At 39.2% G+C, this 288,358-nt stretch overlaps 7 protein-coding genes across 7 annotated transcripts; 3 read left to right on the top strand and 4 right to left on the bottom strand.

Annotated features, from left to right (window-relative positions):
* Positions 1-9,263: 9,263 nt before the first annotated feature.
* Positions 9,264-11,147, bottom strand: LOC146321192 (C-C chemokine receptor type 4-like). The gene is made up of 3 exons (XM_084725635.1): positions 10,971-11,147; positions 10,624-10,796; positions 9,264-10,067 (listed from the first exon to the last, which is right to left on the bottom strand). The coding sequence occupies exons 1-3, from the start codon at positions 11,110-11,112 to the stop codon at positions 9,333-9,335; spliced, it is 1,050 nt and encodes a 349-aa protein (XP_084581761.1). The 5' UTR covers positions 11,113-11,147; the 3' UTR covers positions 9,264-9,332.
* Positions 11,148-84,666: 73,519 nt separating this feature from the next.
* LOC146321191 (eukaryotic translation initiation factor 3 subunit H) lies at positions 84,667-156,034 on the bottom strand. The gene is made up of 8 exons (XM_084726244.1): positions 155,876-156,034; positions 144,900-145,056; positions 114,617-114,784; positions 106,576-106,675; positions 102,797-102,946; positions 92,231-92,351; positions 85,362-85,494; positions 84,667-84,947 (listed from the first exon to the last, which is right to left on the bottom strand). The coding sequence occupies exons 1-8, from the start codon at positions 155,975-155,977 to the stop codon at positions 84,853-84,855; spliced, it is 1,026 nt and encodes a 341-aa protein (XP_084582370.1). The 5' UTR covers positions 155,978-156,034; the 3' UTR covers positions 84,667-84,852.
* Positions 156,035-156,855: 821 nt separating this feature from the next.
* Positions 156,856-165,924, bottom strand: LOC146321190 (double-strand-break repair protein rad21 homolog A-like). The gene is made up of 14 exons (XM_084726243.1): positions 165,769-165,924; positions 163,948-164,138; positions 163,569-163,698; positions 163,227-163,326; positions 162,931-163,037; positions 162,543-162,740; positions 162,298-162,423; positions 161,906-162,031; positions 161,003-161,226; positions 159,767-159,920; positions 159,430-159,575; positions 158,897-159,088; positions 158,559-158,642; positions 156,856-157,818 (listed from the first exon to the last, which is right to left on the bottom strand). Exons 2-14 carry the CDS (start codon positions 164,089-164,091, stop codon positions 157,627-157,629), a joined length of 1,923 nt encoding a protein of 640 aa, XP_084582369.1. The 5' UTR covers positions 164,092-164,138; positions 165,769-165,924; the 3' UTR covers positions 156,856-157,626.
* Positions 165,925-174,859: 8,935 nt separating this feature from the next.
* LOC146321189 (exostosin-1a-like) lies at positions 174,860-220,471 on the bottom strand. Its single transcript, XM_084726241.1, has 11 exons — positions 218,529-220,471; positions 190,078-190,171; positions 185,725-185,832; positions 184,740-184,859; positions 181,970-182,102; positions 181,250-181,368; positions 179,977-180,072; positions 178,234-178,323; positions 177,911-178,071; positions 177,618-177,789; positions 174,860-175,768 (listed from the first exon to the last, which is right to left on the bottom strand). Exons 1-11 carry the CDS (start codon positions 219,479-219,481, stop codon positions 175,583-175,585), a joined length of 2,232 nt encoding a protein of 743 aa, XP_084582367.1. The 5' UTR covers positions 219,482-220,471; the 3' UTR covers positions 174,860-175,582.
* A 12,280-nt stretch (positions 220,472-232,751) lies between these two features.
* Positions 232,752-249,238, top strand: washc5 (WASH complex subunit 5). The gene is made up of 29 exons (XM_084726240.1): positions 232,752-232,833; positions 233,968-234,248; positions 234,659-234,804; positions 235,006-235,090; positions 235,237-235,337; positions 235,933-236,125; positions 236,791-236,943; positions 237,158-237,271; positions 237,739-237,910; positions 238,781-238,908; positions 239,218-239,347; positions 239,722-239,834; positions 240,450-240,616; positions 241,243-241,318; positions 241,468-241,578; positions 242,849-242,989; positions 243,586-243,666; positions 243,863-243,964; positions 244,483-244,662; positions 244,817-244,941; positions 245,507-245,669; positions 245,843-245,945; positions 246,031-246,110; positions 246,351-246,454; positions 247,564-247,693; positions 247,828-247,924; positions 248,388-248,541; positions 248,685-248,772; positions 248,981-249,238. Exons 1-29 carry the CDS (start codon positions 232,752-232,754, stop codon positions 249,035-249,037), a joined length of 3,657 nt encoding a protein of 1,218 aa, XP_084582366.1. The 3' UTR covers positions 249,038-249,238.
* A 301-nt stretch (positions 249,239-249,539) lies between these two features.
* Positions 249,540-255,189, top strand: nsmce2 (NSE2 SUMO ligase component of SMC5/6 complex). The gene is made up of 6 exons (XM_084725634.1): positions 249,540-249,951; positions 250,640-250,752; positions 251,044-251,197; positions 252,933-253,024; positions 254,369-254,475; positions 254,910-255,189. The coding sequence occupies exons 1-6, from the start codon at positions 249,837-249,839 to the stop codon at positions 255,019-255,021; spliced, it is 693 nt and encodes a 230-aa protein (XP_084581760.1). The 5' UTR covers positions 249,540-249,836; the 3' UTR covers positions 255,022-255,189.
* Positions 255,190-260,165: 4,976 nt separating this feature from the next.
* lratd2b (LRAT domain containing 2b) lies at positions 260,166-263,130 on the top strand. Its single transcript, XM_084726239.1, has 2 exons — positions 260,166-260,360; positions 260,653-263,130. Exon 2 carries the CDS (start codon positions 260,870-260,872, stop codon positions 261,698-261,700), a length of 831 nt encoding a protein of 276 aa, XP_084582365.1. The 5' UTR covers positions 260,166-260,360; positions 260,653-260,869; the 3' UTR covers positions 261,701-263,130.
* The last annotated feature ends 25,228 nt before the right edge of the window (positions 263,131-288,358 follow it).

The following is a 288,358-nucleotide window of genomic DNA, read 5'->3' as shown; positions in this document are numbered from 1 at the left end:
CAGTTTTCCTCCAATGGGGAAAAATACCAGTCTGGAGGGAACAGTTTACTTCTGACAAGATGTCATCTGACAGACAATTAAGAGCAGATTTGAAAAGGATGCTGGATGTGCGTCAGGGGGGCTGGTGGATGACTTGAGCAGATTTATAGCAACAGTGAGATCTCTGGATTTAAAGTGGAGAAATACTTGAGACTATTGGTGTGTAGTGGTGGAGGTACTATGTCATAACTAAAAGTGAAATTTCAAATTGGGATATTACGCCTGATATTAAGAATTTTAGCATTGAAATATGATGCAACTCATTGCATTTGGAGGGTGAAAAGGTAACAACACAAACAGCAGAGAGGGGTTAATGAGTTTGTCAGTAGTTAAGAAAAGATGTTTTGGGTCATTTTTGTGGGTATTGAAAAGAGTTGAGAAGAATTCTTTCCTTGCCTGCTTTAAGCTATTCCTGAGCGTGTTTGAATATATCTCAGTTGATGTTCAGCTTTGTTCTTCTCCACCTTGTCTTAGCTTTATGGTAGTCCCTTTTGTGCTGCTTAATGATCTCAACTTTTCTCCACGGTGCTTTACTTTTGCTGGAGATTTTTTGGGATCTCACTGGTGCAGCAACATTAAATACTTTCCAACAAAAGACAAGTGAAGTCATCCAGCCAGTTCATCACAACTACTCTTGTATAAAAGCAGCATGGATGACTTTGCACCAAGAAAGTGAGTTTGAAATTACTGCAGTGATTTTTCACAGAAATACCGTTTCTTGACATGTCTACTGGTGATGGCTCGATTGGCAGCTAAGAGGACATTAGGGATAGGGATGAGGTTATTAAAATGAACTTTTGAAGTAACTCTGTTCATGTTAATTTTCCTGTCTGAAACCATAACAGGAACGCCAACAGGGATACAGATTCACACCTATGGTGATTTATTTGAAATATGGGTCTATCTGGGCTGGTACAGTGAGTGGCACCATGTATAGGCAGAACTGCCCAACACTAGTAAGTTGGTTTTCCCACAGACACAGGGGTAGTGAAGACTCTAGAGTTGTTAATCAGCATGCATGACCTTCGTGCACTGAGGTACACACTGTCCTTTGCAAAAAGTACGACATGATTCCAGAAGAGATTAAAGTTGTCAATACTAGCCTCCGTTGTATTTGGCACAGGTTGAGGACAGCCATGTGTGAATATTCAGCAGTCTGCTGAAATGCTCAATGCCACAGCATGACACTGGATTGGGCCAAGAGATGAAGACGTGACCAGTTTAGGATGTGCAAAAGTTGGCCTTCAGGAGTTCAGTTTGCCACCGGCACATTGTGGCACCTGGATGACAGTATGTTTTAACCAGCCTGGAACTGACATGCCTGATGATGGAGTTGCCAGTGACCAGGATTTGTGGAGGGTGTTGCAGGGCTTACCTGGCTAGCTGGGGGCAGAGAAGAGCACAGATTCCAGGCTGCAGGTGACCAGTGGAAGAACAGCAAGCCAACCTATCTGTGGTTGAACTGGCCTGCTGCCCTGCTGAAGTGGAGTGCTGGGAGAGATCAGCATTTGATCCGCCATGACCACGGCTAGAGGACCACTAGCCCTGCCTGAGGGTGAACGCTGATGGCCAGGATCTGGAGAGAGCGGCTCGGTTTTTATCACTGCTGGGACCAGCACAACTTTGGCCATGGAGTTCATGCTGCCACTGCTGAGTCCATCAGGAGCCAACACCACTGAAAGGTAAGCAGGATTGGGAGACACTCCAGTAGGGACAGGGTCTGGATCTGGCAGGTTTCAACAGCATCGCCTGGGTAGTTCAGGGCAGCACTGGGAAGTAATTTGACAAGTGAAGTGGTGGGAGTGGAGACAGCTGGTTCCCCCCTCCTGCTTCCACCCTTGACGACTTCCTCCAATGAGGTTTCATGTGGTTTTGGGGTCAAAAAAAGGATGGACACACTACGACACATTGAATCTCACAGTATAGGGCCCAAGATGTTGGAATTCATAGCTGAGATCTTCCTGGCCAGAGCAACTGCCTGCTTTCTCAGCTCTGGAGAGAGTCTACAGATATCTTCTTTCAAGTTAGTAACGTCACTGCTGATGTGTCTGAACATTCACAGGGCCTGATGATAGCTTGGAAGAGCACAGATATTGTCTGAAGCCCCAGTAGCTTAGCTAGCTCAGAATGCTAAAAAATCAAGCTGGTGCTAAGATCAAGCCAACATCCCAATTGTCAGGTGCTGGGTTAGGGTTATAACTTACCATCTGAGGGGCCGATGGCAAAAAACTTGTACAATGTTAAAAACATAGAAAAACAACCTGGATCTATAAGTGCAGCATAAAAAGTGGTGTAAAAATACTTTAAAATGACAATTCATTAGAGAGATTCTTGCAAACAAACAAAGAGGCAAACTCATGAGCAAATCACAGTAACCTGTCTGTAATCTTCCAGGTTGACATCTGTAAGGAAAAATACTTTGTTATTTCAGCTTGGATTTCTAGTCTCACCTCTGGGTAGCTAGGGGCGAGCTAAATTAGTATTTTTGTCACGTTTTGGCTATGTTTTGGCCAACACATTTCAAATTATTCTGATTCTATATAAATATTTCAATTCTTTCAAGTTTTTCTCCAAATCTGAATATTTTACTCTGAGATAGATGTCAGCCTTAGAAGAAATACGGATGAGATGGTGTGTTGGTGTGTAAAGATTGTGCTTGATTTAAACCTTCTCAGTGTTTATCTAACAACATTGTGGATGTCTGTGGTTATCCTGCTAGCCTCCTGCAGATTACCCACCTATTTTTTTTCTCCTCTTTGCCTTTCTCCACACCATCTTTGCCTTTGGTCACACCATACGAGTGCATTTTGCATGGCTAATGTCAGTGTGACTGCACCTGCACTTAGAATGGGAGGGTTACAATTTTAGGCATAATAGTGATTGGTACTTAAGTTACCTCTATCCAACATCAGCCTGAGCTGTCCGATCAAGATGAATATGTGAAAACACCCGTGTGAGTGCGCAGACCATTACAAGTTTTATTTAGAACTACATTGTACCAAAGAAATAATTCCACTAATACTGATTAACGTTGATGGATTGCGGATTATCCAGAGTAACCAGAACATTAGCTGTGTCCCAATTCTATATGACATTTTAATTGTTTTTAATATACACTCAGTGGTGGGTAGTAACTAGTTAATTTACTCAGTTCGGTACAGTACATTTTTGAGTACTTGACCTCACCTTGACCTTAGATGAGTATTTCCATTTTATGCTACTTTATACTTCTACTAACCACTAACCAGTGGTTTCCAAACTTCTGGCTTGTGACCCCTTATGTAAAAGCTGTGTATAGTTGGGTTCTTGTAATTTTCAGGTGTTATTGAGTTGTTAGTTCCACCAAAGACAAAAACGTTGAAAAAAGTCATACACATATTAAGTAGGATTTGAATGCAGGACTTACTATTTTTATTAATGTATCTCTGGTTTTCTCTTACTCGTTAGTAAAAGATCCAAGTACTTCTTCTACTGTTGCATATACCAATCTTTGCCGTTATATATATATATATATATATATAACAAATCGACATACTTATTCATTCACAGTTCAATCAACAGACTTTAAAATGCTGCTGCCAAGGTTACAGCAGCCAAAGTGATATGAAGTAGTGAGGTAAACAGTTGTTACTAGTGATACTAATTAAGATTCAGTTACATTCAGGTCAAACAGAGTCAGACTGCTGCTATTGTCCATTTTGGTGTATTGAAAGGCTCTTCTATGCTAAATCAAATTGGGTCTTACTTGGTATAATTAGTAAAGCCTGTGTTTATCTTATTATTTCATATCAATGGCTGCTGTGAAAAGGGTCTATTTAACTAATGGTTTGTTTTCTGAGGTATTCCTGGAGCTCTTTCACCACCATCCATAAGTAGTTTTTTTTTTTTCCAGCTGAAGCCCCTTTATTTCCTTTTGTTTGTTTCTTTTAGTATGCATATCGACCTTTTGGACTGTATTTCATTTTGTCACTTTTCCAGTGTGAACACAATGTTCTTAGAAGTAGAGTCTTGTGTGGGTTTATTCTAGTTTCTAGAAAATCAAGTTGCTTTTGAGTTTTTAAAACATCATATCATAATGAAATTAAATTGACACTCATTGTATTGTGGTGGAGGCAGGTGGATATCTCAAAACCCTGGAACACAAAACCAAAGCTACTACTACACGAGGAAGTGAGAAAATATGATGAAGCAGTCCTTTAATTATTGCAGAACATCCCTTTAAAGAGCTGTTTTATGAAGATGATATTTATAATGTTATATTGCTCTTGTAACATGATTATTTAAAAATCATTAATATGCAGGAATGAAAATAAACAACAACAACAAAAAACTGTTCAACCCTGTGACAAGTTAATATAAATATCTATCACTGACATGCCTTTATCTCTTGACTGTCACTGGACATTGTTCTATTCAAAAGTAAACCAGAGTTGTTTATTAATTGATTACACACAAACACAAGAAACATTTGGCTTGAATAACAGAACATCATCGGCATATAAGTCTTTTTTCTGTGTGTGACTGTCAAGATCTGTGTGTTAATCTTTCTTTGATCATAATTAGTCATGCAGTGGAATCAGTGAACAGCGTTTAAGGCAGCAGAGTAGGCGGACTGATGCTCTTTATGGAATTATGGCATGGATACACATGCTCCCTACGCGCATACACAAACACACTCGTGCCATTTTGCTCTCTCCTTCTTTTTCTTCTCCCTTCTCCTCCTTCCTTGTCTCCTCCAGAGCTTGACAACAGAAGGCAGCTTATTGAACAGAGCTCTGAGGCGGGAACGCATTCCATCATTTCAAAAATGAAACAGGTCTCATTTTTCTTTTTTTCCTCTCTGTTTTCAGTCTACATCCTCCTACTCCAGTTCGAGCATCTTTTTCTCTGTATTCCTTCCTTTCTTTTATCTCCCCCACATTTATGTCATATTCTCCTCTTTCTTCTCTCTCTTTATCCTTGCCTCCTCCTGTCTCCTCTGTCTGTGGACCAGGTAATTCCCTCTGCATCCTCCTCTAGGCAAACAAGATGACCCACTGCTTCCTAATTACCTCTGCACTCTTCTATTCTCCCACCATTATTCTATTAGTATCTACTACATAATAATCATCAGGGTGGAAATTGGATGTAATAGCTTCGAGCAGAATGTGGTATGAACAAGGAAGCCGGAGACAATAAAATGGCTTTGGTTTCCTAAAGTAATTCAGTTGAGTTGGTGTTAAACAGATGGGCTCAAATGGAAGAATTATTAATGTTAGTCACAACAAGTGTAGGCAAGTTTTTATTCTTTAGTTCTAAATCATTTCCTGCTTTGTGCTGATATACACTGTAAAAGTATATCTCAGTAATGTAATGTTGTGAATGAATGTAATTCAGCTCTCTGCTTCTATGAAGGTAATATACTTTTCTGGATTGTAACAACCTGAAATTACACCCCGTTCCTTTTCCCTGCAATTCTTATTTCCGTAGAAGCGTGTCAGTCAGGTTTCTCTTAGTATTGTGCATCTGCCACTATTTTCTCTTGGTGACTCAGAAAGAAGTTAAGTCTGGTAAAGTTTACAGAATCCTGCAGAAATCATATTCAGCAAACACTTTGCTGCAATCAAGAATACAGTTGTGGAACCAAGATTATAAAATAATAATTTAACATGGAGAGGTTGTTTCTGACAGATTAATTAATCCATGCATTTTGGGACTGTAGCAAAATTGAGATGATCTGGTTTGACACTGGTCGTCAGAGATATTACGTGCAGAATTTTATTTCAAGCCATCAGTTTGTATATTTCAAGATATGTTACAGGATACAGTGAGGTACCCACAAAGTTGGACTACCCTTTTTTCTTGACTTGTTTTAAAGAAACTTATACTTAAACATCGGAAACCCACATACACTCCTAAACTACTACACTGGAAAAACAAAATGTGTTATTTGGAGATGGAAAAGACAACAGCAATGGAAAATAACTAATTAGTTTTGAAATCATAAAGTCATATGGGGAGACATATTACAAACAAGAAAAGAAGCAAAAATAGTGCTCTATGTACTTGTTTCTGTTTTTTAGGTTTAATTTAGTTTCATTAATTAATTTATGTCCTTGGTGATAGTCAAAAGATTGTTTCATTGTAGAGTGTGTTGAGTTTCTGCGTTAATGGAGTAAAAATGTGTTGGTGTTGTGTTTTGCTTTTGGCTTATGTTTTGTTTTGAATATGTGACCAAATAATATATTATATTAGATATATGGTCCACCTGAATTGGGTGAATTGTGTTTTCGGAAACTCACTGAACCAAAAAGGGATCAAATTATATGAAGAATATATAGGGGTCATCATAAAAAAGGCCAATACAGCTGAAATTAACAAAGGAAAATTGATGCTTTTGCAAAACTCAAACAAAGTAAATGTGAATATAAAATGATCCTGCTCTGTGGTGGCTCTGATTCAGGACATGAATCAGTGACTGTTCATACTGATATTATCAACAACATCAGCTTCCTCTATCACAGGATGTCTGTTTGATTTTCTGCTTTTTGCCTTTGAAAGTCAGAAACTGGACATGGAGTGAAATAAAAATCTAAAAATTAACACACTGAAATTGAAGATATAGAAACTGCAGAAGTATAAATTTAAAGACAAAAGAAAGTCATGATTTGGACTTCATTTAATGTTTCTGTCTTCATAGCTTGAAGCTGTTGGAACGAAACACAAAATATTATGGCAAAAGTAAAATTATCCTTAGAAAGTCTATTCCTTTTAGCAGGATAACATACTACTCACCGTAACTTAACACCAAAAAATGTAAACACATTCTCATTTCATGAGATTTGAAGGAGAATCTGGCCCAGTGGTAGGCATCAAGAGCAACTCCAGCAAATCATCTCTGACAGTCTTCTAGATCATACAGAGGCATCAGTTTTAAACTAAGGTGGTTTCATATCCAATTAAAACTCCTTGCAGTAGCTTTAAGGAGCAATGCTTTACTTTTGGGAGAAGCAAATAAATGAGTTGGAAAATTGGAAACTTAATTTGACATTCCTTAAATTTAAGTTGCATTAATGTAATGTAATGTTGATTTGAAAGCAATCAGATTGTTAAGCACATCTGACTTCAAGCAATTTATCATCTTAATCCTCATATAACTTCTTAATTTGATCTGAAATAACAGAATTCATTTTTTTTTAATTCATCCAACAATTCTCTTTTTCCAGTGTAGTGACAGAGAGTGTCCAATAATAAAAGAGACGGATGAAAATGTATCCTTTTCTCCACCACCACTGTACTTTGTTGAATGTGACAGAGGCAAACAATCCCCTTTATCTGTACTACATATGCAGGCTTTAATAGTGTTCACAGAATTACATTCTGATTTCATACTGCAGGTTATTTGAAACATTCATGCCTGAGTCACCAGTTCATTCAAGAAAGCTAACAGACTTCAAAGTAAAACAAACTGAAGTCAGCAAGCAATTATACGTAACAAAAGGCAATATTTACACGAGCGAGTTCAATTGTTATTGACTCCTTACCAGTGAGGTTAAATGTTGAGTTTTGGAGTGACATTTATTTGAACTGTTGGCTGCAAAGAATTTTAAGGAACATTTTGTGTTTTTAAATGAAAAATCTGTAATATGTTTACTGTATTATATCATAAGATAACATTGTTCTCACACTGGGGAAATGCACAAGTTACAGCAGCTCAACAAGAACAGATAGAAAGAAGTTATTACAATAACAGTAACAATAGAAAAGATAAAATAGAATAATACTAAATTTGTCAAAGCTACACATTATATGCATGATACACACTTTTCATTTATACAGATACATGGAAATATTTGGATGTATAGACAGATGGGTAAATATGGATAACTGTGCAGGATAATTGCATACATATTGTGGTACACACATGGTGTGTAACATTATAATACAATACTACAGCTTTTGAAATTTCTGTTGTGGTACTTGTGTTACTATTTGCTTGTTTGACAATAATGCTGGAAGTTTGCCAAATTAATCTGTTTATGAGTCATAAAAAATCATTAGGAGTAGAGGTGTATAACAGTAAAACTGAGCAGTATGTTAATGGAGTCTGGAAGGCAGTAAGGCAGGCAGCTGAGCTCCAGCTCCAGAGTGTGTGTGTTTTCAGAGCAGTGGGCTATAGTTTTCAGGATTCAGGATAACAGGCTTAGTTTTAAATTGACAGGACTTGTTGTGACTTGTTATTGTCAAATTTCAATGTTGTGCACATCCTGCATTCCTGCAGAGGTCCTGTGGCCTGCCTGAGCTTCTACAAAGTCTGGAGAGGAGAGGATGACGGGGAACAATTCACTTCAACATTAGACTGTACATTAAATAGGTTGAAATCCTACTTAATATACAGTCTGGGGCTCAAACTTGTTATTTGGACTGCAGTACTCAATTTTGGATGCACAATTGTTAAAAATTCCTCATTTAATCTGTTTTTACTCATTTCTATGTCTTTTATCATAATTATTACAGCTTTTCAATCTATTTTATTGTATTTGGAGTCATCTTTTCATCCTTTTAATCTAGTTTGTATTTCACTAAATTGTACTACTTTTAATATTATTATAACTTTTGAATCTGTTTTATTATATTTTTTAAATTGTATTTTCTCATGTGTCTCATTCTGTCTTATTATCGGTTTGTCAGCCATCTAAACTCCACTAACCTGTATGAACAGTGCTATACAAATGAGGTTTGATTGATTGACTGATATATTGATGGGCACTGCTAAAAGTTACAGGTCTCACCCTACTGAGTGAGTGCTACACTACATGATCTAAAAATAGAGATGCAAAGCAAAGTCTGTCATGTTACTGCCCCCAGCAGCATACAGGGGCAAATACTTTCAGAGCCTGATCAGTTTTTTGACAAAACAAGCAAGAGATCCACTAACTGAAATATTTCTGGAACTTTGAGCTGCATATCAAGCCATTTACATGAGGGTGTAATTTGCTCAGTTGTCATTCGGTTTGTTCATCTGTTGTTGTGAGGTGTTTTATCTTGATGTTCATAGACAGCTGACATGTTTGGTTCTGGTGTTCATTCAGTCTCTCATCCAAGTAAATGTCCAAAAAATGCAATTGAGTTACAAGACTTTTTTTTGTCACACTACAATTTCCGAGATCAATAATAAACTTTTAGCTCAAATCATTTGTTTGTTTTGTTTTTTAAAATAATTTTATATTTTACCTTTATTGGATAGCAGAGGTAGGTAAGAGAGAGAAGTATGGCATGCAGCAGTGGTCGCTGGCTGCAATCATTTATAAAATTTAATTGATATCATGTATTCTGACGGCCGTATAATCTGATCTTACAGGTGTGTTGGAGGTCTCTGTGGTGTCTCTGTGGCTTGACAGCCATCTGCTCTGGTGCTTCCAGCAGAAGATTCTAGTCAGCATATTACCCAGTGACTTCCTAAACTTCTCCCCCATAAATGCATAGATGACTGGATTTACACAGCAGTGAGACACTGCAAGGATCTCAGCAAAGCTCATGGCAGAGTTAATGTTCTTTGAAGTCTCACAGGTGTTCACCAGGTCAAACAGCTGCAGTGTCTGAAGGAAAACTGTGACATTGTAGGGGACCCAGCACACCACAAACACACACACAATGGTAAATATCAGCTTTATAGCTCTGCCCTTTTTGGAGTTTCTGCACCTGGACAGCACAGACAGGATCTTCACATAGCAGAAGATCATGATGGGGAGGCACACGAAAAGGCCGACTGAATTCTCACTGAAGTTTCGCAGCATCTTCCAAAACTGCTGGCTCTCCTCTGGGTACAGTGGCTGGCACTGGGAGCTGTTGTCATCTTGATCTATCTCCAAGGAGGCAAATACCACCTGAGGGATGGCCATGCTGACAGATACAACCCAGATAGTGATGCTGGCTATGATTCCATAGAGAGGTGTTCGGGCCTTCATGGTTGCAACGGCGTGGACGATGGCCAGGTAGCGGTCCACACTCATTAGGGTCACAAACAAAGTCCCACTGTAGAAACCCAGCTGTTCAGAGGAGCAGACGGGAGCAAAGTCAAAACAGGATGTGACACAAGGTGACGTATGTTAGGTTCTACAGGCCTCAATGAGGTTCTTCATACAGCTGAAATTACACAGCAGCTGTTTCACACATCACCTGATAACACTTGAGCTCATCTTGGTTAGAGTTAGAATATCTTCCACATTATAAAAAATAAACATTACTTGTCTTAACAGTGGAACATAGAAATTGTTGCACTGATCACTGTTGTACTATAGTCACAGTAACATTTATTCAAGTTTGCACTGTGCAAGAGATACCAATTATTGACAGTAAAACCTACGTTTCAGTGTTTTATTTTTGAGTGAACGTACTATCCTGATAAGGACTTTTCACACCCTAATAACAATACCTCAGATGTAAATGTCATGTTGAATGTCATGAAATGTTCTATAATAGCTAGTCGGAAATCTGCAGATCTCTGTGAATTCTGCTCTCTAAATAATGGGTACCATTCAATTTTGACTTTTTCATATCACAATATGAATAGAAATCATTTTAAAAATATAAATAAAGGCCCACCTGGTACACTCCTGTCATCAGTTTGCATAATGTAGGGTTCTGGGAATTGTAGGCCCAGAGGGGCAAAGATACAGCCAGTATGAAGTCAGACAAGGCCAGGTTGAGCAGGCAAACATCCGTCATGGTCATCAGCTTTATGTACTGGAGGAGAACCCAGAGAAGTATGATGTTGCCTGTGAAATCAATTATTTGTCATTATTTATTTATTTGTCATTATATCTTCTTATTGACAAGATAGACAGTATAACTAGACGGCACGTGGCACGTGTTGAATGTTACACGCATCTGTTTCTGCTAAAAGTAATAAAATGTGTAAACAGAGTGAATTTATGCCTTTTAGAACATACCTATCAGGCCCAGACAAAACAGCAGGTAGTAAAGAACTGTCAAGACCGTGGATCCATTGGTCAGCACTGGGCTGGGATCACAGTTAAACTCGTATTCGTACATCCCTGAGTAGATGTATGACTCGTTCTCTGTTATGTTCATATTGCTGTGTGAGGACAAACAGAACAATTAGAGATTATTTTGGTTTCACATAGTTTCGTTGACATTATAAAAAGGTAAATATAATATCTGACATGCAAAATATCTAGAGTGACCTAATAAAATCAAAAACCACTGTGGTCCTGGTTGTAAATAGAGAACAGATGCAGGAGTCTGTGACATCATATATTCAACCAAACAGTTCAGCAATTACCAGATTTTTCTTTAGATCATTTTATTTTTGACTGTGTGTCTTGTGGTCACAGCAGTGGAAACACTAACACTTTTGTCCACAGGGGGCTCCAAGATCAACAACACAATATAAAAGTTACTTGTAGTCACTTTAAGTAAATGCAGCAATACCACAGTGTAGATACTGTGTACTGTGTACAGAATGCTCTTTTGCAAGTCCTGCAATCAAAATTTTACTTTAATAAAAGTACAAAAGCATTAGTATCAAAATACCGAAAGTACAAAAATGAAAGCATTCATTTGCACAGTGGCCCATTTCAGAATAATATCTATGGTATCAGTAAATTATAATTATTGATGCATTAATGTGTCGCCACTTTAATCTTGGAGCTGGTAACAGTGGGGCTTCATTTTTACGTCTGTGCATAGCTCGGTAGCCCGTTAATTTCACCAAGGGATCCATCAATACACCACAATTTATTTGATTATATTCTGTATTTCATCATTGTCAGGTGCAAACCTTACATCTATATGTGTATATATATATATATATATATATATATATATATATATATATATATATATATATATATATATATATATATATATATATATATATATATACACATAAAGTGAAAAGTGACATGTAGCAACATGTAGTTTTGGAATAGTGAAAGGATCACAGAGACACACTGCTGCTTGCAGTATTAATATAATGTTTGTATGACAAATGTCCCCTCCCCAGGTTGTTAAAAATGAACAAATCACTGCCTGTGTTTATGAGGTGAGAAAGACATGTATAAGAGGTATGTCTAGTAATTAGGGGCCAAACATTTTTAAAATGTTTAAAATTTTGTTAACATGCTTACAGCATTGTTCATCAAAAGCATTGTTCCTGAATTTCTTCTGAATTTCTGTCCTGAATTTCTTGTCACAATATGCCTTGTTGTCCTTTCTTCCAGCCACATTCCCATTTCCTCAAACACATTCATTGTCAGTCTTGTCCCGTCCACCAAATGCCCTATGACTTTTTCTTCTGTCCCAATCATCTCACTCCCACATCCAGCCACTCCCTCCTGCCCTGCAATAACCCCTCTCCCTCCAGTCGCAGTCACCTGACCTTCCCTATCCTCCTGCTCATCTGTTTCCCTTCTCCATGGTCACCCCTGCAGTACTTAACCAGCAGAAATATTTTCAGATCTGGACAGTGAGATGCTCATTTGTGCACAGAGGCTGCAAAGGTTAAACTGACAACATGGGTATATAACATACTTCCCCTTTTCGGTTGTGGTTTTCTTGAGGTTGAGGTTACGTGCTGCTACAGAGGCTATGAAATTTACAATACTAAACAACCTTTTGCTGTGCGACCATTTCACCATGCAAAACTGACACAGTTATGAGCATAGTCGTCATGTGCAAATAAAAGTTTATTTTTGTTCATGATTAGCATCTCAGGTAGGCTTGTTGTAGTCCAACTGTTGTGTCTTGTGGCGCCTAACAATTAAATGAGGCTTCTGAGGTTTTTACCACTGATGTTGTTGACAGCTCTTGTGGTTTACATTGTTTTGCACATAGACATTTTATATATAGACAGAGCATTGGTGGCTTCATCCCATTGCTGTGATGTGACGGTGTTGCTACCATATTGGTCCCATCCAGACTGGGCAGTGGACAAATACATGTAAATGGAGGAGCTAAATTTTTTCTGGAAAAAAGCACCAAAGCATTTACATTTATCAACTGAATTTCAATGACTTGTGTTATATTCAAGGGCCTATGAGCTTCATGAAGTAGGAAAAAGGTTTTAGCACTTTTTCTGCAGGCCCCCCATTTACATGTATTTGTTTATACATGTGTGCATTCATACATTTACATGTATTTGTTTACACATGTGCACATTCATACATTTACATGTATTTGTGCAGGCCAGTCTTGACGGGACCGATATGGCAGTGACACTGATGTACAGTCCAAAGCCCAGTGCAGCACCTATGCATATGTGTATGGTTTCTCACTGAGCTTCAGCCAGTGGCACAAGAATAATGAGGAGAAACAAAACTGAATTCAAAACAATTTCTGACTTAAAGTTGAAGGTGCAAATACAACCTGTTTCATACCAATAAAAAAAACTTTAGTTTGCAAAACCATATTTACATTATGCATTCTTATGTAGTCTGTAAACTTATAAAAGTATAAAAATATAGAAATATATGGTAAATAATAATAATAATAATAACAACAACAACAACAACAACAACAATAATAATAAGAATAATAATAATAATAATAATAATAATAATAATGATGATGATGATGATGATGATGATGATGATGATGATAATAATAATAATAATAAGGTACACATAATCTAACACCATTACAACATCATGAGATTATAATATCAGGCTCATGTCCCTCAAATGATGCTAGACAATCACATGTACTTTTCTATTTGTTTAGCATGCATCAGTCCTAAAGTAGCCTATAAGAATTACCCAGAATGACTGCATTCCAGCTTCTCAAGAAACGTCCTCAGTGCGGAGATGACCCATAACCAAAACAACACCACCTACTTTACCCAGCAGTGCTTCTCTCATCCAAGCTGGTGGTCTGAGTGTGGACTGACCCGGTGATTCTGTCTGACAGATCGGCTACTTCTGTGTCTTTTCCTGTGTCAGAGTGATATACACACGGGTGACAAATAAAAGGTTTTTCTTTTATTTGTCACCCGTGTGTATATCACTCTGTCTTTAAAAGTTAGCAATCTATAAAGTGTACTTGAATCTTATGGCACTTTAAACCCCATAACCACAGCTGACTCCTCTTATAATAGTAGGTAGGTAAGAGTAACCATACTGTGTATCTGCATTATGCCTTTGTCGTTGACACAGTAGCATTGTGCATTGTTAAAGCTGCATATTGATCAGAAATAGACGATGGATCTACATATGTGTGTGTGTGTGTGTGTGTGTGTGTGTGTGTGTGTGTGTGTGTGTGTGTGTGTGTGTATACAAACACATATATATATACACATATATGTATACATACATATACACATACATGTATGTATATACATACATATATGTATAGCATAAGTAAAAAAGTAGAAAGAGACAAAAAAAACTTTACCTGCCAGTGCTGTTGACAAGATTGCTGATAGTGATGTTTATCCTGACTCATAAGACACAGAAGTGGATGACTAAATGAAAGAAATGATCAGCTGTGCATCCAATTTGATTAGGCTCTGTGCACAAGAAATGAGAAATTGTTTGCACACCACTAAAGAGAAGCTGTGACAAGTGTGAAGACCTTGTTAAAAATGTTCCCACCCTCTCACCAGACTTCAGGTGGGCTTGTGGGTTGCATATGAGACAAATGTGGTTTGATACTTCCTGAGAATGCTTTCAAAAAATGTTCATATGAGCTCACAGCATCCACATATGCAAACTTTAAAAGATGTTACGTGACTCTGACCAGACCAGCAGGCACACTTATTCATGACTCCTGAGCTTTCTTGCTTTGAGATACACTATAAAGCTTCACTAAGTTTTTTTTTTTTTTTAACTCATTTTCTAATTTGATTTATTGTAGCTCTCTGTCTTGCAAGAAAATACAAAGGCACCTGAGATCAGATTTACCGTTTTGGCCTCCTGATCAGCATGTACATTAGTAAATACACCCTTAATTAGGACTAGTCTAATCAGAATGCTGTTTGTTGGTTTCAGCTCCACATTCAACACAATATTTCCCATGAAGCTGATGAACAGAGTGAATACTCTGAACATGAGTACCACACTCTGCAACTGGATATTGGACATCCTCACAAATACACTCCAGACAGTTCAGTTTGGCAATCTGACCTCCTCCACTCTAGTGCTCCTCAGGGCTGTGTGGTGAGCCCCCCTGCCCTGTTCATGTTGTACACCCATGACTGCAATCCAGAAGATAGTGAAAACTCTATTGTGACACCACTATCACCAGACAGATTTAAAACAATGATGAGACTCCATATCAGGAGGAAATCAACAGTCCTGCAGAGAGGTGCACAGAAAACAAACTACTGCTTAATATCAGCAAATATAAAGTACAGGCAAATATAGGCAAATATACACATTTCTGTCTACATCTGTGGAGCAGGTGAACAGTTTTGGGTTTCTGAGAATCAACATCACAGAGAACCTGTCATGGACATCACACATCTCCACCCTGGTAAAAAAAAATAAGACTCAGAAAATGGCTGTATTTCTTAAGGAAACTTAAGAAGGCGAAAGTCCCCTGGCAAGTTTTTGTTAACTTTTACAGTGGAGCAATAGGAAGCATCCTGACTGGAAACATCACAAACTGGCATGGGATGTGCACGGCCCAAGACAGGAAGTCTCTACAGCGGATCATTAAAATGGGTCAGAACATCATTGGTACTGACCATCTGTGGTATCGGGGAGAGAAGGTGCTTGCACAGAGCCCAAAGGATAAAAAAAGACAAAACCCACCCCAGCCACAGTCTGTTCACCCTGCTGCTGTCTGGAAAGACATACAGAAGTATCTGTTGTACCACCAGATTGAAGAGCAGCTTCTTCCCTCAGACTGTCAGTTTTGTTTAATCCATCCTCAGCACTCCTACATGTAAAATAGTTTGCTTTTTATATTTTTCACCCCTCTCTTTAAGCTAATTGGCTTTGTTGTGTTCATCATGGTCATCTGCAATACTGACCCTGACACCATGGTGACCAAGCTGGGTTTAGTGGAAGTTTTCTGTTTGTTTCCTTTATTCTTCAAACTTCAAAAAAATGTAATCTACGCCTACTCTCTGCACACCTGTTCTCCCCGGAAAAGGACTGCCTCTTTTTTTGACTCTGTTATTTTTCTTCCTGATGAGGGTTTTTTTTTGCTTTCACTGAGGGCTGAGAGTGCAATATAAATATTCACCTGGTGTTTTCATTTATTGTTTTGTAGTGACAGTGTTTGTACTTTTAAGAGGGAAAACTACATACATAAACTTCACTGGACGAAACAATTATAAGAAAGAGTTTGGTTGCACACCTCCCATTTGGATCCCTGTGGATCACAACATTCACTCTTTGAAGGTGGATTTTCTCCAAAGTGCCTTGCAGTATGTCAGGTATATGAATATTTAATAATTGCACTTGAACCCATAACACTTCCTGTGGCTACAGTTACATGCATCAAGCAACACAGTTATGCTCTGGTTAACATCTTATTCAGGTTAAGCTGTGCACCTGCACCGGATAAACTGTCATTTTTGTCATGAATAAACCTGTTTAGAGAATATGAGTGTTCACGTGTGGTGACTGTGTGAGAAATGGTTTGCCAAGTGAAAAACAGCAGAGCTTTTTCATTATTTTACTCACATTAATTCTAGTACAGGTGAAAGAAATTATATCCAGAGAACAGAAAAGCTTTGTTTTTTTTGGTTTTTTTTGTTTATCAAAAAGTAAACAGAACCCTGTCAGAGTCAGAGAGTTTGCACAGATGGCAAAATCCAAAAACACAAGATTTACATTTAGTATCGCTCTGTGCCAGGCATCTTAACTGTGCTTTTCAGAATCAAAGTCTGAGCTTTGATAGTTTAATCTGGTGTTAAACCAACTGCCGTCAGTTCTGTGTGCATGTAAATATAGTCATTGATGTTACCATACTGATTTTAGTTACTCTCCCATTATTCTTCAAACTTTAGCAATGACATTTATCATTTTTGTTGCCATATACTCTTATATTGAATATACACAAAATACAAAGACACAATATCCACTTAGCCAGATATCTGGCGTGGGAAGGTGAATGCTGATGGCTGCAGTGAAGTCCTCATGTGGCCTTGGCCATACTGCCTAGTGCTTGTGCACAATCTGTATTTTCTTCACACACAGTCTCTGGGTGGCCACAAGAGCCCATCATGATTCTCATTACCATTACAAAGGCATACATGCACTGAGGCCTCCTCCTGTCGAGCCCCTCACGTAATTCATCGCAGAGTCTGCATGGCACAGTTATTAAGTGGGTGGTAGCGTGATGTGATGCAATACAACTTCAAAACATAAAAGATAGCACGTAGCGTAGGAATGTAGGGCGATGTTTTAAAATGGAAAACCATGAGAATGTCACTGTGTGGATTTTCAACCTGAGATCTTGTGAAAATTGAAAAAAATCCCAAGGCACCTTTGAACACAACTTTCATTGCCAGGTGGGAAGCCAGTGAGGGATCACATTTGTTGCTACTACACTGTTTTGTTTCGGGGTGAGACCTGTGGGGATGATATTAATCTCCACCCTTGTGACACCCATGGATGATGAATGGAAGACATGGAAGATGAATCCACATGCGGTGGCCCCATTCATTCCAATTAAAGCTGCTCACCCAGCACATACACTGCAAAAGTTTCCCAATTTAGCACTTAAAATACATGTGCATTCACTTTCTCTGTGCTGATGATCTGCCTGCAGGCATGAAAATAATATCTTGATACAGCTTTTTTTGCAGCTTTTAAATATATATTGGATTGCACAATACAACTTTAATTGTATTTAATTTAAATAATTTTAACTAGATACAATTATAGTCAGTTTCCTTAATAGCAACATTTGTAACTTTTTAAAATACAAATGACATTTTATTCTTGTTGGTTCATGTTTCACAATGAAAATTGGATACTGTACTGTAGGAGAGGAGGAGAGTGCAGAATAATGACATTAACTAAGCCGGTGCTGTGCATGTCTGATAACAATGATCACACTAACAGCGGTGAAATTATACTCTGATATATAACATACTTTAAAAAATGATTACACAGTACATTTCAATACCTTTAGGTAAGTATATAAAGGCCTGTTAGAGGCATCAGAAAAATCTTCATAGCACAATAATCTGTTTTTCTTCACCATAGCCATTAGAAATTGATATTGACTCCCCATAATCCTTTGTCACGGCTCTCATCGATGGTAGCCACGCTGCAGGATGCTGGTAAAGTAAGTTTGATGGAGGCCTCCAAGCTGCAATTTGTTTAGTCCGTGCTGTACATGCACACAGCGATACACACTGTATACAGGAGGAATTTGTCCAGCAGCAGCACCTCTCCTGTCTCACTGAATGTGCTACCGGGAGAAAGGCTCTGGACAGATACCATAAACACCAAGTCTGTTTGCAAGCAAATAGACACTCACCATGACTCCCACTCACACACAACCACAAGCAAACACACCCACAGTATGTGTTATTCACACGGAATATTTTATTTTACAGTGTGATCTCTTTGTGTTACTAATTTTTTGTGTTTTCCTTCCTTTCCTATTTTAGTTATTATTACTTTATATTTAATGAAAATGTTATTTGCAGCGTCCTGAATCATGATGTTGAGTCATAAAATGAATTTAGATTCACATTATATGCCTAGAAAATTCTTGGACCGACTGGGATTTATTGGGACCATCAAAAAGATTTTTAAAAAAAAAGTGATATAAAACATAAAAAGATGGAACAATACAGTGTGAGATTAAAAGATTTTACCAAGCCGCAACTTGCTTGTTGTTTTAAACAGTTCCTTTCATTTAAAGCCTTTTGCCTTGAAATGCTGAGTTGAATGAATGTACTGTACAGAGTTCAATCAACTCATACCAGCCTGAGCTTCCCAGCCTGCATTTTATGAGAGTTAGAACTATCCTGAGACCCTTCTTTTTTACAGTTTAAAGAAAACACACATGATGAAAACTTACAGTTCAAGATAAGTCATGCTTGCTTGTTTTCACAGTAATGAAAACAATACTGCAAACCATGATGAAGGTTAGTATTGAATTCAGTCTCTACACCCTTACACTTGAAATTTAATAAATCACTGGGAGCAGTTTCACATATTGTTTTTGTGCCAGTGCTGGAACGAAGTAGCTCCAACAGGAGCAGCTGCAAGTTATTTTTATGAAATGAAGAACTGACTTTTCAAACTGAGAAAATGTAAAAAGAAATCAAATTTGTTTGTAAAGTTAATCAGTGTGACTAAACAATTGTTGGTTCAACTTAAAATCTTAAGCTTAGTGAACATATGTTCTTGAGTACGACTGTATTAATGTCAAAATTATTTGCCTAGACTAAATTTTAAGGCAGCCCGGACACTAAATGTTTTTAAACTTAGATGCACAATCGTGAGCTTTGCCTCTAGGGGTCTCTCTCACATTAAAACAAACGGACAAGATTATTTTAAAGTTTCATTCATGATACATTTAGTCACATGCACCGACTTCCGTCCTCACTTTCTGATGTATCCCACTTATTCAGTGTTTTCCTGAAAGTTATAGCTAGCTAGCAAGAAATGAACTGTTACATACATTACGCACATTATACATGTCTCCCATTTTTTTAAATGCGGAAATGTTACATATTATAGCTTTAAAACAAATAGACAAAACTCAGTTTATTTTTACAGTGTGTATGCAAGAGCACTGTGTTATGAATTGGTTTTACAAGCGGCATATATATGCAGCGCTGACTCCTACACTTCAACAAAGAGAGCTGAGGAGAGTGCGCTGACAAAAAAAAAAGTTGAAAGAGGTGTTAAAAAGAAATGGGAGTGAGAGACAGACGGGTGGAGAGGAGACATGCGTGGGAGAGAAACAGGAAACGAGAGAAAGACAGGCAAAGACAGAACGATAGAAAGTGAGGAAGTGAGAGTAGGCCTGTGGGAGAAGAAGCACCCGCAGAATTTCAAGTTGTGCTTGTGGCCTTGCTCTGACACCCTGACCTCTACTGTTTCTGCCTGGGAATATCTCAAGGCCTGCCAGACACTGCTCGGGGCTGTTGTAATTCACTTTTGAGCTGGGTGATAAAAAGCAATAGACAAATTCAATGGAAAATTCCACTCATTGCTCTTTTATTTCATTTGCAGCCACAGTGGAACACATGAAAACACAGTTGTGTCCACTGTTAATAGATAATGGACAAAAGTTTCCTCCTGTGGTATTTTTACTGCGGCATTGACAAGGATGTAGGAGGGATATGCTCATAAATGGATGTTTTCCTCCCACTTCGACTCATTGAAAGGAGCATTACACACATCTACCAGCATACAGAGGACACTCAGCAGACTATTAATAGATTTTTTTTTTCGTCTTTGTGTTTGAGAGGAGCTTGCACATATTCAGTGAACCGCTGTCTGAAACAGCCCTTCTCTACCTGAGCTGGCAAGAGCAGATGCTTCATTGTACACAGAATCAGTGAAATAAATCTCCTCTGTAAATAGCTCCCAGACTCTGAGAGACAGATTATTGCTCAGATCAAAAGAGGACCGTCTTCAGCGTGAAACAACAGCACCTCAAATATGCTCGTTAGTCTCAGGCAGTTGAGCCACACAAACCTTTTGCTCACCATAGTTTAACGCAACAGATAAAGGCTTTACATAGGCGCGGAGCAAACATAGAACATGAGCTGTACTTGATGTAAATTTAAGCAATATCAACTGTTGTTTGTCTGGTAGAGCTTGCAAGTCTCGCCGCAGTCTCCGATGGGCTGACAAACATGTTACTACAAATGTTTAATGAATAAGAGCCAGTTTCAGCACCAGCCTTAGTTTACTATCATCACTTTGATTTGAGAACAAATGAAGTATTTTCTGAAATAACTGCTGCAGTGATTTTGAGAGAGATCATTATGAGAGGGAACATGCTTCTGGCAATCCTTTATTACAATTTCCCTGCCAGTGCTCACATAGCAAGCTAGCTGGTATAACAAAACACATCATGCCTGCAGTTTTTGTCACCTGGATGGCAGTAGCTGTGGGACTTTGATGTTTAAACTGTTGAGACAACACAGACACACACTAATAAGCTAATAAATTGAACCAATCCACCATTACTGAGTCACATTCTACTAACGATATTCTGATGAGTCCCTCTCTTATTGCACCTATTTTTGTCCTAATACAAATATGCTGAATTTCTGAATTAATGAAGCTCTGCGCTGTCTGCAACCCCAGAGAAAAGGTAAACAATAGTGTTTTCACTGACTTGATTATATAGGCTACAGTTTATATGCAAAAACAAATCATTTGCAATTTTTGAAAATACATTACGGGACTCATCTGACAGTCTAATTAGAATAATGCAGCCAAATGTCTTTTCATTGCTTTAATGGCTCTCATTTACATTGTAGCGAGATTCTGGATTCCAGTACTGTCTGCCTCTGCAGCAGCAGCCCAACTGTAGAAGCCAAACACCGGATGATTTTGGCAGTTAACCACCCTTCTTTCTCAGCTGTATGTGCTGCTCCAGGGTATAGAGGAGTGAGATTTAACAACACAGTTGTAATAGTTGCAGATTTACAGACGCAAACACCATGACGCTGTGGAAGAAAGGAGCTTGGATCATCAGTAGAAGTGTCATTAATGACATCTAATCAGGCTCAGCATATGTACGCGTGGAGAACAAAAGGAAAGACTAAGTTGCAGGGAGACAAACACATGATGTTCCACCATGCTGCTGTGGCTCTTGAAATGACAGAGAATTGGCATAATGATGACCACAGAGTGCGCACTTGTTAAGAATAATTGGAGTGAAGTGGACAGAGACGCGTATTGAAAACCTGGGTTCCATCTAATGAATCATCTCGGCTACATGAGAGGCTGCAGAGGTAGCTGCTCACGCACAGTTCACTGATGTGACTTTCTGCTGGACTCTTACATGTGTGAAGCTGTCAAGTGTGTATTACATGTTGTTAGAGCAAGCTGCTTTCAGGCCATCGGAGCAACAATTCTCATTATTAGCTTGCTGCAATTAAAGGTGTTTCAGTAAATGTCAAAAGGGTAGCTTATGTGATGTATCAATCAGTGCGATGCTAGGATGTAAATATAAAGCTTTTCTAAAGGTGAATCTCACTTTTTCATCTCATTATTAATTGACTAAAATTAAGGTTTTGGAATAATAACCCCTTTAAAAAAATCTCCTGTGCTGTCCAACACTTTGACACCCAGCTGAAGATATCACAGTACCATGACACTGCTGCTTTCCGGTACGTGAAAGTGACAGTTGATTGCAATCATAATTATTGGTGTTTATACTTCTGCCATCCTTTTCCTGAGTCCAGACCTTCCATCCGCCCACTCCACCGAGTTGACTGATTCTCTGGTCTGACACTGTGACATACAACAGCAGTATCTCAATTAAAAAAACAAACGACAAATCAGCACTATGAGGCGGGATTAACACCATTGTCAAGCTATTGTCAAGCTATGCACTGGAACCAAGGAGGAGTAATAAAAACAATGGTGAGCGCTGCAGACAACACAGATGCTGCTATCAAGACTTAAAAAGAGAAGATCAGCTCCGGTTGCAGAATAATAGTTACTGAAAAGTAACAAGTTGACAATTCAGTCTTTTATCAGGTAAAATCACCTTTGTATCTTTGTAAACTATTTAGTTCTAGAAGAATGGCCATGTAGTGAAAGGACTTGTGTCTCAACAAGACATAGAGAGAAGAATTTGTTCATGGCTTTGTTTTTAGTGGACTTGGTTACTGTGGGTCTCTGTAATAAATCATTCAGACAATGGCAGCTTATTCAAAATTCTGCTGCCCAAGTCCTTACTTAAACCAAGAAAGCAGAACACATCACCCCAGTTCTTAGAACTTTGCACTGGCCTCCTATAAATCCAAGAATCACTTTCAAAATATTAACCTACAAAGCACCGAATGGTCTGGGGCCACAATACATGTCTAATATGCTGTTGTGTTAAAAACCACCCAGCCCTAGGATCACCTGGGACAGGTTGGTTCACTGTCCTCCAGGTCAGAACCAGCAGCTTTCGGTTTCTATGCACCACAATCTAGAATAAACTCAAATAAAACTTCTTCTGTTTACCACTGCATTTACCAGTGTCACTTGATGGTGTAACTGTACTTCTGCATCTTAAAATCTTTTAAATCTATTAAATTTCTGTAAGTTGTTTCATGTGGGTTTTTTTGTGTATGTGCTTGTTTGTTTTTCCTTTAAATCTTTCTTTCAAAAATATTCTGTTTTTGTTGTGTTTGTTTATCTTAAGCACTTTGGATTACTTTTATGTCTGAAATATGCTATACAAATAAACTTGCCTTGCCAGTAATTAGCTTGTACTCGTTGCCAGTAAGATGGTAATGTCCCAGAACGTTGACTATTTTAAGACTTCGTTTTTAAAAATTAGTATCAGTTTTCAGTTGCACTTTGGTTAGAAAATAATTTGGGTAGTTTAGGAACAAATACTACTTGGGTGTCTTAGAAAAACATCTTCACAAGGATGTGTCATTGAGGCAATGAATACTAGCCAATCACAGTAAGATGGGATGAGACAGATCGGTCTTGGGCTGTGCCTGAAATCACTCACTACTCACTGTATAGTCATCTATAGTGAGTTCACCATTTTGTGGTGTTGTCTGAAAGTATATGGTGAGAGTTATGGTGGACAGATCCCACAATGCATTGTGAAACATAGTGTATAACTGATGGTCAAGCAATATATATCATCATGCATTGTACTAAAAGAAAAACAACAGCAATTACATGAGTAAAATGACCCATAGTGTATGACCTGAAGTGTTTTTTTCTTCGCTATAAAGCCAGTTCACTATGTAGTTCTCTACAGTGAGTAAGAAATAATGAATGAGTGAGTGATTCTGGGCACAGCCTTGAGGGGAAAGCTAACTTCTAACATGCTAGCTAGCCAGGAATATGCTAGCACTAGTCATTCACAATAGCTCTCCTCATTTTCTCTGCATTGTGCCTTTCACTCTCTTCTGGTATTTTGTTCTCAGGATTGCACTTAATTTTAAATCAATAAAAAGTTTTATTTAAGGGAAATATCTTTCCAAGCTAACAAGCTTGCTAATTACTTGCTAACTGTCAGTTCACTGTCTGTTAGCAAGCTCGTTAGCTCAGTTGCTAATAGGATAGTTTGCACAGTTTCTTAAAAAGATGTATTTATACCACCTGTCTCATCTTTTGTGCAGCAGTTTTTCTCTGACAGAGGAGGGTAAAATATGGATGGTGAAACAACTAATGAGCTACAATTGTTCCCTCCATTTTGGACTCTCTGGCTCTCCGTTTCCTCAAAGGTCAACACTGTCAAAAAAAGAAAATATTTGCCATTTTCAATGCTGACCATGCTTTTACAGCTAGAGAATATCTACAGTGTTTCAACACATTGAAGAGATTTCCTTAACATAGAGATACCATTTTTAAAAAGGTACCTTATAAATAGTTTTTAACATTCTCTCAATAGTTCTAACTTACTAATGGTTTATATGAATTCTAAACCATTAATGAGGAAAAAAATCATTGCCAGGTTGTGAAAATCCTGTCTTTTCTACTTGGCAAACTGTTGCTATAAATGCTCATGTAGGGGAGCCAAGGGACAGTTGCAACACTTTTGCCATTTTTTCCATTTACTCAAAGACTATTTTGACTAGACCAACCATATCTTTCTATATTAAACTTGCATCTGTATGCTTATTACCTATACCATTTAAGTTGTATATGACCAACCCACTGTCCCAATATTTACTGGAAAAGAGGAAGTCAGATGTGACTTCAACCCTGGGGACAGTTTTAAGACAATCAGGGGATGGTTGCAACATTTGAAAAATACTTTAAATTTCACCAATTAACTTTGCTTTTTGTATTATTGTTTTACAGTGATATTATAGTATTAATTTTTACAGTAATGTTTTAGCTCTATTTATTTACAGTTATTGAGTAGAAACGCCTACCTTAAGTCAATGTGCAGATGTTACAGATGCTATACAGTCTGTATAATTCAGGGAGACAAGACAAATACAACAATCTGAAACTTTTATCAAACATGTATTTCTTATCACACTACAATGTGTGTACTATGCTTATACAGCTTTATTTACCTCACAATGACTTGTGTGGGTTGAAAAATACTGTTGTGTAGTCTGTTTTGATACAGCTGCTTGGCCTGGGGATGGTTGCAACTATCAGCCATGAGAGAACATCATGTGCTAGTCAGACATACTGACCAAGACACATGCTAAACATTTCACTTAGAAGTCAACAAAACAAGGATTCAAGCTGAGCGAGTTTTTATTAATTCATACAAAATGTCAGGACAGTTTGACAAACATACAGCTCCTGAAAAAAATACTTTCAATTTTTTTTTTCCCAATACATGAAGAAGCTGAATGTGTTGTCTGTCCTCCTAGTGGGAAGAGAATCTCAAACAGTATGAGTGTCATTATTCTAACATGTTTCTGACTGAAGGAATAAGACTTGCTGCAACTGTGCCCTGTTGCTGCTGTGCCCAGTCTACCCTAGTCTAAACTAATTAAGTAAGAAATGATTAAGTTGCCAATTAATTAATTTTGGTACAGATCCAAACCAACTGTTGTTCTTAGTAATGGCTTATAACTCATCTATAATAACTTACTAAATATTTATTAACCGTTGACAAAGCTTTAAGTTACAATTTACAAACCTTTTATAAAGATTTCTTTCTTAAAGGTGGAACTACAAAATACTTTATTCATACCAATCTTCATCTGTTAAACCTCCACTAAAGACACTGCTCAGTCGATGCACTGCCTGTTTACAATAGTCCTTATAGCCCACATCCGAGCCACCAAGACAAGCCTTACTGGCAGGGTGTCAGGCCCTGACCTGAGCAAACATGTGACTACTGGTGCATATCTCCATCTGTGTGACAGCACCATTCATGACAACCCGACTCCATCTTCCAATAAGGAGCAATCAGCCCCTATCTCAATCCTGCCCGACTGTCTGTGCAGTCTCATCATTGTGTCAATGGACTGTGCTGCTCCCACATGATTACAGGTGTGACCTTAGCCATCTCTGCCCAAGTATGAGGCAGTTATCGACATTCCTCATCCAGACAATAATTGCATGATTCAGCAATGTCCTCAAGTGCAAACGCAGCGGGCTGTGCACCAATGAATATTTTTGTGGTCTCCTCAGTGTGAGCATGATGGGCTCACAGCAGGAGGAGTGTCATTGCTGAACTAAACCATTTGATTAAAGCCAGAATACGTCCAATTTGCTATTGACTCTTCTCACTTAAAGCACTTGAAATATTGACTTGCAAACAACGTTGAGGCATCTGAGCGTTAAATTATTCTGGCTGAGTGGCAGAGATGAAAACATTGTGAAATATAATATTGTGACACAAGAGCATAAGTTGTGAGGATGTGATGAAACCCTCTGAAATGTATCACTTCATCATAGGCCAGAGTTTCCAAGCACATGTATGAAAATGCCATCAGGTCAATATCCTTTAAGTGCTAAGGGCGACATCTCATGACTGATGTTGTTGACATTTGGTCAGATTTTCTCTTGCATTGGGACTCGTTAGTAATTTGATTCAAGAAACTCTCAACTGCTGTGTGCTGCACTCACAACTTTAAATTTTTCAGAACTCACAAATGTCTCCAACACACTAACAAGAGCAGACCTGATATAAACAAAGCCTGAGGAATATTAAGTTACTGCCTGGTCATTGCGTGCCGACCTAACACCTCTCCACTCAAAACAAAACCTATCAAACTTGACATTGCTAAAGGCGGTGCATTCAGAGGAAGATTTTATGCTACAAAACTGACATATTTATGAATATTGAAATGGATTTTTTTTCCTCATATACAGTATGTGAATTATTGACAATCACATATCCTGCCAAGGCCTGTGCCCCCATCATGGATGTCAAGTTTGTGGGTATGCATTTAAACAGGAGCTTGAAGAGTAAAGGAGTACATGCAACGGGATTATGCAATTGGAATACAAAAGAAAGATAACTGTATTCCATAAGAGTTACATAAAAAGATGTAATCAGATTACTGAACAGATTTTAAAGTTTGTCGGAAATGACATGATTAGCTGATGGAGATAGCGGCTACATCTGGTTGGTTAACTGACAAGAAAACACCCGTAAGCTCAGAGTCTTAGGAATAAGCAGGAAAGAGAGTAAGATAGAGAGTTGTGAATGAATGAGGTGTAAAGATAGTTTTCCTGATTAAACTGACGCTGAGCTTCATTTCACTGTGATTAACATACATATGTGCTCTGGTAATACCAACCCTTTTTTAAATTTTTTGGGTGAATGAATCAGCTGCAATCAGACTGGAAATTCACATTGTGCATTGTTATTCTTGTTCCTCTCAGTCGAGATGAAAATCTCTCATATAAAACAGCCTGATTAAATCTAACAACAGACATAAAACACATTGTATTGGGTTAAACAGTTTCATCATATTTGGTAGTCACGTAACCCAAAAGTAATGGAAAGTAATCAAGTTACATTACATTAATATTATGATACTTGTATTAGGTTTCTGACTACAAATTTTCACAGGTAATTAATTAGTGATTGTATCATATATTTGGCTGCAATAAGTTTTATAAAAAGTGACAAAAGGTGTGCCAAATGGCACAAGGTTTTAATTATTCACTAAGCTCCTGCATGCTGTGCTATAACACAACAATACTCTGGTGACAGTAAGCTGCTACAGTATTAAGAGCAACAACGCCAGCTGACAAATCTTTCATCCAGCACTCAATATTTCCACACAGCCACAGAAAAAACAAACTTGTTTAAAGACATTGTTAACCTAGAGCCATGAGATTACAGGCGACAGCTCTTTTACAGCACAATATGCTAATATATTCCTGTGGCATAGGGTGAGTGAAAGGTAGGGAACAAGCCCAGTGCTGCTAGTGTCTTGCGGTGATCAAAGCATTACACAGACAGGGAGCAGCACTCCCCTGTGGGCCAAGTAAATTCACCATTACTGGTCGTGCATATGCAATCAGTCCAAGCCAGTCTCACTTAGAGCCTTTTATCAAGCATTCATGGGACAAATGTCTGTGCACCCAGGCCCCGGCTGATTCTGATGAATGTCCTGTACATTATGGGAAAGCACTTTAATGATAAAGCAATAAGAGCTATTGCTCCACATTAGTGAAAAGCAATTAGCTCGTGCTCCGAAAAACATGTCGCTCATTTCATTTGAGATTGAAGCAAGCTAGTCACAGGCTGTAGTGGGATCAGGCTCAAATAACAGTGTCACTCAGAATGACACTACAGTATTTTTTGGATGGTACCTGAAGTGGCCACTAAGATTTGGGTAATCATTGTTGCTACAGACAGCCAAACAACTGAGGATTAGCTTTGGAGGATAACAGTAGTGGACAGACTGGGCTGAATTTTTATTAACTAAATTTAAAATGACAATTAAATGTCACAGTGTTGTTGATGAACAATTGGGAATTCACAGTCAATAAATGTGAGTGTAAATAAGTGGAATGAAACAAGCTTAAAGCACTGAAATTCATATGAACTATAATTAAGGCAAATTTTCTGGAGAAACTGCTGCAGGCGGTAGAATGTGTGTGACAGTAGCTGAGGCTTTCATTTAGATGAATTTGAACATTTCCTAAGATTATTGTTAGTCACTCTCGTCAAGCTGAAATGGTAGAGAGAAAAGTCTGGTATTTGTTTCTGTGTTGTAAGAGCAGGTTATAGAGCAGGGATTTGCAGAGTAGTTTCCTAAAGAAATTCAAAGGGAGTCTTTGTGTAAATGACTAAAAGCCAATGAGGAGTAGTCTAGCACAAAGAGTGCCTGTTCATAATGAGCAACAGGTGGAGTTATCTGTCATCTGTGAGTGATAACAAAGAGGTAAAGAACATCTTACTTCTCCAAGGCAGTGTGTGTGCATTTTCACACAGGAAATCACCATTATACAGCCATGCCACAAATCTAACTGACCCTCTTCATCGCTATAAGTGCATGACCCTCATCTATCCTCTTGCCAATCCCAAAAAAATCCATAAAATGAACTACCTTTTATACGGTGCAAATGGTGTGGTCTTTGTCAGTGAAACAGCATGTAGAACATGATTCTTCAGGAAGTGAAAGGATTGATTGAGAATGCAGTGTGACTATTTCCAGCTTTGAGCTCTCAGTAGAGACTGCAATCTTCTCAGTTATGGCTGTGTTTGTTCAGAGAAATGATACTTGTGAAGTTACTATGGTAATGTGTTATGACAGTTTTACAGTATGACACAATAAAAATCTGTGCTCACCAGTGGTCGAATCTAATTTATATTAACTCAAGTACTGCACTTAAACGCAAATTTGAGGTACTTGTGCTTTACTTGAGTGGTTTCTTCTCATGCCACTTCCTATGACTACTACTACTATGTTATATTACCACTCTATTTTAGAGGGGAAATTGTTTTTACCTTACTGTGTTATTTCACAGTTTAGGTACTATTTGTAGTGACTGTGGTTTGGGTTGTCTACTGATCACAGGGTTGGCAGTTTAATCTTACTTTCTGTCTGGCCATATGTCGAAATGTCTTTGGGCAAGACACTGAACCCTGGTTTGCTCTCCAACCACTGGGGATGCGCAAGCCAGTGCATTCCCAAACTGCCGGTCCCGAACATGGATAAATCGAAAGAGTTGCATCAGGAAGGACATCCAATGTAAAAAGCCTCTATGCCAAATCAAATCTACTGACCCATTCTGTTGGGCTGATTTGCCAGCAAGTAGATGATGAGCTGTGAATGAAGAAGAAGAAGATTTTTGCACACAAAACATATGAAAAGCTTGTAATATAAATTAAACTGCCCAACAGTATATTCATGAACAGCTGACATGGTTAGTCGATTAATTATGAGTAGTCAGCAACTACTTTGATCATAGATATGTGACAGATTCTATAGGAAGTTAATAATAATCATTAATTGATTCATTGCAATAAGAATTTAACTGATTAAACATGTATTAATTGCTATTAATCAGTAGTCTAGAAATTAGGTCACTTGCACCTCATTTGACATTGTTTTGTCTGGTGGAGCCATTCACTGGATAAAGAAACTTAAAATTAGACTTAAAATAGGGGAACAAAAGTGAAAAAACAAACAAAAAAGAAACAACATGTTTTATATCTTATTAATTATTAATGATTCATCAGTTAATCAATTGTTAACATTTTCAACTACGGAAAATGCACAAAATGTGTAACCCTAATAGGAAGACAAGTCTACTTGCAGTCAGGTGACACATTTTGAAACACTGAACTTTCTATCACAAAACATGATTCTGCTTGATAGTAGCATTATAACATCTGATTTACTGTGATGAGGAGATTAAATAATCATTTTGTATATAAATATTTCATTTACCATAGCTATAAGGTGCTGGACAAGCTTGAAAACGCACCTTGATTTTGAGGACCTCAGAACAGAAAAAGTCTTGGGGACCCCCTGTGATTTCTGGTACCCAAAAGGGGGTCCCGGACCTCGGGTTGGGAACCAATGCTCTAGCGCGCCCTTCAGTGGACAAAATGTGATAAAGTGTCATCTGCAGTGGTCTTACAGTGGATAAAATGCAATGCAGCACCAGATAGGCTGCCCTACATACATAAATGCATCACGACTTTCGTCCTGCTGGTGACACACTGCATACAGCTTTTCTTTTTTTTCTTCTTCTTCTTTTTTTTTTTTTTACCCCTACCCCTTAGACAGCCTGAATCCACCACTGATGACGTACACCAAGACACATGAAGAAATACCTTAAAAAGTAAAACAGGAAATGACGAAACTAACACCCCAAAACCATGGCACTTTAGATATATGCATTTTCCTCATTATACTTATATACTTTAACTTGTATTAGCATATTTATTTAAGTATACATAATGAATAATTTAGTGAATACTTCCTCCACCTTTGGTACTCACCATGAAGGATGCAAAACGAAGCAGATATTTCTAAAAGCAAAAGGACCCTGGAGGTGTCAGGGTTATTGATTTGGAGGAAAAAGGAGACAGCAACACATAATTACAAGTCATGGAGGACACTTCCATACCTTGGCCTTTATGTTGCTGCTTACTCGTCTTGAAATTGTGTTCAGCCCTGAGTTCATGCTCTTATTTGCCGGCCCCAGCTTGTGTTGCAGTGGTGGTGCAGTACTACACAGTGCCAAAGACAATCTGACATGAAAGGAAAGGAGAGTAACCGAACAGAGGCATGCTTCACCTGAGTTACCCTTTTTTTCTGTACAAGTGCAAGCTAAGTGACTTGTTCAGGAGGAGCTGGGTGTTATATTTGAGAAACAACGTCAGCCCAGTTTTGTTGTGATTCATTCATAGCATTCGTTTGTCATTGCCATGGCAGTGATTTAGGACATTTAACAGTGACACTGTATGCCAAGGGAATAATTGAAGACACAAAATGCCAGATAGAGAGCAACACAGAGTACTGACATTCCCTCCACAGTGAGCAGACTGAGTATGCAGGTTGGGAGCACAGTAACCTAGATTTGTTGTTATTGTTTGGAGTGCTGTCTGGAGCACACACACATACACACACACAAACACACACAAATTCGTTCACACATGCACACCCAGACATACATAGCACTTTCATGTAAGTGTCATCACTAGTTAGACCTAAATTCTAACATTTTATATTATGCAGAAATTGTATAAAATATTTAAAAAAGAAAGCAGAGGTTAATGCGCTCCACTCTGAGTGTTTATCCACCAGGGCAGAGAAGCACAACTTCTGCTCTTTTTGCTTGGCCTCCCTTCTGTCAAGGGAGGCTTTCCAATTCGGGCAGATGTTAAGGTGGCAAAGCAGAGAACGTACAAATCTCACAGCACGCCCTCATGAGATCATGACGGATGGGCGGATGCACAAAACCATTCATGAAGAATGGCACACAAAGTACGTCCCATGATGCCACTTGTTGCTTCTGCTGCAAGACTCTGAAAGGCTACATCTTTACAAGCATCATGCAAAGAAAGAAAGATCCAAAAAAGGTGCAGAGATACAGTAAAATAATAATAATAAGAAGCTGTAAAAAAAGATAGAGGAAAGGAGTTCTTCATTAGAAAGTCAGAGGGTAAAGCGCTGCATTGCAAAATCAGACAGAGATGCAAAGAATAACAACAATTCTCCAGAGATGATGGCAAGAGAGAGAGGAAGACGCAAGCTGGAGGAGCACAGAGAGATGCTCTAAATTTAACAGTCAAATAACGTCACAAGTCTGAGTTTAACCCTGCTGTGAGACAGAGAGACAGATAGACAGACAAACAGACAGACAGATAGATGGATAGATAGCTAGATAGATAGACAGACAGACAGACAGACAGACAGAGACAGACAGACAGATAGATCTTTTCAGTTGCACTACATTGTATCCCCACATGAACTGAATGAAATACCTAATGTATTACTTATAAAAGTGTGTAAGACTGCAGCTGTGACATCAAATAAATGCAAAATAATACCACCTCTTCTTAATAACTTGCTCTTTCAAAGGTCAAAGTCAGTGTGCAACAATGATCTTTTGTGGTACAAACGCAGAACAAATTATCTTAGTGCCAAAATTTAAATTGGTTGGTGGCATACTGAAGCTTCAGGGTGCTCGCACAGGCTCTGACTACACAAAGTAAAAGGTGTGGGCAGAAGGGATAATCACTCCTGCCCACAGCTAACATTTGGGGAAAAAAGACATCCAAAACAAAACATAGACAAGGACAGGGCTTAATACAAAAAAAATTAAATAAAATAAAACAAGACACAAAAGAACCACTGCTGTGCTTTAATTTCCCTCTAATGCTCAAACCTGTAATGGCCCACCGCTGTTTAAAGATGTGACCATGATGAAAATGATGGTAATCAATCTGTAATCAGATTACCTGTGATTTGTGTGTTTTGTTTGTAATTGAAGAGAAACCTCAAATTGTGATAATAACCTTCTCACTGATTGATCATTTTCCATACTGTGCTGTCCTCCTTTTCACCCCTGGAAATGGAAATCATTATTCTGACTGGATATTACCTTGGGTGTGTGATTGCCCTTTACAAAAGCTTTTCATGCAGGGTGTGAGTGAGGATTTCTAATTTTTCTATTTGATGTTATTCAGCAGACACATTTGTTTCAGGAGTCAAAAACACGACCACAAGAGCCTCATCTGACTCAAGAACTCTTGTGGTGCCTTTAAGCCGTAATAAATGTAATGATAATCTGTTTTCTTCAGCCAAAAGTCACCTGAAACAAGTGCTTTAAATTTCTTTTTTAAAATTTAAATCTCTCCCAGGGGCATGTTGCCCTCCGAGCCCTTTGGCATTTAGCGGGATACGCTTTTGTCCTGGGTTTTTACTTGTGTCCCTGAGAGTCTCTGCACAAAACTGTTGGTAAGAGTTTGACTTTGCTGAATGAACCTTGTTCTCCATGAAAGATTCATGAAGAGAAAGAACAAAAAGACCACAGAATTTGGGACTGAAAAAGAAGAGGGAAAAAAAACACTTACACACACCCCCTCAAAACCACTCTGAAGTTTCATCATCTGTCTTGGAGGGGGGGTTTTTCCCTTCAAGACTTAAATGAATAGAGTGATGAGTAATACTCAGGACCAAATATCAAAAGACGTAGAAAGTGATAACTGTTGATATACCGAAATCATTAGTGTGACTTGTAATGCAAAGCAGGGCTTTTTCCCCAGCCAAAAACCTCTGCTCTGTCCAATATACCTGGACTGATAGGAACACTGGATCTCTATTATCCTGAGTATCTATTTCCCTGAGGAGCTATTACAGTCGTTAGCCTTATCTTATCTTTAAACAAGGGGAACTAAACGGCGCTCCCTCCAGCCCTTTTCAACCTGAGAGGAGGAAACTTCAGCTCCGTGCTGAGGCGACTTCACTCACCAGAGACAGGGCTGGTGTCAGTAAGCCTCGGGCACCTGGCTCGTCAGGCCCACTGTGGCTGGAGAAAAGTGATGACTCTCAGTTTAGTGGATCGGGGCTGAGTCATAATGGGCAGCGCAGTGGAGGGATTACAGGGGAACACAGGGCTTAGCCAAGTCTTTCTCTAGGCATAATGTAATGTATCCACCTACCAGCCTAATTAGCACAGACTACAGCTGTCACGCTTCCTATAGTCATCCGCTGCATTGTGGATCATGTCCCAATTCTGTCCCAAAACATGTTTATGTCATTTTACAGCAGCAAACTATATGTTCTTTCAGCTTTGATTCTAATTGCTTGTATGTGTCTAATTAAAACAGTGCTCTAGAAATTAGCTTCAGTAAAGCTGGGTGACTTAAAACAGACAGCTCTTTTTAAAGGACAAAATTGATTCAGCAAGGGTTGAGATATTCTGATTTTTAGTCCCTGTATGCCTCCCAGAATGAAACTGAATAGCATCTTTCATTAAACCCTCTGTGAGTGGCTCAAAACAAACAAACTCAAACACAATTTATAAACTAGGATTTCTATTTAAAAAAAAAAAAAAATGTTTTATTCTCCAAGCACATGCTGAAATTACTCGAGTGATGTCTCTTGGAGTAATTTTCTCAGACTTGACAAAACTCCTCTGCCACAGAAAACTCCATAAAACTATTTTCACAGGCTGTTTAGTACTCCCCGTGTCTAGTAAATTGACTTTGATGTGTAAAATCACAGCATTAATCTATCTGTTTGGCCACATGGGGCCAGCAAAACAAGCTGTAAGGAAAACTACAACATAATTAATGTTGTTTTAGTGAATGTGTAAACAGATAGTTGCCTACTGAAATTCACATTAGCTGATGTAGAGCAACATCAGCATTTATTTGGAGTTGTGTTTCTGGACACCTGGCAAATGAAGGTCCAATATTTTCTCTCCTTTTAGCTCTGTTTTGGCCTCCACCATAGACCGTATATTGAATTGTGGATGGAGCTTTCAGGTCTGAAAAGTGAAGCCAATGTAGAAGTGTCCTGAGCCTGCACTCTTTCTAACGAACCCCTCCTGGTCAGACGATAAAGCAGGGTATGCTTTAGGGCGGGGCTACCATGTGATCGACAGGTCATTCTCAGCAAATCTGTCCAGTGCAGCAGACAGGGCTCAGGAAACTCAAATCAATCTGTCAAAAACAGATCAAGATTCTGTTACTATTTTGCTTATTTATGGCCTTAAATATTTTCCAAAGCATACTTTAGTGTAGTGTTTAGTTGTAATGCAAGAAAGACTGCGACCAGGTTGCAAAAAAACAAAATGGCAACCAATATGATGCCAAACTTGAGGCTTCAAAAACAAAAACAAAAAAAAAACAATGAGCGACATCACGATTTGTTCACACCTGGTCTCCACAAACTCACATAGTACCAGTACATAGTACCCAACTCTACTATGTTCACTAGCTAACTGTGTCTGTCTGCCCAAGAAACAGTTTTTTTCAGTATGCTGTCCAATTCAATAAATCACAGCAGTATGAGGCTGATCAGTAGTTTTGATTTAATGTGTTTCTCTACTTTTCTTCTGTATTCGACAAAATCTCACTTAAATCTTATCTGATAAAGCACGCCCATTTTTCCTGCACTTTGGCAGACAGAAATGTTAAGCACAGTGAAAGCAACCTTTCAACTGTTCTAATGACTCTGCCATTAAATGCAAACAGAAAAAAAGAAATCAAAGGGAATGAAAAAAACACACTTACTCCAAACAAGAAGCTCGAGGTCAAGTTGATATCAGGTTTGAAGCAGTTGCAGCCAGTTAAACTCTCTTGTTCGCTCGTTCGTCTCCATCCCTCAGTACCTTGGCAGGGTGAGATAGCATAGTGCCACAGGGTACGAATAAACCCTTAGGCCATCATCTGTAGCCCCCTCAGTGCTGTCAGAGATGGCACTTGTGGCTAGTTAATCCAACGTAATGAGACGTCAGAGGCCTGAAATTTGGAGGAAAATGGAGGTGTTTTGAAGAAGTTATAGAGTGATGTCTGCAGTTACCAGCAGAAAAAGCCAGAGAGTATTTCTCCAAAGATTGTTACACCAATGTGAAAAGCAAAATACAAGCAGTAATCATGGCTTTGGTGGCTTGCCAACAAATTATATTCTCCTTTCAGCATGTGCAGCAAGTGGGAAGTTCATTTGAATAATCTCAAATCAATACTGTTAAAATCTCTCCAAAAAAGTCCTCATTTTCTATTGCCTCTGACTCATCACCTCGACCAGTGAATGCATTTTGTGTTGGTGTAGAAATGGCACGCAGCTATACATTTGGCAACACACTCATCTCGCTAGGCTGTTTGAACGCCACCGTCTTCATGTTTGCTTTGAGCCAAGCATTAGCAACACCTTTAACTACTAAATGAATTCAGTTATCACAGCGGCACGCGTAGCCCAATCGCATCGGTGCAATTAACTCTTGCACTCTGACATGCACTCAATGCTCTCGCCCACATGCCAACACAGTAAAGCAGGAGCGGCTGGTGTGATGGACAAACATCAAAGAAGCAACGAGGAAATGGAAATGGCTGGGCAACAGCAGCTCGAGCTGAGCCACAAGGTGAGGGACAGAATGAGACTAATGAAATGGGACGTGCTAAATGTGAGCTAAAGCACCAGCAGGATGTGGAGCAAGAGGGCTTCAAAGCGGGGGTGGGGGGTGTTGAGCAGAGGAGGCTCTAATCTAGACTGACATTGTGTGAACTATAGTAACTACACCACACATCAATATGGAGCCCATTGACTCACTTCAGAAGATGATCTTATCTCTTAAGACAGGTTGACATACACAGAGACTGATGAGACCTGATATTTTAATATCTTAACCATTTAACCCTGTAAAAACCTGACACAGGAAATATGTGCCAGAAAATTCTCATTTTTTGAAATCAGACCTTTTCAAAAGATATAATTTAGATGATATAATTTACATTTATTCTCTATCATATTTTATATGTCAGGCATTTATAAAAAAATCACTGATCACAATCATTTTTATTTAAGAAACAATAAGTATTGTTCATTGGAAATTTTGGCACATTTCAATTGGTTTGGTTCTATTTTTTTCAAGGTAAACGTAATTGGTCAATATACCACAGACTGCTCATGACTGTTTACATCAAGGACGCCCCATTTGATGGGTTTTTGTCCCAGTCGTTGCCCATCTGATAAGATTTTTGTTTTTAGAGCAGAATAGTCACACAATATTTCATTGCATTACCTATGGATGTAATTGCAATGAAAATAAAAATAATTACTTCCCCTTTTCTCTGTGGACCCTCTGGAAACCCTCAAGGCCCCCTGGGTGTTTGCTGACCCCACTTTGAAAACCACTGCTTTAGGCTACTGTTTAAAATGGAGGAAACTAGTGAGCAGAGCATATTTATGACAGCAAAACCTCTGAGAATTAATGTGTGGAAAGTTGTATATTTTTTGTTGTGTAATGAATGAGACACAATCAGACAACTGTATCTCTGCTAACAACAAGCTGATATGAGGTCTCTCACAGCCAGCCTCATGGTAACAAGCTCCAAAAACACACACAAATAAAACAAACATCCAGCTAACTGCTGGTTAGCCAGCTACACCGCAGAGAATTATTGTGGAGCTACAAGTCACAACAACAGTCAATACAAAGTCACTTAATTCATAGTGTCATCAAATTACAAACACATCATCAAAAACTACTTGGTTTAATGCAAGAAAATGAAAATAACGTTACAAGTAGGCTGTGTCAAAATAAACTGGCATGTAACCACTCAACTCGAGCAATGTGTAACTACATTCAGTGCAGATATGTGGACAGTGACCTGCAAAAAGAGCAGGCTGGAGCTAGCACTGCTAATATTAGCCACAGTGTGTGCCAGCTAATGTTAGCTGCAGATGCTATGATCCTGCTCGGTCTGAAAACATAATGCAGCTGTTGTCGTGTTTGTAGATGTAGATTAATGTGCATAAAATACCCCACATTTCATCTTCACACTTAATATACAATTTGGTTATTGAAGTATGATTCATAGCTTCAAATGGCTCTTTATGCATGCAATATTTTTTTGGACAGTGTTAAAGTGTATCAATTTTTTTGAGCTTTCTTTTTTTTTTTTTTTTTTTTTTTTTTTTTTTACTTTTAGACTAGTCAACTAGTTCAAATTAAAATTTCCATTTAGTCGACAAAGAAATTAGTCACTAAAAACATCCTTAGTCAGAGCAAACTGCATGTATTTTAGGAAGACTATTTTCAGGTGTGGCTAAAATGCACTTTTGGTGTGATTATTTAAACCACCAGAAGGGTTTATGGGTAATTTACTTGAAACTAATTGCAGTGCCCATGTTCATCACAATGAACATGTCACCCAGTGCCACAATGTGGCTCTTTGATGGGATTTCTGTTATTTTGACAAGAATGAAGCTCTATGGCACAGAACAACAAGCTACATCAGGCTTTGGCTTCAGAGGTAATTCCTGATAGTAGGATCTGTTCATTGTTGGTTTTAGTCTTTTCATGGGATTTGTTGGAAAATATATATAACACCCTCAGCCTTATTCTTTAAAAACTAAAATGGTGAGGCTATAGATGTTGAGCACAACGGGCAAGCTTGGCTCTTGCTCAGTCTGGTCTTATTCAGGCCAGTGCTAACCTGACGTGTGGGAACACCCAAGGACCCAACCTGTTCACACACAATCTGCAGTGGCACAATCCCATTACTCAGCCTGTTATTGGCCCCTTTCACACAGTGCAGCACAGCACTGGATCAGTCAGCCACAGCCAGCCTTGCTGCCTCTCTGGGGAATAGACTGGCTGCTTGATTTTCTAAGGTGCGCGTCTCACACTCCCTCCCTCCCTTACCCTCCATTGTACTCACTCCCCCGTGCTCGCCGTCTACCTTCCCTCCGTTTCTCTTCCTCCCTACCTCCCTGTCTCTCTATCTTCCTCTCTAATTTGGGATCCCTTGTCCCGTCTCCCTCTTTCTGTCTCCCTCCCTCCTCTTGCCATGGTCACGGCTTTTTCTCTGGACAACAGAAAACCTTATTTAGCAGTCTGCTCAGCACACCCATGGCAAAGCTGCCAATTCACCTGCTTAGATTGCCGTATTCTCTACCCTGTGTCCAAAACCCATTGCAATTACAATCCCTGCATAAGTAAATGCAGCTGGTACACAGCCTTGTCTGATCAGCACCCTGTATCATATACACACCTTTCGAAAATGCTTTAGTCTACATGGTTTCACGGCCAACAAACACTGCTTTTTAAACATAAAAGCAGCCATTACCTGCCATTAGTTATTGAATCTCTGTGTGAAAGAAGAGTGTGCATTAGAAGGAAATGAACTATTCTAAGTTCCTGGTCAACATTTGAGTGCTGGAGTGTTGTTGGATTCTACACCCCATACAAAGCTGTGCTGTGCTTCGCTTTGAAAGTATTCAGGGCAGATATGGAACCTGTTCTTCATCCTGAATTGTAATGTAAGCAGGGGTCACTTAATGTCATGCATGCTTGCTTTTCTATATTTTGAAAAACAGGCTGAGTGTGCAATGTTTAGAATAAAGTTTTCAGTTTGTTTTGAGTATGAGTCTGAACTAACCAGTGTTAAAAGGAGAAATATGTAACATTACTGGACTAAATCATAAAATGACAATGGTATGTCATCAGAAATTAAGAAAACATGCTAAGGTGAAAGACTGGCTTCGTTCTGCTATCCCATTGTTAATTTGTTTATCCTCTCTGGAAACAAGTAGCCAGCTGTATTGGAGAGTGGTTGCACAAACCATTGCTAGAATCTCCCCGGCTGTGTTTATCAGGGGACGGATCACTCCTACCACCACGTACATCCATCACTCAAAAATTTGGACTTGCACTGTCAGTATTTATTGGTACTTCAAGGATTGATCTTCACCATTGGAAGAGTTAGACAAAGCCTGTTTTTGATGACTATATAAGGTAATAAAGGACGCTGCCGCTTTTGAATTGTTAATAGCAAGAACTCATTATTACCAAGGGGATATTTGTTATTGTACACAAAGAAAGAAACATAGGAATAAAAATGTATTCCTACATTTTTATTTGTAAAAGTGCTTTGTACCATCTTTTTTCTCTCTTATTTATTTATCTATATATTCATTTTTTTAGATTGTTTGGTGCCAAGATCTGTTGTGTTTTATTATTTTTGCTTAGTTTGTTGTTTTCCTGTGACTTAACTGTATTGTGTTGTATAATGCTGCATTACATTGTTTCTAACACTGTTTTTGTTTATTCACTTTGTCTATGGTGGCTTTAAAACCTTTCAGACTTTCAAGAATATGTTTGTTATAACAGAGTATGTATAATTCATGTGTGGACGTATAGTTACTGTGAGAAAATCACAGAGCTGGTTGTGTCTGTGATGAAGATTATGTCCATTACACTGACTTCTACTGTAGCATCTGACATAAGAATCATATTGTATTTCCTTTATTCTTGGCTCGGTGCAGCGTGAGTCTCTAGATTTATTTCTATGCCTTAAGATGTGCTCTTAGCTTCTATTTCGGTAAAACATCATTCAAGGTTTGTGAGGGATTGTATCGCACCCATTAAATACAAGACAATTTAGCTATAAAGACCATTTCAACCAGAAAAATAGGTAAGAATATTTTCAGAGGTGTGATAAATCTCACACAATGTTCAAAACAGTCCTTTTGTCACACTCACTGACTTTCAGGTCCAACCAGATTCAATGAATAATTGAAGGGCTGAGAATAATTCTAATCTCAGTGGTTGGAAAGGTGTTTAACATGAAAGCCAGTTGATTGTAGGATTCATCAGAACCTCTCACAGCAAGCTGCTGCTTGTAATGTGCCTACAGGCCGAACAGAACCTGCCCACAGAATGTATAAGAAGCTTGAACACGGCATGCGACGTGCAGTGACTAGCAGGATAGATTTAGACTTCTGTGGTTATACTTATCTTGCAAAAAAAAAAAAAAGGTGGCGGTTTTGTAAGAAATGCAAAGACAACTGAAAGAGTACACTCAGTAGAGCGCAGATCCCTGTCAGGCAACACATCATGAAGTACTGACTGTAATGCCACTACAACTGCCAGATGCAACCAGATTTACAAAGTTCCACCAACATTAACATGATTCCCACATAAGTTGTCCCTAGCTGAAACATGTTATCCGATTGATGTAGCTGTTGATCACTTGTGGCCCTTTGCAGCAGGTTAAGAAGACTGAGAAGTCAGCTCTCAATGGTTGTATAAACACGCCAACAAGTCAAGTTACAGTTTACATCAGAGTCTGTCCAGACTCATATAATGAAGACTCTGAAGGAACTTAATATGGAACCTACTACTATACTGACTTGGAATTTAGTAAAAAGTATTAAATGTCCCTTCTGGCAAAATGGACATGATCACATTTGTGGTTACAGTGAATAATTTCCAATAAGACAAATGCTGTCATCAGTTAGAGGAGCAGAGAGGACTGATAGAGAACTGAAAATTATGATGTCACCATAACGTTGACCTTTGACCTTTTGGATATAAAACGACAACACTTCATCATTTTGTCCTATTAGATATTTGTGTGTAATTTTGTCAAAATTAGCATATCAGTTCTTGAATTACAGCCAAAAATGTGTTTAGAGAGGACACCATGACCTTGAACTTTGACTTTTGACCATCAAAATCTCTTCAGTCCATCCTTTAGTCCAAGTGGACACTCAAACCAAGACTGAAGAAATTCCCTCCAAGCGTTCCTGAGATATCGCATTCATGTCAAGGGGTTGGACACAAGGTCACAGTGACTTTGACCTTTGACCACCAGTTTATGCTGGGAGGGGATCACTGACAATCTGTATCAGACTTTTGTCTTAAAACAATACTGGTAGAACCCTGTTGCTGAGGCACTGCCAAAACAATTGATTTGTAAATGGTTGGTAGAGAATAACTTAACCTTATAAATTAAAAGTAATTCTAGATCATAAAGAAGTACAATACTATATTGTTGTTCAGGTCCAAAATACATAAATGTTTTGTGCATTTGTAAATCCACTGTGATCTTTATATTGTAATGCACATGTAATGACAGTAGACTGGCTGAATGTGGAAAAACACTGTTGAAATATTTTCTTGGGGTTTTTCTTGGGCATCTAAAACTGTTAATCATCTGTTTTGTAAATGTACAGAATGTACAGTTGTACTTTTACTACACTTAAACATTTGAAGATGTTGCTTACAAGTAAATATACCATAGTCTGGTATTATTTAGCCTATATTTTATACGGGCTATATGAACAAATACTGCCTCTCTTGACTGTGGAAAAACATGTAGTAATTCAGCAAAGTCACTGATGAGTGACAGATTGTATCCTCATAAAAAAAAACAGATTTAAAAAACAGATAAAACAGATTTGCCGTGTAAATTCAATGAAGACCAGGGGACATGGGCTGCATGCAAACGATGAAGATTACACCACGGCTAATTAAACTAGAAAAGTTTCATCATTATGTCTGTGCCAATTTTCCATATGTGACTTTGCCCCCTGTGTTCTTAATTTTGCCTTTATGTTCTTAATCTAAATTAGACTGCCTTAATAGAAAAAAAAAAATACCATGTGAGATTAGTTCTGACCTGAGCGCTTCCAAACCAAATTCTAAGATGCCTGTCTTGATTAAGAGGCCTCTGGCTACATACTGTAGTGGCTGGTTTTGGATCGCCTTGATGTCAATCATAATGGAGAAATGTCAGGAAAATGTCAGGAAGTGTCTTCTAAACTATGAGCAGAATATAGTTAGATTAACAAGCATTAAAAGGTGTCAGCAGCCTTGTTGTGAAGAGCACATTCATTGCACTCTTTCATTTCCAACAACCCCAGATGCATATGTTTAAGCATAAGGATGTTGTGTAGAGTGATCTATCAGACTGTTACATCACTTTGACTGACTCTCCATATTCAGGGAGATAAAAGCCAATTTACAGCATCTCAACAATGCTGCTAGCAGCCAGCAAGACAACAAATATGCTTCACACTGTTAAGAGCTTGTTACCAACATGTCAGAGAAATGAAAAGGACTTTTAAATACATTCTAATAAAGAAAACACATTTCATTTGTCTGACAGAAAAACCCACTGATGTGCTCCCTGTCAGTGTAATGAAAGAGGAGAAGTATGGGAAAGATACTGTATACAATTTTCATGACAGACATCTGTGTCATATATACCTAAATATGTATATAGGGCATGCAACCAGCTTTCTTACATCAGATTTGTGTGTGTGTGTGTGTGTGTGTGTGTGTGTGTGTGTGTGTGTGTGTGTGTGTGTGTGTGTGTGTGTGTGTGTGTGTGTGCGTCAACTGTCAATTGTCCGAGCAATTGAGTCTGTCTTTAACGTCTGCTGTGATGCCATGCTGACCTTCACGGGGCTTGGTGGGAAACTGTGCAAATAGCTCGGGGCAGTAGTCGTTAGGGTGCACACAAATTAGAATGTCTGCAATGCTATTAGACTGTTTGTCTACTGGCCCTAGGAGGACAGGGCTCAACCTGAGGAAAGTTAAACAAAAAGGCTCCAAAAAGTTCATTTTAAAATGTCTTGAAGTGTCAGAACTTTGGGCTAAACTGTCAGAATTAAAGGCCCAATAACTTATTTTCTCAATCAGCTACAAATCCTTTAATAAAGTAAACTACCAAACTAAAATACACAAATGAAAGTAAAGGGTCCTGCATTCGAACAAGTAAAAGTAGGCGCATACTGTAAGTATTAAAAATAAAACTAAAAGAAAAGTGGCCATGTGACTGTTATACTAATATATCATTAGATCATTATAACTCCTGCAGTACAAGTACAGTGTGTAAGATGCTGGTGGAGTTATTGGCAGAATATAAATGGAATATGATAATAAGTACCTTTTCGTGTAAATACACCTGAAAATAAGAGTCATTGTGTTTTTGTTGACTTAGAATGATCCATTTATATACAGCGGGGCATGAAGTCCACCATGTTATGCTCTAATGTTTCTGCAGTAGTGCAAAGGGGACAAACCTACACGGCTCTAAAGAGGGACTTTCCCTCACATACAGGGGAAAGGTAAAGCGTGCGGTAGTCAGTTGGTGGCAGTTAACCTCACCAGAAGATGCCACTACATCCTACACACTTGTCCTTTAATATGTAAGTAGCATTTCACTGTTGTAGGTTGGTGTGGAGCTAATTCTATTTATTTTTATATGGCTGCAACTAACTGAGATCCCCCATAATGACTCTCAGCCCAAAGTGACACCTTCACAATGCTTGTTCAATTATTTTAAAAAATGACGGAAAAAGCAACAAATCCTCCCATTTGAAAAGCTGGAACCAAAAAACATTACTTGTGAGTAATTGTTTTTGTCAGTCACCTAGTCAATTAATCAGGTAATCATTTCCGTTCTAACTGTATTCTGCTGGATTGTTTAATTTATGACAAAGCATCCTAGTAACTAGCAACTTAATGAAGCTCAGCAAGTTCAATCAGGAAGACTATCCTTATGCCTCATTCATTCACAGCTCTCTCCCTCTTAGTCTCGCTCTTCCTGCTGACTGTGGGCATTTACTCTTTCAGTTAACCAACCAGTTTTAGCCATGATCTCCATCAGCTAATCATGTTGTTGCCATCAAACTATGAATCCATTCTGCTCTCTGCTGCTGTCAGCTGTCATTTCAGGGTGGAATCACAGCAAAAGCTCATTCATCATCATCATCATCATCATCAATCATCTCTGACCGAAAGGCTGCCACTGCTACAACTACTGCTGCTACACCAGGGCCAAACTTCGGCAGTGGGCCCAGTTGCAACCCTCCTCCACCCCATTCACCTCCAGTTCTTCATGTTCGGTGCCCATCCATTCATCACCACTAGTGTCTAGACTCCATCGGGGGTTTCGTGTAGGAATCACGGCTTCACTACCCCCATTTATACATGATGATGTCACAGTCGAGTCTAATTGCCGAAGACTTTTTACAGTTCTCATCTTGATTGTGCACATCAATTAAATATATTTTGTTCTCTCAGAATGAAGTTTCTCCTGATATAACTTGTGACTAAGACTGTCAAATAATCAAAAACTGTATATTCATAATATTTTTCCTTCTAAAATGTAGTGGAGTAGAAGTATAAAGTGGTATAAATGCTTGTTAAGTACAAATGTCTCAACTGTGTACTTGAGTAAATGTACTAGTTATATTCATCACTGCTTGTTTTAGATGGTGGGGGCTCTATACTGTATAAACAAGTGATGACAAGTAGTTATTTCGTGAATTTATATTTTTACCTGCATTTGACTCACTGGTTTGAAGTTGGTGGGTCTGAGTAGGAAAATGATGATGTCATATCAATCAGAATTTAGCAACATTGTAATAAAAAAGGTGATGACAGTTGTAGGATGGTTTGCTTATGTTATAATTCAGGCGACTGCCAAATCTGATCAAATCCACAAAGTCCTGATGAAGCAGATCACAACTGTGAAGTGTTAAACCCTTAATAAACTAGAGGAGTGCACTCAGCAGCGTGCAGATCTCTGTCAGGGTGAACAGATGGTGAAGTACATACTGCAATGCCACCACAACTACCAGACGCAACCAGCAGAGATAAGTTTTACAGCGATACATAGAATAGTGTAATGCTATTTTAACCAGTGTTCTGGGTTCAACTAACTCTCCAGACTTAATAACAAATGCAATAAACAGGGCCATAAATCTAGACTTCTCAATTTAAATATTGTTACTCAGTGGTACCCGAGATCTACTGCCTTAGAAGAGTCAAATGAAGAAATGGGGCCATGTATATGACGAATAGCAGAAACCAGAAAATAAAAAATAAACAACAAAATTACTGCTAATATTAAGCCTCTAAAGAAATCCAGAGTAGCACTTGTATTTACACACTTCTTCACTGCACATTAAATTATATAAGCACCTCAAAATAACAAAACACATTTATATTGGTAATCATGAAGAACTAAGTGCTGCTCAATTAGCAAATGGACTTTTACTGATACTAGAGACTATAACAGAGTAACCTCCAATAACCTGCAATAAAGATTTAACAGCCTATGAATGTCTTTACAGCTTAAGAGTCAGGTGTTATTGCCTCTCTCCACTTAAGAATACATAACCAACGAGTCTAGTCTATTTGCTGCAGTGTATTCAAATGCTATGCGACTTTGATGCAACTCCACTGACTGAGTCAGCAGTCATTTACAATCCAGCATTATGTGTAATTTCATGTTGACCAAAAAGTTGCCCAGTGATTCACCACCATAAGTGATCATTTAACTGACAATAGCATTTCAACAGCTTGCTCATATTATTGAATGTTTTAAAATGACTCTAAAAGCACTGATGTAAAATGTGGAAGTGAAAATGGCAACAAAAGAATCTACCAACATTAACAGTGGGAAACAATAAACTACCCTCTAATAAAGTCTAATAAGGGTCTAATGTAGGGTATAATCTCTTGTCCAGTAAAGAACATTATTTTTAACTTTTGTCTAATTTGATACAAAGTGCAGTTTATTACACCTTATTAGTGTACTGTGAAATAAAGTGTGACCAAAATACTTTAAAATATAAGAGGATTCAAATTCTCCAGGTCAAATTAGTTTAAGTGGCCAATTAAATCTATCAGATTTCCACCTTAAATTTGGTAAACTGTGAAACTGAAAACAGCTGGTGTCAGATAACACCTGTCTTTCTTCAGGACAGTGTACTAATTATATGGAGAGAGATTGGGAGGGCGCTCAGGCTTGATAAACTGACAGACTGACAGGGATGAAAAGAGCCACCTGAGGACAGTTTGAATCAGAGATCGCAATGGGAGATGGAAAGAAAGAGGAAAAGGGAGGAGGTGTGGGACACAAAAAAAAAACAGGCGCACTGAAGATTATGGTGAGAAAGAGGGAGAAAGAACAAGAACGGGGTGACATAACACACAGCGAGCTGGCAGTGATGACCGAGCCACAGAAAAGAAAAACCTAGCATCAGTGTGATACTACTAATGAGGTGCTGCTGTGTTGTTCTGGTATTTCAGCCCATAGGTTATGGTCACCTTTGTCTCTGCCGATCACTTCGGGCGAGCAGTCCTGAAGCATATACCCACTGTAGCTCTGCAGTATGGAGAGGGTACAGGTGTGGAAATTAGCCATTCGATCCAAAGGGGGCCCTGTTCGCTGTTACCTTGGAAACCAGGTCTGGTCTGTGGAGTTACTTTGTTCTGTGTTGCCTACCTGAAAGTTCCCTCTGTGACAGGAGAGGAGGATGACGAGGTGAAGGTGGAAAGAATTAAAGTTGTGAAATATTCTATCAATTCTGGATTTTTCTTCCTGATTATTCTCTTCATATGATCAACTACTTTGGATCTAAAAACTATTCTGTAGCAGCGCATGTTCAAATAATGTCAACTAATCCTCATATAATAGTAATAGTCTGTAAAACTTTCATTAATAAATGGTACATTGATAATTAATTAAACTTTACAATGAAATGATAAATAATTACACTTGCTAATTATTAGTAATGCTATTACTTATGTTTTGATTTTATCATTAGTGTCTGTAATATAAAGTAATTTGTTTCTGAATTATATATTGTATCATAGCTGAAAAGAGGTGGTCACAATTACATTCTGATTAAATTAGCAATCTATGTTGTTACATTGTTGCACACATTATAACATTTTATATACTATATTAGATATTTGTTAATGATTACCAAATGATTTGTAGATCTTCAAGATATCATTACATAGAGAGATGAGCCATTTATTTGTATCATTATATTAACAGTTAATACTTACTTTGAAAACCATCTATAAGCAATATTTGGATGGCTAAAATAAAGCTGCAACTAATAATTATAAATCCTTATATTATGTACATTAAGTTACATTAAGTAACATACCTATTTTAACATAGTGCATGGTCTTTTCCTAAACCTACTCAAGTAGTTTTATTTCCTTAACCTACCCAGGTAATTTTTGTAGTTTCTGTATTGCATTTTTATTATTGTTAACTTGATCGCTGAGCCCTGCACATGTTAAATACCTCCCTCTTTATTCAGCTAAGTGGTATGAACTGCATATATCACTTTTGTCTGGTGGAAATGTGCTGTAGTGCTGGGCCATTCAGTGCATGTAATGTACATCTGTGGCAAATAATGTTATTGAGTAAATGACGTGTGCCAATTGTGCTTGTAGATTGAGGTGAATGAGAAAAGAATCTAAGTGATGATGCAACTAAAAGTTTTACTATGAAAAGTTATGGCCCTACCATAAAACACCTGCTTTTAGAATGGAATTTGGTTTAACATTCTGCCCACTTGAAAGGCTGCCATTAGCAGAGAGTATTTTAATGTGAATAATTGACATAAAATGTGCTGACCTACCTTCTAATAATGAACTTTGTAAATGAAGTGAACCCAAAACCAACCTGTTTTCAACTTCTCTCAGCTCAATTCACTTAATAAACAAAAACTGGAATCAAATTAGACACCTGCTCCACTCTGCCCTATCCAGTAATGAGATCATCCCCCTAACTGATTTTTATAATACTTTGGAAATTAAAAAAAACAAAAACAAAATACAAATACTGCATAGCACATCTATAAACATTATTGGGAATGTTATTATGAAGTTGCAACTGAGGTTTCCAAAACTTTACAAAACACTAGCTAAGTAGCTAGCCAATCGATATCAATCATTAGCTAGCTAGTTACATTTTATAGCTAATGGTAGCAAAATGCTAGCTAACTACCAAGCTAATCTACATCAGAAGTTAGCTGGCTAGATAAGTTAGATAGCTAAAGTCACCAAAAAGGTAGCAAACTAGCTCAGTAATCTACATCAATTATTAGCTAGCTAATTAGCTAGCATTATGCTAAAATTAGCTAACTCAAGATATGAAATTAGCTTCAAGTCCCCTTGCAACCTTTTATTATTATAACTATATTCAAAATTTGGTTTTCTTTTCAACCTAGATAAGCCTAACACATAGCATGTCTAAGTACAAGACAAAAGAGTCACAAACTTTTTCATCTGTTTTTGGACCATCATCATTTATCAATGATGTCTACAACAAAGTGTCATCGGGTACTTTCTAGTTCACTTACCATTAGCATTGCATACACAAAGCCTCACATGAACCCACAGTCCACAGTGGACTTGTTAAGAATTTCAGTGTTGTCGAGTTGTTTCTCCACTTCTTTTTCCATTCCCTGCAATTGTTGAGGCTGAGGTTGAGGCAATGTGTTCATTTTCTTTTCTCATTCTTCTCCCTTCACAAAATGGATCAGAAGTGGATGATGCTATTGTGTGCTTTCTTTTCCCCCTGCTGAAGCCCCAGCGGAAGATTACTGGTCTTTCTGTACTCCATAGAGTTCAGGTAGAGTATGCTTTGTGCTTCATCTCACAGGAAGTGTGAAGCCTAAGAGATAACTTTTGACAATTTATACATTTTCTATTCAAGACATTTAGTGGATACACTCATCCGACACAGCATATAACAAGTGGAGTGCAAGTCGGACAAACAAGAGTTCATGCCTGAGTGGATACATTTATTCTTCCTTTTCCCATTAAAGGATTAAATTCATTGTCCCTGTCTAAGGTTCTGACAAACATGATTTTTATGCATGAGGCTTAAGGGATTCCATAAAGGATGGCAGTCATAATAGGTCAAACCAATCCATCTGCCATAAACTACACTCTTTATGAGAAGCTCTGATATAAAGTTTCTAATGATTGAGCTAATCTGGAGCAGCAAAATGCCAAAGTTGATAACTCAAATTTTGGTTCAATGCAGCCAAAATATTTCTGCCCAAACAGATGGAGGACATTCTTAATAGACTCAGCTTAAATAGAACATGCAAATCATTTTGATATACTGTCACTTCAGTTTCATTTCCCCTGTTTGGCTTTGGGCATTTGTGTACTTGCGAAATTGTACCATCATATCTCCACTGGAGACACTTTTGGCATAACCAAAGTGTCTCAAAGTGGCTTTGATCTTGATGCAACTGTGCTCGACAAGCCGCGTCCCCAGGGTTCCTGGTGAGAGCGGAGAATGACTGAGTGGCAGTAAAGCCAGTGTCATCAGTGCAGAGCAGGGATCACTGATTCCTGGTCTCATAATACTCCACACTGCAAGGCATCAGCTGTGCTTGTGTTTCCCTCTCATCTTGTCCATCTGTGTCTGGGACCACGGGGGCACTCCAGTCCTCTACCTTGCTCCCTCTCCAACTCTCTCTCTATCTCTCACTATCTCCACATCCTCCCTCCATCATTAGAGTCGAGCCTAAAATAAAGATGAGCCTGCTCTCTGAGTTGTCTATTAGGGAAGCATCTGAACTCAGTCTTTGCCCAGGAGAGACATGTGCGAGTGTCAAAGCTGAAATACATATTTTTTTGACGGTATGATTGTGTTTATATGTGACGTTGTACATTAGGGATGTGCGTGATTAGTCGACTAAATTATTAAATGTTGCTACCCTCAATAGTTGGGAGCAGAAATACTAGTCGGTATTAACTAATCATTAATATTTTATTATACAGCTGCCTGCCACTAGCCAGAGCTGCAGCCCTGACAGACAGCAACCCTCCTCTTCCTGCACCATTGGTTGGATAGTGTAATCCGGCAAGGTGGAGAGCAAAAAGTGGGACAGATGACATCCGCAAAACCAGCACAATTTAGCAATATTTGATCTAGAAAATGAAAATAATGTTACATGTAGGCTGTGTCTGAATAAACTGGCATGTAACCACTTGACTAGAGTGATGCATGACCACATTCAGCACAGGCATGTGGACATTAACCTGCAGGGAGAGCAAGCTGTTGGTGCCAGCACTGCTAATGTTAGCCATACTGTGTTATGATGTTATATATGACACGATATAAGGAGAGCTAGAGAACACTAGGACATTTGCAGATTTTTTTATTGTGTATAATCATTATAAATAAAGTAAAAGAATGGAAAAAATGAAAAATGTGCTATGTTCATTATGCACAATGCATAGGGCCACACATTTCAGCAGCATTGAAATTATGATTTGGTTATTGAAGAATGTGATTAACTGCTTCATGCGGTTCTCAATGCAGGATTTTTTTCATACAATGCTTAACTTTATTGATTAATAAATTGTGCTCAACTTTGACTGTTTACATGATGCTTTCTTGCTATTAGACTAATTTAAAAAATATATATATTTCTCTTTAATTGACAGGGAAATTATTCACTAGGAATACCCCTAGTGTACATGTGAACTAACTCTATTAGATAAGCAGTTAACAATAACAAGAATGGCCTCAAAGACTCATAGAAATCCCTTTTCTGGGTGTCAATTCAATTTCAAAGTGTCATCAGCGAGCCACTGTGCACAAACCCATCCAGCTCTGCAGCACTTTGGTCGAGGCTAACAGGTTATCATTGGAGATTTTGAGCTTTGGCTGACTTGGCAAGTGAGAAAAAGGTTAGTACAAGAGGATTATGACACAGACACGCTGCAGCTTGATATGTTAGCTGGCTTATCGGAAAAGGAAAAAAGTGAAGACCCAGCTTTGAAATTATCCTCAGGTAAACTCAGATAAATCAGACAGTAAACTTGCTAAAGGCAGGACATTCTATTCACTTCCTCTATTTCCCTTTTAGCTGAATAGAAAGGCATGCTTTATCATGAAACCACTGACAGTTTATACTTTGTGTCATCTTTGTAGTTTGATTCCAGTGACAGTGAATCAACTGTTAAAAGAAATGAAACAATAAATAGAATAAAAATCCTGCCTGCCTTTCCACCCACACAGCACTCTTCTTCTACTTTCTACAGATCAAATATTCATATAAGTAGTTCAAATATTTGATTGGCTTGAACACCACCCTGTCTTGGCTTTCTATTCAAATTTTAAATCTCCTCCTCCGTAACTGGAGCATGATTCAAGAACATACATCTCTTTATTATTGAAATGAACTCCTACATCATTAGTATGTGAAGACATGATTCATGTTTGAAGTGTTCACCTCTGCTCATTAAGCTTACTCATTCATTAATTAGTCACCAGCAGGGCTTGTTCTGAACGTGACCGATGTTAAGAACAGATACAGCAGTGTAATCATTTTCACTGTATCTCTACATGGATACCTATCCACGCTGTGTGATGATTGAGCTCGCATTATGCGACTTGGCTTAATTGCTGCATAACTTTTCGAGTGTCCGTGGTAATTACATTCAATGAACCAAGCACTTTAATGAGAAACTTTGCTTCATGTCTCCCTAATATTTGCCTCCGAGGTGATCAATATGGTACTTGGTGTGTTTGCAAAAAGTAAACTTTGTGTTGTTTCGAAACTGAAGGGCAAACACAGCCAAAAGCAAATTATGGACTTGAACTTGGGTTCCAGCATTTTATTAAAATGAGAAAGTAATATTTTATGAATAATTTTAACATGGTTATTGAAATTCAATGTTTACCTTTGGGATAAAGCTGATTGGGGATTTATTTCTTGGACACTCGGTCCAAGGCAGGTATTCATAAATCAATTACAACTGCAGATATGTGTGTTGTCCTTTCTAATTTCTAAGTAGCTGCTAGCTAATTTCAAACCTACTAGGTTCAATTATGTCATGCAAGCTTGTTGGATAAATTAATGAAAATGGGTTCTATGGATAGAGACTTTGGGCAGAGTCTCTTCTTTACATGTGTGCCCACTTTATGCTTGTCCAATGCAGTTTGGGTTAAAATCAACATGTCATTTTTTGCATGCAGTATAAATGTATTATTTTTGCCTATTCTAAAAATTTTATTTGAATATATCTGCATACTGGCGTCCATAAACAGTGTTGAAATATCATAAATTTGATAAGAATTCAAAGTTGAGACTTTTGTGGATGCAGTGTTCCCAGCTGTATTCATGTGTGATGATGTTAGTCCCATCTCCAAATGTCAAAAGTTTTTGACACCAAATCACAGCATAATTTTTCCAGTGGCATTCCTTGTCTGGTCTTTGTGTTTTAATGTAGTATTTTAATGTAGCAAAATCTGTGGTATTAATGCAAAAATTGCTGCTTATTAGACATAATTCTGCACAGGAATGGCCAACATATACTTAAATATAATTTTCTAAACACTTATACACTGAAAAATTTCCAGCACAGGTTGCACCAGCTATTTGTAAATCCATTGTGTGTAAAGTCATTTTTAATTTCTAGCTGCTAGCTAGTTTAAAACAAATTCTAAATTGAGTTGTACCATTAAAACTTAACTTAAACTATGTCCCCTAAAATGTCTGACGTTGATGATACTGACATGTATCTGTGCAAAGTTTGTCACTAGAGAGGTGTTTTCACCTTCATCCACTGAAGGAGGTGATGTCTGCTTACTTCCTGGAATCTGAGATTCAAAAAAAGCTAGATTTGGCACGTAACAAATTAAAAAGCCAATTACTGTCCAATTTGCTTTAGGCAAGCAAAGAAACCTAACCTCCAGCTCAGCGTGGACTTATCAGTACAGAGAGTGAGAGTTAGCTTTAGCTGTGTCACTGTCAGATACCATCTAACAAACAACTTAAACAAATAAAGGATGATATTTCCATTCTGATATGTTTGTCAATTTTGTTACCCAACATCCTTGGTCTGACTCGGACTCAAACATGTGTGGCTGAATCTCTCTGATGTTTCCTCTAATGCTAATGCTATCAGTCTTGATGCACACTGCTCATTCGTCGGTCGATCTGGCACAAGCTGGATTGGTGGGTGCGGCTCAAGGCCAAATTAAATTACTCAATGAGGGAAAAAAAGTAGATATGCTTCCAGCACCTTTTCAGAGTTGCTTTTTTTTTTTTTTTTTTTTATAGGAAAACCATATTAAACAAAATATTAGCAGAGTATTAAAACGTGTCTGGAGGGGAACATTAAGAAATCGTAGCTACTAAAGATTTTAAAGTAATGTATAAATCAGTATTGATGATATATGCACTTTAGTGCTGTCCAGCCAAAAGAAATCAACGAGACAAACAGTAAGTCCCTGTAATGTCATGAGCTGTAACATAAACTTTTAGAGGGCCAAGCAATAAATTAAACCTAACTAGGCTCCCACTCCTACATAACTGTAGGTTTAACTTTTTTTAATTCACACTATATATGGAGAAATAAAGAAAGTTGTGGCATGTAAAATGTGAAATATTTAAGATTCTGCACTATTTCTAGATTTAAAAACATTAAGCAAATTTGTGCCATTGACTAGTTTCACTTTTATGTACAAAAGGTCAGATTTCCTTGAGTTGTATCCCTTCCACTGAAGTCAAATTGTTATTCAACGCAACGAGGAGCTTTCACAGTGTCAAATTGTGGCCAGACTAAAGGTTTCTAAGGGGGCAGTGCATGAAAGTCTAAAGTGCTTTGCAGAAACTGGATCAGTTGTATCCAAAGCACGGTCAGGCAGACCAAAAGTGACCACACCATCAGATCAATACATCAAGCTTAATTCCCTGAGAGCTATAGGAAAGCAACTTCATCACAGATACAAAATTAGCTAAATAAAGAACACAAGACTCCAGTCAGCAAAAGCACTGTCAGAAGAAGGCCGTCTTGTAGTGGTCTCAGAGGACAAGCAGCAGCTTCTGAACCACTTCTCAGGAGGGGAAACAAGGGCAAACACTTTGGATGAGCTAAAAAATGCCAGCATTAGTGGATGACTTTAAAAAAAATCCTGTTTTCTGATGAATCCAAGTTTGACATTTATGACAGTAAAGAAGGGTGTATGAAAGGAGACAAAGGAGAGGGACTAATACTGCAGTAAATGCATCAAACCAACAATGAAACATGGTGGTGGGAACAGAGCTGCTGCAGCATACACACACATCACACACTGCAGGGCACCAAGTGTCAGAGGGACCACCAAAGCAACCTCTCACAGCTAGACTTAACATACTGTTATTATGCTTAGGGCTGCAACTAATGATTATTTTAATTTTCAATTAATCTGTTGATTATTTTGTTGATTAATCAGTTAGTTGTTTGGTCTATAAAAGGTCAGAAAATTGTGAAAAATGTATGTCAGTGTTTGCCAAAGACCAAAATGATGTCCTCAAATGTTTTCTTTTGCCCACAATCTAGAAATAATAAAATATTCCAAATAGTTCACAATTATTTTAATAATGTATTTGTAATTGATTAATGGTTGCAGTTGGGAATGGAGCTAAAACGCTGCAAAATTAGGCAAAATTCTGCTAAGGTAAAAACTAACTTGGCCAAGGATCCCTTCACCTTGCTGTTTTGGGCAAAAAAAACATGCAATTTTGTTGTCTGTAGCAATGTGTCATTTTTGCCTAAAACTGGACTTTGAATATTCCATTATACTGGGGTCTATAAACAGTGTTCATCATAAATTAGGTCTGACTTGGAAAGCAGAGACTCTTGTGGATTCCATGAGCCCAACTGCGTGACCTTACTGTATAAAATAGCAAATTGTGACTCCGAGGATAATCACAGCCACATGAAATGTCACAACCACAAACTAGAGATATGGGACATTCAAAAGGTTCATTGCTTCCTGAGGTATATTGACTATAATTGCCCGTACAGATATGCTTGCCATCCAATCACTGCAAAAAGCAATTCTTTCAGAAGTCTTCAAATGTGAAAACTTTTTGATTCCAAATCACAACATTAATTTTCCTGTGATGTCTGTGGCTGTCTTTGCATCTCAATATGGTATTTTGGGGAGAGTTTTTCTTTTTTCCATTTTTGTCAAGTCTCAGGTGGTCAAAGTGCTTAATTTTTGCACCAAATCTACATAATGAATGGCATTAACCTAAAAAAAAGACTTACAACAACTTATGAGATGATTCAACAAAAATGTAGTAAGCCCTTATACACACTATCACACACTGATAACATTATTTGTATTGAAAATAATACTATTATATTAGAAACAAATGCAAAATAGAAGTATCTTGACTAGTAGTCTGAGACCTTTGCACTCCACTATATAAATGCATGCTAACATTATTTGTGTCCTTTAGTTCTGTATGTTACGGAAACAGTTACACCTCACAGTTTATTATATTTAGTAAAATATCTCTCTTTAAAAACAAGTTTGTGTGTTGCAACCCATTTAAACCTGCACTCAGTAAACACTTAGGTTATAACTAGGCTGAATCTGAATCTGAAAACATGAAAGGCAACCTGCAGTTGGCTCCAGGCATCAAAAATTCCCAAAATGTCAAAGGATTAATTAACAACAATGACATCTGAGCTCACTGTTCATCTGACAATGTCTGGATGGAGCAGCAATGTATCTGAAGAATATACTTTGCCACTAAACCACAGAAAGAAAATTATTTTTCTTGGTGGGTTGTATGAATGGAGTGTGGGTGGGGGAGGGGGAGGGTCATTATACTCAAAGTAATGAAGGGATATGTGTTAATGTCCTTTTGTCGAAGCGTTACATTTTACCTCTCCCTCCTCTGGGACTCTATTCAAGCCCATCAATGAGCTTGGTAATTTCTTTTTCACGTCCTAATTGTCTTTCTTTTTGTCTGCTTTTTATCAGAGGCATACAGTCTCTGTTGCTCCAGTGAATTTTTGCCAGTGGCATAAGGTCTATTACGTGTTGATCAGGGCATTTTAATGCATCATTTGTGGGAGTTATGGACAGAATAATGCGTTCAAATGAGGTAATTTCAGTCCGTCTGCCACTGAAAGGTAATTCTAGATGTCCCTTAGATAGCTGATGGATGGTCTGAGTAAACTATCCACACAAGGACTAAATAATGGTTGTTTTGGATATGCTTGGTGTCATTTCACTTGCTGAGGGATTTCCCTCATTTATAGCTCTGTAATAGCTGCTGTTTCTGGCATTCACAGCTCCTCTTTAGTGGACAAGGCTAATTTTTATCACCGCTACCATCATAATTCTGAATAATCACCTTGGCACTCCATTTTTACGTTGGCTAGTAAAAGCTCAAATGGGATAATATCTGGTTATTGAGGAGGGCGGCTGTACAGTAGCACTGTAACGTCATGATCAAGCAGTACACACCATGTGTGAACAGTGGCAATGAAATCTCACAATATATGACCCTTACCTATCAGCCTCTTCAAAAAAGAGCACCAAATGACCACTGATATATGAGGCCCAGCTGTTGATTTACCACTGAGTGAAAACTCCTGACTATTCAAACATCATACATTAATACAGAATATTGCACATTTGGCAACTTTTAATTAACAACAATGCTTGAAGCATAAAAATGACATGCAAATTGCATTGCTTCTTTGAGTCTTTAATTGAATCCCTGATGCAGGAGTTAACAATCATAAATGTGTAATGCATTTTATTTTGGTAAATACCAAAAAAAAAACCTGTAGAATTCTTTTTTAACTGAGAAAAAAATAACAACTTGACATTTGTAATACACCTTGCACTTTGTTAAGAACCTATATATGCATGATTTGATGGCTTTAGACCCTCGTCAAAGCCTCTTATGTTTGGTTCCATGGCTGTGTGATCAGACTGATTAAATGCAGGGTGCATGTATGAATCAGATATCTGAGCAGCCATGGGAGACTAAAATAATGAACTGACTGCAGCATCAATTAGCAACAACCATGAGGCAGTTTCAGATAATGCTTAGCAATGCAGTCTGAAAAGTCAGCCAAACTAATGGAACTGAGCCGGGCTGTTTGTGCGTGTATGTGTCTCTGTGTGTGTGTGTATATGACTGAAAATGAAACAATAAAATGGATTCTGAAAAGAGATACATCTGACTGAGCCTTGAATCTCAAAGCAGAACTGAAAGTAATACATTTCTTTTGGTAAATGGGCCTGTAACTTGATGGATTTCCTGGCTGATTTGAGCGATGCCTTAAGAAAACTTCTTTCTTTAGGCAACTGTCATTGTCATGTCAAAAGTAAGAGGCATGTAATGAAATTCATAGCATGTCTGCAAGGTCGTGGCGTGGAGGATGTGAAGACTAACAGATTAAAAGCATCCTACTGCTGACCCTCCAGGAGTCTTCAAGGTGAGCTGCAATGACTTGTGCACCTTCTCTGCAGATGCTGTAATTGCTCATTTTCTAAATGTTGCTACGCTGTGTTGAACTCCCCCTCCATGTAATAATGAGTTAGCTCAGACCAAAGATGTTGCTTTTAGGATTGTTAAGTTTTTGGGGGCCTTTGTATTATTAATTATAAATGCAGGAATCATGTTTAAAAGGGACCCGATCAATAAGTTGTGTGACCTCTCTGTGTTTTTTATCTGTGCTGCACGTTTGCCCTTTTTGTCTCTTGAAGTGAAAATGTTAATTTAATGCAGAGATATTTTTTACTGAACTGCTCAAATTCAAATAAATACCATGCGGTAGCAGACATTTTTCAAATGATGCCTCTGACTCCGCGCATTGCAGCATTTCCCACACAAAAATCTTTACCGGGATCAAGAAACAGTGAAGTTTTCGGCGCAGCAAACCTGTTAATGCTTGGACTTATAGCTACATCTGCCTGTGAATTTCACTTTCAGGTGGGTTTTTCTTTTTTTTTTTTATAAAGATTTGATGTAAAAAGACTCCAAAACACCAGTGAAATCTGATTAGAAAATATATCAGTGCAGTAAATCATCTTGTGAAAAGATGAAAACCCCATCTCTTTTTCCAATCTCAATCCTTTGTAGAAGACCATTCTAGACACAATAAACCTGCTCTTTGATGGGAGAATCACATCCATTTTATCTCCCCATGCTGCTGCAATTGCACCGTTACCAACAAAAGTTATTTTCTCCTTCAGCTCTGAACTACTTCTGTTCAATATAATATCCAATTAACTAACTCTCGCACTCCTCTGTGTAGTCTCCTATCCCTCTGCAGTCAATGAAGAGAATCTGGCTACAGGCAGACTGCATTGTTGGCTTTCTGGCTCTGATGTTGACTAAGATTAATCAGAGATGCATTGCAGCAATGAGCAGCAGCAAAAGGGGATCCGTTTCATAGAGAGCCAGGCTTTAGAGGAAGAGGCGGCGTGGCGGGAAGGTGGGACAGTGACCCGGTGTTGTTCACTGCGAGCAGGCCGGCAGGAAACAGACTGCTAAGTGGCAGCGTAGGTTGGCAGTGGGTGTGTGGCTGAGCCTGACCCCTTTATCAGGGAACAGCACTGAGCTGCCGACCGCAGACTGCCACAGCACTAATCACCCAGCCGTCTGGCAGTAAAAGAATAGGCTAAAGCCCGGGCTGGATTCACTCAGCCAGCCAAATGACAGCCTGGTGGAGAGGAAATAACTACTTTCAGATCTGTATCACTCATATCAGTCAATAAACGCTGTGGGTTTTCACCTGCACCTACACCATCAAATTTTCTCTTGCACAACGAAGCGACTTTTAAGCTGCTTGGCTTGAGATGGGGGGGTTTGTTGACTCTTGGCAAGCAGCTAACCTAAGGAAAAAAAAAATCATAACCTAGCATGATGCCAGATGACAGCTGAAGTTGAATCTCTCAGCCAGGTGTCAGATTCCATGACAATGTCAAAGCAGCAAAAACCAGCAAACAAGCAAGAGAACTAAAAGGGTTTGCAAGAAACTGGGCAAAGTGACCAAACTATATCTGCTACCTATATGAAATGATACTGACAGCAGCAGCTGTCCAAATTTGGACCAAATATGTTGACTAAGAAAGACATTGTTAAAGCAGATATTTACATTTTGTGAAAAATTATTTTCATATTGGTGTAACGAAAAGATAGTTAATTGCTTCTAACGCTTTGGATCAGAAGCCGCCAATCCAAAGCACTGACCTAGAGGTCATCAAATACGGATTAGACTCAGCAGTCAACTATCTTACCGACCTGTAATTGGCAAAAATCACCCATCACAGACTGGATCTTCTAAAGCCTGAAAATAGAGCCAAGAAGAAGAGCAGAAGTCTACTTTTCTCTCAGACCACTTTAATTACATTATCCTTAAGTTATTTTGGACTGGACACCAAAATAAAGTGCCTACCCCAGCTTTAACTTAATTTTTTTTTAGGATGCAGCACTGACAAAGTTTGACCACCACCATTTATTTATTATAAAAGACCATTGACTACAAACTGCATAACCTTTACATGAGTGACAACCATTATCAGCTCATTCAAAAGGCTAACAAAAGTAAATGCACATCCAAGAAGTTCAGTCGGCTGCTCCTGCTGGTTACTACAGGAAACAGGTCCCTAGAAGTTTATTTTTACAACACACTGACAAAAATTTGATCTATAGCTCTGTCAAAATACTCATTTTCTCCTCACATATAGGCTAATTTGCATTAATTTATATTTTTGGCCACTTGGGGGCAGCAGATAAAATTAAAAAAATTACAAATTGTCACCATCTCCTTTTAAGATGATATGGAACTTGTTGGCAAACAGTTGTTTATCTAAGTATGAAGCAGTTACAGAGCAACATTACATTTCGAGTTATGGGCACCTAACAAATGTAAGTCTTATATCAGCTTTCTTTTAGCCCTGTTTTGGCTGCAACCAGCGTCAGAGCTGCTAAATGCTCCTCTTTGGTCACCAGCTAATCTTTAACTGTCTCTGTCTTGTCATTTCATGTTAAGCAGGAAATGTGCGGAGGGTTTTTAGAGCTTTTTCATTTAAAACAATGGCCTGCAACACACAAAAATATATGAGAGAAGTGAGAGTGAACCAGAGAGTAAAATTGCTGCAATGGTTACAAAGCTCTGTAAAACTGAGGCGAGCTGCAGATTCAGGTGATAATAGACCTTTTTCACTGCAGCTATACTGATATTAAACACAGGTGTTACCAATGATACTAATTAATGTCTCATTCCATATAGTGTTACCAGAGATGTGAGGAGTACACACATTTGTTACTCAAGTTGTTTGAAGAAAGACCATTATAAAAGTAAAAAATCTGCCTCTGAGAGACATTTCTACCGACTGATTCTGACTTCACCTTTTCTCTGTGGCCATCTCATCTTGTTATGTTGTTTAAGTGTTGCTATGTCTTTTGTCTTTTATGACATTTTTGTCTTCTTACATCCTTACCTTTTTTGTTTTGTTGCGTCCTTTTTGTCTTGTTATGTCTATTACATCATTTTCATCTTGTTATATGTTTTATGTCATTTTCATCTTGTTGCATCATTTATGTCGTTTTCATCTTCTTATATCTCACACATGGTTTTTGTCGTGTTATGCATCATTATGTTGTTTTTGTCTTGTTACATCTTTTTTGTTGTTTTCGTCTCATCTTATTACTAGTTACTCACTTGTCTTGTTATACCATTTTCGTTAAGTTACATTTCTCTGTTATTTTTGTTGTAAGAACTGTTGTGCTTGATATGCACTGATGGATACACCAGGGAATCACATTTTCTATGTGTGACTGTACATTTTTGGGTGAAATTGGTGTTGATCTTGGGAAGGCAGGGTGCAGTGATAAAAATAAGAAAAAGAATACGCTAAGAATGATCAATAATTCCTCTCAAATGCTGAACTACTGAAGTAACAATCTTGTTTTGATCATATACAGAGTAGAAAGTACAGATATTCTTCTTAAAATGTAGGGAGTAAAAGTTAAATGTTAGAAAATAAATACTCAAATAAAGTACAAATATCTGAAAAATCTATTTAAGTACAGTAACTAAGTATTTATAATCATTTCCTTCCCACCATTCAGTGTTGCCTATTGTTTCCAGTGAGTCAACATGCACAACAGCAGCACTCTGACTCCGTTTGACCTGAATGGAACAGATCCTTAATTAGTATCACTGCTAACACCTGTGTTTACTCTACTATTTCATGTCAAAATGACTGCTGTGGAAAAGGTCTGTTCTCTGTAGGTTTATCAGTACAAGTAACCCCTTTCACACTGTCACATTGTTTCTACAGCCATGTGATACATTGCTACTGTATTATAAGAATATTGATTATAGCTGCTTTAACAATCACACAAGAGGAACAGTGTCCAATCTGTACACAGCTCTGACCGGCCAATTATCAGTCTTTTAGAGCAACATCGACAGGGGAAAAAAGGATATACTTCATTCTCACATCTGTATGGTGTGTATGTCTGCTGGTTAGCTTAGTTAATGCTTAGTTAATGTGTCGTATAAGAGAGAGGGGAATGTGGGGCCAGTGTCAGTGAGTGAGAGGTTTTGGTCCTGATGGATCGCAGCCTCCTGGCAGAAGGGATTGTCACAAACAGTGTCCAGGTTGGGAGGGTCGGCTACAATCTTACCTGCACGTCTCACGTCTGTAAGTCCACAATCATCTCCAAGTCGTTCTCACTGCACCAGGTCAACAGACGGTCGATCTCCCACCTGAAGGCCAACTCATCCCCATCAGCGATGAGTCCAGTGAGGACGGTGTCGAAGAGCAGAGGAGAAAGAAAGCAGCCGTGCCGATGGTCAGGGAGGCAGAGACATGCTTCCCCAGCTTCACATGCTGCCTCCTGTCAGACAGGAAATCCATGATCCATCTGCAGGTAGAGTTGGGCACACGCAGCTAGGAGAGCTTGTCCTGGAGCAATGCTGGAATGATGGTATTGAAAGCAGAGCTGAAATCCACAAACAGGAGCCTGGCATAGGTTCCTGCAGAGTCTGGATGCTGAAAAAATGTAGTAAATACTTCAGTCAGGTGGAAACAGCCTGGCTCTGTCCAGACAGTCAGCCATCCAGTTTTTGTCTAATCTGCACGAGCGAAAAAATTACAATTTCCTCTGTGCATTAAACAAACCAGATATAATGTACTGGTGGGCTAAGTTGACACTAGTAACTCATTGTTTTGAGTGAGTTTCTTGTTATTTGAGATAGTAAGTCATTGTGTTGAAAAAGGTTCTCATTATGTTTGAAACACTAAGTCATTATTTAACTCATTATTATTCCTGCCAGGTGTAGTGTAATCACTTCTTCGTGAGTGCATGTTTGAGTGAGTGAGTGAGTGAGTGAGTAAGTGAGCGAGTGAGCGAGTGAGTGGCAGCAGGAACTACAGCTTGTCTGCAGCTAATCTGGACTGATCAGTCTTTTTTTTTATTATGCACATTCATGACTGTATGCTGATTCACAACTTATGAAAAACCCTCAAACCTTTTTTAGAACTTTCATGCCTTGATGTTATTATGGGCCGAGACATTTTGTTTTTAGGTCATCCCATGCTTGTGAATGCGATATCTCAAGAACACCTTGAGGGAATTTCTCTAAACTTGGCACAAATTTTCGCTTAAACTCAAAGATGACCTGACTAAAATTTGGTGGTCAAATGTCAGAGGTCAAGGTGACTTCCCAAAATTGTGGTGACCCAGAGGTTGAATGCTCTATAGCCTGCGGAGCAGCTCGGAGGGCTCCCCGCTGCCATGGCCGCCGCCTTAGGAGGCTCCGTCAGGCAGCGGCTGTTTTCAGCATTCATTAACAGTGGGTCACTTTGAAATATAGCAGACAGGTTGCATGCCTTTCACACGCTACACACAACTTCTCACAGCCAGGTATTCAACTTTCATTGTACCCTGCTGTTTACAGACTCAGTCCATGTGCAGCATAAAATCAGATCACAGTTGCTCACAGAATGCTGGAAAAACAGGCCAATTATGGCACAGTGAAAGGCGCTGGTCATCTAACTGAGAAGTTGTGCGCAGGGGTGTGTGTGTTGAGGTCTACAGTCAGTCACCTGCAGCTCTTTGTCTACAGCTCACTATGGTTGCTCCTGACTGTTCTGCAATATTTCAAAGTGATTCGCAGTCAACAAATGCTGAAAAGAATCATTGTTTTGTGAATGCACCTTTAAACCATAGTGGTAAACCTTAATGACAAAATCATTACATTATCTGCGACTACTTCAGACTAAAGGAAAGTCTTGTTTCCAGTTAATGTTTTTAATGTGAAGCTGCAGCAGTAGGAAATATTTGGTTTTCAGTAATAGAAGTTACAGTGGTAGGCCTACCTTTTTTTCCCCAGATCAGATGTTTCAGACCAGCGCTGCCAGAAATCATGTGACTTGCAAGTTTGTAAACTCAAATGTACATCTGGAAAGATTTCAAAATAAAGATTAGCCATTTTGACACTCTAGTTGTATTTATATATTGCCTGAGATAAGAGACACACTCAAAGGGACAGTTCACCACAAAACAGAAATACTGCCATTTATCTATCTACATCTTTTTGGTGTGAGTTGCTGAGTTTTGGAGATATCAGCCATAAAGATGTCTGCCGTCTCTCCAATATAATGGGCCTGAATGGCACTCAGCTTGTGGTACTTAAAGCACCAAAAAAAAAAAAAAAACACATTTGAAAAAATTCAAAACCAGTGTCTCTGCAGTAGAATCTACCAGAGCTACTTTCTTTCTGCCAGAAAAAGAAAGTGGTTCCTACATTAAACTGCTCACAACAAGATCTGTGAATTATTTTGAGTAACTGCAATCATAAATTTTGAAAAGAGACACTGGTTTTGAATTCTTTACAGTATTTTTTTTGGTGCCTTGCGCACCACAAGCCGAGTGCCATTAAGTCCCATTACACTGGAGAGAAAGCAGACATCTCTACAGCTAATATCTCCAAAACTCGACAGCTCACAACTCCATAAAAAAAAACTAGATGGATGAATAGCACTACAGATACACACACATGCACTATAGAACTGTCCCTGATCAGTTACCTCTCCCAACTTGTACCTGCTGCAGTTTGTTTTCATCCATTTCATCAAGCTGTCATTTTAACAGTACATAGTATAATACATACTTACTCAGAAAGTACAAGAACTCCCCCAAATTACTTAATTACAGTAATATTTAAAGAGAGTAAAAAATTTTACAAAAATGCTATGATGTTCTGATCACCAGCAAAATATTTAATCATGGTTTATAGCATGTTACTTGATATGTTTTTAGTCTTGAATAAGCCATTTTTCCCCAAACAAATCAAGCTAGAAGAGGTCACTCAGTAGAGTTCAGATCTCTGCCAGGCAACCCCCAGATAATATTCTGATGCAACCCCTTTATAGTCACCGGCATTTTGATTAGCAACTGTAATTTAATTGTCCCCGCCAGACATCAGCACCAATCAGCCTCTCTTTTCTTGTGCGCATTCATGACTGTATGCTGAAGGACCTCTGTGAATCAGAATTGTTGAAAGACCTTGAAAGAACCTTTTTTAAAAAAATGTTTTTATAGCCAAGAACACCATGAGGGAATTTCGCCAAACTTGACATAAATGTTCACTTAGAATTAAAAATTCACTGATTAGATTTTGTTGAGGACATGGTGACCTTACTTAACACATTTTTGACCATTACTCAAGATTTCAGATGCTAATTATGATGAAACTATACACAAATATCTAACAGAATAAATTAATGAGGTGGTGAGATTTTACATCCAGCAGGTCAAAGGTCAACTTCGCTGTGACATCATGATGTTCAGTTCTCTGTCAGTCCTCTGTGCTCCTCTGTAAAAAAAACAGTGAGGACAGCATGTTTCTTGCACATGTATAATGAGAACTTCTGTGTTGCCAAAAAAAAAAAATACTCTTAATATCTTTTATTAATTTCCTTCAAAGTTAGGCCAGAGATATACTTGCCGTACCACACGTTTGCTTCTACATGGCATTAATTTCAGAGGATGCGCACAAACATAATTCCAAATGGACACAGAATATGCGAGGAAGCCTTGATGTGTATGGATGCATAGGGATTGACTGATGGGTGGAGACATACATCTGTGAGGCATTAGTTCTGTTTTTTGGCTGCAATGTTTTGTACGACTACTGACAGCTGACTTCTCACTCTTCAACTGCTTCAGTTTAACATCTTATTTCAGCTAGAGGCAGAACTTTACACATCTCTGCTGCTTGCATCCGGCAGTTGTGTTGGCATTGCAGTAGGTGTTTCACCATCTATTCCTTGGCATGTTCCACTCTACTGAGTGAACTCTTCTAGTTATCGATGAAATACTGGAAATATCAAACTCTGCAGCTATCATTGTGGAGTGTGATTAATCTTACAACACAAATGACTTGTCAGCTGAAAATGGCCCTGATAAAGTCTGAAACAGAAGAGAATAGACTCAGAATCATGAAACACTCAAACCATTGTGCTGATCTCAGATTCGGTGTAGAAAGGGAAGTAATTTGTTATTCCTTACAAATTACACTTATCTATACAAGTGAAAAAGATTCTCCTAAGTTTGACCAGTCAGCTCCTTCTCTGTCTCCAGAGCAAGTGCTTCACCTGTGTTCCTCTAAAATGAATAAAAAGGATTAGGACCAGCAAACAACAAATTTGAGTAGCGATTCAAAGCTAAAAAATATGCTTTTATGGATGCACAGTACATGTTGGTTTGGGATTAATTAGCAATGCTCTCTCTGTCTCGAAACACACAATAGTTTGGGATTTATTATCTAAAATCTTTTCCCGCCCTCTTAGTTACTAACTGTGGAGCTACTGTGTTCTTGTTCCTACACAACAGCTCTCCTCAGCGCTATATGTGTTTTTACACAACTGGTACTTGAAGCTGTAGCGTAGTGATACAGAAACATGGTATTTCTACCGGTTAGCAAGCGAGAGGGCTGGAAAAGAATCTCAAACAAAGATGTTATGCATCCCTCAGAGCATTTTTTCAGCTCTACTTTGCTGCTCAAAATCATGTTGTTACTGGGCCAAATCCACATCATTCATTCTGAAGAGCACTCCCTGTGAAGCACTTGTTCTCACAACAGGGAAGGACATCATAGGTCAAACCTAATGGATTTATTATTATTTACTCTACAACTATCCCTTTAATAACATGAATACAGCAATGAGAAAAAAAAAAAGAAGAAGAAGAATCACGAGAAACAGTTGTCATATTCAAATTTTAGTCACATATTGAAATTTTCATTGGGTCATCGACTTTGATATGTTTTCCATCAGGAGATATCAGACCAGTTAATCACTGGTTACTCAGAATTTTAAACGTATTGGATTTATTAATACTCAATACAAAACTCTGGTTCTGATTAACTTTCAAACAAATTGGATTTATATATATATATATATATATATATATATATATACACACACACACAAACCTGGCTACTATGTATTTAAAACACACTGGGTTATGTATTTAATAATCTGGCAGAGATGCAATGACTTTTCAGGGTAAATTTTTGGATGCATTTTGGATGACCACCAGGACCTCAGCTGCAATTTCCTCTGCTCTTTCTCCTTTCAGTTATACAAAATCAAGCAGTTCTGTTTCCACAGATGTGCTGCCATCATATAGTTTACAATATCTGACTGCTAAAAACGGGGACATTTGAGGGGACAGGCCCAGTCAGGGACACGTCACCAAAAAAGAGGATGTCGTGGCGGTGGCGGACTGAAGGGCAGGGGTGGAAAAAACATAAAAAGGGACCAGCTGTGTGTGGTGGGGCACCAGCATGCCGAAAGTCACTGCATTATATTTTATCACATTTTGTCTACTGGAATTGCACCCTAGAGGACACATTACCATGTTTTGGCTGCACCACCAGCTCTTGCTATATATTTACTGCACAGATGTGAGAGTGATATCAATTGACTTACCTTACTCTGGTCACAAAGCGAATAAGCAACAACTTCCTTTAAGAGGTCTGAGGAGCATTTCAGCTTAGCGCTCCTTACATCCAGGTATTTTTAATTTTGCTGTTTAGTAAAATGTGTGCTTGATAGATCGATCCACGTGGATAGAGTAATGATGCATTTTCTCTTTCTAACATTTAATCCCTTGGTTGGCTCAGCTGGTAGGAAATATAAGTAGACAAGAAATGATAGTTTAATTGCTGGTCAGCAATCTTGCATGTATGAATTATAGAAAATAGACATTAAACATGCACAACCGGTTGTATGGTCCCTAAGTGTTGTGATTACGTACAGCACAGACTATTCAGACCATCAATCTTCTCAGTCAGTATTGTTATAAGACTGAGATGTCATCTTTTCCCATCTGATTCGTATTTAGATTCGAGATCACTGGCCTTCATGTCAGGGCCGGTGTTGGGGCAGATCTAACAGTTGAAGGGCACACGTCAAAATGTGATAAGTGCTGACAACCCACAGAGCAGCTAATTCTCAACACCACACTTAACCCCCACACCCTGCATGGTCTCTTTCAGTAAAAAGCCATGTCCATTTTCCTTTTTGAAATCTGACATAATGGAGACACGAGGGCCACTGCCTTGTTCTGAACAGAAAATTTTCCAATTATCCTATGATTTTTTCAAAGCTGTCGAGCTAAATTGTCATTCAGTGTATAACTTAAATATCTTACATTCCATTTAGCCTGAATTCTGCCACATACAGAACTAAGAACGTCCTTTTCAATACATTCCTCTTCAATACCTACAATATTTCACTCATATTAATGGGGTGTGTGTTTCTCTACACCTGTATCTTCCCTGTTTCTTGTAGAAGTTTCTTTGGCAGTTTGTGTTAGATATAATAACTACAAGCCTTTAACAAATATCCCTCATCAGTCACTATACCAATTATCTTTGTGTGAGTTTCTGCAAGGTCATAATCTGTCATTTAAATGATCCCACGTTAGACAACAGTAAATGGGATGTGAATAATGGGACACGTACACCAAGGCAAATTTGCTAAAATATTATACAGGATGTGGACAGCATGTGCTGAATTTACACTGACCTGGAAGTCAGTAGAGTGTACAGTGGTACCTGTTTATACGCCCAGGCTAGGTGTCCAGTTGCAGTGCGCCTGAACGCATCAGATATGCTCTCTTTTTGTGCACAGACCATGTCAAATCAGCCCTGTGCAGCATAGCCAATTTCTTCTAAATTGGGTGAAAGATTCAGAAATTTCTCTTTACTGAGTATATGGATCAGGTGCCATGGCAAATACAGTGAGACAAGCCTCCAAACGGCACCCTCACACAATTTTTTTAGAGGTCCTGGAGTGAAAAGATGCACAAGGAATGACCAATTTCAGCTCTAAAATTGTGTGAGAATTTATTCCAGCTGGGCCAAAGGTAAGTGATGTGGAAAAAGCTGACACTGAGAAAATTTACAACTGCTTGGCCTTGGCCTGTGCATCTCCGGCAGAGGGTTTGGAGAGCATCAACCCGATTTTCTCTAAATCACTTACCTGCAGGCCATCATGCCCTCACAAAAGCCTGTTATGGCTGCTATAAGCTTACTCTCTATCATGGTCCCGCAATAACAGGTCGGCAGTTGCATCCAAGTGGTGTAGCATCACCCTGCAGGTGGCTCTGGAGAAACTGAATTAAAACATTGCAGAAGGGGGCAAAAGTGTCATCCTGGATGTTCACCGCCGGCTTTGTTTGTGAATGTGATCGCCTCTGTGGCTGGTCAGTGTCTCACCATGAGATTCAGTTAGAAACTGTTGTTGATCTGTCCTGGTGGTTTGATTTACACTGCGCTTGTCATGCACTGTGTTATGTGTGGTTCAGGTCACAGGTGGAGGCAGGAATCATTGTGCCAAAATAATGTGATTGAATGTCAGTGGGCTTGCTGCTTCCCTCAAAGGAAATAAATGGACACCAAATGACAAGGTTCAGGGCCCAGGCATCAACATTTGTTATAATCAAAATGCACGTGGAAAGGAAAAATAAAGCTCAAGGTGAAAACTGCCATAAATTTCTAAAAAATGAGTTTCTATCCCGTGTTTCAATTTGTTGTAATCTGTCTTCTCAGCAGGGAGATAATGCGGTAGTTTATACTGCTGAACGGTCAGTGGACAGCTGTTCGTTGTACCCTGTATTAACAGTGTGGAACACATATTTAGAAACTGTTACGTGAAACTGTTAGGTGAGCAAAATTTTAATTTTTTCAACATCAGTGCACTCGATTATTAATAGCCAACTGTACAGTAATTTTTGCTTCAGATAGAGGAGAGATACTAAAAATGATGTCCAGTGAATGAACACGTTGCTCAGAGGTGACACTCAAGTACGTTATTTAAAAAGTGCTCCACAAAGCAATGAATTTATCTTCATATTCTGCATCAAATAAAGTCAATTCTATTAATTCCCAGCAATTTGAAACTTAATTCACCAGATCCACTTTGTTTGAATCAGTCAGACAGCATCTAGATTAGTAAATAACATTATGTTATTAAGCTCCAGTTGGAAAAAATGATACCAGAGATAATTTCTTTCCACACAAAAACTATGCGGTTGTCAACAAAAAACAAATTGCAGCATGCAACACATGCAGGTAGAAAATTACAGATGGACACACAACAATGTTCAACTTCATTCAACATTAGAATTTGTGCAAAGAATCATAAGATGAGTCTCAGTTACATGTGCACATGAGGACTTGTTTAGGACTGGAAATTCAAAGTTTGTAGCCTGGGATCTAGATGGATCTGCAAGCTTATTTCATTTGCTCTGGAAGATATGTCTGGCCAGTGGCAGACTCAAGCTGTCTCAGCTGTATGCAGTGGGGCACCACCATGCAAAAAAGCAGTTATGATACATGGAAGGGTATCCTAGGACAATTTATCATGTTTTGTCCACTGGAAAGACACACTAGAGGTCACTTAAGCATGCTGCCTCGGACATTGGGCCACTCAAGAGGGCACTTCAACACATTTTGTCCACTGAAAGGGCACCCAAGAGGACATTTTGTCACATTGTCTTGGAATTTAGGCCACTCTAGAGGACATTCATCATATTTTATCCACCCTAGGGGCATCCTAGAGAGCACTTTTGCAGCTTTAGCTTGTCTGACTACCTTCCCATTCAAACAGTTTTCCACTTGTCCAGGATTTCTTTGGGCTAGTCACAACCATTTATTCGTTACGGGGCTTATTTGACAGGATGACTGACAGAGGAGCCTCACAGGTCCAGAAAAGTCATATGTTGCATGTTTCAAGTGAAACGCACCAGGTGCATGAAACTCAGATCAAACTGTCTAACTTGCAGTGCTAACTAAATATGAATCAAAATGTTGTTATTGCATCGCCTGTTTCTCACCTCAGATGTTTTCAGACACAAAGTTAAATTTTTTGTCTAAGTTTGCAACCAGTCCGACAATTTTTTTCCTGCTTAAAACAGGACCATGCACTGCCCCAACTTGCATGTGTGCTACATGACACATTTTGTTGCTCTTTTTGGTTGTAGGTCTATCCCGTTGCATCCAGAAGCATTTTGTTCTGCACTCATTGATAACACCCCTTGGAAACTGAGAATGAACTGAGAGATTCCATACTCATTTACATCTGTAAATTGGTGTGCTGATTGACTTGATTTACGACTTGACTTGACTTAGTCCCGCCTCTGATGTTGCTGCTTGTATAGTAAAGTCTAACTTTTGATGACAGTCAAAAATAGATAATGAGCTGAGGGAGGAAACAAAAAGGAATCAAGAATGAAAGGGGAAGCGTTGATCAAATTTTCACAGTATGTACATAATTGAACAGTGCATTTCAGCGCATGAAAGCATTTCATGTGATCTCAGGATTATCACTCCCCACTGTTAGATAGAGCTGTTTTATTACCACTTTGAATGAAGTATCATCACTGACAGTTTCCTCTTTGAGTGGTTTCCAGTGGAATCAGACCCACAAAGAGCCTGCGTTTTCTCCTTCAAACTCAAAATAACCATCGAAAGGATTGTGTGAATTATGTCATCAGACAGATGGACGGTAGAAGCAAGTACTAAAATCACACACATCAACACCTCTATGGATGGTGAAGCTCTGGAGGGTATGGAGAAGGAGACAGAGACCAGGACAAAAGGCAAGCAACAGTCAGAGGCACGAGTCCCACTGGAGAAGAAAAATAAATGCAATGTAAGTATAAGTGTTGTTCTACTGTCCAAAATATGTTGTAGGGGGTGCAGAGACAGAAATAAAGGAGGACATTGTCCATTTCCCATATTATGTGATGAATAATTCCCAAATAAAAGCATGTTCAGTGCATTAGTCCTACTGGTACACAGCGTGAAAATAAACACACATAAATTAGGTTCCCGTTTTCTCTGAGAATGTCTGTGTAAAACAGACAGAATGCATTGAACCTGGAGTGAGGAGGAGTGACTTGAATAAGCGAACTGAATGTTAATGTTTACCTGCCAGAAAGAAATATTCAAATGCACATCAGTCACTCTAAGGACACAAGCTGAGACCGAGGCGTGGAGTGCATGATTGAACATCAAAGGGGAGGGTGCTATCAGCATTTATCTTTGAGAGTCACAGCTGGGAGATAAGGCACACTTTAATTGTGGGTCTGTCTATTGTAGGTCACAAGCTTGCAATCAATCACTGCACCCGCGGTAACCTGGCATCTCCAGGCTTTAAGGAAGAGAGGGAAGCTGATCATGAATTATAATAAATTGCTCTGCTTGGCATTTTCTCATTTTCTTCATTAAGGGGAAAATATGATATGCCAGCAAAAAAAAAGGAAAAAGGGCAGCGTTCTAAATTCAAGGTTTCAATGTGGATGATAGATAACATTGAATAAGATGCCCATAAAAACAGCATTAGAAGAAACTGGAGGTCACAAACTGTATATGTGTTCCAGGAAATGCAAACTAGCCCACTACAAGTGTGGTCTGTCACAGGAAGATGACCAGTGCATTTTTCTTAAGTCTTACTGATGCACAGCTGCTGTGTGACTCAAGGGTTCATCTTTCTCCTGAGGTCAACACTGCGGAGTCTCTAAAACCTCAGGCTACAGAATCCACAATAAGAGATGAGATGAGATTCATGACTGCTGCACAGATATGTGTTTGATCCAGTATATTTTTTATAAAAATGTTTGAAGAATCTTATACAGCTGGGTTCTATCTGTACTTTTCAACCAGCAGCATCACATCATCGACATACCATCACCTTTGAAGTTGATGTGGTTATCAGCAAAGAGTTGCTTATTTACACGTCCTGCAGATACTGAGCAACATTAGCATTCATTTTGGAGTCCTGTTTCTGGCCACAGTCCAATATTCACTCTGCTTTTAGGTCTGGTTTTGTCTCCACCAACTCCAGAGGGAAATCTCTAGCTGCTATGTGCTCCACAATATTCATCAACTAGTTGCTAACATTTTTGTCCGTTATTTGGTGCTGGGCAGGCAGTTTACCTCGGCTTTTTCAGAGATTTTTTTGCTCAAAAGAGTGAGCTAGATCAGAAAACTTAAAGGAAAAGTATACAATATATTTATTGTACTAAATCATGAAATGACCATGATATGTAATCAGAGATTAAGGAAAGATGTTAAGAAATACCAGCTTCTCTGACAACAATGCTGAAGTCAGCATGTTCTCCTGTGTGATCTCCTGTGTGACTGTGTGATCCCACACACTGCCTGTTCAACATTTATCCTCAATTATGCCACATGTTCACCAACTGAGTAAGTGTCTGTTTCTGAGTCATATTAAATAATTATGAATCTTTTAGAAGTATAAGTTTATAAAGGTTAAACTGAGCAAAATTTTAATGGAGTCTGACAGGCAGTCTCCTGAACTCCAACTCCAGATTACTTATGGGGCAGTGGCCTTTTGTTTTTGAGATAACAGGCTTAGCTTTACATTGACAGACAATGGACAGTTGAAAACAGCTGATCAACATACAGTGTAGGACTTGTCGTCATTATTGTCCAAATAGGTTGCACTCATGTGGTGCTTGTGTAGGTTCAATGTCCCTGTGGCCTGCAGGCAACCTGCCTGAGCTTTGAGTCTGGGGAGGAGAGAGTGGGGGCAATTACAACTCACTTCAGACTATTTAATATACAGTCTATGAGTCCTATACACCAGAGTTTTATATATGTCACCTAAAAGGGCCAGAAAACCAAAACAATGAGCTAAAAAATGTTAAATTACAACCGGGGAGAACAGCAGATTGAGCTGATAATTCCCATCATGTATTCATCAGTGACTCATTTTACATTACAAGTAGTTATTTAAGGCATTGGTTATATAAAAATATTGATAATAGCTGTTTTAAAGGAATTAGTTGACATTTAAAGAAATACTTATTCACTTTCCTGCTGAGATGTAGATATATATTTATTTTGCTACACTGGCCACCACATCTACATACAGACGTACACACTGCACTTTAAATGCCAGCAAACACCTTCATAGTTTGTAATTGTAGTTTTTGCTGTATGTATGATGTCTGTTATTATGTTATATTTTTGTGTATTTTAGTTTTATTACTTTGGTCAGAGAAAAGACATTTAGTTCCTGTATACAAATAATGACAAATAAACTAACTTTCATATCTATATGCTAATAATGGAGCTAGAGCCTTGGTTTATCATAGCATAAAATCAATTCATCAATAATGCCTATTAGAAGTTTAAAAATGACTATGGTCACAGGTGAAAAGACATTCAGAATTAGTTAGTGAAAGTCTCTTCACAGATTATTTGAAGACAATTAAATGGTCATATTCAGACCTTTTTTCACCAGAATTTGCAACAGTGACATTTTCATCCCTTACATTGTGCAGATAATAGCCTATTGCCACTTTGGACCTCACTAAGAACTATATCAAAATTTCTCAGTTGAAAGCTTGAAAAAAAATCTGCCACACAGAAGTCAAACCTCAGTGGCCTCAGTGAAAGTCCTGTGTTCCTCCCGTTCATCCACTATTTCTTTCTGTTCATTTTAACTTCTTTGTCGCTCTGAATATTATGCCCCAGTGCGTTTATCCTGGAATACCCAAAGCTGTATTTTAGCATGAACATTTTCTTTATTTTATATTAAGAATTTCTCCTAGTACCATCAAAGCTACTTGTTGGAAGCACACAACCTATATAGTTCATATTCATGATATGTTATTTGACACATTAAAGTGATAGTTCACCCAAAAATGAAATTTCACTCAATATCTACTCACCCCTGTGCTGATGTGAGGATGGGTGAAGATCTCCAGTTCACAAAACACTCCCGGAGCTTCAGTGGAAAACAGTGTTGCAGCCAAATCCAGTACAATTGAAGTGAACGGTGACCAGTTTTAAAATGTGAAAAGAGAACACAGAAAACACACAAAATGTCTCCATACTGCTTGTGTGATGGTGCAAGTGTCCGTAAGCCGTGACATCAAAATTTGACCCAAAAAGACGCCATTAACACCACGTTTTAAGCCTAAATGTCAACTGTAGCCTCTCAGACCTGATCCACATGCACACACCTGAAGTGGGTAAACAAGCTCTCGCCCAAGAGACGCAGCTGCCACAAACAAATTATTTTCCTCTTCTATTTCGAAGTCCTCTGACATTCTTCTTTGTTGAAAGTTTGCTAAGTCAAATCTGCGTGTAACAAGTCATTATTTCTGAGCAGATCTCTCTCTGTTGTCTGAGTCACTTCCAGTTAGCATGTAAACGCAGGTGTGAAGGTATTGTGAGGTCTCATATACCTCGTGTTGAGCTGGGAATGTTTTGTGAATTGGAGATCTTCACCCATCCTCACATCAATACAGGGGTGAGTGAATTTAATTATATAATATATATAATAGTGAAATTTCATTTTTGGTTGAACTATCATGCTGAAATTACATCTTCAGAGAGAGAGCAGAGCAGCAAAGTCACCTACCAGTGAAACATGACTTTGGAGAAATGCCTTAATACTTATTAATATTGTCTCTCTGTCAACCTTTGTGACAAATTATCAAAATGACTGAATAAATTTGTGTTTTGCAACATAATTTAACTGCATTTTAGATGGTTGAATAAAGAGTGGAAAGAGTTCTTAAATGTTACAAATGAATACCAGTTTCCAATCACACATCAAAGGTGAAGTCGCAGTTGGAGCTCACTGGGTAGAACATCTACAGCTCTTAAAGGACCAGTGTGTAGGATTTAGTGGCATCCAGTGGTGAGTTTGAAGATTGCAAACACTTTGCCTCTTCCTCCTCTTCCAAACATGTAGGAAAAACTATGTTGGCCGCAAAACTTGCAAAAAAAATGTAAAAGACCCATATCTAGAGCCAGTGTTTGGTTACTGTAGATTCTGTATGGTGGTGCAAAATGGAGGCTTCCAAATAAAGAGGACCCTCACCCTCTGTAGATATACAAGGCTCATTCTAATGTAACAAAAGCACAGCAATTCTTATTTTCTGGTGATTATACATTAATGAAAACACACTTATGAATTTTATATTCCATTTAGCCATTCATATTACAAGATTCATACACTAAGGCTTTGGCAATATTGTTTACCTTGACATTTTCAGTATGTAACATTTTACAGTTTACAATAAGGCTCCCTTTTTCCAGTTATAAATGGCAGCAATTCATTAGTAAGATTAATTAGAAGTAAGCAGGAACTAGATCTTGCCAAATAGTGAGCCCATGCACACTGATGTATGAAAACTGTTAGAACATGTTTATAATTTATTAATGATGAAGTGTTTACACTTTAAAAAGACAAGTTGTAGTTTTACCAGTAGCAAAATGTAGTGGAACTAGGCACCAGTGGCCAGATGCAGTGAAGTCTTGTGATCACAGCAGCTGCTGGATTGAACCGTTTGGATATAATATGTTTATTAGTGAGCTCTAGTGGTGCTGGAAGGTGCATTTCTAAACTCTGGAGAGAGCAAAGCTAGCTGTTTCCTCCTGCCTCCAGTCCTTGTTCTAATCTGAGCTAATTGTCTCCTGGCTGTACCTCCATACACCAAAACCCACATGACAAGTTGGGCACGAGCCAGAAAAGTTTGAGGAGAGTTTACCAGAGGCAAATATGCATGAAAAGATCAGGTCTTCAACAAACAAATAATGAATGCAGTAAATAACTAGACCAAAAGGCAGCTCTGTTACAAATCCACCTCGACCTCCAGAATTAAGACATCATTAAAAACATAATTTATTATGTGTAACAGCCAAGGCCAAGCCTGAGTATCAATAGCAGAGAGACAAAGCCCAGCAGATTACATGAAACATGTGATTGATCTTCAGCAGGAGGACATCCAGTACATTTGTCTTAGTGGCTCGAGGATAAGACAAGACATAAGTGATGGAGTGGGACGACAACAATGCACTGTAGCCTTGCCTGAAGCCCACGGATGCATGTGACAGACAGGGTATCATGCTCCGAAACCCTTCTTGAAAGGCTTCTGTTGCTGCTGTTGTGGGGATTAAACCAGCCTCATAATGGCCTGTGGGATTTGTGCCACTGCCGGGTGACAGCCGTCGAATTGGGTGGCAGGCAGAGACGAATTGAAACTAGAACACAGCGCTCAATCTATACAGTTGCCAATCATGGAGCAGATCTATCGACCGGAGATAAGGCAAATACAGAGCTGCTTCAATGACAGGTGGACCGCTGTTATGTGCAGAAATGCATTCTGACGTCAGCTGTGTTAGACTTGTGTGAATAATCCCATAAATGCTAAATTCCTTAACCATACCCACACCGCTTCCTACAACTGCATCTCCCTCTCTTTCTGCTCTTGTTTTGGGGATTTGCAAGATTATTTTTCCACGGGAACTACTTTACATCCTCAACAGCTACTCCATACAGGATCTACAGTTGCCATGGCAATATCTGTGGCAGAAAAAAATTAAAGAGAGAGAGAGGGAGTAAAAAAAAGGAAAAGTATTCAGAGTTGACAGGGAAATAACTGGTTTCATTATATTCAGCCAGCTGATTCTCTCTATCACCAATGACAGGGCGACAGCAGCCCCGCTGAAAGAGCTTGTGTTTGTGTTTGAGCAGTAATAAATTACTGCTGGGGTCAGGGCTGTGCAGGCCGCACTCCCTGATTAAATGAGACCAAACTTATATCCCTCTGACATCTACCAGCCTCCTTCTCAGGAATCTGAAGGTGCAGAGACAAATCCCATAATCCTAATTAAGTATTTCCTCCTGTTGCAGCGTACAAAATGCCTGGCTGTTTACACAGCTAAAGCCCTCGTTCCGTTCCCATGCTTGGTTGAAACACATAGTTTAGGGTGATCTTTGCAAACGCTGACGAGAAACGTGACATCACAGATAGTGATAAAGAAGATAATCGGGGAAAACAAATGAAATCACTTTGGAGGGAGGGGTGGAAAGTTTAATTGTAAGCGTTGCATCAGCAGATTACAGACTCGACGTCTGCTCTGTTCGTGGGTGAAAGCATTTTGTCTCATATTTGAGGATGTCATTCTCGTTTTCAGCATCTCACAGTAGTCTCACGGTCAATTGAGCAGGATAGTGTGGGAGAGAAAATCGCAAATGCAGCTGCTGCTGTGGGTTTCTTTCTTCCAAACAGTTTAACATTTCAAAACGGGTAGCACAATGAAGCAAAGGCACTGTGCTTCTAAAATCCACGTCAGTGCCTCAAGTAGGTACAAAAGGTGAAGTGCCTGGACATATGGAGGGACACGACTGTGTTTCAGCAGAATCTCTTTGTAGCATTTATACGGCACACACTCAGTATGGCACAATGGATGTACTCCAGAGGATCTGTTCAGTGGCGACAAGCAAATAACAATTACTTGCTTAATAAGTGGGTAAGCCTTTACTTTAACCCTATTTAGCATTTCTAAGCAGAATATAAACAATAAGTAAATGTATAACACACTATGATATAGTTGCAAGCAAATATAATGATATTTTAAAGCCCCATTCCACTGAAAAATGTATTTTCCTTTTTGCTTCTTCACGTGGATGCTTGAGCTTCACTGTGCAGAGTGATGACTTTGCAGACTGTTTTCACATTTATCTGCTGAAAGGCAACATTTCTCTGAGCTCAGCTTACATCTGAGTTTAAAATGTGTACATCCACTCAGGATTTTGTGACATCACAGCTAGCTTGAAAACCAATCGTCGTCCAATATGCAACTTTACACAAGAGAGCGACGGCAAAACTCGAAACCTTCAGCACTCAAAAGCTGTTTTCACATATAAACCCCAAACTATGTCCTGAGCATCAGGTCGAAACATTGTCCAAAATTGCCCTTGCACACACGTAACACACAACAGGTGATTATCCATCCCATAAATGTGCTGGCATGTTGGAAATACTGTGGTTGGTTCAGGTGAGGCCCCTGGGTGAAGCATACATGGGGAGAAAAGGGACAATTCCGTAATGATGATGATAAAAATCAAAGATTCGACTCATCAGATGAGAAGACCCTGTGTCAACTCACATTATTTCAGTCCAATCAGTGCTGGATGAGTCATGCTGCTGAGGCCATGGGGCGCATGCTCTCCCAACTGAGCCACCGTCACATTTTAACATCCAGGAAGAGTAAAAGCTGCTATTGCAATAATATATAATGCTGACTAATGTGACTAATCTGTCCAAAATCTTCATAGTTTGGCTTCTCAAATAACTGCACTGTCAAAAACCAATCTATCGTCTTTTATTTAGGCTGTATTATGCTTTGCATTGATTGATTTACTCACAAAGTAATTTATTCCTTTTTAAGTCATTTAATAATGTAATTATTTATTTATTCATTTTATCTGTTAGCAGTCATTGTGCTGTGCCTTTCTATGTACTGATCAGTCGGATTTTACATGGTTGTTAAGAACTTGTTTCTAATTAAAAAGGGATTTACAAACAGAAAATGAATCCCTAACAATAATAATACTACATATAAAAGAAATACCAGCGAGTATTCATCTGGTGATCTGGCGGTCAAAAGATGTCTTTGGAACGAACATGTTGTCAAAATGAGAAATGGGGGAAAAAAAGCTCTGAAAGGTTAAAATCTAGTAAAAGGTTGAGACTTTTGAATTGAGTTTTGAAGGCCTGTATAATGCTTTCATAGGCTGAATTTAAAAAAAAAAAATCTCTGCAAATCTGTTTTATTTTCGAGTCTGCAACATTTTTTTGTGACTTTGTCTTCTTCACAACTGCAGCACTCTTTTTTTTTTCAGTATTTCTCCAACACATTTTCAGAGTTCCAGATTTGTCACTGTTCTCACAGTGTATTATTTTGTTTTCCAGGTTTGAAACTTTGTAAATGGTGTTTTGAAAACTGGTGTGCATATGTTGGGAAAACAATAAGCTTTTGAGACTTTTGAAGGCTTTCATGTTTTGAGAGCTGCAAACAATATTTAGCATTTGAGTTTTCATTTCTGAAGCAGTTTTGTGGATGTGTGTACGGTAGAGAGACCAGGCTGACCTGATGACATCATCTGTGACCTTCAATAACAGGGTTACCCTGTTGTTTTACCTTGGTACCCTACTACTTCATATGAACATGGCTGCTGTGAAACAGGTCTATTTGAAGTTTAATTCTAGAAACCACAATGCCTAATGTGGTTCTTCTATGACACTGTGATTTCCTGGGTCGTACAAGGTAAATAATTTATCATTTTTTATCAACAGTTAGTGTCATGATTTATATGACTGTGGAGTAACGTGGAAACAAAACACCAGTTTGACTCCCGTGCACCTCCACTCTATTGCCCTTGAGCCCTGCTGTGACTACATGATTCAGTCCAAACTGCTCTCCACTCCAAACAAAAACACTGTCACTTTAAATACAGGCTGAGCCTCTGTCACCGTGTTTGCACTCTGCAGGGGCAAACGCTGCCACGGCGCCTTCAACACAACGCTTGCGGTTCTGTTGAGGCCATTTTAAGTTTTGTAATTCCTCACACATCTTGGGATTAGGGACAGGGGGAGGCTGTGGTCCAGTCAGGCCTCAAGGGCAACGTCACCCTACAGTGCTGCTCCAGAATTACAAACAACGCACATCCAGCTTAAGCAGAAGCCACTAATCAAACGCCAATCAATGTCTCCCATCATACAACACATCAATCACAAGCCCAGATGTACCTGTCAAAGCAGCAGATAGTGTAATTAATAAATATCACCTGAGCCCTCTGTGCTGAATTAATATTTCCCACCCTGCCAGCCTGTCTGGGAACCATGTTATGATTTGAGGAAGAAATCATTTCCGGCTCGAGCGTCGCTGCTCCAATAAGCTTTCATCATGTTGGTTGACTTGTAATTATTGTTAATGACATTGTGCTGATGACAAGCAGGAGCACTACAAGTTATTACTCGACTAGGCGATGCTGATGACAAGTTAAATAACATCATCCTCTGAATTAGATGATGCTGTTTAACCACAGGTCGAGGAAGAACAACGGAGCACACGGTGAGATAGAGCTGCGGTGTAATTATTATACGATGAGCCGCACACTGGCAGCTGCTTTATTAAATGGAGCAAGAAGAGCCATCATTCAGCCTCGTGCTGTTGGGTGGAGTGGACACTGGTGACAAGCTCCCCAAATGAGCTGCGCTTTTTATGACTGGAGGAGTAATTCTGAGAGGATCATCACCAAAACAGCTTACAGTTAGTTACTTGTGAGGTATTTAGCTGATGTCCTCATGCAGAAGGATTTAGAGGCCACTGACAGACACGTGTAATGCGGCATCGCCCTACAAGTTATGTTTTGGTTAAGTGTCAGCAGAAGTTTGTTTTAGGATGACACTTTTTCATTCTGGAGGGTCTAGGACTTCCACATTTACTCTCTGGGCTTAACGAGATGGGTCGCACTTTAATCTACCGTAGACTAATAAAATGAAACAAGCTGTATTTTGTGTCAAATTAGACAAAAACTAGAAATACGTTTTTAGTAAATCCTTTTAATAGAGGGTAACTGAAAAAACATCACAATAGAGCTGCAACGATTAAGTGATCAATTACTAATCACTTATTATTTATAGTTTCTATTTTAATTTCACTTCAGTTGTGGCTGATTTACAGTTGCTGCTGTTGCATATTTTGAAGCAGGAACTTCAGTTCAATAGATCTTTTTCCCTGCAACCATATTGGAATGAAACAGTAGGACAGTTACCAATGATACTAAGTAAGGTTCTGTTCCATTTAGTGTAACAAAGCCTCTACATTAAACCAGCATGAAAAACAGCAGCAACCTGACCCTGACTTTGACCTGAATGGAACAGAACCCTAATTAAGAGCTAAGCTGTCGATCAAAGCAGTCCCCAACATTGGTACTGTTATTAGGTAATTTTATGAACTTGTGAAAAAGGTTGTGAAAAAAGTTCATTATGTCAAATGGCACCTACTATAAGTAAGAAAATCTAAAATGAAAAGTTCATGATTTTGGGAATCTTAATAACACCCTTAATAACTTTGAGCTAAATTACTTCTCTTCTAGATCCTCAACTTCCCCGTGGTGTCCTAAGCACAAAAAAGAGAACATTTTGAAAAACTCAACAGCTTCTTTCCAAAAAGCATGACCCATTTCCCCAAGATAATTCACAGAGCTTGTTGAGAGCAGTTTCATGAAGGAACTACTTTCATTGTACAGTACAAAGCAGGTAGTCCCTATACGAAGGTGCTCACAACAAGGTCTATGAATTATCTTGAGGAACTGGGTCATGCTTTCTGGAGAGAGATGTTGCTGTCGAGTTTTTCAAATGTATTTTTTTGGTGCTCTGAGTACCACAGGCCAAGTTTCATTGTATTCAAGAAAAGGCAGAGATCTCAATGGACGATATGTCCAAAACTAATAAACTCACAGCAGAACTGAGTATCTGCAGGTATAGTGGACAGAATCAGCGTGTACTGACAGCAGTAATTGAGATGTTTTAACTGTCTTATTTTTTTTAGCCACGGTAGCTACAGGGCTCTGTAAAGGGCAATGCCAGTCAGTCCATCACTTTGGTGCTGGCTAAAACCCTCAACAACTATCAAATGGATTGCCATGAAATGTTGTACAGACGTGTGTATCCCACACCACGAATCCTGACTTTAGCTCCACCATGAGGCTGACAATTGTGGTTTTGAGTGAAACGCCTCAATGACTAATGAAAGGACCTCTGTGAGATGTTAGAATGCACAGACGTTCTGACACCCCTCAGGATGAATTATTCTAATTGTTGATCCCGTCACTTTCCATGTGGTGCCATCAGATCACCACCAATACTTTGGTTTGTGGCCAAATACTTGCAAACAGATGACATAGTGTTATTTGCACTCACACTCTGAACCAGGCCTAATCAATTGGTGGCCTGCAGACTGCATATGGCTCTTTCAGGACCTCAGTCCTGCCTTTTGATCATTTAATAAATATGAAAAAAGTATATCATTGTGTTGAGTCAGCCTGAATGAAAAAGCTCTTAATGCAAAATTGTGCAAGCTACTTAAGATTACAAAGGTGCATTGTTTTTTCCCATGTACCTTTGCAATTTAATAGACCTGCTCTACACTAAGATGGTGAATATGGTAAACTATTAGCATTGTCACTGTGCATGTGTTAGCATGCTAATGTTAGCATTTAAGTCAAAGCACTACTATGCCAAAGTACAGCCTCAAAGAGTTGCGAGCGTGGTTTTACACCAAAGTTTTGTTATTATACTGCAAGTTCCCAGTGCACACTAGAAAGCAGTATTGATACTGAGTGAATTATCCTGGAGAAAGAAGTAAATTGAATTGAATGAAAGTAATGAAGCCATACAAAAGCATAAAAATGAACTATGCAGACTCAATTAGAAGGGTAACAGATAGGATTAAGAATACCGATTACTTTTACAGGCAGAGCATAGAAACATCCAAAAGGCAGCACTGAGAGTTTCCCTCCCTACATCAGGTGGATTCAATATTCTCATTGATTTCCTTATGATCTGTTAGTCAGAAAAAGAACTCAAATCCCTTCATTTGACTTCAATAATTACTGAATGGATCTTGACAATACTGCTCAGGCTGTTTCTGTCCCTCTCTGATAAGCCAGCAAATAAAATAAAGTGGTCAAAAGACTCAAAGATGAATATAAGAATAAGTGTATTTAAAGAAGGTAATCTCTTTGATGGTGGCCATGCCTGACAATGATCTCTATGCTTACATCTCATTTCAGTAAGAGCTGAAAACTGCAACTGATGTTTGTCTTTAACCATTATCATCAAGAACATAACTTTGATTTATTCTCCAAAATGTTTCTTCCTGTGTATTTTTATGAATAAACTCCAAAAACACTTTGATTCCCATGTTGTTCATTTCTCTTAAATTGTGTTACTAAATTATTTATTGCTTTTTGGCAATTACAGACACAAAAACACTAAATAAGGAATGCCACTTTGTACAGATGACAGTTTCTCTCAGTCTGTCACTTGGCACACCTGCAGTTCCTCCTTCAAGTGTTGTCTTGAAAAATCAACAACAAAAGAAATCTTTGTTTAGAGCCACTATTGGGACTTTTTTTGTTTTTGCATCCTAAAAATAAACAGGTGCTAATTGCTAGCTGTGTGCAGGAGAGACAGATTCTGGTGTGTCTTGTAATTTCACTTCAGGGGGACAAAAAAACGGCACAATCAAAAGTCTATTTAGTGCAGTGAGACAGTGGGGGCCGAGTCATGTAACTGGCATTTCATTTAACGCTCAACTTTCACTATTTCTGTTTACAAGAATATCACTGTTCCCACCATGCAAACCGACACTTCAGCAAATCCACTAATAATTGGTTCCACCTGCTTAATGTTTGAACTGCAAAACGAAAAGCATGTAGCAATAAAATTATAAATAAATACCATTGTACTGTATAATTATTTTGTATTATGCGCAAAGCCCCATTTTAGCATATTAATAGTGTACAAAACTAACCATTTTTGTCGAGCAAAACAAAACAATGCCCAAGTCTACAATTAAATGTGCTGCAATTACCATCAAAAGCAGAATACAGCTCAACTGTGAAAATACAGAGTCAGAGAAGACATAGAGATGCAAGACTTTTATTATAGTCAAAATCAAGTGATCTTCAAAGATAATTTGTATTCAAGATGGAGCATAAAAACAATGAATAACTTCAAAAACAAAGAAGGGTGCAGTGGTCCTCCAGTCGTTGTTAAGGTGGTTTTGCATCTCTGTCACCTTTGTTTGTTCCTCCTCCTGTTTCTCTCTTCTAGTTGTGGCCTTGGAGAGCCTCCGCCATGAACAGCTTCCCGAGGTTCTGAGAGGTGAACTCCTTCACGTTCTGGCAGTAGTTGTTAATTTGCCCTGTTGGAGGGTAACCACATGCAACCACCGCCCCCACACAAAGAACACACAAACACACACCCACAGAAACATACATGCACACAAACAGGCGGAGGCGGGAGGGGTGGGGGGGGGCAACAGCAGCACAGCAAAACATCAAATTAGTCAGGAACAGAGTAAACGGAAGGATCAAAACGTTGTCAGAAGGTGGAGGAGAGCTGAACAGCGTGAAACAGCAGGGAAAAGGGTGGTTCGAGTTGGAGATCGAGTCAATAAACTTTAAATTAATGTAATTTCAAGAAAATGGTGGAGATAATTACAAAACAGAACCTGAGCTCCTATGAGGGGAGCAGAGGCGACTAATGGAGTCTGTAGCGGTGGTGGTGGTGGTGGTGGTGGGGGGGGGGGGCACTGTTTGTGCGTGTGTGTGCGTACCTGCAATAAGCAGTGTGTCCATGCGTGGTGGAGGCTGAGGAGGCTTGAACATTTTGGTGATGTCCTCCTCAGGCAGCGGGGGTTCCCCTCTGCTCTGCCGCTGGGCGTTCTCCTGCTGCCGCCTCTGGAGGTACTGGAGGGGGAGAAAAAGAGGGGGTGGCATTAGAAAAGAGGTGGAGGGGTGGGGGGGATGGGGGGGATGGGCAAGGGTGGGGTGGTGTAGGATGAAAGGAAAGAAAAAAGCAAAAAGAAATTGCATTCAGAGAGACAGGAATATAGAGGGAATAGATGGTTTAAGAGGAAAATGGACAGGAAAAGGAGCAGGGGAGGGGTGGGGTGCATGAGAGACTCAGGATGAGAGGTAAAAGAGGTAAGGTACGGAGTGGGAGCAAAGAAAGTGAGAAAAAAAGGTATGAAGTGTGAAAGGCAGAGCCAGGAGCAGTAAAAGGCAGTGGAGGAGAGAAAAATAGTTAGAGAGATGCAGAGAGCACAAAGTTGCGGTGTGGATAGTGAGACGCAAAAAAAAAAAAAAAAGAGGAGGAAGAAGAAAGACAGGCAATGGAAAGCGTAACAGAAAGGAAGTGAGATGTAAAGAAACCCGGTGATGAAAGGAGAGATACGGGAGACAGATAGAGAGAGAAGAGTTATAAGTGCTGACAGGGATGGAGTGATTTGTGGAGGGCTGACAGTCGGTAAATCAGTGAGGTGCCGGGTCTCTGGAGAACCTAAAAGCCTTGTTAATTTGGAAAAAGATGGAGGAGAGACTGACACAGACCGGTGGAATGGGAGGTTGTGGCAGACGAGGAGGAAAAAGGAGCAAGTCGGGTGCTTTCAAGCAAACATCCCACAGTGCACCTGTACGGGTGACTGAAGCTGAGAAAAATTGCTAAGATAAACAATAAATCAAAACTATAACTATTTGTTCGAATGAGTTGTCACTCCTCCAGTTTTATTTTTCCTCCTGCAAATGCGTCACATCACGACTGTGCATCATCAAAATGCTAATTTATGCAGATTTTTAGAAACAAGCTAACAAAAACTGTTTTGCACTTGTGCTCCACCTTCCATATATAGACATACAAAAAGTATTTACCATCCCTATCAGAAGTGAATATCAAAGTATCAAAAAAAAAAAAACAGACTTATCTAAATTAAGAACAACTTCCTTAGAGTCAGCATCTAGAGGCACTTCTCACTGCTATTTTTCCACAGTTTTCTCTTCACAAACACCTCAGGCTGTGTCAAGTTGCATGGAGACTGCGAGGGAACAGCAGTTTTCAAGTCTGACCACAAAGTCTGAATTGTATTGAGGTCCGGACTCCTGTGGAGCTCTGACTGTATGTTTGAGGTTGTCGTCTTGCTGGAAAATAATCCTGTCCCATGTTGCAGTTCTTTTACAGGCTGCAGCAGGATTTCTGTGTATTTTGCTGTATTTATTCTCCCCTCTACCTTCACAAGCCTTCCAGGGCCTCCTGCAGGAGAAGCAGCCCCGCAGCATGCTGCTGGAACCGCCACGCTTCATGCTGGGGTCGGTGTGTTTCTGGCAATGTGCTATTGTTTGGCTTGAGTATGATAGTTTAAAATTCCAATTTCAGTATCTGGACTGGAGCTCTTCAGAGGAACACTACGAAGACCAGAGGGAGCACCAGAGTCAGACCTGGTCCAAAATACACTCAGTCTAATTGGGCTGGGTAGGGTCTCCTTTCACTGTCATGAGTCTCAGGTCTGAGTGTCCATGTCTGAGCATGCTCAGTGTACAGTGTACATCATAATCAACATGGGAGAAAAAAAATTAGGAAGTGACCAGTATGCTGTAAAAAAAAGTATTTATGGCAATTACTTGTACCTTTTGGACAGATGGTTATAATATTATCCTCTCTCTGTCTGAAGTTGGGTACAGAGTGTTTGATTGCTGGTCCAAGAAAAAAATGGGACTCCTAGCTCCTTCTATAGATTAATCTTTGAAGCATATAAATGAATCATTTTAGGAATGAGTTTCTATGACTTTACATTCATTCTCAGGCTATTAGCATTATAATTGCTGCTCTTTTCAACCACAATTGCTTCCTAATTGATGTATCATGCCGATTGTGTTGGTGTTCTCTCTCTATCAGGGTCTGTTTGGGTCGACTGATCGGGTCTTATTATCCTCGGGCCAGCTCCATTTTTTACTTTTTTTTAATTAATCTATTAGAGCCAGACAGATGTGAGTTGGCTGATAATATCAGCACAATACTGGCCTACACAGCCGTGTCATTCTATAAAGCTATCGGTGTATATGTTGCCCACTATTTGTTTTAAAGATTATTATTTATTCTTTAATTTCATAGGCAGCATTTTGCATTTATTTGATCCTTTGAATTCAGTTTGTTGTCTATTTGTGCATTTTTAATATTTACTTTTCTAATATTGGTATAAGCATCAGCCCAAAAATCTATCTGTCAGGCCATAGAATCTATGTATGCCAGGTTTAGGTAGCTTTTCCATTGGTTGGTTTCAGATTGGGTCCAACCATTGACATATATAAAGATGGAAACGTGACAGCTCCCCAAAAGTGAGGTCAAAACATCTCAATTGCCCCCCTGGTGGCTGGCTGCAGTATGGGTCCCAAATCCCACCCCCTCTATTTTAGCGGATAGGGCACAGGCCACAATAAACTTATAAGGAAGATTACATTATTCTCACATGGTTTCTGTCATTTTAGGTTGTTCTCATGTCGCTGATGTTTGTTCAGGGGCTTATCTTTCTGATTAGTTTGATTTAGTTAGTTATTTTATGCTCTAAAAAGTGTGTTTCACATCATTATTGACTGCTGAGCTCTGCTTGCATTCGAGTTGACCGGCAGTATGGATGTGGCCTTGATACCGCGGCTTCAACCCTGATCAATACTGTGCAAACTCTGACTCAGAATGACATCACCAGCGTGAGATGGCAGCGGTTGTATCATGTTTTTTTGGCACACACAGATGTAAGAGTTTTTTAAAATCAACGAAGTTGGAACTGACTTCTTGGCTGTATATCTATTTAACATTTACTACAAAAAAATATGATTAGGCTTGCCTTTCATGTGTTTACTTTCTGTTTATATGACAAAAATAATGATATGGCTCAGAAGTAATGGCTTGGAAAATACTGCTGAATCATGTAATGGTTGCTGAACTGTATCATTAACTATAAATCATGATTCCTCGGTTCATAAGATTACCACATTGCTACATATCTAATCTCCTGCAAAATGCTGCCTGCGTCTGTGGATGGGCAAAAGAGAAGAAAATAGAAATTGAATAAATCAGGAGGAGTGAGAGAGAAATTTCCTAGTACAAAGACTAACACAACCACAGATTGTGCCTAGGAACCTGCTATTTACCAAATTCTGAGAGCTCTAAATGAAAAATGGAGCCCTCTCAGCACGGCAGCTTTTTGCAACTTTCTATGATGATTCATAAGGTTCCATTTGTCCGGGAAGCAGCAGGGTCAATAGCACAAGATTACATGGAGCAAGCACTGTAGATGTCTGAAAGGAGTAATCGAGGTTCACTTTCTTTGTCTCTGTGTGTGGCATTAGCTCATTGTAGAGAATCTCGTGAAACATGGTAAAATTCGACATTGTTAAAGGGGTGGTCTGCCTGATATTGTGTGCGACATGAGTGCGTGTGTGTGAGGGGTGAGGCTTGAGGGCTGTGATGATGAGAAGGTCAGTAGGAGAGGATGATGGATCGTAATAGCTGCAGTGTGGGTGACTGGCCTGGGGATGTGTGGCTATGTAGGTGTGTGTTTCTTCACAACCCTCGTTGTGAATGCCTTGTGTGAACACGGCAGACTACCTGTGGTCGCAAATGCATGTTTGTTGTAAGTCTGCCTAATGTGCGTGTGAGCCTGGCTGCAGTTTGGTCTGCCGTCGGCCGGGAAGATGATGACTCAGCCCGGATTAACATTAATACTTCAGACATTTCCTCTTTTCACTTGCGGAGGATAATGACAGAATAATGCAGTTGTGTGAACGTAGGTGTAAGTTTGTACGCACGCACTTGCCTCACATCACTGAGTCATCTTGCACCTCTACACTTCCATTTTACTGAGTAGCGTGTGTGTGTACGAGTGTGTGACCCTTTGTGTTGCAGGATATTTATGATGAATCTGGCTGAGGTTGAAGTTGCAGATGGTTCGTGGCTGACTCTTCATCTGTGTACGTTTTGTTCTGTGCTTTTTGGTGCTCCTTGGCTGAGTTTTTGCTTGTAGGTGGTGTGTGTGTACACAGAGTTTCGTGTGTGTGATGGTGAGTTTGCTGCTGCTTTTTTAATTAAGTTTGTTTTTGTGATTTGTTTAACTGGTATAGAGAAATAAAAAACAGGAATTTTCACTTACTCATTAGAATTAAAAAAAAAGGCTCCATGTATTAATAAAAACTCTGACTCTCCCTGGGTGTCAGTGGTCAAGGTTTCAGCCAGGGTACTGCAAGCCCAGCAGCCCACCAGGCCTTAGTATCAGGCAATTTTTAAAAAATGCATTTTAAAGCTGAACTCTGTTTTTCAAGCAGTGAGCTCCTTGAAGGAATATCTCATTGTGCAGTCAAGAGAGAGAGAGAACATGTGTGAAGTTATTGTGAGTGTAGTAGTGCAGTGTGAGTACAACCACATTTACTCCCAGATCAAATGACTCTGCAGTAGTCACGAGTATTTATTGGCTCTGGCTCCAACTGGCAGTAATGGAAATATGACACTCTGATGGACATGTAATTTTCGCCACTCTTCAACTGGCAATAAGGGCTTGTTGCCCCCATGGGTAAATTGTGCAACTCCTTTGCCCCTTTTATATATGCACTGGCTTGGCTCGACTCGGTTTGACTTGGTGGGTCAACCTGGCACCGCAGGGATTTACATCTCCACAGTACCCACTTGAAGCAATATCTTTTAACTGATGCACACTCAAGTCAAGTGTCACTTCCTAGAAATTCTTCACAATAAAGGCCTTCCCTTATTTTCTTGCCTAAAAGCTTTTATTATGAAGCCAACTTGTATACTGACAATCAGAAATGAGTTGATCACCTACTTTCAGTGGGTTTAGCTGTGTTAAAAAAACACTTGGACATGATAATTTTTGTGTAAAAATGGTATCACTCTCCCCCTCCTCCAATCTTCTGAACCTACTCTTCTTCACACATGGATAAATGAATGCCTGTTTCACAGACCTAGTGATAAAAATGACCAATGATCTGAAAAGGCCTGTGGAATACCTACCTCAGCCTGAAATGCATTAAAGAGTAGTAACATGTCTTTTTTCCCTGCACTTCACAGTTCACATGTGGTTCTGATGCACCAGTCAGATCCACTGAGATATTCGTGGGAGTTCAGACCAAAAATTGGCCCTGTGTTAAAACAATGCAAAGGGTTATGTTGATAAAGGTGTTTTGCTTCAGGTACTGGTGAGACAAAGAAAAACGATCCTGGAAATCCAGATTGAGAGTCTGAAGGCTTATCAGACACGAAAACACAGCACAGGATTTTACACCTCTGGATCGATCACAGCTGCCCTTATTATCTTCTCTCGTGACAACCGTGAGGTAAACAGTAGAAATATGACATGCAAAGTAATCTACCTGCTGGGTGCAAAATTAACTTTTTTGTCCATTGACCAAATGGTTAGTGAAGATCCAGATTTTACCAGCCAACCAGCATTTGGCCGTTGGCTGATACTAATTCTGTGCCCTGTCTACCTGGAATGTGTGGTTGCATGTATTTGATTGACTGACGCTGCAGTCAGGCAAAACCTGAGCGAGTTTCATGGCTTGTTTTTTGCCAGAGGGGTCACAGGCCCTCCGCTTTTTGTCCCCTGAAGCCTTTGTGTTGCTAACACCTGCTGCGACAGCCAAGTGACCACATTCAGATGAAATGAAATTCTTACGTTCACACACATGGGCTCAAAAGCTTCTACAGCATAGTATAGGCTGCTATTCACAGTGAATGGGACGTGGTGCTGCTGGCTGAGCTGCAGAGATTCAAAAAGGTGCTCATTGGCACTACAAGGAAATGTTGGGAAAAGCTCACCATAACGCAAACATCCTCTGACGCAATACAAGCGACAAGCAAGTGAAATGGCAAACAAAACTAATCTGTATTCGGGAAACAAACTGTGTGACATGAAATGAGCAATGTCGTACACAGCGCAACAGCTACATCAGAAACAGTCGGAGCAGAGCATGCCAATAATGCTCAGTGCAACATACTCACAGAGCTACAGATACATGAGAGGGTAGAGATTTCCTTCTACTTTGTATCTATATGTGTGAATGCAGTGGTACTTTACTGAGTAGTACAGCTATGCAACATCCACGTGTATCAATGTGGAGATTATATACCATTGATATAGATGTTAATACATGTTTATATACTTTTAACCTTTGCTGTTTACTGTAGTTACTTCAGGAGGTCCTCAGTGGGTGGATGTACATTAAAGTGTGAGTCTAGAGTACCATATTTCTGTGTGAGAGTGTGTGTTTGTGCTACCTGGTGCATCTGCAGTTTGCCTGCTGAGATTATAGCTGCAATTGGTTGTGTCCAAGGCTGAGAAAAAGCTACCTGCTGTTTTCCTGCTGAGTTTGTGGCTGTAGGTGCATCTGTGTGTGAATGCCTATATATATGTATGTGTGTGTGTGTGTGTGTGTGTGTGTGTGTGTGTGTGTGTGTGTGTGTGTGTGTGTGTGTGTGTGTGTGTGTGTGTGTGTGTGTGTGTATGCCTCTTTCCCTTACGTATGCTGCTGGTAAGCTGATGTTTCTGCTGCTTGCTCATTCAGTCTGTAGGTGGTGTGTGCGCGCTTCAGTTCGTGAAGGCTTGTGTGTATGTGAGTGTGTGTGTGTGTGAACGAGAGTTACCTGGTGCTTCTGCTGCTGTTGCTTACTCAGGTTGCGGCTGTAGGTGTTATATTTGACAATCTCTTGGCTCATGTCATCCACTCTGTCCATCAGGAGCTGAAGGCTCTTCTCCAAGTGGTTGCTGGAAGACAAATGTCAGCGTGTCATTCAACTGGTTTTGTACTGCCATCAGCCCTGCGGCAGCAACAGTGACGTACATTATTTCATTCACCCCTAAACGTAACAGCTTACACCAGCGTCATTTTACTATTGTTATTTTGTACTCAATGGACTACACATATATAGCACTTCAATCCAAAGTGCCTTGGAATTTTATAGAGATCAGTCAGATAATATCTGCAGGTAGCCTGGGAACCAGATGAATCTGCAAACTCATGTTTTATTTGCTCTGGCAGATATGTCTGGCCACCCTCCTGCTCAGAAAAGATTTCCATCGGTCCAGAATCTCTTCAGCCTTATCACAACCGTTTATGTAATATGGGTTTTGTTTGATAGAATGACTGACGAAGGAGCATCACCAGTCCAAACTATGATCAGTCAAACTGTCAAACAAGGCAGTGCTGATCAAGTATGAATGGAGATTCTGTTACTGCAATTTCTCGCCTCAAATGTTTCCACAAACACACTTCAGCAAACTGTTTATCTGAGAAAGTTTGTGACCAGGCTGCTACTTTTTCTTTCCTGCTTGAAACTGTCACACGTTTTGTTGTTCTGATTGGTTCCAGTACAATTTTTTCCTTCCCAATTCTGATTCCAACCCCTGAACTCTGCCCATACCAAGCTCAGCTCACATCCAGTACAGATCCGATACCAGAACAAATCTCAGAATTCGATCCACTCCTTCAAGGGTCTACTTTGTGTTCCCCATAACCCCCCAAAAGTTCAGCCCAGTCAAGTTCACAAGCACAAAAGAAAGAAAAGTCTGTTCTGGTTTTACTGTGGATACCCCAAACACAGACTCCAGAGACCCTCTGTTGGTATAGAAATAGTGGACTGGACTAACTGATTATTGAGTACTATTTTGTTAAGCTATTTTGTTTTGGGGTTTTTTTGTTTGAAAGCAACTGAACTGAAATGAGCTAACCTGATTGAAGTTTATTTTTAACAGATATTTTTTCTGTTGCTGAACCGAATCTATTTGAACAAAAGAAAACACAGACTGGAACTCTGAGTTTGTTATTTCCTTGCTTTGTGGAAATTGAGGGTGTTTTGTAAAAAGTTGAAAGTTTGGTTTTGCACTGCTTTTGTGGGGGGTGTTTTGAGAAGACTCATGATACATTTTGATTTTAGACTAAAATTTTGTGTCGATGTTCATCTTGTTTGAATTGTGAATCCATGCCCAGGGTGTAATATTTTGATATATTTGCATCCTTTATGCAGATTAATTTGAACTTGAAAAAAGGAAGAAACTAGAAACTAAACTAAATTCTACTGACTAATTACTAACTAATTTTAAATGCCAGGAGAGAGACCTGACTGACATCCTTAACAAATAAGACTAATGATTTAAATAAACAAAAAAACAAAAGTCAAACTGTCACACCCTGCATACTCGCTCAATGCACACTCAGAGGCATTTTCTAATACTGGAATAGGAAAAACACTATTGGCTGTTGATTCATCCAAATGTGTCCAGAGGCATTCGATTTGCACCTGCTGAAAATTGCACCCTTTTTGAAACTGAGAAATTGAAAATGAACTGATTTAAGACTAATTTACATTTGTGAATCAGTCTAGCGATGACAGACTAATCTAGTGATCTGGTTAGAATTGTGGTATGAATAAATTAGCCATGTGTAAATGTAATCTGTACAGTGTGACCATTAAATAAGTTGAAACATTCCCCTTGTTCCATTTATCACAAGCAAATCCAGAGAAAAGCTCAAACGACCCCTTCAGTGTGAAGAAAAAATTAGTAGAGCCCACAGAGCAGCATCACTTCCCTTGACCTGATACATACCAACAACATGCAGGTGATGATGGGGTCACTTTACAAGAAAGCCACTCTGAAACTTGCTAATATAAAAAAAGGCTCTCCTTTCTTTGACACTAAGCCACAGAATGCTCCTTTCCATCCAGTGGCAACCACTCTGAATGGATAACAGTGGCTAGTGTCAAGTACAATCCCATGCTTTAAGATGTCCCTTCAGAGACCCATGGTTGCAGTGAGAAAATGCTGCATCCACGTTTTTTTTAACAATCTGTGTTTGCCATCCATTCTGACCTAATCTTTGAGTTCACCTTGCTCCCACCAGATATATTGCTTCTATGTATCCTGAAAGACATCTGACATGAGACCTCTCTCCAGGGGTTTGACAGTACTCAGACCTCAGGAACCTTCCCTCTTCTCCCTGCACGACATCTCTCTTTTCTGGTATCACACCCCTCATCTTTTCCCAACACTGCCACGCTGAAACCACTCGACACGCAACTCTACCAGCATTCCTTGTCTCTCTCCTCCCATGAGCCCCATTTTTAACAGGATGTCTCACTGCTGCCTTAAGTTCAACCCTGACAAGGCTGCAGTGCTCCACTTCAAGTGTGCTCCCTCTTGTACTTTCCTCTGTGGAATTACATTGTTTCATTCATGAATGTTTGGGTGCTACATAATGCAGCATGTACTGTGGGAAAACAGATCCTGACTGTTTATTTAAATGACAACTGTACCCGCAAGGACTGCCAGCACTGTGTGTGTTTTGGCTGTGTGTGCACTCGAGCTGATGCAACTGTTTTGTATGTGTGTTTCATTGTTTGTGTGAATATGTGGAGGAAGAGTGTTTTGGGTGATTTTAGTTACTTTCCTTTCTGCTGTGAGATTTTTCAATTAGCAATTTTATAAATCAATATCCCTCTCTCTCTCCTGGCTCTTTACACTCTCCATCTTCTGTTACAAGCTAAAAAATCATCTCATCAAAAAGTAATTTACCAACCCTCAATTTCCTAGACTCTACAAAGTCTTAGACGAAAAAAACAATGCCACTAACCAGCTCCACAGCTGCTACCTCCTCCTCTAGCAACTATTAATTGAGAATACCTTACTTATATTGATATGCAGGATAAGTACGTTTTGGTACCACTGAGAAACAAGCTCCAGTGTGACCAGAACTGACAAGGCAAACACTTTTGCCCTGTCAATTTGAGCCAATTTGTTCTGTATTTAAAATTTCAGTCTCCTGCTGTTTGAGTGAGGTGGAGCAAAACATGTATTGACATAAAAACACAGCAAGTGTTGGAAAGAAACACAAGGGCCTTATGCAAGGTTTGAAAATAGCCATGGCCCAAAGGCCCGTGGCCACAAAGAGCTACTTTGGCCACCAAATATTCCATATAGGTGGCCTCCCACACCCATCAAGTTCTTTCCACATTTGCAAAACTTTGCCAACACCAACATCCCGATTCCTTGGTGCTTTTAAGTTTAACATCCTACATGTGCTGCCATTTTACTCAACTAGCTGAGAAGTCTAGGTTGTTTTTCATCAGAATAACAAGCTTTCGCAAACAGAACATCAATATTCCTGGAAAAAGTGGACAACAGAAGTGGCACAGTTGAGAAGGCTGGGTAAAGGCTGAGTATAGGCTTGTCCTAAATGACCTTTTCTCTCGGACCACCAAATTTAGGGGCTTGGAGGCTCGTGGGGCAAGTGCTCAATAATAGTGGCATCCATGAATTATATAGACTACCGCAACACAGCTAATTACATTGATATGCAAACACACATACAGATGAAGTCCCTGAAGCTGTCTTGCACACAGACAGAAAACTAATAGAATTACATGCACTGCAGATGATGATTTATAATGCTATTCTTACATGCTTGACTATCTGTAACACACCATCCATTATGGCACCTGCATGGGGTGTGTGTTAATGCGAGTGATGGAATAATCAGCCTAAATGCCTTTCTAATGCCCTTGTATCTCAGAAGGCATACATACCTTGTGTGCCTTCTGAGATAAAAGGGCATATTGCCAATGGGTCTTCACTCTGTTTCAGTGCTTGTTTCATGATGTTTGGTTCTCTGTAGCTCCAGTTGTCTTTCCCACGGTTGTGACTGCTGAGCCATTTCCAGTCCCATCATGTTTGCCTGTGAGGACTGTTGTGTGATCAGTTTGTCAACCCTCCACTGTGGTGTCAGAGCTGTAAACATGAAAACTGATGGCCCAGGACCAAATCTCGCCATAACACTTCCCCCACTGTGTCCCTCCAACTGTGTCAAAATTGATTCTCGCTGACGAAAGCCCATTTAAAACTATTTCATCAAGCAATATGGTAGCTAATTTGTGTTGTGTGCATTCATAATATATGCAAAGGAAATCATTTAGTCAGAGCAAGATCCTTGAAAACATCTGTCGTTTATGTATGTGTCAAGTGTTTGAGCTGGACTGAACAGACGTGTGTGTGTGTGTGTGTACGTGTGTGTGTGTGTGTCTGTGAGTCAGTACACTGGATTTAATTTTATCTTGTTATCAGTCTGTATTCCAGAATTTCTTTTGCAGCTGATTATAAATTTGTTACATTTGATGGGCTTGTGTCTTTGACAGATGCTTGTTAATGAAGGGTGATGACTTCATCAATACTGTATTTTCTCATTTGTTTCTGCAAAACTGAAATGACAACACAACTCTGTAAAAGTTAAGTGATGTTATTGACTAAAAATCTTTTCCCTGCACTCTGAGCTCATCAAGTTTGCTCAGCTGTTTAGTGTGTGTTCATGTGTTGTACGCATGTTCAGCTGTTACTCTACCTTTATAAAAAACAAACATGCAAAGAAAGCAAACCACAGCTTGTAAGTATACACAATGATTGGCGGCATTTCCAAAACCTGCATGCTGACTAACAACCTACACAACACAGCATGTGGCCACACAACTCCCGACGCGGTGAATTATTCAGACAGGTCAGCAGGCCTTCGATCAATCCTGAATTAGAAATCAAAGTCTACCGAGGGATTTCCTATCATCACTGATTCCGTTTTAAGGTCAGGTTCAATGGCAGCCCATACAGTATGTATGTGTGTTCAGGCCTGTGTGTTCATATTCACACAGGACAATAGAGGATGACAACCTCGAAAACTGTATTGATGTGCAGACATCAATGCATTCAGGACTGACATTCAGTAAACTGAAAGTTCAGAGTTGTTTGACAAAGCTGCCAAGGAAGTGACTTGCATTCTTGTAATGAGTGTTTTACTCTGATGGAGCCTTTTTAACTGATGGACTGGAGCATAAAATGGATCCCTGGCTTGCTTCTGTAACAGAATAATATTCTTTACAGGCCATGAAATAGCCTTGAACTAACATTGTCCCAAAATAAGATTATACTATTATCTTGGTGAAAATATTACATAAAAAGTATGCATGAAATCAATATTTTCAGACAGATTTATGGTGGGCTTGATGCACATTTTTAATCCTTATATGACTGAGTCAGAGCCAGACAGATATATCAGTTGGCCAATATTATCAGAAGTTTTGTTAAACATAAAAAACAGAATGCAATGACTTGCAAAACTTTTAGACCTGTATTCAACTGAATACAATTCAAAGATTAGATATTTAATGCTTAAACTGATTTCCATGTTGTTTTTTGAAAATACATGCCGATTCTGAATTTGATGGCTGCAACATGCTTCAAAAAAGTTGGGACAGAGACATGTTTACCACTGTGATACATCACCTTTAGTTTTAACAGCATTCAGTAAGAGTTTGGGAAATGAGAACACTAATTGTTGATCATTGGTTTTGAACGTGAAATGTTTTCTCATTCTTGCTTGATGCATGACACATTTCCGATGGGAGACAGGTCTGGACTGCAGGGAGGACATTCTAGGACCTGCACTCTTTTACTATGAAGCCACGCTGTTATAACATGTGCAGAATGCGTTGAGGCACTGTCTTGCTGAAATAAGAAGGGATGATCCTGACACAGACGATAGTAGATAGCAGCATATGTTGCTCCAAAACCTGCATTTACCTTTCAGCATTAATGATGCTTTCACAAATTTAAAAACAATATGTTAACCGTGCCACAGGCGTTAACACAGCCCCATACCATCACAGATGCTGGGATTGACATTAGCCCTGGTAACAATCTGGATTGTCTTTCTCCTTTTTAGCCCAGCCAACATGACATCCATGATTTCCAAAAAATTTAAATATGGACTCATCAGACCACAGCACACTTTTCCACTGTGTATCAGCCAATCTAAAATAAGCCCAGGCCCCTGACAAGTCGGCTGCATTTATGGATGTTGTTTATATATGGCAGATGGTAGATACAGAGTTTTCCAAAGAGTTGCCAAGTCCATGTACTCTCCTTCATAAAATTACATGAGTTTTAATGCAGTGCTGCCTAAGGGGTCAAAGGTTACAGGCGTTCGATGTTGGTTTTCAGCCTTGCCCCTTATGTGCAGAGATTTCTCTGGGTTCTTCGGTCTTTTAATCATACTATGAATTATAGAGGGTGAAATCTTTAAATTCCTTGCAGTTTTGTGTTGAGAAACACCACACACCGTTTTTCATAGAGTGGTGAACCTTGTCCAGTCCTTGTTGGTGCACGACTGAGCCTTCTGAGGATGTCCCTTTAATACCCAGTCATGAAACTGTCTTGTTATCAACTAACCTGTTTACCTGTGGAACGTTCCAAACAGGTGTTTTTTGAGCATGTCCCAACTTTTTTTGGAATTGGGGTTGTATATTTAATCTTTTTTCATTGTTCTATTTATGCATTTTTTCACTTTTAGCTTAGATATTTACAATAATTAAAAATGCCAGTGAAGGTTTACTGTTTCACTTTACTGTTTCATTGTCTGATATATCAATATTGGAATCTTTTTGCTCCCCAATATTGGCACTGGCCCCAAAAACTGAAAAGACTGACTACCCCTGTAACCCATTAACTGAGACTGAACTGAAAAAAAAAAAAAAATTATTGGCTGTTGATGTAACATGTCTCATCTCAAACTGCATCTCATTGGATCAAGTTCACTTGCCAAGGGTCATTTTTCCAGCGTATTTCTTTCACAGCATCATTTCTCTCCACCTCCTTTGTGACCCTGTTTCTACTTATATCTCTTCACCTTCCTCACCCGTCTCACTCCTCCTACAGCTGCAGCTCTCACTGTCTGTTCTGCCTCCACTTGATCCCCTTATTGAATCCATATAATCAAGGTATTCCTGTAGAGCACAAAGCTATGTTTACATATCCTTCCATTGTTCAGCATTTCTATGCACAACGGCAATTACATTAATCAGACAGCAGGTAACGGACTGACGAGTTGCTCATTCACACAGAACAAAAAGTAAATATGAGGTCTGGAGGATCATTTATAAGTAAGCTACTCCACTAAGATGGGTAAATATCACAAGAGATGGCCCAAACAAAAAGCGATGTGGCCTGACATAAATACAGGCTGTTTTGCAACAATTCATTGCAGCATGACAGGCAAGGCTGTTTGAGGGAAAAAGGGTTACATAAATGAATTTACATTCATGCAATCCATCACCACGATCAACATAATCATCTGTGGTAAGAACAACCCTGTGTGCTGGAGTGAAACTGCATTCACTCAGCCTTAGACATAGATGACATTGACAAATGGGGCCGCAGATTGGAAAATGAGACAAAAGGAAAAACATTAAATAAAACCCATTATCATTATCTTTTTTTGAAGGGGTGGAAATGAGGAGGAAAGGGTGGGGCTGTCAGGAAAAGATGTAGAGAGACGGACGCAACAATCCAATACAAGGACAGAGCTGCGCAGCAATCTGACAACTTCAGGAAACAATTTCATCTCGCCAGACATCCCATCGGCAGTTATGCCGGGAAACCTATGGGGAGGGCCCGGGCCGCTTCTGCTCCCATTTCAGGTCATACCAAAAGCTATGTTTCAACTTCAGAGTAGTCATTTGGAAAATGGAACAATATGCAAGAAAAGTGAGGTATTTTCTTTCAGTCTATTTGACAATTTGTAATAAATGACTGTGCTGGTGCCGAGCTCGGTCGGCCAAGCACATGTATTTTGCAGAACTCGGAATATATTTAATTCATGACTTGTGTCACAAGACACAGATGAGAAGATTCACAACAACTCCTCACACTCCTGCTACACTGCCGTGTAGAGGCGAGCAGTGTGTTTTGCGTGCTAACAGTGTGTAAATCGGCACTTTTGAGTCGTTATTGTGCTAATTTCTCACACCTGCCCATGGGAAGCTTCACAGCTGTTGCTCCACTTGCAGCGGTTTATCTCCATAAATGATTGCTGATAAATTCTCCTGAGACTGATGCTGAGAGCCTCTGAGATCCAAATGCGAGACTTAAAGAGCCAGGCTGTGAGAATTGATATGGTGGGGTGATATTTGTTCATATTGTGCTCATTAGTGATGCAAGAAAATGTCTGATGGCAGGTCCTGTTTTTGGAGACATTTCTGAATACATTTGTTTTGACATTTTGATGTGGCATTTACTGTACGTAGCTCTGGACTTGATATGTAAATCAGATAAGCGGTCAAAAATGTCTAAGAAATAAAATATGTATGGGGACTGCAATTTCAGTGTGGGTTACATCTGATCTACACAACAAATTCTTACACCAACTCAATTTTGCAACTGTCAAAGAAAAACATTTCCATGACTGGCAAGCTACACATTTCGAGGTGGACTGACACTGTATTATTCACAGTCTGGCAGTTTAAAACTAGTTTTAAAGGATTAGACTGGTCATACTTTTAATCTTTTCTTTGCCATCAACAAATTATATGAAAAGACCAACAGCAACAAAGAATTTATCCTACTAACAAGAATTGTCTGTGGTGTGGCAGACTCATATAGCTTATGCCAATGTGCCCCAGAAGTCGATTTGCCCTCTTAAAACTAATAAAACCACAAAAACGAGCCATAGCTTTGCACTGGGTGACACCTTCATTACAACAAACACAGCCAGTGTAGCATATGCTTTCATCTCGATGTTGTATTTTTTTCACAGCAATAAAGCTTATATGACACAGCAGGTTCACACAATCTGACCCTTTCTTCATTAGCGCTGTCAGCTGCATATTCAACTTTGGAAATGTACAACGCCTGGGTCAGACTGTGATCGTTTTCACAAAGATGATTTCTGTAGCTAATGATAAATACAAAAGTGAACTAACAGAGCAGGGCAAACACAGAACAGCGTCTGCCAGCATGTACTTTCCAGAGATCAAAAATGTAGCTGATGTTATTAGCCAATAGTGTTGTTTCAGAGTCAACTACGCTGGCTGTGTTCATTGTAATGACAGAATATGTCACCTAATTCAATATTGTGGTTCTTTTGTGTTTTTAATTTGGTTTTTGGAAGACAGTGGAAAAGAAGCAATAGTTACGGCTACAGAACCAGTTTTTGTTATTAGGAGAAATTCATTACTAGATTTGGTCTTTTTGTGCAATTTTTGTGAGAATAATTAAAAGGTAAAATCAAACCAGCCTTCCTAAGAAGTGTTTAAAAACAGCAATAAAACCACATATGCTGGGCAAATGCAAGACAAAATACATCAATAGACCTTTTATCCTCTTCCACCAATCTGGTACACTTTGGAACAGTGTGGAAGACACAGATTAATGCGGAAGAGTTCCCTAATGTCAAATCAATTTTAATTTAGAAGTAGCTTTAACTCATGTCTGTGAAAACAGCCTGCAGGTTTAAAAAGACACCATGACAAGGTTTTAAAGCTTGAGAGACACTTTTAAGCAGACAGTATTCTTCAAGGTATGTATGTATGCACAGTGCTATAATAAACGTGCAAATTGATCAAATTAAGGTGACACTTTGCTGTGTGTTGGATGGTTTAGAGTGATGCAATTTCAATCAATAACCTCTGTTTTCCTGGATTTGATTATAGAGTAATTTTACGCAGAGGCTGATGAGATACACCGAGGTCTGTTGATGAACCTTATTAAGGCGGTATTTTTTCCATGCTGGATCTTGTTAATCTCACGTGCTTGCAAAACATAATGATGCAGGTGGTATCCTAAAAATAGAAGGGGCTGTAATGTAACCATGAATGAAAAATTGGACTTTTAAGACCAAAGATTGAAAAGCTACCTACCACTATGATTTCATACAAGTCTCTCAAAATGCACTGCAAGATCATTAATTTTCATGTTTTGTCAACAGAAGCCTTGAAGCTCCAGAATAAGCAAAAGAAAATTGATTTTAGTTTGTGAATAAAAGACTGGGTCCACACACAAAATCGACTGAAAACCTAAATCATACCTGAGTATCTACAGCAGTTAAACCTGTTAGATCAACTACATGCTCCCTGCAGTGTCACCGTTAGATTAGAAAATTTTATAGCAGGACTCAAGGTCGGGATTTTTATTAAGGACAGATGTTGATAAACTGACACAACGCCCAGCGAGACCATGCAGAAACATCTTGTAAATGTCGGTGCCCTGAGAAAAAACCTGTTTGAAATAGTTAGATTCAGGTAGCAGATGTACCTGCCTTCACTCCTCATATTTTTTACAGCAAAGGTTTCTGGCCCTGGGCCTTCTTGGCAAAAGTGCTGCATGAGTTCACGTCTGACCTGCTTGAGAGGTTGAGCAGTTCGTGCTTGTCGGCGACCGTGGACTTGTCCTCCAGCTCCCACATCAGTGTGTTGATGAGGTGAGAGTTTTTGATAACAATAGGCACCTCCTCGAACATATGCTCGAAGCCAATGTTGGCCTTCTTCAAGCTGGAGAGTGAGACACAGAGAGAGGCAGGAGAGAGAGAGAGCAAGTTACAGTTTGCCTTCACAGTGAGGATACAGACAGGTCATAGAAAACTGCAAATATGACTCTTCATCATTACCTAATCACATTCAAGGCTTTCGCCAACTTTTTGAGACCTTGTACAATTAATTGAACACACATGACAGACCATTCAAAGTGGAAAAAGTCAGGGGTTTCTACTATAAGCATTCTGTTCAATCAGTTAGAATTAGTTAAACTCTCTATCCCCTGATACTGACTTCGATCATACTGCCCAGTCCTACAAGACATCACTGTTCTTTTTATTGTGCTGAGATGTAGCCACAAATTTCTAGAGCTGTCACGATTCCTAAATTTTTACTTTGATGCCAATACCAGGGTTTAGTATCATGACACTTGACACCAAAACTATAACCTGAGACTGAGATGATACTAGTTCAATACATAATAGATAGGAAACAGAATCTTCTCAAGGGTTAGTCCTGGATATACAGAATGCTGTTGCGAAACCCAGAGATCCACAGTGTGCAAAACACATTTAAGATTAAATATTAACTATTTAATTTTAATATCATACATATGAGGACAAATGACAGTTGAAAGCGCGAGTTGAAAACATTCAACTTATAAAAGTGTTGTGTATCACAGGGCTTTGTTGAATGTGTGAGGAGGACTGGATGGACTGTTGGGAGAGAGGCGCTGTTGCTCCCCGAGAGACAGCTGCTGAGCTGGGGACAGAGCTTGAGCTCCGAGTCATATCCGTTTCTACTCTGATCCGATCCGATGCAGTTTAATTCACGAATGTACAGAGGAGAGGGGAAAAAGAGAGACTGGAGGGAAATAACAGAAAAATCTGGAGTCTCTGAGTGTGCAGCTCAGTAAGAGGCTGGAGTGAACACAAACTCAAACCCTGGGTGTCTGCACGAGGTGATAATTTAATTCAATGTGTGAAAACGCCAATGTTGACCTTATATTGAACCATTTTTAACAAAAAAGGATCAAAAAAGTACCTTAATTTTGTAACACCATGCAACACTAATATATTATATACTAAAAGCAGTGAGAACATTACCTTTTATTACCATCTATCTAAGTGGTAAAAGGGGGCTGCTTATCTGTTTGTGTACAAAAACTGCATGCATGACACAACACACAAAAATTAGAATGAGCGTGTAACAAACACAACTCAGACGTCAGCCATCAACTGATCCATAGGCATTTTGAACACATTTTAAGTGAACAGTGATTGGGTGAGGTCAACAGTTGTTCTACCTCTTGTTCTAATGCAGCTCAATACATTTAACTACTGCTTTGTTGAGGGCAGAGATCCCCTCAGGTCAGTGTTTGACATATTCCCACATTTTATTTGTTGTTCCCATATGCTACAGGAGAAGCTGCAAATGGAGCATTGTACTCTTACCACTTGGCCTCTGCTTCTCAGTAAATTGCGCCTCAGCCAAATAAAAAGCAAAATGAGTAATAATGTTATGCATGTTGCATTTTGATATCTGAAAATAGTGTGATACAATGTGTCCATATTGCCCACCCGGAGCAACGGTAGACTCAGAAGCCTAAATGACTTTTTTATGGGCTCTGCTGATAAGTGTGCAAAGCATCGACCGATTTTTAACCACCTCTTCTTGTTCCTCGGGAACTAAAAGCTGCATCTCTCCCTCGCTCTCTCTCTCTCTCTCTCTCTCTCTCTCTCTGACATGGGCCTGTTAACACAAAATGGAACTTCAAACTTTGCTTAATGTCTCACATAAATCCAATAACATTGACTGACTGCCTTGGTACTGCCTGTCACTTGTGCACAGTGCATGAGCTACAAACTAATGTCTGTATACGTCTAATGTTGGCTTGTTAGATGTGTCTTGCTTGTTATGGGATCAATACGTTCGCTACATTAATCCTCCATGTGCGCTGTACCAGAAACAGTGATGTTTATACTATGGTTGTTTGTGTGATAAATAAGCATGTGGAGCATCGCCTAATTCTGATCAGGTAATTAAGAGAATGCCAATTTGTTTTGCAAGTACAGCTGCAGGCAAACTTTAAGAGGCAACAAAAATGAACAATCCTGCCTTAGGCTCTGAGTGAACAAAAAAATCAACAGTCTATAAGGAAAATCTATAATGATATAAACACTGTTTGTTATACATATTGGCACAATTATCCATCTGCCGTCCTTTAAAATATTTTTCCGCATATTATGACCTTTTCAAATGCCTACAGAGAAATCTAAAAAGGCGTCACGAGGAAACAGAAGGACGATACATTCCAGGCAGGACAAATTGCTCAACTCTACTGGACTTTGGCACACTTAATGCCGTGCTCTTTCCGAGTCGGGCCCCGCTGGAAAAAGCCAAAGGTTGACTCCACAGGCCGACTAATTTGATGCTTCATATTGTGTGCTAAAGTGGAGGCTATTGACCAATGCCTCCATAGCCCAGCGGACTTGGAGGACAGTTCAAAGAGATGGGTCTATTCAGCACTCATCTATCCCAGCCTTTCATTTCAAAAAGGTGCACAATATATGCAAGCTTATGTAACATCAAATATACCAACATGAAAGAGACTGCTTTTTCTGCACATTGTAGTAGGGTGTGGTGGGGTGGGGGTGGGAGGGGGGCTTTGAAGTTTTGCATCTTTGGAAAAAAAGAAAAAGAAAAAAAAGAAACATAATTGATATTCAGATTTCCAGTCCATTCTGAAAATAATGGGATAGAGACAAGATTGTTGTTATGTGGTGATATTGTCCTTTCCTGCCCCAAGCTGCCCTCTTTCAATCACAGCCTTTATTGGGAACACTGATAGCTACAGATTGGAGCCGTAATAAATCATAGGAACTAATGAAAAGCTGCAGAAATGAGAAGGATCCTGACTCTGGGCCAAACACACTGGGTCAATAACAGAGTGGCTAGCAATAGAGACACACAGGTGGAGAAATACAAAGGAAACACTGAAAGAGAACTGAAATGATGCCGTAAAACTGTCCCTTCTCCCTGCAAATAAACATGCTTTTAGTGGATTTAAAAATGTATATCTGAAAAGGTTCCGAATGGACAGCAATTTGATACCTCTGGGACTTCTTCATTGCACCATTTATTTGGATTTATCAGCCTGTGTGTGTGTGTGTTTGTCCCTTCATGCGTGTGTTTATGCATGCATGAGTTTGTGCACTTGGACTACCCTGAACTGCCTAGAAAATGGTCCCCTCATTACATTCATTTTTAGCTGCAATTTAAAGGCAATTACGAAAAGCCTTGGGGTCAGAAAAAGCGTAAACATGGTACATTTGTTTGACGGGCAAGGGCAAACTGATAAATCATCAGCATCAGCATCAATCTCCAGCTGCTGCTAAATGCCTCCCCTGTGGCTGCATGAGCCCATATTTGCATCCATTGAATAAGCAGAATCAAAAGGGTGAAAATGCAAAAAAGATTTTAATCGTGTTTTCCTGTAAGCAATGTGAGCCCATGTGTTCATACGCACAAATGAAAACATAACAAGTTCAGAGCTTTTTGAGCATCAATACGCCTGTGTGCATATGATCATGACGTTTTCCATACAGTGTTTTTATTTTTGTGTGTGTCTGACATAAGCCACTCACCCCTCAGGTGTGAAATCTTTCTCTTTGCAGATTTCCATGAGCTTTGGGGTAAGCCTGTAGGCCTTGAGGGACAGGGAACCTTGGGCCGTCTTTATTGGGTCTGGAATGAAAAGAGAAAGACATGAGAGGGGAAAAAATTTTGTTAAACTGTCCTTTATGCCAGGATTTGCTTCAACTTTGTTGTCCATTTTATAAATTTTAAATCAGACTTTTTCTTTAGGCTAAGGTCTCTGAAACGTGGCTGACTTTTGGGTTTTCTCTGATTAATCCCACACAGTCACTCCATTTAAACTGTATAGTCTCAACTTCTATATTCAGTACTTTAACACATATCTGAAGGTTCTGAGTGAGAGATGCTCCTGTAATACAAAATCACACCTTCGAATCATGGACCTCTACTGCTGGCCTCCGAGCATCTGCTCAAGAAGTCAGGGGTCAAGTACCCCGCTCAAGGGCACCTTAAGGATGTCTGGACAAGTTGAGAAAAGTCATCATTCAGATTCTGCCTCCCACATTTTCCCAGTAAGCAAAGTTCTTGTTCTAAGTCTCTGTTTCTCTCCTGTGGGCAACTGCTTCCAACAGACTACTTCAAGTCCAACGCTTCTTTTATGTTAACTTGCTCCTGTGTTATCAAAAGTCCTTTCCTTGAAGTAACAGTGTGTATGTGAAAAGAAAATCCTACAAACAGTCAAAGGTCATTCTGCACATTCTACAACCAGAGATTTACATAAGTGTCAGCTGCTGGCCAAACATTTAAGCCAGACACTTTTTATATAAAGTTTTGGTTCTAATAAAATAGTTTTGATTAACAAGTTCGCTGTGCATGAACATTTTACGACCACTGGCATCTGTTTCATAACAATGCGAGCATGATAACAGAGAAATGTGCCTATCTATCTGTATCAGTCCTGCCTCCACATCCACTAAATGTGTGTGTGTGTGTGTGTGTTAAGAGTGTACTCATCTGAGCGGTGTTGAGAGTTGAGAGCAGAGAGTCAGTGTTTGGCAAATATTATCAAAATAATGTATGACAAAACACATCAGGTAGTGCACTGATTGCACAGACAGGGGACATCCTAGGTGGGGGTTTTTTCAAAAAAACACCAGTGGCAGCAATCTGACAGTAAGCATTAAATGTCCACTGAAAGTGCTGTATTTTCCATTTAGGTCACACAGACTTTTATGGGTTAATTAATGAATTATCTTCATTGACACTGCACTTTTTGCAGGACATCTATCTCTAAGATGCATTCAGTCCAAACAGGTAATGTTGGAAAAGTAACAGGCCTATGTTGTGTGAGAAAAATGTAGACCGGGCCTCAGCTTCACACTATAATTTTACAGTCTAAAATGCCCTGCAACGCTTAGAACCGCCACCTGGCTGACACACATCTGCTATGACAAAACAAAAAACAATCATTATCATCCAATATGGCTCACAGACAACCAGGATCAGCAGCAAAAAAACACGATCCAGGCCTACTTGACATAGTAAAAAAACATATTCAGTACAGGAGTGAACATTTAACTTGATTCCTGAAGCTTCTTAGAATAAAAAATGTCTTTTCAGTGATATTATATTGTGCCCTAAGACCCACATGTCAAAAGATAAAATCATTTGCTCAAGATGTTGTTTAACAAACAGCCTGCTGATGAAGTTACAGATATTTCACGAACTCTCTCTGTAATTCTCTTACCAATAAGCAAAGCTAAACTTAATAACTGGATCTGCAAATGGGATTTGGCATGGCAGGACAACAGCAATAATTAGGCTTGTTTTCCCCTCATGCAATAGAATGGTGTGTCTGCATTGTACACTGTCCCCCATCATGAACCAAAATTACTTTATTATTGACTCTAATTCAGAATCCGCATTGTCCATACAAAAGATGAAAGCAGTGTCCAGCAGTTACGAGTGTTTTTACAGCAACACTAGACTCCAAGCATTTTTTTATTTTTATTTTAACACATCTCAAAAGTGTCGAGTTACTATTTACAAACATAGAAAGAAGTCTAACTGATCTGAAAATCACAAGTGTGCTCAGTGAAAACAAGTAAAAACAAAAATGAAAAGCATCTTGCTGGAGAGGAGCTAACATAACAATCCATCAGGGGAGATACTGAACCTCGCCTCAGATCTCTCACTTGATTGATTTGGTCACTTAACTGGAATCATATTTTCTCCATTTTAGGAATAAAAACAAGGCAAGAAGGGAGTGAAGGAACTATTTGTCTGTCCATTGCAAAATGACACTCGCACAACCAACTTTCTAGTATATAAAATCAATTCAACAAACTGCAGAGTAGAGTTAAAGTAACATTTAAAAAGACAGAAAAGGTAAAAGTATCTATACAGACTGAGGAATGGCTCTGTTGAATTCTACTCCACTTGCTGTTTTCTTGTTTATACTACTTGCTATGGAGACAGAGAGAAAGTGGTGAGATTGGCTCAGACTGGACAGGCTGACAGCCACCAAACTATAGTCTACCAAAAATCTTTGTGTGACTTATTCCTGTCCCAACCGCCAACTGTGACAAGCCATTTGCCTACAGCTCAGCCAACCCCAAAAACAAGTTAGAGCCAATCTAAATTCATGCTGGCCAATCGCCACTGAGGCTGCATGGTGACAGCCACATTTGATTAAGTTCTCTCCTATTCACAGGAAACGTGGTAACTAAACTAAAAACTTGCATGATTTAGCCTGAGCTCCTGAGGGCCTTCTCATGTTTTCTTTGCACACATTAAACATGCTCATGCGTTCTGTTGGTCAATATGAAGTAAGCTGTGATGGAGAAGAGATCAGGGAGGGACACTGTTTCAGTTTTGTCTTCAATATGCAAGTGCAAAACAAGTACCAAACCCAGAACGTGACAAAAATGCAGAAAGGGAAATTTAAGCCAGAGAGGTGTGGATACAGAGCACTTAAAATGGCAAGAATCTGTCGTGGACTCTTACAAAATAAAAAAGATTCACAGATGACACTTTAAGAGTCTGTGGTGTTTTTGATCTCGGGGAAATTCTGGTCACATTTGATGTTTAAATGCAGTTTTAAGAAATGTGATCATTTTACTGACCTTTAACATTTTTTTATCAAAAATTAGCACATAATTGTGGATTTTTAACATGGTCAAACCTGAAAAAATAGTTGTTTTTAGTATCATGTTGACGTCAAAAATGCGCCAGAAAGCCATGACTCAACTAATGTCTATGCAGGAGACCAGAGAGAAACAAGTCTCAGTGCATTCAGCTCTCAGTACTTTTGTAGCTTCTAACTGAATCTCTGTTGTATGAAGTTTAGTTTCTCTCCTGTGTCCTTTCAGGTATCTACTTTATGTTTCTGTGTCATCTTCGCTTTCAGCTGTACAGGAGTCGTTTTAAATTACTGTTGATGAAAATCCAACATTTCTCCTGCTTCATAATAACTGGTTTTAACTAACGAAATAATAGTGGACTGTTAAATATAAACATTCAGGTGGGTAGCCCCATTCTACGTGGGACACAAATGCCTGCCTTGCTGGGCCGACGTACTTAGTCAAACTGAGCCAAGCAAAGCCATGACGTGTATATAGAAAAGGGGCGGAGAGCCCCCTGAGAGGAGATGATGGAGTTTGGGATAAAAGCAGGAAGAAGAGGGGTGTGGTTCCTTAGAGTTCGGGACTTGAAAGTAATTCAAAAAAAGGTTATTATTGAACCAGCAGAGGCCCTCCAGAGCTTCAGAGCTGTGGCACTCCTTGTGACACATGAAGTGAACAAGTTATTCCTGATTTGAAAGCTTCAGACCTGCAAAGAGCTGCTGCAGGTTAGCTCTGTGCCTGTCCAGCTTGACCTCTTCAACTGTTCACCTCATGTGCAAAAACTGTTGTCATGGTGAACATATTTAACCAATTGGTTTAACAACCCACTTTAATTCCAAGCTGTCATTGGATGGAAGCTATTAACTCGCCAGTTGGCCACCTGATTGATTCATCCATCGGCATAAAACGACTGGTGGGCTAATGGCGAAGAGAACAAAAAAGAAATCAATTTTCTTTCCCTTTGACTTTAAACAGAGATAATGTCAATTCCTTTGAGGTGCTTTGATCCATTAAGCGCTGCATTATTGACTGACATTAACAGGAGCCCTCGTTTAGAATGAGAAAGAGCTGACTGAGTGACTGCCTGCCTGCCTCAGTGGCCAGCTGGCTGGCGGGACCAGATCGGACAGGTTCATATGTCAGCTGGTCAACATTAATCTTTGCCTATCATGGATTTGTATTATCTAAGAACATGACAACCCATGAGCGATTCTGGAGAGAAAGAACAGAGCTGAGAGGAGTCCTTTACAGTCACCAGCAGTGAAATGCTGATGAAATTCAAAGCTGTTTTCAGCATTTGTTTAAAATGACAATTCTGGTTGCTGCCTCTCTCTTGACTTGAGATGACTGGATAAACACTGAGCTGCTTTAATCAAAGATTGTAATTCCAGGTCAGCTTTTTTGTCTCACACTGGCTGTACTCATTACACATTTTTCAGTTCATAAACCCGAAGGAAGTACACTCAGCATATTATGAAGTATGCAAGGTGGGCGGAAAATACTGTTGTGACACTATCTGGCATTTTGACAATGTCTGTATTTGATTACATGTCTTCAGCTTGTAAAAGTCGTCGAGGTATGAGTCACATTTTAGCACCATGAAAATACAAAAACCTGCTGTACTCTCACAGAGACCCCATATTATTCTTGTCATTTATTAAACCTATCCATGTAACTCACTTATACAAGTCTGCTGCCTGTGAACTCAATGACCACTTGGACTGGTTAAGCTGTATTGAATTATCACATGAATAATTTAGACAGTGAGGAGTTAAATGCACACTGTTATACTGACAGGTTTTAATATTGCTGTCATTTGAAAGAAAGCTTACAGCATCTGGGATGGCATTTGTGCTGCAGCAATTATGGGCAGCTCTTAAAGCTCTTTACTGTGAAGCAGGTGCAGGAACATGACGTCCGTAAGTGTCACGTTAGTGGCTACCAACAACCTTGTTCGTGTCTATTTTTCACTGTTTTCTGCTTGTTGCTGCCTCCTCCGCTCGTCTGTTGGTCTTTTGAGGGCTGCAGACAGACATGTGCCATCTTCATGAGACACGGTGAGCAGGCATAACCAATACACCAAAATTAGCACGTATGTACAGATACAGACTAAACCTGCTAAAAATATATGACTGACCCTTTTCCATGGCCAGCAGTTGAGTTTGCCTCTCTGTTTTTTTTCCCTGATGTTTGCTGGAAAGGTGAGTCTCAACTTGTATGTAAAGAGAGCAGACAGAGAGTGTAGACTATAGAAAAAGTGTGTGTTCAGCTCTCAGTGCTCTTGTACTTTCTAACTGAATTTAGTTTCTCCTCTGCGTTGCTGTTTGTTCTATCTGCTTTGTTTTACTGTTTCATTTTGGCTTTCAGCTGTCTCAGAGTGGTGTAAGTTTCTGCTGATCAAACCCCAACATTTCCTGATTTTGCTGCTTCATAATAAAAGTTTTTAGATAACAAAATAATGGGGGACTTTTACTGTGAAGGAAAAAAACATGTTGCAGCAACTCAACTAAAGACAAGTAGCTGTGAACCAGTTTCCATCACTGCTAATCAGAGCTGGAGCTGACTGCTTCACTGCAAGTGTACCCTTTTCCTACTGAAGACATGTTAGTGTGTGTTAGTGGGTTTATTTTGCCAGAGTACAAGGGTTTTACCTGGAAGTTGTGTGTTACTACCTCTGCACCAGCTACGCACTCAGCGACCTTGTCATTTGATAGCAGTTTGCATTGTACCAAATGACACTGCATCCTGCAAATCTTCTGAAATATTCCCAAGCATAGATACTTGCAAGATTTATCTTGAAACAAGACTATTGTTTTTTTTTCCACACCTTTGTGCTAACCTCAACTAATCTTTTCCTGCATCTGTCACATTGATATATTGCTCAGACTCTCTGAATGTCAGCCGCAGCAGAATATCACAAGACTTCTCAGTGACAGTCCTATTCTTAGATGCCCACTGATTAAAGAGACTAAACTTGACTTGCGATTGTTTAAACTTAAAAGAATATGAAGCATAAATGACTGTAATCAAGTCCAGCAGCAGTCTAACAATGCCATTTTTAGTGCATAATAAGTAAAAAACTAATTCTGACCTGGTATATTCAACCTGAACACGCTATTGTGATCTTAGAATCCCTATTGTTCTGTGAAGATTCAGAATAATTTTGTGCAGCTATTGTGGAGATCTTAACTGGTGCTGGCCTAGTCTACTGGAACCACTTTCCACCCGCACAAACCTGTCATTAAGGGTTGTGTGGGAATGGCTGAATGGCTGTGTGACAGGTGAACAATATAGCAATAGATCTGCTCTCCACATTCTTCTTCTTTTACAACTTTGTCAATAAAACATTCCCTGGTAGTGAAGGCAATAGAGTGGATAAGAATTAGACCACCCTCTGACCATTACCTGTGCTGACCGACAGCTGAACCCATCTTGGCTATTCAAACACACTGAAGGAACACAGGCTTAAATTTTAAGTGACCACTAACAAAATTAATTTTCACCATTAAAATCATCTGAACTATTTCAAAAACTTAAGAATGTAAACTTGTTGTTGCTTTGTTATTGTAGCATGGCTGGGTGCATTATAACTCTTTTTACCTCTAATTATTTGTAATTATTTGTTCATAACTTCAACCAACTTCTATGTTTTAATACTTTGATATGGCCAAACTTAAGCTGGGCTCAAATTAGAGGAGTTTTAAAATCTAATCTCTCTCTCATCTCAAACAAGCACACAAAATAAGATTTGAAAATAATGGCATATTACACACTACAGGACATTATTAAGATTATCGTGCCAGAGGAAAGACGGAGCTCTCTCATGGAGAATGTGACCTCACATGATGTAAACCAGTGTTGCTCAACCCTGGTCCTCAGGGACACCTGTCCTGTGTGTTTTAGATGTTTCCCTGCTCCAACACACCTGATTCAAATGATCAGCTCATCATTAAGCCTCTGCAGAAGCCTGAAAACAACCTGATCATTTGAATCAGGTGTGTTGGAGCAGGGAAACATCTAAAACATGCAGGACAGGGGTCCCTGAGGACCAGGGTTGGGCAACACTGATGTAAACAATGGAGACGGATGTAGCAGAACAACTTGCTGGTGCAACATGAATTCTTCGCAGTGCGACAAAGCACAAGCAGAAGGCTGAACGAGTCTGGATGAGAAAATGTTTGGGGAGACACTGTCAACACTGCTTGACTATTCTTCAGTGAGAACTGGAGGTGAGATTTTAATTATCAGTTTTAATATCTGTCAACAGTAGCATGATAGCTGAATTATTTACCATTGCTTGGCAGCAACATCTCTCTTTCATATCAGTACTGACATAATCATCCAGATTTTAATTTATCAATATCAAACATGTTTGATGTTGATATGAGTCTAGGAGCAGTTTGTAGGGGTTAAGTTTGGACCTGTAAACTCCTCACATTACCCAATAATAAGTACTGACTGAGGGCCAGCCTAGATTTCACCTCCGATTCTCAGGAGGGCTGAATCTAAGGTAAACTGACCTGAAACTCCTGTAGTCTGAGACTTGCTTTAGTTAATAACAGATGCTATCTTCAGTGTAATAGTGCTAGCTAGGAAAAACACCATGTTTTCTTTAACCAGATGTGACAAGCCCCATCTATTGACACTGTGCAGTAGTTGACCCCTGGAACCCCTGCTGGAACCTTCAGTTTTAGCCGATTTGGCTATCATATCATGGCTTTTAAGTGTCTTTCTGTCCTCTTGTTTTAACTTTATCTTCATTTTGTCTTGTTCTTGTTTGGTCATACTGTTTAGCTTCTGTTTTATATTGCTTTCTGTCTCCATGCCGTATCTTGCCTCTCAAAGCACTTTGGAAAAACTGTGCTTTTAAAAGGTGCTATATAAATAAAGTTATTATTATCATTGCATTATTATTATTATTATATGATGGATATGGTATGAGTGAAACAAGTGTAGTACTACTTACCATAGATGAGTACAACTGACTCTTCGATGGCGTGCTGGTAGCTGAACTGGGAATCGAGCAGCGCTCGGCTGACAAAAGAGCCATAGTAGGTGGACTGGTACCAGCCCACATGCAGATGGTCAATGTTGACGTGACGCAAAGAACGCATCATCTCCATCTGGTACTGGACTAGAGGCAGAGAGAGAGGTAGGGGTGGAGAGAGAGGGGAAGAGAAAGAGGGATGGGACAGAGAAAGGGAGAGAGAGAAAAAACATTTAAATTCAGAATGAACTTCATTCAAATCAGCTTGGGGATTTTTTTTGGATCCATGAATATCTGGCCTCCATCTGGAACTGGACATGGTGTACGAACAGAGGGAGGGAGGGAGAAGATGTGAGAAACATGAGAAAATACAGTGAAAATAAATGAGCAACAAGGATGTGAAGGAGAAACGCACTGAAACAGAGAAAAACAAAGGCTTCATCTTCTGTTATCTGGTGGTCGTGGTGGAGATTTATAAAACAAACATCAAGTGGGATTACAAGTCACCCTTTCATTCCTTATGCCAGTAAATATATCCTGGTAGAGAGAAAAAAAGGCTAGACAGATACACAGACAGGCTTCAGCTACTGGGAGATACATTACGAGGAGAGCCATTTCATTACGCCAGACACATCCTAAGGATGCACAGCCAGAAATACAAACAACCTGCCTCGCCGGCTGTAAGTAACAACCAACGCAAGCGAGCAAAACAGCATCTCCATGCAGGCTAGCTGGGGGAGGCTGATAAATCAGGGCGTTATTGGGCAGCTGTGGCCCCGTAGACCCCAGTCTGTAGAGCACATCCTTCTCCTGTTGGGGCTGTTAACGAGAACAAACTGGAGAGGTGGAAGAGAGGGATGGCGAGAGCAGATGGAAAACAGCAAAAAAAAGATGGTGGGCAGCAGAAAGAGGGGAAGAAGGAATTAAAGGGGGGAGAGAAGGGAATAAGGGGGAACGAGAGGAAAAGAGAAAGAGGGTAGAGAGGAGAACTGAAACAGAAAGGATGGGCGCGCATGAGGAAAAATGTAACACAGCTGCTTATTTTTCATGCACAAATGTCTAGAGTTGCAACAATTAATCGATTAATCGATTAGTTATCAACTACTAAATAAATAACTAAATATTCTGATATGTGATTGATCATTTTTGGTCATTTTTTAAGAAAGAAATTCTATGATTTCAGTTTCTCAGTTGGGAATATTTTCTGGTTTCTGTAGTCCTCTACAACTGTAAATGGAATATCTTTGGATTGTGGACAAAACAAGATGTTAGAGGGCATCACACTGGGCTTTGGGAAGCAGTAATCAACAGTTTTCAAAATTTTATGACATTTTATGGACCAATAATGAATCAAATAAGTGAGAAAATAATCAACAGATTAATCGATAATGAAAATAACTGACAATTGCAGCCCTAAAACTGAAGGTCCCAGCGTCTTAAATATAAGAATTTGATGCTTTTCTTTGTCAGTTATGACAGTAAATAAAGAGTTTTTTGGTTCTGGACTGTCGGTTGGACAAAAGATGTGATCTGAAGTCACTTCCCAATTTTTGGAAATTGGGATGAGCATTTTTTTTTTTTTTTTAATTTTTTGACATTTTGATTAATTTCATTTAGATTAATTGATAATGATTGTTAGTTGTGTGTCTAATGTTATGTCACCCTATGACAAAGGTGACATTTCTCTTTTGGCTTCTATCTAATGGTCTGAACTCAGGCCTGGTGGTAAGTCACAATATATAAACATCTCAGCTGAGTCACTTCTAGATATTTGACCTCTCAGAGTTCATGAAACACTCAGAAAGAGGCTCTGGACTGTGTTTTGGGAGTCTGCAGTCACGTATATTTTGTGGTTAATTTCCATGAACGTAATCAGTCTTTAACCAACCAACCTCCCACAAACACACACGCACTTCTCACTCACAGTCATTGTTCCGCTGCCTCTGCTATACTCCACACAGAAAAAAAATGACACTTCTCTGCCCACTATTACACATTCAACCCCTGCAAAAGTGTGGCACGAGGAGGAGAGGTGCCTTTTCCTACAGCCAATGAGGTCTCACTGAATTTTAACATCTGGATTGGAGCAGTGGCTGGAGACAGACAGGCTGAGAGACCCTATTCATAGCCTGCTCTGCAGGGATGGACTGGATGTAACAATCTAGCCATTTAATCTAGCCTTTTTGTTCAGTGATTGACATGGTCAGAGAGACAAAACAAGCAGAGAAGATGGACGGGAGAATACAGGAGAACGCAGGAGGGAGGAGACAGGAGAGAAAGAGTGGAATTGAAGAAGATGAGGGGGAAAGGAGGGATTGCAGACCATGTAGCAATTCTGTGACAAGCTGCAGGAGGAGGAGGAGGACGTGTCAAGTGGTGTCTGGCGCTGTGTCTGTGTTTCTTAGACGTGATTCTTACACATAGTAGAAACCCCACAGGAGACGTGTGTATAGTATATTTCATCAGGAAAAATTAGCTGGTGGGGGTAGCAGGTGGGAGAACATTCAAGAGTCTTTACTTCTTCATTCTGAGTCTGCGGTGACGAATGAGAAGTTGGTGAGAATTAAAACATGGAGTGGGTGAGGAAGCAAAAGAGAGCACATGAGGATGGGAGAGTGTTTGTGACAGACTGAGAGTCGGTGTGTGGGAGAGTGGCGCTGCCCAGGGGCAGGCTAGCAGCAGACCCCAAGACACACAGAGCTCAATGGAGAGGGAAGGCAGCCTGCCACCTAACTACTGTATCTGTCTCTGCACTTCTGTTCCAATCAGTATGTGTACTTACTTCTCAAGCGCCACTGGTGCGTGTACCTGCCCCAACACCCCATCATTAGCAGGGAAATTGTGCACAAAGTGATCTGTCTCTGAAGCGAAAGCTGAAGGCTGGAGGATTGACAACAGAGGCAGGAAAACCAATCAGCTGCATCTCGTTGTAACCAATCAGAAAACTCACTTCCCTGTCTCTGCATCTCCTCTTCACTTTATGTCAGGCTAGTGCGTAAAATGACTTACGATTTTAAAAAAGAAATTTGTTGAACTATGAAGCCTTCTGTGAAAAAAAAGACATTTTTTGATATGATAATTTAAATGAATGACTAAAAACTGAGATTGTTTAACACATCAGCAACTGAGTATGTTAATGTGATTAATTCAACCACTTAACATTTGACAGTTTCCACTGCCAACTTACTCCTGCATCTTTACAAATTGTGTTTTAGCCTGAACACACCATCATGTCTTGTAAGTGACAATATGCAAAACTCATAATTACTTGCCTTGGCTTTCTATTAACTGCTAATATAAAATGGTTTCAGGAAGACTTCAAAGTCATTGACTCTTGATTCATCTGATTTTTAAGTTTAGACCATGCATGTCAAACTGGTCCACAAGGGGGCCGGTGTGGCTGCAGGTTTTCTTTCCAACCAAGTAACAGCACACCAGACTTGACTCATTTAATCAACTGATCTTGGTCTTCAGACAGCTGATTGGTGAAACTGTGTGCTCTTGGTTGGTTGGCACAAAAACCTGCAGCCACACCGGCCCCCTTATGGACCAGTTTGACATGCCTGGTTTAGACTCATGTCCAGATTTTTCTCAGTGTCCTTGAGGTATCTAAAACCAAGTTTATTCAGACTGTTTGTGTAGAATTTCTGGCTTAGGAAAGGTCATGAAATGACCTCTGAAGTGCTGAGCATTTCAAAAGCGCAAAGCAGGTTGCACAGGAATTTGAAAAACATGGGACTACACAGTGTTTACCCTGAGCTGGTAGGTCAACTGAGCAGCCGACAGCTACCAAATGACCAAAAGCCTGTGCAGCACACAAGCAGAGATAGAGGCTCTTGGCAGAAATTAAAGATCATTCTGCAAGGACGGCAACATGTAGCCGAGCTCTCCAAAAATCATTTTCTAATTTGTTGTGGAAACAGATAGTGGAGCCAACTGGTTAGGCTGATGCAGAGTTTCCTCAGAATTTCAAATCACTGTATTTCAATAACTTAATTTCTAACTACTATTTTGGGGAGGATGAAGGCCCCACCTAAACAAAGGGGACTGAATGTTTTCTGAAGGCAGTAAGGAGACTGACTTGTACATCTTCTATCCATCTGAATGACACTCGGCTTCCACTGGAGACTCAAGCAGACAAGCTGACTTACAAACAAACTACTACACGCTGTACCCAGGTCAGAAAGAAATAGATAGAGGACGCATGCGGACAGCCAACCGACATGGAGCCTGATAGCTAAACTGAGATTCAGATGGCTGAGTGAGACAACAGGCCAGTGGCAGGCCAGCCAGCTCATCCACCACAGATCTAATGCAGTGCACAGAGACTTGAAAATGCCACAGGACCACAGCTTTGTTTGTTCATAAACCAAGAACTACAACTGCGAAAAGAAATAGCAAAACAAACTGTGTGACCATCTGACATAGGTGGGTGTGTGTGAGTGTGTGTGTGTGTACATTCCACAATATAGTAAAGCAGCAAAGCCTCCGGAGATCTGGAGAACTCTCACGATGCGTGGTTTAAAGAAACTACATGAGTACCACATGAAAGTAGAGAACATTCTGACAAATATTCCTCTGACTGAAGATCTTGATGAGACATACTTTTATGCTGTTTTAGTAGGGTTGTATCTGACTCATAACTTTGTCATTTGAATTGTACTGGGCAATTCAACACAAAGATTTGATGATTCGTTCCTTTTTTCACTTCAGGGCCACGCTTCACTCCTTAATCAGACTACATGTGTTTAACCAGTAATGCCTTATTAGATTAGATAGATTTTTATTTTGAACATGTAAAAGGAAAGTAAACAATAAAAATGTAAAAATTATCTTAAGATTAAAACAGAAACAGAGACCCTGTACAAGTTCTATAGAGAAATTCTCAAAAAAGTGAAAACATCAGATTTGCACTTTGTGAGAGAAAAAGTGTACGTCCTCCTGATCATTGTTCATGTGTAAAATCCCAGCGCACCACCGAGTGTCTCTCCTGGGCTGCTGACAGTGCACTCAGTTTCTATCGCCCTTCTCTGCTCACAGTGAGTTTTGTGGTTTGTGTTCATTTTGAGACTTTGTAAATTTTAAAGCCTGTCATGCTGCTGCATTGATCTATCTACAAGGACAAAACAATAGGCTATTCTGAAAGAGTATTTTATGCCGTTTATCTAATCTGATCTTGCCATCGAATTGATAATTTATTTCATATTTCTATGTGGATGTGTATTTGTTTTGTATTGTTTGTCAATGTTTCATTGAGATGGTAATACATTATTGAATCTTGAAACTTGTTTACCAACCACTCATTTTACCATCTCTCACTAATTAACGAACAGCATGCTGTCACATGGATTTTTTTTCAATAAGTGAACCAGCTATTAAGAAAAATTCTGACCCCCCCCCCCCCATATTCATAGGTCCTCAATGAAATGTCATCCCTGTGATTTTTCGAAGCTTCTATCTGTGTTATGCTGTGACTGTAATGCACACAGACTGTTCAGCTTAAGGAATCTTAGCTGACTGATGATCTGAATCTTCAACTTTCAGGGGGCAGCTCTAGTTTTTAGTGCAAAGACAGGTGCCATCCTTCACTGAGCTACAAGCAAAACAGAGTCGGGTGTGATGTACCAGTTCTAGGGCTGCGACTAGTGATTACTTTCATCAATTAATCTGCCCCTTATTTTCATGATTAATTAATTGTTTAGTCTATAAAGTATTTAAACATTTGTGAACTGTCATCACAATTTCCCAGAACCCAAAATGACATCTTCAAATTGCTTTGTTTGTCCAACCAACAGTCTTTATTTACTATCACACCATAAATGACAAGGAAAATCAGCAAAACCTTAGATTTAAGAAACTGGAAGGCCTGAAAAATCAGAGAAATGATGAGAAATGCTTGCTTATCAAAATTGTTGGCAATAATTTTCTTTTGTCTAATGAGTGCATGTCTAACCAGTACATAGTGGATATCTGTGCTTTTCCTTTTCTCCCTTTCTTAAAATATGTGAGCAGCCACCATGGATCACAGATCTGGTGAGGGATGTGGCTCGAATGATGAAATAACAATACCTTCGATATCTAGATTCTGTCTCGGTCCTGTCCAGGGTGAGACTCAACCAGTTTAGAGGCCCTCTATAATTGCTGTTCAAAAAAAAATGTGAAAACAGGAAGTCTTGCTCTCTGTGAACATCAATGGCAGCTTTAACCAGAGAACAGCCAATTTAACAACACCATCAAAGGCACAGAGGTGGGAGCATGCGCCACCATTTGCTATTCCTCACCCATTCCTGCTGCCCTGCCGCCTCTCCTATCAATCAATCTGGGTCCCGGGGCCAGACAGGGAACGAGTCTGCCCATTCCCTTAGCGCTGCTTGATTGTGTGTGTGTGTAAAGGAGAAAGGGAAGGGGATGGTGTGTGTGTGTGTGTGTGTGTAAGACGGAGACAAAATGAATGTGTATTTAAAAGAGTACGTGTGAAAGGAAGAGATCAGTGGGGGGAGGACAAAGGGAGAAGGAAACAGGACTGAGCGAAAGTGCAAAATATGGGTGAGTGGGAGTGTGTTTTTGAGCAGGTGTGTGTGCTTAAATGTGTGGAAGGTGCAATACAAAGACAAAGTGAGAGATATGTGAAGCCTAAGGATGCAATGTACTGCATGCTGTGCATCTAAAGCGAGCGCGTGTGTCCGCATGTGTGTGTGCGTGTGTATGGTGGAGTGGAGGTATTTATCAGCTTGAAGCTAAACTCCGCACCTTGGGCAGTAATGTTAAGAGTCAAAATAACAAGGCAGTTCCAGTGTGTGTGTGTGTGTGTGTGTGTGTGTGTGTGTGTGTGTGTGTGTGTGTGTGTGTGTGTGTGTGTGTGTGTGAGCGCATGTGTGAGTATGTCTCTGCAATGAACCAGACAGATAGTCCATACTCTAATACTCAATGACACAAGAGGTGAACTGCATCAGACCTTGCATGCTGCTGCAGGCCACAACATCTCAGCCCAGGCAGCAAGACGTGTGTGAGTGTGTATGTGTTTCTGAATGTGAGGATGCACGTATCTGTGTGTCACAACACATTCTAATCACCACCTTGACAGGCTGACGGGGCCTTGCCTGGAAAGTCTGCCGCGGTTTTACACACACACACACACACGCGCACACACACACACACACACACACAAACACTAGCTGAACTTTATATCCACTAATGTCAAGTTGAGCAGATGAATAATAGAATAAAATGATGTCAAATGTCTGAAACTTGCGAGCTATATTTCCTTTACCCTCCCTTTCTCACTCAGTTTGGTGAATAGAAAAGGTTTTTTTTAATAGATCAGGATAGATTATCAAACACATTTTGTTAAATTCTTTCCTTTTCTTAGTTGCAATAGAAAGCGATGACTGTGTGATGTACAACTGATCAAGGACAAGGAGACAAATAGTGAAGAAAAAGCTCTTAAAAGCTTGGTCTCCAAACAAAAACATGCAGCTGTGATGCGATTAAGCTCTAAAAAAAATAGCTGTTGTGTTCTGCATGGCTGTCTTACTTAACTTACCACGAACATATAATACTTAATATAATACATAAAATACTTTTTCCAATGTTGTGTTAATACATAAATATCCTAAATTAAGGAAACATGCCAAGCTGAATTTTTTATGATGGTCTCACATTTATTTCAGTTAAAATCAATGCTGAATGTTGGTCAAATAAGTATCTATGAGTTTTAAGGAATCATCAATTATCTTTTAAAAGGATGAAATGTTTATAATGTTGGTTAATGGTTAAAATGAGCAAAATGCAGGCAAAAGGCTGGCAGTGACTGAACTCCAACTCTTGAGTGTATATTTTTCAGAGCAGTGGGCTTTTGTTTTCAGGATAACAGGTTTAACTTTACATTGACAGACGACTGACAGTTATAAACAGCTGATAGGCTTAGAGTGTAAGACTCGCCGTCGCTTCCTCAAGCAAACTTCCTCAAGTCTGGGAAGAAGAAGACGGGGTAAAAAACTCACTTCAACCATAGAGCGTATATTGAATAGGATTTAAACCTATTTATTACACCATCTATGGCTTTAACTAGCTATTTGGACAGCAGTACTCATTTTTGGATGCACAATTGTTGCATATTGCTCCTTTAAAACATCTTACTCTACCAGCGTTTTGTCCAGAGGAGAAGGGTACCACAGCTTCTCCATTTCTTTCATCTTACCCTCAGGACTCCACACATCAACCCTAATTTAATGAGTCCACAGTCTTGACCCACTCGCTCTACACAGCTGGCAACCCGTCTGCACTCTATTCTGACATTCATTTGCTTCTCAGCACAAACTTCAAGCTGTTTTGTGAGGTAAAAACAGTGTGGTTCTTACTATCTCTGCATTAAAACTTGTTTTGTATCCTCAGTTTTCTTTAAAAGACTCCGTGACAACCCTTTTAAGTATTCTATAAATACACATGGCTTGGCTTTACTCCATATACGACAACAACAAAAAAAAAAATCACTACATCTGCTATTGTCTACGATGGAGAACAAAGTGAATCTCGATATCTGAAGGCCTTGAGACGGGCTGCCTGTTCTGCCTTGCTGTTCTGCTTCTGCTTTGCTGTTTACCCATCCTCCTTTAACCTTGCTTGCTACTCTTCTGAATTCCCTAAACCGGGATGGAGCATACCTGATGATATTATTGCACTTTTCTGTTCCTCTGAGTCCGTTCATCATATTACAAATCACTGCTGAACTGTAGAGTCCTCAACCCAGGGTTTCATTGATACCCTGTGCATTTTTGGGTCAATACAATTCATGTTCGAGGAGAATTATAATTCATATTTGAGGGGAAATATAATTCATTTTTGAGGGGGAAAGTTCTGTCCTCATGGACTGAAATATAATCAAACTACAAAGAGAAAAAAAACAAGTCTCCACAATGAATGGAAAGGGGGAAAAAAAAATGATGCAACGTTATTCTCAAGGACACTTCAGACCTGCAAATGCATAGCAATTTCTGTACCATGCACCCTTGAGGTGAAATGTATGAAAAACTGTACAGCTGAGAAAGTTTAACATTTCTTAAAATGCATTATATTGCCCATATCCATTCCCACCCCGCCCATATTTAACGGATTCAACATGATAAAAGCACTGTCAGATGTGTCTGGAAACCTTATTTTCTCCATGAACAACCACTACAGACAAAACTCTCAACACGTTGCCAGGTTCAGTCCAAGTCTCATTTGTTAGACTCTGCGTCTTTTGTCCCACAGGCACAATACAATATGCCAATTAGGCCTTGAGCTAACAGAGACTGTCCTTGAGCAAGCTCATAAGTGCCACCAATATAAGCTTTGAATTGATTTCTTTTATTTTCTTTTATTTCTCTCTTTCTTTATCTCTAAAAAAACACTTCCAGACAGCAGGAGAGACACACACATCATGCACACAAATGAACATATGCACATATACACATGCAGGTGGTTGTAAGATAGAGCTGACTATACAGCTATCTTTAAGCAGGTATAGAGCTCGATGGTGGCTTCCAGGCACCACTTACTGCCACTGATATGAAAGAGAAGCCAAGATGAAAAAGATGAAAACTAGCCATGCACACACCAACACAAACTCTCATACTAGACACCCTCCCCCTACAAAACTAAGAAAATTAAAATGAACACATGACAACTGAATCATTTACTATTGTCCAACTGTATTGTTTTGTACCAGTTATAAATCAGACCGGTGATTAAGCTGTAACACTGGGTCGTGTCTTAAGAGTCTTAAGAAGCTAAAGGAAGGCTGAAATAGCCAGCTAAAAATTCAGAAAACAACAGTTCAAAAAGAAGAAGAAAAGATAAGAAATAATGGATAGATAAGATATAGCAAATAGTAATGTTTTAATAGCCTAGATAGCTAAAAGCAATTGACAAAGAACTGAAAGAGTTAGCTAAAAGTACTGGATAAAACATGAAATAAATCAAAGTAGAGGACAAGCAGGATAAATACCTAAAAAATAATGGATAACCAGTCAAAATAGTTAAAAGTAATAGATAAAGGGCATTTGAAACATGGGTGATGAGGTGGTGTTGATGAAGGGGTACTTGAGTTCATCTGGCAGCACTGAGTGTGTACATCAGACAAAATAAAAGGTTGGGAAGTGGTGGTGTATATACAGCATCTGCATGACAGCACGACCACAAGATTAATGAGGACGACCGCTCAGCATCATTATGACATAGATGAGAGACAGAAATAGAGAGGTGAAGAGAGGAGAAGTGAAGGGAGGAGACACACAAGAGGACAAGAGAGGAGGAGTGGAAGGTGGAAGGAGGGGGAAGAAGGCGACTGCCTGTCTTTCATCTGTAAATACAATTTCCTAAGTGAGCACACTAAGTGGAGCCCATAACAGTGGGTTTGTGTGTGCGTGTGTGTGTGTGAGAGACGGAGATGTCACGAAGGAAAGCTGACCTGATGACTGACCTATGACACGACTATTGATTTCCAACATTTGGCATGTGGTGTGGAGAAAGTGATGAGTCATTACTTCGCTGATAATGGTGGCCCCCTCAACAAAGACCTGGAACATTTTCTCATCAGTGAACAGCAATAACTATCAAATGGTGCTTATGATATAAGCAAAGTAATTTAAAGTGTTTAGCTTGAGGGGAGCTGAAGCTTAGCTAAGGTTTACTGTCAAAAGATGACACCTACGTTGTTTCTAAACTTTACTTTATTTTCAAATCATCATTTCCAGCACACTGACTCCATTTTAAGCAGCCTTTAATGGCGCTGTCAAGGATCAGGACAAGTGCAACCTGACAAGCCAATCAATAAATCTCAACAGCATGGTAATTTGCAGGTTTTCATTTAAGAACTCTCCACTATACAGATGAATATAATTCAAATTAATTCATCAGAAATCACTTCTGTTCATTTCTTTTGCTAATTATTAACATCACCTTACTATCCTGCTCAATAAGCTTTCTGCTGACCTTGTCTCACTGTCGCTAATTCAGTAAAACTCGACTGTGCCTCAGTGTATGTGTTCCCACAGACATGCTGTCAAAGACATTAAGTTTAAGTACTTTCTTTTTCGTCCTCCTCTTAAGACAAAAGAGGACAAACGCTTTCTGCCTATGTGTTGTCAAGGTCAGCTGGTGCTGATGTGAGAGAGCAGATAGCTTGTCCCTCTGTCGTGGCACTTTGTCCGTCCACGTGTTCATCTGTCGGAAGGGGGGAACAGTGATGAATGTGCGAGTTGTCGGGAAGTAAATGGCGGTATCGAGTTGTGGTCTGGTCCAGGGTGTCAGGAGAGGTACGGGGCTAATTTTCAGCAGCGCGGCTATAATGGGATGTGTGTGCCTATTTGTGAGTGCGTCTGTGTGTTTGTGTGAGCGCACCCACAGCGGTCCATGTTCCACCTGGCACAGTGGATTAGGTGCAATTAATCTTAGTTAAGCAAGCCCTGCGGAGAGTATGCCTGCCTCGCACGCGCGCATGCACACATAAACACACACGCTGGGCCACAAACAGGCATACAAACACACTCAGTGATGCACTGATGCACGGGAGAGAGTGAAAGCGGAGTGAAGTTGCTGCTTTGTGTGCATAACACACTGAGGAGTTCACCATATGCACGTCTGACAGCACCGCTTGTCACAGGGCTTTGTTTTTTTAGTAGGAATGGGAAGATGATGTGAAAGGGGAGATGGTGCGTTTGTATATTCACATGTGCACACATCCTAGTTTATCTTCTGAAAGGGAGAAAAAGGGAAAAAGGCTCCATTTGATCTGCTTGTCATGGTTCGTTTAACAGCGTGTATGCTATCAAGAGGTAGGAAGTGTATAGTATGGAGGATACCATACTTCTGCAGCCCTTTTATACTGCATAAGCTATTATTTTATTCTATATAAAGACCCTGTGAGGACTGTGTGTGCCAGTTTTACATTTCATAAATGCTGCCATAACATTCAAATTAGAAACTGGTGCAGATGGAACATGTCTGAAAAACTGAAACATGGCTACAACTAATGATTATTTACATAGTTGATTAACCAGTTGATTATTTTCTTAATTAATTAATAGTTGTTTGCCTATAAAACATCAGAAAATAGTGAAAAATGTTGATCAGTGTTTCGCAGATCCCAAAGTGATGACCTCAACTGTCTAGTTTTGCCTACAACCCAAAAATATTCAGTTTACTGTCATGGAGGAGTAAAGAAACCAGAAAATATTCACATTTAAGAAGCTGGAATCAGAGAATTTTGTCATTCTGTTCTTTGTTCAAAATTACTCAAACTGATTAATCGTTTGTCAAAATAGTTGGCAATTAATCTAATTTATTAATTGCTGCAGCTCTTGGCAATAGAAATAAAAACAAAAAACAGTATCACATTTTTTGAGTCAGATCCCAAACTCTTCCTTTTTTTTGATTATTTTTTGGGCATTTGCCTTATTTTATTTTCTGATATGGACAGCTGAAGATATGACAGGAAAGGGGGTAGAGAGTGAGAGAGAGGGGACGACATGCTGCAAATGGGCTGCAGGCGGGAATCCAACTGGCAGCCATTGCACAGGACCTACAGCCCCAAAACATAGGGCGCAAGCTCCACCGCCACGGGGACGCCCCCCAAAGATCCCAAACTTAAACACATTTTTAAGAATGACCTTGTTGTGTTAAAATCATTCTTATTTAACCTCAGATGACCAATCATTGACTGCCTCGGCTTGTTGCTGCATTATGTCAACGCTGCCACCACACTGAACAGACACAACAAGTTATGTACCCTTAACTGATGCAGTGAGGAGCTTCTCATTTCTTAAACAACCATGTCAGAAGACATATCCTGTGGTCGTGGAAAAGATGTTACTCTGTTTCAGAAGGGTCAAATTACTGGCCTGCATCACGCAAAGAAAACAACTAAGGAGACTGATGAAACTACTAAATTTGAGTTAAGAACTGTCCAACACATTATTAAAACCTGGAAGAATATTTTCTTCAAGGAAGAAATGTGGTTGGAAAAAAACTTGAATGATCGTGATCAGAGATTGCTTAAATGTTTGGTGAAATCAAACTGTAAAAAATCAACAGTAGAACCCACGGCTATGTTTTAATGGTAAGAGCATTTCCCCATGCACAGTGAGAAGGGATTGGGACTAAACAGCTGTGTAGCCTTAAGAAAAACACTTATCAGTGAGACTAATCAGAAAAAAAGGCTTCAATTTGCTAGGGAGCATAAAGATTGGACTGTGGAGCGATGGAAAAAGGTCATGTGGTCTGATTATCCTGTTTCAGAGTGATGGGCGCATCGGGGTAAGAAGAGAGGTGGATGAAGTGATGCACCCATCATGCCTAGTGCCTACCGCTCAAGCCTGTGGGAGCAGTGTTATGATCTGGGGTTGCCTGAGTTTGTCAGCTCAAGGTCCAGCAACATTATGTGCTCAAAAAATGAGGTCGGCCCACTACCTCAATATACTGAATGAGCAGGTTTTTCCATCAATTGATTTTTTTCTTCCCTGATGGCAAGGGCATATTCCAGAAGACAATGCCAGGAAAGATATTTCTTAAGTCTGTAGAACACGATGTGTAGGCCAGGACATCTCTGCAGCTCAACAATATTTAATTTTAAAATTTTTGTCACACATTTTTCCTTATTATATTGTACTACTGCAATTTAAAAATCGCAGTCGCCATTTTGTGATATTATTCAGCCTTACTGTGAGCTTCACTTTGGCTTTTCGGAAACCTGTGTGTGACATCATGGAGGCTACAGTCAAATTTATTATACAGTCTATGGTTAAACACTACATTTCTTCTCCTCAAACACCATCAATCATTTCTTGTCTCCCTACTGGCTATAACAGGTGCAGCAACTGTACTCAATACATGTATTCACAGGTGTGGATCCTTTAGCCTCTCCCATACAAGTATCTATACAGGGACGATTAATCGCAGCACCACCCACATCATTTGTCTCATCCCTGTCCCATGTGGTTTCACCTGTGTGAGAAACCCTACAACCGTCTGACTTGCATGAATAAACACAGGACCATTGGTGATTAACACAGGCCAGTAGAGCAGCGGGGGGAGATATTTCAGGCATTCCAGCTTACAGAAGTAAAACTCCTGCACAGTTTCTGTATAGTGTTAGCTGACTATCAGCTGGAAGACTTTCAAGGCTTGAATGGGCATAAAATGGTTGAATCAGTTGCATAAAATATGAGCAAGTGGGTTAGAAAACTTCTAATTCTTTGATAAAAAATCAAATGCCAAATATTTTCTTGCAATGATGGAGGTTAAAGGAGGAATTAAGCCCTGGCAGCACTGGTCACCTGATGCTGCTTAGTGGTTGTTCACAGTGGCTGAGTTATTATTTATTCATCACTGTGAACTGGATTGGACTGAACTGTCTTTGGAAAAAAAAAATGGACTCTTTACTGAATGGATTGAACTCTGAGTTTTTAAACACACTGGTATCAGATCGGTACTCAGTATCAGTCCATATAAAGATTTCAGGTATTGCGGTAAGAACAAAACGGGCAGGCCTATCAAAAAATCTCTAGTCATCATTGCCATTTTTCTTCTTCACCATCTTGCTCCATTATTTGTCGACTGTTTCTTGGCCCCAGCATCTCTTTCACAGCTGTTACTTTTGCTGGCAATCTTTCTCCGTTTCTCCTCTAGTTGTTTGTGTCATAAGTCTCAATCTTTTCCTTGGGTGCTCTCATTTTCCCCCATAACTTTCTCTCCTTTCCATCCCCCCATCCCTTCACCTCAAACCTCCTTTCCCCTCTCTCTTGCCGTCCTCAACCCTTTTCTTCATTTCTCTCATCCTTGTCACATCGTTCTCTTCTCTCCTTCTTACCTTTCACCCTCCCCCTACTCTCCACAGCCCACCTGGATTAGCAGCTGCCTGCAGTAATGCATTCTGACCCCCCCTCCACACACACACACACACACACACACACACACACACACACACACACACACACACACACACACACACACACACACACACAGGCACACACACACACACACACACAGGCACACACAAAATTTAATGTGGGGCAGAATCGTGATGAGACAAAGGAGCGGATGAATAAAACAGTGGAACTGATGGCGATGGTGACGGCACCCGGGGGACCCACACTCTTGATTTATAACGCTGGGTGAGCATTCAAAAGCAGATACAGCCCCGGCTCGCTGCTAACAGCCAGTCTCAGCTCTACATTACAGTGGGAGGGAGACAGAGCTCGGATAGAGAGATAGAGAGACGGGGAGAGGAAAGGTGAGATACTGGGGACAAAGAGCAAAAGACAATCAGCAAGGTTTTTTTTAAGACCTTTGGAGAAGGCAAAGGTGCCACCCGCAGTCCTGATACATAACAGTGTCATGATTTCTTCAATGTTTATATATTTCCGTTAAAGGTGGGCTGCCAAGTGATTTGTAATTAGCCTCACTGAGGGAGAGCAAGAGAAAACGGAGGAAATCAATTTCCCATTTGGGGCAGGTAGAGTGATCTATTGAGGGGCTAACCCCAAGACAGACCTTATCAGAGTGGTAGAGGGCTAACTTTTTACTAAATACACACACAGGCCTCACTGCATACTGAAAGTGTATTTACAGCGAGGAATGGAGAGATCATGGCAGAGGCATTTTTAATCCCCCTGACTTCAATTAACCCACCGTGAAAATGTCTGCCACAGACGACAATTAAACTTCCAAAAACCCAAGGACTAACCTCACAGACCATACTGGAGGAAAATGCTGATGTAATTGGCCTTAATTAGTTCTGTTTGTGTTTTCACATCCATTGCTTTGCCTTGGTTTAAGAAGATTAAGATTTTTTTTTTAATTTGTTTTTACAAAACAAAAACAAGTTTTATGAATATTTTTAGTAAAATACTCTGAACCAAATGGAAAAGATATATCTACATGCAGGGAAAAGTCTCAATCTGCACTGTTTTTCATGTCTACAGTATTAAGTTCTTAAGATCTGTAGTGCCCTACAGTTGTACATACGGAATACAATTCATTTTGGTTATCGTGATCACTTCACTGTTACCACAGAGAGAAATTCAGGTTAGTCACAAACAATATGTTGATTATCCACGTATATTGTTGACCACCTTTGAATCGTCCTTGTAGAAAAACTCAGCTGGAGCAAGTTAATACTTGTCCGGGTATAGTTTAGTATAGTTTAGGCTGGTGGTATTGAGTCCATTCCCAATTATGTTTCTTTGATATCTCAAAGAGCAAAGTAGGTAATCTATAAATAGTGAAAACACCTGTTTCAGACCAAAGGGGGCATAAGAAAATGAATTTAAGAGAGGATAAAGGAAAGGCAAAGAGACTGAAATCATCTAATATCTCAAGAGGAGGAGAATAGTCAGAGGAGGCATCAAGGAACATTGGATGGATTATGATGGATAAAAAGGAACCAAAACAATCTGAAAGAGATGCCGTAGCTTTTTTGCCAGCCACAGTCTATTAATACACAAAAACTAAGGGATACTGTGATAATATTGATGTTGATGTTAATGTTGAGGCGGATATTTATTTAAGACTATACCTGCTTGACTGAGGTGTGGTATTCTTTCTGCAGACAGCATAACAGCTGGGCTCAGTCGACTAGGTAAACTAATGTTTGCAAGCTAGTTACATTTAAAATATGAATGTTGAATAATGGACTAATATCAAAATAGTGATCTTATATTTTAGTATAACTCACAGGGAAAACATTCAGCAGAACACTTTTAAAATGTCTGGAAAATGATGTGGACTGGCTCAAGGGCACAATTAATTAACTGCAATATGGCCAGCACAATATCCCAGTCACAGAGCCATGCAATTTTTCAATTGTGCAAAAAAATCCTGTTCTCCAGAGGAATACATGTTTATTTGTTTGGTACAGACCCCAACAAATATCACAACGTCATGATTCAAATATTTTTTTTGAAGGGGAAATTAAAATTGTAATGCACAAGCGATCATTCCCTTTAATTGTTTGGCATATCACAATTGCAATTACAGTTAAAATGATCACAATATGACTTTTTTTAAACCGCATCGTGACAATAGCTTAGATGTTAACATAGCTTAGCCAGCAACCAGTATAAACAGACTGCCAGCTATTGCCTGTGTCTGAAAATACTGCATCATAAAGAAAAGAACGAAATGAAGAAATTTTTAATTTCCATTTATTCTACAGTTTTGAAGTGACCTTTCTACCCATAGAAAGGCCATGCCTATTATTGTCTTTGGGATCAGACAGAAGAATGAAAAAGGGGGATATAACAGTGATTCAGACATCTTTTTTACACTTTGTGGTTAATCAGAATTTGATCATTTCACAGAGCTAATACTTATTATTATTATTATTATTATTATTGTTCAATAGAGCTAAAACAAGTACAAGTATGAGAGTCACAATTAGGAATGGATACTCAGCCCTCTTGAGGTGTTAGTTGGTCTGTCACTGGCTTGAGAGGGGCTGCTTCACCTCCCCAACACTGTCACACATTTTAGTTTGATACATCTACACCTTTTCGTGACACAGTCAGAGTTGAAAAATAAGACAGATATTAGAAATTAGAAACTAGTCTTATTCACTATTAAAAAAGAACATTCCAAAAAGACATAACATATAGCATTATACATGTCAATATAGAAAAATACTGTTATTTCATCATGCATGATATGTAAATTGAAACATTATGAGTAAGTGTGCACAATCCTAGTACTATGTTGCTTGCACTGACATTATCTATATATTGTAGTACCATCTGAAGGCATCCTTTTCGTCAGTATGCGACACATCACTTGGATCAAGCAGAAGCTTTTTGGAGCAAAGTGCTGCAGACTGATGAAACAAAAATTGAACTCTCTGGCCACAATCACAAAAAGTAAGACTGCCAAAAAACAGAGAGGCATTTGGGGGGAAAAACACCTCACGAACCGTTAAACATTGCAGTGGATTTATTATGCTTTGGAGTTATGTGGCAGCCAGAGGCATATAAGGTACAGACCTTTCTCACAGCACACATTTTGACTTGTCACAGCATGAAAAGCACAGGTGTAACTAATAATGTTAACGATTGCTCTGTTCCATTTAGGTTCCAGTGCATCACACCAGTAAGCCAGCACGCTCTATTGTCGAGCCTTGGACCAGAAACACCTATACATGGAATGTAACCATGATTGATGTTATCATTTACACCTGATGTGTTTGACAAGTCTGAATGTCTGCTTTGAAAAAGGCTTATAGTTCTGAGGGAGAAAAGTACTAACATATGCTCGAAGCTAACGGCAAACTGACTGAAACAAAGCTGGTTTCTGCGCCAAATCGATGATCTTAAATGTGCTTCAAAATGAACAATAAACCCAACCGGAAATCTGGTACAGCTCAATGTGCATGTAAGACCACTAAAACCTACGAAAATCACTACATGTCTGGTAAATACGGACATGTGATTAACATTATGAGTCCCTAATAAGACCCAATTGTTTTTATGATATGAAATCCTATTTTGAATGTCCATGGCAACAGAACAGTCTGTGGGAATACTGGAAAGACTTCTCTAGTCCTCTAGTCTCACGAGTCAAGATTCAACAGCCAGATTTTCCCTGCACGGGAAGGCATTTTCTCTATCTAACCGCCCAATCATATTTACATCAATCTGAAGTTGTGCGGCTAATTGGTTTCGCTGAGTGATTTAAACAGTGGCAGCAGGAGTGACATAAACAACAAATAGCAAACTGAAAAGAGGGTGCCAATCAGTAAAGTCATCCTCATTAATGACTACTGGTTGTTTATCCATCAAGAGTAACTTTCCTTGCTCTCTTTAATTAAGTGTCTTGTTAGAACTGGAATGGCTACAACCTTGTTATATGTTGTCATGTCAATTGTCCAAACGGAAAGCTCCTCAGCCAAGAGAAGACCACCATGTGGTGTCTACGGGGCCTCCCCTCAATAAAAACACATCTCTAATTGCTGAAATCAGGACACATAGCAAAACAAACACCCTTAAAACTTGTTTGTTTCACCAGTGTGACAACTGTTCCTATCTACTGGGCCAATGTGAAGCATGAAGCGAGCCCAGACAGGGGGCCTGGCAGCCGCTACCACCTGTGTTGGGCAGAGAGCGAGCAGCTTGGCATGACAAGCCAGAAGGAAGTGTTGTTCAGCTGAAAGAAAAAAAAAAACTTCAAAAGCAAATACAACCCACGCACATATGTACACAGACATACTGTACATATAATATTCTATGTGTACATCTTTCAGGCGACGATGTTTTCAATTACTGAAACCACGGGCCACCAAGCTCCTAAATTTGGTGTCCAAAGTACATTTGCCTGAATGGCGTCTTCGTGATTCTTCACGGCTGTTCAAACAGGTGAATATGGTTTCTTTTACAACAAAGCACATCCAATTTCTTAAAAAGAAAGCAACAACACTACACTACACTAACATGTATTAATACTTTTTACCTGCTGCAGTAATCGGATGTTTAATGTTATACTTTCACTTGGAGTCAGATTCTCCTCCTCATGAACTCGCTTTCTAAAGTAATCACTGATCCTACGAGCCATATCTGCAAAGCTGAAAACATCACACTGATGGGATGTGATGCTAATTAAGAAGCTTTATACAATGAAAAATAGGAGGCTGAAATGTTCTGCCTCTGGTTGTGAAATGTGTAGATGAAAACAATGGCTTTAATTAAAAGTTCAACTACCCTGTAAGAGGGCCATGTTTTGCTGGTTGAGAAATGTGTAAATTAAAGAAAAGGCTTTTATATTATATTTATGTTCAACTATTATGCAAGAGAGCCCCAAACTATAAATGAAAACAATAGCTGATTTTTTTTTTAAATACAATATGCTTTATGATGGGTTAATGGTCATTTTCTTCAACCATAATTATTATAACTCATAAAATACATTTCTTATAAAAAATGTTGCTTGACCCAGGTGAAGGCACAGTTTACACACACAAGCACATTAACAGGCTGTACCACCTCAGCCTTATTTTAAACCAGGAAAAACCTTTTCCTGTGAACTGTGATGATTTTCTTCTTGAAAGTACTGTGTCTGATGAAAAACAACTTCTCAGCCAGTTGAGGAAACTGGCGACACATAACCTAGTACATTATGTTGTTAGATGCGTCACATTCTAGCCACTTAAAGTCCCCTCACATATCGGTAGGCTGGTAAATGTAAGCAGCACTGTTCACGGTTTTTATAGAATGCTGAAATAAAAGGCGAGAAGGAATCGGTGTGTGGAACTATAATGTTGTGTTGGCGAAGGCTCACAGTATGGGGATAAAACCAAAGGGTGCCACCTACATAGAATATTTGATGACCACAGGGACAGGGTGCGATAATTTCAAAATTAAATTAAAAAAAAATCAATCAGAATGAACAAAATTGAACTGAAAACCAAATAAAGGGCAGACTCAATAGTTCTTCCAAAATATTTTTTCTCTCCACCCCTGCCAACTTGTGGTGTCTGGCTAATAAATTCTTCTTAAAGAAAAAATTTAAAACATAGATGACAGTTTCCAGTCAGGGCATAAAACCAATGATCTGTTGACCTTTACAAAGCATGATTTGATAGTTTAAAAACTGCATAGGCATCAAATTATTAAAAGAAAACCTAACACACATAGTGATATTTTTTGGCCTGAACCATGGTTAATGTTGAAGCGTGTCTTTTATATGACGTCAGTATTAGTGATGCGTCGATCAGATACTCAGTACCTGTATTGGACTGAGTTATTTTCATTTTAAATGTTTGAAAGGTGCTGACTAATCAAACATGCTTAGTTAAACTAAAAATAAGCATCAGTATAGCTGATTCCTGTTGTGGTCAAAGTATTCATTTCTTTAGAGTAGTAGAATATTTGTTTCACAGTTTGAGCTCGATATTTTTTACGGCTAGGTTAAGCAAAGTGTATCCTTTAACAAGTAACATTTTAATTGTTTAAGAGAGGGAAAAAAAAACACTACCAGACTGATATCAGTATTATAAGATACTCAAGGTTGCAGGATTGGATATGAAAAAGTGATATCAAGCCATCCCTAGTCAATATCTTATTACTAAATATGCATACAAGATTATTTTAAATTAATTTTAGCCTCTAATCAAATATACAAACTTCATAATCGCTGCCTCAAAAGTCTAAGTTTCAAGAGCATACCAGCGATTTATTTATTCAGTGTGGTTACCTTCACTCAAGCGTCCCTCAAAGCAGAGGTACAATTACTCCCCCAAATATTAAAATTTCTTGGCACTGGCATAAATGCAGTGCTTTCTTCCAAAATGAAAACGGAAAATCTCTCCTGGCTATTTAAATACACAATTTTCAGAACATTGACGCTTCATTTCAGGGATGTAATTAACCCAACAGGACATTGGTTGGGGGTTTACATAATTTCTTCCGGCAGTAGTATGTTGCTTTACTAATTCTCCTGTGTTTGTGACAGTGATGGAAGGAGTTTTCTGGGTTAGACGTGGACAATGTGGTGCAGAACGAAGAAAGAGAAAGATTAAAAAAGGGATGAAGAAAAGTACTGAAGGGAAGAGAAGCAGACTCAGTGATTGCCGAGAAGAAAAAAAGAAAACGGTCAGAGAGAAGGGTGGAGGCGGCTCTCTTACCTGCAGTGAGTTAGAGGAAAAAAAAAGGGAGGGAAAAGAGGGAGAGGAGGAAGGTAGGAAAGTAGTGGAGGGTGAAGGGAGAGAAAGAGCAGGCTAATTTTGTTCTACCTTCAGGATACCTCCTCCTGCTGCTGCTGGATACTAGTGACATGGGCTGAATATCAAACACACTTACCAAAAGTGGCACTGAGAAACGGTTAGTTTGCTATAATCCCTCCTTACGAGTCGGAACAGGCAACCCAATCGTGCTTTATAAGCCTGTGAATTGCACTGAGCCACACTTCATCAGCTGTTTAACCAGCTGACTTCAACAATTTGGTTTGTTTTATTTAGTGTTCACCTATTTTTAAGCCAGACCTAAGCAAAATAAATCACATAAATATATAGATCAGTTATTACACCTTGAGATGAGAGGTAGCTTAAACAGTAAAAATGAAGAAACTTGTGTTGTGATTTATGGTCTAGTTGTCATACTTTACCTCTATACTTGCTTTTGTACTGCTTTCTTGAATATGTTTTAGTCCTAGACCATCCAAAATGAAAAAAATATCTGGATCTCTAGATGTCGTGTTTTCTCTTCCAGTTCTATACTTCACTTACGTCATTTCTGTGCTATCTGGCACTGGGTAGCGCATTTTGTGCGGTGTAAGATTTTAAGATGGGAGCAGCTGCCCACACTTTGGTTTTCGTGATAACAGGTTGGTGAGGGCATAAAAAAAGATTTAAAGCATGTCTTTGTAAACTTGCATAACAATAGACAGGTGCAAGGCAGAACATGCAAGGATGAAACAAAAAAAAAGCCCACAAACTGTCAAAATCTGGAAGTGCAGTGACATTTTCAATAAACATGCACTATGTGTTGACAGAGTGCAGAGGTTGGTGAGAGCCAAAGGGAGTCAACCATCTGGGCTGGTGCACTGAAACAATGAGCTGAGAGCTGCAGAGTTAAGGTGATGATTCTCAGTGGGATCAGCACTACTTGCAAAGCCCTCACTAGAAGTTTTAATGTTAATATCAAACTACTGCATGAGGTACTTACTGATAGTCAGTGTATTAGCTATGGCAGATAATGGTCGAGCAATCAGAAAACTACCTTTATAAAAGGCACATATCATTATCTCTGAACCGAGCAAACTCCAACCAAGCAAGCTCCAAAAACACAGGAGTTGTTGGTCTACCACCGCATCAATCTGTTGGTTTGTTTGTGTCATTGTGTGACTACGGGGGTTTAAAAGGATATTTTGAATTCACTGACGTCACATAAATAACACAAACAAACTAACAGATCGATGCAGTTCTAGACCAGCGACTCCCATGTTCTGCAGGGTAAAATGACTGATTTTCCTTATGGAGCTTGGCTGGTTTAAAGGGAGCAATATTTGGCTTGTATAATGGTTCCTTCTTGTCAGCAAAGGCTGTCTGATGGAAAGATAAAGTGGTAAAAACATTTGAAATATAGCCTACACTGAAACTAATAAGTGGCTAAAATACCTTTTGTTCCCAACCCTGTCCACAGTAGTTCATCACTCAGCTTCTGTGCTGGTACTACGTCTGGGCAATGTAGAAGCAAAACCTATCACAACTGTAAAGTTTGATATCGATTGATATTGATAATCATGAGTGCAGACTTTAGTTGCACATTGGGGTAAAAAAATGTCACCCTACACGATGTTAAAGTGTGATATGGTGAGGGGGAATTAACATTTTCCTAAAAATTACACATTTTCTGTCCTGTGGGTTCCAAACCTGATCACTTTCATGTTTTCCGGTGGTATTGAAAATTGTTATTGAAGCAGAATGTCATTTCAACATTAATCAGCATTATAATGGACATAATATAAGCTGTGCATGCTGCGTGCAGCTTGACCTTGCTGCGGCTGCATGCAAGGATGAAATGCCAAATTCAGCCTGTGATCTGTCACCGCCTGTCAGTGACTGAACAGCTTCATGGAAGTTATATATTACAATTCTTCACATTTTAAACTAACAAAACTCATTAAAACAAGTCTTTTGGGGTGTTAAAAGTCATGATATTGAGCTGAAACAGATCCCACTTTCAGAGGCTGCTGCTGGGTGCAGCAGAGGGATCACACCGTGTGCGCTTCAACGTTCAACTTAGTTGAATAGTAGGCTAAATGAAGTTAATTATCACTCAAAGAAAAAATTTAAAACTCTAAAAAAGATCTCACTCAATTGGTGTGAGGCTTTGGATGCATTCTGGAAGATTTTGGCATCTTCCTTCAGGGAGGGGTGCATTTTCCTCACAGCCAGCGTCTGAAGATAAATCAATCACATGCTCCAGTATTTCACCCAGATGTGTTTTAAATAAAGTATAAATAAAGTGTTCTTGAAGCTTTGGGCTTTCACCTGGAATTTTGTCTGAGATTCCAAATGTCACAGCAAACATCAGTCTGGCGCATTTTATCCCTCTGGCATGGCGCACAATTTGCATTTTCTTCGTTAAACATTTTGAAGTATGTCCGACATCGGTATGGCAGACATCGTGCCATGCCGTGTGTCTAATTACTAACTTTTGTGACTGATTGGCTAAAGGCAAATAATGGCCATATCAAGAAATAAGTATATCCACGATATCTAGTCTCACATCACGATACGATACGATTGATGTACTGCCCAGCCCTAGCTGGTGATCCTCTCTGCTTCTCCAAATAGTCGTGTTGACCAGGATCTACTGTAGCTAATAAACTGACTATTGATAAGCATCTAATACAACCCCACTTCAAATATTTTGAACTATCCCTTTAATGTAGCTTTAGGCATCATTAAAAAAGGTTGAAATTTTATGTTACTACAACTTATGTAGTAACATGAAACAACGCAACTGATAAACATAATCTCTTCTGAAAAAAAGTGGAGGGTGTGTTTTTGTCTGTGTGTCAGGGGAGGGTCATATTTACCTGCTTGCAAGGTCTGATGTAAATTGTGGAAAATACAGCCGTCCCTAATAATCTCTCCATACCAGGATACCTCTTATTTGTATTATCACTGATATCACAACAAAAGAAAGGGCCAAGGCACATTATTAACATGCTACTTGCGTGCCTCTAGTGCACAAATGCCAGGAGAATAACTGCCAGCAGTTCTACACATCTCTCTCCATACATTTTGCCAACGATACAAGGACAGAGTAATGCAAGGACATGGGAAATAGGAGAGTTGGGGTTCAGCCAAGGTTTTATCTGAGGCCGATTTTGCTGTGCGCGCTCAATTACTCTCTCCTTCTCTCTCTTTTTCTCACTCATATTGGTCACATTTTGTCCCAGTGACCATCCTGCAAGTGCAGCTCCACACTGGCACCTGTTGATGAAAAAGCAGCATAGCAGACACACACATGCTTGCTCTGAAACACTCAGAAAAAAAACACACACACTCACGTAGCTGCCAATCCTGTCCATCTTTCCTTTAGAGATAGATTGAAGGAGTATTTCTGATCTGAGGTGCCTCTAGCAGGCTATGAGTCAGTGCAAGATGATTCAGGTATACACACACACACGCGCACACACTCACTTTTTCAGGCAAACACACAAGCAGGCAGCACAGAGAGATATATCCACATGTAGACCTTGGAAGCTAACACGTCTAGGGTGCCTGATTGGAAGTGATGTGAGTGTGTGCTGCTCTGCTGAGTCTTTCGAGACCTAAATCTCAGGTTTCATTTTAGGGGTATAATGATTAACAGATATATATGCAGGGTTTTTCCTAGCTCAAAATGAGGCTAAGGCGGTATAATCTGATAATGTACACCTGCATGAATACTGTGCTTTCACCCTGGCCAAACAAACGTTTTTTTATAAACAACGTATTTTAATAATTATGATTCAAGAAAATGATTATCCCATTATTAAGCATATTTTATTTAAAAAAAAATAGAAATGCCCTGTTTAACATTAAATTAAATGCAACATAAAGGCTATCATGTTAATTTACACAATAAACATGAAAGATTTTTATAATGGAACCAAATATGAATTCATAGCTTTTGTTTTCAGATACTGTTTTCATTTACAGTTTGGGGCCCTCTAACAGTTTAATTGAACATAATATAATATAAAAGCCTTTAGTTTTTAGCTTTAGCAGTGCCTTTTCAAGCACTGTGTAGATTACGATATAGCGTCACGCTGCACGCACAACGTCACGTAGAGTGCTACACTGATAGAAACACAGATCTGATCTTAATTCAGTGGGAAATTAATAAAATATGTACACAATCGTCAAAAACCTTTTGGCTAATATCCTCATCTGCCTTGAGAGTGTAAATTAGAGCTGTGTGACTCTGTGTGTGTGTGTGTGTGTGTGTGTGTCCCTTCCTTCTCCTGCCAAGTTTCACAATCATATACCTACTTCAGCCCATGCACTTCCAGAATAAAATGCAGCATGCTACAAAATAATGAAGTGCTGATGAAACATTACTTACTGAAGTAAGAGCACAGTACCTCTAGTAGCAAAAGTATGTGTGTAAAGCAATACAGAGTTCAACATTTTTTTTTCCCCCACTTGCATGGTTGGGAAAGTGGGTCAGAAATCTACTTGCTCCAAGTCAACTTTTACTGTGCAGCTCATATTGATACTGCTAAAAAAAAAAAAACAGTATTGAAAGCATTTCACGTATTCATATCAGTATATCAACATTTTTTAGAGCACTAGTACAAACTGTTTAATTCATTAGCAAATAGCAACAAAGACTTAAGTTAACTGTCATGTTAAATCTGAAAAATGTTAGATGAATGTCTAAGTCTGAGGTGATGTCTTCAAATATCTTGTTTTATCCGTCTAAATCCGTCTAAAATACAAAGATTTTCTGTTTAATATGACAATTTAAGCAGAAAAGAAGGCAGTATCCATACTTAAGAGGCTGAAAACAGCATTTTCTGCCATTCGTGCATGAAAAATTACCGTAATCATTAACTGATTATCAAAATAGTTAAATTCTTTTTTACTACTTTCCCATTCAGGCAAGTGAGTTGCTAGATCCGCTGGTCCAACAAGGTGTTTTACTTGCCTGGGCTAGCAGGCAGCCCTTACTGTTGATCCCTGAGAGGGGATGGAAATTAATGACATTTTAGTGATACCAATGCCATTATAAATTCTGCATATCAATCTAATTATTTATAGATTCCCTCATCTATTCCTGATCAATTTTCTGTAGGAGGCCAACTGACAGTGAGAGAATATCTATACAGTATTCATTTACAGTTTAATAGCCAGAGACAAAATCTGCTAAGACTGCCAGCACTTTGCTTTTGATATTATAATATATTTATCCTCAGTAAGGTCGGGAAGCAGAAGTGCTTGTGTGCAGAGCAGTGAAATAACGGCATTCTTGAAATTTAAGTCCATGCTTTATCATTTTACAGACAGTACAAGCAGCACTGCAGCCATCTTTCTTTTTAAAATGAAGCCACGCTTTGGGTCGTTTATTCCTCTGTGTCATGACTCCTCCTCCTACTCGCAAGTTTTACAGCAAGCCAGTTTGACGTTGTTGTTTTGCAATGTGCTACTGTCAGAAAAACATACCTGCACTGATAGAAGGAAGTGATAAGCTTGGATGCATATAATTCAGATGGATTTGGGATTGATTTTGAGTAAGCAACCACTTCCAAAGCGTTCTGGCCCCTGCTGTAGCTCCTCCTAGATTAAGGCAATAATTGAAAGCAGTTTTATTTGCAAGGACATATACCTGTCTAGTGTTGTTGAAAATACTGTTTGGCACTGACCCTAGTATTGCTATTCTGCAGTATTTTACTGAAAACTGCATCATCTTTGGGGAGCGTCCAAAACATTACCCAGAGTGGCACTGACCATTGTTTCTCATTATTGATGCGGCAATAAACATTATTTTGGAGGCATGTGGTTTTTAACCAAAATAAACCATGAGTCAGTCAACCAATTTATCTAAATATGTCACAATATCACAATGTCTTAAAATAGGATTGTTCCACACTCCAAGAGTATGCACCAAGATTAAGTTCACAGATGCTCCATGGAGACATGATTGATTTAAAGTCCAGTTCACACTGTTGTTCTGTCTTCTGCCCTGACATCAGCTCAGATACAACACTAACAGTTAGCTGCAGTGGGGTAGATGAGAGAGACAGAGAGAGAAAATGGTCTGGCTGGTCATCTGTGTGCGTGGGTAGACAATTCAGGCTTAAGTACGAGAACAAAATGACCAAATGGACAGACATAAAGCCCATTTTTTCTTTCTTTGAGATAATTTTTCTTCTGCATGTAATACTCTTCCCACAGGAGATCAAATCAGGAGCGTAGCATTCTGCAGTCTACTTTATGCTGTACTGTTCTCAACATGGCATCATCTCAACTACAACAGCACATACACCACATGGATGACACCCAACACATTTCTAGTTTGAATGTGGTTCTGTAGCGACAGATAACCTGAGCTCTGTCACATTGTGCAGGTAAATCAAAAGCACTGTTGAGAGGAACTCTGTTGTAGCTCTGTAAATTTTCCAGAGGTTCATGGCAAGACGCTACTGACGCCCTTGTTAACTAAAGGTAGTGACAGAGAGAAAATCCAGCACATCAAAAGTCAACAACACAACAAGCCATGACACACACAGAGTGAGCTCTTCCTGACACTAACGACCTTTAGCCACCATTGGTGGTTGTGTATCTTGCAGAATTTTTGACAGTTGCTCGTTAGCAGCGGAGGCCTGTTAGAGCAGGATTTTCTCCCTTTCCTCTTTTTCCTGCATCTGCTCACCTTCCCATCCCTCAGTAAGGCTTGTAGCAGGATTCTGTTGTGCTAACAAGGAGCAGGTAACAACAAGGCTTGATGGAAGAAAGGGCTGAGGTCAGAGGACATGGCATCCTTTGATAGGAAAGCTGATGGGAGGCAGAAGAGAGAGAGAGAAAAAAAAGCGTGCGCACGTGGATAAAGTCCAAATCAAATCCTGTGCACGTCCGTACCACGCACCTGTAGCCCAAACACTGGAGCCACTCCATCCCTGCACCGCTCTGCCCTCACACATCAACCCTGGCACTGACAGCATAGGACACCCAACACCTAGTTAGCTTAGTTAAAAGTCGGCTTTGTCCTTAACGGTGCCTGGGAGCATCTTACACACACGCCTTCAAGAAAACACACACCGACACTCAGAGAGATGCTGATATGAATTTACCTTGGCTTTTGGCCTCCGTAGTCTGTTATTTCTTTCAGGCTTCTCAGTGTGCTAGGAATGGTGAGCCTCACAAACACATTGTGTGAACTGACACACAAGTTAGCATTATATTGCTTCCTGTCAAACCTTTAGTTTGGGGGTTGGAGGTATTCTTTGTTCTAGGGTTGTCCCCAACTAAGAATCTTTTCAGTTGAACATTCATTCCTTTTTTTTCAATTTAATGTGCCACACTAAATTCCTATATGCTGTAGTTCAGCTCTGTTAAAATCAGTGCACCCCCGAGTTTTTCTCATCAGGCTGCAGCCGTTGTCTAGCTTCACCTGCACATGTTCTGTGCTCCATCACGCTGCGAGTTAAGGATTTATTACACCCTTAACCGGAGCTGGTTATTGCTGGAACAGTGGAGAGACGAGCAAATACATTTTGGCGAGTTTTATTAAGATTCTATGACGTTTGAATGAAGCTGGAGTCTGGTAACTTTGGCGAGAGAAAGAAAACAGGTGTTTCTGGATAAATTAAACTTAGCTTACTCAACAAAAGCAAGCACAAGCAAACAAACGTCACTTGCCCTGCGCAGTCTGCCAGTGCATTCTGGTGAAGTGGCTCAGGGACAGTTAGTTTAGAGGTTTGTGATGATTTAGAGACGTAAAGTTTACAGCCTGCCATGCTGTTGCATTGCTCTCTGTGCAATGACACAGCTGAAAAACAAAAGCTGAAACGTGTTTACCAACCATTCATTTCACCCTTTGTCATCAGTTAACCTCCAGCGCATGTTGTCACAAAAACCTCAGTCGACTGAGAGGTCTCCGACCAGCGATGTGAATCTTTGACTTTCACGGGGCTGCCTTACTTTGTTCTGGGCCCCAGTTTTTCTGCATTTCAAACACGAATTGCTTCTGTTGGTGCTTTTATTTCTTTTTTAGATTAATTAGTTTGACACAATGTTTGAAATGCATTTTTTAGCTAATCTGTCAAGGACATAATCAAATTAAATAATACCAACTAACTACAAAGTTTGACCAACCAAAACAACACACAAGTTTCACAGAAATGTTCCAACTTAATATTTCCAGTGCCACTTGGTGTGTCAACTCAAGTACTTGGTGCTAATTAAAAACTTGTTCGTCCAAATTTGCAATTCATTATGACATTCAGTGGAATTTAAATGACAAAAAAGCAATCTTTGGTGGAGTTTCAGAACTTGAGAACAAGCAAAGATCAAAGCCTCAACGTTACTGAGGCTTTGCAGAACATTATAGTCTCCTGAATTTAACAGACATCGTGACATAGTCCTCATTGCCCAATCCACTAAAAACATGTTTTACTGGCATCTGGAGCTTCACAGGTATGAATTTCAGACTCTGTTGTGATGTTATTGTGTGTGGGCGTGTGTGCATATTTCCTGCTGCAGGAGAGGATCGATAGAATAAAAAAAAGGAGCGCTGCTCTCGCTTACCCTCGTCAAAGTCTGCATCGTCCTCGGTGTGCTGGGGGAAGGGGAAGCAGTTGGTGATCTCCAGCCGGTCGTCGACTACCAGGCCCAGCAGGACGCCCTGAACCACCTCGCTGCCCTGGCCCTCCTCCTGGTAGTGTTTGATAATCTTCAGCACCACCTGTGAAAACAGAAAGAGCAATATCGCTCAAATTTCAAAGCAACCACCGCAACAAAATAGAAGCAGAGAAGGAGAAAAGGCGGCTTTACTGTCTTTTCAACAACAGCTTCAAAAAAATGATTTGATTTTACGAGCCGAGGCTAATTTATTTATTGTTCCCATTGTGTGTCCATTCTGTGGCTGTTTCAGCATTTCTTGTTATTGTATTATATCATCCTTTGATTTAAGTTATTCAATTCAATTGCGCTGTTGCTCGTCATGTTGATATGCGCTCATTAGTTTGTGTTGGGGTTAGTTTGTTTGAAGTGTTCTTGAGTTTATTCATCCTATCCGCTACAGATTTGCAATATTCCTTTCTTTTGTTCCTTACACATTATGTTTTATCGCAGTACAAATACGTTACACTATTTAATTAATACCAATGGGAAAAATGTAGACAAAAAGAATGTGACTTCAAGTTTGCATTAAAAGCTGTATTCTATTGCAAAACAATAATGCTGATTTACAACATGGTTAAAAAACATTCTGCTCTGATATGGCACCATATTTTATAAGCAGACTTTTAAAATGAAATATTAATACATGACACGGTTTAACAATCATGTCATATATGAAGAATCAAAATAATAAAAATGTGAAGAGTTTATTGGGAGTTTAGTAGAAGTGATTGCTTGCTTACTGATTACTTACTCTGAACTTTTTGCGCAGAAGCAGGCTGATGTGAAGGATTTTAAAGATGAACTGAGTGTGCAGCGGTTACATAAATACTGCTGCACTGGATTTGAAATGATTAGATTTTTCCTAGAAATGAGTGCTTGTTTTTTGCCTGTGTGCAGCATTTATAGGTGTTAATGCTTATATGGTTCAGCCCACCCATAGCTGGTTCAACACCTCCACCCTGGAATCCCATTAAAAAGTTAACTCCTACCTTCACATCTTTTGATATAAAGCAAAATGAAACAATGCATTACTGCAGTCATGGTTTTGTAACACTGCCTGCTATGTGCCCAACAGCACTGCAGCCGTCTGTCAGGGACACCGGAAAGTTACATTTGAACTGGCATTAGAGTTCATTTTTGCTAATGTTTGCACTGACTAGTGAAAATTTTGAACTGAACTGGAGAAATTCAAGTTTTATTTCTTTTCTACTCTGAATCAGTGTGAATATTAGCAAGAGAGATGAGATTAAACAGCTTCAACATTCCAGGGCTACTACAGCCCAACTAACAGTGGCTTTTTGAGGCTGATACTCATATTTGGGACTTGAAAAAATCCAGTTACAATAAAGCTGATAGGGATTTTTTTAACATAAACGATCTTAATACAAATACCTAAGTTTCTGACACTGTCGTAAAAACTAGTTTGGCATATCTAGGCTGTAAAATCTTGTTATTTATCGGCTCACATTCACACAGATTAGGGCTGTAAAAAAATACATCAATACACTTGAGTATCATGATATTATGTTTGTGATGCTTTATGATACTTCTCAAAAATACTATTGTGATATCATGGCATGCAAATATTCATGGAAATGGTTCTTTTTTGTGTTCATTTTTTGTTTGAACCTTCAGTCACTAGATAGCTGTGTCACTGATCGTCACTGTTCTGATACCGTAGAAAAGTTAACTTTTCCCTTTTTGGGAGGGTTGAACAAAGTGTGGAGCAGCTTTTTAAAAAGGATGGAGCATTGCCTCATCTCTCACTCCAATTTTGTTCAGGTATCGCTCACATCATGAGTCTGACGTACGCCCAAGTGCCCATGTCCAGATGCTGTCTCTCCCTCTTTATCTCCTCAGTGTTTGTCAGTGTTCAGTTTGCTGTCTGCTGTTGTCTAAAACTTTCTCACTGATGCAAACTGAGTGAAACTGATGTAAATGATCCTGCTGCCTCAATACAAAAACATGAATATCGTGCACCTTTTAGTCATTATATAAACTGGCCTGAATACAAGAGAGGATTTTTGTCCTCAGAGGACCATATTTTATTAAAGAAATAAACTATTATTGACATTAATAATAGTGAAGAAATAAATACATACATATAAAAAGCAACCTTTTCCTAAAATACTGCTGGTTCTGTGGCATTGGAATTTTAAATCTGAAACCTGCAGTGCGCTATACAAGCTTCAATTGACGCACATATATTGAACCTTTTAGTGCATTTTGGCCTACAGGCGTCGGTTTAAACTAAAGAGGAATTACAATGCAGATTTTTCTTTGGAGTGAGCGATCTGAGCAGAGCAGAATGAAATCTGAGTTCTGCCAGGTGTGGCTTTGAGAGGAGAGGTCAAACAGCTCCATGAGCAAGGCATGGAAACTCTCACCGCTCCACTCCGCTCACATACTCTGCAATATATTGAACTGTAACCCCTGTGTCATCATATAAATCATATTATTAGATCCTTGTCGATACGCAGCCCTAGTACAGATACCAACACGTCTCAATTAGGCTAATATCAGCCGATATGTCGGCCAAGCTCATTTATCAGTGTAGCTCTTAAAGGTGCTAAGCTTAGCTCACTAGCTTCTACTTTTGATCCCAGGTCGGTAGCATGTCAGAATTGCCGGCCCTTAAATGTCAGTCACCCGCTGCCAAGGGAACCACCCACTGAGACCTGAAGCTTAGACTTTTTCCACAAATATGTCAAAATGGGGCTTATCCTCTTTTGTAAAAAAGTAAATTCTGCACAACAGCTGCAGCATCATTATAATGTACATGTCCCCACACTAAAGTCTGGAGTATTTAAATTTCAGTCTGACAGGGAGCACACAGCACACTGGTTGTCCAGAAAATCTACCACCTCACTAAAACACCCCTTACATTAATACTAAATTGCACTATAAATCATCAGGCACCATTCTGGACTCTTCTTCAGTCACAAAGCTCTTATATAAAAACCACAAAATTGCCAAAAACCCTTGTTAAGAGGAAACTCTGGGACAAGTTACTCAGGCAATCACCGGCTGTGGATGAGTGGTAGGCTGAGTGGTAAGCACCACCTGCAGGCTTCAGCACTGGTGCATCACTGATCTTGAGTGTGTACAAAAGGCCAGTTAGTATTCAGCACAGCTTAGCAATTTACACTAGAGAGAGAGGAGGTGGCACATATAAAGAATAAAACCTGAATCTGGTGAAATCTTTATAAAAATGTTACCCTCGTACAGAGGGAGGGTATATTTGGACTTGTAGTCTGATATCCCACATCGTTGTCATGCCTCATCTGGACAGGGTGTCCATGCATCATCGTGTGCTTTTAATTTTTAATGCCAGATAAAAATGGGCCAATAGGACAAGCCTCTGCATGATTGAGGAGCTGGTTTAAGCTCCAATGCTGCTTCACCGACACCGAGGACAGCAGGGAAGGGCTATGGCTTACTTCTACTTCTCAAACATAAACATACGTACACCTACCCGTCATAAGACCCACTGACTGGCAAAAACAGAAAAACAGCTGAGAGCGGAGAATATGGCAAAGTGTCTAAATGAACAGGAAGAGAACAAGAAGCTAAAAGCACAGTGTGGATGGGGAGAGCATAAATCACGCTGATAACAGCACGGGCAGGTCACAGCCTGAGGCATTAATAATACACACATACACACACATACTCTCAAGAACAAGGTGGTAGTCCTGGGGCCATGCTCACAACAAAACACCCATCACCACCATGAGGAAGCCCTTACTCGTCTCACTAGCTCATGCGCGCACACACACATATGTGCACCTGTCTTGGGAGATGATTTATTTCAATGGAGTGCTGGACCTGTCATGCAACAAGTAAAAGAGCCAGGGGCGGCAAGAGAGAGGCGATACAGGGTGGAGTGCGGGGAAAAACAAATCTCATTCCCTGCCTGCCTGCCTTGGCTTTTCTGACTGAGAGAGAGGGAAGGTCTGAAGAATAGGTCGCAGAGGGGTGGAGGGGGAGGGGGAAAGAGGAGAGGGAAAGGAGGAAATGCAATAGTGAAAATGTGAGGGAGAGAAATCAGAAGCATAAAGGAAATTATGGAAAAAAGGAGCAGGAAGGTGGCCAGGTGAGTGCAGGGAGAGTAGACAGGTGAAGATGGGCGGGGGAGAAGAGGGCTACAGTCGAAGCCCTCAGAATGGGGTTGCTTTACAAAGCCCCTTGGCCCCCACCCCTTTGAGCTTTGGCTCCTTTTTCTGCCAGCAAATAGCTTTTCTAGCCTCCCTCCATCAGTGAGAGGCAGATAGCACAGATACACAATGCTTCCAGCTATCTAACTCTTGGCAATCTGTTCATCACACACTTAAATAGCGTCCGTCTGGAAAAAAAGAGGTGGTGAGAGATGGACAATTGGCCAAAAACAACTCTGGGAAGGTCAAATAAATAGAGCTGAATTCGAGCAGGCCTTTAAGAAAACTCCTGAATGTACAGAAATGCTTTAAAGGAGGGGACTGAAGAGGTGTTGGAGCTTCAAGAAAAAGGGAGGGAAGGAAGGAAGGATGGAGGCTTCAGTAGATTTGTGTCTATGTGCGCTGGCTTCCTGGTGATGAGTAAATGCCATCAGGTATTGTAAGCAAAGCCTGTTAAGTTTGTGCAAACATGCATGCACACACACACACACACGCATGCACACTCCACTACTGTCTTTTTCCGGCTTCTCTCTCTCATACACACACGCACTCTCATACAATTTTATTGATCAAGCTCACTAGCAGCTAGCCCAGTGAGCTCACCTCATGTGGAGAGGCCCATGATTGATATGTGGACAGCGTATTATAAATCAACAAGCTTAAAATTGAATTGTGCAAAATCAATTGCGGTCCAAATCCCCCGTTGGCTGCCTTTAATTCTTATCATAAATCTTCTCCCTCACTCACACAAAAGGGCTCATATTCCCGCCACAACGGGGCTCGAGTTATGAGAAAGTACAGCAAGAGAGACGATCCCGTAATGAGTTTTCTTTTTTGCGCCACTGAGGTGTGGATGAACTCTACACTCAACGCTGGCTATAATTTGGCTGACGGAGACAAGACTGTTGCGTGGTGGCTGATACGAGACACCTGTTAGGTTAAGCCACAGATGAAGACCACAGCAGATTCCCACTTCATCTGCCAGCTTTCACCTGTTGGCCTGAAGAGAGCTTTAATAAACATTTAAATGCTTTACACTAATTTATTGAATCAAAGTTACAAAATATTACCCAAAACAAAAATCTATATGTATGGTTAGGCCTGTTACAAAAAACTGCCACTCCCATAAATTATTTAAACATGGAAGTGATTACAGAAGAATTTCAAAATATAGGAAGTAAATGGGATTAGGAATGTAAGTCACAAGTTTCACCACAAGATACTATATTGACAATGATACAATATTTGCCATTATCACAAAGTCTGATAGGATACAATTTCAATTTGATTCAATTCTGCAATCAATATCAGACAATATCATACATCCATTTAACACATTCAGTTACATTTATGCCAACTCATAAAAAGCAACTAAATTTTAATTTTATGACTTTTATGATCTTCCATACATTTATGACACAGACATGCCATGGGATTTGTATGGGTTTTTCAACAGTGTATCTTAAGATGATGATATAGATTGATATTTTCACTTTCCATCCATAATATTGGATTGTTGGAAATCAAAATCGATCCAAATTGATATATTCGATCCAAATCGTTGTTACACCCCTACACAGGGTCTGATGAGAATGCATTGTGCATTATTTATTTCATTTGTTTGTGTGTGACAGTTGTATACGTCTGTACTGTCGTAACTTGTAACGATATCTTAAACTGCCCCCTTGGCCAGGTCAGTCCAAGGGGCTTTTACCTGGTTAAATAAGGGGTCATCATTATTATTAATGTGTCACTTTTCAAAAAAACTAAGGCTGCTAACTGTTGTTTTGTATTGCAGTTAGGTTTGGGTTCGCATTTTATCCAAACTGTATCCAGTATTGAATCACATTATTAAACAGGGTTGTGTAGTGGCAAGATTTCGTTGTGATATTTCAATATGCATCATAAAATACAGTAAGAGAAGTGATAAATTGCAAGTTTTGAAATCTAATTTCAGGAAAAGACCACCATATGCACAAATCTTAGTTTAAAAAAAATGAACATTGTAATACAATTAGAACAGTGCATATAGATAAGAATACTGCTATCTAGAGGTCTAGGTTTAAATACATCACAAAATTAATAACTGCCACGAACTTTTCATATATCATGATATCACACTTTTGAGAATCAATAGTCTCACAAGATATAATATCACGATATCAAAGTGTAGTAATATTATATATCCCTATTACTGAATCTGATTCAGTATTCAATCTTAACAGGCTGAGAAGACAGAGTGTTGAGTAGCAGGTTAATGTTCACAACCTCTAGCTCCAACTTTAAAAATGAAATAAGATAACTAGAATTGAGCTCTAATTATTTGTTGTCTAATTGTCAAGTTTTGTGTATATAGACCGTGTGTAATTTTATTGTTGGGTGAAACATTAATCTTGCAACTTTGTTTACTAGAGAGAGGGTGTATGACTTCAGAAATACTCACAGTTATACAGATGTGTTGCATAGTGGAGGTTTTTCCCTCACAAATGATCATTAGGGCTTTTCACACTGCACTTAGCCCGGGGCTAAAAACATTCTTACAACCTTCTTAGCCCCAGGCAAAGGGAGCTTGCAGCCCCAGGTTAGGTGTGCTTTTACACTGACACAATCCAAGCACATTCCAAAGTGGGTTAATCTCAACCTAAGCCGAGGGCTCATTGGCCCTGCGCCAGAGCAGGGTTAGCCCCAAGTTTTCAGGGTTATCCCTTGAAAATCGCCTACACACGGGGCTAAAAGATCCCAGTGTCAAACACAGTTAAGGCTGTTAAAGAGTAGTCATGCTGCATTGTAGAATGTAAACACTCATTCAACGGACATTTAACTCAGGGCTTGTACAAGTGCATTGTGAATCATGAAGCCTTGATCTGGGCTATAGTTAACCCTGGATTAACAATATGTGTGTGAAAAGGGGCTAAGTTATCCCAAGCTAAGGATAGCCCTGGGCTAAGAATATGTAAAGCCCTTTTGATAACACCTCGCTTGAATCAGTCTCTATGTACAGAGTTACTAATTAAGTAAAAATGTTTCATAATTAACTATCAGTGTTATTCCTGTAAGGATGTCATAAGATTTTCATGAAATGAAATGTTTTTTATACTACTTATGGGCTGCATTTTTTTTTTCCTGCAAAAGACATTATCAGAAGGTAGAAGGTAGATTTATTTATCAAAATAAAACACAGGGTTGAATAGCAAGATCAAGATTTTTTGCTACTCATAAAAAAATAGACACAGTAGACTGGCCGAATTATAAATATTTTGTAACTTACTCCCTTAATATTAGTGTCATTATTAGTGGTGGACTCTTGTCATTCCAGGACTGGATTCAAAATTCCTTCAAGTGTTGAAGGGATTTAATACAGCACGTAATCCAGTGTTATTACATCATAAGTTGCTGCTAATGCAAACCCAGCATTTACTACTGCTGTTATTTCACCATAAAGCATTCCGTCAGATATTCTTTTGCTCTTTTTGCTGCTCAATGAGTGTCTGATGTTGTATTAAACTGCACTTACTGATAATTTAAGTGACACCATGTGTCTCCAAATCAACCAGGCATGAAATCTAAGATTTTGACTTTAAACTACCATCATAAACTGTAGATGCTGTAGTCAGTAACTGTACTGGACATATGGTAACATGTGTATCTACACTAGGTAGTAAAGTTATCTTTTGTGTGCTTGTGTGTTTCAATTGCTCTGTGTCACATTAAGGAGTGTGGACCACCTTCTGATGAGCCCAGGCTTAGAGACCCAGGGCACAAGAAAATGCCTCAGGGGGAAAAGGACATGTTCCAGCACTGTTTTTTACTCATTCATGTATTCACTGAAAAAACAAAGAAAATGTCGGCTTTGGCTAAAAGAGATGTTAAAATGAAACTAATTCTGACAGATTTCCTGCCCTTTCCTTCCCCCACAGCTTTCAAATCACAACGCTGCATCTGTAAAATGTGTTCAGACTGTTCCTTAATTCACGGTATGTGAATAAGACCCGTGTCTGACGTGCATCATATGTCAGAATAAATGAATAAAGCCCTTTTCAAACATACAGGCAGTTGTGTGATCTCACTAGGTGTTTAATGGAACCCATCACTGAGCAGCTCTCCACTCCTGTGGCAACATCAACCACAGAAACCTCTTCAAAAGCAAGGAAACAATCCAATTCTATTACACAGCGGTGGTGATGCTGTCTGTGGGCAACCCTCCAGCTAAACCTCTGACAGACGGGTCATGACGCAACACAGCAGCAACTGCTGCATATCAATGCACTCAGGTGAAACGCGTTTCATAACTCCACCTGAAATAGACACCTTTCACCTTTCAGTCTGAATCCAAATGAGGTCACACACAGAACGGCTCTCGACTGTTTTTAATTTAACTGCTGCGATTAAAATGTTTGGTAGATAAGGCAGAGAAATGAATTAAGAAAATCTCATTAGAGGTCTAAATAATACACATTGAGGTGAAATATTTAGATTTGAAATTAGGGCCCGAGACTCCAGGGCAGCTTTAATGAGCAAGATAAAAGGAAGGCAGCAGCTGGCAAGTTAAAGTCCTGCTACTGCGTTCAAGCACACCAGGCAAATGAGCTGCTTTGTGTCCAGTGCAGCTTAGGGCAGGAGGAGGAGGACGTCAGTGCACGGCAGTGAAGCAAGTTTGTCCTCTGCTGTTTATTCAGAGGTACTACAGAATGAAAACACAACAACGTTTAGCTTGTGTAGAGTTAAAATTCACACTACTTAAAGATCACTGGTCACAGAATAGTAACTACACACAGAAGCAATCATCAAAAAAGTAAAACACAAGATCTATCAAACAGTGAATGACAAAAAAGCAACAAATCATTAAAATAGATCCATGCCCAAGAGCCATAAAGCCAGAAACACATTTGTTTGTTTACAACTGCCAAAAACAGGCTTTCAGATACACTCCCTGCCAATAGTGCCACCAAATCTCAACATGTTTCTCCTGTGTAAGCGTGCCCATATGCCCAAAATTCTTAATTATTTGAATACATCTACAATGAGCTAGGGAGGAAATGTCAGTCCAGCCCTTACATATTATTTACACTGTAGTATAAACAGAGTTAAGATCATTGTGTGGTATGTTCAATATCCATTGTAAGTATGCTTCATTTATTCATTTTCTACATTTACTCACATTTAGATTCTTAACTTTGTTTTCTTTTTTAAATGTTAATGCTTATACTCTAATTTGTATTTCAACGCAAAGCACATCGAGGTTATGTGTAATAAAATATGCTTTATAAATAAAATTGCCATAAAAAGAGGGCAACTGACCAACAACCTAACAAGGAACGTTGTCTCTAAGTAACAAATCTAAATGAGGTAGATATCTTCCAAAGCATTCAAGTACATTTCATCTGAAAACCTAACAATATTGGCATTATTTTATTTTTTTCCCCAGAAAGGGACCAATAAAGTAACACCAAAATTATTTAAAGTCAAGAATAAGTCAAAAGACCTAATTGAACTGGAAATAAAGACTAGAGCTGGGTGGTATGAACAAAATCAAATATCACAATATTTTTTGACCATATGCCTTGATATTGATCTTAATTGATATTACAATATTGTAGGAAGGCCTATTGGTGCTTTCACAAAATATTAACACAATCAGATTTTTGATAAATAATCATTAATAATGTGGACACACCAACTTGGATTAGTGAATTAATCATTTAATTTATAAGATGTAAAAATAAAATAAAATAATAATAATAATAATAATAATAATAATAAACTCCCAGTGCACAACATGACATCTTGAAAATGCTTCTTTTATCCAACCAGCTGTCCAAATCCCAGAGACTCGTAATTTAGATTACTCTCATAAATGCCAAAAACCACCAAATCCTTAGATTTACTTAGGTGGAACCAGGGAACGTTTGACATTTTTGCCTGAAAAATCACTGAAGCAATTGATCGATTGTCAATTTAGTTAGAAACGAATATTCTTTTGATCAACTACTATATTGATCGATTAATCGTCGCAGCTCTACAACAGCAAGGACAGTAAATTCAGATTTCAGAAATTACATTTACTGTGATGCAGCCCTAAAAACCAGGAAACACAACAATTATGGCACATCACAACATAACAGTTTCCGTAAACAGCACTAAAGAAGATCTGTAGTCACATATCACAACATCGATTTGTTTTCCAGACTTAATAAAGACTGAACAAGTATTTTTTACATTTTACTACAGTAAAGTGTCTGTAACCTACTGTCTAGAAACTTAATACTTAGGATTATGATCACAAGTCGACTTCCAATTTACATTTACTTGTCGTCTCTTGTAGCAAATAACAAAACGTGTGTGAGGGGTAGCAAGAGGCAGCGGCATCATTGTCCTGTGGTGCTCCTCCAACACAGCCAGTCAGGGATGTCCTGGATTTCAAATTCAACATCTCTTTAGCTTCATAAAAGCTTAACACCTGCTAACTTCAAAGCCAACCACTGTTAGCTATTAGCTTGTTGAGAGTTTGTAAAGAGCAAATATCTCTCTTTATCAGTAGTGTATTGGATTTTAAAAAGGTATCAGTTGATGTATTAAATAGTAATGTCCCACAAACTGTCCGCCATGATGATGCTCGCAATTTAGCTAACGTTAGCATCCCCATCTGTTAACAGTTGAAAACTGGTTTCTCTACCGTTTGCCACCGAAAGTCAAGATGTAGCAACAGAGAACAGTAGCGACACTTACCAGCCCCTCAATCTGGATCTGTTTGACAGGAGAGTCCAAAGTGCCGCCTGTAGAAGCCATCACTGTGCCAGATACTGAACCAGACTCTTTACGAGAGGCCATCTACAAGCCGCCACACGCGGAAAAAGGGAGGAAAGTTTTCGGTGACGGACGTTTCCGGTGAGGACGCGTCTGTTTTTCCTGTCCGTGTAGAAACAAGCGCTAAGTGTCTGGTTCGTTCCTAAGTTGCAAACGTCATGGATTCCGATAAGTCAATTTTTGCTGGACAGGGGTTTTTATTTTTTTGATTGGCACTGTAACACGAGTGACAGATATATTTCGTATGAAAGACCCAGTCTGAGATTCTTTTTGTGTCATAGCTGGGGTGCAAGAGGAGACTAATCTGTCTAAACCACTGGAAGAATAAACTAAAATTCTTAGGTCACTGAGACTTGTTAATGACAAGAAAGCTCTTGTTTTCATCCCTAGATGTTAATTTTAGATAAGCCTTATTTCTTTTAATGTTCATTAGGGTTTTTATTTGTTTTAGTTCTTATCTTTCATCTTCATCATCATCATCCAAGATAGACCATTGATTAATCAGACATGAAAATGTGCCTTGTTTGTATTTCTTAGGTGCTAAATAATGATGAAATAATACTTTCAAGACAAGTGAGTATAAATAATCAAAACGCTCATATTTCTTCACTGCACTTCTACTGACTTAATGGTGAAACTGGACCACTACAACCACCACCATTGGTTGACTATTACAAGAATTTTTACAAATTCCTGTGCCATCATTACCAGAACACTGCAACACTGGCCTTCTTAAAATGATGAAAAGGTGATTACTTAAAATTACAGGCTGTCAATCATGTCATCAAGCAGAGGCCAGTTAAAACTAACTTTGAGTCTTTCAATTTAATCCTATCTTCATACTCAGCTTCATAGAGACAATTATTAGAAAATAGCAATAGAAGTGAAATAATCATATCCAGTTACCAAGTACTTAAAACACTTTATTTCAAATCTTTACAGATGTATCACAACTAGAAGTTACCCGAAGACTAAAAAGGTGGGATACTGAACTTAACTGTAACAAGAACATTACCTAGTTACATGATGCAAAAAGGTGAATAAGCATAAACGTAAAAAGGTACAAAAAATATTACATAAAACTTAATTGATAAACTGCCTGAATTATACATCTGAGACATGATATTTAATGCCAGGTAAGGTTGACCAATTTTTTTTGACAGATTAATTTTGTTTATGACAGAACAAGTGCAACAGGGAGAACATGGGAGAGGTTACATTTCTGAGCAATAAAACAGTACCTTTCCAGAACATGTACAGAGTCAATACGGGATTCCATGTGAAAATACAGGGCTCTTTATCGAAAATCTGCAATATTTCAGGTGTGACGGGGCAATGGTACAAAACATAATGGAATGAGCAGACAATGGAAATTTAACTTACAAAACAAATGAAGCAAAGCTTACAAATTGGTGACTGAAAAAGGTTGCTTTATAAATATAATTGTTAAACATTCTTCCTCACTCCATTTGAACCAAATGAATACTGCATGACTCCATCTGTAGTACAGTAAAATCCTTTTTAAAAAGTTTCCAACCCCTTCCCCCACTATTCCCTCCCCTTCCCCGGAAAAAAATAGGGCTGACAGGAAAACAAAATAAAAAGGCAAAAAAGTTGAGTAATTAAAAAAGTATGTCTGTTGCAAGCAGAGTGTTTGTCTGTTCTTTTAATGTCTAAATCAGGTGGAATCTTGGTCCAGCGGTGGCGATGATGTCGCTGTAGGGCTCAGACTGGGTGACCTCGATGGCTTGCTGCTTCTTGAGGACCAGGAAACTGTAAAACTTGGCAGCAGCCTGCTTCTTGTTGTTGTTCCGGCACAATTCAAGCAGGCTGATTGAGTCTGCGCCTGTCTTAGCCATGACACGCTATAGGGGCAGAAGAACAAAGTGTTAGACTAAGTGCTCCCTTTTGACCCAGGGTTATCAGTAAGATATAACATGTAAGTGATGTTTCATCTCTCCCCTTGTAGCAGCCAATCATGTAGTCACTGCCAATAGCATAATAATTTTTCTGTTCTTAATGTAATAAAATTTGATCATGTAAAACCTAAACAAAATTGTAATACAATTTCTGAACCATTAATGTAATAACTTATTACATTATGGGCAAAAAGTTATTACATTATTGACTCGTTAGACACATTATCTGGGTTAGGGTTAAAATAAATAAATAAATAACTTGAGCCAATAATGTAATAAAACACTTAGATCACTATATTTAACTTTCATTTATTGGCTGTAAAGTGTTACACTTCCATGACACTTACCTTCACTGTTGCTTCTTTCAACACACTAAATGTTATTGGTTGATATATTTTATTACATTATTGGCTAGTTATTACATTTGACTTAGAAAAAAATGAGGAAAAATGAATAGGTTATTGGCGGTTATTACATTTAAAAGGTAGTAATTATTTTTGGCTGCTACACCTTTCATAAAACATGAGGAGAACACACACTTGACTCACACTTTTACATGGTAAATTAATCAAAGTCATGTTTAATCTTTCAACTACAATGAAATCTACCCACAAGGGTTTCTGTCTACTTAAAATCTGGTTTGACAAAACTTTTGAACACAGTAATTTTTCCCCCGTTTTTTGTACCTGGAGACCGTGCAGCATCTGCTGGGTTCTCTTGTTCCATCTCTTCTCTTCCTGATCCTGGTCTCCGGCCTGACCTTCCTCTTCCTGAGGACCATAAAAAACAAAGTCTTTAGCATTAATTGGCTCAGCAACACACAATCAAATAAAAGAAAATGTGCCTGTGATATAGAAAGGCATTTCCTTAAAACTTCTAAATATCTTATCAGGAATTTTATCCTGTAGCTTTTCATTTTTTAGCTTGTTGTGATCAATCCTAACACTTTAGGCAGTTTCCATCAAATAACTGCTACCAACCACAAATTTTGCAGTACACTAGAGAAAACTGTTTTTTTCCTTACCTCCTCTTCATCACTATCATCCTTCTTGTCTTTGCCCTTGTCACCAAGCAGGTCAAGCTCAGGGACAAGCTGGGTAAGGTTGACACTGCTCTCTTCTGGGGGCAGATCCACCTGAGGCATATCTAACCTCTGAGACAAGACTGAGCGGTCAGCCATGGGCTGCTGTGGCTGCTGCTGCTCCAAGGGAGCCATCTGAAGGAGAGGGAAAGAGGGATGTGCCCAAGTCAAGACCAAGTTAGGACACAGTGCAGTCAAATGAATGAATCATGGTTTATAATTTTCCCATTGATTGTTGTGTTGTGCGTTTTCCAAGTTTGCTACTTCAAGAAATTCAAAATACCTTCATTTGCTTTCATATTTCCATTAGATAACAAGATAACAAAGACCACTGTGCCTGATTCAATAGAATAATCAAATCTGCTCCGTAACAGCAAACAGTTTTAACAGTCATTAATTATAGCTACATTAGAGGCCTTTCACAAAAATTCCAATGTTTTGAAAGAGAAAAAAACATTTAGATAAGAAGCACTCACAGGAAGGGTGCTCTCTTTGTCGATGGTCTTGCGTTTGACGCCACGGGGGGTGGATGGAGGAGGCATAACTGTCTCATCCAGGGTTGTCCTGCTGCCCTCAATTGCAGAGGCTGCCAGAATACTGGGCTCCTCCATGATCGTCTGATCTGAGGGTCAAACAGGGGGAGATGTCAGTACATTGTAAGAAGAAATGTGAAAGTGAACACAGCCCAATTCAGTAACTGATGGTGTCTCTTTTGGGTTTTCTGCCATCAGTCTCTTTACCCTCTCACACAACTGACATGACATGTCCACACTGGGATATGACCCTCTCTCCTCCCTTACATTAGTTACTTACCAATAACATCTCTGTGCTGACTCATGACCTCCTCTCTGGGCACCTCTGGGTTCTCCAGGTCTCTGAGGAACTCATCCAGGCTGTCTGCTTCGCCGCCCTTTCTCCTCTTCCTCAGCTCGTCTGGCACCAGAGGTGTCAGGCAGCGTGTGAACATCTGACATGAGAGATTTAATAGTTAAGCTTTGAAGCCAAGTTTTATCTTAAAAAAAAAAAAAAACTTCATGCAAAGTCAGGAGTATAATAAAAATGTAGAGACTGATGCAAGACAAAAGGAAAAGCAGTCTGCTAAATTATGCATCAACACGTTTTCCATTCAGTATTCTGGAGGGGTATCATGTGGGTGTGAAAGGATAGGGAAGAGACAGACAAAACCAATCACTTCCTCCACCTCCTGTTCCTTCACTGTTCTCATTTTAAATCCCACAACCTGAACAGAATGTCAATGAAAGATACAATATTAGAAATCTACTCTCTCCTCTTCCATTAAGCAGTGTCTGACCTACTTGGAAAAGCAGACCTCCGGTGTGACTTGCTCATTACTGTTCCCAAGTGGTAATATTGTTTTTAAGTGATTTCAAGCAGACAGCTGACAGTTTCGGTATGTTCTCAAACAGTCATCCAACACATGCATGTTACTCACACACTCACAAAAAATAGGGTTGGGCAATTGGATGATGATGTCAGTTGAACCTGTCGCCAGTTGTTTTACTGGTGGATTTTTGGGGCAGTATTTGTTATTTTATTTTGCTGATGTACTGGACTGTAGAGTGACAGCCGTTGCTCTGCTCCCCACAGTACACACCCACTCAGCTAGACCATGAGTGCACTGAGCCAAGTAAGGATTGAGAGGAAAATAGCCAGACTGCATTCTTTTGACAACGTGAACTAAGTGTGTTGTACAAGGAGTTAACACGCCAATTAAGCTTGTCTTAGTTTGGCAAAAGAGAGAAACTTGAATCAGAAGGTGTACGGTTGTATTTCTCTGTTTAAAAAGGCAAAATAGGTGGGAGAATGATTAGTTTATTGACAGTGAGTACATTATGTTTAGTGGATATAGTGAACATACGCAGTGTACATAATGTTTTGAATTCAACGTTTGCACACGTCTCCCAGCTGAAACTCAAGAGGACAGGAGAGGACAAATACATCACCAATCACAGATTAATGGGCTGGCAATGGCCGACTGGTAAATTTAAACATATCGCCCAGCGCTAATACATAACGAGCATTTGGTACCTTGAGCAGCCTGGCATTCCAGAGGGGTTGAGCAGGCAGAGAGAAAAGCTTCTCCACTCCTCCAGTCTCCTTCCACATCATAAGCTTCTTAGTGGGAGGGGCGAGGTCCAGGGTGGTCACAATGTCTGAGTAGTCAGACAGCTGGGCTCTGATAGTCTTACTGTCCAGCTCCTTCACGCTGTCCACAATCAGCTTCCTCTTACGCTTCGCCTTGGTCTCTTTCACTGGAGACGAGGGAAAAAAATTGCTAACAGTTATCCATCATTTCAAAAAAGGTAACACTGTCAGACGTATGCCATGGCCATGACCAATAATGTCAAGTATAACAGCTCCATAGACCAACTGCCGGGTGGGAAACTAGTACCAGTGACATCCTGGTAAAATATCAAAGTGGCTGGTAGATATTAGATGTGAAATATGATTTACTATTGACTGGCTGGTGAATTTGAATATTTATCTGTCAGTGGTTGGTAGATGTTCACGTTTAAAAAAGTTCATTTTCCACCCTGCGTGTTGCTCAAATTTTTCTGCTCATTTATTTTTAACATTGTTTTTATTGAGTTATTGTAGGCAGAGATATTTAGGGTATAGCTACCTTTGTAGAAATTATAAAGTAAAATCTTTTACTGGCTGACAAATCTCTGTCATCTCACAGTGTATTGTATACTTTGCATACCCAGATATGTTAAAAAAAGAAAACATTTCCACTGAGTTCCCACTTTTACTCGCATAAATAAAATTGAAAATAGCAAATGGTGAAGCATTTAGAGAAAAAAAAGCTTTTCACAGACTTTCTACAAAAATGCTAGAGAAGGATGAATATAGAATTTTATACAAATGAAGGACAGATTATTTTTTAAATGCAGCCTCTCATTTCTACAGAAATTTGAGGGACTGTCTTACCAGTGATGTCAATGGGCTCTAGGGCAAAGGCCTCCTCCTCATTGTGAACCAGAGTGGTCTGTTCTGTCTGGTCGGCCATTGCTGGCAGTGGCTCTGCTGGGCCGGAGTCTGGGCTGTCTGGACCCGCTACAAACACACAAAAACAAACTGAATTCCCCTTAAACAGACATACAGTGACACAATGTACACTCTACTCATATTGGCACTTGACCAAGCAGGCTGTTTAACTGATCTCTGCAACATGTATCCAGCAAAACGTTCTCCACACGTCAATGTGTTCAATACAAACATGGTAAGTCTATTAGAGATTAATAGAGACAATGTACGGGAATAATCCAAACTCCCTGTTTCATATGCTTTGCAAAAAGACAAGGAAATTCTGCTTTACTCACGTGACTGGAGGTTATCAAAGTCGTCGTCATCGTCTCCATGATCTGGAGGCATCATGACACTTTCTGTGATGGCTGGAGGGTCATCGAAAATACCGCCTCCATCTTCAGAGCTCAGTAGCTTATCAACTGGGATATAAGAAACAGGATTAATTTAACAATATTTTTTTATTACTTAATCAGAAATATATCACAGAACTGTAACAGTAGTCAATTTTTATCTATTTTAGGATTAAGAAACTACTCACCCAGCATTCCCCCATCACTGTTGCCCATGGAGCCATCCCCAAAGTCATCATACTCCATGTGGTTGGACTTGTCAGGGAGATTAGCTGGGCCAGGCTCAGCCTCTAGCAAAAGGTTCGAGGCTGTGGCACTGCGCATGATATCCTCCTCAAACGTGCTGGCATCACGCATCATCTCTCTGTCATCCATGCCAAAGTCAGCTGAAGAATATAGCATGAACAAGGTAAGTCATTTTTTTTGTTTTACATAATAATTATATTGTTCTGATAGAAATGTAAGTTATATCCAAATTCATGCTGAAATTTACAATTAAATTAGAAACGAATTTATCTACTCATACATATGTAGTTGGTGAAATGAATGTGCACATCAGTATGTATAGTGTCTTACCAAAGTCATTATCCTGCAGGAGGCTGAGGTTTCCAACATCTTCCCTCATGGTGATCTCTTCTACTCTGCTCTGGTTCAGGGTGAACTGCTGGGCCACATCTATGTCACTGTTTGAATCAAACACACAAAAACATCCAGGGTAAGCTTAACAGTTGGTGACTGAATGAAGCCATGTCAGTGCTAATGACAGTAACAAGAGTCTCACCATACAGACCAGTGAATCTTTCAACTGATTAAAATGTTTAGCACAAAAAAATGAGGGAATGACACAGGAGTAGTAAATGTAGTCAACTTACTCCAGATCAGGAAGTGGTTGATCAAAGTCATGGAACTCCTCAGGTAAGGTGATGGCATTGTAGGCTGCTTCTCTGTTCTCCTCAGGAAGATCCACCACACCTGAATATCGATACAACAAGTAGTTATGTTGTTATAACACACAACCGTATGAAGAACAACCATAGCAAGTGTAACTGCTCTATTTGTTTGAGAAAACTGATAATCAAGTCATATCTTTATTAGGAAGTCATCTTCACATTTTCATATCCTGCTGGTTAATGATGGAAAACCCACAGAAGCTTTAAGTAAAATTATAGACAGCACTTTGTTCCAATACTAATCTGGCCCGTGATTTCTCTTACCTGGCCTGAAAGCCATTTTGATCTTGATAAAGGCTTCATTACAGTCAGCAAGCAGGTATTTGGCCTTCCTGTGGTAGATTCTCACCACCCCAAGGAGAAGGTGACCTGATGTACGCAATGCCATCTTCACCTAAGAGAAGAAAAAAGGTTGTTGTATTTAAAAAAGAAAACACTGAGTTTTTCTCCAATTCATTTTCACTCATTATTTTTCTTTGTTGGTGGTAAACATTTTAAATATAATTGCTTTTAACTACTGTGAGGTAACAAGGGCAGGATAAAGCCACAACTCAGAATCTTAGCAAGACTCAAGCCTGCAAAGTGAACATATGGCCTGCAGAAGGTCCAGAAGAATTCAGAGAAAGTACTTTTGTCTTGTTACCTTGGGTGAGATGATGCTCTCCACACTGCTTTCCAAGTTGCATTCAAACACGTGGGCCTTGGTCAGCTTCTTGTCCCAATGGGCCGCTAGCCAGATTTTGGCCAGCGGCCCACGTTTGCTGAGGACAAAGTGGGCGTAGAACATTGCCCTGGTTCCCCTGGCTCACACACTCACACTGTGGTATGGTTTACCTGGAAGGCAAAACTGAATTAGTTAATTAATAAGAACTCATGCAAGATGCAAACTAGCAGCACAATATAATCCATTGGAAGAGTTTGAGAAACAAAGCTGTTTTCAGTCAACTTTAGCAATAATATCCTCTATATCTGACAACTTATGATATTGGATATGGGGAACAAAGAAAATGTAACTTGACTGCTGCACAGAACCATTGCATCGTAATTACAATCTCATCATTTTTCATATTTTGTGAAGAAAAATATAAATCTTTACTTAATTTCAAGCTCAAAAAGGCCAGGGATCAATTCCACTGGTAAATTTTGCCAATGTAATGCTGATTATCTTCAGGCTAACACATGTAACTGCCTTTACTAGTTCTTAACATTGCAGACATTCTTGGCTGATGAAGGAAACAAAATAATTAGGCTACACAAACCAGAATAAATTTGTAGACTATGCTATCTTTTTGTAAAGATAGGGAGCTTTTTTCTTTTGTAGCAAGTTACTTAGCACAAATTTTAAAGTTTTTCTTCCCTCAGAATGAGGATTATTCAGATTTTGCGTTATATTGAATACATTTGGTCTCCAGAAATCATTAACCTGCAAATCATTTCACATGGATGAGGAAAATGTGCAAAATTAACTTTTTTGTCCACTGGCCAAATTTGACCAGACACCGGATAAACTACCATTGTTTTCTTTCGGCTGGTGCGTGAACCAAGTCTTTCCAGCTACTTGCATATTTTACTAGTATCTGATTGGTGTTGATTTTGTGGCTTGGAGGAGTCTGTTATCTTTCAATGAAATTTCTGATAGTACCTCAGCGTTCACGATAAGCTGTCGTTAGCTAAGTGAAGCTTGTGTCGGATGCTTGTTGGCTAATGTAACATTATTACGCCGACACTGAAAGAGATAAAACTCACTAGAAGCATTTGTTTTGGTTGATTTAATCAACTTTAATAGTGAGCGTCACTCATTGTTCTTAAAATACTAAGCAAAAGACGATATTTAGAAAATGAGATTTTATCAAAACAAGGGCTGACTGAAGTTCCGCCTATTTCACAGTCATGAGGCAAACACTGGAAATCCACATGTCTACCTTTCCCAAACTCTAACGTTACTTCAATTACATATTAATTCTTAAGTTGTACAGATTCATAAGTTGGCTAAAAGTGGAAAATACCGTGGTTATTTATACACTTAATACAATGTAATACGTTAAAAGCGCCAAGGGGTTGGTCTACGCCAGTAAATAGTCGGCGCCATCAAGTGGGACGAACTAAATTAGCCGCGAGCTAACTACAAAAGGAACAGTGATATCGTCCGCTGTGCGTGAATAGCAGAAATATTTATACCGATGTAACTTCGCTGAGTAAAATTACTGCTTTACTAAAACAGTGGACAAGGGTAAAAGTCGCCCATGAAACTAAAGTACAGCACACAGGAATGAGGCGCTCATCAAAACCTGCTCATACTTTTTCCCTCTAACATCACCAGCACAACTGTATCGTTAGTTAGCTGGTGGCTAACGGCTCCTTGTACAACGAAGGCCGCGTCAAATAAACACAAACGTGCATGCTTATTTCTCCTCGTAAAATACAAAAAACAACGCGAAATTATTTCCGCTGCAAACACACTTACCCACGGGACCCGTTTTAGAGTGAAATTCCTATGATTATGTTATTTCTCCCAGCGAATTCTCCCCTGTTGTACTCATTAATACTGCCAAGATGGCGCCAGTCGCCTTCCTCCCGCTCACCGCTGTCCTTTTAAAATCGGCAGGATGTTTACAGTCAAAAATGGCGGAGGAGGAGTCTGCTGAGGAGGCCGACACTGACAGACAGCCCGCTGTACGCAGCAGGCGGAGTTAGGGGGCGCTGTGGCACAGTGCTCACCAGAGACGTGTGAGGTGCTCTTATCAATAAATATGATTATGAAAATAGTGTTTATGTTTGACAAATTTTTACGCCTGCGAACGATAATGAATCACGATGAATGAATCTTATTGATAATAATATTACACTGTGGTAGTATAATATTCCTCTTATTTTTTTTATTTAGATTTTATATAGATTATTTGTTTGTTCCCATTATTTTTACCACACAAAGTCTGACCAGTACAGTATCAAGCTGACAACAGTGCAAACAGTCCACATCAAAACTGAGCACAAATCAAGAAAAGAACATAAAACAAATAAATAAAGGGTCAGAGGTCTAATTAGAAATAACTGCATGTTTTGTATGTTTTGGTAAATGGTGAAGGGTTGTTTGGCTTTTGTACATTTCAAAGCTGTTAAATTAATCAGCTCCTTTATAAAGATTAAGAACAGCGGTCTGGCATTAATGAATCTGCATCTGTGTGTAAATTGTTTAGCTGTGACAATCAGGATACTGTCATAGTTTCCTTTTTTTTATCCCCCATTATAGCTCCAAATTTAGCATAATAATATTCTAAATTAGATTAATTACTGTCCTTTTCAGATATCAAATTTTAAAAGGATTACAAAACAAGAATTTGTATAATTACAAGCAAACAACACATATTCTTAAGTTTTTGCATTGGAATCAAAACATACAAATGTTTTTAGCAATGTTGAATCTTTGTTTTAAAAACTGTGAGGTATCTGGTTCTATTTCTGATTATAATCTCTTCAGGGTTAACATCAAAGTAGATTTTTCCTTTTCAAGCAGTAAAGGGAAGAGTTCAGAGCTGAGGATGCCCCTTATGACTTTGCTTGACAATGTTTTCTCCTTAAAATCAAGATCATCTATATAAATTGAAGGTATCTGCAGTAATAACTTTTCATAAGGTGATATTCCTTTCACCATACTCATTACTTGTCAGATTGCTTTGATAAAAATTCCTTGTTTTTTTTGTTTTTTTATCAGGGGTTTACTTCCCACTGAGGTTTCCCATGTTCCATTGCAGTGGAGTAGTAAGTGTGTGCGCTCATTGTATTGTATTTTGGATGATTGTCTAGCTACTCCTACAACTGCTGCCATCTCCAACTGTCCCATCTGGTCCCTAATCTTTAAAAACAGATCCCATGTTGTAACACTGGTCATGTTCCAGGCCTATCCTGTACATCAACAGAGAGACCTAAAACAAAACTATGCCCCTCCACATTTTGACATGTCATAGCTGGAAAAAACACAGGCATAATTAATAACATTAATTGCTGTGTTCCATTAAGGTGTCTCAGTTGCAGGACCCTGTCACAGAACTGTTCCACAGCTGCCAGTTTGATATGAAATAGTGGTATAAACACTGGTGTTGCCAGTGATACTAAGGTCCTGCTCCATTTCGTGTAGCAGAGCCTTTCCAGTGGGCCAACATGCACAATAACAGCACCCTCACTCTGTTTGAGCTGAATGGAACAGAACCTTAATTAATATCGTTGGTGAGACTGTGTTTATCCTATTATTTCATGTCAAAATGGTTGTTGTGAAATAGGTCTTTTGTGCCTGTGGCGTGGCTTACTGTGACACTTAATTGGAACAAAGCTATTGCCATGGGTATGAGGTAAACTTGTGCACGCCCATTATAATAAGTCAAATAACTGCTGTGAAAAAGGCCTAGGAATGATTAATTATTGTTTAATTGATTCATTCTTCATATATGCAAATTTAAAGAAGGTTTGAAGAAGGTTTCACAATATTAACATGAGGAGGAAAGTCCACAGCCAACCAAACAAATTCAGCCCTTTGGAATAAAATGAATAAAAGGAATAGAACAGAACACTCAACAGAGAACTGGACATCCATGCAGACTCCAAAAAGCAATTTCTAAACAGTATATTAGATACAGAGATGAGCAGAAACATGCCTGACAGAGAGACTGACTCATCTACAATCAAATTGCAAAATTGGTATGCAGTAAAGCGGATTTGTCTCATAGACTCCAGCATCTGTTGCAGTCGAACTGCTGCCAGTTGGGCATGTTTATGATTTACAAGCAGCAGGGCTCCATGTGACTGTACAGGGAAGGTTTGCAGATAGCTGAGGTAACCTAGTGCTCACACATCATTAGAATGATGATACATTTAGTGCTTATTGTTAGCTCAATTTGAGAATTTATTTATTGATATTTTAAGTAACACTGAATGAGTATCCATACATAGCTGGTTATGTGCAGTTACAATACAAATGGAAAAGATGATGAAATGACAGTGAACTTGAGTTGTGTGATAATGCATCATAATCACATGATAATAACACTGGCAGTGACTGTTTAGCACTTCGAACTGAAGAAATGATTCCCTAAATGTATTAAATGTGTAAAAATGTGCCCCCAGACCAGCTCATTTTGAGATTAGTCAATTATTGATGTTGGCCAAATTACTCAACACAACTCCACAACTGAAAGCTAACAGATGTGAGCGAGACAGTGGTGGATTTAGAATGGTGTTCAATTTCAAATTGTATAGAGATTTTCAAAGTGCATCTCTGATTTATGATCACATTAAATCAAGCTATTTTGTGTCTTGTGCAGCAAACACAGAAATGGACATATGACTCATTTCAACACAATGCTGCACAGCCATGTCTGGATGGTGACACAGTTTTGAGCTGCCATCTGTTAAATGAGATAATTTTATCCAGATAGCCAATTGCTCTCTGCTGTTACCATGTGATATAGAGGAACCAGCCCCTTCTATACTGCTGCTTTCATGCTTTAGATTAGCTACGTTGTTGTTGTGCAAGGTGTGAGTCACAAAGCCTGAACATCTGTTTATCTCTACATACCAAAAGAGAAGTATATTATTACCAGCACAGCTGTATGAAATGAAACATCTTTTACTTAAGTATTCTCACATGCACACACAAACACACTCAGAAGAGATGCATGAGAGCTAAAAGTGGCAACAGATTTTTATCGAGGCAAATACGGATTGAAGAATTAGATTCCATTAATTCCATGAAGTGAATTGTTTCTGGTTAATAGCGTCATAATGTGCCTAATCTTAACATATTCAATTAAGTCACCACAGGGAGTCCCTTCTACTCTTCTGTAACAGAAGTGCTTTTCTATGAGGCGCTGTATGACATTCACTTGTTCTGTCACTGCAAATGTCTTCACAATCTGTTTGTTATTTTTACATGTTATGCTCAGTCCTCATTGAAATATAAACTATATTATAACATATAATTTGTTTCTTTTTATTTATCATTATCAGTTTTAGCCACAAGACTCTCATGATACGATAACACTGGCAATCAGGAGTTGTAATAGAAAAAAAATATGTTTTTCTCCTAAATTTAGTTCAGTGTTTGCAGTGATGCTCCAAACTCCATTCCAACATACAACAGGAGAACGTGTGGTGAAAAAAAAAAAATCTATTGTGTGGGTTGTTTGTAGTTGCAGTCACAAGTCAACTCCAACAGACATCATTAGGACATAATTACTCAGTCTACTAAGTCAAGGCAAAACTACAAATCTGAGACCAAATGAAATGGACTCTTTAAATGGACAGTTTACCCCAAAATCAGAAACACGTATTTTTCCTCTGGCTTGTAGTGCTTTTGATCCATTTAGATTAGCGAATCTCATTGAGGGTGATACAACTTCCCAGCGGCCATTCACAGATCATCAGGGGCTGCTGGAAACAATCATTTTGAAAGGTCATTGAGGTGTTCTTGGGGGGAGCGTTAAAAGTTTAGACCAAATATTCACAAGGTGAGTTGAAACTTGCAAATACTCGCAATGCACCAATCTGCTGTGTTCTACACGACCAGATGAGATGGTTTTTCAGCTCCATAGCTGAGACTCTAAATTTGCGTTGGTAACTGCTGGCCATTCCTGCTTTCTTTGTGGCTCAATCTCTTTTGTAGTTATGTGTGTTCTAAAATGATTTTGTTTCTTTGTGAATCTTTGATCTCTATCTCTTTTGGCTTTCCCACATCTTGTTAAGCAGGGATTCAGTACTACCACCATCACTTTCAAAGCATTTTAGCTTATTTCATTCAAAAGTTAAGATAAATAGCCCTATGATATTGGATAGCTAACATATCCTGCTTTTTTTGAGTAACCTTGGACTTTTTCCTTGTTAGGTTTCTCTTGTTTTTCACTGGAGCAATTAATAAAAATGCTTCTTGTTTGGTATTTCTGATTGGCTGCTGTTTGTCAATTTGTCAATGGAAAGTTAAAGTTTGAATTTGAAATCTCCATTGCATTTGTTTATCACTATTTAAAAAGCATTTCTATTCACATGGTTTTTTGGTCCCTGGGAAACTAATGCTAATAATATTCCAACTGTCTAGTTATTTTGGCAATATTTGGCATTCACTGACAACGATTTGAAATGATAATGCACAATAATAATAAACATTAATATTCAAGGAAGACAGTTTTATTTGGTTGGTAGCAGAAAATGGTTAAGAGGGCGCTGACTCGAAAAAGCTTGAGAACCACTAATCTAAATAGTGATGGTGACTTGCAGTGTTTTGGAGATATCAGCTGTAGGGATGTGTGCCTTCTCTCAAATGTAGTGGAACTAGATAAGAATTGGCCTTTAGAGCTCAAATAGCTGTAAAAGTCCATTTGAGTAACTGGGCCGTGGTTTCTGGAAAGAGACATTGCTATTGAGTTTTTCAAATGTTTTTTTTGGCGCCTTCCGCCCCACAAGCCAAGTGCCATTTAGTTCCATTATATTGGAGAGAAGGCAGACATCTCTAATGGGATATTTCCAAATCTCTGCAACTCACACAAGAACTATCTAGACGGCTACTGGATGAGTAAGGGGAAATATATGTGTTTTTGATTTTAGGGTGAACTGTCCCTTTAAGAGTTTTGTAAAGCTGATAGAGAGGGAAGGATATTTGTCAAACTTGGCCTCGAGTCACAGTATTTAATCCAACAGCAGGGAAGAGCCCTGACTGCATGCATGCTGAGATCCATCTCCACTGCAGATACACATCTCATCAGCAGGATTAGGAGACGTCGAGCTGATTAGCATACCATTAAATCATACAAGCAGACTTTTGGCATTGGATCTGCCCCCCAATACAGTGCAGTTTCACTTCTTGGTTTATTAAAAATCATTTCCACTCCATGCAAGCACCCAAGCATCTGGATCTCTGGATTTTTTTCCTGTTTTGTTCTCCAGATGACACAGAGTGGTGGTCTTGGTGTAGCTGTCCAAGTGGTTTTCCTTTTGGTGTGTCACCAGATAATTTATCCAGTGTAGGCACTGGTCCAGCTTTCACATACTGCACATCTTTTTGCTTTAAGAGTTTAGCCCAGTTTGGTGTGTTTTTGGGGGTAGCAATCTCTCCTGTAGCTGTTGCTCCAGCTGAGTTGGCAGCTCTCATGCACCATGGGATCATCCTGGATAGATGCTGTTATTTATGCAGCGTGTCTAAACCAATCATCCTGACACAGATTTATGTAAACACAGCAGTTTCTTGGCAAAGGAAGAGGTTCACACACGCACAAGGAGGAAGCTAAAGGTATTATTTAGTTTGGCTCTCCCCCAGTGGGTGCAGTGCATAAACCCTAACACGCAAAATGTGTTCGGGAAGACTGAAAATGGGTTGCCTGCCGGTCAGAGAGGAAGAGTGATGACCAGGTGAGACAGGGAATAGGAATTACTTTATGAGTGTGTCTTTTGCTGTACACACTCAAGGTTTCTAAAGGTTTCAACAAGTTAAATGTAAGATAAAACATATTTCATGTAACAGGTTTTAGCAGAATCAGGGAACGTGGTTTGAAACAGCTCAGGGTTGCAGGAGATAACGTTAGTGCACAGTGGGACCATGTTGGTTTTGTTTTGTAGTTGCTACAGTGTGATCATACGATCTTTTAAAAAAAAACACATTTAAAAGCGAGACTGCATTTAATGCAACTTTATAAAAAGTAACATTGACTTCAAACATCGTTAGTAAACAGAGTTTGATGTTGCATCTACAAATGCAAGTTAAGATTCTACCATTCAAAGCCAAAATCATACATCAGCATCATCCAAGAACACCGCTGACTTCTCTGGAGCCCGAGCTCATCTGAGATGGACCAAGTAGAAAAGTGTGATGTGGTCTGACAAGTCAACATTTCAAATTATTTTCAGAAGTCATCAATGTCATGACCTCCAGGCTAAAGAGAAGGACCATCCAGATTGTTACCAGTTCAAAATCCAAAAGGCAGCATCTTTGGATGGTACGTGGGTGTTTCAGTGCCCATGGCATCATGGGTAACTGCCAAATCTGTGAAGGCACCATTAATTCTGAAAGGTACAAGGTTTTGGAGCAACATATGCTGCCATCTAAACAAAATCTTTTTCAGGGATGTTGACGATGACAGTAAAGACAAATAAATGGCCAGGAGAAAAACACACAGAGACAGTCACTTTATATCAAACATTTTATTTATTGATGTTTTTGTTTTGTTTTTATAAAATTCTTTTACAAAATTGTGATTTTTCCTCTATCTTTCCATTTTAATCTCTATAAAATTAGGTCTGCAGTTACGGAAGAGAGTGAAGGAAGCAGGCAGAGATTCAGTCGAGACACAATCTTGTCTGATAAATACTGAGTGTGTATGGGAGAATTACGTGTGTGTTACATGTATTACTATACTTGTGGCAACCAGGAAGAGGGGCCCTCTACTGCATCCTCGCAAGTATAGTAATACAAGGCTGTACGTGTCTAGAAAAAAAAAAAAAAAAGGAGTTCCTACATCAGAAAAGGCAGGAATGTCAGTTTCAGATGAGTGGTGATAAGTCTTAGTAGCATTCCAGTGTTAAAAAATATCATTTAGGGAGCCATTATGTGTTACTGGATATTGATAAAGAAAAAAAACAACAACAACAACAAAAAAACACCTACTGTGAAATGAAAACAGGGACCTGGTTCTTGCAAATGATGGGAAGAAAAACTTAAGTATATTTTTTGTGAAGGCACATCAATATATCACCCCCTGCCCTCTGAAACAGCAACAAAAGGAAGGAGAAAAGAAATAGAGAAAATGTAATCTTAAATATTGCACCAAGTTCATTTCTGAAATGTGATTCTGTTTACGACCATATTCAGTTGTCTTGATAGTGCTGTGTTTAGTAATACTAGGATTGTTTATTTGCTGTCAAGCTGATAGCACATTCTCAGAAGTATAAAACACCATGCAGCACCCTTCTCTGCTGATTTCTTAGAGTCTCTCACACAAACACTCTTCCCTTACTTTCCCCCTCACACAATTTACTTTCTCATACAGACAGGATATAACTTTATTGAACCAAATAAACATGGGAATGCATGGCATTCCTTGCATCAGATGAAAAAAAATATAAAACAAAATCATATGATCTATTGGCACATATTGGGGTGAAGGGTACAGAATGGTGATGCTCAGCAAAATGATCATTTACCTTCCATAAAAATAAAGCTGAAGCTGCCTAATGAGGCGTGAGGGCGGGTGTGGTTAGATTTCTATAGAAATGGTGCTGGCTTTACAGGGATACTTCATGGACAGAAACTTTGCAATGATTTAAAAACATAGGTGCACATTCTAGAGATTCAAATTACATTAACATTTTCAGACAACCTGATATGACATATCAAAGCAGAACTAAAATGAACTGTGACTGTTAATGGAAGCAAAAACGAAGTCAATTAGCCTGCAAAACCCAATTTCCCATTCCACTGACACTTGGCATTCATCACAGATTTGGAGTCAATGAGATATACATGTATCACATTGAGAAAACGAACATATGGACACAGACTGAGTTTTCATTTATGAGACATCGTCCTACTGAATTATGGAACTCTCATCCCAAGCACAACGGCACATTGCCAACCTGATTCTCTCAGAGATGACTGGCTGTTTAAATCTGTGATTATCACTGATACAAATTGGCATTCTGTAAATATCCTGGAAATCGAAAGGCTTCTAATGACATGTATTTATACTGAAATACCACAGATGAGAAGAATTACATAATAAAGCATCTCTCTCAAAGGGTGCCAACTGGTTCCTTATGACTTATAACAGAATCACAAATGTTTGGTGAAAATTCTTGTCAATCTGGTCGGATTTGTTTGTAACAGGTGAAAAAAATACAGTAGTTTATTTAGTATGATGCCAACTCTGACTCTAATGGCATCGAGCACTGTTTGATGGTGCTAGATCAAAGCAAGTGCTCATCAGCCTGGGCTACAGCCAACCTTTTCAGTGGACAAAATGAAATGGAGTCTATGGCATAGAGACAATAACCGTGGATGAATATCCACCACTAACCAAGCCCAAAAAGATCAGTTCCCTAGTTTTCACAGTGGTATGTGTTTCAAACAGACCATTGGTTGGCTCAATTGGCAAGCTCAGCCTCCCATAACCAAGGCAGTTCTTATGATTCTCTATTTTTCTTCAGGCCAGCACACATTCAAGTACCAATTCTAGCTTGCCACAATGAAAAAAGAGACATGAAGAAGATTTCTTGCTAAGATGAAAATAGAGTTTTTCATTAAATTTTGCATGTATTTCTGTTCAGTTCCTGTGGATATTTATTCCCACATGGCAAATTTGGTGACATCTAGCTACTTGTGTCAGACTGTTGTAGTTTTACAGAGAAATGGCACAATTTTGTTTGTCAGTTGACTAAAAATAAACTTAGGTTATACTTTGGCGAGTAATAAACTTGAATGCTGGCCTGAATAATTTACTATGAGATCTATTATTCCATCAATTAAAAGGAAAATCACAAAAAAAAACAAAAAAAAAAAAAAACAAAGCAGCAAGATCCAGGTGCTCATCCCGCACCATGTCTTTTTCTCAGACTCCCAGATCCCAACGCCGTTAGATAAACTTGAGGCACTGTGAATATCAACGATCATAACTCGTCTGTGGTTGAGGGGTTGTCATTCCTCTCTTCACCCACCCTGCCATTGGTTTGAATTAAGACAATACAGAGAGTAGTGCTGGCCATTCATTCACTGTATAAAAAATAGCTAAACACAATCCAAAATAGTGTTATCCTCTTCATAGTCATAATTATCAATAATATTCGGTCATCAAAAACTTTCAGGAACCTGTGCAGAGTGTACAGAGTGGGACAAACAGTCTTTTTCAGCTGGGAGGGCTAGAGTTGGGAGTGGTTTGCAACTGTTGGGACACTGAAGCAGCAAGCTTTGATTTCCAACTCTGTGACTTTGACCATCTCCTCAAAGTCAAGCAGTTTTAAAATCCTCAGATGTCCTTCAGTTGGTGGAGGTCATAGTGTAGCAGGACAATCCCCAAATACACTGAAGAGAAAGGGTGAAAAGGAGAAATGGAGGAGGACACAACTGAGAAGACCGATGTCTCCACATTTGTTCTGCTTTCTTCTCCTCCTCTCCCATCCTGTATCCAATCTCATCTGCTCCTCCACTGATCCATCCATGCAATCATGGAGAAGCTCTGAGTTGCTCTACATGCACGCCCCCTCGCTCTGTCTTTGTCGTGTCCAGGGAGCGGGGGGGCTCTGGAGGGTTATAGCCTCTCAATGTCCCTGTACTTCTTCCGTAGTATGGACACCTGGTCTTTGAAGAGGACCGGGTCCAGCCTCATCTGAGAGTGCACCAGGGGCATGGTGCCAAACCAGCTGGCAAACTTGTTCATGCAAGTCTGACGCTGGGCGAAATGGTCCGGGTCAGCCCAGCGAGACGCCCGGGAGCTCTGGGGGTGTGAGGTGGTGACAGAATGGGAAGAGGGAGCGGGAGATACAGGCAGTGCAGGGAAGACAGACACCAACAAAATGAATAATGCATCATAAATTACTCTGACCTTTCACAGCCTATTGTAATTATTCATGAGTTGTTTTTTTATTGAAGGCTGTGTTCCAAGAAAGCAAATTACAATTCAAATTTACAAATGACTGATGTTCAGTTTTAACAGCTAACACTATTAGCGTTTAAGTGGTACGATGTGTCTAAAGGCCACCAGCCTCCACAATAATCAGGGAAAACATGGGTCTCTGTCTGCTTAATAATGAGCATTGCTGTGAAAAAAAACAATTATGTGGGCTTTTACAGGCATACTGAAAACAAGAGCAGCCTGAATTTGTGAGAGGAGAAAAACACTTCAGCGGCAATTGCTAGTGCAGGGAGTGTTTTCTCCTAACGGTAAAGAACTTCCTTCATGTTTCTGAATAGCTTCCTCACAATTTGGCCTCGTTTACACCTGGTATCAACAGATGTCTTGGGTGATCAGATCACAATAGCTTTCATACAGATGGTAAGTACAAGTGAATAGACTGAAGATGCACTGAGATCCTCTCACCAAGACCAGATTTGGAGGTGGTCTGGGCCACATATGACCACATTCTTTCAGCAGCATTTATGCTGTGTGTACTGTATGTACATTGAGGGGGCACCTACTAAACTGACATCTCACAAAACAGATTTCTATTTGGTTAACTTGCTTGCAAATGCAAAGTGTTAAGGCATTCTTACCTGCCAAGATAAACAGCAGCTGCCTGTGAGCACACTGTCTGTTTCAACCATGTTGTTGAGTGAGGAGAAACTTAAACTTTAAGAAAAGGCTACAGCAAATTCTTAATCCTTTGAGCCTTCTTGCAAATTCAGCATTAAAAGCAATAAATCTAATTGTTTCTTTCAGTGTAAAAACATTGTGTCAGTTTGATGTGTCATTGCTGCACTGGTGGTCACTCCATGGCTGAAGTGTGTCTACTTGCCAACATGTAGCAGCTAGGTATTTGAACACAGTTTTGACTGATTTCACAATTTACACTACATTCATGAAGGAAGACAACATTTTATTAATGGTAAACGTCAAATTTTCAAATACAGTAAACAATAACCAATATAGGCTACTTCTTTGTTGCCCATAGAGTAAGTGTCCAAAATGGCCAGATTTGTGAGTGTTTAGACTTCATTAACTTTGTGAAACAGTTTATGACAAATTCTTGATTATATGAGCTTTCTTGTAAATTCAGCAAATGTTATACATTAATAAGTTTCTTTGTGTAAAAATCATTGTGTCCGTCTTGTGTCTGTGTTGGCTACTACTTTTGGGGTGCAAATCAGAAATATCATCACACTTGGTCTTTGCAAATGGAAATAATGTAGCTACATGTTTATTTGCACAGTGTGGAAGTAAGTGCCCATCCCAAGTGTGGAAATGCATTGTAATGTCAGCTGTGAACTGCTGTACTTAGAGCTGTGATGGGATCACTCAGGATGCATGTTAATGCCAGGTATAAAATAATTAATTGGCCACTGTTTTCCGAGATTCTTTAGTTGTTTCACTCCACACATCAACAGTGGAAAATGTACCTTCTACAAGCAGACAAATGCCCACTACTTGTGCATAGGGAGTATATCAACTTTAAATATCGGGATTGCTTTTCTATCCTGATCATCATTATTATTATTATTGGCTCTATTCAGAAAAGGTCCATCTGTGATAAGATACTTGGCAAAAGAAGAAAAATCTCCAACACAGTGCCTGGTCCACCTTTGGGCACAAAATAAGATGAAATAGTTTACAAGATTTTCTGTCTCACCTGTCCCATCATGGTCTCCTTGTACTGTTTCTTCTGGGTGACCTTGATGGGTGGTAGTTTAGAAACCGAGGACACCAGAAAATTCATCAGAATGTCCTCACAGTTTGACATCTGGTCAACCATGGTCTTCAGACTGGCTGGAAGGTAGGTGGTGTATAAGTAGTGGTAGTATCTACGGGAGAATGTGACAGAGAGTGAACTGTTTTAGTATTGAACTCAATGAAATCTCAGAGGAGAGAAGTGAAATACAATAAAGACGCAGATGGGAGTACAAATGAGTACTATGTCATTACTTGTGATAGATGGCAGCCCCAGTGAGCACCATGGAGTAGTCGTTGGTCCATTTGGAAGTGTAGCCCCACCGTTCCTTGTTGCTGTCCCAGAAGTGGCTGCGGGCTGGGTAGCCAACAATGCGGTCTGGGAAACTCTGCCACACTGTGAAAGCAAAGTCCACCTGGGCCGAGATCAGAGACAAACAAAGACACAGAACAAGGGAGAGAAGACATGAGGCAGAGAAAGCAGGAGCACAGAATTGATGGGAACTGTAACAAAATGATGTATAATAGAGATTAAGCAATTTTTTTCAATGTCAGCTGTAGTTTTCTGGTGGTCTGACCTCTGTTGTGGAGAGCACAGTGTCCTCATCTAGACTGAGTACAGCATCAGTGGGGATGGTATCGTAGGGAAGAAAACGACTGCTTATCACCTAAACACAGAGACACACATGCAAAATGTTACAATGCAGCTCAACAGCAACAATCAGTGTATAAACAGGGCCCGTATGTGCACAAGCGGGGTACATCTGCCTGACAAGCGGCGCTAGTTTCTTCATGTTTGTTTGTGCTACAGAGTTGTTTCATCTCGCTGCGTTAACAGCAGAATGAGCCAAATATACACGCTGACATAACACCAATGACAGCAGAAATACAGCATCTCGCTGATGAGCTAAAACCCTAGACAGAAATCTGCAAGCAGTGGAGTGTCTTTCCCTCCCTGATGAGCCCTGCAGCCTGTAGCCTTGGCATGTATCTATGCAAATAACTCTGTATTACAAGTACTTATAAAGTGGATTCCAGTTTTAGCAATAAGTGCACACTGATCTAAAAGCCAGTTTCTTTTTTGAAATACAGTGTAAAGGTTTCTGCTCTTGTGCCAGCCAAGTTTCAGGCAAATTAAGTAATTCAAGTCCTCTTTCTCTGAAAGTCCTCAGTCCAATTTTATCTACCTTTATTATATTTGAAATCTCATTAGCAAATGCTTCTGCCCCATCTTCAACAGTCAGTAAATCAGGGGTGTCAGACTCATTTAGTTTATGGGCCACATACAGCCCAATCTGATCTCAAGTGGGTCAGACCAGTCAAACCATTGCCTAATATCCTAACATCACCTCCTAATTTTTCCATTTTAGTGTAAAGAGGCACAAGTACTTTCTGAAAACATTTTACAGGTAATGAATCGTCTGACAGTCTCAGATGTCTTAAACTTTAAGCACAATTTCAACAATATGTCTCAGTGTCTTTGTGAGGAAATAAGAACTTGACTATTTTCAATGGAAAAATTGACAGTGCCTGCTTTGCTCCTGTATGAACAGTAGTCTACAACTGGCACTACTGACAGGTTTGTGTCACGTAGCCTGTACATAAGCATGTGGGATCTATCATAGTGTGTCCAGCATAGGGCCTACTACTCATAATTAACAGTGTGACTCCAGTGGACAAATAGGAATTTCAGTTAATTTTATTGAAAAAATTGAGTCAGTGGCTGCTCTGCAATTTTTGCACTTTTCAAAGTCATCCAGAGGGCCAGACTGGACCCTTTGATGGGCCAGTTCTGGCCCGTGAGCCATATGTTTGAGACCCCTGCAATAAATATACAGTAGGTTTAGCCGGTAGGCACTTTTTGAAAAAAGTGAGACACTCTTTAATGACAGTGTCCTCCTGTTATTACAATGAGTGAGGCAGAAAGATGTGGGTTAAAAGAAAGAAATATCAAATTCTGTGTACAGTAAATTGAAACGCTATAGCGTCTCAACTCCTTTGTGTGAAAATAGGCCTGAAGCTTGGACATGACAGCATTTATGTCTGTGCTTTTTGCACTGATCCCATGATCTGAAGAGTCTAATACTAAAGTGCCAAAAGAAAAGAAAAGGAATGAACTGGTTGCTCAAGCCACCTAGAGATGGTCTGGAAACAGCAGAACAAGCAGAACATGGACTTTGACCACTTCAACCACCTAGTAAGAAAGTTTGCCTGCAATTTTACATTTTACACTATGATATGGATTCAACTGAAGGCTTCCAGCACTGTGACATGGCTGCAGTAACAATGAGCAAAGAATACAGACAAGTTTTTTTTTTCACCTTGCTTTCGCCTTCTATAACAATGACAGGGACTGAGGTGGGAGGCCAGCGGTGCTTGGCAGGAAGAGGCTTGTCACAGTTCCACAGAACAATCACCTGCACAAAGGGAAAACAGGTAAAGCATACATCATCATCATTCTGAACACAACATGTTCACAGTCATCTACACATCTATGTATGTGCACCTAATGAGGAATATGTTAAAAGAGAACTCTATTAATGTCTGACAATCCTTGCCAGACATACCAATATATGTACAGATCAAAAACCCACAAAGCTCTATTTTTATTTACATCCTACTTATTGGGAAGTAACGCCAAAAACGTCCTCACGATTCTACTGCACATCTATTTTCAGAACTGTCACACCACCTACATTACATGATAGTGACAGTACATCACTTAAATGTTAAAACAAAATGTGCTGACACCATACAGTTTTAAATCCAGAAAGACTGAAGTCACATTTTTGGTGAACTTGCAAAATGCCAGAATAATGAGTAGTGTACAGTTTTGTGCACTGAAAAAAAAAAAAGACAGGTAAGGGCTTCCTATGTTTCCTACACTGTGCATTAGTATTATAGGATCTATAGCATCTGTAGGGAGAACTATTTGGAAATTATTTGGACAGGCTCCCTTTATTTCCATTTTATGTCTTAAAACACTTGGTGTTTTAATTTGTTAAACATTTTCCCAATCCTATTGTTATTAGTATTTGTAGAAATAGAATCCACTGGTGACTGCATAGAACCCTGTGGTCCAAACATTTACAATAAGTTCAGAGTGTTAGGTTAAAATTTATTGGAAAGAAATAAAAAATAAATAAATAGAAAAGATAGGTGTAATAATTCAATTCACAACATGCTTTTATTTGGCAAAATAATCTGCTCCAGTCCTTTTTTTTTGGCATTTAGCTTTTCAGAAACTACATTTTCACTGCAGCCAAACAACTGTTTGCTCTCCCGCTTGCTGCACACATGCACCTGTATTGACAGGATGGTCTAGCAGCACTCCAACAGAATCAGAAAATACATTTAAGTTGACAAAACTGACAAGTTACATTCATTAAAGATAGTTTATTTAACAAAAAGACAAGCTAATTTAATCTGATTAATCACTTTATTCAAATTGTGTTTTTTGTTTGATTAGATGCTTCAAATGTAAACAAAAAATTAAATTCAGTACAGCTCTAGTAGAAACCGATGCAGATCGGGTCAATCTGATGTGAGGTGAATAATGAATAGTGTGGTGTAGTGTGTTAGGTTTTGAATTACCTGAGCACAGTACTGAGATTTGGCCACAGCCACAAGCAGTTTCATGACCGGCTGGGACTGGGAGACCAGTGGGGTCACCACGTGAATGATTGCTGTAAACTTGGGGTAGGGCTTAATGCCTGAAAAGAACCAGGAGACATCAGAGGTAAGAAAAGAAGCAATTTAAACCCGTCAGGTAAGATTTCAACCAGGATAATGATCTTCTGAATCACCATCAGTCACCTATTGCAATCACTAGAAAATGAAAATGCACTAAGACTAACCCTATAATTATAAGTAGAATTTCATCTGTATGTAATAGCCTCCTTGACAGCTTTGAGCCTCTCTTAGTTTGTGCTTGTTTACTTCAAGCTGTGTTTACTTGGCCTCCAGTGTGACTGAAAAGTTCTAATTAGGCTTGTAAGGGAAAAGGTGCCAGTTAACCAAATCCCAATGTCAGCAACAAGCTGCATATCTGGCCAATTAACCATGCACAAATACAACATGGCAACATGGCAGGTCTAATTGGTGAGCCTCTCTGTGACAAATCATGAATTTATAAAGATATACTGCATAACTTGTGGCAATGTCACTGATTCACATGTTCGTTTATGAAGATTCAACAGCTGTCACACAGCAGCTGTTCCTGTCATAAAATGGTAATCAGTGCATCAAAACTTACCGTGTGCAATTAATATGGTTCTTAGCATTTAGCAGCATGTGCCTGAATAATTAACTGACCTAGCTTAGCGTAGTAGAAGGGGAATTCTCCCAGGTATGTGGAGTACTGAGGCAGGGTGAAAAGGCCTCCAGGCAGACTGTTCCACATTAGGTTACTCCTCGAGGTGTGCTGCAGCACCCGGTCCTGGATGATCTGCATAAATAGGGGAGAGGAGATGTATCAATAAAATATCCACGATACTCCTTGTTCCTGTGTGACAGAAAAGATCACAAGGCCCAGAAACAGTATTTGTACAACTACTGTGATTTGTCAGTAAGATGTCAGCAGGAAATTAGCTCTGAGCCAAGATCCTGCATGTCCATTCACTTCAAATGAAAACAGTAATTATGCCAGTCTTATGTGCTGCTTGGAAACTGAGCACAGACACAGATCCTCTGGCATTTCTCAAATTAAAAACCAAAACAATGAGTCTCTTCAAATACACAAAAACCTGCCTACTACAAATAAGTGTTTTTCATTATGCTGTCATGTCTCTTCATAAACAAACTCATATCCTACTATTTAATTCTCCTTTCATTGTTTTCTTCTGGACAGCTTGTTTTGGTTTGTGATGTATAATTCTTTTTAATTTGTCACTCCATTTAATTCATTCATACCATCTCATTCTCTATTCCATCTTAATTGTTCATATTACATATAGAATATTAATATCTTCATATTACATATAGAATTAGAATACTACTAACAGTACCAAACTTAAGTAAATCATGTTATTACTGAAATGAAATAAGGAAGCATATTCATCAAATACAAATTTTCTCCTAGACTGTGGCAGGTGGGTGTAAAGTCTGTTCTTTTCAAGTTCTTGAATCTAATTATGCAAGGCAACTCAGGCAAAAAAACAGCAGCTGCTGTGCAGGTTGAGCTGAAAACAATACTTAAAGTTTTATAATGATAATGCAAATCCATTAACTGTAATTTCATTTACATCTGGATATAATTAGTTTTGTAAGGAAAAAAGAAACATAAATTGATTGAAATTGACAATTTTAACTTGGCAGGCGAGGCTAAATAAAATCACCCTCAGATTAATTTCATAAGCCACTATATTTATTAGCATTTTACTTTTTATAATGGGTAATCAAAATGTTTATCTTTGAAGTTATGTTGTTATGTTTGAGATATTCTGAAAGTCAGAATATAATTAAAACTGTACATCATTTCAGTTAGTTTTTCAAAATTAAGTGGGTTGGCACTAGCTGTTTCATAATCCTTACCCAAATCTACAAGTTTGTTTGTTTAGCCCTCTATCACACATAATGTGCTAGCAGGCTTTACAGGCCAACAGCACCAACTGCTTCCTACTCCAAACCAGCTTTAAGAAGACTCATTTGAAAAGATGCCTTGATAAAAATATTAAGCATTCTGGGAGCTATGGGGCAGCTATAGAGTAAACCCTTTTACTTCTTTTAGCATACTGTGGAACTAAACAGATTCTTGTGATGCAACGTTGCTGTGTTTACAGTAAATGGATAGAATCCCTTGCTAATAGTGGCTAACTTATACATTAAATCTAAAGCCAAAACACTGACCTCTAACCAGTCTTGCACTATGGCATGTGCTGGAACAGAGTTAGGATATTCAAAGTGTAAATAGATCGAAGAACAGCTTCTTGGGGCTGTAACTTTACCCTGCTGACAGAGAAATCCCAGACTTGTCTTCCAGTGCCTGACTTCCTGCCTCATGGGACTAGGTCTCCGTAACACTATCTGACAGCAACTAATGGTGTAAACTGCAGTCAGCAATAACACTTACATGTAACACAACTGAAAATCAGCAGCACTTCTCCTGTTTGAATCTTAACTTTTGAATTAAAGCAACATTCATCAAATTCAAAATTAACACATTTATCATCTATACTATTAAAACTATACTTTAGATGCACATTACTGGCCATAATTGATTGTTGATGGTGAATTTGGGGAAGCACAAACACATCACTTGAAATGCAGCAAAACATCCTGCCAGACTTACAACCAGCCTCCCATATCCTGCCTGTTGTCTTGCTCCCTTATCCTTTTTCAGTCCTCCCTGCTCTCATCTTTGCTTGTTTGTAATTCTAGCCCCAGAGCAGTATGATAGCCTGCTACTCACCAGGAAGAATACAGATAAATGGACTCTGACAGGAACAAACTACTGACATGATTGATAGCCAAGCCACAGCAAGAAACTGCCTCAGAAACATGACAGCAGTGTTTAACAATATATATCTCATCCCTCTAGTTTTTTGATCTAGTCTGGAACAGTTTTATTGTGGGTATTAAAGTCTGTAACTACACCATCTTCACTTGTAAGGTTGTCAAAGCAAAGTCAGTAACTGGGATGAACGCAAGTCCAAGAATTATGTGAACAAATGACAATAGATTGGGTTTATGCCATCTGCTTGTGTATATTTGTATGCAAGCATGCAAGGAAAGTGAAAAATATTGGAATCACAGTAGTAACATTATCAAGAGGATGCAATTTGAAGAGAGTATCAAGTGGTACTGTTATGAAGTGCAGAAATACTGAGGCAAAACATTTGTGACATTCTATGCAACAAATCTTTGGTATCTGATTTTCTTCCCACAGATTGGCACTTCTGAATGAAAACGAAGTGCAACAGTTTATACTAAAATATATTTAAAATTCAAATTATATTTATAACATATAATTGAATATAACCCAGTCCATTTATGCATGCGTATACAGATATTTGCATGTACACATGTGCAATGTATTAAACATGAGTGTGTGTGTGTGTGTGTGTGTGCGTGTGCACGCGCGCACCTCCAGTGTGGTCAGTACTATTTTCTCCACAGAGTTGAAGTAAGCCTCCCACAGGAACTGTGTCTGCTGTCTCAAGGACAGGATCTTATCCTGGTGGATGGAGCGTACTGTTGAGGGAATCTGAGACACAAGCAAACACATGTTAGCAGATTATTAAATTAGCCCAGACAAAACAAAAACAGACACTTACATTGACTGTAGAAAACACAGACCAAGTCTCTGTGACATCACCCATAGGATCCTGATGAGCCACTGTAAGGCTTGGTGTGGCGACCGCTGACTCCAGTTATTCAAATTGACCACACCCTTAATGATGCATAAAGTTAAGCCTTAATCATTTTAGTCATATAAAAATTCTCCCCAGTACAGTTGTCAGGAACAGGGAAATTAGCTATAGAGATCAAAATCTTTTTTGTACAAAGCTGGAAATATATTCATTTCTGCTATAAAGTCATATAAATGTGGCCCTTAAACAACTTCAATCCACTTCAACCCAGTCCTATTCAATCCTTTGATAATCTCTAAATATGAAAAAAAAGGCATATTGTAATAACCTGTAATAACAGTCTAAGTTTATGGGAGTTTACACTGGCTATTAGAAGCTCATCATTTTACAAGTAGGCAAATTAGCTCATTTATTAGTTATGCCTGTTGTAAAATACAGAGACACTTACTATTTTAAAAAGTTTTAACTCAGGCTGTTTAAGCAGAGTAAAACCAAATGAAAAAATGTAATCTAACAAAGGGTGCATTGTTTTTTTCATGTACTTTTGTACATAATGTTTCTTTTCAAATTGTGAAAACTAATAAAGAAAACAAAACAAAACTAAAAAGTGCATTGTTTCACACATTTAAATGTATAACTTTACAGGTCAGGAAAATAGGATAACTGACAATGTGCAGATTAGCCTTTCTTCTTTTTCTTATAACAGTGTTGGCATACATCTCGAGTAAATCCAACTTTAGATCTGTATTAACTTTCTACCTGTAATAGCAGCCTTTCATCTCCAATCACAGCTGCCGTGTTCCAGTCGATGATTTCTGAGAAGGGAAGTTCCCAGCCATTACTCAGCATCACAGGCACACAAGCTGCCTGTAAGAGTCATACACAAACAAAAACACAAAAAATACACAGTTGGTTAATAAGATCAATATGTATTTATACAGGCAATAAAATAAAGACAGACTGGAAAGAAGAGAAAACTGAAATGTTACTAAATGGCTCATGCTCTGCAACCTCATGCCATCACTGCACAAGGTCCATTTCCCAAGCAATCAACTCAGGCAATTTAACCAATAAAAGCGACTCATCTTCCAACACATTTCCATTAACTACAGAACTACTGCAGTACCTTGATGACTGACTCTCAGAGTGACTAGGCAGTGTGTGTTCATAAAAATGAGTGTTATGTTCAGTGGGAAAGAAGATGCACTTGAGCATATTTGAACATTAAACCCATGTCTGACAGATTAATGAAACTGCGCTGAAATGTATATCCATGTTTGTGTGTGTCCTTGTGAATCCCTTCGACCATCTGTATGTGTGCATGTTTGTGCTGCTAAGTTTAAAGGAGAAATATGTACTATATTAACTGAAATAAATCATGTCCATGATATGTCATCAGAGATTAAGGAAACATGCTAAATTAAAATCTCTGTTATAATAATCTCTATTTCTCTGACAACAATGTTAAAGCTGCAGTGCTGTTTTGAAATTTCTATTCTGGCCCCTAATTTGTGTTATTGTTTGACCATTTCACATTAATTAGAGTTCAAATGCTGAATGTTCTCTGAATGAGTAAATATCTCTTTATGAAACTGTTTTATCATAAGAAATCATAAATAATGTTTTAGAAGGAGTACATGTTAATTATGGTTAAATTGAGCAATAAGTTGATTGGCCTGGCAGGCAGTAAGGCAGGAAGTCACTGAACTCAAACTTCAGTGTACTGTCAGAGCAGTGGGCTTTTATTTTCCGGATAAAGGACTTAGTGGAGGACTCATTGTCGCTTGTTATTGTGAAATTACAATGTTGCACTCGTATTGCGCTGCAAGTCTTGAGAGAAGGAGGCAGGGGGAAACAACTCGCTTCAACCACAGATTGCACATTAAATAGGATTTCAGCAGTACTCATTTTTGGACGTATAATTGTTATATATTGCTCCTTCAAGTCTGTCTGTATGGGCTTGCCAGAGTTGGATAGTGCATGCAGAATCCTGCCTGCAGTGGCCGGCCCTATAATCTGTTAAGCGAGCTACCATTCACTGATTGGCCTTGGTCACTCACTGCACATGCACACGCACGTCCAAGCACAAACGGTCCCGCATCAGAGTGGTGCAGTGTTCGTCTAATCTCCTCTGTGTCATTAGCAAAGGCAGCAGTCTGCTGAAACATTCCCATGCTTTCCCGGCCTATCTGCTCTCACCGAGCAATCAAATAGAGACTCCTAAAGCTCAATCCTCTCCTCCAACTCATCACATCACTCACACGTAGAACAAACATTCATTAATGAAACTCACTGCTATAAACCCCCGATGTTTTGCAAACACACGCATAACAGAGGAGCTCAAAGTGACTCTAGCCTATTGCTTGTCATGGCACCTGCATTGTACAATGTGATCCTGCAGGTTTGCACTCTACATCAACTGCCAAATCAGTCAACTCCTCCTTCCTCACCCTGCTCTAGCTCAGTCATATGTCTACTCCCTTGACTACCGCATCCAGCCTTGTCTTGCTTTCAGCTTCTCCACATCCACCTGCCCTCCTCAACTTGTGTTCTCCTGCAAGGGCTGCGAGTGGAAAGACGCACTAATACCCCCAGGCCACGGTCCAGCCCTACACACAAGCCAACCTCTGCATGCTACTTCAACTGCAGCTGCACTGCTTTCTGTTCTTGCGCCGACCTGGTCATCAGTCCACTGTTTCACTCCTGGCTCCCCAGCGGTGTAATTATCTCCCCATTCCAGTCAATAAAGAGTCACTGCAAAGTCATTATTCTTACTCTACTTGATCAAAAATCTCTCTTTTCCCTGACTGTTTCTCTGCTGTTTTCCTCAAGAGTACAGTACTTGACACAAACATAACTCACACAGAAGAAACCAACACCATGACTTTGGTGGCTTTTGATTTTTTCATGACATTAATATTGACTTTTTTTTTTACACTGTTGCACTTACTGTGCTGCAAGTCACTGTAGGAGAAAAACAGCTAAATATCTAAGATCTAATTTTACACAGAGGCAAAACCCAAGTCTTCTCCCATATATATTCATTAAGGGGAAAAAAATCCTTTAACATGAACAATTTCTCATTCTGGTGTGTGAAGGCAAATAGACTTACTTGTTCTCTAACCAAATATTTACCTGTTTAATGTCATATTTTAAACACTTTACAGCATATTCAGGCTATATGTACAGCTAACGGCATCATCAAAATAACAGAGGTTTATGAAGCCATAATGGAAGCACAAGTTCAGTCAATATGTAATGCGCCATTTCAGTTTTTAATGACAAGCAGGTCTACAATTACAAGTGTTTCAGCTCAGCCTGTAGACATGATCATAAACTGAAAATATTCATTCGTGGTATAGTTAAATTCTTTTAAATATGACAATTAAAAAGCTGTCTATATATATTAAACCATTTACTCAGATCTTTCAATATTTAGAGGATTACTGAATTCACAGGGCAATGCTAGTTACAACCAGTGGTTATCTAAAAGAATCAATACATTTGAAAGGTTCTTGTTCAGCAAAAAACGTGGTTGCCTCATAATTCCATCCTGTCCAGTGGCAATTCAACAAGCAATGTTCTTACAATGAAGAAAGTTTGGAAAGGTTATTTTTTATAACATAACTGCCTTAAGCAAAACTGTTCATTAAAGTAAACTTACTGTTTAAGTAAAAAGGCACTTGGAAGGCACAGAACTCCACCAAGGTCAAATGCCCTATCTTTCAATATGAACAAAATTGAAAAATAATTTGTGTACCTGCCTCTTGATTCAGATACACAAAATTGAACAGCCTCTTCCTTGGCCCTCGCAACACCCTTTCACCAAGTTTCATGAAAACACATTTCCACCGAATCATCACCTCCTTGAGATAACTATAACTATGGACTGAGCACATAGCAGTGTCACCAAGAAGATTTGACATTCTGTGCACCCTAAGTGTGTAGGAAGGTTGAGTGAATGAAAGAGCAAGTAAGATTGGTTCTGTACCACTGGAAATTAGGGACAGTCATTGAAGAATGTACTAGAATTAAAAAGAGTATGTGTACTGTTAGAGGACAGCATGACTCGTAGATGTGGGTGAAGTAACTCAAAGAAAGAAGAAAAAGAGAAGACAGAAAAGGGTGAGTCAGGGCCAGCTGTATCAACACTGTCTGCACAATAACAAAATGACTGGCAGTGGGTGAGAGAGCTACTGGGAGTTACTTAGTACATCACATTTTCCAGTCTCAAACTTTGATTAATGGCTTTATTGTCTGGTCACCATAGATTCAGCGCTGAGGCACTACAAATTCTTTGAACCAGTTCAACTTGTATTTGGTCATCACGTTACGCTGCCCTCCCAAGTTGCCAAAATGTATCATATTAATCCAGGCACTTTAGAAACCTGACAGCTGAAGCATTTTTGGGACAAAAATCGACATGGGTCAACCATTGATTGGGGTTTAATCAGGTCCAAATACTGCAGCTGTATTTTCGGTGTTCAACCAACTGCAATTCCCAAAACAATATCTCCTTTGGGATTTTCACTTTATTAGTTCACAGCAATTGCCAGGAAAGATGGGAGAGAGAGGGATTTAATAAAGTACCAAACATAAAACGGTTGTTGAGACTATTCTGAGATCGTTGGAGTGAAGTTGCCTCACCAAGCAAAACTGTGTGTACTTGGAATATACCTGAAGAGCTTTACTTTTAGTTCAGATAACTTCAATTGACTTTGGACCACTTCTGGCCAGGAGGATAATGGCTCTATTTTGGAGAAAAATGGACATACCTCCAGTAAATGTATAGATGAAGGAAATGGCATCTTGCACTGTATTAGAGAGATTGAGTTACATACCCAGAGTAGGGGCAGGAGAATTTCAAAAAGTGTGGGAACCTATTGGAAATTTGTAATTTTTGTTCTTAATGTATGTGAGGTGTTGTCTTTGTGTTTATTTTCCTTAGAGTGTGATAATTATGATTATGTGTTTCATTGTCTATTTTATGAAACAAAACCTAAAGGCATAATCAAATTTCCGAGTCACCATAATACACCTACTGTAAGTGATTCTGTTTACTTACAGCTACACCTAGCAGTAATGAGAAACATCTGTATGTTTGTTACTGACCTGCAGAGCCTCTAAGAAGCGAAAAGAACCCAGCCGTCGTCCTCGAGGTACCAGACAGAACGTGGAGTTGTACAACATCTCTCTGTAGTCGTACCTGTCAGATGATAGCAAAGAAGAGAAGACATTAGGAACCAATCAATTTAACATATTAAACAACACGATTTGTATTCATGTGTACAGGATACCAACAGAAGACCACAGAGAATCTGCCCAGTTAGTCACAGATCATTGACCTTCCTCTCCAAAGCCTATTGCTACAATGATATCTCATGAAAAAAAATACTTTATAAATGCAGCAAATACCAGGCCCAAGTATCATTAAACAGTCTGAATGCAGCATGGAGAACAGGAAAGAAAAGTCACCTCTTTTTAACAACGAGATACCTGGAAAGCACAAGTACTTTTGGGGAAAATCCCATGCTTTGATGTCACCTCCTCTCTCTTCGCGTCTCCCCAGCCACCTTTAAACCCCTTGCCCTCTCACCTGCACATATCAACATCTCTCCCTTTTCCCCTCACTCCATCCATCCAATCTAAGCCTCAGTCAGCACTTGCTTGGATTAAGGAGCTGCTTGGAATTCCTTCAGTGTCAATATTATATTGTGTGCCTGTGAGAGTGTGTGAAAGAGTGCGGATTTGTGAGTTGCCTGGATGTCAAGCACTGGACTGGGTTTCACTAGAGAGGACTGAAAGTGTGCACAGTTTATATTCTCAGCGTGTTATTGCAAAGAAGCGTTCATACAAATTTGTGCGTGTATTTAAAACAGCTTATGACCACATTTGCATGAGAATGCAAATATGGATACAAAGGTGAGCTATAATTTGTGTACACATATTCTTTTCTCTTCTTTATTGTAAATGTGTTTATACAGATTTTCTGGGCTTTACCTTTATTATCTCTTGCCTCTCTCTTTCTGTGTACTGATGAGTGGTTTCTCTCTGTGTGTGCTGCTGAGATTTTTTTTCTCTAAGTATACTGCTGAGTGTCACTATTCAGGTAAATTCCTCTTCCACTGCAGACCTGATGCCTCAACTGATCCACTTTAATGCTACAGTCACCCCACAGCCAAGACACATGTCAGCTTTATGTCATGTACACGGGGTAAAGCCAGTGCACATAAATATAGATGCAGTTTCCTCTTAGTAGATTATGATATTAAGTATGACACTTTTCCTCACTGTGTCTTATGGGCATCAATCTGAAACACAGTCTAAGGTAAGTAAAGTGTATCCCAAAAAGATGTCTGATCAGTATATACATGTGTAATTTTTCTTTTAATCAAGTCATTTATTGAGTTAATCGGAAATTCATATTAACCTCCATATCTTGTGAATAATGCTGACAGACAAGGCAGCCAATTAAATCTATACTAGAGGCATATACATAAGGACACAAGACACAGTTAATTCCCAACCACCTCAAAAATGACTGTATATTCAACTGTTGCTAAAAAGAGCTGCCGTCTTCACCACATATTTCCATGTTCTGTATAGAAATCATGTGGCTTTAGTTTGATATTGAGTGCTTGCCAAATGTCAAGCAAGGGGTTCTTGTATTCATCTGCTAACAAGTGGTTCAATCTATACCTCCTTTCATTCAGCAAAGACCACAGGAGGCCAAGCCAGCTGGAAATAAAGTTCTCATTAACATTATCACTGCATGATTAAACTGAGTGAAATAACACTTTAACATCAAAGTGTTGTGGAGGCACAGAGCTGTTAGAACTAAGAGACCAACCAGGCAAAATAAATTTCGCTTCTCTCATGGTAAAAGGCAAGGCTCACTGGCATTTTGTTGGGCTGGAGGTGTAAGCAATGAAGGTACAATCAACTATCTTTGCAAGTAGATTAATCTAGTTTTAACTAGGGATGCACCAATCCAATAGTCAGTATTGATATTGGTCCAACACTAGCCAAAATGACTGGCTTAGATAACACGGCCGGTGGCTGAAACTATCATGTAAATGCTTATCTAAACTCTAAGTGACAGGCCATACTCATCACGTCAGATGTGTGGAGTGACTCAGTACCATTTATGCAATCTTTAAAATTTCATTTTGAATGTTTGAATAGTACGGACTAATCAAAAATGTGGCTAAAAGTTCTGTGTGTGGAAAGGTTGAAATAATAAAAAAGAAAAGCAGCAATATGTAAGTGTTGTGGGCAGTGTATATCTTCTTGGGAGTAGAATACTTATTTCACAGTTTGGGCATGATGTGTTTTAGACTTTTTTACATGGTACAGCAAAACACATTCACACAAATGTATTATTAATAGTTTTGTTGTTTAAAAGATGGGAAAAGATAGCGCTGGATTGGGTTGCTGTATCTGTACTGGACATGGAAAAAGTGCTACCAAACCATCCCCAGTTTTAAAACATTTGTGCAGTTCCCAGGTCAGAGGATGTCTGACTAATATTTTTGAGGGAAAACTGAGTTCACAGCATTTTGGCTGCCCTCCAGGAGGCCTGACAAAGAGTTTCTAGTGGAGGTCACGGTTGTGTGATATCTCAAGTACCTCCTGGCTCACAAACATACACTATCTTTTTCACTATGCTCTTATTCTCTGCATAGTGTAAAGAGCACATGATGGAATTCTGTTAGGCACCATTGATTGCAATAACCATTACATACAAATCACCAAATACAAACTCTTGGTCTTATTGAGGTGATTCTACTAACCACTTTTAGCCATAAATGAGTGCAAAGTGAAATATCAAGTGCAATATTGAATAAACTAGGTGATTATGTAATATCTATCTGGATAATCTCTCTTTAGACACATACTATTTACAATTGCCAACCTCTAAAGTAAGTTTGAGGAAGATTAACAGACACAAAAGCATAAAAGCAACAGTTAAGCTTGAGGTAATACACTACAATGAACATATCAGTCCATTATCAACACAGCTCATATAGCCTGTAGTCAGTAATATTACAGTCTATGTAGCAGCAGATGTTGCTCTGATCTGTGCATCCATTATGAAAAGTCGACCCGATTCATCAGTTTGACTCCATCCCAGATATGATAGGCTATCATTAAGTGTGACAAACAAATAATCCAGCCAGAGGCATGTAATGACTGACCCGTTTTGCAGTCCTATAAAAACAAAAGTATAGGTCCATATCTGGGTCTGACTGGGTGTAAATCTCCCATCCATCACATTTCCTGTCAGAGCAAACTCCGAAAAGACCAGATGTTCCTCTCCCTGCATACCTCCATTCTTCTCTACTCTTCCAGATGGCTGCCTGTGGGGAGGAGCAGTCTCACAGTATGCTACCGCATGTCAGAGGAGACATTAAGGATGAGTGTTCAAAAATATCTTCTTCATAAACCAACTTCTGTCTTGGTGTGCATTTGATACTTTATTTTACCATGATTTTCATAGTGTATATGCATCCAGGTGTTCAACAGATTGGTCTTATTGGAAAAAAAAATTAGGATAGATTCCAGTGAGGAAGTGCACTGCATCTCACAGCAATGTCAGCCATTAACTCTACATGATGAGGTAAATCCTGCCTCAGTCCATATTGCGTTGAGTGCACCATCATGCAGATGGCTGCTTGTGAGCAGAGCAGTCTAACAGTAGCAGATTGGTCATCACTGAATAATCACACCATTAAAGTAATGAGCTTGAGTTTATCTTTTTTGCCACCTCCCTATTATTATAGTTTATTTACTGTAATATAATGCAAAATGCAGGAATTAATGCTGTAATAAAGCTTGGAATTATTATTAAGGCCATTAATAAAAGTACGAGAATAATAATAACCATATAACAACCAACAAAACAAATATCTTACATAGATGTTATTATGGTTATTGCTGTTTTGGATGAAAAAAAAAAAAATACTGGTGCTGTTCGTGAAAATTTTGGTTTTGCATCTATTTGCTAGTTACTACTAGCCTATATGTATTGTTTCATATGTAGAGTCAGTTCACTTATTTTCTGATTGTCTGCCTTTTCTTCTCTTAGTGATACTGTGATTTTATTTTTTTTTTGTTTGTTTTGTGGAATCCAAGGCAGATCCAAATAAAGAACACAAGAATACAGAGGTAAACTGCTCTCTAACAGCAGGCTTCAGAAATGGTAGGCGAGAGCACCACTCTACAGTAGCATCGCCATCATGACTATAATATATAATGTAAAACAATGTTGTTAATTTGAAATTGACACACACACACACACACACACACACACACACACACACACACACACAAAATATACAATGATAATTAAATGTCTTGTGTATGCTTTAGAGGGATAATGGCTTCAATTTCAGTGCAAGAAAGTAGTACTCAAACTGTGTCTACTGAAAACACTCACTCAATGTAGTGCATATATATATATATATATATATATATATATATATATATATATATATATATATATATATACATATATATACATACATATATATATTGCAGTCAGGGGAAAGTAAGAAAGCATCTTCCAAAGATGATATAATCAATTGTTACTGCTCAGAGAGTAGTCCTGAGTATCTCTACAGCAAACACAAAACTACAAACTTTTTTCATGCACCCTCTCAAGGGTCTAAAGTAGAGGCTGGCAGGACCAGAGCACTTCCAGTTGTAACATATATCAAATAAGGAGATACATATTGGACATCCAAAGTCTATTAGTGAAGTCCATTAGAGGGCTAAGCACTTACTCATAGAGCTGGAGTCACTTACATCCAAGTGCAGCCTATTTTTTGATTGAAGGACATGAGAAAAGTAAATGGTGACCAAATTCTCATCTCGATGACAACAATTCCCTCTATGTACAGGAGAGGTGGGTAAATAATACCTGAAGTGTACAAATGCAACTTCTTTACTTCAACACCACAACTCAGATCTATAATGAAACAGTCTATTTCTAGCACATCTCAATTTTCTAGGTCTTATTGGGAAAAAGAGAAAGGCCCCGTCAATAAAATAGTAAACCATCACCTTTCATTTCAGTGCTGTGGAAGAGCTACTGTTATGCTATATTTATATAAACCCATTCATTCATGGTTATAATTAAATGTCATTTATTAATATTGAAGGAAAGTAGGACAGTGTGATTCACAGAAAGAGTAAAAGAATAACAGGAAGTGAGCTGGGTCAAGAAAAAAAGATCAACCTGTCTCCTAGCAACAAGAATGGATGGTGTGAAAGAGAAATGCATGGCTCACTCTGTCAAGTGCCTGAGGAGACACAGAAGAACAGCCAAAGTGTTTGTCTCCCATAATCTGTGTAAGAGACCACACACATTTCCAACATAACTCATAGAAAGGATCGCAATCATGGAGGCACTGCTTCAGCGGCTCCATAACAAGTCAAAGTGCTTATGTGGGCTCCCCAAACTGTCTTCTGTGCTGGGACAGTGAGTCATCGTTAATTTATCCAATTCTTTGTTTGCTAACCTGCTATACACCATGTCACATTAATCTATTATTTGATTTTTATGAATCTTGAAGAAATAGCTATGTCGTATTAATTTTCAAATGGTACAGGTCCAAATGAGCTGGATATACACTGTACAATTTTTAATTCCAGCCAAAATTTATGACATGTCAGAAATTCATTCAAAAATCTGATGGGTGTTTGGGAGTAGTTGATCAGTCTTAGCTTCCCTGTGTACACTGCACAAGCCATACCAGAGAAAGCTCAAATTTGGCCCAACTCAAAAATGAGCTGTGTGGCTCAAAAATCGGGTCAGAAATGGGCTTAAATTGTGCAATATATGCCCAGCCTTAGTTGCTCTGGGAATAGATGATGATATTTTTGCTGCTGGCTCACCGAGGAACTACTTCATGGGTAGCAACATGATTTCTACAGCCCTGATTTTGCAATCCTCATCCAACATTTCATCTGCTTTTTGCATCAAGAACATCTTGTCCTGACCCCTGAAATGCGAAATAAATGAAGACAGACTGTATTAAAAAATTCCCTGCAAGAGGTACAAAATACAGGAAAACTCTATTTTACAATATAATCTTAGAAAATATTATAATTCAACAGAAGACTATATCAAAAGTAACCTAGACTAATTAATGGGTAAAAGGCAAATAAACAGACCTCATGTTGTCAATCATCATCAAAGATGAACCAGCTCAGCTGTGGCCTAATTTATTGCATGTGCCTTCATATGCAATCTGTAGTCCACAGAGGGGCCAAAGTAGCGAGGTAAACAGCATGCTTTCAAGTGGCCACCTGATCAACCAAAAGAAAAAATGTGCAGCCTGTATTCTTCAAAATACACTGCCTCCAGGTGATTGTGTAGTCATCACTCATCTTCATCACCAAGAGAGTCCTAAACAACCAAGAATTCCCTAAGATGAACTTCAGAGGGGAAAATGAAGGCAGTTCTTTAACCATCCTGCTCTCTCACCCCTCTCCCATCCTGTACTGACTTCATATCTCATTTTCTGCTTCCTCTTCTCTGTCACAGTTGAGCCAAGTTGATGGGCAGTTGGCTGTTGCCAGGACTAGGCGTTCAAGCCAGAGGAATTTCAGCCTGAAAGGCACCGAGTGAAGTGAGTGTCATCGGATGAGAAAGGGAACGATGGAAAAAAAAGAAAAAGAAAAAAAAAAACAGTAGTTGACAACCGCATGCTGTATCTGAGCTCCACACAGCCAAAGTCACCCATGGCAAGAATGTCACACACACAATGCAACGTAAAACACATAAAGCCTCATTTTGATCAACACACATCAGCACGACTTCAGTATTTGAAGACACTGCCAGACTAGCGTAGAGCCAGCTGCTTTGTTTCCCCTGACAAAACTGCACACCAAGAGGTAGACATGTACAACACATAGTGACAGGCCTAAAGACAGAAAATTATGATGCTTTACTTATGCACACACAAAAACACTGACATCAAATAAAAACAACACATACACTCTTTTTCTGGAGGACTTGCCTCAGAGCAGTATACATAAAAATATGCACAAATACACTTGTGTTTTCAGGCATGAGAACAATCATTATATGTTTTATCTCCACAAGACTGCTAGTAATGTGGGGTTAATGAGCACCTCACATACTCACGTTACATGGGGTTAATTAGCCCTTGAGATACTGGCCTCTGGTATAGAAAGACTGTATGTGACCTCTATAGAAAGTAAGCCCTAAGGAATGTGGAAACATTAGACATTAGCAGTGATTTTATTGCACTTATAGGGATCTGGAACATCAATCCAACCCAAGATTTCCCCCACAGAATGATTTTTCTGTCAATGTGTGTGTTAATTCAAAATACACTGTGATAGTTTCATCCCAATAACGCAATGCAGTCAAAACCTATGTACTTAAAGAGATTAGGACATAATTTAGTAGCCAGAATAACTGTTCAAAGTGTGGCACTAACTTACCTAAAGTCAGGGAGCTTAAAATACTCCAGTGGCCTCAGGATAAGCACATTAGAGATTGATGGCCAGCACTATTATGAATGAGATTCACTGCACTATCTTGTACTTAATGGCATAGTTCATCTTGACTGTTTTACCTGCAGCCATGACAGATGAGCAACTTTTTTAAGCAATGGAGCTGGCTAACATTGCCTTGAGCAGGGATGGGGACATAATGCTGGGACAAAAAGAGTGGATGGCTGCAGAGCTTCAAGGAAAATAGGAAATTAACTGAAGAAAAAAAAAAACCTACACATTGTTACACAAGTTTCACTGTGTCATGAGGGACATGGATGAATGTGCATAATTTATCATACTATTTTTGCTTTAACGTCATCTAGTTTTTCCAAGCATAAATGCCCATTGCCAAAGTAAAGGCTTTAATATAGTCTTGAACTGCCTCATACACAGACAGCTGGGAACATCATGGACACCTGTTAGTTTTGTTTGCACCTGAGGTTTTCGAAGTTCAGAGATTCAGTGTTTTTTGGGAATAGAAAAGTAAAATAATAAATGCCTTTAGGAAGACCTTTTAATGCATTTGGTGTATGTCATGTCAAACAGCAATATTAGGCTATCTTGGCTCAATTGTTGAGATCAGATAACATAATCATAATTCCATAGCATACAGGGACTAATCAAAACTACGCAAGTAAATTAAGGGGAGTCGGGGGTGCCTTTTTACAAGATTTGTGTGAGGGGAGGTCCAAAGTCTCAGACTGTGAAAGTCCCTGACTTATACTACTTTCTGGATCTGCTTGGGGGACACTTTCCACACACGTGCAGTAGACAAGTGCAGCATGAACAAGTCCTCAAACAAGTCTGTGCAGTCACATCACAATGGGGGTATGCAGATGTCTGTACAGAGCATATGTATATTCCCTGTGATGATGACATTTACATCATAGGACCACAGCAGTCCCTCCTACATTCACAGACATGGAAAGAATAATATTGTCTTAAGTTTCATCTTCTAGGGTGGTATCCAGTACACATTAGGCAATCATTATTTCTGAGGTCATCTGTAAAAAACAAGAAAAGGACAGATAAAGTCTCAACAGCTAGTAAGGAATTTCCTCCCTTCATGGTGAAGCCAGACGACTACACTATTGATAATTTGTGTCTCATGAGAAATTGATTGTCTGAATAGACAAAAGAAAAATCAGAGGCAGTTCAATGCAAGCATAATTGCTTAGTTTCTCTAAACCATATTTGTGACAATAATTCCAGTGGCAATGGGTGGACACTAGAATTATTGCAGTTTCTTGTTTTCAGGACACATATTGAATAGCTGAAAGTTTGTTGTTGTTATACCTTAAAAGATAAGAGGACACCCAATATTAAGAACTAACATTGCTGTTAATGGGGTTTAAGGGGCACAATCTCCTCCATCCAGAGTCAATGGAGCAAAGACGATGTTGGTACCTATACGGCTTTTAGACAAACAAAGGTTTTACTCATTTCCTCAAGGCACACTGGGCCCACTCGTCTTCCTCTGGTTAATAAGTTCAAAGACAGCTTTATAAAACATTTACAGACACACAGAGGGGGGTCGAAAACTCTACCATACTTCTACATGACCCCAGGTTAATTCACCTAATTACTATGCTTTGAAACTTCAATCACTCTTCTTTTTTGTGTTCTCCTTCTCTCTCCATCCATCTTAAGATCTCTCTCACCAAGAGATCAGAAATACACAAATCTTTCATCTCTACAAATATTCCTCCTTAGAACAAAGTCATACACACCCTAGAGGTAGTTACAGCAAGCTCAACACACACTGACCAAAGCACTCAGATTTATCAACGCCCATCCAGAAAAAAATGTCTGGGTCATAAACAAGCTGCTGAATTTCACTGAATCCTTTAGGAGTTTAGCGGAAGTGTTGCCCATATCTCTAATCAGCCATCCATCAGCTTGATGAGGTCGATGAAAACAATGCTTTGAAGTGCTCTCTGGATACCAAAAACCAGACCAGGGGAGTCTTGGAAATAATGAGATGAGTGTTGTTAATGGAACAGCCATTGGCACTGGAATGTCAGAGTTGATTTGTGAAGTCACGCGATGTAAAGATGCCAGATCAGACAGATTGGGTCGAATTATTTGACTGCAGCAACCAGGGAGAGACTTTCCTTCTTATAACAATAGCTGAGAATGAATGTGAGAGAAATACTTTTTTTTTTTTTTTTTTTTTTTAACATGTATCCTGTATTTTCAGACAGGATATCAGGCCTGAGTAATATGGTTTAGGTCTTTGGAGAAAAAGAACTGTCAAGTCCTTTTTTATTATTCTTGATCCAAGGAGGTGACTAACCAATGTTTGTGGGACCTACTAACACTGAGCTTTTGTCTCAAATGGGAAAGGGTACAATCAGCATTCACTCCCAAGTCAAATGACTCTGCACAATGCATATTGACTGATGGCCAATTGATGGTGATGGAAACATCACACCTAGGTGGACATGCTAATTTTCATCCCTGGAGGCAATAAAGACTCATCGCCTCAGTTGGTAACAGCAACTGTTTTGCCTCTTTTTCATTCACATGTACTGCTTGACTTGACTCAGTGTATGAGCCCAGCACGGCAGAGTTTGTACCTGCTTGAAGGTGAGTATTTATGACGCTCTCCTATTTAGTATGAACGGCGAATAAACATGTAATTTCCAAAAAATATCTAAAAGCTTTAATTATGATGCAGCAATATCAGGAAATGTAGGGTTTTCATCAGCAATAACTGAACACAATTCGTATATAGCTAAAAGCAAACATGAAACATAAAAGCAAATATGTGAGCAAACATCAACAAAAGGGAGAAACTAACCTTCAAACCCCAGAGATTCAGTTAGACGCTACAGCAGTACCTAGAGTTAACCACACAGAGGCTTTTAAAAATATCTATCCCTCTGCTTTACTGCACACAAGTAGACTCTTGGCTTTCCAATGCACATCAGACAAAAAACAGAAAGGCAAACAGGTCCACTGGCAATGAGAAAGGGGTCAATCGGCTATTTATGCATGCCCATTTTACCCATGTTTAAAAAACCTGCTCTAATTTTATTATTTTATTACAGTTCTCGTGGTCCAGCAATCAACCAACAAAATGGCTGTAATAAATGAATTGCTGAATGAATGACTGCATGAATGACCTTACACAAGTAGCAGGATGGCCAGTAAGTGTGTCTCATTCGGAACAAAGGTGGAAGTTAAGCAGATTAATCTGAACGATTCCTGAGCTTGAAGGAATGCTGTCAAGCAGCCAGACAGCAACTGACTTCTGTTTGAGATCGAGCCTGGCCGGTGCTACTGTTGCAGAGGCTGTTCTGCACGAGAGATAAGTCCAGGAATGTCTCTGTTCCTGGGCCAAGCAGGGACGGATGGAGGAAGAGATAGAAGGATATGAGAAGGCAGATGAATGGATGGGAACTGAGGAGTGTGAAAGGGAGGGTGGGATGCGTGGAAATAGGAGAATAACATAAGGAAAAGAAGATGGAAACAATGGAGAGAGCTAAATACTGATGGGAATTTAATCAGCACAAATGCCAAACAAAATAAGGATGAAATAAACTGAATTATGTACAGCCTTTAAAGTATCTGCTTACCTACTACTGTGTGAGTTCTGTGAATTTATCAGCATGTGGACAGCTTTTCCAAACATCAATTTGTTTTTTAGCAGGGTGAAAAACCCTGTCAGCTCACAGACAGCTTCCTCCCTTTAATGGAAAAACAACCATGACAATAGCCATGACAGCAAGAAGGGGGCTTTGTAATATTTCTCAGTTCAGTATATGGGATGCTATCAACTGAATTTGCTATCAATGCACCATCAAATGGACTTGTGGGCTGCATCTGATGTGATCCAATCCATCATTGCCAGAAGGGATTTAGATAAAGCCTGATGGCTGAGGCTAGGATCTGTCTGGACTGAGAAGTCAGTTTTGAGGCATTTTGTGTTTGCTTGTGTGGAGGTGTGATTTGGGACAATATTGGAGGGGTAATGCATCAGTCAAACTGCAAGACCAGGGCAGGCATTACTTATTTTAGGACATACCAGGGGATGGCCTTATGCAAGTGTTTCCAGGGAGAGCACAGAGTAGAGAGTAAGCAGTGGGGGGACGAAAAAAAGGAGTTTACATTGTTTATATGTGCAGACTGTTTACATCTCAGTGGATCTTTGGACTTTTGAACCATAAATGTGAGCATTACCACGAGTGTGTGTCCATGTAACAGTTATGACTGAGGACACCACAAGGGATAATGCAAAAGCTGAATATCCAAGATGGTCAGTTGAGGTCAGTGGAGGTGATAGCACGGCCAAGCCAGCTTGGATTATTTTAACTGTTCTCACCAAATGTCACACAACCCTGCAAAACAAGTCAAGATGTCATATTTTTCTCCCAAAGTTCACATGAAACCATTTTAAAAAGCACTAAATAGGCAGCCATTTAAGTAAGATTACCAAAAGAGACTATTTTCTCACTTTCCTCCAGCTGATTGTATTTTATCTCCAGAACCATTAGAGAAATATGTTAAGATTCTGTCTGCACCTCAATACAATGGAAGTAAATGGAATTACATTTGGGGGGGCCTACAGCATTGAAAAAAAAATCACATAAAAAAAAAACACCCAGCAAAATCTCTTTCTGACTCCATTGCTGAGAATAATCCACAGAGCATACTCAGTTTTCACAGGTACTACTTCTTCAGTAAGTTAAAGTAATTCTAGTGAAAGCTGGTGAATTGTTTGTCTAATTGTTTAGTTTGTTAGCCCAAAAAATGTGAAAGAATGCTCATCACAATTTACCATTTTTTTATTTACTGTCATAAATGACAAAGAAAAGCAGCAAATTGTGAGATTTAAGAAGTTGAAACCACCATTATTTGCTTGAGAAATGACTGAAATGCTTAATTAATTATCAAAATATAAAATAGATAAATACATTTTCTTGTGTTCAACAAATTAATTAATTGACATTGCCATTAATCATTGCACCTGTACTGAAGATTATCCAAAGCAACCAAAACATTGCTCATGGAAAGATGTTGCTGCCAAATATTTTTTTTTTCCACAGAGAAAATTTCATTTACCTTCACTGTATTGAGGAAAGGGAAGAAAAAGGGAAGAAAAAATCTCAGGGACAGATAATCTCAAAACTTCAACGATGAAAGTGAAAATGGATGATAGATATCATAAAGTTTGTGTGAAGCTACCCTTTAAAAGCACTACATGAAAAGGGAGAAAATGGGAGTTTAGCCAACCTGCTGATGTCAACCAGCCTTAAATACACTAGAAAAAGAATGGCTAGAAGTGCAAAGCCAGTGTGAAGTAATGAGAGGAGCCGCTTCATTCTGCTGCTGAGAGTAAATTAGTGTCTTGCCAAGTCGAGCCGCCAAAAACGAAGTGTAAACACAGTCTTTTAGCTCTCAAGAGGGAAAAGATGATTACCTCACAATTACGAGACCACAGAGGAGAGAGAAGCCCCATTGCCTCAGTGACAGAAAGAGAGATTACAGGGTGGCGGCAGTACTAATGATGATGGGGAAAAGGGAAAAAATACTGCAGTTTATCCCAGAGGATACACAAAATTGCAGCAACTAGCAGAAATTTGTGGCACTTGGCTAACGCATTGGCAATGCTCTTCAAAATGAAAGATGAAGAGGGAATGCCTTATTTATTGAATGTCTGCTGCTGAGTTAAACAATCTTCTTCTCTCAAAGCATTGAGACATCACCATCCAGAGTAGCATTCAACAAGTTTTCTATTTGCAGTACTGGAGCACTATGTTGCATGTTTCAGATCTGTATTTATGGATCCATTTTTTTTCCTGAAAGGAAACCACTACTACATCGGTCATATTATTTAATAATTAGCAAGTTGATCAGTACAACAAACATGCTAACCAATTAGGGATGGGCAATATATCGTTATTATAATGCTATCCTGATATGAGACTAGATGTCATCTTAGAATTCAGATATCAGAAGGTCCATGTCATGATATGGCATAAGTGTTTTAAAAGTTGCTTTGCAGTAAAGTGATGTCATTTTCTGAACATACCAGACTGTTCTAACTGTGCTATTATTACACACATTATAATGTTGTGTTGTGTTAATATTTTGTGAAAGCACCAACAGTAATCCCTACAGTACTGTTATAATATTGATATTGAGGTATTTTGTCAAAAATATCATTATATATCCAGTTTCGGCAAATATAATTGGCTGAATACAAACGGTTTGGACTTGTAGGACACATGTATTATAGGTATTTATGACCTGCATCTCTGAACCACAGTCATTCTCATAAAGACTTAAACTGAATGCAGGACCAGCTTTGTCACCCACCCCACAGGTTTTAACCCTTTTAATAAATCTTCTCTTGCTAATGTGATGACTGTGGGGGAGGGTGACCTAATCCTTCACTGATACCATGATACACATGAACACAAAGACACCTACACATCTCACTGTCAACAAATATGACCCTATTGAGTGCTCAAGCTTCAGTCTTCAGCAACTTCATAAGGTTGTAGAAAAGTAAAATATATCAAACTAAGCAGACACTGCAAAACTACAGACATTTTCTTTTGAACTCCAATGAGATAAACACCAATATATCTTTAAAAAAATAAATAAATGTAGTGAATTTCACAAAGTTGTACTATCCAGCCAAATTTGAATGAACCACAACTACTGCCCAGCATAGGGTGTAAAATGGGTTATGCTGTCAGCCTTAAAAGAACACTTAAGGTCAAACAGAGGGCAGGGGGAGGATTACATGGGTTGACAAGGGTCGTAATTACTGTGAGTCACTTAAAGCACTGTCATACCCTGTGAAAATCATCACCTTTTATTCACCAGGGCATGCACATCACATCTAACATATTAGCACCATGAAAACAATACTTTGCTCTGACTGCTTTTGTACTGTCATGTTTCAACTGTCGAAAGTCTATAAATGTATATCAGTAAACTATTTTAATTATTTATTTTCTCCTCTCCATTTAACCTAGTCCTTCCACTCAGGTCATTTTTGCCAGGCTACAAAAGGCATCTGGAGGAGCTTTTAGACAATCTTACAACAAAACTAGGGCTGGGCATATCTTTTTTTAAATTTACCATAACAATACCAGTACCCTTACAGTGATAGAGATATCAATATACCCGTCAAGTGAACGGAAACATTCCTTAAATAATATTTCTGCATTTTCTGCATTTATTTTCATATGATGCCACATATGTGTAATATCGCTATACTTTCACATTTTTATTGGCATCTCAGCATACTGCACTGCCAACTCCATCAGCTACACCACAGATTGTATGGTTTGTACCTGCTGTGGTAGTAGGCCAACCACACATTGCATAAAATGACTGAGGAGGAAGAATAACTGAGGTGACTGACCTCAAGCAAAACCATACAAATGGTCTTTTTTTTAGATCTAGGTGCGAAGAATGATGCAATGCAGGCATGGATAAGTTTGCCTGGATAAGTTTCTTTACCTCTAGTAGAGAGTTATTTCAGTTGATACCTTAAAAGTAACAAGTAACTATACCAAGCCCTACCCCAGACACACAAAAGATCACACAAGAGTGATCATTTTAACCCAAACCATGATCTTTTTTCTAAACCTTACCAAGAGGTTTTAGTCCATAAACCTAAACAATTCTCTATAAAATATAATTAAGTTGCACAACATGCACAATGAAGACACACATACAAATCTCACAAGATTTTCAAAATCTACCATTCACATGTAGACATGACGGTAGCCCACCAGATGGATGGTAAAATGCTGGTGTGCAAATCATCACTGGCATCTCAGTGTTAGATCCAAGGACAAGTTAACCTGATCTCAGTGAGGAATTAGACTACATAACAGTTTCCTCTGAGGCAGCTGAATTCCTCTGTATCCTCACAGACATGCTGGCCCAGAACAAAGGTTTACCATCTGTTAATGAATTCCGCGGCCAGCAGTGCTTGCTGCTGCGGGCAGGTAATTAGTTTGAACAGTGGGAAAGATCAAAGACAACACTTCCTGTCTTGCCCTCTGGTTGTGACCTCACAGGCGGAAGTCACACATTTGACTGGGTGAGAGAAGCAAAGAAAGTGTATGAAGCTTAGCCAACAGGCAGTTTAAACCACAGCAACTTTCCATATCCTTCTGATAAATCAGAAAGTGGTTCACAAATGAAAAACAGTTGCTTAAAGTTTCTGTCAATATTTAGTATTCTTGTTTGCCACCACTTCCACATTTTTCCTCATTAAACTACTCTTTTACTCTTCTTCTTGACATAATTTCATAATTTTAACAGTACTGAGTTGAAAACGGCCACTTAATTTCTTAAGGATTGCGACAAAGAACAGGTTAAGTAAGGCCACCATTTCATGGAAGATTTAAGATTATCACATAGCCAGGGTTATCATCTTGTCTGCTGAGCTTCCCTCATTCTCACAGTGCCAGTTGAAGCCCTTATCTGACAAAGTGAAGTCCAAAGAGGACAGTGAGAGATAGCATATCTGAGTGTGTATGTGAGCCAGTTTTATCAGATGATCCAAGTAACTATCCAGCCAAGCCCCGCAACATGGTGGCTGGTAATTTTTCAATGCTGCCAAGTGTGGCTACATTAACACAGCTCAACATGGTCCCACACAGTGATGATGATACATTGCCAAAGTACTTTTGACAAGATACAAGGACAATCACACTCATGTGGTCCAACTCTTCAGGATAAGTCAGTCAGCTCCTCTCTCCAAAACAGAAATACTGAGGCTATTTATTATTGTACTGTAATCCCCCTCCTCCCCTCCAACAATAATAAATGAAATATTGAAAAAAATATATTTTGTGGCAGTGAGTCAAGAGACAGAGATTTAGAGACTCTATGTCCATGGGCTTGGCAGGTCTACACTCTGCACTGACTGAAGGATTAAAAGCCCATAGGATTTTGCTGGCCTTGGTTTTAGAGTGCTGCTTAATTCTGCATGTAGCTCTCACAACATATTTCATTGTACATGAGGGATAATTGAGCAAGCCCCTGCCATGCCAAGCAAGCAACTTATCTGAGTGTTTGAAAGGACTGTAAATGTTCCTCAGAGGTCACGCAAACAGCGGCTTGCAGAATGATGCATCAGTTCCATAAAGTTACATCTTTGTCCCAAGATGCTCCATCAGTAGCACTTAAGATGACTTTGGAAGAGCAACATATCAAGCATTAAATCTACTTTGTTATGTCTTAGCTTATTTATCACATCAGTGTCACCTAAGGCAAACTGAGATATGTTCCCACTTTCCATACACAAGAAACTAAGGTTGTCAGAAGTAGGGCTGAACAATTGAATATTATCAAAATCCATTCAAACGTCAATATGGCTAAGTGTAATATGTATAACTATAAATAAAGCATTTTGGTGCAATAGAGCTGCCCCAGCCTGCAATTACAGTGCCATTAAAAAGTATTCACCCCCTATCGATATCTTTTATTGCTTTTATAAATTGAATCATTGTCAATATAATTTGGCTTTTGGCAAAACAAAACAAAAAGACCTCTTTACTGTCAAAGCGAAAGAAGTCCTTTTTATTTTTATTATTAAAGCAAAAATTCAATTCATTCAAGACCTTAGTTCACTTCAGTATCTAATGTCCTGGAATTTAGCCTGCACCAGAGCCACACACTATTCAGCGACTTTCTTTTAGTGTGTCTGTAACGTGTGTTAATGAAAAAAGAAAAATATATATCCTATTTTGTGTGGCCAGGACTTTTCTTTTTGCTGTGGTGTAGAAAAGAAGTATTTTTTATGCTAACATTGTATCGAAGTTTACAATTCTAGTATCATAATGACTCAACAATCAATCACATTATTCATATCAACAGAAAAAAGACTTAAGTGTTTAGGTGACTCAGACAGGACTATTCCACACCACTGCACAGCAGAACAGCAGCTTTAACACTTCAGCAAATGTACCCAAAAAAAAAGCTGCCTGAGGGCTGGAGAACTCTCTCCAATCAGGCAAAGTGTCACCATAAAATGGATTTTAGATCAATTCTCTGTCAATACCCTACATGAATGTCATCTCCATCATCATAATGTGTTGCTTGTTTCAATACCTTTCATGTTTCACTTTTTCCACACCCTAACCCTCTCAGATCAGAAGTTTGTTTGGTGGCATCCCCTACTTTCTGACTACTTTCTCACTGTTTGAACTAGCCCAACTTAATCACATCTGTCAAGAAGCAAGGAAATGATATGTGCCTCCACATGATGACAGAAAAGCTCTTCCTGGAATGGACCACACTCTGTGCCTGGCACGTTGACATCCCTTTCCTTATTCCACTCTCCCGGCATTCCAAGTGGAATACATCACCTGCACATGGCTGCCAAGGACAAGACATACATCATCCTGTCAGGACAGGAGGGAGAGAGGGGAACAAATGGCACTGCCCTCTGTCCTCAACAGCTAGCCTCCAAAGACAGTGAGAATGTAGCTAAAAACCATTCAGGCAAATAAAGCATATTTGAATTTGAATTACAGCATGTGAAACACATCAAGAGAGTGCAGGAAACTGCCACAACCACACAAGCACATGCTCAAGGACATAAGACTAAAGTGAAAACCAATAATGCCACAAGTTGCCAGATTTCAGCTATTAAATTAGGCTGTACCAGGTCACATCAAGTCACTGGTCCAGGGGTGAAGTCAAGGTAATGTAGAGCCGGCTACTTCACATGTACTGGTTTTAATTAATGAGTGGTGAGATGTAAGCATTAATGATAATGGCCTCTGTTCACCCTCAACCCCACAGCTATTAGATAATTCATTGATCATTTCCCTCATTTTCTCAAGCAAAAATGACAATCATTCATCCATTCATCTGTTCTTCACTGACAGCACAGTCAAAAGTGACAGATGGTGAAGGTGATGACATTCTGCACAGGTCATCAGCTTGACTCAAAGCAACAATGTTGTGAGTAAACAGGATGAGCTGTAACTCAATAGGACAGCCCCACATGCCTCATCTTCACTCAGAAGTCAGGGTCAGTTTAGTCTTTTTTGCATGACATGATGGTGTTATGTAGAATAACAATACCAGCCATGTGATAGCCTGCCTGCTCGGTTATCCACTTTCCTGCATTTGTTTCCATAGCGATCACTTTACCAGGAGCTCTAAATATGAGCAGTTTGTAATCCCCAGGCTCTATAGACAACTGTGCATCATCCATCTAGTTCACCTCCTTAACATAAGACTATGGACCATTAGACCTATAGGCTAAATAAATCCCCTCTTACATATTCATAAACCAAAAGATCCACTGTGCACATCTTCTGGTTGATGTACTTAATGTACTTTGAAACAGAAAGCTTACAAAAGCGATATTTCCGATAAAAGAATCTTTCAAATATCTAACTGTCATAGGACTACTTAAAATTCACACACAGCCAAGCTATTCTGCAAGAAGAAATAAAGTTTAAAATTTGCAGAGGTAAAGATAAAAGTAGATAACGCTCTGTGAGTCATACTGACATACATTTCCTGTTCTACTGTCTATCATCATTAGGAAAGATGAACATCAGCAGACAAAGAAATGAAACTTGTTCCCAATCACAGCATTCACAAGAGATCAACTTAGCTCATTGTTGTCAGTGGCTGATTGTGCCAGCATTTTCCTCTGTGAGATTCAACCCGTTTATAGCCACAGATACATGGAGACACAAACAGCCAGTGGAGGAAATGTCACTTCATGTTGGATTTACACAAGAATCAGGTGTGAAATTAGCATCATGATAAACTGACAGCACAATGGATTGGAGATACATATATATTGCTAAATGTACTTCAACAGCTACTTCGTTTGTGTATGTGTGGCTACAAAACACTACGCTCTGAAGGAATAACTCACTGGCTATAGATGCCTATGTATAACTAATCTTGTCTCCATTGTTAAGATGAACATAGGAAAGAACATAGTAAAACTAATAAGTTACTGATGGAACTGAGCAACAGTAAGCACCAGTCAAGAGACCAAGATCAAGCTGAGACACTAACGCAATTTCAGGGAACGGGAAACAGCATGAGGGACTTAGGTTTACTCAGCAAAAAGAGCTGCAGCTGGGACCTCGTACACAGATCGCTGTGTTGGTATCTTGCTCTACGACTTGCACTTTAACTTTCTTGCATAAACTTGCCCAGCACAACACATCTGAACCAGCATTCAAAACACTGACCATTCCAAAATCACTGTGTGGTCATGTAAGTGTCATTTCAAGCCCTTCGTCGATGAACAGCCAACATATAATTTGTGCGGAGTGGTTTTGTGGTTTACCAGCCTCCTTCACTGCCTGCTGTATCATTCAGCTCTTTCCAGTAGGACCAACCATCCACGTTTTACTGGCACAACTGAGTTATAATGGGTGGCAACTGGAGCCTTCCAGAAAAAGAGATCTTTTCATAAACTCAAGTCCCAGAGTTAACTACAGCATCACATTTTTGCAATACAGTCAGCCACAACCACTGCATGATAGAAACATAGACTGCAGACTGAACAGTGTACTGTAAACAATGTGACAATCCTAAAACAGAATGCAACACCGTTAGACTAAAGACCTGCCAGGTTTTCCAAATGACACTTCTATTTCAGTCCAGAGAAAACACACTATCATCATGGGAATACTGCATCTCTTAAGCAGAAGCTCAGTGATCCCCTTACATAATTGGATGATATATTACTAGAATAGCAAATGATGAAAGAAAAATATTCAGGTCCCAACCATAAACCTAAGCAATATGTTATTGTGCAATATCACAACTCAGTAGTCTTTTAGGAGATGCTTGTGAATCACTTTTCCTAGTCAAGCCAGGGGCAGGTGAAGTGCCATGACACACTGACACACCAAACTAACTTTTGCCCACTGGGCACAAGCTGGCTATTGTTGTGTGTCTGTGGCCAGAAGTATTGGCGATGTGGATGGGTGAGCAAGAACTTTCTGACTAGCTTTTACTGAATCAGACATTTCACACTTTTAACGTGATTTTGTTTGGGCTGTCCGAATAGCGTCTGGGTGTGCGTGGAAACAGCTCATACTTCTGGTGTTTTGTCAGGCTGTGTCCAGCTCACACTGAAGCAACAACTTCCAAGCGAGCTTGATGCTGACCGACTCAACAGTGGCAGCAGGAGTGACACCAAGGTGGCCAACGAGAAAAAATAAACAAATATTTGAATTCCATGGCACTGAACAAAGCTTCGGCATTTGGTGCAGCTATAGATATTATTTTATGTTTTGCCTCAATTTGCTTATGTCTTCCTTACCAAGCAAATGACAATAACCTAAAATTCAAATGCAACATAAAACTTGGTCAAACTGTGCCATTTATACATTTTTGCCAGACATATCAGATAAAATTGTAGTCTGTGCATTGCTGGTAGCTACAAAATACTTGACTGATTTGATGTTTTTAGCAGCAGATATATTGACTTCACCCTAGATATTCTCTATCAAACAGGCATACATGCTCTTAGGCTATCAACTGACTATCAGCTTTAGTATTTGCATTGTGTTCAAACTAAAATGCAACATCTTGACACAACGTTTTTGATCTGCCTGCCTTGGCCATTGATATTTCTTTGAGTTCAGCTTGACACAAAGGCTATATTCAAAGTGTCTGTAGCTCATCTTGAGGTAACATTGGAACTGATGTCTTCCTCCTACAAAAGACAGGGATGGTATGTCTCTGATGCTGGTAGAGCTCTTCGACAGTGGAGACAAAATGGAGCAATTTTAAGAAAGGCTTATTAATCTTCACTTTTTCTACTAATGCATATCAAATGTGATTTTGTGATTTTTCCTCATCATAGAGCATTTACATGTGCTTGGCTAGAAGCACTCTGGAGAAAAGGATGGGAAACTAGAAAGAGCTATTCAGAAGAAGAAAGTTAGGCTACAAAATAAACAGTTTAGCTAAACAAGTACACTAGGGCCCTGTTTAAAGAAAAAACAAACAACTGATCCAATGTACTGAAATAGTGGACAAGACTGTGGAAAAAAAGGCATTTAAAGTTAATGTGCAGGAACTCAGAGATCGACCATCCTCCCCCAACGATTATCGTTTTCCCCAAGCTCTATAAAGCCTGCATCAAGTTGGCTAGCAGCCCTCTGCCAGGGGCTTTGGCCAATACTGAGGATTAAAACCCAGCAAGTCTATAAATACACCTAGCAGACCAACGTCAGCACCCAGCCAGCTATTGCACTCACCTCTCACTGCTGGATGGCTGGCATGTGTTCTTTCCTCTTTTTTGCTTCTCTCTTGCATTTACTTTCTCCCCCAGTTTCTCAGACTCTCACTGCTCTCTCTTTGTGCTCCTATTTTTCCCTCCAACTCACTCTCTCAGTTTGTCTCCCACTCCTCTGTGTCTCTCCCGTCATCTCTCTCTCAATCCCTCTCATACTCTCTCGCTTGGCAGGGCCTCTTAATTGGAAACAAGCTGTGAGAGGGCTTTCAGTTTGAGGTTAAAATTGCATCTGACCTGCCTCCTGCTGTATCTTTTCTTCTCTCCTTTGGCTGTATTACAGGCTTGTACACAGTGGCTGAGTACAGATGTCTGAAGGACATAGTGAGGTGAAGAGGGAGGAAAAAAGTTGACTCTATCCACTGACTGGAAACAGCAGGGACATGACAGGTAAACAGCAGAATGGAGACATACTGTAGCTAACCTGCAAAACATAAATATATTGACTATAACTTGACATTTAAAATGCTTGAACATGCCCCATCAGACCAGACATTTCAAGTGGCATATGTAAAAGCAAACAAGGAAGTAGCTTAGACACACTGATGCATCACACCTGATACATCCTTTAACAAGCACAAATGTGAGACCTCTTCCACATATGTAATGTACAGGTACAGTATATGTGGGAATCTCCAACATGTGTACAAGCAATATCACAGCAGTAAAGATGTACAGAAATCCTAAACCTAAAAAAAATCCTTTATTGTTGAGACCAAAAGTACCTGACTGAGTGCCAATTCACCACTAAGAGAAACTAAGTGAGTCACAAGGAGATGTAAGTACCAACAGACTCACACAAGGGAGATTGTTTTATTTACTTTCGTTTTAGTACATTATCGAAACTGTGAAAAGACTGAAATCTCAAGATTGGACAAGAGAGTTTATAAATGTTATCACTAGCAAAAATTCACTAAAATTAAATCCAAAACAATCAGACAGTGTGCAATGCAGTGCAATGTCCTGATGTTACAGTTTTTTTTTCCTTCAACAAGGCGTCACAGTACATCAACAACCCATGTACATTCCAACCAAACATGTGGAGTATAAAGTCTTAACTATTACACAAAAATGACACGGCCATTACATGGTAATTATGGTGAGAGGCTGCATTCAGTCTGTCACAACTTCCTTGTTGTCAGTGGGAGAGGATAAGAGGGATTTGTCGCACAAAGAGCCACAGCCAGGCACAGAAACTATTACTTCCACCCAGTTAGACCACAGACTGTACTGTCTGACCCATAGGGCTGTGTAACAGGACAGTATAACTCACTCATAATAATACACGTCAACCTCCATGGAGAGTTCGACACCACCCACAAAAATCTGAAAACTGTTTTTTTTATCTCTGCTGTATGTAAGCGATATGATTGTGTGTGGAGTAAGCATAAATGTAATACAACTATAGCTGTGAAAATTGGCATGTTTACAGAGTAGCTAATGTGTGCTGATGTCTCACAATTGCTTAATCCAAGGAAATAAAGACAGTTAAGTGCAAAATCAAAAATATGAAATTTTATTTTTACATGTAGTGCTATTTTTCCATCTAGATAGTTTTGATGATTTGTTGAGTTCTGTAAATATGGGCAGTAATATGTCTGCCTTCTTCTGAATATAGTGAAAACTAGATGGCACTCAGCTTGTGGTTCTTAACACACCAAAAAAATACATTTGGAAAAACTCAAAAGCGATGTCTCTTTCAAGAAATCATGACCCGATTACTCAAGATAATCCACAGTCTTTGTTGTGTGCAGTTTCATATAGGAACTACTTTCCTGCCACTGAACTACATCCACAAACGGTATCGTTGCAAAGAAGAAAGCATGCATCTACTCATGGACGAGAGGCTTGTGTTTGTGACAGCGTGGGATGTAAACACAGCCTGCGCGGTGATACAGTTGATGGGTGTAGTTCAGTAGAAAGAAAATAGTCCCTACATGAAACAGCTCACAACAAGGTCTGTAGATTTTCTTTAACATCCTCCTTTAGTAACCTCAAGCTTGAGAGCCATCTAGTTCCATTACATTTGAGAGAGGGCAGACATCTCTATAGCTGATATTTCCAAAACTCAGTAACTGTAAATGGATAAATAGCACTACAGGTAAGAAGAAAAATAGAAGAAAAAAGAACAACATGCCTAATCAGTTCACAAAAAATAAGAACATTTTTAATTCTGGGGTGAACTGCCCCATTAAAGCTCAGCTCATTTAGTATTTCCCAATTTGTAGCACGCTACAACTCGTTTATTCCAACTAGTGTGTTATTTACAGCACAGTGAAAGTCAGACACACTTTTCATTTGGAAAGTTGAAAGTTGCCCAAAAAACAAATATTGATCTCCTTGGCAACTGGCTTCCTTGACTACTGGTTCCGCCCACATCTTTGGCCCCTCTGAGTCTCACCCCCTTGGAAAGCCCTCCACAGCTGGGTGCCAGGCCAGGGATATAGAGCAGGTCTGGCCATGATTATCGACTGAAAATAATTCAGCAATTGGGGACTGATGAATCTGTCTTGTCAGGCATAATGTTAAACATTTGGATTCCCCCACAAAAAGGCAAAACCCCACCCAACTTGTTGCACAGACTCAATAAAAACCTTACTGTGATTATAAGATTTTCATGGTCAACTGTACTTGTGACTAGAGCCAAGAAAGAAATTAAATAATTCATCCCAAATACAGCCAGAGAACCAGGAAATTTGTTATTTAAAAAAGCTGTCTCCAATATGGACAGATCAAGGCTACATGCATCCATGCTATGTCAAACACGTCCTGGAGGATTATCTACATTATCTACACTTGATAATATGGGATCTACCACATCTGGTGCATCCTACTACAATGGAAAACCAATCTGAAGGGACAAAATATAATTAACCAATCATGTATCATTACCATCAAACAGGCAATCATGCCAGGCAACCCGTTAAAACACTTAATTTAGGCTCTGGTTGGTTGATAGACAGCATGTATTTCAGCCTGCACAACCAGTATGTAAAGTTCAGGGTAAGTAACATGTGAGAGTGGGCTTTTATTGCACACACATACACACGAACACAGCACATTAAAGAGGTAGCAAACTGCAATAGATGAGCCCGAATAGCCTCAAGCTATGTTCTGTAGAAATCACTGTACACTGCAAGATATTTTTCTCCAGATCCGCTCCAAACAAACATCTCATAAAAAATGTATAACTGGCTCAGAGATGCACTTTTCACTTGCCTCTTTCATGTACATAAACTATGGAATTTTTTCAGTAATGAAAATTTTGGAATGTATTTTCATACTTTCTAGTGAGTATCTACTCTTAACAGCAGATGCACAGTTTACTACTACTACTTTATGCTTTATCTTCTCTGATGATGCAACTTTATATGAATGATTATAGCATTTAAGAGCCATTGCCACTGCCCCTGACCAAGTTGTGATTATTAGATCCAACACATCAATAGTCCACACTATACACACAATCATGAATCAGTCATTAATTAATCACCAACTACTTTGATAATCAATTAATCAGTTTGAGTATTTTTTCAAGAAAAAGTATGCCAAAATTCTCAAATCCCGGCTTCTTTTGTTAATATTTGCTGGTTTCTTTAGTTCTTTATGACAGTAAACTGAATCTCTTGGGGTTTTAGGCAAAATAAGACATCTGACTACATAATCATGAGTTTTGTGACATTTTATAGACCAAACAACTAATCAGTTAATCGAGACAATGATCAACAGATTAGTCAACAATGAAAACAATTGTTACTTCCACTTTACACTTCAGTGTAAAGCTACAGAAGTCTGTTCGAAATTGTGACTTGAACAAGATGTAGACAGTTATGTATCCAGATTAGAGCTGCAGCAAATATACAATTAATCGATTAGTATTTTTTTTTTAAAATAAAAAAAGTTACCAACTATTTTGATAAGTGATTAATTGTTTCAGTATTTTTTTTAAGTAAAATGTCAAACAGTTGTTAGTCCCAACTTCTTAAATGTAAGGATTTGCTGCTTTTCTTTGTCACTTATCACAGTAAATGAAGAGACAAAAGAAAAAATCTAATGACTTCAGTTTGGGGTCTAGAAAATTGTGATGAGCATTTTTCATTTGTATATGTGTGTGTGTGTGTGGGGGGGGGGTGTTATACCAAATGATTAGTCACTTAATTGTGAAAATAATCAGCAGAATAATTAGTAATTAAAATAATCATGAATCAAGTGAGACTACTTTAGGATGTGTTTATGCTAATTGGATTATAGCTGGAGTAAGGCCTGATCATGGAGTGAAAAGACTTGTAAGTTCATATATTGCTGCATGACAAAGTCACACAAACAGCCACATATTAAAAGAGGAAGAGGGGAAGGTGAATTTTCTATTTGAAAGTAATGTATGCTGCTCACTATTTAGGTGCAAGAACTTTTTGTAACCCTTTTAGTTTAAGCGACATGAAGACTGCTGAGCACAAGGAGAAGGTAACAGGAGTTCTGCTGTGGACTGGGGATCAAGCCACACCCTGTTGACTGATAGTGATGTGGCTTACTGAGGATGTACGGACTGAGAAGCACTGAACATACTGTAACCATGCAATGAAGCTAAGCTGGTGAGGGCTAGAGAGAGATACCCAAAGCCTATTTCTCCCCCCATGCTACTTAATGACAGGAGGATTAATTTTTTCCTTTGGGTTATGGTTCTGATGCCACCCAGCTTACTGTGTGAAATCACGCACTGGCACCGCTTGGTAGCAAGCAGCGAGCTGGTGGAAAGGGGCAGAGAGAGAGCCGATAGCTCAAGTCTTAAGAGTGATAAGGTAAATGTTATTCTGCTGAGCCAACGAATGAACCTCATAAGCTGATACCTGCCTACAGAAGCATGCTCACAAACATGGGAATCCTCTGAGGATCAATGCTAAGCAAACACATTAGATATGATATGAAAACACATCAGAACCAGTTTGTGATATGAGGACAGAAAGAAAACACTTCTCACTGTAATCCATGTTGCTCCCTGGCTTCATAGCAAACATACTATGAAGTCATCTGTTGTCCAAGCTGAACAACAGATATCAACAAGGTAAAGAGTTGACATGGGGGTCAATCACAGCAGGCCCCAAACAACACAGGGGTCACACAGGACACGGGTTGGGGCCAGGGCATTCCAGGCTGATGCAGTTGGGTTTGGGTCTGGGAAATGACTGAGCAAACAGGGGCCAGAGTGGCTTCCCCTTACTGGCACCAGTGCTTTGTCCCCGCTAATCCACTCCAAAGAGCCACAGTCAAACACCCAGCGCCACACAGTCACCAGTAACAACACAGCGCAGTCTGGGGGGACATGAAATGAATCCCACTGGCCAAAGCAGAGAGACAGACGCCAGTTTGCTCATCAGATTTGGGCACAGAAAACAGTATGGCTTACTGGGTGATGATCACAGAGCAACTTTCTAAGGTGTGATATTGCCTTCTGCAGGGACTGGGACATGTTACAGAGACAATATTAATGAGTATTATGTAACTTTTCAGTTGGTTAGAATTGTAGCAAATTTGGCAATTTGCTTGCTCATAAAATTGTTATCTATGTGCAACATGAGATGTGGTGGCTAAATGTCTTGTATTGTATTGACAACCTCTGTCAGAGAGGATCAGGACTCGTAATACACTGACAGACAGAAAGGTGGAAATGTCGAGAGCAAGAAAAACAGATTTATTCACTGCTGAATGGTAGACCGTAAATACAGATGGGATATCAATTGAATTACATTAATACAGTGGCTCTTGTGGCTGAAATTAAAGCAAATCCATTTAACTGCGCCTCATGATGTGAAATTTGTTAAATAGTCATATGATATGAGGGCTATTTAAAAGCAGCAAATCACTGTTGTCCACTAAAGCATTTTCTATGACTGTTGAGTAAATCAGTTATGCAAAAATGAAAACGAATTCAATCAGGGAGAAGGGGGATCTAGAGAGCCCGCAGACCATGTTACAAATAGCTTCATCATACTGCCTCATTACTGGCAAGTATAATGACAAATTATGTACATGACTTAGAAGTTATATGGCACAAAAAAGCAAACAAAATAAACAACAGGAGGGCAACAGTATGTGATCCAATACCTGAAAAACATTCATCAACGCGCTGGACCTGATCAGATCCTTGCCAGCCATACCACTACTTGAGTTGACTGCAGCAGTGCTTCTCATACTGGGGTCTGGGGACCAGCAGGGATCCTTAGGTGGGTGGTAAGGGGTCCCCAGCAAAAGGAGCAATAAATAGCCTATTTTAAGTTTTATTGCATAGTTTGGAAGTTGGTACAACAAGGGAAGATAATGTTTTTTTTAAGCATCCTAGTTTTACCATTTATTGAGCATGAAGACATCATTATCTCCAAAAAATAATAACAATAATAATCAGAGGGGATTCCTCCTGTCAAAATCCTCTCAAACAGGGTGTCCATGGTCTAATGTGCATCTATCGTCAGGGACATTGACATGAAAAATTACAAACTTAAAACTCTAAGGTTCAGTCTAAGGAGGAAACATGATGTTCTGGTAAAAATGTCCATGACACTTAAAACATCATTATTAAAGTTGGACAGAGTGGCTAATACTGTGAGCTGAACCAGTAATATATAATGTATGACCATCATACTGTCAAAACATGAGGATCAAGTTAAAAAAAGATATAAGATAGAATGGAAGAAAAAACAAGACATGTACAACAACTTTTTGGTGAGAACTGGAAAAGAATGAGACACTCTTTGGCTGTAAGAGTACTTACTTGTCATACTCCGTGTTGTCTCTGTCACAGCGTGCATCCTTGTGCTTCTGCCAGTCTTTCCCATGCTTACAGGTGGTGAGGAGGACCACGTCCTCTGAGTTATGGACATGATATAAAGCGTTTCTGGTGTCTGAACCTATTCCAGTTAGGTATCTCTTCCCCTTAAAAACAAGCATGTACTTTCTGTAAGGGGGGATGGTGTTATGTTTCAGGTAGCCCCTTTCTCCTCCTGTCCTAGGATGGTCTTTAGAGAAAAGAGGGATAGAAACATCAAAGTTGGGCCTAAAGTTCTCTGTGCTGATGCTGGCCTTGGCCAACATGGCGAGGCCAATATCGAAGCCAAGGTCCTCTGTGTAGTCTGGCCAGGTGCCAGAGTATAAATTGAAGATGATGTGGTTTTTGCCTCCGTTCCACAGAGGAAGGCTCTGGATTTTTGCTCTCAGATTGTGCACATACTGGGGTGAAAGCTGGTCCCGGTCCAGAGTGTCCAAACTCAGAACGAACAGGCATGCCTGTCCTGGGTCTGGTGTATAGAACCTGGATCCTTCAATGGAGGACAAGATGTTCTGATAACTCTCTGACATCTTCTCCCCTTTCTGCTGGGGGTAGACATAAACTTTAAATCCATTCCTCTCACACAGAGAGAAATCAAAGCAGGACTCCATCCTGCAGCGTTTCCCGGTGTAAACGCCTGAGTTAGCGTCCCTTTTCTGCCTTGGTGATATGTGTTCATTGTGATCGTCGCTCCGGTCCCGCTCCCAGGAGCTGAAAGGCTGCAGCGAACCCGGGAAGCGACGCCACCGCTCCCCGGAATGATAACCGGTGAGGCTGCGGTCATCACGCCGGCTGGGACCCCGTCTGGACAGCGGGACTTGTATCCCCCCAAAACAAAACAACAGAATGAGACACACACCGGCGGAGAACAGGGTTAAGTACCGTTTTTTGGCCTGCATGTGTCCTATGATCTGAGATAAGATGTCTGGCGATAAATCCAAGAAGTCTCCAAGTTTTGGTTTCACCACCTCCTGCGGGAACGCTCCGCCATCTTCCCCCGGGCTGCAAGGGCTGTGCGCTCACCACGTCTCCCACCTTCTGCTTCAGATGCCTTTCACAAGTCCGGGAACTGATCCAAAGCATGTGGGCGATTTATAATGTTCATCCACCTCGTCTCCTCGTCAATAGTTAAATCGACTAACTGGCATCGGTTTCTCCTATACAACAGAGTGAGCCGATCCACTTAAAAACTGGGATGTAACGCTAAAGTGGCACCCCACTCTCTTTTGTATAACATTACATTTACTTCTCCCAAAACGCTAATTTCTACCACATATTGTTCATGGTTAGCTAGCTAAAACCAAACGATAACACATATCAACACTGTACAAACTTGAGTAACGTTTAAGCAGCGGTGTGTGCCAGACTTGTTGCCTGGACAGTTAACTATTGTCCCTACTGGAAATTAGCAACCAAGCGGCCACTAGAGCCTGAAACATTCAGCATACCCAGTGTAAGACGATGCCACAGTTATTTCACTTGATGTACCAAAAGATAAAAGTATCACTATAGATGTTTGATAAATATATACAGCGAATTTCTCAGTCCGTTTAAGCTAGCTAGCAAGCTAACACACTGGCTAGTTACTGAAAACATTCCCAGTTAGCTTGTTAGCTAAGCGGCTGCATCAAAGTAGCTTTAAGGCTGGTTGGAAGTAAAGACAGCCGGGCAGTCCCTTTTCTCCCCTCAAAAAACATGTCTTCTCATTCGCTCACAACTTATCCTTCGCTTTTCTCACAAAACCGACAGGCCGATGCCTCCGTATATATCTCCAGTCGTGTGAAGTATTCAAGTGGTGGCTCACACACACACAAAAACAAGAGGTGTTGTGGAGCCTGCAAACCAAGCAGAGCAGAGCAGACCAGCACGGCAGTGAGTCCCAGTAGAACGCCTGCTCATCATGAAGTGACGTCCTTCCACGGCGCACGGTGCGTTCCCATTGGCTAGCGTCACGCCAGAGGTGGGCGGAGCTGCCAGTGCACCCATTCACATCCAGGCAGAAGAGAACCGGGGAGGGAAGAAAGGCAGACCAGTTTCTGCACTGATTTACCACAGAGAATTAAACCTCATATTTGTGGTTTGCCTACTGAACCATATCAGACCATTGGGGGAATTAAGACGTATTCACATATTCTTGAATTTTTAAACACACAGACTCGCGTGCACATATGCATGCTCACACATTCTTACAGATCACATACTTATATTTTCTGTTTTTACATAATCATACATATTTTAATTATCATACATGTATTGTTACTGATGTACTATCTTTGTTATTTTCTTGCATTTATGTTAATATGTGTTCTTTTTTCAATCTTATTTAGGTGGAGGCACCAAATCAGCCACCTGGGATTTTTTATTATTTATTTTATGTATTTATTTATTTATGCCTCTCCCTGCACTGTTTATTATTTGTTATGTTCCTTATATTAAGGCAGAGGGACAAGGAATGACAGGTTTATTGCTTCCCCTATCATTGTTTATGATTGCTAAAAACAAATTGTAGTGTTGGCAGTAAAAACTTTTTTCAACTTCTGATGTGGGACATGCCAGAAAAAGTTTTGAAACCCACTGACAGAACATATAGCCAGGTTTTTAGTTATCCACCCAAGACAAATGTCTCCAAGGATAAACAATCAGATTGTGGAATGGCTAACTTTGGCTTCATATTAGTCAACTATCTTGCAAAGAAAACTATGCCAATATTTCTCACATAAAATTAAGTTTATATAATGAATTGCATATCATTTTCATTTGAAAAAGGGATTGATGCTCTACTTGCCATTTCAGTAACACACTTTTAAGCCGTAGCCTACATCTCATCCAGCGTTGAGTGCTGTGTGCATTTGCACCTGCTGTTGTGAACTGATTTCATCCTGCAACTTCTGGGAGAATCCAAAACCACAGGGACATAATTAGGAGAATACTTTAGACTCATCCAAAATCCAGATGTGAAAAATCTGGTATGCCTGTGCCCCACCAGGCATGATACCTTCATATTACACTAAAATGCATACTAATCTCACCTCAAGGTGTGTTTAACAGTGGGAGCTTTTGATCATATCAGCATATTAGCAGATGGCATTTTACCCAGCTGTCATGTAAAATATTGATGTCAAATTTCCATTTTTTTTTTTGTTGGAAAAATTGGTCTGTCCCAGTTACAATAGCTAACTTACAGTCAGCCCAAACAGTGCAATGACTCACAGTCCACAGGTGGTTTAGATGTGGTAGTCGTATACAGCCCATGGCATAGTCTTAAAAGCCAACTGTATGACCATAGCTGGCCCTATGTTGAACCAGGCAAGTTTCTTTCCTGGATCCAAATGTCACCTTCATTTCACCTGATTTTTCACATCAAGCCATTTACAAAACTGTAAAATGTCATCTGTGCATTCCAGTACATGTATTACCATACTATTTAGTATACCAGAAAAAATGAATATGTCCCAATACATAGTAAGTCAAATGCAGTATGTCAAAATGCCAAAAAATATATCAGGATATCAGGTCCTACTGCATCTGGTCGCATTGGTCGGTATACGAGCCAGCATGCTTTTCTACCTATTCTGACCCACAATCCATTGTGATGAGCGTATGAGCAAGAGTGTCAAAATTCAAGTTCAAGGAAGTAGTATGCCCTAATTGTTTGTATACTACAGGCAACAGTCCTTACTTTGTAAGGGCCACTGCAGTATGAACTAAAAGAAAAAAGAAAAAATATACGATTTAGAATGCAGGGTATCTCTCTTCCTCTCCTGTCTTCTAGTCCCCTCCTCGTCTCTCTCTTCCTTCCCCTTTTTTTTAAAATCTCTCACCTCCTTCCTCCACTCCCTTCCTCCCTTCCTCTCCTTATGGGTAGACCAATAGTTAAATAAGGACTATTCCTGAATAACGAGCACATGTAAACCACAAACACAAAAAATCCAAACAGTACTGAAGCACTTGTGGACCAGGAGTTCATTGCTGTATTTGGGCTGAGTGTAAATGGGCTACTGGGCACACAAGTATGTTTTCCTTAATGTATAATCACCTGAAAATAAGAATGGTTGTGTTGTGTTTGTGTCGTTTGAGTATGAGAGATATAAATGAGCTGTTTATATCTACACATATTTTACACCGCCATGTTTCTACTGTAGCCCAGAACTGACGAATCAAACACTGGTTCTAGAGAAGGTCTTTCATGCTTCTTGTGAGGTTCACAGCCACCATAGTTTCTCCTACACACTTGGAATGTGAGGGAGAGACAAGGTGTTTGCAATATGTAAGCTCACTGCTAGATGTACTTAAATCCTACACACTGGTCCTTTAAGAGTTGACTGTAACAATTAACTGTTGCTTCCATGGTCAAGAATGGACAAAATTTGTTATCCAAAATGATTTCAGTATAAATTAGATCCCTGTTGGGCTATTATAAGCATACAGAACGTTTATACTTTTGAGGTTAACAGTGAATAATTAGGGAAATGCAGGCAATGTCTTTCAGACACACTAATAAGCTACACTTCCACAGAATATTATACTGTTTTTTTTTTTGTTTTTTTCACATAAAATAGGCACATTTGTAATGAATGTTTCAGGGTCTATGCCAAAAAACTAAATCAAAACAGCCCTATCACTCCTAATTGGAGTTAGGCTGACGAAAGTGTTGTGCATAATTTGGCAGGATGTAGCCTACAAACCGTTTTGTCTTACATGTCATTGTACTGTATATTTCTGCGGTTGTTGTCTATTGTTTTGTTTGTTTTAGGTCAAAGACAGATGACTATCATCAGTTGCAGCACTAACCCTTTACAAATGGCAAGTCAATACTGACCCAGCCTGTCACTCCTGTTATGAATATGATAGATCATGAAGTGTAACATTTACTATTTGAAATACATTTTCTATTAAACAATAAATTGTTAGGTGTTGTTAGAAGTTGAAGGTTCTAATGTATTTTGACTCCTTTGACCGTCTTGAACTTGAGTGTTGCTTAATGCTGCTTAATGTTGCATATGGCTTAGAGATGGAGTTGGTCCCCAGGTGCTACATTGGCTGCCCACTGCTCCTAATAATAGGATGGGTTAAATGCAGTGCCTGTATAATTGTACTGTGTATGACTGCATGATCACCATAAAGTTAGCCATTACCGGTTCTTTATACTAGAGCTGATTAAATGTTATTTTGTATCACCAATCATTCTAGACCTTTGACCTTAAATAAAAATTAGATGTGGACCTTTGTGTAATAAAGTTTGAGAATCTCTGCAATAAAGTATCCAAGCAGAGGGCTGGTGAACAAAGACAGTTTGGGTTCAGGTCGCTTTATTAACAGAGGATTCTGAAGCTGAGAGTTTGGCTATGCCTTCTGAAAGACCAAAAAACAGCAAGATTTGCATGTTGCATTCTAAGACCTGCTGATTGTTTCTACTGGACAGTCCTGGTCCTTCATCAGTATGCATCTGTCCTGCTGAAGTGCCTTCAGGCACTGAGTCATACCAGTGCCGCTCTGCAGCCATGACCTCTGACCCTTCTGTTGGGAGGGTTACGCAACAAGAGAAAATTAATAATTTTCAGCCTAAATAGAATTAGAATAGAAAACATTAGGTAAGAATAGAATAGAGTTTGCCCTGAGAGGAACTGCACCAGTGAGTGAGGACCAGCAGGACAATGGCACTGCAGTGTATTAGCCAGGTCTTTTCTGGCATGTAGTAAGCCATGATGTGTTTTCACAGCTGCTGTGGTCTGAAAGACTAGAAGTGATTTTGCAGAAGCGGGGAAAGAGCAAGGAGGAATGTGAAGCTGCGTTCCTCAGGAGCTGTGGACCAGCTATCTGCACTGCCTCCGTTCCCCATGGACCAGTGATCAAAGACAGGGAGGGATATGATGGCGACCACCTCATTCTCTACCTCCTCCCTTTCTCTTTTGTCTCTCCTCTTTCTGTCTCACCCACCCCTCTCGTACTCTCTATCATCCCCTCTGCTGCTCTCTGGCATTCTTTCCATCTCTCCTCCCTTTCATCCCTTTAACTAATTTACGAGGGGTTGCTGTCGGCGACTGATGTGAATAGATGGATGGTCCTGAGCTTTTGCCACAACAAAGATCAGATGTGTGTTGTTTATATGTCACTGAATTTTAATTCAAGCTCTTTAAAGTGCTCTATCCATGTGGAATAGTAACAGTCCTTCACTTTGTAGTCTGAAATTTAAATTTGCACTTCCAGTGCACTTATTCCAACGCCTCACATCAAAACCAGCGTGATGACAGAGCAAAGACAAATCAACAAAAAATAGAAAATTAGATATGGGGGGAAACATTTAAAAAACATCTGTGGGTTTCTGCTTTTGTCTAGTTATTATCTGCAGCTTAATGAGAATGTGGAGATGCCGTCTCCCTGCTGTTGCATTGTGTTTGCTGAGCTGAGCACTGGCCAGATTTAGAGCAGCAGGGTGACTGAGCCAGAGCAGCACTCCCACTGCGTAATACACGCAACCATGCCAATATCTAATTTGGATGCACCCAGGTCAGCATAGTTTTCCCAGCCAGCCAGCGAGCCAGCCAGCCAAGCAACTAAAGAGCCAAATGGAGATTTATTATTTCCTTCTGAGTACATTTTGAGGTCATTAATTCGCTTTTTGTCAATAACAGTAATGTAGTGCAGATTTGTTTTTAAAAACTGAATTCACATATTCACATAAAACTATGCATATGTGCAAGAGCCACGCAAACATATGCATGGCTACATGCGTATACACAAAGTCATTTGTGGGTGTGTAAATGCTATATATGTGTGTGCCTGTTTCATGTTGAGCACAGCCTTGGATGTGGTAATTTAATGTCCCCTCCTGACTGAGACTGACAGCCTTGGTGAGGAGCCTCATCCATCTGTGTTGACGCAGAAATGCACAAATCACATCTGAGTGTAACAGGACGAGCAGTGAAATGAAAGGTTCAAGTAATAAATGGAAGAGTCAGTGTCTTGATGCAGAGAGGGCCGTGTAAGATCACCCTCAGCGATTTAAGTAGAAGGCTAGACTACCTGATATAGCTGGCACCTTCTCTTCTAGTGGGAGCAAGTTGTGTAGATGGATATTTTCTCAAGTCACGGTGTAGTAAACACAAAAATAGCTCTTATTAAAGCTATGTTATGCAACAAATCTACATTAAAATGTCCAAAAACACTCTTCTGCTCGTAGCTACAGACAGTACAGTTTGAGAATGGTATTGAAATTATCATCAGACTCTCCAAAAGTATATTTTCCACAACAACTATTCATTAAAAAATACCTTGTATTGTTTTCAGAGAAAGTCACTGAATGAAGAGGTACTGATTTCTGCCAGTTGGCAATGTCATGAATGTTGTTCCAAATGAATAAATTCTCATGCCGTAAGGTGAAATTTATGTTAATTATAATTGTGATTAATTGCTATTTCAATAGGCCAGAGATTAAATGCTTTCATAGAAGAATTAGAAGTTCAGATGAGGCTATGAGGTCAGAAACAGATGGCTCCAAATCCATCTACAACAAATGTACATCTCCAGATTTCATATATTAATCCTTCACTGAGATCATAGATTTTGAAAATGGTCCTCCCTGGCTAAAACCTTTAATCCTTTGCCTCTTCAAGATAAATAAATGTCTAAAGTGTCTCTGTGATAGTGGCTTGTTGCGTTAAATGTTACCATCATGCAACAGGCATGGCAACATGCTTGACAATACAACAACTTGGATTTTTTTTTTTTTTTTTAATATTTTGTAACTCGTAACACTTTATCTTCATAAATCTATGAGAGGTCTATGTTCTTGTGTTGCTGAATTGGTGTCAGGGGTGTGGCACTTGGACACTGACTATGGCAACTCCATCCTTGGATTCATCATCTGATAGATCTGAAACCTTTTCGATCAATTATCCAATGACAGTTTGTGCACCTGGTCTGGGACTAGACTAGACATGTGTTTGTCCATTTTGATTCTAATGAAGACACAGTAGTGCTGAAAAGTCTGTTTGCACCATTAAAGTCTGTGACTTAATCAGTGTGCTTCAGTCCCTTTTGTTCTCTGAAAATTTGTTGTCTTTGAGCTGAGAAGCACCTGATTCAGTTGCATTCTGTTGGAAGATGTGCAAAGAACCTTTGTTCAGAGCCATGGTGCCAGCGTGGCTTGAAAAATCATCTGAAGATCTTATTTCCTCATTTTCGTGATAGCAGTTCTGCAAAAATGCCAATCATGCCACAGTAAAAGGTTTTTGAGAGTCTGCTCTTGTTCCCAGCGATAATTTCAGTTAAGTACAGTCGTAAAGACCAGTCACATAAATTTGAGTGGCAGTAACAAAAAGCTCCCACGACCCTGTTACAAACCAGAGAGAATTATCATGTTCTATAAAAATAAAATTGATATTCTGTTCCTTATTGGTAATGAAAAAAATGAACAGACATCATTGGGAGAAGAGTGTACAGAATTTTTGTTGAATTCCTTGGTTGATTATTATGGATTATTAGATTATTATGCTATAATTTGTTGTGTGTAATATTGGATTGAAGGATCCCATGCAAAGGATCGGTGACATCTATCAGTCAATGATGTTGCTAAATGTAGAGAGATATTTCAGTTTTCATCATTCATGTGTCCTTTATAAACTGTGTCAGTCTAGAGAAGGTCAATATTTTGTTGAATGACATCATAATCACCATAACAGATGTCAAGATTATCATAATTTCCCCCTTTACTATTTCCCTTCCTCTTCTTCTTTCCCTTCCACTGTGTGTACTGTTTTATATATTAGAAAAAAAGACAGACAAAATGAGAAGAACAGAGGAAAAGCACTTGTTTGTGTATGTGTGGGTGGGTGGGTTTGTGTGCACACACAATATGCTCCCCACCTTGTGTGCACGGAAACGTGTGTGTGTTGGAACATCTCAATCACAGAGCAGAGATCAGGTTCAATTACACATGCAATAACTTTTAGGTCTCCATAGGCCGAGAAACCATTTGTATGCTAATAAGTATGACAGCAGTAATGACTTGCAATAAAGGTAACATCTGCTGCTTGATCAAATCTGATATTGGAGCATTACCACAATCAGCCTTTGCTATTTGTCCTGAAGCCACTTGTTAGCCTTGAAACTCCTTTTGGGAAGTGTTTTGGCATCTACCATTGCTGATGTAATAACCTTCTCCTGGCCTTTTCTTGTCTCTCTGCAGTGTGTGAAAGTGTGTTTGTGTTTTAGTGGTGAACTCCTGGGGGAAATTGAAAGTGGGTACATTCTCCTATGGAGTCAAGTGCTTTAAAATCTGAACACTCCAGCCTAAAACCCTTGATTTGGATTAAGAAAAGCTCCTTCCCAAAGACCAGTTTGCCAGAGAAAAAGCACAAAACCTCAAGAGGAGCAGCAAAGGAGGGATCAACCAGGAGGGACAGACATGAAATCGGTATCATATGTACAGAGCTAACAGGAGTAGTAGTGAAAACATGAAAGATTAATGACCTTGTGGTTCCAGTTTAAAAAAAAGTGTGGATCTATGGATGGAAATGTCAGCTTGTAAGCAAGGGTAGAAGGAAACCTGAGATTTGCAAAACTATTTCAAGATGTGCATGCATAGTTTGTTCATTGTGCATGTTGTACAAATTAATTAAATTTCATATCGCAATGCTGTGATTAGGTTCTGCTTAAGTTTAAGATCCTTGCGGGATCTTTCACAGGTCTGGGGTTCAGACTGGAATATCTCCACAACCATTGGATAGAATATCATGATATTTAGCCCAGACATTTATGTTCCCATGATGATGAATCCTGATGACTTCAGTAACTTTTCCTCAAATGCCACCATGAAGTTGTCATTAGTGGTTTTGAGCAAAACATTCAAGGAGACATGATCCAGGAAGAAATGTAATAACTTGTAATAACTTTGGTGATCCCCTGATTTTCATCTCTCATCATCAGGTCAGAGTTAAAGTCCAGATAAAACAGCATTTCAAGAGTATCGAGCTTCCACAATGTCACATATTTACAAGTGAAACAGCATAGGCAGACAGGACATAAAGTTGGGAGGAATTTGATTTTAAACATTGAAAAATTAGCGGGTACCATGCTGTTGCTAGCTAACTAACTAATGAATCTTATCCCTATGCTGCTAACACTTGATTGATTGGATTGGTTCAAACTGGTTGGTTCCAGCCTACATAAGCATGTTTCATATTTTGTTTACAGGGAGAAAACATTATTTTTTGTCATATGTTTTTAAATAGGTTTACAATATACTGAGAATTTAAACACCAAAAAGGCTTGTCTGGTTTGAAGCAGCATTTTCCCTTAATCTGGGACAAAGTTCTCCTAAGGGAGACAAATAAAGTGAACTTAACCTTAAAAAGGTATTTTCATTTAATCTTAACTTAAATATTTTGCTTTATGATCAAATGCCTACAAAACTAATGACATTACCATAGCTTTAGATTCTTTGTTAAAAGAAAGGTCATATTTGTTTGTCTAAATAATAGAATATATTTCTGTGAGTATGGGGCAGCACTTTGCAGCACATGCAATTTCTGAAATTTTGCTTGATATGCAATTACTGTTCAACATAAAGGATCTTAATTAAATTCATATGAGGATATCAAAAGAAAAACAACAAAGTTAATCACATCAGCATGATTAAATACCAGTACCATACATGGCAGCTAATTTTAGCTGTAATTAGATCTGATACATGTCTGTGAATTATTTGCTGACATGGGAGACAGAAAGAGTAGGGAGTATGCTTCCTGTCTCATTCCAATGAGAGAAGCTTGCTGCGTGGTGCTCTCACTTCAAGGGCCTGAAAAAGATCAATGAGGAAGAATAGCAGTGGGACTGGACTACAAATTGAGCAGCCTTTAATCACCTCACACAGTTCACAGTGGTGTGAAAGTTCCCGCCATGAAAAGGTTTAATCACTAGCCAAGCTGAATAGAGTCAACTTGCTGCTAATAAAGGGCACACAAGGCCTATGGGGACACACATACACACACAGACAAACACATGGATGTCCTTGCATTTTCTGCATACATGCCCACAAATCAGCCACTTATAACTGCTGAGTACTGATAATGACTCCGTTTTTTTTTAAATAAATCTCAGAGTCACACTTTGTTGAAAATGTTATCCTAAGTCCTTAATTTGGTGAGTTTGTAAGTAGTCCACAGAGTAAGAGGCAATCATCATTTGTCAGCTAATTCAAGGGTTTCAGTGACAAATGATAATTACCTGACCCAACAGTCAATGGCCGCCAGGCTACTCAGGGAATGAAAACTGAGATCCATCAACGCTCAATGGGCAGAGACATGAGGGTCATTTGGTCACTCTTCAGTCGATGGCTTAATGAATATACTATATGTGTTTAGAATATTACTCAGTGGGATCACATTTCACTGTATATATAGTGTCCCTGCATGCATTTGATTAATATCAAACAATCTAGTATTCCACAATAAAAACAATTCTCAGATGAGATTCTGCATAGACCAATCATGATAACAAGAAGAGAAAACCCTTAAGGTACACGAAGGTTAATAAAGAAGGTGTGTAGTAAGAGACCTCATTAGTGAAAACCTTTCATGATGCTTCCCAGGAAGCCCATATAGCTGACCCAGGTGCCGCTGAGAATGTGACCTTGGTGTGATGGTAAACGGGTAATAAATCCAGTGGCCGTAGGGACACCATCATGTAGTTTGTGGACAGCCAGGTCAACGAGGAGGCGAGCTATGAATCTAAATTGCATCTGTCTTTCTCTTCTCTTACTCCCTTGTCCCCACTATAAAATGCATTGAAATAATGATTCTCCAGCGGCTCGCTGAGATCAGAAGCACGTTACTCAGGACGTTCAGCACAGCTCACCTTGCCATATGTCACAGCCTCTGTCTCCCAGTTCCCTGTCAATCACCACTCTGCTCTAATGAATAAAGTAATCGTTGTGACGATAATCGGTAAAAATACCCTGAAGCACAGATTCCTTTGCATATCAGAGATAAAATTTAATTAAGGTGATGCAGCAGTGCTGTACCAAAACATTTACCATAGTTTCATCGAATGAACACTGAGTGATAGAGGTTAGTAGAGAGTAGTCGAGAGTACACAGAGATGTCATTATCTGTATCTGTATCTGTTCAACTAACAAAATGATTCTGTATCTGTATTCAGGTAGAAGAGTGGAAATGGGTGAGGTTTATAGAGGAAGCTGTGCTAAATTGGGCAAATCCTTTTATTTTCTAACCTAATATTCATTGGTATTGCAAATATTGAGTCTTCAGACTATGTTCATAGTTAATTTAATATTGAGATATAATCAATTATGAAAAATATGTCCACATCAACATACTGTACTTTTTTAATGTCTGTACTTTAGAAACTGCAAAGAAGTTTTTTATAAATTATAAGATTCGCTTTTGCATTGAAAATAGAAACTTTTTACAGCAAAGATATTAAAAAATATCCTTCAGTTGTAGGGAAAAAACTTCCACTCTGTGGTGCAATAATAGTACCTGGCAGAACCTTGGTGAACTTTTCTCCTTTACTGTACTTAGATACTGTACTTTGCCTGTAAAAGAGACAGATACAGACTTAAGTTAGCCAATGTTAGCAAAACTGAAGTAAACTGAAGTAACTTGCTAACGATTTAATTGCATTAGTTGGCTAGTTATCTAGTGTTTTGATTATGTTATTGCAGATGTAACTAGCTAGCTAACACAGACGAGTCTGATACAAAGCATATATAAGTACAGGAAACAAGAAAGGAGAAAGTTGACCAAGGTTGCAAAAGGGACGGGATTTCGGAATGGTCAGTTGCAATGATGCTGTATTCATGTTCCTTGATGTATTAATATTAGTGCAATATTAGTATATTAGACATATATTGATATTCAAATATTTTATCATATTACAATTACATATTTTTGTAAAAAATGTACTTAGATAAAAGTAAACTGTAGTACTTTGAATGTAATTGCATAATATTTTGAAAATTTTGTATCTGGATGTCTATTGAATGACAAGGACAGACAATCCACAATGGCACCTAGAGACATCCACTGGTTAAGGACTGAGATGAAACCTCGCTCTGCCACACAGAAAGGTGACAGGTCAAAAAAACAGTTCTCTCTGTATGACTGTTATTAACCTCCAGCTCACACTGCTCTAAAGGAAGTGCCTGCCAGCGTGTTAGAATTATTGGCAATAAAAGTCCAATTCAATCAGAATTTGAGGGAAACATGAGGGCTTATGTTTATTCACCCATGTTGACCACATGTTGCTCATGCAGATTGTCAGTTTTTCATCCATGTCAGACTCAGTAGGTGGTAGACCCCAGTATGTTCAAGCAAAGTGCATCATTTCTCCAGCCAAATTTTGTTGAATAGATGATGAATAATGCAAGGTTTGCTGTTAAAGTGAGGGAAAGGTCCTTCCAGAGGCCTCCAAGAAAATAGATTTTAGGAAGATATCTGTTGCCTGGAGGCTCTAGGATGTTATATTTCTTCCCTGTGGATTTATCTCTGAGATTTTCCACAGTAGGTTGGTTTAATTTCAGTTCAGGCTTATTCTCACTAACCGATCTCTGCAAATCACTGCATCCCTGTGGAGCCAGAAATCTACACTCAGTGTAAAGGAGCAGCAGTGAGATAGACAAACTGAATGTGTAGTGGATCTCTGTCGCCATCTAGTGAAACTTGAACATCTGAGTTTTAAAACGAGCGCACTGTGGTGCAAGGTGACTGTAGTTAACTAAAATGAAACTAAAAAGTAGGAGTAGGTGTGAAATAAAAACAATAACTACATTTTAGAAAAAACAAACAAACAAAAAAATAACTGGGGTGACATTGTGTACATACCAATTTTAACTCAAATAAAATTAAAAAAAATATATATACAGGAAATGTCTTTGTTTTAGTCTTTTGTGTAGTTTTGCCAACACAACAAGGACAAGGAATCATTGGTGCACATTTTTATTGAGGGTGACTGACACAAAGTATTGTAAGTATTGTACCTCTGAACTTCTTAAATCCCAATAATAATATTAACAATAACAATGATTACAACAACAACAACAACAACAATAATAATACTATACTAACAATACTACTACTACTGAGTACTACTTCTACTACTACTACTACTACTACTACTACTTGTCACCGCCCCTCTCCGGGGCGCAGGATGCACAGAATCAAGCACATCCAGCGTCAGAGTCATGTGGTTGGTCATGAGGAAGTAAACAGGGAACAGAGGATCCAAAGAGGCAAGCCTTTTTATACAGTCTTTTAAAATCCGGAGCTTTTTACAAACATAACATACATAAAAAATAAAAAAGATTCGAGTATCACGTTATATTTGCATCTTTTCATATGATGCCGCCAGCAGCATCAAAGCTAATCAAAGTAGCTAGCATGCTAAATGCTAAATGTTAGCTAGGTGGTAATATAAAGAGGGAACAGTTACAGTTTTTCTAGCTAATGCATGACCCTGTAATTACGACACTCATCAGATTATTTAGTTTAGAAACCGAACAAGCCCATTAAAAGCTGAACTAGCTTATTCGATGTGTTTTGTTGTGTCATTTAACCTGGAAATTGTGGAATCTAGGAGTATTACAGTTCTACAATCACAGATAGTTTCGGACTAAGTGTACAGTAGTTATTAGTTATTATTATTAAATTAGTGTCAGCATTTAAGTTATTTAGAGGCTTGTCATGCTGGTTTCCAGATGACGCAACATTTATCCTTTTTAAAATCTGTATCATATGCTATATCTTTTCATGTATATATGTGTTCATATATATTCTTATATATACTGTGCAATTAATCCTGCACATTATATGGTTTTATACTGTGCAATATGCATTGTATAATGTCCAACTATGCATCCTGTGCAGTCCAAAGTCAATGTGTGCAATTACTCATCTTACAGGGCAACATTTTTATTTGTTTTCTTTAGTATAATGCTACACACCATGTGTGTATTACAGTATATACACAATTACTTCATAGCCATCATGTATATCATACATATTTGTATAGTAAATGGTGTATATAATGTCTATATAGTTCTTCATTTTGATTTTTATTTTCCTTTTTTTTTTTTTGTATATTTATTTATCTATCACTCAGTCACTCTTTTCTGCCTCTGCTTTTGAGACTTGAGCTGCTGTAACAGGCAGATTTCCCTGGTGTGGGAGCAATAACACAGTAACATTTATCTTATATATTTCAAGCTATTACTTAAACTCATGAAAGGTCTGGGTGATTAAGTGTCTTGCCCAAGGACGCTTTAGTAGTGTGGATGAAATTTACTAGTAAAAAAAAAAACTAAAAACAGCTAACTGAAATGAAATTGCTTTTTTTTTTTCAAACATTTTGCCTCTTGTTTTTCCAGCTGGAGTATCCAAGCAGTCAGTCTGCTCCAAGAATACACGGTCAAAGTTAAAGTGTGGCTGTTTTCATCCTCCGCCTCCTCTTCCTCCAGCCGCCATGGTGGACTTCCTGGCGGAGAACAACCTGTGTGGCCAGGCCATCCTCAGGATAGTTTCTAGAGGAAATGCCATTATTGCTGAGCTCCTGCGCCTCTCTGAATTCATCCCTGCTGTTTTCAGGCTCAAAGACAAGAGCGACCAGCAGAAATATGGAGACATCATCTGTGACTTCAGCTATTTTAAGGTACGGATTTCATTAGGACAGGCATTCCAGGACATTTTTGGCCTTGGACAGTGAGCTACAGGGTCACCCTTGGGACAAAGCTTAACATACAAATGCTGAAGTGACAACCCAGTTACATGTAAATTAGAAAACTAGGCATGTGATGTTTGCTCCTTGTGACATAGTCAATATTCAACTCATTATTTATTAAAATGGAAATAATATGAGATGGGGATAATTTTGTTCCAGTTATAATAACTGCATATCATTATTGGCTTTGAAGGGATGCTGCAGGTTTTTCCTAGAGTTCAGGACATAAACATTTCAAAATATAATTTCTCTGTAATTGAAAATGCTGTTTGACTTTATCACCTCCATCAGAGGCTGTGTGTAGCAATTGCACTTGTTTCAAGAAAGTTTTTCTTTGCCAGGGTCCAGAGTATTACGAGGGGAAGCTGGAAGCCAAACCTGAACTTCAAGACCTGGATGAGGAGTTTAGAGAGAACAACATTGAGATTCTGTCGAGGTTCTATCTGGCTTTTGAGAGTGTCCACAAATATATAGTGGATCTTAACAGGTAAGACAGGATCAGGATATTTAGGATTTGTTATTCAGTTGGTCAGAAGTTCTTCTGAATACGAAAACATTAAAATAGATAATAAAAAATAAAGTCCCTGACCTCAGTTCACCCTCTCTCATCCTCTGCTCTGTTTTAAACCACAAAAGAAGATAAAGACATATTACAGGACGTTATTATCTTATTATTTCCTTTTTTCAGATATTTGGATGACCTACATGAGGGTGTTTATATTCAGCAGACCCTGGAGACGGTGCTTCTAAATGAGGATGGGAAACAGCTTTTAGTAAGTAACATAAATGCAAATCAGTTTAATTTTGTAACATTACAGGAACAGCACTGATTTCTGAGCAGAGTCTGTGAAATTACACATTATAACTAACTGTAAAGACACAACAAAAGGTGAATGTGTCTGTTGTCTCTTCTCTCCAGTGTGAGGCTCTCTACCTGTATGGAGTCATGCTGCTGGTTATTGACCAGAAAATTGAAGGCGAGGTCAGAGAGAGGATGCTGGTTTCCTACTATAGATACAGGTGCGCTGGTGACTCACAGATGTGACATTCTCCGACTGACTCGCATTTTTCATGTGCTCAGTTTGCTTGTCAGCCGGTGACCTTGCACACAGCAGAGTTGAGTCACTTTACTTGACTCATACATGCATTTGGTTAAAATCTCAGGCAGAGTGAACCTTATAGTTGGTGTACCTGATCTCATTATTATCTCTTGTCCTCTTTATGTTAATATGCTATATGAAATGTGGTATAATAAGGATCTGGATGCACTTATTTTTTCATGATACCTTTCACTTTGTTTTGAGATGTTATTTTACATCAAAATATTAGTTTATATGAATGTAAAGCTAACATGTTCATATGTTACTCAGATGTATGTTAATTGTATTAACTGCAATGCCTGATGTGCAGAATAACACACACAGGCTTTAGGATACACACATAAGCATGTTGAATTAAACGGAATTGAAAATTTTAATCAATTATGGCGAAATTGTTCAATAATCAAAATAGGTTTTAGCAATGTTAACACCAAGAGATGACACACAACTTTTGTCTCCGTCACTTTCCACAGGTTTTAAATCATGTCTGTTTTACTGCTTCACATTTTTTCCAGCGCTGCTCGTTCATCAGCTGACTCAAACCTGGACGATATCTGCAAACTCCTGCGCAGCACCGGCTACTCCAGTCAGCCTGGAGCCAAACGACCACCCAACTACCCAGAGAGTTACTTCCACAGAGTTCCCATCAGTACCCCTTTTATCAGCATGGTCATCGGGAGGCTGCGCTCAGATGACATATACAACCAAGTGAGAAACATTTGGTCAAAGAGCATTTTGTTTATTTTATTTTGACCTTTTTACAATAAATCCAACACACCCACAATAGATGTAATGCGCCCAGTACCATTACACAAACACAGTTCAAAACTTCCAGTCAACAAACATATTGGCAAAAAAGGAGACCAGGAGTGTCAAAGGTATGAAAGAAAAAGTATATGATAAAGCAAACCCTGCTTTATCCTGTATACACAGAATACAGATACAACATAGCAGCAGAGCTCATAAGTTATACAGTTAGGTCTCATCAAATACCAAAAGCAGTTTCCAAACCTTGTGGAAATAGTTTTGTGAATTCCCTTTGCTAAAACAAATCTGTTCCATCAAGGCAACAGAAAACATTTCGCTGAGCCACCTCCTGAAGTGGAGACTAGTATTATTACTTTTTAGCTGCAGCCATGCCTGCATTTACAGTTTTGATGGGAGGGAAGGGCCATTATTATGTCAGAGCAACTGAACAGCATTCTGAACTTTTAATAAACCAAAATGACAAATTTTGTTCCTTTTGATGAGAGCTAAGTTTTCCTTTTTTTTTTTTTACAGACTTAATGAGACTGTTGCATTTTGAGTGTGTATAGATTTAGTGAAATGTAATGTCCTGCACCTAAAATCACGTCTCTCTATCTGTCCATCAGGTGTCTGCATACCCTCTACCAGAACATCGTAGCACAGCGCTAGCTAACCAGGCTGCTATGCTGTATGTGTGCCTTTACTTCAGCCCCTCCATACTGCAGACCCAGCAGGCCAAGATGAGGGAGATAGTGGATAAGTATTTCCCTGACAACTGGGTAAGACATTTGTTATAATGAAGGATTGTTCAGTGGACGTCTTGTGGGATTCATCTGCACTGATAGTGTCATGCTGGTAGATAAGAACTGAATATAAACAACTTTATGAAATGTTATGGCATGAACTGTGTTATGCTTTGGGCATCCACTATCTTGCTTGGTCTCACTTCTTTTTTATTGTGAATGTTGTACTGAAGTGTTTGTCTATCTGCAGGTTATCAGTATCTACATGGGCATCACGGTGAACCTGGTGGAGGCCTGGGAACCATACAAAGCTGCCAAGACTGCTCTCAACTACACTTTAGACTCTGCTAACATCAAAGAGCAGGTATTAAAAAACTGGATTTGGCTTCAGCGTCATACAGTCTAGAGTCAATTTGCAGTCCTTCATTGTGGCATTTTATTGTGTGCAGGAACTGATAACTGTGTCTGCAGAATTTGGAAGTCGTCCAAAGTGACTGTACAGAATCTAAATTGAAGCACAAAGGTATTAATCAAATCAGTGCAAATTTGATTAAAGTTGTCTCAAAAAGTTTGATGCTGAATGTATATGAGATTAAATTAAAGTGTGGGTTCTTACAAAGATGCACTGAGTCAGTGTCATGAAGGATTCTGCACCCACAGCAGGAGACAACTAAACAATCCCTGGCGAGTGTGTCATCTGCAAACATTACCATGCTTCCTAACAGCCACTGCTGGGAGTGAATGAATGAATAATTTCTCATTAAAGATGGATGATACGTTTAATCACATCTCTCCCAACCAATAACACCACCACTATCACTGTGTGTGTAGGCCACTCGATATGCAGCCAGCGTGGAGAGCCTGAGGCCTCAGGTGCAGCAGCTGCTGAAGGAGGGTTTCCTCAGGGAGGAGATCATCCTGGACAACATTCCCAAACTGCTCAACTGTCTGAGGGACTGCAATGTCGCTATCCGCTGGCTGATGTTGCACTCTGCAGAGTCAGGTGAGAATATTGGGCAGCATTTTCCTTTAACTTTTTCCACTCCAGTACTCTCTACATACACTTATTTTTATTATTTTTATTTTCATGAGGCAGTGATTATCATAAAAGTCGCTAAAGTTTCAAAAAATGGCCTCACTAAAACGAAATGGCTACTATGATGATTAACATCATCACACATGAATACAAATGGGATCATTGACTCCACAAGAGTGTCAGGTCTCCAGTCAAACCAAATTTATGCAATTCCAATACTCTTTAGGGTTTGCAATTTGCAGAAATATTAAAATAGAACAGGCAAAATTAACACATTTATATTGCATGTATTTCTTTCATTCATTCATTTTCTGTAACCACTTATTCCCGAAGGGTTGCAGGGGGCTTGAGTCTATCCCAGCTGACATTGGGCGAGAGGCGGGGTACACTATGGACAAGTCGCCAGTTCATCACAGGGCTGACACATAGGGACAGACAACTACTCACACTCACATTCACACCTACGAGCCACCAATTAACCTAGCATGCATGTCTTTGGACTGTGGGAGGAAGCTGGAGAACCCGATGTCCTCCTTTCAAAATGTCTGTGCAGGTCTTTTTTTTTTGGGACCATTATTTAGCCAATGTCCCAACAAGCTGGTATGACATGTTGGTACCAATAGATTCCTTGGGTCTTCTATTTTCATATGATCAGTATCTTCTTACTTTAAAACTGAGCCTGTAACAGCCTCTGAAAGAGAGTAATGGCAGCTAGGGATGTGGACTTTCTCATGGAGACGTGTCTCTCTTGTGACATTTTATTTTCTCTAAGAAGGCTGAATTTCTCGTTAGTAGTAGGACTTCCAAATTTGTGAAAAAATGATGATTTTCTTTCAGCCTATGATCCAAACAACAAGCGACTGCGTCAGATCAAAGACCAAGTGCTCAACGACTCCAAGTACAACCCCAAGATCCTGTTTCAGCTCCTGTTAGACACCGCTCAGTTTGAGTTCACACTCAAAGAGGTGAGATTCTCTTTTCAATCCTCAATAATGTGAGTGATGGCTGAAGGAACAACAGGGAACACACTGGGTGTCTCTCTTTTGTAGACAGAGTGAAAGTGTAAAATTAGTGCCAGAATAATTCCAAAGTGATCGAGCCAACTGTGTCTCTCATTAGGTGTGTCCCCTCTGTGGTCTATTAGCATACACTGAGACAGCATATGGCTAGCCAGTCTATCACTAGGAGAGGACACAAATTTAATGTTCTCATTACACATCTCATCTGACTAATCCTTCCTCATCGACTCAGCATCTGTGCTGTCCCTCCTGCAGATGTTCAAGCAGATGTTGTCAGAGAAGCAAATCAAATGGGAGAGCTACAAGAAGGAGGGATCAGAGAGGATGACCGAGCTGGCCGAAGTCTTCTCTGGCGTCAAACCTCTCACCAGGGTGGAAAAAAATGGTGAGTTAAGATGAATAAGGTAAAGGATTATACGTGCAGCAAAGAAGTGGTATTGACTAAAGGAAACCTCAGCCATGCAGCTTTTCATGCTTTGAATGTCAAGGATTATTTCAGTGTTGGAATACAAGTGCTTCAATGAGTTTAAGCTTGAAGATGTTCAGAGAAAAATGTTGAGATGAGGAGACATCGTGGAAAAAAACGCATCAAGGACACACATGCAGGGAGAGGAATATTAAATTTACATCAGTCATACTTCTGTCATTGCAGCTCGAGTTCGAGTACAGAGACCCATTTTCTTAACCACCACTTGTGAAAGATTCTTTGATACCATTCTGTCTGCACTTGTACTAAAACTCCTACATTACTCCTCACAGAGAACTTACAGGCCTGGTTCAGAGAAATCTCAAAGCAGATTGAGTCTTTGAACTATGAAGACTCCACGGCTGCTGGGAGGAAGACAGTTCAGCTCATACAGGCCCTTGTTGAGGTGAGAAAGATAATTGTATTTCATGCCAGCTTTACATTCTCAGAGTAAACTGATAGTTCAGTTCAGTATTGATCATCAATATTTAATTGGCTGAAGTTTTGTTGGAGTGTTTTGACCTCAGAATTTGAATTTGACAACATTATTTGAATCCTTTTGAGCTATTTTGCAGTTCCAGAGTCCCTTTGATTGTCCTAGTGGAACCATATAAATAGAAACACATCAGAGTCCATAATGCAAATGTCTTATTTGCTCAGTGAATTGTAACCGCCTCATTTTCTCCTGTCTATCCTGTCACAGTCTGTTGTGAAATAGAAAATGAAATAAATATGATTTTCACAAAAATTGCAAACAGTGGGTTTATGTTTATTTATATAGCCATTGATAACTGTTTTCACAATTAGCTCGTCCATGGTTACAGTCGACTGCGCCAGCACTGAATTATCCTCATGAGCCAAAAATTTAATGAGCACCAGTGGAGAATTGTTTTTTTGTTTTAACATAAAAAAAAAATAATAAGATAATAAACTAGGCAAGTGCCTAAAATCATTGGATACAGATATGTGTGTTTGAAGCATTGTTATGAGTCTATAAACATATTTTTCTCTTTGTCTTCAGGTCCAGGAGTTTCACCAGTTGGAGTCAAACCTGCAGGTGTGTCAGTTCCTGGCCGACACCAGGAAGTTCCTGCACCAAATGATCCGTACCATCAATATCAAAGAAGAAGTCCTCATCACCATGCAGATAGTGGGAGACCTGTCCTATGCATGGCAGATAATTGACAGGTACTTACTCACTGATAAACATTAAAACCTTCGAAACCCTTTGAGTTCCAACTGAGACAGGTGGAATTCTAAATAAATGGGATAAAAAGCGAAAACTAGTAGGAGCTGTGTATACCATATTCTTACCAAAGCTGAGAGCAATGAAGAAATCTGTAAAATGAATGGAATAAAGATCTTGGTTTGTCAGATGCAAAAAATGGAAGGAGTGATTGCAACTCATGTATAAAATTATCACTAATGAAAATTTATATCTAATGACAAGAATGAATGATAGTAGAGACAAAAAAAGCAAAAGTTCAAGCCGTATTAAAATAATGGTAAAGAAAAAATGATAAAGTAACTATGAATAAAGTGAAAATTAATCTTAAACATAGTTAAGTGTCATATTAGTAAATGTCTGTTCACTGTAGTTCATATTATTTTTCTTCAGAATCTCCTCAGTAGTATGCAGTTAGTGACAGATCACATTGTCAGCCAATGAGAGTAAGAATTAATTTATCATATAAAGCATTAAGAGGACCATGGTGCTGCAGTTGTTTTGACATTAAACTTCACTCTGTTGTGTTTATGTTTTGTCCATATAGCAGATTTTACCAGTTTGTTCTTCCTTATGTTTTATTCTGCAGCTTCACATCAATTATGCAGGAGAGCATCAGAGTCAACCCGTCCATGGTTACCAAACTGAGAGCTACGTTTCTGAAGGTGATGACTGTTTGTGACCAACACACATGCACATACATAGACAAAGGAATAATAACTTTTATACACAAGTTAGCTGTTCTCATAAGTTTGCCTTGATTTGGAGAATGGCTACCTGTGATGCTAAAATAATTGTGTGTGTGTGTGACCAGCTGGCATCTGCACTGGACCTTCCATTGTTGCGTATCAACCAGGCCAACAGCGCTGATCTGCTGAGTGTCTCTCAGTTCTACTCTGGAGAGTTGGTGGCTTATGTCAGAAAGGTACAGTACATTAAAGTCATGTTTTCACCTTTAATCTCATAAAAGTATCTAAGAGGCTGTTTACACCTTATTAAAACGGGTCTTGGGTGATGTGATCACAATGAGACAGCCATAAGTGGGTGAGCTCAAATCTGGCGTTACAATGCATCTTCAGACGAATCTCACTTACCTGCTCTCTGTGCAAATAAACACTTGGTCTATTTTGTCACTTGAATGTCCATCACTGTCCATTTGGTGGTTCAATACAAAACTTCAACTATTTGTTCTCTTTCCTTTTTTGGTTCAGTGCCACACTAAACTGCTATATCAGCCTACAATACACACGAGCCTCATGTTTTCCCTGCACTATCAGCAGCCCAGCAGGTGATGCTCAGTGGTGCACATTTTTACTTTTTCTGTGTGAGAATCTGGTGTTTTCATATCAAAGATGACAAAGAAAGGTGATACAGTCAGAGAAATTAAAAGTGTGCATCCAAGTGCGTCATGGAGCATCTCTCCTGTCTGCTTTTTGCAGCAACACAATTTCAAACAAAGTTTATAAAGTTTCTCCTCACTGAACAACTCTAAAAATTGTGGTTACTAGTGTGTTCACAAACATCCGCTGCTTATCCAGGCATGAAAGAGGCCATAGACCTAATTTTTTTATTGCATAGAACCAAATGGTGCACTTGGAGGACATCAGTTGTGGCACATCTTCAGTGTGGCCCAGGACACATTATGTTCCCACTGCTGCAGGAATGTGGTCACATGCAGCCCGGACCACCTCCTCCACCTCCATCAGTCCTTAGAACTGTCCACTTGTGATACATGTCCACCCAGGATACATGTTAATATCAAGTATAAACAGGCTCTAAAGAGTTTTAGATAATAGCAAACACTTTTGACCATTTCTGTAGCATTCATAAGTGAACATGGTTTCAAAAGGGTTTCACAACTTTAACAAATGTACTCTGCATGCTGTAAATTGTTGTTCAGTAACAGCTGCAGTCGTGATTAATGTTTCGACAGCCATCTGTTTTGCAAATTTACCCCAAACCAGCTACTTAGTGGATGTGTACCTTAAGATGCTATTACCTTCTGGTTCCATCAGCCACATGCCGTGGTACTTTATGCCAGAGGATTTGCTTCTTCTAGCTGTACACAAGATTCTTCATCTTCAGCATCATGCACCATCTGCTTCTGAAGACTAATCTTAACTCCTCTGTCTTCAAAAAAAACCTCAAACACACATGTGATTCGTGTTTTGGGTCTTTTATCTTCTCGTTTCCAGGTGCTGCAGATCATCCCAGAGAGCATGTTCACCTCTCTGGCCAAGATCATCAAGCTTCAGATCCACGACATCATGGAGGTGCCCACACGGCTAGATAAGGACAAGCTGAAAGACTACTCCCAGCTCGGGGCTCGCTATGAAGTAAAACGTTTGTTGTTGTTGTTGCACTTGTCACGCTGAACAATATGCATGTAGCTCTTTGAGTATTGTTCAGAATGAAAGAAAACTATATGAAATCAAAAGCAGAAAGTTGTTCCGTTTTGATGTCGACTCATTTGCCATATGTGAGTTTGAGGCAATCATACTAGCTGGCATATCTGAACATTTTTCAATCTCTCTTCAAGCTTTTGATGTGAAATACAAATTAGAAAATAAGGCTCGATATGGAAACAGATTGTGTTGGCAGAGACTTACTTGAATTGCATTCATTAGAATTTGTCAGGCTCATTTTGAAACGTTATCAAATGCCCTGAAATTAAATGTGGTTTTGATAAAAGTTAAACTTTTGACTAGGTTTTTAATTTAATTTCAAAAGTTAAAAATAAAATAGCATGGAATATTTTATTCATGCTGTTCAACTACAGTATCTGCTTGCAATCATCCACTTTTGTACAAATTGCTGTTGAATATTTTTTCTTAAGCTTATACTTTGACAGTGGACCGATTTAATTTAACGCTGACTGGATTCTATCTGTCATTTCTGTGCCTAAACATCCTTCTGCTTCATGTGGTTTCAGGTGGCTAAACTCACTCATGACATCTCCATTTTCACTGAGGGGATCCTGATGATGAAGACCACTCTGGTTGGGATCATTAAGGTAGATGATGTCATTTGTTATTTGGACTTGTTAAACAGTTTTCTGCATTTACTTTTAGCATGATGATATAATATTAAAACTGCTTTGCCTGTCTGAACATGCAGTCAGGGATTTGGTGTGAACATCAGCCCCAGTTCGGTTCAAGAATAAGTTACTGTTGTGGATTTTACGTTAATAACACACCGTGATTCTGTAGGTGGATCCTAAGCAGCTTCTGGAGGATGGCATCAGGAAGGAGCTGGTGAAGAGGGTGGCGTATGCGCTGCACAAAGGATTGATCTTCAACCCCAAGGCTAAGGTCAGATATCAGATCTGCTATTTGCTGATCACTGTATAGTTTTGTGTTCATATTGTATAATGCATTATCATTCACTGAAGTTTGTTCAGGACACAAGACAAAAGCAATTAAGGGATAGTTCATATTATTTGACATAGGGTTGAATGAGTTAGTTATCAGTGTATTATCTACAGTAGATGCCAGTTAAGAGAAGCAGAGAAGTACACAAGTACAGAAGCTAAGGAATAAACTGGCAGAGTCAGCAGCAAAAGCTATTTTAGACACCACCTAAAAATCACTTAAAGTGTTTGCTATATTTAGTATATTTTCCCCACTTTGCTTGGCCATTGGTCAACCTTTTCTGATGGGAAACCACTGTTATATAACGACGTCAAACGTCACCCTCTTTAAACCACCCAAACTCCGTAGGAAAAATCAGTAGTTTTGCATCACAGAGCACAGGAATTGCTGTTCAGTGGTTTGTGTGACAGAATTCAGTGAAAAGATGAGTCTAAACAAAAAGTCTTTCACTCTCTTAGCCTAGCGAGCTGATGCCCAAGCTGAAGGAGATGGCAGCTACCATGGACGGCTTCTACAGGTCGTTTGAGTACATCCAGGACTACGTCAGCATTTACGGCCTTAAGATCTGGCAGGAGGAAGTGTCTCGCATCATCAACTACAATGTAGAACAGGAATGCAACAGCTTCCTCAGGGCCAAGGTCAGACTCAAGGCATCTGACAGTAGTGTGCTTTTTTCTGACCACGTCCTTGAATAGTACACGAACATCAGTTCATCCCTCTGTAATTAATTCGAGAGGCTCTGGTTGTTTGTCTGTTAGCTGATTGATTGTTTCTTTTCTTGCTTCCAATCAGATCCAGGACTGGCAGAGTGTACACCAGTCCACCCACATCCCCATCCCAAAGTTTCCCTCTGTGGATGAGTCTGCCACCTTCATCGGTCGTCTCTGCAGAGAGATCCTCCGAATCACTGACCCCAAGTATGTCTCCACAAATATAACAGTAAATTTGAAATATAAGAGTTATTGAAGTTTTTTTTTTCTCCCAGAACAACTGGGTTTTAATCTGAATATTGAGATACAAGCTAGTGTTGAGCAAAAAATACAACAGTCCACCTTTTGAATCTAAGTTTCTCTCTTTTACCAAACTAAGGCAAGTTTAATTCTCTTGGTAATTCATTATAAAACAAACTTCATCAAGACTTCAGTAGAAAAACAAAATAAAACTCAACAAAACTGTCTCGGTTAGTATTCCCTCTGTCATAATAAGCACCAACTCTGGTTTGGTTGAAATAAATTCTTAATTCACTGAGAAAGAAGTGAAAATATTCTGGCTCTACAGGATGTTTTCCTCCCACCACTCCTTCGACTCAGTGGGTGTATGTTGTGCTGCCAAATGAGAGTGTCTCTAAGCAGTGGCTCTCGCTCTTTTTTCTGGGGCATTAGTAAAATTGAAAGACAAAAATCGCCCATAATGATCACCTAGAAAAAACAACCTGCAATTGATTCAACCCATCGCCCATGCCTAACACAAACCTTTTTACAGGGTAACATGCTACATTGACCAGATGAACACCTGGTACGACCTGAAGAACCACCAGGAGGTCACCAACAACAGGCTATTCTCTGAGATCCAGAACACCCTGGGTACATTCGGCCTCAATGGGCTTGACCGTCTACTCTGCTTCATGATTGTCAAGGAACTTCAGGTAATTGGTGTGGAAAAAAGAAGTCTCAGGCTGTGCGACAATGCTACCACTGGGCTGTTATACTGAAATAGACAAGCAACAACAACTGCTTCCAGCTCTGTGAGGGCTTTTATGATATTTTCAGTGCACAGTGTGAACACTTTAATATATTTGCACCCTGTTTCTCCCATCAGAACTTCCTGACAATGATTCAGAAGACCATCCTGAGGGACAAAGCTGTGGTGGATGTTTTTAAAGCCATGCTGGGTGCTGTCAACCCAGTCCAGGGAATCGTGGGTAGGTATTCATTTAGGACACGCTGCCACCTACAAGGAGCTTTTTATTCCTTGAGAAAAATCTATTTGTTTTTTTTCTGCAACAGCTAATGCCAGCAAAGTGTACGCCAGTGCTGTTGCCAAAACCCAGAAGATCTGGGGTGCATACCTGGAGGCCATCATGAAGGTGCTGTGCCGTGATATTCTCTTATTTTGTGAATAGAAATCAATTATTAATAACTTAATGTTCATGGTGTATTCTTTGAAAATGAAACACAAGCTGAAATTGTGTTTGCAATCTTAATTGCATCTTTAATGACTCCCCTTCCTCTCTCCTGTATGTTCATGCCACTCTTTATTGTTAAGTCCAATAAAGACATGATGTGGTAAAATAATGTAAATAAGATAAATGTGTTTTTTACTGTAGGTGGGTCAGATGCAGATTCTCAGACAACAGATCGCCAATGAGCTCAACTACTCCTGCAAGTTTGACTCTAAACACCTGGCTGCTGCCCTGGAAAACCTCAACAAGTCAGTCCAGTCTCACCACCTCAGAGCAAACTGTACCACTTCTCTAATAGCTTTTAATTACATTAATTAGTATCATTAGTATGATTGGTAACACCTTTGTTTACCCTGCTATTTCATGTCAGAATGGCTGTGGTGAAAAGGTCTATACTGTGTATAAATATTCAATTATTACCGTTTCTTTTGCCAGTACTACATTAATGACTTAAAAGGATGGTTCAGATTTTGGAAGTGGTTGTATGAAGTACTTATCCACAGTTGGTGTATTATCCATAGTAGATGGTGGTCAGCACGCCCCCCCGGTTTGGAGAAGCACTGTGTGGACAGTGGTTAGTAGCAAAAAATATTTATCCACCTAAAAAAATCAATATCAGATTATGGGTTCACTATATTTAGCACGCTTTCATCACTTTACCTTGTGATTAGACAGCCTTTTCCTACAAGAAACCACCGTTATAAGCCAGATATCTTAACCTTGAAAACCACTAGAGTCTTTTGGCGGTGTTTTAATGGGTTAGTTCAGAATAACTCAAGTAACACAATAACACAAACAAACTAACCGATCAAGGCAGCAGCAAACAAGCAACTCCCATGTTCTGTGTGGTATAATTAGTGTGTTTGCCAAAGGTGAAGAGTGATACAACAGCTTATGTAACTGCAGTTTCCTGTTGGAAAAAGCCTGTCTGACCGCAAAGCAAAGAGGTGACAATGTTCTAAATATTGCGTGCAGTTAAACTGATATTGATTCTTTAGGTGGACCTTTTTTATGTGGCTAAAATATGTTTTGCTGCTGACTCTGTCCACAGCAGCACATTGCTTAGCTGTGTACATCTGCTGCTTCTCCACACTCGGGGTGTGCTGACTGCCATCTACTGTAGGTAATACACTGACTATGAATAAGAACCTCATACAAGCCCACTTCAAAAATACTAGAAAATTTAATGTTAAAGGTCTTGCTGTTTGATCAAAGAAGAAAATATGTGAAAAAGATGTGACTGTTCCTCCTTAGAATTTAAGCATAAGTACCAGTTGATAAAATATTATTGCTCTATTTCAAAAATTTTCTTCAAACTCTCTGCTTATTTACCATATGTCTACCGTATTGTTGCCAGGTCTCTGCTGGCAGACATTGAAGCACACTATCAGGATCCATCCCTGCCGTACCCCAAAGAGGACAACACTCTTCTGTATGACATCACTGCCCACCTGGAGGCTGCTGGCATCCACAACCCACTCAACAAGGTCTGGAGTTTAGGGGTGCTGCTTCCCACACAGTATAATTAGTGTTTGACAAATAATGACTGATTTTCAGAAATGCTCTCTCTCTCTCTCTCTTTCTCAGCATACTGCTCTGACCATATTCCTTCCATTCACAGATCTACATCACCACAAAGCGCTTACCTTACTTTCCCATCATCAACTTCCTGTTTATCATTGCTCAGCTGCCTAAACTTCAGTACAGCAAAAACCAAGGTAAGTTTTTTTTTCAGTTGGCTATTGTACAGCTCTTATTGTACTGTTGTTGAGTTGTGCAATAATGGCTGATGTTTCAGAGACTTAATTCACTAGTTTTGTTTATCCATCACATCATCAAAGGTTTTTCTTTCACAGTTTCCTGTAAATGTTTTAAAGATGTTAGGGTGTCACCCACATGGTAAAACACCCAGTACTGGCTACTCTATCTCCTATAGATTAATGTGTTTTTTAATTAGGAAGGCTACTTACTGTACTTGGCACATACAGAGCATTATTCTGGGAAATGTATGAAGTCACTACTTGGATCAGGACGGTTTAAGGAATATGAGCACACCAGATTCTTGGTATAATAGTGAGAAATTATCCGGTGGACTTTTCCATCTGTAAGCCAGCTTTCCTGATATGTAAGGCTCCATCCATATGTAAATGACCACACAGCTGGTGTCTTGTATTTTCACAGGAATGACATGCAGGAAAGCCACAGACCCCGTTGACTGGCCTCCACTAGTGCTCGGTTTGCTCACCCTGCTCAAGCAGTTCCACTCCAGATACACACAACAGTTCATGGCTCTCATTGGTCAGTTCATCCGCTCTATCATGGAGCAGTGCACAAGGTAACAAAACAGACTTGACTACTGTTTTTTAAGGAAATATGTCGTTTCTCATTTTTGTTTGTTTGATCTGAATACTTTTATGAAATGTATCCTGTTATGGATTTATGAACTCAGGTTTGCATTTCCATTTGATCCCATTGTAGCCAGAAAATCCCTGATATGCCTTCTGATGTGGTGGGAGCTCTGATGTTCTTGGAAGACTATGTGAAGTACACAAAACTGTCACGCAAGGTAGGACAACTTTGACTTTAATAACGCTGCTAGTAGTGTTGAAAAATCTATGATAAATTTACATTAGTCTGAGCTTTGATTGTTAGTAATTCTACTGTAATATGTTTAGCAGCTATATAGGCATTTTAAGCACTATATCTCACATTTTTACTGTATATATTGTGGAATAGTAATGCTTATTTGTCTTTATTTTCTCTGTGTTGTTAAGGTGGCCGAAGCCCATGTGCCCAGTTTCATTTTTGATGAGTTCAGAACAATTCTGTGAAGATCTGGATGAAGCAGAAAATTATGCTTTTGTTGGCATAGCTTTTTTCGCTCCAGACATTTTGAGAAGCACAAGTGTTACTAATAACATTTATGATTTCTTTGGTCTATTCCTCAGTAAGCCATGTCAGTGACAGTGACCCAGGATGCACATGATCAGAACCCTGAAAAAGAAGCAGTTACATTGAGTTCAGTCTCCATTCGTTTTCGATTTGATTTGTAACTGTGCCTCAATGTTTGCAGAGAAAAATCCATTTGAATTGTTTACTTACACGTTTCATTGACCATTAATGTCTTAATGGACTAATGATAGATTGTACATAGATAGAAAAAAATAATTAGCAAAGTACTTAAGTTGCCAACTTTGTATTTTGTCACATTGTGCCATTTCGAAATAAAAGTCATTGATAAAAAACGACTGTTAATAATATGTTGTCTTGTTTCCCATCCTTTGATAATTTTATCTTTTGATGAAAGCTTTTACTTTGAAAACCATACCCGGAAGTCCAACCTTAGCCACTGTTTTGTAGCCACTTTTTCGCGCGTGATTTGTGTGTGTTATTTCTCTGTGTATTTAATTTTAGGCTGTTGTCGTTAAAACTGCATTAGGGGAAAATAACTGACACCTAGTGCAACACTGCTACTTCACATTTATACAGTAGCTCGTCGGTTAGCTAGCTAAGCTAACCCGACGTGAAGTATGTAACGTTAGCAAGCTAGGTTAACCTAACGGCAGTTAGCTTAACTTTAGGTCATATGTTGTGTCTGTGCTGAAAGATAAGTGAAAGATAAACGTCGTAATGTCTCTAAGCGCGGTTCACGGAACACTGTCCAGCCTTAAGTCATGTCAGGCAGACATTGGAACGGGAATGGACATAGTGACAGATGTGGCCATGGACCTCGCGGAGGCTCTGGGTAAATATTACCATCAGTAATATTTGTCCAATATATTCTACACAAAAATTCTTCAAAACTTCCCGGTGTTTCACTATATTCTTGATTGTATTTGCTTAGTCTTAAATTGCAATTTTGCTGAAAGTTATTACGCTTATCAAATCTGTGCTCTTACGCTTTACCAACAAAACTGATATGTTTATATGGTATTAAGCAGAGTTACAGACTAAACTACGTAGAAATCTAAAAAGTTGTTAAATTAGCTCCATATTGACCAGCAACATTAAGTATTATATATTTGAAAGAAGAAAACATTATTTCAGTATTTTTTTTTTTAAAGGCAATTGGGCACTACTTTTTGCAACCGATACAATGGTAATCTTCACTTGAACAGTAAAGACACTTAAACTGTATCTTGTGGTTCTACTCATGATGTTATTGTTAATGTAAATAAAGAACATAGCAAGTACTGCTTACATGTTAATGCATCAAGAATAATGTTCCAATAAGATGACAGTATTACTTGCAGGAGTCATTCTGCATAATGAGTACTTGCATTGATAATACCTTATTTTTCTGATGTTCATGCAATACTTTGTAGTATTTTATATAATGTATTTTGTGTATACTATTGGCATTGCTGCTTTTACTTAGGCAAATGAGCCGAATACTTTTTCAGTCACCATGTGTGATGTTTGTTATGTTCCAGATAAAGACATGAACCCTGGCATCAAAGAGATGGAGGCCATGATTCTGGAGTGTGCGAAGCTGGACACTGAGATTAACCACTTTGTTGATGTTGTGCAACAAGTCACAGCAGAGGTGAGGGCAACCTGGCATGATTTAATCACATAAGTGGAAAGCATCCATCCCCCTTATACTGAATGAACAGATGTATTGCTGGGATAAGGACCTGAATGTAAAATAAGTGCATACAGAAGACTGATTCTTTGGAAGGTCATTCAACACTCACGGTGGCTCCTGCTATGCTGTGTACACCCAAGAGTGGTAAATCTTAATGTCAAGTTTTTTTTTAAATATCAAGGAAAACACTGAAGTTGACTCTAATTGTAAAGGCAGAGGAAATAGCCTAACGTACTTCAGTTTCTGTAGGTTACGTCACAGCAGCCAGAGGCCATGTTCAGCCTGTCTGCCAAAGTGAGGGAGCAGTTCTCAGAGAGGATGGCCAGGGTCTCTGATGCTGAGCTGCAGAATCACCAGAAAGTTGTGGCCTTCAAGGACAGCATCAGCAACTCTCTCAAACAAGGTAAGGCCTGTGCAAAGGAAAGATGGGAAAATAGTTTGAATTTATGCAGTTCTAGACTCAATACAGAGTATTCAGGACTTATAATAGCCTTTGATAACAGCTGTGCTTGCAGGAGGGCTTCTCACGCGGCGAGGGAGAAAAATCTCGGGCTGTGTCCTTTTTCAGGATAATTAGCTTAATTTGAAACAAGCACACCAGAGTTGGCAGAGTTTAGGGTTGAATAATTATGTTTGTCGGCCACCCTGTAGCTGTTATTTTCTGCTTTTTAATTGTTGTTGTTATTACACCCCTTATTAAAAAGTGGCCACACACAGACGGCATATTTTTAGATTCTCTGTAGACATGATGAGTGAAATTGCTGCTGTGCCATTTGGAGTTTTTTTTTTTTTGCTGGTCTGACTCAGTCCCAAAAGTTGCATTGTGTGGGAAAACACATTTTGAGGTGTGAACTTTGAGATCTTTTCATATACTGCCAATGTATTCTGTTGTATTGTGTTGAAGGATTAACCCATCCATCATCATTCACTGAATGGGCTACATCAAAATCTAATTATAAATGATAAATATATAAATAAATAATGAATATGATATATAAATGATGTATAAATCTCCTTGTATCACTGTATGTTTATTAAACCAACAAGCTACTTCTAAATGTAGTTTTACCTCTGGCTGTTTAAGCAGAGTGACTTTAGGGGAGACAGACTAAATGAAAAAAGATGTAAATGTGACATTTTGTTTATTCAAACAACCTACTTCTAATCTGGGATTACAAAGGTGCATTGTTTCTTTTAACTGGACTTCTGTATATAATGTTCCTTTTCCTATTGTGAAACCTGATAATGTAGAGAAAAAATTAAAAGGTGTGTCATTTTACACATTAAAATTCCTAAATTTATGGGTCAGACACAGGAATTGTAAATGTTTGGCCCCGTGGCCATTTACTTTTTTCAAGTCTAGCTCTTCTAAAAATGTAATTGAGTAGGCCTAGTATAGAGTGTTTTTTAAATACCCTGAGCACAGGATGGCCTTTGACTATTCAATTGTTGTATCTGTGCTGGGACATCAACAATAGATATTGTGAATTTTGTATGTGGGCTAAAAAAAAGGGGAGAATGCTCTATGTGTGGGTGGGTGCGTTAGATTTCTGTGTATCTGTGTGAGCGGGTGAGATTTTTGTGTGTGCATGTCAGAAACTGCATCTGTTGGTGTAATACCTGAAGGCTATTTGTGCTACTATAACTGCATGTCGTTCTATGTCTTATACTAAAGTAAGAGTTTGTGAAGTGGTGGTAAAATTTGGTTCAAATTCTTTAATTTGTCACCCCTCTTTAGAATGCTACTACAAAACATAATTTTGCTTGTTTATAGCACAATAACATCTGTTTGGATATGTGATGAAGAAGTAAAATAATCTTTTTGCACAGCCTATGTATGTATTTAAATGTGTAATTTACTACAACTGTAAGGTTCTGGAAAAGCTTGACACTTGGAAAATTGTTTACTTGAATTTGACTTTGGAAGAGGTATTGAAACCATGTTTTTTTTTTTTCATTTAGTAACATGCAGGATTAGCTTTGATTTTATAAGCACCTAAGTGGGACATGTTTCTGCCAAGTCCGTGTCCTTGCCCGCTGGATATTCTCCTGCCATCTCGTCATTCATCCAGTTCATAATTTATGACTGTGATTGGTCATTTGGAATCATGCTGACTGTATGTATGTTGTGTTTTCAGCCAATCAAGAGTCAGAAGAGAACATGGAGGAGCTTGATGAGGACATCGCTGTTTCGCAGAGCCAAGTCAACTTCACCTGCCCACTCACACAGGTAGACCACTGCAGCCTGCTGATGACTTATTTTACTTTTAATGCTTTCTCTTATTTCAAAACATTTCCACCTTATTACAGGGTTTCCACAGGTCCTTAAAGTCTTAAAAAATAATAATAATGTGAATTTTAGGTCTTAATATATCTTTAAAGGTCTTAAAGCGATAGTTCACCCAAAAATGAAATTTCAGTCATTATCCTCTCCTCCCTGTGCTGATGTGAGGATGGGTGAAGATCTCCAGTTCACAAAACACTCCCGCAGCTTCAGTGGAAAACAGCGTTGCAGCCAAATCCAGTACAATTGAAGTGACAAGTTTTAAAATGTAAAAAAAAAGAACACAAAAAAAAACAAAAAATGTCTCCATACTGTTCGTGTGGTGTAATCCAAGTGTCCATAAGCCGCAACATTAAAATGTACACGCCTGAAGCGGGTACACAGGCTCTCGCCCAAGCGGCGCAACACAAGATATACGAGATCTCGTGATACCTTCACATCTGTGCTCAGAAATAGTGACTTGTTACACACAGAGTTGACTTCACAAACTTTCAACAAGGAAGAAAATGTCCGAAGACTTCAACATACAAGAGGAACATCATTTCTTTGCTGCAGTCGCGCCTCTTGGGCGAGAGCTTGTGTACCCGCTTCAAGCGTGTGCATGTGGATCTGGTCTGAGAAGCTACAGTTGACATTTAGGCTAAAAACATGGTGTAAATGGCGTCTTTTTGGGCCAAATTTTAATGTTGCAGCTTACAGACATTTGGATTACACCACACGAACAGTATGGAGACATTTTTTTTTTTTTTTTTTACATTTTTTACATTTTAAAACTGGTCACCATTCAGTTCAATTGTACTGTTTCCCACTGAAGCTCCGGGAGTGTTTTGTGAAGTGGAGATCTTCACCCATCCTCACTTCAGCACAGGGGTGAGTAGATATTGAGTGAAATTTCAGTTTTGGGTGAACTATTGCTTTAAATATGGTTTTGACGGATGTCAAAAATGGATTGGATTCTAAAGTTAACATTAGATGTGAAGCTGCATTAATTAAGGTGTTTGAGGGCAAAATTTGCATTTATCATGCTGTAAAAACCACAAAATAAAACCAATATGTAAACAAGACCAACTACTGGAACCAACTACTTCATATTGTTTGTATTTTGAAATGTCTATATTTTTAAGTTAAGTCTTAAATTTAGCTTAGCTACCTAATTTCTGACAGTAGCATGTTAGTTTCAGTATCAGCATAACATAAAAAAACATGTTCATTTAATGTTTTAGCAGCTAAACTGTGTTTTTGGTCTCTGTATTTGATCATGTAACACACCACTGTGTATCTGTATTCAAGGTGGAAATGGTGAACCCAGTGAAGAATAAGAAGTGTAACCACCACTATGATGAAGAAGCCATAGTGGGACTGATCAAAACAAGACACAGCCAGAAAAAGAAATGCCGGTAAGACATTCTCCCTCAGAGGGCTGTTAGAAAGTTGAGTCAGGCTTTACAGCAATAAACAACTCGGCAGGCTGGCGTGGGACCAGCAGTCTGCCTTAATTCACATTTTCTTTATTATACTGCTTTGATGTTGGAATGAAATTAAATGTGGCTGGTCCTAGAGGAACACCAGTGAAATCGCAGCACAGTTCTACCGTATGTTGTTGTCAAAATAACTTATTGTCTTGAGTCCTGACTGTGGTCACTGCACACCTTATGTGCACAATTATAGCAGCAATACTCAAGAGACTTTCTTTATTCTGATGAAGTGTGTGACAAATGAAAGGCTTGTCTTCAAGAGTGTCAATGCAGAGATTGTTTCAACACACTTTTGTGAAAATGATAATATTACCCTTTAAACATGTTAAGTTTCCCTCTCTTTCTCTGTCCTCTAGCTGTCCTGTGGTGGGATGTGGGAACACAGATGTGAGAGAGTCAGATCTGATTCCTGACCAGATGCTCAGGAGAAGGATCCAGAGTCAAAAAAGACAGAACAATCGGATGTAGTGCTCTATATTTTTCATTGGCTGAATCCTTCATCATAAAACTGATGCCTTGGTAATTATTTGTTTATTAAGAACTGAATATGTTATTGGCAGTTTTTTGAAACTGCTGTTAATCAATATTTGTTGTTTTTTATTTGACTGAATGTTTTTTCAGAGATTTGTACCTAAGGAAAACATTATATTATTATTATTATTATACAGTTAAATTAGAGTTTAAAGGCATGGTTTGAATTATTTGATGTGTGTAACTGCCATTATATTAGTCAAATATCGCTCTCCACACCAACCAAACCCCATAGGTGAAATCAGTAATTTTACCTTGCAGAAGACAGGAGTTGATAGTCTAACACTGCCTGGATCTGAATCTAATTCAGATTCACCAAAGTCAATAATAGCACACACAAATAAACAGATTGAAGCAGTGGTAGACCATCAACTCCCTATTTTGTCAGTTTGGGGAGAGCGATATTTGGCTTATAGAATGGCAGTTTCCGATGGAAAAGGCTGTCTGATGGCAAAACAAATCAGTGAAAATATTCTAAATATATTATACACTTAAACTGCTATTAAGTTTTTTTAGAAATGGACATTTTTTAAGTGGCTAAAATACCTTTTGTTGCCCACCCTTTCCACAGCAGTACATGTACAGCAGTACGCTTCTCCAAATTGGGGTCATGCTGACCACCATTGACTGAGGTAATACAGTGACTATCAATAAGTACGTCATACAATGTCATCTCAAATATTCCAAACTATCCTTTTAAGACTTTTGTGTTTCAGCTGGAACTTTTTTTGTTTACTCCAGTCTTGTTGAATGGAAATAAAAGCTGCAGATCTATTCATTAATAAATACCATCAAATTTGTATATGTAAGTGGGAGTGTGGCTAAATCATTGTTCCAGTTTTTGTGGTCTACATGATGCAGTAAGTTGACAGAACCACAAGAGAGCAGTGTCTGCAGGAGGACTCAGGATTCGTGTAGTCTGCAAAACCAGAACAGAAGAAATTTAACTTTTCATCTCTGGATTATAAATTCTTTGCTCTATGAGGGATTATTGGTAGAGTAGAGTGACTACTACTGGCAACTATAAATTTATGTCTTGCTCATTTTAGTCTTTCTTCAGGTTAGTGAACATTGTCGATTTGAATACGTATCTGGAATGTTGAAATCTTTCTGGAACTTGTGAGCATCCTTTTTAAAATAAGACCATTTCTGCAATGAAGGAGGATATTGAGGATAGCAAAAGAACTTCCTCAAAATCAGTTGTTTGAATGGTCCATAAACAAACCATTCTATAACATCAGCGGGAATGTTCTTATGTGATTAAATCTCTCTTTCTGCCAGCTCTTGCTCCCTGTGAAGGGTCTTTGTTCCAAAGAGAAACAAACAAAGGCAGTGTTGAGATGAAGCTAGGTGAAGCTAATCTTTTAATAACCTTGCGTCAGGCATTTTTAAAAATCTCTAATTGCTCCTTCGCTCCAAACTGTGCGTCACACAGCACTAAGAGCATTTCGCCTATGAAGATATTAAGTGGCAACAAATGATCTAGCTAATGTTGACTCATTCATTTCCCCACTCTGCTTCATTTTGAATTGCCATTCTGCAGATCTAATCCTGTTTACTGCACAACATGTTAAGTCACAGGTAATTTCACAACAACAGTTCAATTTGTGGAGAGTGCACACACACACAAACGCACACCAGCACTGCGTTCAGCATATCACAGGCAGAGCCATTAAAGCTGTTTCTCTGGATGGAAGCAGAGCAGTAAATATCCTCAGAAATTCAATCACAATATCGCATGGACATGCAGCGCAGTGAAGGAAAAAAAAAAAAAACAATCAATTCCCCATAGATGTTTGCTTTCTTCTGGTTATGTTTGATGTGGAATTCACATTCATCTGTTCACAAGCCCCAAGTAGTAGGTGTAATGGCTGCCTGAGCCACTGTAAGCCTCAGTATCTGGCTTGTCCGAGGAGGATTTTACCTTTGGCTGGAAGTGAACACAGTGTCACTCTCTGGCGCAGGAGGCCTGGCTGAGGCAATGCCAGAGCTGGATGGAGAGGGAGGAGAACAGATGACTAGTCCTCCAAAATCCTGGTTTGATCCAGGTGTCATGCTTCTTTCCCACTGGGTTTCTGGGGCTAAAACCAAACAGTTTGACACTCCCATCTTTTTCTGTGCCATTGATACACGTTTACAGAGTTGTCAAGGAGATTGTACTCTCTCTGACCTCCTCCCTCTGACGTGAACAAAACAATTTCTTCTAGAGTGAAGTACCAGAACTTAAGAGAAAGCAATGTGAATAGTGCACTACTGTACTGTACTGTACTGTGTCTAGGTTACCTGATGTTTTTGATAACTGAATCTTTTTGGTATTCATCATTTTATATACATAGTCCCTTTTCTTAATTCAAGTTGTTCTATTTTTGTTTTTTTATATTTATACTTATTAATAATTATCAAAAATATCAGTGAAAATGTACTGTTTCAGAGCCCTTTATAAAGAATAACAGCTGATATATTGATTTTTTTTTTCTTTTACTCCATAATATAGGTATTGGCATTGTCACCAAATTTTTTGTATCACCTGGGTCTTACTCATTATCTATGATCACAATATCACATATTGTTTTTAGAGCCAAATATTTATAGGAATGGAAGAATTCAGACAGTTAAAACACAATCAGGGAAGGCTGCAACAGTTTCACTAATTAACTTTTGCTTTTTGTTTCAATAAGCATAATAATCTCATGCTGTTTTACAATAATATTATAGTGTTCATTTTTACAAAAAACATTTATTATAATACATTTTTTTTATTTTGTAATATTTATCTAATATGTGCAGGTGTCATAGATGCTATTCAGTCTCTTTCTTTTAGTGTGTGAAAGGACAAGCAAAAGAGGACAGTTGCAACAAGTTGATCCCAACGTGTTTCTAATTCGAGGATGAAGACATGTTGCAGCCGTTCCCAGTCTACCCTAAGTACTACTCGCATGATCATCCTGCACTCAAATTGCAAACAGGGAATCAGCCTCTGTCACTAACATTTTCACATGTCACAGAAGGAGCTTTAAATCATAAAATGAACACTGTCATTACTCACTGGGACACTTGAATAGAATAGAGTCATTGTTCATGTTACTGTTATCAATAACAACTTTGCTTTTCCCACTATAACAAATCAAAATGCTGTGGAAAAAGGTCTACTGTGCATCAGGCAGAGTGCATTTCAGAGATACTATCCCAGCTGGCATTGGTGATGTGTACATTTTTATAGCTCAAGACGTTTGGAGGCAGAATCCAGTTCAAAGTTAATATACAGAAAGGACCATATAATTCAAGTCTGTTCTGATTTGATTGTATTAAGTTATGTCCGGTTGTTTACAATGATGTAAGCTCAAGTTCAATGGGAAACTATAATTGAATAAAAATGTATGGCCTCGGTTTTGCAGAATATTTGATTCTATTGAGTAAATCAATTTTTGTAGAGAAGTTTGTGTTTGAAAGGATGAAGAAAACTATAGTTAATAGCATTTAGTTTTCATGATCCTAATCCTCAAATTACATCATGAGTCCCTGTACATACAGTACAGGGATAATGTAAGATTTTACTTCATAATCCGATTTTACTTTTAAACCTCATTTCATCATGGCACACAACTTGCTGAGTATGGAAAGTAAGAAATAACTGACAGATACTACTGCTACCATTGTGCACATTTGGATACTATTACCTTCTGCCTTAAAGTAAAACAAAGTCACCATTTTATATTTGGTTTAAAATATAGTTCTGAATGAGAACATGGTCCAAACACAAGGCTGTATTGCTCTTCACCCTCAACCACCTTTTTTCTTTCCTTTATAAGGGGTGTGTCTGCTTATTCTCTGTTCATCAAAGTTTTGATGTTTTTATGATTTCCTTAACCTTTTTTTTACGGCTTATCCCCCTTTTTCAGAATTGCATGAAAACTATAGCTGTTAATCAAAATATATGGCTGTCTAATCCATGTGAATTCTCTGCTGTACGTTTTTGACCTGGTGGGATCATTCACCCCTTTGAAAAATCACTGTAATGGTCGTAAATGGACTTAAAGGGACAGTTCACTGGGATTGACTTGATACTTTTTCATGTTAGGATTCCAGTACCACACCCTTGAGTATCTGCCGATACCAATACCAGTAACAATTCAATACTATCTTTTCCCCTTCTTGAACAACTGAGCTGTTAATAAAACATTTGTATGGGTGCACTTTGCTTAACCATTTAAAACATCATTCTCAACCTGTGAAGTGAATATTCTGCTCCCATGAAGGAAGCTCACAAGATGACTCCATTATGCAACACTACTTTTTCACACACACAACTTTTATCAGCGTTTTTGATCGGTTGCCACTATTCAAACATTAAAAATAAAATTTAAATAAATTGCATACATGCATAAATTGCACTTGATTGTTTTGCTATTTAGCAAACTGTTCTCATGTGACACATACTGCTCAACTGTGTCACTCATGACACATCTCAATTTACAACATATTTTTCTCATGTGTTTTTTCTTTTCTGCTCTTTCCATTAAAATAATTACTTAATATTCATCTGTTTATAATATTATAATGCACAGGTCTGTAACACATGATTGTTATTAATACTTTGGGGAAATAACTTTAAAAAATGCATATTATGAACTCTGCAACTCACACCAAACGCATCTAGATGGATACATAGAAGTAGAGGTATGGGAGAAATATGCATTCTTCTTTTTAGGGTGAACTGTCCCTTTAATTATATATCTGGAAGTGACTTTACCATGACCCTGTAAAAGTTGTGTTTCTTAAAAGTTTGTATCCCCATAACATTTCATATGTCCAGATTATACTGCAAAAATTAAACCCATGCTAAACATAACATGTATTTATTTAATAATTTAGCCTAATTGAGTTTAATTTTGATAATCCCCTTATCATATATCATGCAACTCAAACTGTAGTGAAAGCATCTCATTCAGTTTTGCAGATTTTTTTTTTCTACTTATTTGAAATGAAGTTGAGACCGACTATGTAAATGTGGCAAAAAGGCGTACTGTCTCTTTAAAAGACAACACCTCCCAGCAGTCACTGGATCCTGGTCGAGTATCACTGCTAAACCACAGCCGTTCGTAGTATAGACGGCGTGTCGAGCAGAGAGAACCACACAACAGCAGCCTCACGTACAGGAAGGAAGGAGCAACTGCCAACAGCGCAGAGTCAAACACAACTGACCTGTTTATTTCACCGATGCGACAACAGGAGAGTGTGTGTGAGCTGCTGCCAGTGTGTCAGGAGCTGAACCGCAGGTGAGTGTGTCCGCTGTCCACAGAGTTTAATTGTGGACAGACATGAAAATGAGCCGGGATAAATAGAGAATAAGGGGGGCATGAGAGTAGAAGTGTGTGTGATGTCTTACTGTACTGAGGAGGTATATGAAGTAAAGACAGCGGTAGTTTTATTGGTGAGTATCTCAGAAACTGAGCCAACAGGTGTATCAGGTCACACCTGTTGGGAATGTAAACTACGCACAACAGTTTGACTTGCTGATGAGCTTCTGAACTCGCTGTTTAAGCTGCTGTCCTGTTTATTTCCGTACAGGTGGAGCAGCTGGTGTTCAGGTGGAGGACACATACAGCTGGACATGGATTATTGGTGCCAGGCTTCACCGCTTTGGATTTAGTTAAGACACAGCGCGCTCCTTCCGCCTCCCCTCCTCCTCCCGTTCGGTGAATTGAAGAAGTGAGTGCGCCAAGAACAGGTGGATTTTGTTTGTGTGCTCGGCTTTATCCCCCCCCTTCATCCACCTTTCACCTTTATGGGGAACCAGGTGGAGAAACTGACGCATTTGAATTACGCAGAGGTGCCCACATCGGACCCAAATGGGTTCGACCCGGACGACGACGGCCCGCGGATCGGCGTCTCTTACATTTTCTCCAACGACGACGGCGACGACGACGACCAGGACGACAATTTGGACCACTTTTCGTCCGTAAACCGCGCGGTGAACCATGAGGAGAAGCCCTTCGACCCGCAGGACGAGCTGGAGTGCGCGATTTACTACCGGGAGGAGTGCGTGTACGAGAGGAGCAGCGGAGGAGCGACGCACTCTGCGGAGAGTCTCCTGAACAAGTGCAGACCCGGAGACCTGCTGGAGTTTGTGGCCACCGGACAGTATCCACACTGGGCTGTTTATGTCGGGGACTTCCAGGTGGTTCACCTGCACCGGGCTGAGATCAAGAACAACTTTCTGACAGACGTGAGTCAGGGCAAAAAAGGCCGGATAGTGAACGGCCTGTACAGATACCGCGCGCTCCCACCGGAGGTGATCGTGCGTAACGCCCTGGACCATGTTGGCTCTAGAGACCGAGAGCTGTACTGGAGGAACTCTGAGTGTTTTGCCGCCTGGTGCCGCTTTGGCAAACGGGAGTTTAAAATCGGAGGGGAGATAAGGATAGGAAAGCAACCGTACAGGCTAAAACTCCTCTTCTCTGAGAAGAAGAGTCACGTCCTGGAGTTTCAGAGCCTGGAGGACGTAATCATGGAAAAGAGGAGGAACGATCAGATTGGCAAAGATGCTGTGATGCAAGAGCTGGCCAACCACCTGAACGCAACACAGGAAATCAAAGATGAGCATTTTGTTAACTGAGGCTGAATTCTCTGCTGTCAGAGGAGACGTTTGAAGGAAAATGCCCACTTTTCATGCTTAAAAACAAAGCGTGTGTTGTTGTGGGGAGCATTCATCCTCCCTCTAGTCAACCAGTAAGAGCTTTGTCTGTGGGTTTGGGCACACATATCTACCACAATGCAAACAAAAGTGAATCTTCAGAGGTGGTTTTAAAGGGACATTTCACCCCAAAATCAAAAATGCACATTTTCCCTCTTACCTGTAATGCTTTTTATCCATCTTGGTTTTGATGTGAGTTGCAGAGTTTTGAAGATCAGCCATAGAGATGTCCGCCTTCTCTAGAATATGATGAAACTAAATGGAACTCTGCTTGTGGTGCTCAAGGCACCAACAAGTACTAAAAACTCAATAGCAATGTCTTTTTCCAGAAATCATGACCCTTTTATACAATCCACAGACCTTGCTGTAAGCAGTTTCATCTAGGACCTATTTTCTTCCCACTAGAAAGAAAGTAGTTCTGGTAGATTGTACCATAGAGAAAAAAAAGTGTCTACAGTTTTCTACATAAAGCTGCTCACAACAAGCTGTGGATTATCTTGAGTAACAGGGTCATGATTTCTGATTATGATTTTTTTTGGCCAACATCTCTGCAGCCAATATCTCCAAAACTTGGCATCTCACTCCAAAATTATCTAAGTGGATGAATAGCACTTCAAATCATAGGAAATATGTGTGTTTTTGATTTGGGGGTGAACTGTTCCTTTTAAAATTCATCTTAAAAATCTTTTTTTTCCCCTCCAAAATGAGAGGAAAAGCCCTGACATCTGGGGTGACACTTGTTTAATTCTTAAGTGCATTAGCAAAGCAGATCACAAGGGTCAAAACAAAATTCCCACAAATTAATTTGCATTGGAAATGAGAGAAAATTGCACACCGTTAAATTCTCCTCCCTCCTTTTAAGAAAAAAAGAGGTTTTACACACTCAAACCAAGATGAAGTGACTTATTCTGATGGATACATTTGCATTGGAGCTGCTGCACCTGCAGTCTAATCATTTGGGGATGAAGTCAGAATTTAATTGCCCATAATTATCTTTCTAATCCAATGAATCTTTGCACAGAGGAGCAAAACCTCTCCAATGTACTTCTACCTGATGAGAGTGCTGAAAGTGCTTGCTCCTGTACAACTCAGGTGTTGGAGATCAATACAAAGTGGAAGAGAGACTTACTACTCACTGTTATTATTGTTGTGTGTCAACCTTGAGGATCCCCTTCTGTTGCTTTATAGCCAATCATCACACAGCTCTGCCCACTCTCTGACTACCTTGTTGACACTGTTCACAGCTTTGACAGTGCACTTGTATTGATTCATCCTTCAACAGTTTATTTTTTTGGAGAAAAAAGATGTTTGTATGAAGGAATATGGAAATAAATCTATATTTGAGCATTAAAGTTTATTATTCTCTTTTTAGTGAAGGATTGTGACTGACCTTTTAAATGATTTATGGGAATATTGATACTGAAGCTTGACTGATACTGGGCCGATACTAATATAAGGAGTAAAAAAAAAAACAATATTGGCCATATACATATATACATAAGGACTGCACAGTGAATGAAAATATTATCGCAATAGCAATATGCCCAATACAATATCCAAATTGCAGAAGTTTTGTGATGAAGAACAGAACATTATAATGAAGTCCTGTAGTGCTGCAGAGACTGTCCATCATGATTTTGATGTTTTTTTTCAGTGATAATGAAAATTTTGATGCAAAAATGATTCACTTTAACAAAGTTGAGAAAACTCATAATTTCAAAGCAGCTATCTTCACGAAAACTATCAAGTTTTGAAATAAACTAGAAAGGTCTAACTACACTGTTTTGTTGAGATGATTTTCTTTTTCCTCTTAAAAGAACTTTAATCTCTGAGTTTTAGAAACAAAGTTCAAAAAGTTCACAAACAAAATTCAGGTTTATCTGAAGAAGAAAGTACATTATCTCAACAAAAGATTATGGGTTGGTGTTTTGGTTTATCTCAAAACAGAAGAGTCTGACTCAAAAATTTAGTGAAGCCAGTTGAAATTAGGATTTTTCTCAGTTGTTTTTACAGTATTCCCACCACTTGTGATTTCATACTACAAACACTATATCTGTAAATATAAACACAATATGTTGTTTTTATTTTATTTTATTTTTATCATATCATAGATACAGTACTGCCTAAAACAAAGGACACAAAAGAGAAAACCCAAAACAATCTGCATTATATTTTGGAAAAAAAAAAAATAAATAAAAATAATGGAATATATCGGATAACATATATGCCAATACTGATACAGCTGTGAGGCCAATATTGGGGTGATAATATCACCCAACTGATATATCTGTCTGGCTCTAGTTGGTACAATACTAATCAATCATTTCAAACTATGAGTCTCAGGAAAAGTAGAAGAGATTTTTCTATACTCTTACCAAACCCTGCGTCCTTGTTTTGCACTACACAGACAATCTGAAAAAAGCTACGCCTCCTCCATCACAATCCCAGTTCACACCCTGGAGGAGCTTGAACGGCTCTACCTGTTCAACTAGTGAGATCCCTGCGTTTTGTTTGTTTGTTATTGTCTGATGAGGAGTGTTGGCTGCCCTACAGTTAAAGCTGCTAATGCTGGCAGTTTTGATCTAAATATTTGCTTCAGAGCAGCAGCAGCAGCTCCCCGAAACTACTTAAACATCAGCTTTGTTAGTTTGTGTTCCAGCCGTGCTGGACATTTTGCTTTGTTTACACCTCTGCTGACTGAAGATAAGTCATTCTTGAAAGTTTGGCTGCAGGCTAAGAATGTTCTTCACTCATATTTGGCTTTCCTTCCTTCCGCTGGAATTACAGCATTCATTAAATATCGGGCAAAGGTGCAGTTTTGCTTGTGTTCACTCGACAAATAGACTCAGATAAATCTCATCCTCATAAAGATACAGTATGAGACAGGTTATCATACAGTATATACAGCATGAGGGATAAAAGATTGAAATTGTTATGGAGAAACAGACTAAAACTAACATAAAACTAAATTCTATATCGGATTAAAACATGAAAAGTGAGATCTGCATGGCAGTTTAACAGCCAGTGCCTGAACAATAAAAGCCTGTGAGACACTTAACAGTGTGTTCACATAGACGCTGCAACGGAAATTACAGCAGACTCTGCGGTTGTTTTGAACTGCGAGACATCTTGGTTTTTTTTTTTTAGTTTCAGAGGAAGCTGATGACTCCCTCATAGCCAGTCAGTAGATGACTTACTTTGCCTGTTTGTTTTCTTCTGGTAGTATTTGCATGGAGATACTGCTACAGTGTTTTTTGCTGCAGGTAAGGTCCCACTGGACCCAAAGCAGGATCATCATCAGCTCTGATACCAAACAGGAAATCTGCCGGACACATTAGCATTTCTTCAGTCCTCTGTGGTCTACCGTGGTGATGAAATATAAATTGTGTGTATGTGATGCATATTTATGATAATCAGTCACATTTTTTAGCAACAGAATGCATTGGGTGAAGCACACAATGTTGAAGCAGCTGCCGGTGGAGTTGTGTAATTGTGAATATTAACTCACATTTTTCATCATGTGTGACAAAGCTTCATTCAATTAGATTTTCTCTCCACAAGTCTGTGAGTTTTCTGTGGTCTTGTGCCACATGATATAAAAATAGACACAGCTAAGAAAAAGACATCAAACTGTCTGCTGAGTTAATATACATTTGAGTACTGTTTTATTGTGTAGTTTGATGTTTTAAAGCCACCCTGTGGATCTTTCTTGTCAACAAAGTTTGTGTTTACATGTAGTGTTATTCACCAAAACAAAAAGCGTGTTTCACTGAGGTCTAGCAAACACGTCAAGTCTATTTTCTCCGTATTTTCAAAACACATTTTTAAAGGCAGTGTATAAGATCAACATGAAAGTATTAATATAAGATGGCTGAAATTTAATAGAATATTCCTGAGGTTTTTTTAGTGTATAATCAGATGAAAATAATAAGAATTGTTGTGTTTCCATTGCCTTAAAATAAGCTGTTTATATCTACAGAGGGCACAGGGTTCTCCCACACCAGTGCTACTCAACATACAGCCTGCAGGCCAAATCTGGTCCTCAGAAGGGTGCTGGGGGGCCCTCCAACCATTTTAGAATTTGCAATGAAAATAAATTAATTCACACTTGGCTTTTGTTGCTTGTTTATACCAATTAGTAAATGTTCAATAATGTCCCTTGGCTGTTACTTGGAAAGTTGCGTAAATGCACAAAAAAAACTTTAAATATGCTCTTCGTTATGCCCCTCGGAGCAGTTTATGTTAATGGTTTATGTTCATGAATCATTCCAACATTTGAGTGACTGCATGATGGAAGACATTCCAGCTCTGTTTAATGCTGCATAAATATATATAAATTATAAATGTAACCAAAGCGTTTCTGACTAAAATTCAGGTGAAGCTGCAAAATTCAGTAAAATACATGATTTGTCTGTCATATAGCCCCAGTGTCAGTCCTCAAGTCAGTTAATCTGAAAATAAAGAATCCAAATAAAGATGAGTAACAGACCTTTTAATGTATATTAATTGTATCTGATTAATAATATTATTGTTACTTTATTTTACATTATGGCCTACTGTCATTTTGCAAAAGTGGAAGGGGAGGGTGTTAAGGTGTTTGTTTTTTGTGATGAAAAAAAAAAAAATTGTGATGATAGCAATATTACAATATTATAAATCCATATGATGATAAAGGCAGTATTACAGTGGAGGCATTAATTCCAAAAAGGGAAGTGACTTGAACAGTGTGAAAGTGGTTCTGCTCACTGTAATATGTAAGAAATGCAAGAAGACTGTAACAGCAAAAGGAGAAATACAACAGACTATTTTCACTAGCAGAAGCACCTGGTTTAATACAAGGAGAGCTAAAAATCCTAAGAGGAGAGCACATTATGAGTTTTGAACCAAACATATTTTTCAGAATTTTGTTATATTGTCAAGGATATCGGTATCACAGAATACCCTTAGATATTATGATATTATTATAGGGCCATATCACCCACCTCTATTATGCACAGATCCTTTGAAAGATATTGACATTGCTGCATCGTTTATCCATGTTTGCTAGCATGCAGTCTTCTTAATCGCTCTCTTTATTGATGCAATGCCACACTTCTTTGTCCATTATCGCCACCAACTGTGTAAAACTGACCACATGCTTGATGCAAACAAAATGAGGACCCACTTGCACCATAGCACCTAGCAAAGACTCCACGGGGAATCTTTAATTTAGCTTGTCTGCACAGAAATTACACCAATTTCACATTTATCCAACTGCTAATAGCTGAGCCATTGTGCATCTGTGATTGAAATCAAATGACTTCAGAAGAGGGCCACCAGTGCGATCTGTACCCAAACTAGATTAAATGTGACGAGTGAGAGTGATCTGTCTCAAAGCCACATTTTACCATGATTCAACATGTGTGAAACCAGGGGAAGCTTTTGGTTTGACATATTGGCTCGTTCATGCCTGCCTTTTGGCCAGTGATTCTGCCACATTTCCTTCGGAGGATTGGAGGAAAGCCCGCGCCCCTCAGGCAAAACTGGCAACATTACAGAAGTTGGGGACAAGCCAGAGCTCAAATCAAACCCACCCTGTGTTTACAAAATGTCATTATCTACAAAAACTTCCTCCCACACGCAAACATGTCTGAACTTTAGAGGAGCGTGCTTATGAGGAGATCGTATCTGACATGCCTACAGGAAGTGTATTTTAGACATGGCCTCGAGCCACTGCGAGATCGTTATCCATGCGGGACAAACACTGTGTAGCTTCAAGATGGAGAGTTTGAGGACATTTGACAATTTCAGGTTATGTGCTCAACTATTTAGAACATGAAGCTCACCTCAGGGGTCTTTTATTTGATTGCCAGTTTTATGCCACTTTTGCTGCTCAGACAGCATCTCTGAACTGCTGAGCTTTTTGCCAATAGACAGGATTCCACTTTAACCAGTAAAGAATGGGATTTATGAATGGCTGCTGGGAAAGAGAGTGTGCTTGTAAGATAAGATAGTAAAGCAGATGCCTAAGATTAAACCAGCCCTTGATTAGCAGTGCTATGTTGAATGTTTCAATTTGTTTTAAATCAGACTTTTGCCAGATTTGATGTAAACTGTAGAGTGTTATACTATTTGAGAGCCAGGTCACTTTCTGGTTATGTTTAAGGGACAGTTCACCCCAAAATCAAAGATACATATTTTTTCCTCTGGCTTGTAGTGCTGTTTATCCATCTGGATTGTTTTGGTATGAGTTTCTGAGTTACGGAGATATTAGCCATAGAGATGTCTTCCTTTTCTTCCATATAATGGAACTAGATGGAACTCAGTTTATGGTGCTCATTGAAAAAAATACATTTGAAAAACTCAAAAGCAATGTCTCTTCCCCGAAATTGTGACCACGTGTAGCAGAGTGCTTCATTGCTTACATGGTTCCTGTAAAAACAGGTCTGCACTGGGCATGTCGCTGATACTGACTGACGTTTATAGTAGCCAATAGTGTGGAATGTGGGCTACGCTCTCCACCATGCAGCTAAAGTGGTCCATAACTGTAGGAAGCCTTATAGCTGACTGAGAGCACCCAGTGGATATGGCCAGACTGGGAACAAACCAGCCTGCAAGACCAACCAAGGCCAGTTTGATGACAGGGAGTTTGCCAACGTTTAAGTTAGTGTTATCACTCCATTATGAAATTATGTAATTAAATCACAGAGTTGAAGCTGAGGAACTGAAGGACATTAGAGGCAAAACCAGAACATATTTTTTCCATAAAACATGATTCACTTTCATGCACATCAGTGAATAAAGCTGTGCTTTTGTACAGTGAGTCTCCCACAAATTGGTCCACTCTGGTGAATGGTTTCATCCTCCTTCCATGTTCTGATGCATTATAAGCAAGAAAATGTTTGATTGCACACAAATTTGGTGTATGCCCCCTTTTCAGGAAAAGACAAACTTTAAAATACCATGAAAAATACCTGCAAAAAGACAGATAATGGTGCATATGTGACGTACAGTGCAACACGTGTGTTATAAATACACTTAAATATTGATTTTGACTTCATGGGAACTTGAAAGATGAATTTGACTGATGTCATTCTTCTTATTATTCTTATTCTTATTCTTATTTTCAAATTGATGTCACTATAATATCAGGGTTGTATGGGTCCCCAGCAGAAGGAGGAATACGAACTTTAATCACATTTTTTTTAGAAATTGGAGCATCAAGGGAAGAAATAGGGTTAGCTGTTTTAATTTGATTTTCATTGATAGCAATTAGTGAACCTAGTTTGATCATTGATTAACAGTAGTCTTTATTATCTTAAAACCTAAAAATATTTTTGATGATTCATTGAAACAAAATCCTTTCCTACCATGGTCTAATATGAATCCACTGTGGGGATCTTTGAAAAAGTTTGGGAATCCCTGGTATAGTGAAAATCTGATATCATGACAGTGCTACTTTGAGCACCACAAGCAGAGTGCAATTTCAGTTTGTGTCCTCATATGTAAAACCATCTGCTATAGACAGGCTGCTGTAGGTTTTGTTTGTCAGGCCATTTTCACTGCCCATCACCTGAATCACGTTTATGCTTGTGTTTGGACAGCATAATGACGCTCCAAAATTAACTACACTGCATCCATTAACACGTATTTATTCACACTGCTGCACCTCACACAACTTTTATTTCTTTACATTTCACTGTAAACTTTACTCCAAGCATCACCCACCTGCACTGGGTCAATAATTTATATGTGACTCCCACCAGTTTGACTTGGACTGGACTGTGTTTACTGTTCATGTCAGACTGGCGCTGCACTGTGATTCTTTCTTGTCCCGACATGGGATGACCGTTTGTTTTTTCAGCCGCACAATGGCAAAAAGTCCATTCCCTCCCAGTTCCACTGAGTTCTAACACTGCTCTCCTTTCACAAAGCAACATTCCCATAGCCTAGTTTAACTCTGTTTGTGCTTCTCCTGCGACTTTTCAACTTCACAACAATTGAATTTAGTTTCTATGCTACCTCACATATGGGCAAGCAACCAATGTTCCCTTTCCTTTGTGCTTTCTTTCACTTTCCTTGACAAATGTGGTTTTGTAGGACTGAGCAGTAGGCTGTGAAGGTAAAGCTGCAGTTAAAAGCCAGAACTGGGGAACTGCTGTGCTCAGAAATGATCAGTTCAAAGACATCATGATGGTTCAAAGGAAATAACAAGGAAACAAGAATACCGATGTAGCAAGTCAGGCTGGGTGAAGATACAAGACATCATGTGTGAGGAGAGCTTTGTAAGAATGTCTTTGATTTGATCATCGCATCTGGAGGAAGAGTTTAAACTCTTAGACAACAGGCGTTGATGAGGACCTCGTCAGAATGGAATCAGGCTCTATTCTAGTTAGAGCTGTCGTGTCCGGTCAGCCAGGGCTGTCTGGTTTATACAAGCAGAGCCAGACAACAGGAAAGGGCCCGAGGAAAACTTCAATAAACTGACCCTGTTTCTTTTGGGATAGTGATGGATGAATGAATGACTAAAAGAAAGAAAAGAAAGGAGAGGAGTTAAGGCCGGAGAGAGAGGGAACAGAAATCACATTGGTTATTAAAGCCTCATACTTGAGCTGAGATGTGACTGGGAATTGTTGCCTTCAAGCACTCTGACCTGTTTGTCACTTCAATTATTTATGGCAGGCTGATTCAATAGCCATCAACATTCATCTTATCTGGAGTCATCACGGAAAATCCTGCCCTGCATCTTCAGTGAAACTGACTAACATTGTGCAGAGGTTAAAAATTGTAAAATTATCATTTCAAGTAGTTCAGTATAATAATTATACAATTGTAGCCCTTTCAAAAACATCTTTTTATTTTTTTCACTCGACTTTTCTTACACTCAGTGAGTCTAACCTCACTAATTCAATTCAATTCATTAGCTTTATTGACATGATTACATATGGATAGAATATAATAGAATAGAGCCTGATTTCATATCAATATCTAGAGATTAAAAGAAAGACTTTTATATATCTACATATTTTAGTTTGGATGATTTAAAGTGGGGTTGTGTGATGTACTTATTGATAGTCAGTGCATTACATATGGATGCCAGAAGATGAGCCCTCAAAATGTAGAAGCAGAGAGGAAGTTAAATAATTTATTGCTTTGGACAGGGTCAGCAGAATAACGTATGTTAGCCTCTTAAAGAGGCCCACCTAAGAAAATCAATTTCAGTTGAAGTGTATGCTACATATATTTAGAATATTTTCTCTGCTTCCTTTGTCATCAGACAACCTTTTCCAAAGGAAAACCACCGTTAATTAAGCCAAATATCACTCTCTCTCACTCGGGGGCATTTCTAGAGGGGTGGCACTGGCCACTCCTTAAATCTCATTAGCCAACCCAAGTGCCACCCCATTATCCTCAAGTATGATTGGTTATCTATCCAGTGAGATGCGTGACCTTTGAACCAACTGTTTGACAGTTTGACAAAGTATTTTTAAACACTCACTGTTTTCTTTTGTATGTAACCTACTTTAATTTTGAATTTATTTAAATAATAAAACATTTAAAACTTATCTTTCATGATGGAGTGTGTAGCATGAATTTTTAAGTCATAGCCTGAGAAAAGAGGTACCATGGAGGTACAATTTCCTTATGAGGACTCAAAGAATAAAGTACACACGCTTTACATTGTATTTTTTATGGTGCCAGTCTATTGTGTTGTGATGTATAAGACTATTTATTCTTAAAAAAAAAAAATGTAAAAACAGGAATGTAAGAAACTGTAAGATACCGTACTGTTCAGCTTCATCACCCTGATCAAAAAAATCTGGAAACGCCGCTGTTCTTACACAACCAGATTCCACTGGCAAATTAAAGAAATTTTACCTCCCAGACCACAAGAATTGCTGGTCTACTGCTGTCTCAATCTGAACTAATCTTTTAAAACACCAGTCACACAATACAACAAACAAACTAACTGATTATGGCAGCAGCAGACCAGCAGCTATTGTGGTCTGGGAGGTAAAATTATTGATTGATTTTGCCTAGCAAGTCTGGTTGTCTTGGAGAGAGTAATACTTGGCTTATATAATAGTGGTACACTGCCAGAAAAGACTGTCTGATGGCAAGGTTAAGCGGTGACAATGTTCTAAATAAAACCTTTTCTTAAATTGATATTGATTTAGGTGGCTTAAATACCCTGTCTACAGCAGTACTGCTTAGCTTCCATGCTGACACTCCTCTCTGCTTCTCCAAGCTGGTTGCATGCTGGCCATCTACTGTAGCTCATACAACTTCACTTCAAATAATCCAAACTCTCCCTTTAAAACACAGAACCCCCAAATAAACAGCCCTGTTTTACTCATAAAAACAGTAATAACAGAGCTACACACTTTGGAAAAGTGTCAGTTCCGTGTGTGGCGTGTGCTTCACCTGGCAGCAAGAGTCATAATCCCCTGTGAGCCTTCTTTTGGCAATTAATAGAGCCCACCCTTGCGGCTGTCTTTTAAAAACCTTCCTCCCAGATCCCAGGGAATCAAATTAGTGCTTATCAACATTCTTGCTCTTCTTTAATTTTAATTCCATGTTGCAGCTCCTGTGCGCTGTCAGTTTAATTGTCAGAGACAGAGGTTGGTTTTCTTTTGCCCTTCACCGGAAAAAAAGGCAATCCATTATAACATACCTTCCTTCCTTGCCTCTTTCCCTCCCTGCTGCTTCCTTCTTACATGTTTATCTCCTGTTGTCCCTATTTTGAGTAGTATCAGTTGACATACGATGACGCCCATGACTCATTGTGCTTCACGTCTACTTTCCTTACTAACTCTGTCTTTTTCTTCTTTATGAATCGCAGATTTTGGATGACTGGAGGTGGTTTGGAGAATTGCTGTTCCTCCTTCACGTCACACACAAAATTAAGCAGCAGAATAAATACTGATACATAACGCTTGACTGACAACAGAGTCATTATTATTATCTAGACTTGTTCTTGCACTTACCGCTTTGTACTACGATAGTCTTAAAGGAGTATTTTGATATTTTGTGAAATATCATAGACTGTATAAATAGTGGATGGGGGATGTCCAAAAAGCCAAACCATTACTGAAGCACCTTAATCCTGAATTCTGTGTAATGGCCAGCAGGGGGTGACACTGCTGGCTGCAAAAAGAAGTCAGATTGTATGTTAGCTTATGGGAAAATGACCCACTTCTCACTTGATTTATTTAAACATTTAACTAATGATTTTATGTATGTATGGGTAAAATAGAAGATAAAGCAGGGTATACAGGAAGCATGTCACAACATCTCCAAAAAGTGGTGGAAATGTTGAGAGAACACGCCAGCGATGCTTATCGTGCTGGTGACAATACACTGGAATTTCTAACATGTCACGTCACAAAAGTTACACTGTGACTATGTTCCTGCAACGACTTTGTGCTAGTAGAGATTGAACTTACAGTGTTGGGATACATGTGGCCCCAGTGTGTCATAGAGCCATGATTTCAGGTCCATCCAAAAAATTCTAAACACAAAATCAGTTTACTGGTCTAACACAACAAAAACATTAATACATAGTTCAGTTTACTAGTTTAACACCACAGTTCAGTAATACATAATTCAGTCTTTACACATGTTTTCAGGTGATTTTAAAGTGTACTTGAAGAAAGCAGAAAGAAAAGATTCAGATATGAGTCATTGATCCATTATTTGGCAGGAGTATGACTTGCAGGCATGACGTCTATATTCAGAGTGTGACCGATGATGCTGAATGGAAAAAAGGTCTGCATGTTGTTGAGAAAAGGTTATACACCAGGCGACATTTCTTGTGTGTAGTTGTGTGTGTGTAGGTGTAATTTAAGCAAACTTAACCTTTGCTCTGTGCACATGTACATGTACTGTGCATGCATGCGCGTGTGTGTTTAATGAACCTGTTTATGTTTCACTGCTGTGCAAATAGAGGGCGGTGTGTGTGTGTGTGTGTGTGTGTGTGTGTGGGGGGGGGGTGATGCTCACGTTCATTCATATTAAACCCCGCTATCTCCACTGTCATGTTGTCGTCACAAAACCTCACCGAAGCTGCCCACTGATGGGAAAAGCTGTGATTTCCTGCTCCGTCTCCAGCTGATGAGCATACCATCATCCTTTGTGGGTGGCCGCTATGAAAGCAGGTGTGCTCAGTAACAACCTGCACATCCTGCTGGCTTAATCAAAGATATGGAAATGGAAGTATTAGTGCGAATGTGTGTGAGAAGCAGTGGGAACATCCCTGTATGTGTGTGCTCATGCATACCTGTGTGCTCAGTGCATGTGTGTGTGTGTGTGTGTGTGTGTGTGTGTGTGTGTGTGTGTGTAATATGGAACTAGTGGGTGGTGGAGTAGCAGAGGTCTGGCCCTGCAGGCTAGATGTTTGCTGCTGATAATGAGGCACTGTTGGAGCTAATGGAGGCAAAGCCAATTTAGACTCACTCAGCGGCCGTGTGATATCACCACATCGACCAGATTGACGAGAACTCGAAGACGAGCTGTTGTGCATCAGCATTTGAAGACTTAGGATTGGACAGTCTAGACAGTCTTTGGAAAAAAATGTACGGAGAAAGAGGTGGCAACAGGAGCGGAATTTAAAATCAAATCAGGGGAGTTATTTGGTTCATGTCCACTCCAAAAATCAGGCCAAATAAACCACACAAATCCTTTATTTTGACACACATATATATACATACTACATACATGTAAACTCAAATCTAAACAAATCCTGTGATCTGCATGTTGTTACAGTGCAGAGCTTCACTTTGCTTCTGGAGATTTGTCACAGAAACACATCATAGCAGGGTAATTGCAGTATCCCAGAGATGGATCAGCCTCCCATGTGTACTGCAGTTTATTGCCTTATAATTATGAGACTAATTACGAAGATGTATTACAACCCCCCCTGTGCATGGGTATATGTGTATACACAAACCCCACACACACACAAACTCACATACACACATCAATCAGAAATACTGTAGCCGATGATTAAAATCTCAATGTGAAAATGGGAGGCGGTAATGACTACACCGCTGCCTTCCTGAGCCTGAGTATTTGCTCTGAAGCCGCTCTAATGCTTCACTTTAAGATGTGAGTTTGAGATTTATTGTCAACAAAGCTCCTGATTCCATTTTTAACAAAGTGTGTTGACAACAAAGAAGCAATTAAGCCGCATTCAAATTTTTACACCATGTTATTGCGGCGTTCGAATCAAAACTTTTCTGAAAAATCGCCTACGCTATCGTCATCGCAATTACAGAAAACAGTTTAATTGGTATTGCAATGTTTCACTTATGTGAATTTCTTGTTGTAAATTAAGTTACAGTCAAGTCCCCTTTTTTTCTCCTACGCACCTGTCAGCAAGGATACTGTGATGTGCCGTGCAGCCGCAACAAGAAGAACAGAAGCACAATAATTGCAACAAGGCTCTTCTGTGTCACATCAATCAGGACTGAGTACAGTACAGTAAATTAATACAACTTCACATACAGAGCATTATATTCTTTGTTCCTCAGGCATTTTACAACAGGTTAAACACTCTTTGTTCGTTCAGAGGTGAAAGAAAGAAGGGACACACACACACACACACTTACACACATACTCACACACGCACATTCTTGTACTTTGAATTCTTGTGAGGACACTAATTGGCATAATGTATTCTCTGGCCGCTTAAGGCTCATTTATGCCTTTACGTACAACAATAGATGCATGCTTTTCAAACAATGTAACCGTCATGTGTCCATTACATTGGCATTGATGCAAAGCAATATATATATATATACTAGACAGCACCACTCAGATTCAAAAGTTACGTCAAAGATGAAGAAGGCCAATCTACTGTGCATGTGTGGAGCACTTCCACCAACAGAAATAGGCGTGCAGCGATCCATGTATGTGTCCATTCAAGACTATAATAGAGGTCTTATAGAGAGCAGTGGTCAGTGCAGCCATAAAATACATTGCAACATGTGAATGGAGAATTCTTTTCACTAATTTCAATTAACTGAGCATCACTTTCAATACTTTCTGATTTCTATAACTTTGTTTATTTTATTGTAAATTTGTCATGTCCTGTGTTTGTGTCTCACTTGAACTATTGGCTACACTGCTATGCTGTCCCCCCGATTACCTGAGGTATTGTTTCATCTGTATCTGGAAACTTTCAGAAAATGTGCAAAAATATGGACGAAATAAACATAGAGTACAGTCTGTCTGAAAGTGAGGACTGGCCATTTCCAAAAATGTCCTCACTTGCAAGGTCTAAAACACAAACTGGTACTCACAAAGATAGCTGTACAAGTCCACACACACAGCCTTCCTGGTGATCTCGAGGGATATCTAAGGACAATGGTGGGATACTGTACACAAGGACAAGGTGTGGCACAGCACGACTCGAGGGCACAGCAGGGAGGCTGGGGCTCCAGTGCACTGAAAGATTTATTTCCATAACAACTTGGATGTGAGGCGCCTGGGCATACTGAGCGTGCTGAAGGGAAGTCCACGCTGTGAAGAAGAAAATAAGCGCGAAGGGTCCATGCGGGATCTTTCTGTTTTATCCTCAGACGTGACAAAATTGATGACCCTGTATATTTATTTCTGATGGACACGCATACACGAGCGCACACACATGCAAGACAACCAGAGTTCCGTCATGGGCTTGCATTTTCTACAGCTCCTTCTATTGCCTTCCTGTACCCAGAGAGCAAGCCCAGGCCTTACTGTGGACGCAAATTGGCTTTAATTAAACTTTGACTGAAGTTCATCAAAGAGCATTCTGCCCCTTCAGCAAATCCAGTTGTGCTCTTGATCCGTAGCAGCGAACCAGTGATAAGTAGTTAACTCTTTCATGATAAAGACTCTATTAGTGCTGCACACAGAGCTCTGGCAAGGAGGGGGAAGATGATAAATCCATGTTCCTAAACAACAGGCTGACTTATCTCCCCATGACTTCCTGTCCAGGATGTCCCACTTGGCTCAGAAGCAATGTCATTATCATGGAAAAAGGCTGCACGGGGGTTATTTTTAAATTCACAGATTGTACTGATAATCTGCAAACTTTCAGTCCTGCGTGACATGTTCCAAAATCATATTAGCTCCATGAGCTTGTCTCATCTTTGGCGTGTTGAGAGCTACACGAACACGAGGTTATCTTGGTGCCAGATCCCTGCAGTGGTTGTGTAGACAGGCTGGTGGGGCTGTGCCTATCTGAAGGCACGGCCTGTTTATAAGAGAAAACTCAGCAATTTCCTTTTTAGAAAACAAGACACAGCCTTTGTGGCCCCTCAAACCACCCCATACCCGGCGTCTGAATACACAATTCGATACCTACACGTATCCCAGCAGCAGCACGCCCACATCCGTACCACGTTGAATACTATCTTGTTGTTCCAGTGTACTCGCACAAAAGCATACAAATATTCAAATACATGTTTGGCATTTTCACCACGACTTTCAGATGAATAATTCAGGTCTAATCTTCAGAGGGTGGCATAAATTGAACATACACCAGTCAGTGGCGGCCATCTCTGTCTGGTGCGCTGTGTGTTATGTTGAATGATCAACACAAGGGCAGTTTGCCTCTTTGGCCCGCCTCTCATTGACTTTTAATGCATGCACGTGGAATGTATGATCATTAAAAATCTAAGTGGCGATGTAGGGGGGGGTCAGGCTGAATAAGAGTGAAAAGACAAGCGCCCCAACCCTTTCTCTCTGTCTCTCTCTCTCTGTCCATTCATTAATGATATCTATAGCCCTTTAAGCCCTTCATGAGTGTTGGTGGAGTGTCGGGAAGCTCTCTAATCCCTGCGTTGCTCTTTATTCTGCCCATGACGCTCATCCCCTCTGTGTCAGATCCTGAAACCCCGCTAATCCCCTGGTGGCACTGCGCACAGGGCCCCAGCTGTCGGCTCCCATGCCGCGCCGCTCCTCGCCCGACTAATTTGTGGCCCTGCTTGGGATGCTATTGATGTCACCCTGCCCCATCTAGTCCAATAACTTTTTTTTTTACACTCCCTTGCTCTTTCCCACTGCTTCCTTTCTCTCTTGCTTTCTCATTTTGCCCTCTCTCCCTCTCTCCTGGCTGATGATGAAACTCCCAGCTGGCACCAAGTGAACGCTTTTGTTCCCTGTGTTGTATAAAGAGTCAATGTCCTTTTCCTCCATGCCCGCACATTACAAATCTGCCACAGAGCCCTTCTTCCACCAAAAGCTGAATGGACGTGTAGCGGAGGAGGTGGAGATAAATGCAGCACAGAGGGCAATTCGGACTAAGCAGCCGAGAGCACACAGGCTAAGCATTTGAATGATGGCACATTAAGAATCCTCAAGTTCAATTAAGAGTGCTTAACAATGCATCAGTATGCAGGCTAGCTCTCTCAGACTTATTTTAATGAGAGGAAGGAGGTGGGAAGGAGCAGTGAGGAAAGGGAAGGGCGGCGGGTGAGGGTGTGGGTAATGATTAGCACTGTTTTCTTTCTTCCTAAGCTCCTCTGTGCAGCTCAATGGAGCAGTGGGCTGCAGAGAGATTTTGGACACCTTGGTGTCGCCCACCCAGGCTAATGCCACCCGCCTGGCACTTTGTGGGTATGAGGGAGTGTGCATGCAGAGAATCAATTGTAGGCTATATCATATGAGATATGCAGATGCACTTATTTGCTTTCTTTCCAAGATTGAGATGAGAAGATATCACTTCTTACTTCCTGTTACATACACAGCAAATGTAACCTTAACATTTTGGCAGGGGTAACAGCTAGGTTGGTCTGTTCAAAGTTCAGAATTGATTTGTCAACCCAGCACTTCTCTTCTAGAGAATGTCTGCCTATAACACTGGGTGTTTGGCAACCTGACTGTGATGAAAAGGCTTATGAAAACTGCTGTCTGTTCTTCGCCAGGAAATACCTACAGTACACAACTTCCCTAAAGACCATTTAAACCACAAGCTGGTGTTTTTACATTTCTATTTTTGTCTGAATTAAACAAACAAGATGATTAGGAATTTTTGAGTAGAGTGCATGAATGGAGAAAGTCAAGCTAGCTGTTTTCCTCTGCTTCCAGTCTTCATGCTAAGCTAATCCCTTCACCGGTTAATATATCTAGAAAATATTCAGTGTTATTACTATGGAATTTAAAAAGGGGTGCACTTTGAGTTTCATTTATTTTAAGCATGGTAATTGTTTCACTGTAATAAACTATGGTGAATACTGATAAAATTGGGTATTAACCAAGTAGGCTAACTTTATAAACCATGTCAGAAAATCATAGTTTCTAGTACCACGATAAGTGAAACTAGCCTAAACTATTCAACACTCAATAAAGGAAAGTAAAATGGTCGAACTACAATAGTTCAATAAAGAGTATATTTAATTATCTATGTGTACAATGTACAAGAATTGTGTTGAATTCAAAGAACTGACTTGCCCTTCCAAGCTGACACACTATGAAAGTGTAACAGAGACATTATCAGACATGCTGTGATAGAAAAAAACAGCTACATTACAGACAGACAGGACAGAACTGTCTGATCTGAACAGCCATTCAGTGATCCTGGTAGTCTGTGTAGAATAAGAGCAGAAGATAACATGAGCACCACACTCTCCTTGCTTCACTCTGTACTCCCATAGTGTTTGCTTCTCACTCTTTTCTCCTTCCTCTCCAATCTTTAATAATAAATGGTACACTATTACATAAAATACTTTGGTTAACAGATTTGCATTGTTTGACTTTTTTTTCTCTTTTATTTTATCTGAAAATATTTGGAATAGTAAATGGGGGACTGTCCCAAGAAAATGGGGATGTCTGGTCACCCTAAGCCAGCAACTCTGACTGAAACGAATGTAGAGGAGTGAAAATTACAGAATTTCTTTAGAGTAGAGTAGAGGTATATAGGGGCATAAAAGCAAACAACATTACTTTTATACAGCATTTTTCCATCTCACAATGTGATTCAAATTACTTTCCCACATTACTTCTTACATGATTTGGTGTTGTGGTTGGTCAGTGCAGCGTGGCTCACTAGTTTTCCCCATTTTGCATTAGCAAAGAGAAAAACTGTAGGATGCATTTGTTTCGACAATTATTAAAATTCATTTGAGAGGGTCTTGAAGCAGCAAATACACACTTAGCACTAAATCCAAACTTTATGTACGCTGCATCATATTTGCAAGTTTTACTAGGCTCAACATTATGCATGAAAAATGAACAATGCTAGCGTTAGCAAGCTAACTACATTTTCACCTACATTATGTGCAACTTACTTCAATGTGCTTGCGGAGCTTAGAAGAGGAGTTTTTAAAAGCCAAGTGTGGCTAAGGATTTTCTCTTGAAGCGGCCTCTTGTTCTGGGTTTTTCTCTACTATCATCATGGGTAACAGGCAGGTGGTTTTTAATTTTCTTGGCAGCTGGCAACTAGCAAAGAGCAGCTCCTCACACACTCTCCCCTACACTCAATTCCCACATTCAGAGCAGACTAGTTATAACAAAGGTATAAATGGCAAATGTAGCGAAGTACAGTTTTAAAAAAGGAGCACAAAAAGTACTCATTTGTTAAAAAAAACTGTTTTACTCAGGTGCATTACTTGTAACATGTTAATACCCATACCAGGCTTTAACACTTTACATTTAGAATTGAAACATTAGATTTCTTATCAAGTATTTATTTGCGTAAAAAGGGACCCATACCTTGTTTGTAGCACAAACAGGCTTTAGAGGGGCCTTGTTTAATCCTGGCTTCATTCCCACAACTAGAAAAAGTCTGGAGTCCAGAACATAGTAGTGAATTGTAAAGAGTTTGGAGAGACTTGGACAGAGGTGACAGATGAATAGTGTCCCATTGTATAAAGAGTAGAGAATTAGAGGGAAGAATAGCGACAGTGAGGCAGAGGTGGATTATAGGAAAAGAAAAGATGAATACAGAGACATAGAAAGACCAAACAAATGATAGTGCAGTGAAAATTGCACTTACAGCCCCAAGCAGAGATACTGGGAGACAGGGCTGGAGCTGACCCCATTCCCAACTTCTCTTTGCATGGCCTCATCGATGTGACACGCATTACCATCGCTGCTCTTGTCTCTGGCCACGCCATTCCCTTCCCTCGCTGTTGTCTCTCCACTGCCAGTCATGATCACAGCCTCTCCCTAACACGCAGGGCTCCGTCTCTCTGTCATCCTCATCTCTGGACCCACTGTCACAAAGATAAATAAGAGAAAGAAGTCAGTGAGAATTTTCCAACAGTCACTCCTCTCCCGGCGGATTTTTCTACACAGTTTCTTCGCTCTTCTGTGAGGCGGCAGGATTATCTTGGGCGGCTGTCGGGCTATTCGAGGTCAGGATGAGTATTTACAGGTCTGGTACACAGTGACAGAACAGCGGGGAGAAAAAGTATTCACAAAGTGACACAAATCAAATCAGCGCAAGCGGAGTTTGCAGAGAGTGTGAACCCTGATACAGGTGTCAGATACCATTCTCCTGAGAGGGACCAGTGCCAGAGAGGAGACACAGAGGGAGCTGAACTAATCATGTTCATTTCACAGTGACATCAAGTACAACTGCAATCCTGTAATGTTTAAGCTATCTGAATTACAAGAGTATAGAGAGGAGACCCTGAGGCTTTCCTTAATTTGTGTATACTGGAGGCTGCACACTTTTAGTAATACAGGTTCTAACAAGAACCATAAAGGGTTCTTCTGCTTGTCCCTATAGAAGAACCATTTTTGGTTCCTGGTAGAATCTATTATAAGATCCCTTTCAGAGAGTTGTACCTAGAACCCAAAATAAAGGGTTACACCCAGAGCCATCCGTGAAAGATTTCAACAAAGCCCCTAATGAGAGATTTTAAAGAACCCTCCAATGGTGGAGTGGTTCCACTTAAAATCTTCTCTGGGGGGTCTACCCAGAACCCTTTTCCCTTCTAATTTTTCCATGTTCCTACCCAGGTGATTCTAAGGAGAACCACTGTATAGTCCAAGGTTAAATTCTTCCTTCTGTGGGTGTTCTAACCAGAACCTTCCTGCCTTCTGAGGGGGCTATCAAATACTCACCAAGGGGGTTCTGCCGAGAACCTCTTTATAGTTCAAGGGTATATTCCTTCCTTCTCTGAGGGTTCTAGCCTGAACCTTTCTGCCCTCTAAGAGTATTAACAAGAACTCACCCAGGGTGTCCTACCTACCCTTCTCTACTGAGAACCCTTTTATATTACAAGGGTTTTTTTTAAATCTAGAACCCACCCAGGGGATTTTACCAAGAACCTTTTTATATTATGGTACAAAGAACCCTTGATGAAAGAGCTCTTCAATGTTTCTTGAAGAACTCTTTTTTCCCAAAAAGGTTCTTAATAGGACACTCAGTCTTACAAAGACCCCTTCTCAAACCCTTTCTTCAAAATAGGGTTCTTCAGAAGCAGGTGGTCCTGGTAGAAGCTCAGCTCTTCAGGAAGAACCCTTATTTCTAATAGAGTACAGACACATCATTAAACTCCAAATGTTCACTCCCTCCTCTTGTACCAGTGATACACAGGCACCACAATGTATTCCTGTGCATAAACAGATAAAACCACTTATGGTGCTCTGCTGTGAAACCAGCTCATTGAATAGTAAATCGCCAAATTATGTCTCCACTTCTCATTAAACTGCAAGACTGTAATTTCAGCCATCACCCAATGACAGATTTTTTGTTTCCTTTCGTGTCACTTTGTTGGAGGGAAATAGACTCTAACCACCCCCGAGTGGAAAATGGAACGTACACGGCATTTGTTGACAAGAGTTTGTAATTTCTATCAGGCAGCATGCATCTGTTTTTGTTTGACAACCAAAAGCAGCAGTCCTTATGATCACAGTCAGACAGAGAAACAGACAGGCAGTGTGAGGGGAGGCAGACAGACTGAGAATGAGGGAAAATGACTGGGAAAGAAATTGACACAGTAGAGACCATGTAAGAAAAGAAGACTTTCATTTTCCATTGAATGTCTTTTGCAGAAAAAAAATTTTGGCATAAGCTGCAGAGCGAACAGACTGACTGTACGATGTGTTAAGTTGATTTAAATTCAAGCCTTTATTTAAAAAGAGACAGACATGTAATTACAACAGTAACTCTGCATTTATTCTGTTTGTGATTAACAATATTTATCTACATTACACACCAGAAAAAATAAAACAAAGAATACAGATATATTTTAATGTTTTAACAAGATATATTCATGTTTTTACACACAAACTTATAATGTTGCCATCTTGGTTTTTTCCAACGAGAACATGCGCAGTACAGACGAGGGTGTGGAGCTGTTGGGTGACGTCCTGCAAGTTGGACGGTGCTCGGTTCTGCCTCGTCCATTCCCCTGGAAATAATGGCGGCCTCCCTGGTCATGATTTTTCTTGTATTATAGCTAAACAGTACACTAAAATATGTTTGTGCAAATATTTCAAGTGGACAATAGACAATGTAGTATCAGAATAATGATCCATTTGATCTGAGTTTCATGTGCCTTGCGTATTGCGCTGGATAGACTCACTGACGCTGACCTGTCAATCACACAGTAGGGTCACTCTTAAGCATACCATGCTTTATTGTCTATCTGACTATAAATGGAAGCCTAATTTAAAAAAAAATGAACATCATGCTGTGTTGAAGAAGACTTGAAACTAGCGATTGAAACCCTAAAGTCAAAAATATCATGTTTTAAGAACATAAAAAGATAAATAGTATATTGTCATGACAAGGAACATTTCTTGTAATAATGTGATAAGTTTGTAGGTCACAATAACATGAAAATATCTTACATGAGACTGTGATAACTACTGTCTTTATACCGTCATGTTATAAGTCATTATGTTGCAACATCAAACATTTTGTGTTAAGTTAGCATGTCATAGCATGAAATGTTTCACATTATAACAAGATAAATAGTTTATGTTTCCATTTTACAAGAATATTTCAAGATAAATAGTAAATTTAACAGGAAAGTTTCTTGTTATAACATAAGTTTGTATATTGTAATAACAGAAAAAACATCTTGTTATAATGATAAACTTTTCACTTTATGCCATTAATTATCTATCTGGATATTGCATTTCATTAATAATTACTTTAAAAGCACATGTAATGTCCATCTTAGTCCCAAATCAGACACAGTTTGGGCATTTTGGGTCGTGTTAAAGAAGTGCACTTGGTCAACACACTTAGTTTTGTTTGCTCATGAAGACATAATGTGTTGTGCATGACTATCTTGTCCTGATTGTACATTTCCCTCACTCATGCTTGCCTTCAGCAGGTCCTCACCTGGAGCAACCCAGCCACAGCATTAGGAAATCATAGATGGAAAGAAAATCTTCCACACACAGAACGTTTATTTTGCAGTTTTTTGCCACAAAAACACTTCAGAAACTCTTGCTTTGTGCTATTGTTCCACATGCCATTGACTCCTGAATGAAGGTATTATGTGCACCAGAGTTCACAAAAAGTTTGCAGGAGAGATTATGGAGGAGCCTGGGAGCCGCCGTGCACAAGGTTATGAGCTAATTCCTCAACAACAATGAGTTCTGCGGATGCCATGTAAGACAACAGACAATACGTATGTGTGTATGCATTCACACGGCACGTGACTGTGGAGTCATGGTGTAGGTGCACTTGTACATGTGTGTTTATTCCCACAGACTCAACTTTCCACATTTCATCAGCGTACTCCTCCTGCACACACTGTGTATATATCATTTCAACACCTGATACATTGCAACATTGTGCAAGTCTAAACAGCACAAAAATGTTGACTTTCAAAACAGTTACAATCAGACTTATAAGGCTTGATTTGTGGATTAAGCTCTGAAATAAATATATATATATATGTATTGATAAAATATTCATTTGACAAAGCTGGAAATAAACAAGGAATACATACACTCTGCTTGTAAACCCACCACTAAGATCTGTTTGAAGTGAAACAAACGTCTCTGGATTTACTTTAATTCATTTATGTGAACAACAGCGATCTTTCACACGAGAGCACTAATAACGCACAGAGGTGTTGCTCCATCGCTGGGAGAAAAACCTGGGGGCAGGCTTATGCCCAGGATTTCTATGTGGCTCTCCAGTGGGGTGCAGCGGGTGATTTGCATCACCCCCTCCAGGCACTTTCATCCTGACCCAGCAGCATGGTGCACGTGGCGGAACGGTAGCCGGTGCTGTTGCCTGGACAACTGATCACTGGATTACAGGTTGAGAGAGTTAGAAGGAAGCAGAGACAAAGAGAAGGAGAGACGGTAAGTGTTTGGATCGGTGGTCTGCAATCCTGGTCCTGCTGGTTTTTCAATTTGGCCGACTAATGAAGGACGATTTTAGGCCCTGAACACAATGTGAACACAATTAACTGTCTGGTTGAAAAGAAAACCATCAGTACTCTGTGGGCTGGAATCGTGGACCAGTGGTTTAAAGACGCTGTCAGTGAGGATGTTTTTGTAACTGGGCACATTTAGTTTTAGTTAGTTTTAGACCGTCTTAAACCCTTAATGCTAAACACCATATTCCCAAGTGGTAACTTCTGCAGTGGGTTGTGAGGCAAGTCAAGGTGGGGATTTTGTTACAACCATACATTACTATAGCAATACACAACTATACAAAAAGTTATGACTCTATCTGTAATTCACTATATCAGTATTTTGTAGCATTGTCCAATACAGTGGCAAATTTTATACCTTAAAAGATTTTTCAGTTTTCACCATTCACAGAGTTGCCTGATTGTGGGAATTATTAAAGTCTGATACATCAAAGGCCCTGACCTTATTTTTTTCCCCGCTCGAATCTCGGGGAAACTCTGTATTGGCTAGTATATATTGGTTAGGGTAGTTCTAAAAGCTATTTTGCATGGATATGAATACAGGTGTGCCTTCAGGTTTTGGCTTGCCCTTTGGTATAGCTTGGGCACGAAGAGTTTAAAAACAACTGTCATATTGTACTCATATGAATTATATGAAACAGCAGTGAGTTCAACAGGCCCAGCTTGACATGCAATGACTAATAACTCATGATCATCAAAATCAAACATTATTTCAGTTCATAATAACTAAAGTAGAGGAGAGAAGAGGGTCTAGAGAATAGTCATGTTTACATCATGGTTTTATCTGGGGTCAAAACAAAGGAAAAATGGGGACACAGGTTACCTCAGGGTAGAAGGCCACATAACTGAAAATGTCTAAGTAGTAATGGCTCACAACTGAAGTTTTATAGCATACCACGCATGCCACTGACAGTCAACAAAACAGACAAGAACTACAGTTAAATGCAATATGACAAAAACTGGAAGATGTGTGCAATTCGCAAAATGAACAAAATAAATATCCTCCCACCTATTTTCTTATTAAAGATAAAAATACAGCAAAACATCCTCTAAATTCAGGTTTCTCTTTTTTACCGAACAAAGACAAGCATTAATTGTGTTGTTGCTGTCCTCATCTCACTTGTCCTCTGGCCCTGTGGGTCTGTACCGTGCTGCTGAGTGCGTTGCAAAGTAGAATCAGTGCCGCTTGTGCAGACCATTAAATTAGCTAAATAAAATGGCAAAAAAATGCCAACCCAAAAACAACTGGTGATGGTCAGTCATTGATATATTCATCAAATTATAGCAACTGAGGAAAGATCGTCCATCCGTTAAGTGAGCACGTAAAGGTTACGGGCGCATATATGTTTTGAGTCTTTTAGCTGTCATTCATCCCGCTGTTAAAATTTGTTTGCTGATACCTTGTTTGCAGCACCAACAAAGATCAGAATCAGATACACCCATCCTATGCTGTGGAACTGGGGAGAAATATATTCTGTGAACAAAATCATAATTGATCAGTTTCTTCTTCACCAATTTAGATGCTCTGCGAAGTGTTTTCTAGACATGATCCCATTCTTGAATTTTCAAGGGTGCACTTTATTCGACTTCCCAATTTCTTCACCCATACATACACTAATTAAACAGAAGACTGAAGTATGTTCTAGGACCCAATGCTCCATGTGGCTTCTTCCCACATCAAATTAGATGGATTTAAAAAAGCCTCTTCAAAATGAAAACAGAAATTGGGCTATTTTTATGATGATTGGTCTATTTTATGTCTGGCAACACTCTCCTTAGTTACTTTAAAGGTTTGCTATTAAGTGAAATCACACTGTTGATGAGCACCCACTGTGCCACTGCAGACACATGCATGAAGAAAGTAGAAGATCAGTACAAACAGAGCTCAATCGTAAAAGTAGCCTGGTTTGTCTCACTATGCAGAACCTCCCCACCAATCCAGTGAGGAACTTCTTCACATCTCTGTTTGACTCTGTTTCCATGTAGACCGGGCCATCAAACTATGGGATATGGCACACTCAAATCTAATGCCTTCAGGGGAAAGAAAAGTTTCTACTGCTGCTGCATATTAAAGCACAGCTATTTTCTGTGAGTGTGGCATATGTCTTTATTCAATATCAGGGCCTCCACAGAGACAGGTAGAGCTTTAGGCTGGCAGCAGTGTGGTGAGAGTGTGTGTTGCAATCTGACTGACTGATTGTTTTTAATAATGCTCATGCCCCTGTGCTCACATTTGTTCATATTTAACAAGGGAGATGTTAGAGTGGACCAGTGTTGCTCTGTTTTTCTATTAACCTGGAATAAGGACAGTGGTCATTATTTGTGGCAACAAGAACGAGGTCTTCTTTCATAACTGACCTCTTGGGTCCTCCTGGGTCACTTGTTTGTGCCAGGCTCTTACTGTATACCTCACTTTATTTAGTTCATATCATCTGTCTCTGTTGGCTCAAATCATCAGAGAGATTCAAGAGATGGAGAGACTGACTTTCCTTCTGAGACTAAGAAATGACTTGTAGACTGCAAGATGGATAAATGGAGAATTATGTCCACCCTGTCTGTAATTCATAATAAATGACATCTGTTATCTGGAAATAGGCTTTGGAAGTAATGGATTACATGTCACAGGATTACATAATCTGAAAAAAACAATCTACAAAAAAGGTAATCCATTACAGTTACAAATTAAAAAAAATCTAGTGAAAAAAAAAAAGATTTCACTAGATATAAATTTCACCATTTTTTCATACCAATCAATCAATAAATTGTGCATAATAAAGGCAGTAATAGGTGGACAATCTAATAAACATAATAACAAACATAAAACATCATCATTTTTCAATATATTTCATATTGAGGTGAACCTAAAGTAACAGAAAGTAATAAAGGTACATTACTTAATTATTGTTGCACTTGGATTAGATTACTGACTACATTTTCTGCCAGAGAATTAGTAATCGTGTCAGAATACATTTTTAAACTAACCGTCTCAACCCTGTCTGGAAGTTTGTGGACGTCTAAGTGCATGGCAACAACGTTGTTGTGCTGTGCTGCTGTTTTTGTCAAAAAACTATCTGATAAAAGTGTTAAAAAAAAAGCTGTCTCCAAAGAATTCATAAACCCACTTTGCTGGTATGTCATGAAGGAAACTGAAGGCCCTGTGCGCACTGGGACTGGACTTAGAAAATGTTCCTACTCTCACTCCAGTATGGGCCCCTGGTTCCCTGCTCTGGAGGCAAGCCTCTGGCATCAATGCCACTTGATC

Source organism: Lutjanus erythropterus, chromosome 9 (genome assembly GCF_056507025.1).
Source record: "Lutjanus erythropterus isolate fLutEry1 chromosome 9, fLutEry1.hap2, whole genome shotgun sequence".
NCBI classification, from domain to species: domain Eukaryota; kingdom Metazoa; phylum Chordata; class Actinopteri; order Lutjaniformes; family Lutjanidae; genus Lutjanus; species Lutjanus erythropterus.
This window is presented reverse-complemented; position numbering and strand designations above follow the sequence as displayed.

What these genes read in the sequence shown, in the direction of transcription:
- nsmce2 (XM_084725634.1), top strand. Translation starts at nt 249,837, where the DNA reads ATGTCTCTAAGCGCGGTTCACGGAACACTGTCCAGCCTTAAGTCATGT. An exon ending in GGACCTCGCGGAGGCTCTGG is followed by an intron (nt 249,952 to 250,639) that starts GTAAATATTACC and finishes GTTATGTTCCAG; the next exon opens with ATAAAGACATGAACCCTGGC. An exon ending in TCACCTGCCCACTCACACAG is followed by an intron (nt 253,025 to 254,368) that starts GTAGACCACTGC and finishes TCTGTATTCAAG; the next exon opens with GTGGAAATGGTGAACCCAGT.
- LOC146321190 (XM_084726243.1), bottom strand. Translation starts at nt 164,091, where the DNA reads ATGTTCTACGCCCACTTTGTCCTCAGCAAACGTGGGCCGCTGGCCAAA. An exon ending in CAGTGATGGGGGAATGCTGG is followed by an intron (nt 162,424 to 162,542) that starts GTGAGTAGTTTC and finishes CTTATATCCCAG; the next exon opens with TTGATAAGCTACTGAGCTCT. An exon ending in TCAGCACAGAGATGTTATTG is followed by an intron (nt 159,576 to 159,766) that starts GTAAGTAACTAA and finishes TTTGACCCTCAG; the next exon opens with ATCAGACGATCATGGAGGAG.
- washc5 (XM_084726240.1), top strand. Translation starts at nt 232,752, where the DNA reads ATGCACAGAATCAAGCACATCCAGCGTCAGAGTCATGTGGTTGGTCAT. An exon ending in TATATAGTGGATCTTAACAG is followed by an intron (nt 234,805 to 235,005) that starts GTAAGACAGGAT and finishes TCCTTTTTTCAG; the next exon opens with ATATTTGGATGACCTACATG. An exon ending in ATCATGGAGCAGTGCACAAG is followed by an intron (nt 248,542 to 248,684) that starts GTAACAAAACAG and finishes ATCCCATTGTAG; the next exon opens with CCAGAAAATCCCTGATATGC.
- LOC146321191 (XM_084726244.1), bottom strand. Translation starts at nt 155,977, where the DNA reads ATGGCCTCTCGTAAAGAGTCTGGTTCAGTATCTGGCACAGTGATGGCT. An exon ending in CGATGCAGACTTTGACGAGG is followed by an intron (nt 114,785 to 144,899) that starts GTAAGCGAGAGC and finishes CTCTGCCTCTAG; the next exon opens with TCCAGTACCAGATGGAGATG. An exon ending in CTGCTCAACCTCTCAAGCAG is followed by an intron (nt 92,352 to 102,796) that starts GTCAGACGTGAA and finishes TTTGTCTTCCAG; the next exon opens with CAACCACTTGGAGAAGAGCC.
- lratd2b (XM_084726239.1), top strand. Translation starts at nt 260,870, where the DNA reads ATGGGGAACCAGGTGGAGAAACTGACGCATTTGAATTACGCAGAGGTG.
- LOC146321192 (XM_084725635.1), bottom strand. Translation starts at nt 11,112, where the DNA reads ATGAACATAACAGAGAACGAGTCATACATCTACTCAGGGATGTACGAA. An exon ending in GTTTTGTCTGGGCCTGATAG is followed by an intron (nt 10,797 to 10,970) that starts GTATGTTCTAAA and finishes TTGATTTCACAG; the next exon opens with GCAACATCATACTTCTCTGG. An exon ending in TGATGACAGGAGTGTACCAG is followed by an intron (nt 10,068 to 10,623) that starts GTGGGCCTTTAT and finishes TCCTCTGAACAG; the next exon opens with CTGGGTTTCTACAGTGGGAC.
- LOC146321189 (XM_084726241.1), bottom strand. Translation starts at nt 219,481, where the DNA reads ATGCAGGCCAAAAAACGGTACTTAACCCTGTTCTCCGCCGGTGTGTGT. An exon ending in CTTCTACTACGCTAAGCTAG is followed by an intron (nt 181,369 to 181,969) that starts GTCAGTTAATTA and finishes GGTTCTTTTCAG; the next exon opens with GCATTAAGCCCTACCCCAAG. An exon ending in TTATAGAAGGCGAAAGCAAG is followed by an intron (nt 178,324 to 179,976) that starts GTGAAAAAAAAA and finishes CTCTGTGTTTAG; the next exon opens with GTGATAAGCAGTCGTTTTCT.